The sequence below is a fragment of the Apteryx mantelli genome, chromosome 15 (genome assembly GCF_036417845.1).
Source record: "Apteryx mantelli isolate bAptMan1 chromosome 15, bAptMan1.hap1, whole genome shotgun sequence".
Classification (NCBI taxonomy): Eukaryota; Metazoa; Chordata; class Aves; order Apterygiformes; family Apterygidae; genus Apteryx; species Apteryx mantelli.
Window position 1 is genome coordinate 2,160,585 of NC_089992.1, and position 241,916 is coordinate 2,402,500.

Sequence of the window (241,916 nt, forward strand, 5' to 3'; positions counted from 1 at the left end):
TTTCAGGCACCCTGAGCTGCGGACCGGCCCCGCTCGGGACACCGCGTACCACAGCAAACAAGTAAATTGCTGGCATTTAATTGGCGCCTGTTGCTCTTTTTCAATCAATCAGCGCGCGGAGTCACCGGGCGCACGCGGGCGTGCAGATCCCGCGCCGATTAGAGCCGCCAGCAGCCGACTGTGGCGGCGGCAGCGCGAAAGCCCAGCGCCAGCCCCAGCCCCCGCCAAGGGGGGAAACACCCCAACGGAGACGATGCCCCAGGTCTCCCTGCCGAGAAGAGCCCGTAGCTCCGTGCGTGCTTCCCGAGGGAGGACGGGTCAACCGGCACCATAGCCAGGCGCTTTGCTCACAGCGCACTTCGGGAGATGGTCCCCAGCTCCATCCCTGCTGCCCCTGGACTTCCTTGGTTATTGCTCTTTGGAAAATCCACCCAGTCCCAACTGCCAGTACCAAACCCAAGGCCTATTTATTCCCTATTTATTCCAGGAGACGCATGAGTGGGGCTGCAGCCTCTGTCCCCTTCCGCACCCTTCGCTGCGCTGCCCTGGCATTGGCAGCTGCCTGCACTTTTAGCCTTTTTAACTTTTCTTTCAAACATTTCTTTGCCCACAGACACTAAAAAACAAAAACAAAAAAACACAAAGCCCAATTTAAACTAAACTAAACAAACTCCATTGTTTTCATTAAACTGAGCTACAGGAAGATTTCAGAATGTGGTTGTGATTTGCCACATCTGTTATTTTTATGCATTGTTTTATTGCCAGCAGTTTCATAAAAGGTGTTATATAACTTTGCGTCGTATCATGTAATTCAACATGCTTCCACAATTAGGAGCCCACGTGAGCGTTTAAGCAGTGATCTTGCCCAGGGTTTTATGTTTCTGGGCATCTTTTAGCCCCGCCAGCCTGAGATACAAGGATGAACTCTGACTGTGGTTTCCTCATCGCTCCTGCGAACTACCCTGTCATTTACTAATGGCCAAGTTCAACTACGATTCGTGCTGCATGGATCACTTCTGCATTTGCATTTAAAAAATAAACACACATTGCTTGAAGCCTGTGCACTGCTTAACAGAACAAGCAGACATTTATCCCGTGGATGCATTTAACTGGATCATCTCTCTTCACGACACTCATAGGCTCATTGTTTTTGAAATATTGTGAGATAAGCATTTATCGCATTAAAAGAAAAATACATTTGCACCGAAAGCTACCGCTGGGCAGATGAATCTAAGACTGGAAAAACAATGGTAAAAACCATATAAAATGGCTTCTGCTGGTCACTCGATGAGCAGATCTCTTCTGACACTTGGGGCTTTACAGCTCCATAGGACTACACGAAAACCAGCGATCGGGCCGCACCACCCTCCTGGGAGAGGGCTCCGTGTTGTGAAGTCGCCCTCCTGCAAATGCCAAGACACACACGGCTGCAGCTCCGTCGCTTCCCCCCACCACCTCCCCGGTTCAAAAAACGGCTAAAGTGGCCAAGAAACCGCTCCAGAAGCACCTGCAGGTCTGCAAAGAGACATTGCATTTCTGGCAGAGAAGCCCCAGAGGAGACGCTCGCACTCGTGAGCGGAGCCACCGGGAGCCGGGGCATGGGCGAGCTTTACAGCAGAAGGAAGAGGTTTTTTTAAGACATACTCTCCAGTTTTGCTGTAGGTGAACCACAGGGAACTTTGGAAATTTCCAGCCTGGCACTTTTTTAAATGAAAAGCTCCATCGTGATCTCCTGGGTCAGATATTCTGCATGCAGTTTCTAATTTGGACCACAGCTCTGGAAAACTTGATTAGAGCTGTGAAAATGGAATTTTTATTAGGGAGAACTGAGCTATTGCCAAGGTTTATTTTTCAAGGGAGTAAGACCTAATCCTAGAAGTAGTTCCAGGACTGTGCTATTCTGGATGCCCTTGCAATGGTTTATGGCAATTATGCAGCCAGACCTGGACTGACTGGTAATGTTTGCTTTGGACGAGTCACTGCAGATGGCAAGTGACTGCAAATTTACTTTTCAACTTGACGCATGCATCACTGAAAATGCATTTTCTGTAAGCTCCCCACCCTTTTTTTGTTCATTTTACACATTATTAATATTCCCAAATCCATACTACCTAACAGCTAGGCATTTAAAGGCATGCAGAGAATACAAACCAACATCATCTAGGTTCAGACAGAAGCCTGTTAGATGTAATCACTGGATGGACAAATCTATTTGCCAGCTTTCAAAGCTCAAATTTCTGCAAGATCAAATATGAAATCTCTCCTTAGGTGGATGCTTTTCAGGGCATCAGTTTTCTCCAGGGAACCCACCAAACTTACGGCATGGAGTGACCCTCTGGAGGGGGCTTTACGTCTGCGTCGCAAGCAGTAACCGGACTAAACTAAGCCATAAATCCAGGAATGCATGGGAAAAGAACAAATTAAAATGTGCTATACTTGGCAGCTTCCTTTGCGAGCACAGCGCTCAGGAAAGGTGACATTAAGGGTCCCGGCAGCTGAAGGCTGCTCTTTGTTCCAGAGCTGGGGGAGCACGAGCAGGAGCAGCCAAGGCTTCCCGGGAAGGTGCTCCCATCCTCGCCCGAGGGGGCAGGAGCTTCTGTGGTACCCACCAGCCGTGTCCTCCCTATGGTGGCAGTTTGGGACGGGTTCGTGGGGACGAACCCACCACCCCAGCACCGCCTGCCCAGGCAGGCCAGCTCTGCCGCCAGACGGGCTGCAGGGACGGGAAGACCCGCGTAGGCGCCTCGACCGGCGACAAGCAAAGCGGGACCAAAGCGGAAAAGTAGGAACGACGCTCCGGGAGCTCCGCACCGTCACACCAGAGCTACAGATCCTGCAAGAAGCCTCGGCGAGAGGATCCCCCTGCCTCGCCGGAGCCTTCCTCCAGACCCCCGGCCGGCCGCCTGCGGCCCCCCGCGCTGCCCGTGCCCTGCCGCAGCTCTCGCGGCCCCCGCGCTCCCCCGCAAGCTGTTGAGCAATAAAAGGGAAGTGGACCAAATCGCCGGTTTCTCCACCGCCTAAAATAGCAAACGCCTCCCCCCCAGCAGCGGCTCATCTGCATCCGCGCCGGGGGGGGGGGGGGGGGGATGGCGGTGGCACGGAGGGGCGCCGGGGCCCCCCAACATCCGCCCAGGGCACGCGGGGGCGGCCGCGCTGCAAAGCCCCACGCGCGGGCACCGGTCCCCCCGCGCCGCGCGGACCTCCCTCCCCTCCCCGCTAATCCACCCGCGCGGTGGCAACAGCGGCTTAATTCCTGCGCAGACGAAGAGCGAGAATTAATTTGTTAGTGTCAAATTATGCCTTTGGATGTGCGTGCTCAGCTCTCACGGACTTCAAGGAAAGCCTGGCCTTCGCGCGGGCGGCGAGAGGCCTTTCGCATTTGTAGCCCGCTTTGAAGCAGGGACAGTGTTGCGAGGTGTGAAGCGCTCTGTAGAGGCGCGCTCGCGCGATTCGCGAGCCCTCCGAAACGGTCGGGAAGCGAGGCAAAGCAAGAACAGCGGGCGCAACGCGGCGAGGCACATCCTACAGCTTCATTAGGAGCCAGAAAGGAGATCAAAGGAAATCATTTTCTGCTTAAAAAAGGAAAACATGTTTTAAGTTTCCAAGAAAACCACAGAGTTCACTTTGTTACATGAACATAAATAAGCGATTTTGTAAGCGAGGCAGAGCTACCTTTCCATACGCCATTCTCCGATCTGTGCAATGCAGAAAGTCTCGTTTGCACCCAAACCTGCATCAATTTAATTAAACCCATACTTACCTGCATGTGGACACTCCAGTCAGTTCACATATAGCTTACTGCAGTCACGTTCAAACTTGTTCCCAACACATTCAAACCCAAAGAAGATCGGCCATACAGTTCATTGCACAAATGAAGCTAAATCAATTTAAGCAAAACACTTAGGATAAAGGCAGGACGAGCTTCCATCGGGACAAGTACTAGATGCACAGGTTCTCCTTAGCCCCTTGCAATCAGCCAGAAGGATATCCCATCAGGCAGACCCTGAAACAGCCAGGATTCTTCCCCTAAGAAAGGGCCTTGGAATTTGACAAAGTGACACTGAGGCAGCTAACATCAAAGATCCCGGTGCACTTCTGTCAAAACTGCACTTTGCAGCTCCACTAAAGCCAAGTGGACGTGCAAATGTCCGTGGCAGCAGCTGGGCTGCACCCAAGTGTGCTAAAGGACCCGGACAATGTCATTGTGGGGCCACTCTCTACCTTCTTCAAATGGTCATGGCCACCCTGGTGACTGGAAAAAAAGCAGATATCACATCCATCTTCAAGCTGGGAGAGGAGGAGGATCCAGAGAACTACAGAGCCGTGAGCCTCCCCTGAGCCCTGGGAAGGTGATGGAGCAAAGCCTGCTGGAAGCTATTTCCAAGCAGACAAAGGTGGTGATTGGAAACAGCCAGCGCAGGGTTACCAGCACAAATCACACCCGACCAAGCCGATCACCCTCTGTCATGAGGGAGCTGGCTCAGTGGAAAAGGGGACAGCAATGGATTTTATTTACCTTGACTTTAGCAAGGCTTTTGGCATGGCTACCCATAGCATCCTAATAGCCAAACTGGCAAGATATGGGCTGGATAAATGGACTACAATGTGGGTGGAAAATTGGCCAGACTGCCAGGCTCGAAGTGTTGCGTTCAGTGGTACAGGTCCAACTGGCAGCCGGTTACTAGTACTGTCTCGTGGGATCAACACTGTCTTCATTAACGACCTGGCTGATGGAACAGAGCGTGCTCCTAGCAAGTTGGCAGATGACACCAAATTGGGAGGAGCAGTCGATGTCCTGGAGGGCAGGATTGCCAAGAGAGACCTGGGCAGGCTGGAGATATGGGCTGAGAGGAACTTCATGAAGTTCAACCAAGGCAAATGCCAAGTCCTGTCCCGGGGCAGAATAACCCCATGCACCAGTACGGGCTGGGGGTGACTGGCTAGAGAGCAGCTTTGCAGAAAAGCACCCCCAGGTCCTGATGGGCCGAGATGTTTGGGGGCTGGAGCACATGATGGACGAAGAGACGCAGAGGGAGCTGGGTGTCTCCAGCCTGGAGAAGAGAAGGCAAAGGGGAGGTCTTATTGCTGCCTGCGACTCGCAGATGGGAGGTCGCAGAGGGGACGGAGCCAGACTCTTCTCAGAGGAACAGAGAGAGGCAATGGGAACACGTGAAATTCCAGTTAGATATTAGAAACACTTTTTAACCATGAGGGGGGGTCAAGCACAGAAACTGGAGCAAGACGTTGGAGCTTCCAGAGACATTCAAGTCTTGATGGCATGAGGCCTTGAGCACCCTGATGTAGTTGGCCCTGCTTTGAGCAGGGATTGGACTAGAGCCCCCGAAAGGTCCCTTCCAACAGGAATTTCTCAAGGATGCTATGGTTTCTAGACCCACCCTTGGCCTAGAAATTCTTTGAAAAAGGAAAACATGTTTTCTCTCCGTCTCTGCACAGCACTCAGTGGGCCCATCGTCTCAGCTAATACTGACTCCAGCAGCAACACAGCTTTGAAAGAGCACACTCGAAGTCAGATGAATTTGACAAACACATCTTCCACAAAGTAGGAAATGATAGCCCAAAATTAAGCCTGCCCATTTTCAAGGAGATTGATGAGGCGATTATTCTTCCTCCCTGTCACCAACAGCAAATAGTATCTTGAAATCAGAGCGCCTTATAAAAGTTAACACTTTTTAGATGCTTGCTGGCAAGTTCTTTGTACTTAATGATTAGACTTTCCAAGCAAATGTGTCTTTTGATGATACAGTTGGTAGAACCTAAATAATCCTCATCAAGGAGGCAAATTAAGGGCTGTTTTCTTCACTTTTCACTTGAGTGTTAGCCTTCCTAGTGTTCACCTAAGTGAGTACAGCACTATTTATTTGATACCACTCCATAAATCTGGTGAGAGCCTAATGGATTTACTGAAGAAGAGTCTCTTCTCACTTAGGGAAAGAGCATCTTAAATTATCTTTAATGTTACTGCTGGCCTAGTCCCTAGAATCGGGTCCGTGATCACAGCTTCAGCCTGTGTTTCTCCTGACACCGGTATTTCACGGGGAAGCTGCTTTTCCCCTCTCCTCTGGGTTTTCACTGCCGGTGAAGCTGCTAGAGACACACGAGCCCCCCAGGACTAGCGATAGGGCTGCCTCTCGCCGCCCGCAGCACGTGCCGTCCGCGCAGCCTCCGGCACGGCACGGAGGAGGACTAGCACCCGTTCAGCCCTCATTTTCTTCCCCTGAAGTCCCCAGGGAGACTCTTGTGCAGGCGCAGTTGTAGTCACCGACGGCTCACCACTGCCCCAAGACCCACCTGGAGGCGAGCTCCTGCTCCCCTGCTTGCTCGCCTCTCCTGCCACCGCACCTGCTGCTTCAGCACGGACTCAACAGCTTTCCTGCTGCACGTTCCTCCTCTGCAGGAGCGATGGGCCACCGCTTCTGCCCGGCTTCCCCCTCCCCAAGGCTGCTCAGCCTGTGGCCCTCCACCTTGGCTTCGACGGCTTCCTCAGGGAGTGATTTTGATAGTTTCCCTGGGAGTTGCACAGAATCTCAGTTCAAAACCAAACAGATTCTAGCTAGAAATAAAGCAGCCGCCACTGCCACCAGCCGCACACGCCACGAGCAGCTCCGGGCTGGAGGAAGCAGTTCAGGGAAGTGGTGGGAACGCCATCTCCTGGCGTCCGCTAAAGCAGGGCTGGATGCTGGCCGGGGAGACTGCTCCAGCCAGGCAGCCCGTCCGGCTCGGCACAGGGTTAACGACAAAGTCGCGGGGTCTGTGACACACCGATAGACCGGACGCCCTGTTGGTCCCTTCTGTGCCAAGCACCTAGTGGGTCCTAACCCTGAGTGGTCCATGCCTGCGTTCATACCACCACGGAAATATCCTGGCTCCGTTTAAGAAGCCTAAACCTGACAGCTCATGTTTCAGGGGCTTTGGGACCGCTGGTATAGACCCACCGGAGAGCATCTACCAGCCCAGATGTCCACCCATGCTCCAGGGTGATGCCCCACCTGCGAGAAGAGCACCTGCAATTAAATCCCAACACAAGTATTCGTGATGGCTTCAAGCACTTCCCAAAATGAGAGGCCAGGCCCCGAGCGGCTGGAGTGATTTTAACCCTGGGGGTCTGCTGAGCGCTTACAGCCCCTTTAAGACACAAGCTGCTCTGCGGAGGGGACTTTGGGCTGAGAGGTAATCCGGCAGCGAAACCCTGAACAGACACTGCGCCGTCACTGGGAGCAATCACGTCTGCTTGCCTCCAAATAAACAGCGCAAGAGAAAATAGCATATGGGAAGGAGCCGTGGCAAGACTGGAGGTCTGGTGAGCAACCCTGGAACTGCTCTGCCACTGGCCTGAAAGAACAACTCCATCAGCTGCAGCAAACAGACCTTCTGCTTCCCGGAATTCAGAATTCATCACGGACTCAAATACAGACACTCCAGGCTTTTCCTGCTTTAATTATTTAAAAATCCTAACTCTGGCTGTTTATTTTCAAGGACTATTACTGCATTCAACTATTTTAGGACCAAAAAAAAAAATAAAATTGAAGCCTTTCCCTCATTCTGCTGGTGAAGTTTAATTCACTCTAATTATTTCATATTACTTAGAGTATAATAGTTTCATAATTTCTAGTATATTAAGCACTTAATACGTTGTGTCATTTGAAGTCGCATATTAAATTCAGCAAAGCACATTTTAATGAGAGCTAAGTAGTGTGAAAATATTAATACAACATAATAGTTCATTTTTGCACTCGTGTTGGCAAGCGCTGCTGCCCCGCGCACTCCACCCGCGCAGGTGAGCGCGGCGGGCTGCCCAGCTGCACGAGCGCTGGCCGCCGCGGGGTCACCCGGCGGGGCGGGCGAGCTGCCGGCGGGGTGGCAACCCCAGCAAACCTGGGTAGAATTGGAGCTGGGAGCGTGGTGGCGCTTCTCCTCCCTCGGCAAAGCCACCCACCACCCCAGCTCTGCGTCTCCTCCGGAGACACGAGCTCACGGTTCTGCCACGTGAGCACCCTGGAGCGCCGTCCAACAAGACCACGTAGCCAGGCCAAGCTCCACCGAGTCTGTCACATCATCCCACGTGCCACCCACGAGGGGCTGGTGACAACACCGGAGGGCCATGCAGGGAGAGGCACGCGGCTGCTCCCCTAGGAGCTCCAAAGGGGCAGACCAGTTTCACCCCAATAAGCCGCCCACCTCGCCCAGGCCTAAGCACCCCATCCCTGCCCCACTAGGAAAAATCTCCCCTCCCTCGGACTGACCTGCACCCGTGGGAGATGCCCCCAGGGATCCGGCTCCACCGCTCCCACTCAGGGTGACGCACTGTGAACATCCTCCGCAGCTCACACGCCGTGGAAGGAGGCCTCTCCCCCGGCGAGCCACACGAGAGCTCTTCAGAGCTCTGCCCGATGCTCTAGGAAATGAGAAAAGCCCCAGAGAGTCAGTTCTGGTTTCATCTCTAGGGTTTGGTAACCTTCAGCCCCATGAGTCAGTGAAACAAGCCACATCCACCCACCCCGGCTCTGGTTCATGTGACCTGGGCATTTCCTCGCGCAGGTGGTGGGAGATATCGTTCTCGGTGTCCTGACACAGCGCCGTTTCCAAAGCCGGGCACTCCCCACCCCGGCCTTGCCAGCAGGAAAAGCCACGCTGGGCTGCTGAGCGGCAGAATGGCCTTGTCTAAAGGTCTGATAAAAAATACAGATTTCGATCATGACTGAGCGATTCAGGTCGGCAGAGACCTGTGGAGGTCCCAAGCCTGGTCCCTGCTCGCAGCAGGGCTGTTGGGCAAAACCAGGCCCCACCAGCGCTTGCAGGAGGCAGCAGGCAGGTGGCACTGGGGACCGCGCAGGGGTTAAGTGGCGGCTGCAGTGTTTCCTTGGGGGTGGGTGAAGCTCCCGCACTGGAAGGGGGGGACGGACTCCCCTTCCCGTTTTTTCCCCTTCCCCCGGGATGGCTTTAAAGCCACCAGTTTGCCGCTCGCTTGGGGGGGCAGTGACAAACCCGGGCTGCTCTCGGGCCGCGCGCCAGCCGCGTTGCCAAACTCCCCTGCGGCTGCCGGAGCTGCACGACGGCCGGGCGCCCCCCGGGAGCACGTCGAGCCCGGGCCGGGCCGGGCCGAGCCGCGGCCGCAGCGCGCCCGCTGCGCGGCCCCGCGCGGCTGCAGCGCCGCCCGCGCCCGCGCGGTGGCGGCCCAGGCCGCGGAACCTGCGCCCGCCGCGCCGCGCCCGCTGCGCTGCGGCCCGAGGCGCCGAGCAAGGCGGAGGGGGGCTCCGCGCCGCCGGCACCGAGTTGCGCGGCTCCCTCCGCACACCCACAGCGCCGGCTTAGGGGAACCGCAGCCTCCCCGGGGCGCCCCCACTCCCCGGGCCCGCTCCCGGCCCCCCCCCCGGGCTGCAGCCCGCACCGCTGCGCTGCAGGACCCACGGTGCAAGGAGCAGCCGGGCCCCGCAGCCCCACAGCGCTGCAGGACCCGCGGTGCAAGGAGCAGCCCGGCCCCGCAGCCCCACAGCGCTGCAGGACCCACGGTGCAAGGAGCAGCCGGGCCCCGCAGCCCCACAGCGCTGCAGGACCCACGGTGCAAGGAGCAGCCCGGCCCCGCAGCCCCACAGCGCTGCAGGACCCACGGTGCAAGGAGCAGCCCGGCCCCGCAGCCCCACAGCGCTGCAGGACCCACGGTGCAAGGAGCAGCCCGGCCCCACAGCCCCACAGCGCTGCAGGACCCACGGTGCAAGGAGCAGCCCGGCCCCGCAGCCCCACAGCGCTGCAGGACCCACGGTGCAAGGAGCAGCCCGGCCCCGCAGCCCCACAGGGCTGCAGGACCCACGGTGCAAGGAGCAGCCCGGCCCCGCAGCCCCACAGCGCTGCAGGACCCACGGTGCAAGGAGCAGCCCGGTCCCGCTCCCCGGGCTGCAGCCCGACCCCGCAGCGCTGCAGGATCCATGGTGCAAGGAGCAGCCCGGTTCCGGTCCCCGGGCTGCAGCCCGCACCCGCAGCCCCACAACCCTTGCAGGACCAGCGATGCGAGGAGCCTCTCTGTCCCGGTCCCCGGGCTGCAGCCCGCAGCGCTGCAGGACTCGCGGTGCAAGGTCGCCACGCTGCAGCCCGCACCCGCAGCCCCACAACCCTTGCAGGACCCACGGTGCAAGGAACATCCCGGCCCCGTTCCCAGTCCCCAGGCTGCAACCGGCAGCCCCACAGCGCTGCAGGCCGGGCGGGGCAAGGAGCAGCCCGGCCGCGGCTGCCGGCTGCCGCCCGCACCTGCAGTCGCGCCGCGCTGCAGGAGCCGCGGTGCAGGGCGCAAGGTGCAGGGCGCAAGTTGCGCCCTCCCCTCCCTCGGCCCCGTCGGTTCGCTGCCGCCGGGGTGGCCCGCCGAGATGCCGTGCTAGGTTAATCCTGGGATGAAAACAGGTATTTAGGGCTAATAGGTGTGCAAGCCACCTTCAAACCCACTCTCAGAGCTCATTAATGTAATACTTTCATGTGTGAAACGAGCATATAAATGGGCATTAATGAGCTCCCGGCTGCGGCGCGGAGGAGGCGGAGGAACGGGGAACTTTGCAGGGGAGCGGGCGGCTCCCCCGGCCGCAGAGCCCGCTCCCCGCCCGCCCCCGGGAGCGCGCCGGGGCCCCGCGGCGGCCGCAGGTGCGCGCCCCGACGGCGCGCTCCGCCCGCGCCCACTGCGCCAAGGGCAGCCGGCCCCCCCGCGGGTGCGGGGCACGGCGAGCCCCTCCCGTGCCGTGCCGTGCCGTGCGCGGAGGGGACCCACGCACCACCGCCCCCCTCCCGCGACAGCCCCACGGACCAGGCGGCTTCTTAAAGTCGGCTTTTATTAAAGAACAAAAATCACGTACAGAGGTTTCTCTCCCCAAACCGGGCGAGCGTTTTGTTTTCTCTGTCTCCGGAGTCGCGAACCGCCCGTTAAAGTGCTGTTACATCCATAAATTTACAAGGGGGGTGGTGAGGGAGGAGGGGGCCCGAGGGGGGAAAATAAATATACATCATAAATAAATAAAAATCCAACAAATACTGTACCAAGAGAATCACAGTACATTTATATCCATTGCACATAGCCACTTTTGTTTCCAGTCTGGACAAGGGTTGAAGAAGCGGACACACAGGGAGGGAGGGGAAGACGCGGAGCGGGGCGGGCGGGGGCGGGGGCCCGGCGGCCCCTCCAGCCGGCCCGGGGCCGCTCCCCGCCGTATTGCCAGTCCGAGGAAGGCCGAGCTCCGAGTCCTCTATGTACAACGTCTCCTCGTGGAAATGGCTTGTGTGGGCTCTGCCCGCGGCTGCGGGCGCGCCGCGGGGCGCATGGCTTCGGGGGGGCCGGGGGGGCTCACTGGGGCAGCAGCGGCGGCTTGAAGGAGCAGTTCCCCGTGCAGTGCCGCGGGGTCAGCATTTTGCAGGAGAAGTGGTGCAGCGCGTCGTGGGCCTCTGCAAAGCGACGGAGCCGTCACCCCCGGCCGGGCCCCGGCGCCCCCCTCCCGGTTTCCCCCGGCCGCGCTGCAGGGAGGTGTCACCCCCCCCCCTCCTGCCCCGGTACCTTTCAACTTCTGCTGGATGGCGTAGCGCGCCTTCCTCTCCTGGTCCAGCTCGTTGCACAGCGTATCTGGGATGGGGGAAACGCATCACACCGCGCCGGGGGGACCCGCAGTGCGGGCGCCCCGTCGGGGGACACCGAAGGCGGGGGGGGCCGGGGCGGTGCGTGGCAAGACGGCAGCGCGCTCGTTTGCAGCGCCGGGGAGCAACGGCCGGAACGGCGCTGGGAGGCAGATGGATACGGGCGGGATTAACGCAAACTTGGGCATTACTTCCCAGGTAATTTTACGCCTCGATTTTTAATTTAGGCACCGTGGAAATTGCTGCGATAGGAAGGTTCATTCGCTCCTGCGTAATGATGCCTCGCAGCCGTTTGCGAGGCGGCTCGCAATTCCGAGGCTAATCAGAGTGCACAAAAGGATATTGAATAAAATGAAAAAGGAGGACAAAAACAAAACAAAACAAAACAAAAAAGCACAGTAGTAATTGCCGGATCGCCGCGGCGGTGGGCGGGCAGGCGGGGCCGGGCCGGGCCTTACCTCGGACGATCTGCAGCTGCTGCACCATCTCCTCGCGGTACGCCAGCTCCCGCTTCATCTGGTCCTGGAAGTTATCTGCGGGGCCAGAGGGGTGAGCGCGGCCCGCGCCCGGCCCGCGGGGCTGCGCGGACCTGCGCGCCGCCGAGCGCGGCCGCCGGGCTCCGGGGGCGCCGGTACCTTTCAGGCTCTGGAAGTCCCGCTCCAGCTTCTTCCTCAGCTCCATTTGCTCCAGGACCAGTTTTTGCAACTCGTCTGTTTAAAAATACATCGCGGGATTGAGGGGAGCCCGCACTTTTCCATATGGAGGCGGCTCAGCGCGGCGCTAATCGCATTACATTACATTAATCACAGGAGTTAATCACTCCTGCAGAAAACATAAATACCTCGAGCCGCGGGGAGAGGCCGGGGCCCCCCCGCCGCCCCCCCCCCCCCCCGTCGGGCCGGGCGCCCCCTCCGCTCCCGCCCCGCCGCGGGCTGCGCCGCCGCCTCACCTCGGGCCAGGTTTTCGATGTCTTTCTCCACGAGCTGCGTCCCCGAGACGTCGAGGCCGAGGCCGTCCTCTCCTGCGGGGGCAGAGCGCGCTCAGCGCCGCCGCGGGGGCTCCGCGGGCCGCGCACGGCCCCGCCGCGGCGCCGGCTCCGTCGGGGAAGCGGCGGCCGGGGGCCGGTGCAAAGCCTGGAGCGGCGCTTACCTCTGTCAGTATTTACAGGGCTCGGATGCGAGACATTCCTTTGGTCCTGATAGGATTTTCTGGTCTCTAAATCCTCTGCTGTCGAGTGATTGTCTTCTTTATCTTGCTCTTAAAGTTAATAAACCGATTTTCAACCATAAGCAATGAAAGTATGGTCCTGCTATATCCTTAATTACATAATTAAGGACAAAGTCCTCGTTAAAACCTTCTTAGCGAACATCCTAATCGCTTTGCTATTGGGAAGTAGCTTGCCGGCAGGAGCTTTGCCCCGAGGTGCCGCGCGCTCCCCGCGCACGCCGGGCCCGGGGGCACCTTCCCCGCCCGGGGCTCCCGGGCCCGCTGCCCCGGCCCCCCCCGACGGCCGCGGCGGGAGCTACCCCGCGCCCCCCCCCCCCGCCAGAAACCGTTTGCATCGCTTTTCGCCCAAAAGCCCGCAAAACGAAAGCGGCGGCCCGGGAGCCCCCCCGGGGCCGAGCAGCCGGCGGACGCGGCGCCCGTGGTCCTGCCCCCGATTTGCACCGGCCTCCCACCCCCCCCAAGCCCCCAACGCCCCGCGGGGGCCCCCGGCCGGCCCGGGCCGCGATTTACCCTTGGCCTCGGGGTGGCAGAGGAAGGCGGCCGAGGCTCCCAGGGAGGCGGCGGTCTTCAGCGGCGGCGGGTGCTCGCCCCTGTCCTGCGCGTACACCTGCAAAACAGCGAGTGAGCGGCCGGGGGGGGTGGGGGGGCGGCGGGCCCGTTGCCCCCGCGGCAGAGCCGCCCGCGCCGCCCGGCCCCGCACCTCGTAGGCGCCGCGGCTGCTGCTCCGCTCGGGGCTGCCGTCGGGCGGCCGGCCGCCCTCCTCGGCCGCCGCCTCGCCCGCTGCCTCCTCGGGCCCTTCGGCCGCGGCGGGCAGCGGCGGCGGCTCGTCGGCTCCGGGCAGCAGCTGGGGCGGCGGCGGCGGCTCCGGCTCCTCCGAGGGGGCGGCGGCAGCGGCGGCGGCGGCGGCGGCGGCGTCCTCTTCCTCGTCCTCGGGGAAGCGGTTGGACTCCACGTCGACCTCGGGCTCCTCGGCCGTGTCCCCCCCGGGGGAGAGCGAGCGGTAGCTGGAGCTGCCCTCGCTGAGGAAGTCCGGGGAGAGGTAGCCGGGGCCGCGGGCGGCCGCGCCGCCGTACGCCTCGCGGGTGCCGTAGAGCTTGGCGATGCTCTCCGTGTCCTTCACCACGGGCCGGAAGGCGGAGAGGTAGCTGCCCTTCCTGGGCAGGGGCAGCGGGGGGAGCAGGGCCTCGTCGCCGGAGCGCTCCTCCTCGCCGGCCGCCCGCGACAGCGCGCTGGAGCAGCGCTCGCCGTCCGCCCCGGAGCCCTCCTGGGGCGTCGCGCTGCTCCGCCCGCTGCCCGACGGCTCCGAGCCCTCCAGCTCGCCGTGCCGCCCCGCCAGGCCCGGCGGCTCGGCCGCCGCCGCTGCCGCCGCCGCCGCCGCCGCCACCACCACGGCCGTGGCGGCCGCCTTGGCCTGGCTCTGCGCCGGGTAGGGCGGCACGGGGAGGCTGCCGGCGGCCGGCCAGAACATGGGGAAGGAGGGGTAGACGCCGCTGTCCTTGGCGGCGCCGGGCTGGTGCGGCGGCTGCGCCGGCTGGTGCGGGTGCGGGTGCGGCGGCCCCCAGAACATGCCCGAGGGCAGCGCGCCGCCCTTGCCCGGCTCGCCGCCGCCCGCGCCGCCCAGCGCCTCCTCCTGCTTCTTGGGGCAGAGTCCGAAGGCGGCGGCCGGGAAGCCGTAGGGGTGGGGGAAGAGCGGCGGCGGCAGCTTCTGCAGCATCCCGAAGCCCTTGCTGGGCACCGGGATCACCGGGTAGCTGCGCACCGCGCCCGCGCCGCCGTGCGCCCCCGCCGCGCCGCCGTGCGCCGCGGGCAGGCTCAGCGCGCCGCGCTCGCCCGCCGGCTCCTGCCCGCTGCACCGCAGGCTCTTGTGCACCGGGGCCAGCTCGGCGCCGGCGGGCGGCGGCGGGTGCAGCGCGGCCTTGGCGGCCGGCGAGCTGCCGCCGGGGCCGCTGGCGGCCGCCCCTTGCAGGGAGAAGGTCCGCTTGCGGGTGCCGCCGTTGAACATGGCCTTGACATCCTCCCAGGCGTGCGAGAGCTCCTCCGTGGCCGTCTTGTCGCTGAGCTTGAGGTGGCGGCGCCAGGAGTTGAAGTTGGCGGCGTCGGGCTGCGTGTACTTGGAGTCCGGGGTGCGGTGCGAGTGGAAGATGAACTTGTTGGGCGAGAAGTACATGCTGCAGTAGCTGCACTTGATGCACTTGGCGCGGGAGCTGTTGTAGCGCGCCGGGATGAAGCTGCCCCGCGAGCCCCAGGCGCACTCGTGCACCACGTCGAAGGCGAAGTTCTCGGGCAGCTTGGGCGGCTTGTGCTCGCCCAGGAAGGACTTGCAGAGCCGCTCCGCCTCCCGCTTGGTGATCATGCCGCAGCGGCGGGAGGAGATGGGCATGGCCCCGGCCCGCCGCAGGATCTCCAGCTGCACCGGCGTGCACTGCACGCAGGTGATGCCCAGGGCCACCCGCCGGTTGTGGATCTCATTGTAGCTGTAATTCTTGAGCAGCGTGTTGGAGATCTGCGCCAGGCACAGCCGCTCCTGCCCGTCGATGACTAGGGACACGATGGGCACTCCGTACAGAGAGGTCTCACCCACTTGGTTGGGCTTGAGGGTATTGGAGCCCTGGTACGGCTGCAGCTCTTGCTTTGAATTTGGGGAGGAGCTTGCATCTCTCCCATTTCCCATCTGACTGGCGATCGCCTCCATTCCCCCCCAAAACGCCCCTGCAAAACAAAATCGGGAAAAGGCGCAGGTTAGGAGCGCTCCCGGGGCCGCGCCGAGGGCGCCCGCCGCCGCCGCCGCGCCCGGCCCCGCTCCGCTCCGCCGCCGCGCAGGCCGGGCCGTGCTCGGCGCTGCGCACCCGCGGGCCAAGCGCCGCCGGCCGCTGCAGCACCCCCTCCCCGCGCCCCAGCTTTGCGGCCGGCGAGATTTGGCCGTGTCCGAGCGCGCATCGCCCGCAGCCCCGCGCCGCCGGGACCGGCCCCGGCCGCCGCCGCCGCCGCCACGGCGGACACCGCGGCTCCGGGCGGAGCTCGCCGGGGCGCCGCGGGCGGAGGGGGGTCGCTCGGCGGGGCGCGCACCCTGCGCCCGGCCCCGCGGCTCCGCGAGGGCCGCGTCCCTTTGTGCCGGCTCGCCGAGCCGTGCTGTACCGGCCCGGCCCGGCCCGGCCCGGCCCGGCCGCCCGCTGCGCCGAGCCCCGGGCGGGCTCCAACGAAATGCGCCGGTGGCGGCGGCCGGCGCGTCCCGCCGCGGCCGGGGGCGCAGCGCGGGGCCGGGCCGCGGGGAGCCGCGCGGCGGCCGGGCCGGACCGGACCGCACCGTGCGGCGGGGAGCCGCGGAGCGGGGCCGGTGGCGGAGCGGGGCCGCCGGGCGCCCCTTTGTCGCGGCTCCGCAAGGCGATTAGGAGCGGGCGGATCACGGGGCCGGGGCGGTTCAGACCTGCGGCACGTAGAGAGCAGGAGGGAAACGAGCGCGGCAAACGGGCTTAGCGAGGAGGGCTCGCGGCGCTAAGCCGCTTCCGTGGTAATTACACGAAACAACGGGGAGCGGCTCCCGAAAACGCGCCCCGACCGCCCACCCGCCCCCCGGCTCCGCACTTACCCGCGGCCGCGCCACAAAGCCCGGCTGGACGTGCGAGCGGCGCCGTGTCCCGGGGTCTAGGGGCTGCCGCGCAGCGCCGCCGCTCCGCAGCCCGGCGCCGGGGCCGCCATCAGCCGGGGCTGCGCGGAGCGGAGCGGAGCGGCGCGGAGCGGGGCCGCCCCGTCCCCGCGGCGCCGAGCGCGGAGCCCTTACCGTGGGCACGTCGCTGGCCGCGCCGCGCCTGGAGAGGTGCCGCGGCGGCGGGCGGAGCGGCAGCGGCGGCGGCGGCGGCTCGGCTGGGGGCGGCGGGAGGCGCGGAGCCGCGGCGGGCAGGTGAGGAGTTTCATGAACGCTCCGGGGCTCCTGCCCGCCCCGCCGCCCGCGTCCGCCCGTGCCGAGATGCAACAAGAGCAGTGACCACCCGCGCCACCGAGGGAGGATCCGGATCCTTACTTGGAGACGCTGCACATTGATCCGGTGACAGCTAAAATAACGGGAAGACACACCCACTTAGCACCAGCATATTTACATTAACTGCCTCCGGGACCCCGCGGACGTCAATCACCGATGCGCTCCAGTCAATCACGGCGCAGCCCGGCTGCTTTAAGGCACAGCGGCGCGGGGCGGGGGGGCGCGGGGGGCCGCAAGCGAGCGGGGACCCGCCCGGGCTGCCCAAGGTAAGAGCGCGGCCCGGGCCCGGTCCGCACCTGCGCCGGGCTCCGCGCAGCCCGCGCCCCCCGGAGCTCCCGCGGCGGCGGCGGCGGGGCGGCGGCGGCGGGCGGCGGGGGCGCCGCCGGGGGGGCGCCGCTCGTTGAAAGTTTCCGGGGGTCGCGGGGAGCAACGAAAGGAAGCGCCGCGCTGGGGCGGCGAACGGCGCCCATCGAAATCGCCGCCGCGCTCCCGCCGCGCCGCCGCCCCCGCCGCCCCCGGCCCCGCCGCCCGCCGGGGTCCGCCCGCCGCACCGGGGCCGGGGCCGGGGCCGGGGCCGAGGGGGGGGGGCGCCCCGGGCGGGCAACGAAATCGCCGGGCGGCGGCGGCGGCCGTGGCCGCGGCCGCGTTTTTCGTTCCCGGCGGGGGCCCCCCCCGCGCCGCAGGGCCGCGGCCGCCGGAGCGCGGCTGCGGGCGGCTCCGCGCACCCCGCGGGGCGGCGGGGGGCGGCCGCGGCCCGGGCTGCCGGTGCCCCCCGGAGGGGGGTGGGGGGGGTCGCCAACCCGGGTGCCAGCCCGCGTGGGTTCCCGCGCCGCGCCGCGCCCGTCACGGACACGTTAATTAAACTGTAATTAATCATCGCGTCCGGCCCCGATCGGAGCAATTACACTGATCAAACAGAAGTTAATAACGGCGCGCCTCGCCCCCAGCTATCACTTTTGTCACCCCCCCCCCCCCCCCCCCCGCCAGCGCGGCCGGGATGGCCGGCAGGATGCGGCGCATCGGCCGCGGCCCGCAACGCGGGCGCGGAGGCGCCGATCACCTCCGCGCTCCTGGGGCGCCGCGGCCGCGGCTGATCGGGCCCCGGCCCCCTCGGCCCCCCCTCGGCCATCGCGGCCCCGGGAGCGGCGCCCCCCGGCCGGACCGCTCCCTCCGCGGGACCCCGCGCACCCCGCAGCGGGGTCCCGGGACGCCCCGTCGGGCCGGGCGGACGCGGGCCGCGGTCCTGGCGACCGGGCCTTGCGGCGCGGCCTTCCCGCACGGATCACAGTCCGCGTCGGTAATTATTCCTCGCCTTTTAATTATTTAAAGCCCCCCCCCCCCCCGGGCTGCTGCGGGCGCAGAGCCGGGCGGACAGAGGAGCCGCCGAGGGCTCGGGAGGGGGAGACCCCGCCGCCGTCGGGGTGCCCCGGCGCCACACCGCCCGCCTGGGGGTCCGGGCGCCGCTGCCGCCTCCCGCCGCGCGATTTCGGTGGGGTCCCGGGGCCGATAAATACCGGAGTGAATGCGGAGGCGTCCATGCTACGGGGGGGAGCTGCGGGGTCCGTCTGCGGGGGGAGCGGTCGGGGATGCGGGACGGAGCGGGCAGCCCCGGAGCGGGGCCCAGGACGGCTGCACTGCGGCTGCAGCCGCGCTCCTGCCCGCGGCGGCCCGTCGGGGGACCCGAGGGGAGCTGCTCCCCGGCCACCCCCGCCATGCCCGTCCCCGCGTGCTGCCCCAGGCCTTGCGGCAGAGCCCGGTGGTCCCTGCTCCCGGCCGCGGCTGCTCGGGCCGCCGCAGCGGCTCGCCCCGACGGCCCTGCCGGCAGCCGGAGCCCCGGGCCCGGCGTTGGGGAGCTCCGCGGCCGGCCCCGCCGCTCCGGCCGCTATCCCTGCCTGCGCCCCGCTCCTTGCAGCCGCCGTATCTTTTAACAGTTGAATTGACTGCAGTTTTTGTCAGTTAATTAGGTTTAATTTACATAATTAGTACAGTATAAAGAGTATTGGGGATAATCAGGAGGTACGTCTCGCTTACTGTGTAAACACGGATTCGGAATTAAAAATCAGATGTAATTAAGGCGTGTGCGCGCGGCTTTTAATTGTAATGAATTTCTAATTAACGCTCAACGATCGCCGCACGCGAGAGCCGGGACGTTTGCGGGCGCCGCCGCCGCCCCGCGCGTCCCCCCGGGGGCTGCGGACCGGGCGGAGGGTGCGCGGCCGCGGAAGGGCCGCGGAGGGGAGCGGAGCGGGGCGGGCGCCGGCCGCGAGGGATGCGGCGGGCAGGGCGGTGCGCCCCGACGGGCCCCGACGGGCCCCCCCCGGCCGGCGCCGCTCGCAGGCGAGGCCGGCGGATAATTTAGGTTAAAACTTAGGGAGCCGTGTCACGGGTGTATAAATAAATAATCACCCGGGGACGGCCGCGAAAGGCCCTTCTCTCCTGGAGGGCTGTGCCGAGATTGCCACATAAATCACGGCGGTCTAATTCAGTGGAAGTTTAATAAACGCCTCCTATTGGAAATGAATGTTCCCCATTTAACAGTTGTATCAGCACCATATAAAACCATGACCCCAATAAATTTAATTTTAGAGGCCGATCAATCCGGGCTTCTCGCTATCGATCCGCAGCGGCTCTGCGCATTTACAGCCTCTTCCGCGGCCCTTCCCGGGGAGGCGGGGGGAAATAGCGTTTCGATTAGACTCTTTATTAGGAAAAGATTGCTCCGAGAGGCCTGAAAATTAAACGGTGACATTTTAATTACTGGACATTGACAAAGGAAGCGGGCGGCGGCTCTCTGCGGGCCGGGCACCCTCCCCCTGACCCGACGTGCTAAGCACCCGGCGGAGGCCGAGGGGCGGGCGGCGGCCGCGCACCGGCCCCCCCCCCCCCCGGGGCTCCCGATGTGCCACCCCTCGGGGCGCCCCGGGCCCCTGCCGTGCGCCCTCGCCCTGCTCCCCGGGGCCCCCTCTGTGCACCCGGTCTCCTGCCAAGTGACCGCCCCCTCCCCCCCCCCGGGCATCCCCCTCTATGCACCCCGGGTCCCTCTGTCCGCCCCCTCGATGCACCCCAGGTCCCCCCCCCCCCCCCCGTGTATCCCCTCTATGCACCCTGGGTCCACCTCCGTGCACGGTCCCTCCTTGCCGTGCACCTCCTTGGTGCACCCGAGGTCCCCCTCCGTGCACCCCCTCACCACGCTGGACCCCCCCGCTGTCACCTCCTTATCCCGTGTGCCTGACCCCCTCCCAGGCCACGCCGTCTCCAGGCCCCCCCGATGGACGGCGGTGCTGCCGCTCACCTCCTTTTCGGCTGAACGAGCCCTCCCTGCACCCTGCCTGCCGGCTCTAAATCTGCCTAATTTCCCTCGGCCGGTGCGGCGGCTCGGTGGGAAGGGATGCTGCGGAATGCAATGCACCCGATCGATAGACACGACTTTATTGATTAGGTTAAAACAGCGCCTTCGCGGAGACGGAGCAGGATGAGCTGAGGGCCGCAATTAACTCTGTCTTCCCCCGCTACAGACACGGCGGGATGGGCCTGGAGCGGGGACACCGTGACACCGCCAGCCCCAGGCCCGCCAGGACCCGGGCGCACTCACCTGGGTGCAGGGCCCGGCCGCCTGCTCAGCCGGGAGTTTTGTCTTGGCTGTGGAGAAGTTTTCCTTTTCCTGCCTGCAAAAGCCCCAGACATCCATTTGCCATTAAACGTCTCCTGGGCTGACCAGCTACTTATAAACCTTGAACTTTTGCTGCAGGACTCCACGGCGAGAGCAGCCGCGATGGGGTGCGGGCGAAGCAGAAGCCGCTCCAGTAGCCAGTAAGGCTCAATCTATAAATCCTGTCCTTAGTGCACACTTGTAGTTTATGGCAATACCCTTTACTGAAGGTAAAACACCCCCAGGTCAGTGCAGATCCTCGGCAGTCATACAGCAAGACTCCAGCTGCAATTTCCGGGGAGGAAAGGCACAGACCTTTGAGCTTTTCCTTTCTTAAAGGCAAAAATTCTTTCAAATTCGATGTGCTCAAATTATTGGGATTTTTTTTTTTTTTTTTTTTTTTTGCATGTTAGGCTTTTGCAGACCAGGCCGAGCGGTGCTGAGCAGCCCTGTGGTGAAACAGCGGTGAGCCGGCAGAGCAGGGCGCTGCGCGCGGGCGAGAGGCACCGCTGGGCTGTGCTCGCCCCGGGGCCGGCAGCCAGAGCCGCAGGCCCAGGGGACGATCCCCTTGCTCCCCCTCGCTGCGGGTCTGTGCTCCCTGGTGCCCGAGAGCTGCCCCCCAGGGCTGAGGATGGGTTCCCCTAAAATAGCTGCTGCGTCGCGCCAGGCTGCAAAGGATGCACCGAGCTCCGGCACGGATGTGCCGGTGTCCCCGCAGGGCAGCAGCGGCACGGGGAAAACAGCGGGGTAGGGGCGAGGGGAGGGGAAAGGGGGCCGCGCGGGTCAGGAGGGGCAGAGGGGACGCGGGGCCCTATGTGCAGCTGCCTCCTGTTTAATAGCTGCGGCTCCTGCTTCGGCTCTGTGCTCACGCTGCTTTAGGCAACGGAAAACCACCCACAGATAAGCTCGCTTGGATGAGGAGGGTCTCGCGCGCACCCTCGGGAGAGGCAGAGAGCCCCGAGCTTGTTCTGTAGCTCTCGAAAACCTGGGGTCATTTCTAAAGGGTTCAGTTCAGTCTGGCGCCAGGCTGCTGCTGCAGGGAGCTGAGGCCCATGTCCCCTGGCCCCGGCATCGAGGGAGGCTGGGCTCCGGCAGGGATGCAAAGAGCAGAATTCCCGGATTTCTCTTCCAACCTGCCCCACATCCTCTTTGCACCATGAAGAGGCAGAAGGGCCGCTGCCGGCAGGCCCTTTTCCTTTGCGCCTCCAGTTAGACTTTCCCCCTAGGGCCGCAAAGCTCTGGGAGTCAGGAAAGCACATACGCTGCTCCCGGAGTCGATCCTCCGGTTCGCTTGTGCTCCCGGATGTCAGAGAGATCAAGCGAAGCTCCTAAGAGCTGCTCCTCGGGATTGCTCAGTTATTAAGGCTGGCATCGCACTGGCCACTGCTGCCTTCCTCTGGCAGCGGTTACGCCTGGGAAGAGGGACGGGTCGGTGGCGGCTCTGACTTCCCGGAGCTGCAGCCTGCTGCAGTGCCCTGTCTCTGGTTTCCTTGCCAGATGCACGTGCACACACACATATATAGACACGCACACATATATATACACACACACACACACACATATATACACACACACATGCAGCTTTTCAGGCTGTTAGCTGGAAAACAAAGACTGACACTTTGCCTTTGGAAAGCTGACAGCGGGATGTACTTGGCTAAAGGGTACGAGAAACAAAATATTTTCTAAAAGCCCGTGCCGCATTTAAGGGCGAACCAGCCCAGGCCTGTCCCGCAGGACGAGCTTTGCCCGGCAGGGAGCGCAGGCAGAGGAAAGTGGGAAACACCTGAAGTTTGGGTGCCGATGGAACATGCCCGCTTCTTCGCAGAGCCTGCAAATCCCTCCCTGCCCCAACACGCTCCTGTTTGGGGCTGGTTTTAATGGTACCGCTCCGACTGCTGCTGCAGGGAGACGAGAAGCCCGTGAGCGAGGAGCGGTGCTGGGGTTACCAGGGGGGTTTTGGGGGCGAACGGGCCGGCAGCGGCCCTGCAGCACCGCCGCGCGATTGCTCCTACGTGCTCCTCGCTGTCCGCTGTGCGGGCCGGGGGCTCGGCGGCAGGGCGCGACGCTGCTGCGTCTCCTGCAGCTTTTCAGCCCAAGAAACGGCCTGATTCGCACTCCAGAAAGTTGCAGCAGGAAGGGCGAGAGCGGCGGTGACGTCCCCAGGCAGCCGAGGCGCCGGCACAGCTCCCGCATCTGCACGGAGAGCAGCGCCCGGCCTCGAGGGCTGCTCGGCAGCGAGGGAAACCTCCCTTCCCATCGGCGTCCCGTCCCCGGCGGGGGGCTCGGGGTCAAGGTGACGGAGCACCATGGGCTGGGCTGGTGGCAGCACGTGCCACCGGCATTTGCAGCACCCGAGTCACCCTGCGCCCGCAGCCCGGCGCACCCTGCTTTGCCCCTTCATCCGGGCCTTAAAATCGCCCTCGGGTGGCTTCACCTTGCCGCTGGCGGCGGAGCGGGGTGGACGCGGTGCCGCAGGACGGATGGTCCCGGTGCCCGTCCTCCTCCTGTCCCTCAACCCACCGCGCTTCAAGGACCGGGGGGAGGAAAGACGAGAGAGGCCCCAAACTTCCGCAGCGATGGCCGGATTGATTAAGTGTACTGATGAAGACAGCAAGGATAATACACATGCCAGTGAATTATAACACTGTCAGCCCGTCCGCCGGGAGATTTTTCACGGTTGCATCAGCTGGCATCCCGGACAGATTTTCAGGGTGACGTCGTCCCCTCCTGACCTCCCTGCCAGCGAAAGTGCGAGGAAAAGCCTTGGGTTTACCGACTTTTTAACTAAATCTGAGGGAGAGACTTTTTATCCAGAGAAAGCTAATGCAAACTGTTAGAGATAAATAAATGAAAGAGCTGCCTCTGGTCTGGTTGGCTCAAAGGGAAGAAATTTGTCTCACTTTAGAAAAAGGACCTGAAGGTATTGGTCACGTCGGCTCATTCATTGCGCTGTTATCTGCCAGGGAGGTTGTGACATCAGAGCAATTAAGACAAACTTTAGTCTATAAGTTCATGCCTGCAACCCCTACACTTCACGAGAAGACAAACGATCCCTCCAAGGAAGGAAACAAAGTATTTTCCAGACTACTTCCAAAGTAATATTTAGGATTTGCAGTGGTTCAGGAGAAATTTTTCACTGCAAGGGTTTTTAACTTGCTGGTATATAATAAACTACCTCAGCTTTTTTAACAACGTTTTATTTCTAATGCAAAAACCAACCAACCAACCCCCCCACCCCATCCCCAACAAAACCACATAAATGCTTAATATGCTAACCTAAAACCCAGTTTATACATTGAGTCTGTCTTTTATGGTCGTCTTCTCTGTTTATGTTTTCGTAATACGCGTCTTAACACAAGGATTGATTAAATATGTGTCAATCTGTTGTGACAAAACACACAGAAATTGTATGAATAAAAAGTACATAGCGGAGACACTGTAATTCTCTGTCTCGCCTTTATGGTGGCGGTGAACCTGGGAGCCTTTGCTTGACCGGAGCAAAGCCGGAGCAGCCTGCAATGCTCCCGACAGCGACGTGGAAGATGAAGGGCGACCACGACTTGCAGGTCCTCCCTGGTGATGGAGGACTTTTGCGCCCAAGGCCCAGGGCAGCCCGGGGCAAGTGTCACCACCAACCTCCACTCAGTGCCCACTCACCTCTCTGCTCGCGCCTTGTCCTACAGCGACCGTGGGCTCCTGTTGCTCGATGCAAGCTGCTGGAGGCTGCCATGACCCATCATGCAAGGGAGGAGAAGGAGGGATCAAGGCAGAGCGGAGACGGGCAAGACACTTTCAAGCAAGCTGCAAACTGCTCTGCTGGTAACTAAAACCCTGGAGCTGGGGCCAGCGGCCCAGCGCGGCTTGTGCCCCCGCGGGGGCTCGCTCCCCCGTGCGTTGGTGGGACGGCATGTGAGCCTGTGCCTTGGCCCTCAGCTTCCTCGCGTGGACGTGCCAGCGGCGCCGTCGCCCTCTGCGCGCTGCAGCCCCCTGCCCGGGGCTCGCGCCGGCGCAGCCCCACGGCCCCATCTCCCCCGCTTCCCGAGCCTTTAGGAGGGGACCGTCCTCCTTCATCTCCCTCTCGGCCTCAGCAAAGCCACCACGTTGCGGGGTCAGGGTTGAGGTCCCCCTTCGACAGCGACTGCCCTGCGTTTTGGGCCTGGGCCCTTGGTCGCTCCTTACGGAGACGGGGCTCTCGTCATTCCTGCTCAGCCCTCGGAGCAAACCCGACGCAGCTGCGCAGCGGCAAGCGACCAGGAGCCCGGAGACACCAGCGGCCGATTGACCGCGTGACGGCTGCAAGAGCCGACATGCTTTTATTGGGGAAGGGCAATTCCTCGCCTCCTCCCCCAGGGGCGAGGCCCGACACTTTTTTTTTTAATTTTTTTTTAAAAACAAATAGACTTTCAAACAAGCATTTTGTGGACGCCTGCTGTCAAAGGCAGCCAACAGCTCCCTGAGAAGTCCTCTCAGCAGTCAGCACGTCATTCTTGCAATAGCAAAGACCAGCAGTTAAAAAATACTCTGGAGCCATGAAATATACAATACATTCAATAACAAAAAATATAGATATAAAATACTTGCTTTAAGGCTGTGTACAGTTAAACTGAAGATTATTTGAGGACATTAAATTGCTCAGCAACAAAGAAACGTGTGAAGAAAATTCCTTAATATGAGGCGGGGGGAAAAGGGCAGCAACACATCCTGAAAGATCTTGTTGATGCTTCTATAAAATATTTTTTAGCAAAATATGATCCAGCTACACTGACAGTCCAAGGTGCGGGGCTGGTTCTGCTCGTCCCAGGTGACCTGCTGTCCTGCGCGCTGCGGTGAGCCCGGGCAGCTCACTGGGGTCCTTGGTTCGCTCGCCGCTCTTCCAGCATCCGGCACACCCACATGGACACGACTTCTGCATTCCCATCGTTGTACTGCACGATGAAGGGGTGGCCCTGGAAAACGGCATAGGCAGAGTTAGCCGAGACAAACACAACTCTCCTGCAAAAAAAAGTATATATATTTTTTAATTTTCTGAAAAAATACATCAGAATATCTTGTGGCTACAATCATAAGAATGCAGTAAAAGACTGGCTCAATCCAGTGAACTTTCATTTAGATCCATATTATCCACGTACACTGTTCATACAGACTCTTTACTGAGGCCGTAGTCTGGCACTCCTTGAAAACACTATATTTTTTATGTTCAGTGAATTCACCATGTTTTGGTTCAGCTCCTTTCTAGGATGACCTGCCAGGCTGTTCAACTTCTAAATAATATTTTGGTAAAAAGATATTCCAGCAAAAACACTTACCCACTAATTTCTTCGTAAAGGTCTGTAATCTCTTAATTTTAGATCTTACCTCTACAACAGCCCCTTTTTATGGCCCTTTCTCATTTATTAACCTAGTACTCTCCTTTGTCTAAACGAAATCAGAAGAGTAATTGTGTTCACAACCTGAACTGCTCCATCTATGGGGCAGAGGCCAAATCGTGCCATTTGGCACGTGAAAACACACAGCAGCGTGAACGCCACATTCATTTATATCCATGTCCTTGACTCATGTCGGTGGAAGCCTCATGCCTTACCCTGCCACACATCCTTCATTCCTTAAAATGGATGGTTCTACAAATTACCTAAAACCACAATATCCCTCCAATGTTAAGTCCCTCTTACTACTTGGTCACTGATTTTCGTGCCCGTAGCTGCGGGAGCACCAGGCGCCAGCGCCCTGCAGCACTTACCTGGTGGTCCATATGGGGAGGCACTTCGTTAGGTACCTATGTGATAGCAGGTGTCACTTGGAGTGATCGGTTGACAAAGAAATGAAAATCTCACTTAACACAACAACTGAAATGGGTCTTCATAGGAAGCTACTGCAGGAAATTACAGTATGATGGAAAGAGGGATAAGTATAAAATATTCTTGCCCATGAATTCAATGGCCACCGCAGACACTGGAAGGCTGCGTCTCAGACACCTCGCAAAAATCAGAACAGCACCTCAGGAGGAAACAAAAATATGGCCTGCAATTTCAGCAGCCAGCTCATGTCTCAATCTGGCCACATTCCTAGAGATGGGAACATGCCATCTTCGGATGAATCTCAAATGAAGTATAAAAATCCACAGGAAACCCAGTACCGCAATTATATAAATGGTTGAAAGAAAGCATTCGCCAGGAGAAACCATCACGGATGATGAAAACCTCTACTCCAAATCACTCAAAAGCAGCTCAGTTTTTGCATCACTAAACTTCATAGTTCTTGCAAACAACGCCTGAAAATAACCAGAGTGGATGTGCTGGGGAGCCTTTGGGGATGGTGACGTACATGTGGGAATTACCAGCGCACACAGCACGATGCCAGCCCCAGCAGCGAGCGGTGGCAATGGGCTCGCTGAGCACGAGAGCTGGGCTGCGCGGGGCCCGCGAAGCCTGGCACGAGGCTGGGCGAAGATGGCACCGAGCGGAGCAATGAAGCAGCACTGGGCTAAATAGAGCACAATAAATCCTCGCAGCGCCTGCTCGAAGCCATAAAACACTCTGTGGGCCAGGGCCAGCAAATGCAGGAGCCACAGGAATAAAATATGCCATCATCTACAAAAAATAGGGAGGAAGCACGAGATGCTCTTGCTTCAACCCTTTGGGATGACTGGAAACTCAGCTAAAACTTTTAACAAAGAAGTATGAGATGTGGGGAGCTCTTCTTCAAACCTTACTGGGACCAACTCACTCACTTGCTTTCCCAGTAAACCTTGCAGAAGAAAGACAGCAGGAATATCCTGGTGGAGTGACCTAGCTGAGCAAGACTTTCACTAGCCAGGAGAACAGGACACACCAACTACGCCATGAAGAGCTGCAAATGTCGCAAGTGTTTTATTTCGCTGCACTGCCTTCTGGTGCCCTGAAAGCTGTCCGTGTAACAGCCCTGGGACTGACCTGCTTTGTAGCACAGGCCCCGGCCAGCCCCGACCCCAGGACCGGCCAGAAGGGCAGCTTCCCTCCCTGTGCGGGCATTTCCAGGCTGCCGCCCACATCCTGGCACCTCTCCAGGCTTTGGGCAAGGGCAGAAGATGCAAGAGGTGTTGCAACCTGAGCCCTGCACACACAGGGCAGAGCCCAGCCCTCTCCTCCACCCCAGCAACCTCTGGCATCTGACATCTCGGCTCGAAACGGGTCGGCATCCAGAGGCAGGAAAGACGCTGCCACTTTGCCGTCTCGATTACAGGAGGTGCTTGCTGAGCTCTGCCATCTTTTAAGCTCACAGAAGAAAACCAATGCAGAGCAGTCCCCATGCCTGGAGGATCCCCGACCGGGCAGCTACGGGCTCCGGCAGCCCACAAAGCCGGCACCATGAGGTCTTCATTTCTTCCCCCAGGGCAATCTCTGCTGCACTCTCCTGGTGGGGAAGCCGTGGATCTGGTCCCTTCACAGTGCAGACGGAGGAACAACATAGCAAGAGGCAAGACAAAGCTAACAAATAAACGAAGGCGAACTCCTCAATAGTCAGGGAGAGCCAGTTCTCATTTCCCTTCATCTCAGAGGGCTAATTCCCATAATTAAACTGGTGAGAGTCAAAGTGATAAGGCCCACCGACTTCAGAGAAGACATGAGGTGTACTAAAAGCAAAGGATATGATTAACCAAAAGGGGCAGGGGGGAGGATACGCAAAGGTGGGACAAGCAGAGAAGCAAGTGTGCAGGTAGGCTAGTAAAGAGTTGGGAGGTCACAGAAGAGGCAACTACATTGGTCAGGACGTTTAGTGGCATAACCTCCTGGCTATAAAATGGATCTTGCTTCAGAACTATTTAAAGGAAACTTCTCCCCACCCATCCATCCAAGAGTAAGAGACTCTGCAGATTTATGCTGTGACCCACACTACACGCACAGCCCGGCTTATCCCCTTGGCAGAGCGGGGATAATTTAATTTAAACCACTATATCCCAGTTATCTCAAACGTTAGTCTGCATAAAATTCCCTTTGTGTGAAAGCGCACGTACATGTGCATGTACGCATCTCACGGAAAACAAACACCCAGCTTCCCAAATCCACAGATACAAGATTCAGAGTCCTGGACCTCCTCACAAAGTACCTTTCCTCTTTTTGTCTCCAGGGTGTGTCACGTGGCCAGTGACAAAATCAGGAATTTCAGAGATGCTTTTTCAAGTGCTTAAATCTCAGCCGCTCTCCTGTTGCGTTAGCTCCACAGTCAGGCACCCGCGCTTTGTATGCGGGGACCTGCAGACGCGGTGACCTTCCCGGGGCCAAGCAGAGCGGATTCGGCTCCGCAGAGGCCAAGCGCAAGCTCCGAGCATCACTGACCTCCCCTCTCCCCGGGGAAGCAGGAGGGCAAACGCACCCAGGCACCATTCGCACTTCTCCCTCCCCGTATCCGCCACCGGTGTTACCGCAGCGGGGCCCCCGGGCGCCCGCCGGCAGGGTTGCTGCAGGTGCCCACAGCTGCACGGAGCTCCTCGCCATCCATGCTGGCGGCCTCGCCACGGATCTGTGCGGCTTAAAGCAGTTCATCACCCGACCCCTGCTAACTGAGGGCCTCGGCATGACTCTCGTGCGGTTACAGGTTTCAAAAGGAAAGTCAGTTCAAAGAACTCGCTTTCCCCGTCTCCGGTTTGTCAGCGCTTCCCGCAGGGCTCAAGCCGCAAGCCCTTAATTTTATCTTGAGGCTTTTGAAATTGTGGGCAGCTGCTACCTGCCATTTCAATCGACCTTTCTGAGTTTGCTCTTCATAACTGCTACAGAAATGGATGTTTTCCCCCAATATTCAATTTTTTGAAGCAAATTGCTTCCTTTCAGCCATTCTTAGTTGTAGACAGCAACTTTAAACTTGACAGGGAGCTCTGAATTTCCCATCCCGGCAGATGTGTGCGTTTTCACACACAGTCACTGCTTGGGAAATGGGCCACCAAGGAAGAAGAGCATATCCAGAGGTATCAAGAGCCCATTCGAGAGCTTCGAGGATGGCAGCGTATAGCTCAATGCTACCAAGAGAAGATGAACACTCTTAAAATGATGCATTTAAGCACACAGATGCTTACAGCACTGAGCATATGGACAATATCTTTTTCCTTCCAACACCTGGCTATTAGAAGTCTTTTATCGTGGTCTGGAATGTCTAATATCAGGAATGACATGGAGGGGAGACAGCACCCTCTTCTTTTTTCTACCACCTACTCAGACATGCTGCATAGATTAGAGCTTTAATGAGTTACTTAATAAAGTCGATCTGAAATATTCTTGTTTTCATTTGATTCCTACCTATGAAAACAATTCAGGAAAGGGCACAATTGGGAACCCAGCAGCAGGAGTCCTGGCGTTTATTCCCAAGCTGCCATATACTTTCCAGCATGACCTTCACGAAGCTGCTTAATCTCCCTCAGCCTCATGGTTAAAAAGGGAATAAATGATTTTGCCCTCTCATGAGAGTGCCATGAGAGTCAGCGCACGTGTCTTTTGTGCAGCACTTTGGCGTTTGTGGGTGCAAAAAAGTAAGGTAAAGGCTTATAATAAACAATATAGCCTAGAAATAGCTGCTTCACCTCTGAAACGAAACAACAGTCAAGGACACTAGTGAGAACTAGGAAAAAACAATCAAGAGCCCACAGACAAGGAAGAGCAGATGCATTGGGGCAATTAAAAAAAAAAAGCTATTAAAGACAGTCCGCTTCTCCCATGAATCTCCTTTACGATGGAGAGACTCCCTGCAGAGGAAGGCATCTCACACCCATATACCCTGGCAGTTAAGCTCACAACAAGCAGGGGAAATCTGTAGGATCTGCAAGGTTTAAAGCATCAGCTAGCCATGCTGTTAGTCCTATCTGCTTTGTTTTGTGAGGTTATTTCACTGAAGCCTTGAGTTTTCCACACTCATTTTGCTCCCTAGGAATAACTTTAACTTGAAATTACTGAGCGTTTAGATTACTGTTTTGTTTTCAAACTATACTGCTCTAGTGAGGATTTTTCGCAGGCTGAAGAGATGTTTTTACTAGAGTTTGATTTTTTTTTTTAATGGGGAATGTGAGAACAGAGGTGTCCATCAAAGCTAAGTCTGCAGTGTCAAGTGGGACTATTTTTGCAAAACTTGGCAGACAAGCCCAGGTGAGCCAGTGAGAACAAGGTCACAAGTGCCATGGGACGTACAAGGTCCAGGGACAGCCCATGCTGAAGTCCAGGCCAAAACCACTTTTCTGCTTCTAATACCTGAACTTTCTAGCCCACAGCTGGCTCAGCATCATCTTGCTGCTGCAGTCATGCCTGCAACTGCAAAATAAATGTATGCCAAAGAGCAACACGTAATTGTGGACAAGGCGCTAGTCCATCAAACTTGCCCTTGGTCTGCTTACAGCAATGTATGAAGAGAAAATGCAATGAAAACTTCATTAAAGGTACTTGCAGTTAGCGAAACTTTCTCCAAAGTCCCAAATTACCATGACTGCACCAGCAGCAGTCAGCTCTGCTCTTAGCAACTTCTTCACAAGATCATCCTGACACGTTCTCAACATCTTGCCATTATTCGCCATCTAGTCCCCTATTCCCCCTTTCTAGGCATCGAGTACTGCAGCCATTAACTCTCACAATCCAAAATATGCTCCTCAGAAACCAGTGCCTTTTGCTGGAGATGGTTTTGAAGGAGATAACGGAGAGAAGTGGCAAGGAGATCAGATGGGGATGAAAGGAAGGAATGAGGGAAAAAATGGGTAAAAATCAAAACTGCTAGTGGAGAAATGCAGCTGCCCAGCTCCAGGTCCAGTGCATGCCCAGGCTGCAGGATGGGGCCATGATAAACTGTCACTTCAAGAAAGAAAAAAACAAACCAAGCCGCAACAGCTTGGGCACCAGCTATTCAAGAATTCTGGCCTCTGAGCGTCTCAGCAACAAATAAAAATCACTGGCGTCAACAGACCTCACTTCAACAGTGAGCAATATGTTCTAAAACAAACATAAGCAACCTGTTGTACTTAAATATTCTGGTATTGATCTGTTTGGTTTTGCAAGGTAATGCTGAAAAAACATTAAAAGCATAGAAGCTTGAAATGTGTTTGCAGTTGCAGTGAACAGTTTCTCACTGCCCTGGTGAGACAACGTTCTCCATTTGGCATGGTGTGCATGCCTTTTTGTGGCAGCCGTTCTTTATTTTTGAGGCTAAGAAGTTAGCTTACTTTCAGGACAGAGAGAGGCCCCCAGTCCTGCCACCAAATCCCCTGGGCAGCTGCAGAGTCGGGGCGCTGAGCTGCACCAGGCTGTCCTGCTTCCAGAGCGGGCTAACACCAGCAGAGAGCACGGCTCTTTGCACTAACATCCACGTCCACTCATTGCAAATTGGCAAATCAGGGACTGATGCTAAACCTTCCTTAGTAAAATCACTGTAACGGAGACCCTGTTCATGCCCTATCAGTGGTGGTTCATCTAACAGTTGAGAGTCTTGGTAACACGAGAGCTCGCTGCAATGCTGATAGGCCTAATCACAGAGGGAAACATTTCGCCGTGCAAAGGGATGCTCAGAAGAGGAGCCCAAAGGTATTGCGGTCCGTCCCCCTACCAGAGCCGATCCTATCCCCACGGCATTTCATCTGCTTGCTTAGACCACTATACATGCTCATTACGGAGTAGCAACCATCTCCTTGCCAATTCTTAAATACTCAGCATTAAAAACCGCTGTTAATCAGTAGGTCGAACACATCCGAGCAGCAGAAAATACACTGGAAAGCTACAGCCAGGCAGCTCTGCCGCACCGGCCAGGGTCCTGGCTCTGCGGCGTCCTGGCGCGGGGGTCCGGCGCAATCTGCCGCTCGGCTGCGCAGCGCTGCGGCAGGCAAGGGAAGGCGGCTGTCGGTGAGCGCGGAGCCGCTCGTAGCGGAAAAGGTCAGGCAGGACGGGGCCGGGGATAGCCACCGAGTGAGTGTCAGCCAGCCTAATTTTGTGTGTCAACTCTGAAAATTAGATAAACAATGACAAACCAGGCTTTTTAAATGAACTTGTCTCATCTCGTTCTCTTGATAAAGGGTACATTTCTCAAGTTGCAGTGTCCCGCCAGACAGGTTAACTCTTTCAAAGGGGAGCACCTCGCAGAGGGTGATGTAAATGATTTAAATATCTGACACGAAATTAAAAGGGCACTGTCCCCCTGAGCACACAGCTCTGGTAATTCGAACTCGTTGCCCACAAACCATCAATCATTTAGCCCAGTCAATTAAGTTGCCATTATTCAAGGGTAAAAGTTCCATAATTTTATCTACCCTTAAAATTCAGCAATTTGCTTTCCTGGCATTCTCCCCAGGTCTGAGGAGTCATCATTTCTGATATTAACCTGCCCACAGCTTATTGCAACGGGCTTTAAATCGCATCCTCGGTGGGACTGCAGACACGCAGGTCTTCTCCAGCCGGTAAAAAGGGCACAACGCAGCACTGCTCCCCATCCTGACCATCTTGGTCAGGAGCAAGCGCAATGCAGGGAGAAACAACATATCTGCTCAGGGGAGACCAAATTCCCTCCGAGAAATAGCCGTAATACGTGGTCTTGCACCACTCGCAGCCCCAAACCTGGGCTTCAGAGAGTCTCCGGCTTCACCGCAGTGAACGTCCCTGCCGGCGTCCTTTCGGCTACGTTGGCCGAGGCATACGCAACCGTTCACGTTGGCTATCGCATACAAGTGCAGTGAGGAGCAAAGCTCCGCTTTGCTACACGAGACACTACTCCATACGCAGGCCGGCCTGCCGCACTCGCCTTTGCCCCCGTGCCGCTGACCGCAACGTGCTCGTGCGGGAAAGCAGCTCGTGCAGCGAGGCTCAGCCCTGCGCGGCAGCCCCCGAGCACGGCCGGGGATAGGCTGGCAATAAATAACGTCGCTCTCCGCGATGCTTCTGCGATTTCGGAGGACTTACCCAGCGCAGAAGAAGCGAGTGTTAATCGTGAGGCTGGTTCAGAGGGTCCATGGAACAGGCTACCAGAGCCAGGATAGCCAAAAAGTTAATTCCCACAGGGAAATACTGGTTGGTCCCCATTTTCCTTGCAAATCTGCACAAGTGACAGGGGCAGGGGACAAGAGGGGGACTGGCAGGACTGTGGTGCTCCTGCCGTGCCCCGGCCAGCCCGGAGGCCGCGGCCGCCATCCCAGGAGTGCGGCCATGGCGCCAGCCGTGCCCAGCCCGTCCGACGGCTGCAGAGCTCGGCACGGCTCCGGCTGCCGCCTCCAATGCTTGGGGCTGCCTGCCAGCGTCCTGCGAGCCGTCCCCTCTACAGCGGGGAGGGAGCTGCAGCGACAGATGTGACCGTAACCCTGAGAAAGAAGGAGGAGGAAGGAGGGAGGGAGAAGGGGTTGCAGGGACTGAGGCCTTGCACTCATGACTATCCGACACCCAGACGTAACCAGCACCCCTAACGAATTAGAAATGACAATAAGAGACCCCCCCCGTATGCAAGGTATGTTGCTAATAACAGCGTTGCTGTGGGTTGCACAGCGCCGTTCTGGAAGTGCCCTCTGTCATAAGAATTCTCCCAGGCTGCACAGTAAAAGGACTGTGCCCAATTTATTACAAAGAAGCAAAGACAAATTATGCATTTCATTTAAAAATCTGAATTCAGCATAACAAAAAACATAATAAAAAGATCCCAACTGTTGCAGGCACAGACTATCAAGACGATGGCAGTGCCCTTAGACAGCATTTCAAATACAGTTTATTAGCGTGTGATATGAAAAGGGTATTTTTATTGCATGATATAATGCAATGGGACCTTGGGCGCTCTGCAGAAGGACCTTGCACTCAGAAGTGTAATGAACCCATAGTCCAAAAAACATTATACTGTACATTAACCTATCATTAATGGCACATTAGGGCTAGGGGCATTGCACGCTTGCTGGTCAGGGCTCCATCAGGACAGTATGGAGGAAACCACAGTCTTCACAGGCTTAAAACAAATAGAGAAAATAAATATTACTGATGGCTACAGGCTGCTTTAAGGGAAGCTCACTCTCCGCCTAACATGCGATTTTGATGCCATTTTTGAAAGGGAGAGGGAGAAGAGTGTGCAGAAGTTTATTAGGCAATATTAGAAACGGCACGTCACTGCTTCACGGCCCGATGCCGCGTGGTGCGTCGGACGCGCCAACCAGAGCTTTTCCTCTACAGAACATGGCAGCTCTGAGCACCGGGGCATCTTTCAAGAACAAAATGAAAACTGCAGACCTGCTCTCCTTCCCCGCCGTTCCCTAATCCCTGCCGACGTTGCCAACGCCTCCCTGTCCGTAAGGGCTGAGACCCAGGAGGAACGCAGGCCCTGGGAAATCCCGGCTCCCCGCAGGACGCCGGCGCTCGTGCCAGGGGCGCCCGCTCAGATGGCCATAGTGCAAACACCGAATCAGAAAAGCCTGGCTGGCAGCTCAGCCCTGGCTGGCTAAAGGAGTGCGAGCTCTGCAATTTTGGGAAATGAGAACTTGGCTGTAAACCAGTGGACCACAGTTATCATCCCCCCCTAGTCCTCCGATTGCTGCTGATGTTTCTATGCTATTTACAGCTCTCGTAATTAAGTGGCGGCGCACGCTCAAGAGGAAATTCCTACCCCTCCCAGGCCGGATGGGAGCAGAAGCCAGGCCTCCAAAACGACAAACACAAACCCCGGCGCTGCAACTGCACTGTCCTCCCAGGATGCCCGGAGAGATGAGGCGCTCGAGTAACCCAAACTACCCTGGACCGGCCCTGCGTCCCCCTCTAGTGACCCCACCACAGAGAAGATTTCATTACTACCGCCTCCAGTAGTGGAGGATTTTACATCTAGAGCTTCTGCCTCCAAGGACAAGCCAAACTAAATGCTGCTCTAATTATCTGTGCTAGCTATCCACAAGGCCAATTTCTGCTCCCACAGCCAGGAATAGCAGCTAGGAATCCTCAGGCCAATACTCTCTAGCTGACTCCCAAATTGTTGCTAATTCATGGGCAGCGAAGGTGTTTGAGTCCCCCGCGGCCTGCTCCGCGCAGCAGGCTTCCCCCCACTGCTCGCTTCTAAGGCTGGGCTGGGGTAAAAAACTGGAAACCTTCAAACACTTGCACTGATCCATGGAGACATGGAATAGGCACACGGGTGAAAAGACCCTGCAAAGACACTGTGTTTAAGCACAATCTGGCTGTTGCATCCCTTGTTTTACTTTTGCCGTTTTAGGATGCATTTTGATCATGGCAGCTAACCCTTCACAGAACAGGACGGGTGTCTGAAGTGCTCAAAAAAGGAGTGACTGGGAGGCTTGGCATGTCTAGAAAGCATGTCCCAGTGTCCAAAACCTCCAGCAAGGTCGCCCCTTGCTTAACAGACATCCTTCTCCAGACAGGAGGCCTCCTGGTCTCCCACATGGCACCTGCCGTGATGGGACTGGGTATGTCAAATCACAGCCAATCCGGCCGGAAAGCATTATCTTTTCCTATTGACTTGGACGTCTGGGTTTGAACGGGTACCAAGTGTTTATTGGCCCAGTTCTCTCTCACACTTCCTACCTTCACAATACCGACTACTGAGGGCGAGAACTGCCTCTTGCCCGGTTTGGTACAAAATTCAGCATAGCTGAGGGCCTCCTCTCAACCGGGCGCTAGAGTGAAATCTCCCACAGCAGGCGCCAAACACACGGTGCCTCAAATACATCTGCAGGAGCCTGCAAAACACAGGCAGGCTGAGGACCAGGCGGTCCAAGAGCCAGAAACAAACCCACCCCTGTGCTAACTTCTTCTCAGTGTTTCCCACACCCATGAGGACACCACCTGTAGCTTCTGCCGGCTTAGGGAGCAGAAAGGACTGGCGCCAGGGACTAGAGAACGGTGGGTACCAAAAAGGGTCAGAAAGCTGCAATGAGCAATGGCGCCTACCGGGTGCAGATGAAGCAGGCATAAGCACACATCTATAAGCGAAATCAAGTATCCCTAGTCTCCTTGAAGTTTCTGCTCTCCTTCCTCATTCCCTTTTTCTGAGCCGTTAATAGCACAGCCCCAGCCTGCTAACCACTTCCACGCCGAGTGTCAGAAAGTGGTGAGTTTTGTTTGTTGCATGGCCTCCCTAACATACATTGTAATTAAAATGTTGATTACTAAACAGTTTAAATATATGACAGACAATGCAGTTAAAGCCTACAGTTAGGTCAATATGTGATTTAGATTTGCCATTTAAAAACTCCCATTTAAATTTTGCATACATTAATCACTACCATACTTCAATGTTCTGATATCCACCTGACTACACTATTAAAATAAAACTTGCTGCCCCAGGGAAATCCTACTTATTCTTAATTGTTTCGAGGCTTTGATGGGCTTTTAATCTAAGATTAATTTATGCAATTTTAAATAACTCTTCTTATGATTAATAAGCTTGAAAATTAAAAGGAGTCTAAAGCAATTATAATGAGCATTTGGTCATAACCTCATTAGGAGAAGGAGTGAAGGATACAGCTCTGGAATTCTTACAAGACTACAATTTAAGGTTACTTTCAGAGGAGTCAAACATAGTTCTTGAAATTGCAAAGGCAGATTAGTCTAGGTCAGTGTTAGAGTCGTGGCTATCTAGATTAGCACACTAATGATTTATCCCTCTGATGATATTTAAGATGGTGAAAAGATGGTACAAAGTATATCAGACAAAATGATAAATGAATAATGCTACTAAGCAGTTAAGTTTTGGAACTAGATTTTCAGTTTACTATTATTTTGTCTTTTAAGAAGGATTCCTTTTTTTTTTTTTTTTTTGGTATTTTTTCTGTGTTTGTAGACTAACTTTTTCCAATGCAGTTTTACTTTTTGTATGTTAAAGTTAATGGGAAGTGATTTTCAGCTGCTCTAGTATTTTGGTTGAGGCATCAAAAAGGCTGCTACAGTTTACAGAATTTATCTTTAAATAATGACATTTCCCAAGTGCAATGGATGGACTAAGAGGAAGAACAGCTTAACTTGTTATTCTACTTCGGTGCAGATATCGCCATTCCCGAGTTTCTTGCCTCCATCGTAACTCACAGGGAAAGCCCTTGGTGGCCCGTCCCTCTCCAGCACTCTAAGGCCCGCCACCTGAAGAGGAACGGTCCACACACCACACCTGAATTTGCACTTTTAAACAGTAATACAGATTCCCCCATTATGATTAAAAAACTTAAAAAAAAAAATAAAAATCCTTCTTCTGAAGCTTTGGACATTGGCCATAGCCAAATGATGTGCTGGTGGCCTTAAAAACAGTCCTCAGGAACCTCTTGTGCTCCTGGCTGATGTGTTCGGGCTGGACACTGAGGACTGTAAACTCATCCCTGGAGCCAGCATCAAGAGGGCGTTTTTCTTCTGGCCAGCTCAGCGCGAACTAGTGCAGCTACTCTGCCTTCTGCAGCACGGAGCTCGCCTCACACTACTCACTTCCCTCCTGCGGCAGGGCCCTAGGGTGTGGGGTGCGCGTGTGTGCGTGTTCATGCCGGGGGGATTTTTGCTGTTCTCTTCCTGTGGCACGCAGTAATCTCTGGGGCTCCTTCTGGACTTCTGTCCTGAAGGTCTTACATTTATTACGGGGTTTTGGTTTTGGCTGTGGCACAGAGGAGTCTATTTGCCCATCTGCAGATCATTCTTTCCGCGGCAGTTTTGCTTTTGATATTTGCTGTTAAACCAGCGACTGTGCTTGGCATGTCCCTTAGTGCTTAAGCTAACAAAACAAGTTAAGTTAACTCCTAGCAAAGGTATGTCTTGTGATGACTCTTAAAAAATTAAGGCAACCAAAATATAATTGAAGTGCGCTTTTGCAAGTGTTGCCGAGGTTAGGAAGAGCAGCAGAAGAGGAAAAGAGAGAGTGGCCCAAGGCTGATCGAGTATGTCAACATTAGCAAGCTGTCGACAGCAGAAGCAGATCCGTAGCATGAAACGGCTGGTGCAGCGTCGCGGGGACGGAGGTGGTTTGCTCTGCACCGGCTCTAGCCTGGGTTGTGGCCGGAGCACCCCGGAGCGCATCTGGAGCCCTGGAGCACTTCGCCCTTAGTTTCATTTGAAATCAGCTCAACCCCTGAGCTTCAAGACCTCCCTGTGAAGAGGATCAAAGCATGGTATCTCTGAAGGATCAGGAGATCCACACCAAAACCCCCCACCTCACCCGAGCTCTAACGTCAATGCAGACGCACCCTCAGAGGCGTACTTCAGCCCGTGCCTCACCGCGAGCGCACCAACGGTCTCATCGACACCAAACAGAACTAGACAGACACTACAAGCTGAGTTAGTATTTCCTTCAAATGGGGCCTGAGCGTTCCCCTGGACTGGGAAAAAAAGGGAGGAAAAAAACAGTCTAAATTTTGAGAAACTGGCTTCTATCAACAGAAAAATACCCAAGCAAATCACTGCAACGATTCACACAATCTCCTAAATATTTGCCACCCAGACCTTGAAGCAGAAAGTGCTGCGCGCACACACAAAACAACCCCCCACACACCAGAAAAGGAAACGGGCTGGAAACTACAAGGAAGAACGAAGCAGCCTGCATTTCACTAGCATCTCAGTAATGAAGTTTGTGCAATTAAAACACACAAGTTGTTTTTAAAAGTACTGGGAGGTTCTCAGTAAGATCGTACCGAGTTACATGCCTAAACACCTTCCACATCTAGTGCAAAACAACATACCCATGTGTTGTCAGAAAAACTAAATCGGGTATTAAACAATCAAGTACGAACACACTGTCAAATCATACTCTGTCCTAGGAGCAGAAGTAGTACTGATATAAAACTATATATGAATAAATGTGTGGAGCCCTTTTAAAAACACAGAAAAGAACAAAAAAAATATCACCACTAGTTGGCTTGAAAAAACAATTCCTTTGAATCTCACCCAAGGTCATTGAACAAACGATCAAGGCCACGAAAACCATTTCCATTCTCTGACTTGTATTTTAATGCCACCGTTTCCTAACAGGAGCCTTTATCCAGTGAAAATCCCGGCTCTCCCGAGTTAGCCGACCAGATTTTCCCATCGTGGGAGCAGACTTCAGCGGCGCCGCTCTGATTTACACGAGCCGAGCGTTTACCCCAGCATCTCCCATTAAATGCAAGCAGGCAGATGCACATTTATGGGACAATGAACTTTTCCATGGATGCCGCTCCGAGTGCTTTGCTATTACTGCCTTAATAAACCTGCGCGTTCCAGGGCTGCGGCAGCTGCCTTCGCTGGGAGTCGGAGCAGCGAGCTCCAGCGGAAAGGCCGCGGCTTAAAAAATCATGTTTAATTTAAAAATTAGAAACTGGAGCAGGCTGTGAGCACAGAGGTTGATTGAAACAAAATTTAAATTCCTGTCAAGCCCATTTAAACACAGGGGCCCTTCATAGACAATTAGCTGCTCCCTGTGAATGCGGAATAAACTCAGGCCTGGTCACTGTTAGAAGAGAGCAGACCTACTGTGAGGAGCTGGAAAAAAATTAACTAAAATCAGGCTGTATGAAATATTTAGCCTCCCAGTTTATCACAGGGGTTTGAAAGTGTAAACAAGACAAAAATCGATTCCTCGGTGCCCTCCAATCAATCCCCCAAAATGGTTAGGGCATCTGTTTCTGCTAAATTTTGTTTACTCTGGCAGATTTGCCTTAATTGCAGTTGTTTATCTCCCATTGTCCCCGGGGCCCTAATCTCCCGATTACTAATACTTAACACTCATTTCACATCTAAAGCTACTTCTAATCCTCAACAGGTTTCTGGGGCTCTTAAAATTATTGAAACCGCGGAGACAGGCGATGCAACCTCTTTGTGAAGGGAACATTTTCTTATCTACTACCAGCTGGGTCCAATCATCACCAGGGAGGGCCACAACAAAGGTGCTAAAAGGCTCTTTCACAGTCACGGCTGCTCCGCTGGGGATTCAGCAGATAAAAAAGAGCTTTGATGGAAAAAATCCGAACAAGAGGGCTATAACAGTCCAGCCAAATAAAGTTACTGTCATAATCAAATGCTGTCAATCACAATGAAAATCCAATTAAAAATCTTTCAGTTGCAGCCCTCTTAAGTAGAAAAATGTCCCCTATTTATATGCGTTTTTTTGTCAACTGCACAAATTAGAAAGTAGTATTAATTGATTTTTTACTACTTTAGGCCCTGATCCTCCAGCTGAATTTCTGTGCATGCAAGAATCAACCGGCACAAATCTGATTAAAGGATTTGAGACATAACGCACACAGGTCACTAAGAAGCCATATCTGTATCTCCTGCTTTATACTCTGCTTATTCATGGGCAATTATTGCTATTATTTAATACTGCAGGAGCATCTTGAGGTGCTAATTAGAATACAGACCCACAATAGCCGGTACTATACAAATGCCAGCAATTTTAATCTGCAGTGGCTCTGAATCAATTTAAAATTCCAGTTTTATTATAAGAATAAATATTATATATAGATTTCCGAAGCTGCCTGTTACAGCAAATTCTACGATGAATTTGAAACAAACGGGAAGAATAATGTGCTGGGAATTAAAGATATGACTCTTATTTTAGAACTATTAACAGATTTTTTTAATATATAAATATGGAGGGAAGGCAATCAGCATAAAAATATCAATAACACAAATACACAAGTTCTCAATGCATCTTCACTGAAAGATTTGTAATTCTGCTACCAAAACTGAGATGTAAATATTTGTCCAAGTGTCTGGAAAACTACAGAACAAGCAGAAGTGCCAAATGAGACATTTGCTCAAATTAAACTGCAAAGCCCGGGAGACTCAAGGAACCAAAAATATGAACTGTATCATTCTAAGCTGCTGCCAATTTGTTTTTGTCCAATTTCCTTACATTTTTAATACTTCCTTCAGCCCACTCAAGTTACTTCTTTTCACATTTCACTGGAAAGTACTAGTATGTCATGCAGCTTTAGGGCATGTTAGAAAGAGGAAGTTAGATTTTCACATTTTCTGTAAAAAGTGAGTGGCTGTACAAACAATGGGACTGCAGAAGGCAGTGAATAAATATAACACCTTAAAACTCTAATGCTCTCAAGTTAACCTTGTCACAATCTCAGTCTTCTGTAATTGCCGGATTTAGTGACACTGATGGAATGTATTTCTCCATTTCGATAGCTGATTTCTCAAGTGACAAAAAAAGAGCAAATCATACCCCTAAGGACAGAAACAGCATTTTTTTGAGAGACAGAAGGATGGAGAGAGAGAGAGAAAGATCCACAATCACCTTTCCCTGTTTCAGTGGAGTGGGGAATTGGCTGAGCAACAGAGCCACCTGAAATAAGACACATTTTTTCTCCAGCTCTGAGCTACACTTATGGAGGAAGAGGACTAACACTGAGGAACAAGCACCTCCTGAGCACTGGGGTGGAATCCTAGCCTCGGTAAAGTCAACACAAATTTTGTCACCAACTTCAACACGCTCAGGATTTTACTCCTTGTCTGCTGAATGACTGACTTCACAGCTTGAAGAGACAGCTTAAAAATTATCATATTTGTAACAGCTAGAACACACTGGGTCTGTACTTTGTTCCTTAGAAATCAGAAGACAGCCCTTGCCTCCACAGCTGCTATGTGCTTTGGTGTCCATCAGAAATTCTCCGTGTCGTGGGGCGAATGAACTAGGATCACTGGGACAGAGGAGAGTCTCAAAGTCTGCAAACAGAGCTATCCATCACAGGTTCAAGCACTGACAATTTTCCTCTGGACAAATCATCACTGATAGGAGATCCTGCACTGGCTGAGGGGAAAAAAAGAGTTTGCAAGTAGCCAGGGAGTGAAATTTCTTGGCTTACTGTGATCCAGCAATGACACATAAACATCTAGATAGATGCAGACAGAAAACATGTATCCATAAAGCCCTCTTCAAAAGATTTACTGCATGCACTTGAGAAAAGTAAAGCGCAGACCTCTATCCTTTCTCAAAAGTTAACATGTCATCAGAAAACCCAGCCTGTACAGCAAGCCCAGGTATTCACTCAATTACGTTATAGTAGAGGAACTGAAAAGCCAAATTATCCATTGGGGAAATCCTATTTATTGGCAAACCTAAGTGGCAGTATTTTATGGGCTTTATTCTGAAGTTTGATACAAAAATCCAGGCAGGATTATGCTGATCCTCCATTTGTTTGTTTAAACTATAAAAGTCCTTCCTAAGAGCTACAAACGCAACAAGCTGCAAACAAGTGCAGCTCTGCCTAGTAGGGAGCGTTACTGTCCAGACTCTTTAGAATATAGCTACTTAAATGCGTCTCATTTTTAGTTCACTATACTTGTTGGGGATGGGGGCACAGCCAGCCAGGATCCATTTTTGAAAGTCACTAATATGCCGACCTTAAGAAAACACACTTAAGTATAGAAACAAATGCTCTATCTGAAAAATGGCCATCGTAGCTAACGAGATCAGAGGGCCTGGTCTAAATGCCATTCCCAAAACCAAGATAGAGGGATCGCTGAACGCACATGAACGGGGAGCTTCTGCATGACACTTAAAAAAACGAGGAAAACCATGTCTTTTGGCAAGTCACTGTTTTTGACATGGAAGATGTATAATTTACTATACAATCTTCTAAATTAATGAAACATCAATATAAAAAGTATCAGCAATTTAAATTTAAAAAAGGAGAAAAGCTACAAGTTGTGATTCCAATTTGGAGACTTAAACAGAAATCAGAAGATCTATGCAAAAGTAATCCAGTGTAGAAGTTGACTGTATCCTTGGCCAAAAAACATTGCGTTTTCCTACCCCATACTTTCCTTGAGAAATCCAAATCCAGCATCTTAATGACTATATTTTTATGCATCCATGGGAAAGCATAAAGGAATAACCACTACATACTTGACTTTTGGTATTTCAAATACAATTCCTTTAAGTAAATCACATGCATTTAAACAGTCATATGTAGCATGATAGAGTTCAATGCTGTATTAACAAAAAACTCAACAAGAGATGTCAACAATTCTGCTGGCTTTCCGAGAAGTGCATACAAGCTGCAAAATAAAAGGCCAACCTTCCAGCTGAAGAAGAGAGATTTTAAACAATTACCAAAGCAGGCTACTGATATCATAAAGGCAATTTCTGCGCTAGCTTGTTTTCCGAAACTCTCTTTGCCACTGAACAGCTAGAACAGATAATAACTATTAGTAAATCAAACTCCTGCAATATCCAGCTGTGTCTCACACATTTACATACAGATAGAATGGGTATATGTTTTTAATATGTATGCGATACGTACTTTTACCACAGCTGAAGTGCATGCTACAAAGGAGGAGGAGAATGGGAATGGAATCAGCATGAGATAATAAAGTGGCCTAGATAAAGTATTAGCCAGCGATTGATCTCAAACAGGGGATGTTGCTTCTCTCTGACCTGATTACTTACTATGCATAGATTCCATTAAATAGAGCTTAGAATGGAAAGCTTCTGAAAAATACCGTAAATACAGTCAGATCTATGGCTTCCCGAGCCACACCAGCGTACGGACGCCCACCCACACATTCGGCACCAGGAGGAGTTTAGTTCTTACCCGCGCTGCCCCATCGCGCCTGCTAAACATACGTGCCCCACTCGTGCACATCTGCATTTCATCGGGACTCAGGCTTGCAATGCCAGACAGCTCTGTATTTTAAAAGAGAACAGGATGTTCAGGAATTTTTTCCCCCCCTTTACGGAGAAGATTTGTTGAGGTTTTCCTTTTCTCGTTGGAAGGGGAGAGAAGAGAGGCAGAGCAATATTCTAAGATGTCGTGTGGACTTCCCTGGTGCTGAAACAGGAATACATTTGATTTAATTTGATTGTACGTCTTTCACCTCATAAGAAGGAACAAAAGAGCAGACACAGTAAGAACATGGCGCAGAGTATCCACTGGTGAATTATAAAGATTATTCCTTTCCCAGGATAGATAATTTCCCCCATTGCTCAGTGAAATTTCTTTTTTCAGTCCTGTGAAAATCTGTTGATTTGAAATATTTTGAAACAATTGTATCACTGAATACATATACATTGAGAAACTGATGTTATAAATATATCTTTTTTGGAGGGTGGATAGACTGAACAAAAGGCATAGCAACTGAGTGTAAATATAAGGATTTAATTTATGCTAGCTGTTATGAAAATTTGGTGTTCGCGTGTACAAGAGTATCTATGGTACTAGAAAGCCTGATTTTATGTAGGAATTTCATATAGCCTTGGCTTTGGCCCTATTTTCCGACAAAATGTGCATAGTGACTTTTATAAAAATAAAAAAAAAGGGCTTCCTAGCATGATAGACAGGGTAAATCCATCCCTGATGTAACCCGGTGGCTTCAATGGAGTTGCCAATCTGGCACTGCCGGTATTGTTAGCCAGCTCTTAAGATGCATTTAACAATTCACTGATCATCAGGAGAGTAGAAAAAGATTGATGTTCTGCTCCCTTCATTTTGCTTTCAGTCTTTAATTATACTAAATTGGTTACAAAATAGTGACTTCCAGGAGGGTTAATGTCCAAGGGGAGAAAACCTGCACTCTGATGTTTTGTCTGAAGCTAACGACGGTTACACGTTACACAGTTCGTCCTTGGTAGCACATTTCATCTAAAGCACAGAACAATGACTGAGGTGAAATCCTGGCCGCATTTAAATCGATGGTGAGCTCAGTTTGACAGGTCCAGGATTTCACTGATAATATCTACATCATGCTACCCATTACTGATAGTTAACACAGGTGCAGCTTTCAAGAAATGAAGATACCCATCAGAATTACAAGTTCCAGAAACGAAAGATGGCAAATTAGAAAGGATATTATGTTCAGCACCTCTAGAATATATTTAATCAGCCTTAGCTTTGGTCCTATTTTCCAACAAAGTACAGAAATGTATATTCACCTATGTATGCACAGATATGTTTATATGTGAGCATGCGTGTGTGTGTGTGTATATATATGCATTTTGCATATGTTAATGTATATATGCGTATGAGTTTTATAAATAAAGTGCTCCTTGACAAGACAGGTAATTCTGTCCACAATGCAACCCTATGACAGACTGTCACGTAGACTTCAGATTTCACCTAAATAATGAATTACCTAAAAAGCTGTCACCAAAACAACAGTAAAAACTTCTGAAACAAGCAAACTCACTCTTCTGGTACTAAAATGGTGTTCAGAGTGAATCCACCAAACCCATGCTTTGTGATCTGCGTCAACAGGAACAAGCTATTCCTCAGCAGGATGCTATTTGCAGTGGGATCTTTCAAAGAATGCTCTTCCTACAGAGTCCATCTTCTCTCAAATCAAGAAATTCGAACAAGAAAACAGCATTTGCTTACTTCTGCACCAATAAAAAGCACAACTATGCTGAAAGCAGTTACAAAAATAAGGCTCAAATCTTGCTCATCTTTGAAACCTGGCTAACTTTACTTCTTTGACTTCAGCAAAATGTACACTCTGTGGTAGGTGTGGAAGGACGTGGCCCTTGAATGATTTTCTCAGATTTCCTCCATATCCCCTGCACTTCCGTGCCCCTTCTGTTCTTGTTTTCCTCCTCCACCAAGACCATCAAACATGGCAGTGCAGGAGTGTCCAGGAACATGTAGGATCTGACAGCAGCGCAGCGACTGGGCTGCCAGCAAGTCTGCTGGAGAAGAGCCCGGGGTGCTCTGAGCCCATGAGGCTGCAAGGGGGGATTCAGGCCAGCCACCGAGGGTCAGCCGCGCTGTGGGCAAGTAGTGGGTCCGCTCTCGATTGCAGCAGCAGTCTATCTCATGCTTAAATACTTGTTTCCGCAAGTTCATTTATAATTGAATAGAAAGTAGGGTGAGGGGAAAAATGCGTTAAACAAAAGATTTTGTTTAAAAAGTAGAAAGTTTTTTTTTTTTTCCTGAACTGCTATAATTTTAAAATTATTTTTACAGAATACCTCCTTAAAAGAGGACTAGCACACTCCAGGGCATGTAGTTGTAAAGATAAATCTGTGCACTTCCCTGGTACTGCAGGCACTCACCCTTTGGCCTCGTTTTTATGACTCTACACCCTGGAGTGGTGTTATTGCTTACAAACATACATATATACTTATGGGGGTATGTGCGATCTGCAGATGTTTTATTTATAAGTGGCAAGCCTATTGCATCACTGAAACATGCATTTACAAACAGACATGGGTTTTATGAAACCCTATTCCGTTGTTTTAATAGCTAAGCTATCCAGCCATAGCATAATAGTGCACAAGGTAAATGTGTCTACATCTCTAGAACCTGTTCCAAGTTTTCTCAGATGTGACTAACTGCAAGAATTTTCCAACCATCAAAAGTTAATAAAAAAGACAAAATAAGGCAGCGTAAGCCTTTCATTCTAGACTCATAACAACACAAAGCAGAGGGGCTCTGATAAACTTAAAGCCTCATTTTGCCAAGGTATTTAAGCAGGTGCCTAACTTCAAATGTAGATCTATTGAAGTTAATACCCTTAAAATTAGATTCACAGTTAAATACTTTACTAACCAGGGCCTAAATTGAGACTAGTCTGAGTTGTGAGATATCTGCCCCGGGCGTCCTCAGAGATTAGCCTTTAACTAGAGAATAGCTGCGATAGAAACACTTGCTTATTCTGCTTGTAGTTTGTAGCAAGTAAGCAAGAAAGAAAATGATGCAAACATGTTCTTACCCTGTTAAAATCTCCTAAAATTATTCGTAGACATATAACCACAAAAAATAAATTATGATGATTTTTTATTAACCTCTACGTGGCAGGAAACAGCATATGAAGAAAATTAATGAAACACTTAAAATGCAAGGTATTTGATACAAGTCAGAACGGGCTACTGCTCCTATCTACAGTGTAAGTTATTGTAAATATTTACAATAATTGTTTGATACGATATTTTTCCAGCAGCTTAAAAACAGTCAAAACAGCACTCTACACTAAATACACAGCCACAAGGGACCGGCTGGAGAGCAGGTACCCTATTACTGCTTAACTGAAAAAATGACATTTGCAAGCAAAAGAAGTGATCTCTGAGCTCCGATTCCAACATGGAGAGCCGAAAGACCAAAAGCTACATATTAACTCAATCTTCTGCAGCCAATCTAATTTCATTCTACATGAATATAAGTGAAAACAGTAGCTCCTGCATTTCATTAAAAATACAATATTTTGACTGTATCCTCTGTTTCCAATCTTCAGATTTTGAAAGGTTAAGACTGGCAAATGATGACAAAGCGTGACCTACATTAAGCAGTAATCCCTGGACATAAAAACTGAAAAAAACTGTGTATTAAGCATCAAAATGGTTTTGATTGAAATTTGCTGCTGGCTGTGGAAGTTCTGTATTAACTTCCCAAATCGCAAGTGAAGCCCTGGCCATACTGCAGGTAATGGCAAAATATCCGTTAACTTCGAGGGAATCAGAATTTCACCTTTTGTTTCTATGTGTGCTCTTCAAACATGTAATTGTTGCACAAGCCCGAATAAGTTCAGATGTGAACTTGCACATGCTGAAAAATGCAGAAAAAATGCATACATTTCTATATACATTAATAAAAAGTGTTCTTGGACAAATACATACTGAGGGGCTCTGAAGTTTCACTTACCATTAAATCTTCAGGTGCTGGCCTTTCCTTTGGTTGCTTTTTCATGCTATGTATCATAAAACAAAATGTTCACATATAAACAACTGTTTGTTTATTCCACTTGCTTAAATATTGAAGACTTCTTCCTTTAGCCCAGACAGACTGTGCCTGGAATCTCAATGCGCTTAACTTTTGCACGTACCAGTGGAAGACAGGGCTCCTAATAGTGGCTCAAATATTAATCGATTTCTTCCCTCCCATCCCTCCCTTATGGTCAGGGTTGCTCCATTCTTAATGCACTTATATTTTCAGTTGATGAGAAAAATACCTTGTTGACTGTTGTCCACTTTTCACCTGTGTGTGAATCTTTAAAGTTTCCTACAAATTTATAGGTTTCTTCTACCATTTCCAAAGGTGATTACACTTACTAATATCTCCCACAGAATGGCTGCTTCCCTTGTATAGCTACCCAGTGACAATTATTTGCCTTTTCTTCGGTGGGCTACTCCATTTCTTACCATGAATGTGTTTAAATGTAATGATCATTGAAAACCAATCAAGTCAGACAGCAAAGTAAGCTGATTCTCATTTTGCCAGGGATTATTACATAGCTTGACACAAAGTATTGCACAAACAGGTGGGAAATTTAACTCTAACACCGAACAGCTTCAGGAGAACATGCAATACCCTGGGGTTTCTACCTTAATTTTTTCACATTTGTTTCCATTACACTGCAGGGTGATAGTTCATTACACAGCATTACGCTGTTTATAAGATCATGTTTCTCATCCAAACAGTGCTAGTTTTCTGTGCAACAGGTGCAATTAGCTACTGAAGACTGTGCTTAGCTGCATGAAGGCACACAATAACGTGGCACAGAGGTGACCATCAGGAGCTGCCTACTGACTAATTGGATTACATCCAAACAGCCAGAGTTTACGGCGTAACCGGCATAAAGTCATCAAGCCTGATACGCTGCTCACTTGACATCTCTAATACTTATTAGAAATTGATTGCTTAAGCGGGGTATAGAGAGTTTTTCCTGCTTGTTGAGTTTTTCAAACAGCAACGCCTCGCACTAAAAATCATTGCATACCATATGGCCAATATAAAGTTATATCAAAAATACTAAATAATTTGTGTTGCAAATAGAAGGTATTAATGATGCAATTTACCTTCCCTACAAGTAACTAGAAGCACCTCAAACAGCGGCGGCACGAGCGAGGCCGGAGCTGTCTGACGAGCGGGCGGGTAACTGCTCTAATCTGACAGTCCAAAGCAGCCGTGTCTCCAGGGAAAACCAGGCTATTAGCCGCCATCAGTTATGCTTCAGCTTGACATCTGTGGAAATTTTAACACAGGTTATCCCTCCCTCTGCCTAAGACTTTTTTTTTTTTTAAACAGCCTGTGATTAATTTTTTGAAGGGATTAAAAAAAGCGCAGCTCCGTGCACACCGGTTAGTCACACTGCAAAATCCTCCAAACGCTGCTCTCTGTAAACTGAGCCTATTGAAAAAGGAGGCCTGCGTCATGCTAACCATTATTTGCGTTAACTGGCAATTGGATTGCTTTCCATTTCTGTGTTATTTGTTACATACAACGTCAATCTCGAGAGGTCCTTTCTCCTATGCTGTGTATTGAAAATACTGATTTTATTTACCCAGCGTTTGCGGCAGCGGCCCTGGGGCATGCTAGAGGACGTGATGGTGCTGTGAGGCCCAGCCTACAGATAAATATATATATATATATATATATATATATATATATATATATAAAATATATATATATTTGGGGCCACGGGCTCCGAGCACCCAGTTTCACTGAGGATGAGGAAGCGTGGCCGAAGGCCCCGTGTGCCGAGGGGCTCCACCTACTCTACAGCGCCGAGCAGCCTGGTCAGGATGCGCGCCAGCTCCAAAGGGACGCTTCTCCGTCAAATACATTGTATTTATATAAAATCCAATCTTGTGTTTTCTGCCGCATGTAAACGGCTGTCTATTATTCTTTTTTGTGAATGAGCCAGTTAACAACAATTTCCCCTCACTTTGTTTCTTTAGAAGAGCTTACCCTTCAGATATTTACTGCCTAGTCACTCAAGAAATGTATTTTTTATTCCATAAACTCCTCCTCTCCCCACTCCTCTGCTAATTTAAAAGGCTTTCAATGAACTATTCAGTTTTAAGTGAAGAAAATATACCCAATGGTGTGTTTTAAAATACGACACTCAGTAAAAATTACTTACTGAAAAGCCAATAAATTAATCAAGGCTGTTTGCCCTTCTAAACATTGAGGCAATTTTGTAAGTAATATTTTAAAAAGCCCTAAATAATGATATTACACACAGGAGTCTTTGTGGCCTCTTTACCCCCGGATGAATTTGTGGGAGTCTCAGCACACAAGAACGCACCCAGATTCAGGGCAGGTTTATTAAAACAGGAAAAACCCTTGTAAGTACTTTTACGACCCTTTGTGTAAATAACGTTTACATAATTTAAACAGTTTGCTTAGCTTTGCTGCCCCATCTGCCCAAGGCCCCCAAGTCCCTCTTCTCTCGGAAAGGATGCAAGGAAAGCCATAAGGTCTCGCTGAGCTGCCGAGTTAATGGCATGTATCATTTACATTGAGGGCATGGCATGTTTGCAAACTGAGCTTACCATTGAGTGATGAAGTGTACAAATGGCTCGGAGAACTCCCCGGCTGGAAGGACGGGCGATTCCTGCCAGTGGATTGAAACGAGAGACAGAGTCAGGAGGAGAGAAGACAATTTTTTAGAAGGAGAGTAATATAGCAAATAATGCAAAAAAAAAAAAAAGAAAAGAAAGAAAGAAAAAAAGAAAGGAAGCGACAAAGCCCCCTTTTCACACAGAGAATTTGAGGGGGAAAGGTACAAATTCTTCTGAGAATGTGTTATAAAACACTGAATTTCAACTAATGAGTATTACACAATGGGTAAAAACATGTGGAAAGACATTGAGGGGAGGTGAAAAAAGGACAATGATAGCCACAGGGTAAAAAGGAAGGTAGGGAAAGTGTAAATGAGAAATTAATGATTATTTAAGTAACACACAAATGGTCTTGTAATTAACAAAGAGCTGTGAAATTATTCTTGTGTTGACCTTTGTTTCTTTCACTGCATTTGCTATTTATTTACACTCATGTTTATTTACACTTATTCATTTTAGAGGCTGTCCTAATATGAAGTCTGTTCTAGATTTAAAAGGGGAAACAATTTTTAAAAGAATAAAGGTAAAATTTACCAGTGTAGGGAAAATAACCATCTAGCATTTATGAAAGCAAAAAAAAAAAAAGAAAAAAAGAAAAAAAGAGCACATGAAAAAAATATACAAACAGGGAACAAACAACATCACCATTTGCAAAGAAGGGCTTTACGAATTTAGGAGTTTTTCCAAGAATGACAGAGAGCTCCACTGTGTTTATAGTGTAACAGCTCAGGATGTAATGAAATTACACTGCAGAGTACTTTAACAGTGTCATCTCATTAGACCTACAGTTGGAACAAGAGAGCCACATAAAACAGGCAGCTGCAAATGACTCCATTCTCATCTATTCTCATTTGCTATTAAAAATACCTTTCGGCGGCTTTTTTCCTCCCTGACATCCCTACACAAAGTACCCTGCAAAGTATGATACATGCACCTATTTAAATTAACAAAGGAATGACTTATTTTAATCTCACTGTGCTTTGGAGTGCTTTGGCCATTTGGATGAGCAATATATCATTACATACAACCTTCCAGCGCTGCAGGCAAGAAACTCAGAGCGTGCAGCATTTGGTGGGAGCCAAACAATTTCTCTAGCACACAACTGTGTCAAATGCATGCATGTATTCATTATTGAGAATGCGAGGAAATAGCTTTGATGTAGTGGAAAAAAGAAGATGATAAAAGCACCTCTGCAATGTGTGTGCCATTATCAATGGTGGCAGATAGACACAACTGCAGAGCCTCCTATGTGATTAGTAAATATACATATAATTGCTGTGGCCAATTATCAGAAAAATGAGATCGGTAATTACAAGACAGAAAATTAACTAGAACTCTTATTAAGGCTTTGTTTCCAATTCAAACAATTGGAAACTGCTGGAAAATACAATTAAATCAAAAGTAACTGAAGAGTAAAAGGAGAAGCCAAAATTGCTTTACAATTTTCAAAGAGTTCTATTAAATACAAGGAGTGTTTGATATAACATGCCCAAATTCTCTTTGAACTTAGACTGGGAGAAGGAGAGGTTATTGTTTCTAAACTTATAAATGACATCAATATAGGAAGGTTTTCACCGGAGAGGAGAAGGAACACAAGGAAATAAACGGTGCAATTAAACTTCCTCCAGTTCAAAGAACTGCACATGAAAATTATTCATATTAATATGGAAAATGCAGAGCAAAACATCAGGCTTGCTTATACCGAGTGGAGCCCAGCAGGTTTAGCCTCTCTCCATCTTTCTCTCCTGTCTGAGAGAAGCCTTCCTGTGCTCGCACGTGAAGTGGCAAACGCTGCCTTCCCCAGGTGGGACAGCCTCGGAGCAAAGGCAGACTCCGAGAAAAGGTATGAAATTCTCCAGGCGCGTATTACGGATCATCTTTTAAAACGGTAAGCCGAAGCTACGAGATCACATTCCCTGGGGAGCCGGCTCTGCCTGGCAATCTACCCCTGCTGTTTATTTTAAGCACAAGGCAAGTGAGGAGCTTCTTACAAACGTCCCTCTAACGAGGGCTGCCAGCTTGGAGCCGTGCATGCGGGGGGAACAGGACAGGCATACGGCACTTCACACTAATTTGGTAGGTGATAATTTCTGCAATCACAAAGAGATGACGGACCCATAATGGAGCGAAACTTCATTATGAGAGCGGAGGAGAAGCCGACGAGCCGCGCTGAAGCCATCAGCCTTTCATTTTGGCCATCCCAAGCTCAGCTGACGTCGTGGGTCGGGCAGGAAAGGGAAGAAGCTCCGGCATGGCAGGATTAACTCCATGCCCATGCAGCTCCTGAAACACCTTCCAGCCAGAAGATGAGGTGCACCTGCTTAAGCATGCAAGAAAATTTCACCCGGGTGAAAAATGCTGGTTTTCTAGCACAGTGTTCTGCACAGTGCGGCCATTTCAACCGCACCCAGGCCAAGCAGCTCCTGCCGTAGATCCGTCAGTTGTGGCCGTGCCTCGGCTGGCTGCTTTCCTCTCAGGAGCTCAGGAAGAGATTGTAGGAGGCTGCTGAAAGCAGACTGCATCTCAGTAAAAAACTAGATGCTTTAAAACAGTCTTCCCAAGGATTTTAGACTGGGTGGCCCACAGACCTATTGGCTTGACAAATTGCAAACTTTTTGTGAGAATACATCAGTCTCAAGAAAACACTTCCTAGGAAATGTGGTTGAGGGCAAACAGATCAGTGCAAATAAATACCTTAATTTCACTCCTGAAAACAAGAGCCAATTGTAACTTCACAGCAGAGGAATGATAGGGGAGAAGGAGGGAGGTATTGCATTTTAGTTGATCCAGAAAAGTCTGGACCCTCAACTGCTTCCACAGCTGAACATTCAAAAAGCAGCCTCCTACACTGCATTCTTTAAATGACCTTAGTCAGAAGCAGAGAACATCCAATCAGTTATGGCATCTACCCAGGGAAACCGATGACAGAAATATTGCTATTTCTGCCATTGTTCTATTCAGGAACATTTGAGTAGTAGAAAGGTGAGAGTATTTTGTACTTAGAGCTATTCCCAATGAGAGAAAGTGTTGCTATTGCTACCTCTGTAACTTGAGCAATCACAATGTTGTTATATAATGTATAAAGCAAGAATCTACAAAAGCTACACAAAATAAATGCAGCTTATATCATATCCTGAAGTTTCCTAGAAGATGACTCCGGCTGACTCTCAAAGAGACAGAAATATGATGAAAAAAACAAAGCTACGCACGTCTACCAAGTCTCGATACTGAAGAACTGTTATACGCATCCTGTATGATAAGACACAGTGACCCATTTGATATAACCACCGGGAACCGTCCGTCGGCGCTCCAATGGCCTGCCTTGTTTTACACACCTGCACACTGAACTTGCACTGCTGAGGCAAAAAAAGTAGAAAACCACGTACAATTTTAAAGGAGTGAGGAATAGGTATGCTTGTTCTAAACTAAGAAATAGGTCTTTCATTTTCATTAAAGATCACATCTTTTAATCAGTATCTTGGAGATCTGTAGATTGGGGTGGCTGATAAAATGGTAGCAGAGTTGCAAACACAGGGTCGAGGTACCAATCACCTTTTACATCCACAGGCAGCTTATTCCCTAGACCAGCTATTGCCCTAAGTATCCAAGCAACATCTCTGTAACTGAGACCTGCTGCAGGAGAAGACAAGATCAGCCGCTCTGACTTCTGAAGCAGTCAGCTTGATTCTCAAAAACAGCCGAAATGTGTATATACAGCGAGAATGGGGAAGGGCAATAGGAAAAAAAGTTTGAGTGATGCCTTTGCCTTGTGAATAATGAACAGTTCAAGAAGGTCAACCCATTACAACTGAAACCGTTTAATTATTAATTATGCACAATCTATGAGCAAAAGGACAAGTTCAGAATGTTTAATGTGTGGTAACTCCGACTGGACCCTCTCTTGGCATTTTGTTATTAGCACTTGTCAGCAAGGTGCTCAGGCATAAAGAAAAAAGCACAGCAGCAGAAAATCTGAGCTAGCAGGAGGAGGGAGGGCTTTAAACTTCAAACACTGCTCCTAATATTTAATTTATGGAGTGCCAATGCTCTGGTGTAGACCTTATTGACTTCCATGGAGTTAGGGGAAGTCACATTATCTAAATGAAGACATGGGAACAAGTACACTGAGACAATCCCTTCAAAGGCCCTCTCTTTTGAAGGGAGCAATGGCATTACTATCTGTATCCAGTTTTTTTTCACAGGTTTGAACAAAGGAATGAATGAAAAACCTAACTGTGTGTCCAGAAGTCAACTGATCCTTTCCCATCTGTGCACTAAGGGTTTGAATTACAGGTTTGAGCACCAGCCTCAGCTACTCCTCAAATCTATTATCCAAAACGTCTCTTGGTCTGTTTGCTCTCACTAAGCAGAGCAGTAGCAGAAATGCTGTTGCCATTCAGGCAATAAATAATGTCCAGCCAACCCAAAAAGGAAGGAAAGAAAAAAAAAAAAAAAAGGATGAGCCACCTTCCCCTCCTTTCTGTCCGCCTTGGAGAGGGAAGGAAGGAGGTTTGTCTGGACAAACTCAAGAAGCAAATTCAACAGGTACAGCTTTGAGTTGCTTATTTTTCTTAGAAACACTCTTCTGGTAATGAAACTCAGGAGTAGCTCAACCAGAAATACACACCCAAACATCCTGTGCTTTACACACCTTCAGAGGTCTTAGCCCACCAGAGTATTTCTTGAGGGTGGCACATCTCTTCAAAACAACTAAAAGTTCGAGTTTTACTGCATCCTTTCTGAACAAAAGGGAAGTCCACAAGCTCCCTGTAACAGGAAAACCGGCAAATACAGGGTGTTCTACTTAAATCCTTCAAGAAGGTGATGACAAAGCCCCCGACTGTGTTAAGATCAAGCCTGTACTCCCCCCACCTCCTCCTCCTCCTCTGCTCCCGGGGGCCGTGCTGATGGACAACCACAGAGCAGAATGGCAGCCTGTCATCAACACGTCTCCAGCAGAAACGCTGGCTGTGCAGCTGCGCACGCTTCAAGAAGGCTCAGCTACACTTTGCGGGCAACAGAACTGGTATTCTCAGCAGATTCCCAGACTCGGTGCAAGGAGGTTTTACCCCCTCTTCTCATCTGCTAACTCCCTCTCTGGGAAGGGTTAAAATTTCCCATTCCCCACAGCTCCAGAGCTACTGCTATTTTGCAATACTCTTTACTCAGTGTGAATGTTTGTGCAGAAGGAGATGCCATGGTCCTATGGCTCTATGGCCACAAGAGGGAAGTTAGCAGAACAGAGCAAACCAAACTTCAGCTACTCTCTCCTCTGGGTTTCCCCAGCACACCCTGTCTTTGAAATTATCATCTCCTCTGGGCAGACACTCCTATTCTGCAACTTGTCTATTAATGGTGAAATGGCAGTATTTAATAAATAATTTGTGTGCTTTACAAAGCATTTCTGGCTTATCACTTCAGCCTAAAAAGTCTCTAGGGTTAAAGATTGTTTATGCACTCCAACATCTCTTTTACTAAAGCTTTAAAGAACACACCTATTTTTATATAGTAGTTGCATTTTACTTTGTGGCCAAATTCTTTGCCCCATCTGATTTTTCAGACACACTATATTTCAGATGCACCAGAAATATAGCCAGATGCAATTAACTCCAATGCATTTACTACTGGTAAAGAGCTGTTTCAGTGAGACCAGCAAATTACAATATCATGCAAGTTCAGATTTACTCCTGCAAGGACAACTTTCTTTTACAGTACTCCTAAAATTTCATTGTTGACTTTCTAACCAACCTGCTTCAAAAGTCTTGCACAAACCTCACAGCAGGTGAATTCTTCCAAGCAACAAGCTTTGCAGAACACAACAATGTCTAGAGGTGGCTCAGAGGCCCAGACTTAAAAGAATTTCTGGATTGTCCCAATTATACTCCCACCCCTTAGCAGGAAGGTGAAAGATGATTACATTTCTGCGTTAGGTCGCTTCTTGCTCTTTTCTTAGTAGCAGATGCCAAATGTGACAAATTATATGTGAGGGCATTTTGGTGTGAAGTTTTGTCCGCTGGGATTGGCGTGTCAGCAGTAAACTCATTTATTTCCAGATCTCTAGCTGGACTGGAACCAAGGTCAAAAGGTCAGTGTTTTATCCACCAAAACACTCAGCCTACCTTTAACACCTCAAATCACGTGAGAGGCAGCTATTCTCTCAGCCAGCACTATACCTGCTCCCCAAGTTCTTGCAGATATCACATATGCACAGCCTGTGTCCGTACAGACCGCATGCAAACACTCGTGGTGAAATAAGCCACTAGATACTTGGAGCTATTTGGTTGTCACTTTGGCAGCATTTGCTACTAGGAGGCGTCTTGCAGAGCCCAGAAGAGGCAAGGAAGGAAGCAGAAGAGTGTAATTAACATTAGGAATAATCCGCAGTGTACAACATGCCATTTTCTACCTTTCACCAAGCTTTGCACTTGTTAGTGTGGCTCTCTGAAGGGCCTTGCAGATAAGCGTACAGGTAGCTGGAAAACAGGTTAATCCTTTAACCGTAACTGTAATTGCTTTCTCTCTAAAACAAACATAAGAATTTTTTCTTCTCATTGCTGGTCTCTTGTCGATCATAAGCCAGCAGAGCACAGCAGTGTTTTGGGTAGATACACACACATACGCACATTTCAAATAGCTAAGGCACAGCAGCATGAAACGTAGCCTCTACCTGTTCGCACCAAAGGGACTCAATTGAAAAACTAAAACCATTTATTGTTCCCTTTTCCCTCTGTACACTCCCAATGCATTTTTATTGCTTTTTCATAAAACACTGCTGCAAATAATCAAGCATGACCATTGACATCCACAAGATTGAGTTTTAGGAACCATTAAATGAGCTTGCCCTCTTGGGAAGGTTCTTGCTCAGGTTGGTCTAAAGGTAATTATTCAGCAATTCCTACCTGTGGTTTTACCTTGTTCCTATATAAGTCTCTGAATCTCATACACTAGTAAGGTCATAGTTTCTGTCTCAATAAAAGCACACCCTAAAACAACTGATCTGCAGGACAAATTATGGTGGGTATGCGTACACACATGCACACATGTATATTCTAACACCAGCCTTTCTTGTATTTAAATCTTCAAAACTTCAGAAATTTTCAGGGTCAAATATAGCTGTCCATACACTTAAATCAATGCATGAAAATCTAAAAGGAAATTCACACACACACAAAATTCTGAGCCTTTGAAGTTTTCTATTTCATTTATATAATTAGCAAAACATGGCACTGATGCAACAATAAAATTAAGAAATTGAGCACTCAAAAGGCAAAGGTCTTCATTGTGTTGTTTGATCAAACTGAACATCCTGTGAATTTTTAAGACTATGCCAAAGCAATAAATAGAGGGATATATTTTACCAGGAAAAAGGGAATAGAAATAACTATAAAGGACACATGCATTAAGGCCAAGTTATTTTTTCATGGGAAATTCTGAGAATTTATTGACATTGAAATGCTTCATAGCTCAGCACTAACACTACCCTAGCATTTACTGATGCTGTTAAATGCTTCTAGATTATGAATTTAAAAAGAAGCTCTTCAATTTGTGGAGTTTGTGAAGTCCTTGAGTTAGATTAAAGTAGAGTCTTGCGAGACTATCTCCATGGAGGTGCTCAACAGAAATGTCCAGGACACTCATGGAAAGCTTCTCCCTACTCACTCATGAAGCTGCCAGAGTAAGGATTCATGAGTACAACTTTTTTTTTTTTAATTTTGTCTGGCTCTTCAAAATATGCAGATTTTTGGATATTGCTGTCTCCTATCAGTAAGAATAGGATCTGCTCTTGAAAGTCTTTACTCCTGAAGTTTCTAATGTAATTGATTTGGACCGCCACCAATCCCCAATATTCTCCTTGAAACTGATGGACAAAAAACAGGACCTTTTTTCTCCATAATTCAAAACAGTAAAAACAAACACACACACAGTAAGTCACTGTTACACTAAGACAAGCCATGGAAACTTTCAAACCAAAATTAATTTATTTCAGCTTATGAAAAAGAAGGGGTTAGAAACTAGAGCTGATGCTTAACTATAGCGCTTGTGACCACAACTGCTCCAGTACAGTGAAACCCAGTTTAAAGCAGCCACCCGAGGGGCTGGCAATAATTGGTTTCCTGGTAGGGATACTCTAACTAAATAAAGGTCAAACAAAATAGCCCTGGAGAGCTTAAGGAAAATTCAAAGTAGTTGCTTAAGCCAGGGGGATTGCCTATCAGATGCACTCCACAGCATAGGTTTGTCTAGCTAACCATCTCCTGACCCAGAGCGGACACCCGCAAAGCCAACAGACACAGCACGGAAAGGATGGAAGGTTGATGTGCTGAAAAACAGTGCGCCTTAGGGTTTGGCCTTTTGGGATCTTCATATACAAGCCTGCAAGCACCTAGGTGTTTTACCGAATACTGAATGCAACTCAACGGTAACTTCCTATGTAATACATTTTGATATCAGCATAACTGAAAAGTGAGTGACTGCAGGTTGGAAGAATCTCGAAAACAGTGCTACTTTTCAACTGACTGCAACGCACACAAAAATACCCTATGATCAGAGCTCTGGTTTTCCTGAAAACTTAAATCCAGATTTTGCTGCAGGGTCACAGAGCCCTGCTACCCACTGCTTACCACACTGGAAATTTAGAGCAGCCTCATTTACATTTTTAACTGGGAGTTTTCCAATGCATTAAAAGGCAAATGCATAATGGTAATCAGTGCCACGGTTCACACAGTCTCTGTTTGGAAGAGGAATTTGATTTACTAAGTGACTCCTGCAGACATCAGCAAAGACAACACATAACTGGGACACAAATATTGCCTGAGAGGTTGCTGGAGATTTGGAGGCTGGGCAGGGAACAGTTAAGCTTTTGGTCAACTAAAAAATCATGGGAGGCATTCTGAGACTGTGAGCAGCAGGAGAGGTTAAATGGCATGCTCATTTTCCTTGCAATCTTTAGGTTTCAGCGTCAACCCACCAAGCCAAATCGGGTGGTCTGCATCTCTCTGATATATCACTTCTGGAGTCTGCAACATTAATGGCATTATTCTAGGGTACTATTATGTTTCTAAATTATCATCTGAGGACCAAAGGCCAGACACAATTCTTTTTTTTTTCTTTTTTCTTTTCTTTTTAATTCACCCAGAGCTTTTGCAGCATGATCCTGTTGGTGAGTAGATTCTATTGCAAATGCTTTGGCTGCATGATCGTGAAACATAGGGCCATGTCTAGGACATCTTCCAAGCCAGGAATGGCTCCTGCTTCCAGCAGGACTCCATTCTCCTTCGTGTTAGAGTGTTTCTGGAAAGACTGCATGCACAGCAAGAGATGCATGTCCTTCCCAGGAGGGATTCATCTGCACTGCACAGTGCTTTCCATACAACATTTCGGTGAGTTGGAGACGAACTAAGTTGAGTGCTAGAATATTAAATTACTCTCAACTCTCAAATAACAGCAGACTGTCTTTATTGCTGGCTGTACTGTGGGATGAACTACATTAACAACCATTCTATGCTCCTCTTTGGACCAGAAGCAGAAGTCTTCTCATGGTGGGAGAAGCCACTATGATTAGGACTGTTGCTTAAATGAGCGTGTCTTATTTGTAGCTGGATCAGATTTCACTGTAAGTTACCACATGTTAAAAAATAAAGGTCCTGGCAGGCATATATCCTACTCTCACAATGCTTTGCACTAATTTTGGTGTTTAAAAAAAAATCCCAGAACCAACGTCATAAAAAATCCAATAACATAATTTACCAAAAATTTGTCAGACCCAGTTTACAATGCTTTCCAAATTACTTATTCTGCAGATTTTCGGCAAGTAAATTTAAGTTCTAGGGAATGAAAAAACAGACTTTTGAAACTGCCAAAGTGACCTGCTATGTATCATATATTTCATGGTGACTTGGAAAACAACTCCAAAAAATCTTATTACTGCAGAACATCTAAAAATTTCCATGGACAGTTTTTACTCTACAGTGTGTCACCTTACAGAGTCTGTGAAAAGTCCAGGATACCTATACCATACAAAAGCAACCTCTTAAGTAGTTCAGTCATCAATAAATCTTAAGAATTAAAGATAATTATGAATGAACAGAACATTAACTTTTGGATTACTGCTGTGTTTTGGTGGAATGTGTAATAGTTCTGAAAAAACAATGATTGCCAATATAATAAGTAACTACTAAAAAGAATCAAGGGCTTAATGTTACTTCAGTTTTATCATTTTTAAAACCAAACTGTGTTAATTTCAGTTTATTGCATTTCAAAGGGAAAAAAACCCCCTGCATTTTTTGGACTGTTTCTTACATCAAAAACAGAGCAGGATCAATTTCCATCTCCCCAAAACACACTTCCTAAAATGATGATGCTGTTCACACTGACCAAAGTATGAGACATTACCACTTTTTTTCTAATCTATTTGTATATTTTAATCAAATCCATAAATATGCAGTTTATCACAAAGATAATGCAACATTGAATTAATCAAAGTACATGCTTAAGTCTCATTGTTGACATACTTTTATAAATAAAGATGAGCATACATGGATGCTAAAGTGATTTGCTGCATTTAGGCCTCATATAATGGAAAATATGAAATAATATTTCTCCTGGGTACTCCAGGTCCATTTAAAGGTCATCTCGCCCCCTGAAAGTCTTCCACATTAGTATCAACTAGTCCTGCCTCCCCATCTCTCTGGAGAAGCCTGGAGTCAGCACGGGACACTGGGGATACAATTCCTGCTTGGCTTCATATGCGCAGCTCCAAGCTATGCAAAGGCAGTGGTGCAAAGACAAATTAGGTACAGGAACACCAGACACAGACTTCTGGGTTCTCCTCGTATCAGGTTCTGGAGTTTTCAGCCAGACTCCAGATGGAAAAAGTGGGACAAGCATGCTGCCAGCAAAGGCCCAATTTGAAGAAACATCCTCTTCCACAGAGTTGTTTACTCGTAGTTTTAGGAACCAAACCTCCAAACCATTCTCTGTCACATGAAAAGACACATTAGGAGACTTGAGAAAAAAAAAATCCAGAGTTTTCAACTGTAACAACTTCAGCAAATTATTACTATGGCATGGAGCTAGCAGGGGACAGGAGATCCTTGAGAAAGCTTGATCCCACCCTCACAGATCCCAAGTCAGAAGCTGGTTGTTCCTCCCATATCCAATGATACTATGGCTCAACCAGGAGCCATGCCATTATGGGATGACTGCTGTGCTCTATCTGTCTGGAGGAAAAGGGAAGCTACAGATCATCACTCCTAGCAGTTATGCCCATCATTAAGCTAGGTGGGGAATTCTGCACCAGTGTCTGCGAGTTCCTATGGGGACAGGCTGTACAGAGCAGCTGCAGGAGAGGGGCTCTGCTCCTGCCTCCTGTGAGTTTTAGGACCTGCCTACAGCCGAGGGGAAAATTTGGCCCCAAATAATCAGTCTTACAACACTAAACATCTCTAATCTTTAATACTCATGGTAGCAACAGCAGCTGTACAGTACCAGATAGTAAAGAGACTCTCCCTCTCAAAAGGTCCTTGCACAGAAGAAAGAGTGCAATTAGCTAAATAAGTGGATCCCTCTGTTACTCCTCAAGAGTCACATCTTACAAAATATAAAGTGAGGGAAAAAAAAAGTCTCAAGTTAAAGAGATGTGAGGTCTTTATAGATGGGACAGGGCTGGGGGTGGAGGAAAGGATCTATTAAAGTCAATGCTACACATGTGCTAGAACACAATAACCCTTAATATAAATGTCCTCCAAGACACAGTCATGCCAAGAATTTGCACTTCCAGGTGTGACAGCCACTATCTAAACACTATATATCTTATTAAATGATGCCCTAACGATACACACGTACCAAGCAAATAACACTACAGAGCCAATCCATTCCACTCTTCCCCCCAGGCTCTAAAGGTTATGGCATGCAACTTCCATTTAGACATCGAGTGTGTTGCAAAACAAAGTGAGTTGCACTTAAAGAAATTTCAACAGAGCTATGCTCTGTAACCTAAAAATCTCAACATGCCTACAAGCACAGCGCACTCTGAACCACCAGCTCCGGAGAGTGATGGGGCAGTGGCATAGCCTGGAACATAAAATAAGTTAAAACAAGTAAATACCAAGATACTAACGTTAAAACTAGCACAGCACTCACGGATGTTTGTGGACTACACTACACCAAGAGCCTTGGTCAAAGTATCTGTAAGAAGATGGGAGCAATACTAATCTTGAGGAGAAGATGTGAAAGCTGCAAGAAGCTCCACTGTATCGTGCAGCCCTTTAGGGCTCCTTTCAATAATATTGAGCTTAGATTTAGACACTACTACCAGGCCATTTAAGAGTAATTTATCTAGCAATAGCAAAACAGACAAAAAAATACGAGCATCTTCAACTTAACCTTTTTAGGACAGGGATGGCCTTTTTGTTACTTGTATATATAGCACTGGCACTTTGGAATTTCCATCCCTCATCCAAGGACCTACTTAATATAAATAACAACGGATGAAAAAAGATGATAGAAACAGAAAGATCTAAAAACCTCTCAAAGAACCAGACCATCATAAACAGCCAGGCAATAGAGCTGACTGCTGTGCTTCTACTGTAAGTGCTGGAGGCTTGCAAGACAGAGGGAACTCCTTCCCTTTACACAAGGGATACATGTTCATTTTAATTTAACTGCATCCATCAAGGCCCAAACGTCACTTTTTAAAGGATTTTCAGCTAAATCATTAAGTCATTCTCTAATAAAAGGACAAGCGCGTTCACTGCAGTTAAGAGCAGCAGGTTTAGCAGTTCATACAAGTAGCAGTTACGGATCAAGATACAACTGAGTTAGAGTGCTTGGCATCACACTGGTTACAAGCTCCCATCAAGTTAAACAAACATGTTATAAAGGATAGGTTGGAACTAGCTGAATAGTCTCATTAGGCATGTCAACATCCAGCGGCTACAATCTGATGAGACAGCAATGAAGTTCTGCTAGAGGTTGAGATAAGTCTTTAAAGTTACAACTTTTTTCTTCATGAAACTTATTAATTATCAGCACCATCTTATTACAAGTTAAAAACAAAGCAAAATTTACAGCAGCCTGCCTTGAAAGAGGCATCTGAACCCCACTGCCTTCCTGCCAAGAGTAGAAACCCTGCTTTACCTCTGTTTGGACAGGGAGGTGGAGCTGCAGAAGAAGCGTTTCCGTGAAGAAATACCAAGTTGAAATGGCTGAAAAGCTATTGTTCACACCTGGATTTTCTAAACCTCAGCTTTTTACTTTGTCCATCTGACTAAATAAAAAAGACTAGACAACATTCAAATACATTCCTCCTCACACTGCAGTTTTATCTCCTCTTCAGAATACCCTTTTTGTTTTTCTAAAATGCATTAAGTATGCCTGATATAAAGTATGCTCCCACTTGAATTTCTCTGTTCCAACTCATCTGGCAAATGCAGAAGATCAACTAACATGACGAGGCTCAGGCTTTAGGGCCTAAATAGCTAAAAGGACTAGCCTTAGAGACAATTAGTTTTTCAAAGACTCAATATTGAGAATAGAAAAAGTGCATAAAGTGGGACAAGGCCAGTTCATGTTCGACAGCTCCGAGCTGTACAAGGCAACTTGTGCTCTGAGGATGTCGGGCATTGTGCTTCATTAGGAAACAAAATATAAGCTTTCCACTCCATTAGGAATGACTTTAGGAGTGAAAGCACATAAGACGGCGACTCACCTCATCAACAATGCACTGCAATAACTGGAGAGGCTGCAATGGAAAGAGAGGGAAAAAGTATTAGCCTATATGCAATATCTTTACAGTGGAGTGGAAAGAAAAAATCATTAATGCAATAAAATATAGCAAGATTAATCAACAGCAGCAAACTCTTATAAAAACATTGATGCTCAGGATGTTCTATTATTTCTAATGGTACCTAATCTAATACAGGCAGTTAAAGGTTTGCATTTTCTTCAAAATGCAATTTGCTAAGTTTAAAACAAGGCATTCAAGCATGCAGAGGAAGCAGCCATCAGGAAAAAGAAAAGTGAATTTTTTTCTGAACTCATAAAGCTTACCATTAAAGATCCCTGGTTTTTCTGAATCTGAAAAAAGGCAATATGTAATTAGCATGTCATAATCAAAATGACTCACTTGGACACATTATGATCACTGAGAGAAAATTATTGCATCGCTGGTGGCAATTTGTGGGCATGTGTTAACACAATTTACATAATGAAAATACACAAATGTTAATAGCTCGCTTCTCATTTATAGGCGAAAGTCAGCAGAATGTTAATTTCACACAACACTTTTTAGTACCCTCCAGGTTGTATTAGAATAGGAAGAAAAACCATAATCCATTTCAAAAGGCTGTTTACGATTCAGATATAAATAATGTTTTATATTGCTAGATTGTGAACACTGGGCTTAATGTTGCAATCATTGCTAATGTTATGAAGCTCACTCTTTTTAAATTAAAAACCGATTTATTTAAAATTGAAATTAAATCATAGTCAGAAATTAGAATTTTGGATCACTGCCAGAGTCAGCTCACAATCCCTTTTTTGTGAAGAAAACTTTAATTATGTGCTTGAAGTATCTGCTGCTACTCAGGAAAGCCTTTAACACTCCACTTTTATCCAAATTTCTTATATATTCCAACCCAGTTTTACTTTGACTACATAGAGCATTGCCATCTGCGAGGCTAGGAAGTTTGATGAACTCCGTATTGTTTTAAATGGCAAAGGAAAGACTTGTTACCAGTTGTGCCTGAGCCTTTCTGAATTTCTTATCATCAGTTTGGTTGGTAGAGTGGTTCATAGTTTGTAGCAATGAAACACTCGGTTGCTTACAGAGAGCTGCAAGATGTTCTGGCCCATACCAGCAAAGCACCTTTTGATTACCAAAACCACAAAGGCAGAGTTACAACACAAACAATTCAATGCAACACAGTGCAAGTACCTCGTACACACCATTTGGCTGAATGCTGCTATCCCGATAATTTGTATATGCATACAATTTCTAATGGGCGTGCGAAATTAATTGCGTATTTTTCATAAGCAAAGTTGCACGAATCCTCTCCTAATCACAACGCAAGCAGAACGCAGTCTTTAGTGAGAGCGTTGTCTCCTGTGCTAACGCCGGTTATTTGGCTTGCCCCTTCCATTTAATACTCTCGCTTGTACCGTGCCCCGATGACGAATGTTGCAGGGCTGCCACGGGCTTTGCTCTCCCCAACACCCAGCCAGAGGCATGATCCTCCAGTAATGCTTTACAGGTAGTAAAATGTAACATAGGGTAGGCTGAAAACCAGCACCAGGAAAATAGCTGGTATTATGCACGGGTCTTTCCATATGGTATAAGCAGCAAACATCTACAAATAAACTTCCTGCATATAGTTCTATTTTTTCAGAGGGGGGAAAAAAGAAAATAATAATAGCTAGAAGTACCCCAATATATTTTTAATGGTCATTTTCAATCTACTACAGTTCAACAGAATAAATTTGCAGTTTTGCTAACAAGCAAAACATTTTGTGGATATAAAAAAAAGTCTTTTTTTATACTTCACTTTTAGATGTTATATGACAAAATAAGACTCAGCATATTCAATAGAGATGCTTCTGAGTTCCTTTGTATTAGTGCCTGTGAGTAGATTTAGTTTTTCATCAAAACATTTAATGTGTCAGTCACATTTCTGTACCGGGAAAATATGCCTTGTCATGAAAAGGAATAGAAGTGGGATCATATATAGTAATTTTAAAATTCAACATAGGTACAATTATACCCAATTTGAGAACAGGATTTTAAATATTATTTTTAATAAAAGCTCCCAATTCTTCTAATAAAAATAAGGCAACACAAACAGAAGTATTACCGAATTCTTGCTGTGACATTACAACTCGCTACTAGAGCAGCAGGCCTCGCTTCGGAGAGAGACGTGTGCTCGCTCACACACACACATTGTTACCAGATTTTATTACACAATTTTGATGGCAACATATTATTTTGAGATCATCTTCATAAATTTTGCATTAAGGTAGCTGTGCCAGTACCTGGAATTGATTCAAAATGCTTAAGACACTCAATTACTTTTTAACACTGTTACCCGATGTAATGACATATCTGCTATTTCCCTTGCATTTGATGATGCAACATCATTGTAATTGATTCATTTTCTCAATTAAATAAAGCTACTGTGCTTTCCTCTATGTGAATGCCACAGAGACTCCCGAGTTAGATGTATTACCTATTTTCTCTCTCTCAGATACATTGCTTGTAAGGCTGCACTGTGTTCCTCTGTTAACTCCACTAGAAAATGTAATGTTACAGTCATATTTTTCAAGTTCTGAACAGCAATGAACTTAGCTGTATTTATATTAGGCATATTTTTCACTGTTAAAACTATGTGGTTTACCTTTTCAAAGGCCACATTATTGGACAGTCTCTGCAACTATAAAACAAACCTAACTGAAGACAACTTTACAGTCAACGCTTTGCCGTTTGCACACAGTTCATGAAAAAGTGAAGCATCCCGTTTTATAGCACATTAAGAACCAGTTTTAAGAGTATTCAACATAAACTGTTTTATCTTTCTGTTCACCCCTTCTCCCTTTTTTTTTTTTTTTTCCTGCCCTAACATTCTGGTTTTCATGCACTGTCAGGAGACAAAAAGTTGAGGAGGCAGGTTAATCTTCAATGATGTAACCGCATATGCTTAAAAGGAAGACAAGAAAGGTATAGTATGCATTTTAAAAGTATCAAGGAAGGCTTTGATGCACTCATTAAGATATCATTCTCATCTCAAAAAAATCACTTAAAGCCTTTCACCATTAACTTGCTCCCTCAGACACATATGAAGAATGTGTGCGTGTGAACCCATGATCTGTGCACACAATCATCACTAGAAGATCCAGTTGGTCAGAAGCTTTTATAAGTGTTTTCCTCTACATCTGGAAGTCTGTGAATTTGCAGAATTAGACCAGTCATTTGATATTTTTGAAGCTGTATTTTATTTACTGTGGGTTTTTTTCTGTATTTACTGTGTATGACAGTTTAGAATTTGAAGGAGGACAGAAAATGATAAATAAATCTATCACATTAACAGTCTATTTCCCAGGTCATGAAAAGTCACTGGTATTTGGAAAAACTACTCTATTCTCCAAATGTCATTTTTTAGGTTGGTTAAAAACGCAAAAGTTTGCCTCTTGCTTCATCTACTATTTAATGAATGCCTCTGGTTATGAAAAGCAACTTTTGACAGACCATCAGGTTATATTTCTGTCTCCATGGAGACACTTTGGACGGGAAGTGGCTGAGAAGACCTCTACCATCCCCTTCACATTATATTCACAAGCACAATCAACGAAACTCAAATGAATCCACCCCAGGTAACTTAGAGAAGTCACTAGCTATAGCTTTAATTTTCACTTTTACTCTCTGGAATTAGGACTTGCCCTGAAGCTCTTGTTTGAGAGATTTGCGGGTGACCCAGGGTTAGATCTTCCCATATCAGTTAACAAATTTTCTCTTTACATATATACCGCTTTTCAAGCTAGTGTTTTTTTCATTTTTTATAGAAAAATACATATACAAATAATACAGCTACGATTTTTAAGGGAGGCTTCAGAGTAAAACATTTATTTTCCTAATCCAGGCAATTGTAATTTTAAAAGAACATATAAGTTACTTTTAATCTCTAAGAATGAGGGTTAAATTTTATTGAACAGCAGAAACAGCAAAGATCGTCTCCTCCTGACAAATGCCCAGCACACACTTGCTTTGTCTCTGCCCTGATAGGAAGCAAAAGCAGTTTGTAAGTGTACTGCATCTCCATTCGGCCTTCGCTATCATGACTTTTATTCCTCCTCTGGAATGAAAGCATGATACTTTTTCAGGTATATCTTACAAATTTTAAATTTACAAATTAGAAGTTGGTTGAGCTTCTGAAGGATGTCAAAGCACTGAAAACCAGTAAGACTGACTCCCTAATTTGTTCCTGAACTTCTGAAAAGTACCCACCGTCTCTGGATTTTGCAAACGGCAAACTTCATTCATCCCATCAAAGAAGAGAGGGCAAAAAGGAAAAAAATATTTTCAAAAGAAAAAAAAAAAAGACAATTCATAAAAACCTTAATATTAAATATATTCTTACAATTATATTGTGCTGGTTTTCCCAGAGGTCTGGGAACAAATTTATAGAGAGAGATTATTTCATCCACCATTGAACTGCAGCCACTTCTCACAGAAATCTGTTTACTGGAGTTTAGTAACACAATTCAACAAACTGGGCATGAAAAACTACACACTGATGAAATTATGGAGGGAGTAGAAGAAGCCAACAACAGCCACCATGCTGGAGTATGACCAGGATGCTAGTGCTAACACATCCCTCTTCTCAGAAGGAATGGGGGCCAAGCAAGGCCCATTTACTTCACCTCTTTGGAAAGACAGTAAATTTAGGAAACCACTATCTCCGACATTGTTTCGAGCATCGCAAAATGTGCTTTAAGTAGAACAAAGAGTGGCCAATTCCTAACAAAGGAATGGGTTTCAGTCCTAACCACGTCTTCTTGCTTAACATCACATTTATCAACTCTAGTGAAACGACTGCCAAGCTATGGGCGAGGAAAACTGGATGAACCTGGATGACACTACAGAACAGGACAGCTGATCACAACCGAGCAGGAATAATGTAAAAAAGGACAGATATCCTAGTGGGATGTCTAGAGAGGAGTACGGTCTGAAAACACATGGGGTTGCCCCTCTTCCATGTAGCACAGGAGGGCTGTGTCTGTGCCCACGCGCCGAACACCCAGGGAGCAGCGGGTCAGCTGGTGAAAGTTCAAAGAAAAGCCACAGGAATGATTCGAAATCTAGAAAGGACAGACTGAAAGAACTGGGGCTCTTCAGTCTAAACACAGAGCAGGGGCGGCATAACCACCTTGAGGAGTGCAAAAGGCTCCTGCGAAGAAGTGCCCCGTCTGCTCTCCGCATTCACTGCACACACAACAACCACTGTATCCTGCTGGGAGGAGAACCTTCCTCATAGCAAGGCACAGGAACAAATCATCTAGGGAAACAAGAGCCTCCGCTACCAGAAGCCTTAAGAGTAGTAGATGACTATCCTCCTTTTAAGTAGAGTTGCTGCAAGTCCCTTCTAGTTTGAAAGGAAACTGGTAAAATGTCAGTGGTTAAGGCATTAGGCAGCACATCCACTTGTCACTGAAACCCACCCAGAAAAATCCTGAGCTTTCTCTGACGATCTGCAAAATCAATAGTGATCACTGCGAATGACATACCATACCTAAAGATTAAACATAATTCTAGGGACATCTTAAAGGATCTTAAATAACCCAAAGAAGCAACAATTTGGATATACAAGTGGAGTTCTCTAACCAAACTGGAGTGCTGAGGGGGTTTGGACAATAAAAGACACCACAATGGGCAATTAGCACCTTCCCTTAGGTCTTTACTTGCCTACACGGATAGCTGGACAGCGTTGTACTCCTTGGTGAATTAAAGACACTGTTCCTTGGAGCTGGCCGCTGAAGAGGTGCTCTGGAAGGGAAACGCCTGCCCGGCCCTCAGAATCATTCCCTCATATTCCAGCCTTGGGTCCAGAGGACAGAGCTCTTCCCCACCTGAGTAACCGCCATGCAGCAGAGGAGTCCAGGATGGTCACGCATGCTGCATATCCATCCCGGGCGGGTGGAAACACCGGCCTCAGCCCCTGGCAGAGGCCCTGCGTTACCAGTCTATAAATGCAGGGAAGAGCAAACTCCAGGGTGGCTACGTTTGTCTCCACAAGTGCCTCACAGCATCACGGACGTGTGAGGAGCAGGTACTCCTACTTCTCTAACAGGCTCAGAGCCACAATTAATTTCTGAGACATTACAGCTGCAGCCTTGGTAAGAAAAAAGGCAAAATGGAGCAGAGCGCTGCTCCACGCTTGCCTCCATTTATTTCAAATCCTGCGATTCCCTTCCTGGATTACTTGGGGGGAACCATGCCTCATTCTCACCCCAGCCAGGACAGCCTGCGCAGAGTGCAGAAAAGAGATGTAAACGTTCAGTAAATCCAATATATGCTGACAGTTAGTAAATGGCCACCTAAAATAACCAACCAAACAAATCAATCCACCTACTACTAGCTTTCTTCCTAGGGCAAGTCTGATCTCCTAGGTTGTAAGTTTACATTCCGTTAAGTTATTCAGTGACATCCGCTGCAGGAGCTGCACCTGGGAGGGAAGTTTCCTTCCAAGCACAGTCGGAACATCTCCCATTCGACAGAAGTACCAGCCCGTGCAGGGGATGCCTACACACTTGCAAACATCCCTCAGAAGAGATTTCAATATTTCCTCCTGGATGTCTTTTGCCCTTCTGGCAGGTAGCTCCTATGACAAACCATTTCAATTCAGGATCTTGCTCAACTTATACAGTCAAAAAGGTCCCAGCACAGTCAGTCCTTTACAGGGCAGGAAAGATAACAACTGTATGTAAGAACAAAAGGTTTTGCTGCATTAAGCAATTTTCTTATTCAAATGATCAAAATTCTGAAGGGTGACAGTGCCATAGCTCCTAACTGGAAAACACAGACTTGTAGCCTGACCAGAAAGTTACACCTGTGGGTGATTAGCTTTGGTAGTTAATTTTCCCACTGGAGTAAAATGAACCGTTCACAGGTTTAAAGTTGATGTCAGTGCGCCTAGGTAGGAGCTTTTAGACAGCGCGTGTAGCAGACACAAAGCAGCCCTGGCGTTCCAGGCGCAGCTGCAGCACCATCCCCGGGACTTCAGCCTGCCTGGAAGTGTTAGAGGTAGAAAGCAAAAACAATATACAACAGTCTTGCAAGATCATAAGCTGAGAATCCGCTTAGAAAAATATATTATAAAAATCAAGATTGACTATTTTCCTACATTTCCAAGCTTGGGCATTGTATTCAAGCATGTTTTTTTTTTTTAATCAAAGAGATTAAAATAAAAAATGTATATATGTCTTGATACTTATTCAGCTAACAGCAAAATATGTGCTAATTAAATCTCTCCATTTCCAAGAAGAAAACATCTCTGGAAAACCTGAAACTCTGTTCAGATTGTACAACAAGTTTCTAATAGACAAATCAAATTTAAGTACAAATTTATTTCTGGTTAAGGAGAAAAGTAATAAAGCAAAACATATCCAAAGTATTTTAGCTAATTAATGCTACATGTAGTGAAACCTATACTAAGAAATGGATAGAGTTTAAAATAATAGCAAATGACTTAAAATCTTTATCAGTAATTTCTGAAATATATTATAAAAGCAAAAATATTTTCATAAAACTGATATTTAAGATACTGTACAATAATTTAATTGGGAAAAATCACTGTTTTGGCATTAGTATTTGAACAGTATTTAATGCCTTTTAAATGGTTAGATATAATGATGTATGTGGAAGATAAAGACATTTCTTTCTTGCTAGGAAACATGCTGTAACCAACCCTCAATTTATTCTCACAAAATAAATGAATGCTTAAATGACGTTTCTGTCAATTGAAAAAACAACAGTAAAATGGCTACTTTACATGCCAAGTTAAACTAAATATTTTTTCTTGACAACCTGCTTACATTTAAATGAAACCAGGCCAAATTTGGTCAATAGTATGGATTACATATAACAAAAAGAATCTTAGTCTATGTTAATACAGGGATCAGAAAGCAGCAACTTCATTTAAAACCATACAATTATTTAGCAAACTAAGATACAGCACATAAATTAATCTGTTTTTAAATGGAAGTGCTTGCGTAGTAGCTTTTTGACCTATAATTAAATCTTACTTGCAGAAATCACAGCGAGGGTAGAATTTGCTGATGAAAGGATAAAAACAAAATCTTGCAAAAACCAGCTTTGGTATCAGAAATCAAAAAGCATTTGCAAAATCTATTCCTGCTGAAAAAGAGCTATGGAACAAAGCTGATGCAAGTCTGCATCGTGCCCAGATCTCCATGGAGCAGAACTGATTTGCTCCAGCTGAGGATCTGGCCCACAATACGTAGCATATTCTGCATCGTCTCTCTGATGCTTTTCGTACGCTGGGATCTGGTAAAAGTACAAACCTTCCACTAACAGGAGCAGCAAAACAATTTCTTTCACTGATGATTTTTGGCTGTATATTTTCTTATAAAGCAAACCAATGGCAAGTCTATAGCAAATGCTTTCTTGGGCTATAAAATTTCCTATTATCCACTTCTGTTTTCTTTGCACTGGGATTTAAGAATGCCTCTTCACTGAGACGAGCAATATGTCATCATTTTGTTGAACTAACAGGCCTGACCGTCTTGTCTGTCTGAGTTAGGGACACCAGTGCTCTGGTTTGCACATTGCTGGTAAAATGAAGGTGAAAAAGCTGTGAGAATAAAAAGAAGGGAAAAATTTGACTAGAACTAAATTCTTTATTAATTCCTTTCCATTATTTATCATGCCACAAAAATAAGCTCTCTGTTGAAAATACCTTAAAATAAGGTCTCTCTTACCTTCACTACATTTTGAAATAACTTATTGGATACTTGGATTATGTATTTTAACAAATATCATCTTCTCTATTCATCATTTCTCTTGTCTTTTTGATCTTTTTTCTACTTATCATGTTCTTTATTTGAAACAGATTTTTAACAGATAATCTTGATCGTTATAACAATATCTTGCTTGCATTTTATTCAAATAATTCTTAAAAACAGCTTAAAAAGCCGTTTGGAATAACATCAAGCTCTCCATCAATCAAATGAAAAAATTCCGCTGGCGGTTGTATAAACATCAGATCAACTCTGATGTCTTCAAGGATTTCAGAGTGAACCATAAAAAACTCCATTAACTTCTGACAAAGAATGCAAATTAATCACAACATGGGGTGAAATGAAATTAAAGGCTCTTTTCTAATCAATGACAAGGCAGGATGAAATATTTGTTACTCTCGCTCTCTCTGCATTCGGGCTGCCTGGATGCTCGCACTTTCCCGGCGAAGCCCAAATGCAAGGTGTGAGCACAGATTCACCCACAGTAGCTGTTTAGCCCTCCCCACCCACAGAGCTATCTGCTTACAAGTCGCTGAGATTCACAAAACACACTAATCATCTGAATCTCAGGTGCATCCAATTTGTTATTCACACTCTCCGGTGCCAGTGAAAAGCCTGGCGTAGACAGATGCACCAGGAACCTTAAATGACAGTTTTGGCCTCCGGAAGTGCGATCACTACAGCAAAATCTAGTACAGCCTCCAGGTGAAATGTCTGGAGCTCCATATGGAGCAGGGAAAATTAACAACAAGATGAAAATCGCTGTAGCAGCGGGGAGTCTGAATTTTTTGAAAAAAAAAAAAATTTAAAGATGAGGAAAGAGAAGTAATAAATTAATGGGGTGTGAAAACATTCAAAGCTTTACAATACCAGGGGCACTATTTGCTCAGATTTGGGGGTGGGGGGAGAAGTGGGGTGGGAGGGTGCAGAAGGGGAGACAGGCTTTTTTGTTTTTTTTTCTTTAAACTTCAGGTCATTTTCATGTAATTTATTAACTGAGGCCTGGAATCATAGCCAAAGGAAGGAAAACATTTCTCTAAATGCAGAAGTATCTTAAATACAGTCGTCATAATCTGCGCTTTCCTGCAGTTGATTAAATCCTCAGCAGCTTAGTATTGCCTATTTCTTTGGAATATTTCCCTAATGGATGTATCGTGCTTTTAAGATACTGCTTTGCTATAAAGTTTGACTACAAGCCGAGAATATTCAGTGGGCAATTCTTTTCATTTCGCCTAAATTGCATTATCATTAAACAAGTCACTGCCCCCGTCATGTTTTTTATATAATATACTGAATTTGAATCTATATGATTAACTGTACATCCTTGAGTTTCTTCAGACACTGCACATCTTTGGGGTTCCAACTTAAAATTTAATTAAATAATAAAGGGAAAAGGAAAATGCTGTGAGGTTCCACAGCATTTTAGTTTTTTTAGCATTTTTAGCATTTAGTTTTTTACATTTTTAGTTTTTTCTTTCTGCAGAGACAAATAAACTGCCATCAAAAATCATATAAATTAAGGTTAAACTTTTAAAAGACATATGAAACTAATTTCTCCTATGTTCCTTCTTCAACTATCTAAAAAGCTAGACTACGTACTAGTAAGTGGGTTTGGTGAAAGGGTTTTCCTTTCATTTTTAAATGTTTACATAGGAAAGAATTTTATTCAAAAGAGTCTGTTTTTGCTCTGTGTGTCTGTGTGCACCATTCCCATTAGTGTTAATAGAGTTATGCAAACACATCAGGGGAAGAATATACCCTTAAGTGCTTATGTTTGTATCTACAGAAAATCCTATGAGCGTCATACTCTGCTTCTTCCAAAAGGAATTTTACATTACAGCAAACAAGTAACAGCACATTGCAATACCATGCCAGGGGAGGAAAAAAAGAAAACAAACCTAAAACCTAAAAACATTAACCAATTCAGAAGTATATGAGATTTTTAAGAACGAGAGTTTCCTTTTGCAAAGTTTTTCTAATGGGAAAGTTTGTTCAAATCTTTACTATGTCTTATTTTCTTGTTCAAAGCACTACCTTTGGCAGTTCGCCACAGACTATGAAATGAACTGCATATTAAGACAAAAATTTTACACTAGCTCTAAACGCTTACACGCATGGTAGCAACTTTACTTACACGAGCAGCTGCTTGCATGCTCAAGTGCTTCCAAGATCGGGCCTTATTGTGACCATCAGATTAAATAATGATAATATGACAAATAAGTTTTAGCAAAATAAATGCTCAAAAACTTGGAAAATGAAAAGTAATCCGTTCCATCAGTAAAATATTCTACTAAGGGCCAGAAAACATCCATCCTTTAATCCTGCTGGCATATTGCAGGAGTCCTGAATTTCCACACTGCAATGATTCCCCCTATAAATCTTATTCATTTAAACTGAATTTATACGCACCATTTGTCTGTGTCTTAAAAGTCGAGAAAAAAGAAAAGAAAGCCCCATTTTTTTTCAGCTACAGCTGGAAGTTTCAGGTGTTCTTGAACACATACTAATACTTTCCACTTTCAGAGAGAAGTAACTCCAAGTTATTTAGGGACAAATTCTGCAAACACACATTTGATTAGCTTATTCATTTGAATAAGCCCACTGAAGTGAGGAGGATTTACTCAAGCGAATGACTGCAGAATCAGGCCCTTACACACTGAGGTAAACATGTATTTAGACAAAAACAAACAAGCAAACAAACCAAAAAAACTAATTACCGATCTAATCAGAACGGGTTGCTAAGGGTTCTCACAACCAGCTATGAAAGTACATATCTGAAATACATATGCTTCACGTTAAAAAGCCCTATGAAAAGCAGTTGCTCGAAAAGCTTAATAGCTACATTTTGAAGTTTCACCTCCTCAACTATTTTAAATTAAAAATATATACAATTTCATGGACTGCTGACTTGCCAAATATTCTTTTACAATCCAGAGCCATTTTTTAATTAGGAGAGCAAAAAGGATCTTAAACTGGCAAACATGTGTTTTGCTCCCATTTCAGAAAACATTTTTTTGTGTAGACACATACATAATGTACACACTAACTTCTTTCCCAAAGCTCCAACACTTCCATGAACAGAGGAGCATCTTAAGTCGTATCCCAAACCATTTTCGTTAGGTGCTATAATCCACTACCTGCAAAGAACACCAAGATACTCAACTAGCACGAGTGAGTATGCCAGAGCACAGAGCCACTTCAGCGCAAGAGCCTCCTTTTCAACCCTCTCTCAAAGGAGAGGGTTTGTTTAAAAAGGTGGATAAATATCTACGGTATGTTCTGCTAACCAGTTAAAGCTCTCTCTTTCAGTCAGTAAACATTTTCCATATGAGAAGAGAAAGTGAAAAATCAGTATACTTCTACATACGCAGAATCTTTACAAGTCCATAAAAGTGTCAGGAGAATTTGCTTAAAACAGCTTATAAAAATGGGAGAGAGAATGAGTCCCAGCCTATTATTCAATAACCATGTTTGTGAGGCATCTGCATAATCTAACCATGCATAAATTAGTATGTGTATTACAACAGTTATTTGCATAATAATAGCAAGTTAATAGATGCTTAAAGAGCACAGACCAACACCACCTTTAAATCAGACATGCCTCCAGGCACTCTGATCTATATAGACCAAGATGCAGAAAACAGTGTTCATAAAACATGAAAACATAAAAACCACATTCAAATAACTCATTTTAGTCCTTGGACACTTCATTTTTTCCCCTCTCCCAGAAAAGAATAATTTTAAGAACTACAGAATAGTTGTTACTATGAATTCTAACATCTACCTTGCAATAAGAATTTAAAGTAACCATCAAACCTATTTCTGGATTGGCTGTTATTTTTAAACCTTCATGATTTTCAGGAATAAGCATACAGTAAATATTAGCAAAGTAAAATTTTATGCATTAGTACAGTGCTCAGCATTGGCCTACCCATTGCCACTGAAGTTAGAAACAGTTTTACTGCTGGCTTCAATGAAACTGAGTTAAGTCAGTGGGAAGTTAGAAAACACCACTATATAAATAAAATACTAGTATTAGATCCCCTTAAAATGGAGAATCTGGAAACCTCGTAAGTATTCCATTCACATTATACTTTTGATTTGGGGAGCATTTTAGACCATTGTACTGCTATTCAAAATTGAAATTAAAAATAAAAATATAAAAAAGGAGCAGATACACCTTCCTGGCTCTAAAAGCACTGTTGTACATACTGGAATATTTTGTAAATGCCTTAATCTCACAACAAAACAATCATTAACATTGTCATAATTTTCATTCTCTTGAGGGAAAGAAAATCTAGAATTTGAAAAAAAAAATTCAATAGAGACTTCTAAATGACTCCTTCAAGATACCACTTTTCAATTTAACAGGACAGATTTATTTGTATGTGGCTCAAATGTTCACAATTGCTCTCTGCACCTTCATACATAGGAATGAATGTCACAGTGGCAAACGGCAGTAATGAACAATCTTACCTGAGGATATGGAAACCTCCCAAGAGCAAGCTGGGAAAGGAAATAATATTTGTCTAGTTATATAGATTTGCATGGAGGGCACATTTTCTTAAAGAGAGAAAAGTACTCAACTCTTACTATTGTATGAACTGGAAAATGCCAGCAACAGTAATTCTGCAAACACAGGAAGAGCTGTATTTAGAATGGAGTCATTCACAACAGTTACCCCTTGTTTTACATTCCTGAACATTTCTGAATTTCTCATGCTCTTTTGTCTGTACCACTTAATAACACTGTTTGATGCCCAAGTTCCTGAGGACTCTAAATTAAACCAGTTCAGTCTCAATGGTGAGGCCAGCGACACTAACCTTTACGGATAATTATCTGCAATGAAGAGGTATTGTAAAACATGCACTGAACTCCCAAAGTTCTTCCTTAACTGGCTCAGAGTAAAATCTGGGTTATATAGCTGGGGTTTGCTTCCTTATTGGTGCCAAATCCAGCTAGGAACCTGAGAGTGGGATCGGGAGCAAGACTGTGGCATTTGCAATTTGATACGTCGTATGTTCTTCAAACATATTTTCAATTACACATGATATGAATTTGATTTATCGCCCAGACTGTTTTATAAGTTGACTGATGTGTTATTAGAGTATCTACCAGTATCAGTATTAGGCCCAACGATACTATTATTGTTGCCATAATGCCACATCTAATAATTATTACATGATAAACCATTTGCTTGATACAAGACTAAGTTTTCCTGATTGGTATCCGAACCTTGGAAGCAATTTGTGTAAAACACAACTGGTTTAAGTAATTTTGTCGACTTTTCAGCGAAGGACGAGGGTTTTCAGAGTTGAAACAGGCTCCTTCAGAAGTGTAGCCAGAGCAGCTCTGTTATCTCCCTGCTCTGACCTGCTCTCTGGAGAAGCCCACCTCTCTCCCCAGTCTACGGAGGAGCCATAGGCCCACCAGCTTCGCTGCGCTACAGTTAACCTTTGTGAAACCTCTCCTTACCAACCTTCAAAAGGAGGTGTATCAAAAGGTTATGGATGTACTAGTATCACTGATTTGTCTGCATGATAAACTAGTTTTTTTCAGGCTGGACTGGGTAACAGCATTAGTGCCGAGGGTCTAAGCCACCATGTTATGGGCCACTGGTATGTGCTGTACCAGGCAGCAGTGGAGACGGTGCCCTTTCTGCAGTCCTGGCTGCAGTCCAAACCTGGTGCTACCCTAGACATTCGGCTGTGAGCCTTAGTGAACCCAGTCAACTTCCTCCAGATCCTCAGAGGAAGAGATACTGCAGAAGCAGAGGAGTATTTATGTGAGAGGCATGCAACAGAAACCCAAAGAAATGAAACAATCCTTTTTTTTTTTTTTTTAATGATCAAGCTACCTTCAAAAGAAGCTTTCCCTATACTGAGATAATAGTTGTAATGACAGTCTATAAACATGGAAAGTTAGTGGGCTCTAAAAGGCATACTTAGTTTGTATAATAATTCCGAACAGTTAATTACTGAATAGACGCATCACAGTTTCAGGAACTGCACATCTTAATTCCATCCATCACTCTGAAAAATCACCCCAATCTTTGCTAAATATCTCGCCAGTGGGAGTTTGCATAATGACCGAGGAGGAGCCATTACGGCCCGCCCTAGGAGTCTGGTGCTGAATACCCATCCCTACTCGCAACGGCATGACAGAGCAGAGCACCCTTTTCCGGAGAAAACTCTGTCGTGTCACTCATCTATCTACAAGTGATTTGCCTGTAGACTTCCATTTGGGGATCTTTGGGTTTGCTCGGTTTATAAGACTAACATTTACAGTATGTAAAAGGAATCACACTTAAGAGAGACCTAAAAAGTCGCAAAAGCAAGGCCTCTAGGGAGTGCTCTGTTCACCACTGGAATAGGTAACAACATCAAGATGGCAAGACAAATCAGAACTCTTCACCTTCTTCAAAGTTAAATAATTTAAGCTAATTTTCCCTGCTGGGTTTCTTATGTGCACTGTCCTCCAGGTCTGCCTCAGACTATAAACTTTGGGGGTGCATTCTGCCTTCCAGATTTGTTTCTGGTGCGGTGCTGAGCTCAGTGCTTCTCTTCGCAACAAATTCATCCTCATAAAGAAGAAATCTGAGCTAAGCAGGCTTCACTGCCACCCTTTCTGTCACCTCCGTCTGGTTCACAGCTTCTCCCATCTCAGCCCTCCAGCCACAGGGATTCACTGGCTGGTGGCAGGCTTCAAAACACACTGCTGAAGAGATAGGGAAAGGCCCCACAGTTGCTGTCATGCTCAGTCTTAAGGACCAGAAGCTGCTAAAAGACACAGACAGTGTCCTTTTACCTTTTGGGAGGAGCACCCTTAATTTCCAAGGAGCTGCCTGAGATCCTAGGAAGCACTGTGGCTGTGATAGCCAGAAACCTGCAAATGCCAAACACTTTCCAGTGAACGGAGGTAGAAGAAATCCTGATTTTTCCTATGGCTGCTGATTTAAGGATAGTCATTACAATAGCTGCAGATCTATAGGAACGTAACGTTTATCCCACTGCATGACAAGATAATTATAGGTATCTGCACAGAGCATCGTTCTGCAGAGCTTATTTAAACAGAAAACGTACTGCTAGCTCAGTGACGACTTCTGCCTAAGTGTTTACATTCTCTCTGACAGTTCCCTTCCCTGACCACCACCGGCCACAGCAGGGCTTTGCCTGCGCGACTCCAAAGGCAGCAGAGTAACTGGGGAAGGAGTTTTCCACCAGACACAACTATGTAGCGTATAAATGAGCTCTGAAGACTCAGAAACAGATCAGGAACAAGTTCTTCAGCGGCTGTTAAAAAAGAAACGCGTTTCTCAGTGAAGCTGCTTCTTGCCTGAGACCAGCAAAGCAATGCAGTGACGAGCAGATCAGGTGGCAGTTCTGCAGCCCCCAGAACCATCACGCGATTCATCTAGTCAGAGTTGTTTCCCCCCTGCAAGATTGTCAAGGTATTATAAATTAAGAAACTTACCAAAGAGTATGTAATCTTCCCTGAAATAGCCTGCAGATATGTCACTGTACTAAATGTGTTTCAGATTTAATGAAGCTTTAATGTCCTTTTTAATTTTGCCTGTTTCTATATCACCAGGGGTCGAGCAAGGCAATCAGCACTCAAGAGGGTGGTTTGGTTTAAAACTAGGAAAAACTCATTTGCTTATGAGTTGCACTGTATTTTCTTAATTAAATTTACTAAGTAAAATGGTTTAAGTTCAGCCAACCAATGACCTCTGTATGTAGATTTAGATTTATAAATAGCATCACAGTTAAAGTAAAGAAAAAAATAACCAAAAAAACAAACAGATTAGAGCTTTACTAAAGGGTTTTTCATACTCTCTATCATCTGTATCAAAGAAGTCATTTAAACATATGCCGCATAAGCCCAATGCAGACTGCAAAAGATATAAACTACTAAGCTAAAGCACTATCAAAACCTTATCTCCTCTGCATTTACATGATGAAACCCAGGGACTTTTAATTTTGTTTTTAAAGCATTTTAACTAAAATACAGTATTTCCATTCTGATTAGTCAGGTTCAGAAACGAATCAGTGTTTTATGTAGGCTTGGAGGAGAGAAGGGAATGCTTAAACTTTAAGGAGTTGGTTCTCGTTTCCCTCTGGGCAGCTTCACACTACACAAGAACTGCAAAAAAACATCATTTAAAAAAGGTGCAGGGAATCACACTGCCAGCATGCTACAGAAGCATAAATGAGAATCAGACCATATCAACAAGAAATAAGTCAGAATAACACTTTCCTACATGATTTTACTTTAGAGCAACTATGTGCCCATGTATTTTAAAAAAAATTTTTTGCTTTCTTAAACACAGAAATAATGCATCAGAGTGCTGAAAATGGTCATCTTTGTGGTGCTCAGGGAGGCTGCATCATGAAAAATGATGTGAACGTCCAAGTGCACATATCTGATAGGAGCATTCCCCCAGCCTCGGACAGGGGGGTGCATGAGGCACTGGGTGCACCATCGGGCTCTAGAACAAGAATTGATAAGCTGGGGTACAGATAATTCCAAATAACTAAAAAACCATAGTGATACAGTGTGCATGTATGCTGCTTTTTATCAAGTTATACAAAAATACCCTAAAAACAAGTAAAGGGAAAGCAAAAAGAATAAGATGGCCAGTTTTGGTAGCATCAGGTGCCTAAACCCTATCTGCTGAGCAGCCTTAAGAAGGGCTGGAAGGCAACTTTAGCTAGGGTCAACCTGTTTGCACATAAATACAGATATTTAATGTACAGATAAATGAAGACAGAATTAAAATGACTTGTTGAAATAACATAATTAATCATTTTGGAACTGAAAATGGAAATCCAGAAGTCTTGGCTAACAAGCCTCTTTCTCTACATCAGTCTTTTAAAATGATACTTGATTGCCTCTTGCCTGCCTATATTGTTAATCCGAATTGCAATAGCAAGCGTGGGTGAGCAGTCCTTATCCTGTTCAGAAAGCGGCTGAGGGAAGGAAGTTCAAAACATATTTTTAGGACACTCAGGCAATAAAGTCTTCCACTTAGATTATTGGCTATGTTGTGCAAGTTGTTTTTTAATTTACAGTTATACTGAAAAGCATGGGATGTTTTTATTCTTAATTTAGACACATTCCATGTTTCTCAGCATAACTGCAAATTGAAAATAAGCACTTACAATATCGCTAGTGATCTAGCTGAAAGAGGACTTTATAGTCTGAAATGTTCTAAAATTTGTTCTTAATTACCTTGTGCACATTTTACACAATTAAATTTCCATCTAAGGATTTTGCATTTAGATTGTGCACTGCAGTTAAACCCTCATTTTATGGAAAAGCAGCCGCCACTTCGGAACATTCAGACACAGGAAACTTAAAAAATCAGACTTAACTACTGGATAACATAAAATTCCCCAGGTGAAATTTCATTCCAAGACCAATTTATATATTCCTAGATAGATGGCTTAAAATCACCTGAAACTCTGCAGGGTATGGACCTTAATAAATATTAAATACCTCAAAAACTACCCTAAGATTTTTCTTTCCTTCTAATATCAATTTCACTGTCCTCTTATTGCACAAGGAAAAAAAAAAAAAAAAAAAAAGAGAATCCAAAAGGATATAACAGCAATTTACCAGCGTTAAAGTGCTTCTGAGGTTAAACTGACAACAAAGAAGAACAGAAACACAAAGCATCTTGAAGTAGGGTTTCAATTAAATGTGCAGGATTTAGTAATGCAGGACAAAAAAAGAGTTACAAATTAATTTAATCTTCTGCCTATAGTTTGCAGCTGCACTCCAAAGTGTCTGGGGCTTAAGAACAAAGCCTTGAAAGGCCTCAGAGTGAGGAAAGCTTCAATTTTTAATGTATAACGCCATTAGCTGATAACTTGTGGAATCTGCGACCCCTGCGGAGGGGCATAAGTGCGGGTAACAGAGACTGATGAAGTGACATATTTGTTCATGTCTAGAACTATGAGAAAGAAGGTTATTACTAATACCGTCAGGCCCAACAGAAATATGCCCTAATAACCTTTGGGACATTCCTTGGCTTGAGCAGATGAGTTCAAGATCTCTCTGCATAAAATATATTAAAAATCAAAGCCTAATTCACCTTAATTAAAGATAATTAGTTTCACTTTGACTTCTTTTAAATATGAACTACAGTAAATGCACTGCAAACTAAAGACTGCATACAATCATGATTAAATTGCACATTTCTTCCTATCCACAAATCCACTATATTACCAGGCTTTTACCGCTACTTCTTCAAAGGTGTTGCTCAGAGCAGCAGCGTGCCGTAGCCTTCTCTAAAGCGAGAAATGTCTGTGGGTGAAACCCAGGTCTTTCAGGCCCAATCCACGTCAACTGTCATGTACAGAAGTCACACAAATGATAAAGATTAAGCAGACTACTTGTTTGAGTAAAGATGCTTCATGCTTATTTGTTTGCTGGACTCAGATATCAAGAAATAACAGTCCTTAAGAGGAAATATTTAAAAATACCTGGGATACAGTCATTTTAAAAATCACAGATCTGATCCAACTGCTGGGACATGCAGCACAACTGAAATCACATCTTTGATTTCACAGATTATAGATCGCTAGAAATGAGTGACTGCCCAGTCCATTCCCGTTCAGCACCTACAGGGAAAATGCTAAATTCAGTTAGGCTGATGGAAAAGCAGCTCAACTTCACCGCAGCAATAGGGCTCTTCTCCATCTGCGCTGGCGTTAAGGAGCTCAGGCTCCGGTAGGAGCACCTTCCATTACAAACCAATTACAATAACATAGACAAAGGCAGACTCAACTGACAAATACTTCTAATTTTTAACTTTTAAAAAGTAGAAGCAGCTATACTACTCAGTGTAGGAACAGGTAACCTTAAACTGCATTACATAAACCAACACATTACGTATCCGCACAGCTGATATCCTTTAATTGTCCATTCATCTATCTACTCAGGCAGAGGACGGTATTATTTATTTTGCTGCTACACAGACTGCCCACAGCGGCCTAGCAGCAATTGCTGAGAAACATGATACATTGAGGTCTCAACCTGCGCAAACTGTACCTAAACTTACACTTTATTGCAGCTTAGTTCACAATCTTCACCTAATATAGGGTTACATCCCAGTGCAGCAAGCGGATAAATCATCCTAGAATATTTCTCTGGCTAAGTTTAGCTGTGAGTGGAGCATATGTGCTTCCAAGTCACTGAAGCAAAGGCCCATAAAATACACTAATTACTGGAAGTTATGGTCACTGAGTGATTGATAGCGCTCTGCAAGGCAACTTCCCCATTTTCAGCTATTCTGACGGGCCTCCTCCACCACAGAGCAATTATTAATTCATGACCCAACCCTCAGGCACTGGTACCTTTACTTCTAATTCTGCTACCACAAAAAGAGTGGTGTAGCTGGACATTGCCTTTCTTCATCCTGATGGCCGGGTGAAGATGGTAGATGTGGAAACTGAGCTAACACCCACTGCTTGGATAAATCACTCAAAATAGCTCAGAAAAAAATATTTAGGCCGGCATTTTCCTAGGAACAAGTTTCTAAAATGTGTCATTCTGTACAGAACAATTAAAACTACATAAATATTCTACAAGAACAGTAATTTTTCCTTCAAGTTATTCAGCAAAATTCTGTGTGTGTTACAGCCATTCCCCATGGCTGAATGAAGCGTGTAAGGGTTTGCCCACACGAGCTGGAAAATCATACTGCATGCAGTCCTTAGCAATGCACAGTAACAGGAGGAGGCTTATTGCAAAAACAGAAAAAATGTGTTATTTATTTTCTTACTTTCCTTAATCCTAAATTAAAAATGTCTTCTATTGCACAGTCGCACCCAAGCAACCATCAGTGGTCTAAGCTGAGAGATTCAAGGGCTCAAGCATGAGTCTACTCTCAAACAGATTGCATGAAACCAGAAAAAGGCCAGAACTGAAACACCTTCTTCTCCCTAAAATTGGTTTCTCCTCAGGAAGGTTGTGGCCGAGGAAACCAGCACTGCCCAAGGCCCTGCTATATGACTGCTGCTGGCCAACGGAGGACGTCAGCCCACAGGGATTGTAATCCAGCACTTTCACAAACGCTGCTTTTAAATTTTCTCTAACTACCTTATCTCTGAAATACGAATGCTATTTAGAGTGATTTGCAGCTACAAAGTAAACACCCATCACATCCAAGCACTGCTGGTTACTTCGGTGGTTGGGTGCAGAAGCGAGGGTGCTTTTTTAGTTTAAAGGAGGTTGGGATTCAAATAGAAAAAAAAAAAGGTTGAGTCATTTAAAACATCATACTGTATCTACTGAAATGTGATCTAATGTGTTCAACTAATTTAACAACTTCTTGAATTCTCAGTGTAGGAATGGAGAAATAAAGCTCTTCTAATATGTCTGATTAATGGTGACCTCATACCTTCTAGTAGGAGCCACTCTTGATGGCCCTGGTAGCCACCAGAGGCACCCCATGAGAAGGGCTTTCCCAGTTTCTTCAGTTTAAGCAAGTGGAATAAAATTTTGTTCACAGCAAGTATGTCACACTGCAAACTGGGAGAGCAGACCTCAGCACTGAGAAAATTATTTAAAATTTTGCTTTAAGTTGCTTCTGACAAGTCTTATACCACCACAAATTCCAGCTGGTTCATTTGTGTACTTCTCTTTTAGACACTGAACCTGTAAGCCTGCCACGGACAACAGCTCAGCCTTCAGAGGAGCACAGAGCTCTGACCCCAATGGAGGTTTCAGCAGAATTAACTCTGTAAGAATCTCGACTCGTGTCTTTAATATGAAAACTACCTGCAGCAGTGTTTGAAGAATACTTTTTTTCAAACTGAATTTACTGTTGATGGTGATATGCAATATATAACACGTGATTCCCAGAAGTTGCATAGTACCAGTATGCTGTTACAAGCATATACACTGCATGCTCCTTTTTCACTGTCAACCGATGCTTTAGTGCAATTCAGAGCATTTGTTATCTGCAAAACCATAATGAATAAGACTCTTGGTCTGCAAAGTCCACTTCTCTCAGTGCACAGTCAGTTTGCCCACCAGGATGTTCCTGATGTTCATCCCCAGGGCTAAATTTATAGGAGTAGCAGCAAAGAGTTCAAGAATTTCCCATAACGCTTCTCATATCTGCTTCTTGCCTCATGCATCCCTTTCAGCCTCCCTCGGAAAAACTGCTGCAGAGTTTCAATGTCAGGGCAATGACATGGAACATTTGTACCAACTACACCTTAAGATCTCTTGAAAATCGCATGTGGATTCTGCACGGGATTAGCAAATGGATTTGATCATCAGTGAACACATCTGTAAGATTACCATACAAATCCAAAGCTTCACATTGCAAAATGCTCTTTGGAGATGGTTGAAAAGCTGAAATAACTGTTATAGGAATAAAATCTGAAACCAAACAGGATCCAAGACTGGAACTCAAGAACACTACAGGAGTTACAGAGAGGATTATGCATTATTTTCTGATTGTGACTTGAAGTATATATTCCATTAAAGATGATGTGCAAACTACATAAAATTAAATTCTCTTACAAATCTCAAAAAGCAACGACAACTCCAGTAGGAACTCTCACTTGATTGGAAACACCTCGCTTCAACCAAGTATTTTGTTACAATATGAAGATTCCTGCTCTGCATGGAGATTAAATGAAAATTCTCATTTTCCTTTTAAGCTTGACCCTTGTCATCTTCTAATGGACTATTTTAATTAATATTCCTCCTGCCTCTACTCAGCGTAGCTTTCAACACTGTAGGTCACTGCATGGTCAGTGTCCGCTTCCAGCAGTCACACAGACATTCACAGTTGCCCCACCACAACTGTACCCCTTTCTACCAAACCGTCACCGTCTCAAGTGCCAACGCAGAATGCTATGCTGTCCCAGTAAGCTTTGGGTGTCAGACATCCCCCCACATCCGTCTAACTACTACTGTTTAGGTATGGGTGTAAAGTTGACCAAAGACCAACCACAGCATCCAGGTGTAAGTGAAATCCTGCGCTTCTGCAGGATTTCCTGGAGATCAGCTCACTATCTTCACTTCAATGCTGATGATATCTGACTGATCGCATATTTTAGACTCCTTAGAAAGAAATCTCCTGAAACCTCCTCTCCTTTACACTTACATTTACACTTTACATTACATTACACTTTACATTACATACATTTTGAGCTTTTGTATCAGTTTTATGTATTTAAACATCTCAAAGATCGAAGTGCTTTAAGTAAGAGAGGCATCTTAAAGCAGGGCTTTGTCTTTTCTAGCACCCTCTTCAAGCATGTTCCTCCTGGCCTTCACTGTCCAGGAGTGCACTCTTCTTGCATTTCCATGTGTGCTCCTAGCCCCAGCGTGCTGAGGAGTCTGAGAGCCCATAATGCTGACATTACAAGTCAACCCCCCTCACAAGATATGTATACGTGCCTGAAATACACGACACAAGGCATGCTTTCTGGATATATATTGGTGTTGCTATAACTGGGAATGCAAAAAAATCCTGAAAATCTGTAATATGACTTCTTGCAATATTGCTTAAAACAGTATCTTAACATGAATAGCGCAAACAATTATCTAGCAAATATGCAGATAACTGAAAACTCTGGTGACTGCAGACATAAAAGTCCTCATTCTGTGAGATTTAAGAACTTGTTTCTAACACTAAGAAACAAAAGCTTGTTTTTCTGGAGGAGAGAACACCGATAATCTTTGTAAGAAAAATGAATTTTGAAAGAGGGCCTGAAACACAGGAAAATACTTGCTTTTCTCAGCAGAGGACAGTGGAAAGTAGGGACTAGGAGATGATACAAAAGGAGGTGCAAAAGGTATCATTAGAAGATGAAGCCAAACACACAGAGCTCATATTCTACTTCCAAAAGTTACTCAGTTTGTGGCATAAGCAAATCACTTTCATTTTCAGCATTTAAATATAATATACCACCAGTTGTATTTGTGGAAAAAATTAGCCCTGGATCTTTTGCCAAAGATAAGCAAAACCTATCCTATGCCTCAATAAACACCTAGAACCACAATTATATTCCATTCCCTTTCCAAGACTTCCTTCTCCTCACCTCCCATCTCCTCAGGATATGCAGGAGACTGATCCTTGAAAGTCTTGAAAGTAGAGAGAGCCTCAGCAGGCAGTTTTAAGATGGCAAAGTCCAGGGGAAAAACAAGAAGCAATTCCCCATGGGAGCAGGGCTACCTAAAAACACATCAGTTCTACAGGGTCAGAGCAAACGTTCTTCTCACCCAGCTCCAACAGTGGCCACTTGCCCCAGGAGAAGTGGCTCAGCTAAGGGAACGGTAGGCATGTCTACACCTTAAATCATCGCTACAAAAAGGCAACACTGCACAGCCAAGAATGTTGTCTATTAAAACCCAGCAAGATGTATTTTATCCACCTTTGGGTGTTTTAATGTTCATTTTCAGATAGCAGCCATGTATGGCAGGAGTAGGGTCATATTTATTAGAGAGTAAAAAGAAATATTAGGCAGTCTTATTTATCCTCCTGTGCAGGGCACAGTTCTTGGGAGGGAGACCGGATCAGTTACAGAATGCAAACAGCACTCAGACTCAGCCCAGGCAGCCTGGAGTATATTTTATGACTGAGTTATAAACCCCTGAAAAACAGCTCTTATAATGAAAATGCTGACACAGTCTTCAGTGTAGTGACAGCAATGTCATTGGTTTAAATTGAACTTGCTTTGTCAACCCAAGAGCGCTTAAATAAAACTACATCTGAAAACCTCATGAAAATACTACTACTACAAATTATTTGAAATGAAACTTTTTAAACAGGTTTACAGATTATGTATTAAATTTAATTCACCTCAAAGAAAGAAATGCACCTGAAGAAAGAAATGCAAACTCCAAAAAAAGGAAAACAATAAAATATAAAAAGCAAGTTAGGAGTATTTCCTCCATTTTTTGGAAAGAGCAAGACTGATGGGAAGCTAAACACCCTTAGTTATCTATTGCTTCAAAAGGAACAAGAGTGCTCATAGTCTCCCAGGCTTTTGTGGTACTTAGATCTAATACTTTTCACCCTCAGCTAGCCTACTTCTGGGGCAGTTTTCTTAACCTTCAGAAGTAACAGTTTGATTTCTCATTACACATAGCTTTGCAGCAAAGAAATTCAAGGCATTTTAGAGGCTCAGAAGAATACTGCAGAAAATGAGATTTGTTTAGCTGCTGTTTTGTATCGTCATACATCAAAACAGCCCTTGTTAACTTAGTCCCACATGAAATTTCTTTTTAGCATGCTGTATTTGTGCTAGCTTGAAGTTGTAGGGATTGGAGTATTGCAGTACTAAGCAGAGACGATTTTAAAATCGTACAATAAATGCTAACTTCACTTTTTAACAGCTCCATCAACAAGAGCCTGGGTGTCTGCACTACCAATCCCCATGTCAATAGACAGTGTTACTTTAATGACAGTGACCTTGCGTGGCTCTTTGAGCATCTTCTTCACCTTTTTTGAGACATTTTTCTAAGCCACTGTCCTTGCTTTCATCATTTAACACATCACTCAAACCACTTCAATAAAACAGCGATCTTGTTGAGGAGAGGTCTCGGAGGACCAGATGACATACCAATTAGCAAAGCACACAGAACCAAAATTGTTTTGTACCATCTGGTTCAGGAGACATTCACAGAAAGTGGGAGAGAGAAAAGGAAGTTGAGAAGGTTTGAAAGCGGAGAGTAAATGCAAATGAAAGGACTTTTCCTAATATTGGCTGATATGATGTGAAATCCATCCTTTAATTCATGACTAGCCAGGTTGCCTACTAATAATCCTACACTAAATTCCAAATATCTGGTCTACATGGAAATTCTTCACAGCTTGGAGACTGGTGTTGCACATGGAAATACATCTTTTATATCTCTCATATTCAGCAATGGAATCTGTAAATACTTGCTCTACACAACTTCTGCATATATATCACTATTTGGCTGTGAATGAAGAACACCATAGTCAAATATTCATGTAATACAATCTCATTTTAGCCCTTTGTCAGTTAGATTCATTTACAGAGTGTGCGAATGTTCTGTATCTCTCCCAAAATTCTGAGGGCTCTCCAACCATTGAAATTTGCAGTAAAACAAATTAACAGCACTGCATCCCCTGTGACACATTAGAATATGTCACTATTGTATATACAGAGTTAGCTTTAATCAGACTTGAAAAAAGATTTACAAGATCTGAATGCAATGATTCAGCATTAAATATTTTCATTTGGGTTAAAACTGATCATGCATTTGGCAAGGAATGTTTATCATTTGAAAACACAATAAAAGTTTCACTTAACGTTCAATTGGCAAAAGGTAAAATTTGCCTAGATGTAGAAGGCCAGCACCACGACTGCTTAACTTTTGTCTAAACCTCTGCTAAGAACCTCAGTGGTACTTCACCAAAAGGTATACTGAACTTCAGTTTCATGACACTGTATTTACCAGAAGAGAAGGGAAGGGCACCTATATTTTTCAGTAATCATATCATGCTTTTGTCAGTCAGGCTGTACAGGAAAGATGATGCAAGTTTAAGGCAGAGGTTCCGACTAAACCCAAAATCTTTTGCAGAAATACATGGAGGTCTTGCTGATTCTCATGGGAATGCTTGGAGTCTTCAGGTGACAGGGAAAATAATGAAGAGAAAAGCGAGAGCATTGTGCCAATCATATATGGGAGACAGAATATCTGTGGTCAAGTAAATGGCAACTACTCTGGAAAGCAGCTACTGAGTCTCCCAAGTTTGCATGTTTTTCCCCTCCTAGTCAACTGTTGGCATCTGTAGAAGAACAGGGACCTTTGTTTATACAAAATTTGCATTACTATTTGTCCCAAAGTCAGTGAATGAAAGCTCTTTCGCATGGACGTTATGTGAAATCTCAGTGGTTTGAATGAACTGTTCACGTAGGAAGGAACAATCAAAAGGATCAGACCTCATCCCTGACAGAGTCTCAGCTAGTAAAGGTGATCATCCCTAACACAGTGAATACGATACGCTTACACATCTCTTACAAATGGAATAGAGCTTGTGTAACGCTCACACTGCCCATGGGCTAGATACTATCCAGCTCTAACCGAAGAGGGGGAAAGTTCTTCCATGGCATTGCTCGTGGACTGAAAAAGTCTCCTGAGAACCTATGCTTGAGCTTACAAGGCTACAAGGTTTTCAGATGGTAGTTGGCTTGCTTGTGACCAGCTCGGGCCAGTCTAAAAAAGGCTACATAAATACATCCTTCTATCACCACCATACCAGCGTTACTTATCCCTTCTCCTGGACCAAACCAAGCCAGATATTATCTTACTTGTCAAGACTCTATCAGAAGACAGGCATTTCTGCTCGGCTTACACACTCAAGGTTCTCTTTCTTATAAGCAGTCATCCATTTTTATAAAGTCCTTGAAATTTATGTTTTTAAGACATCTGATGAGTACTAAGTAGAAACAACAAACCACCTTTTTCCTGAATAAAAACTGACCTTGTACTGACTAAACTTGCAGAAAGTAGGGATTCCCCTGCATTACTGTTTTTATGATCACATTCTTTTTAAACTGCTTCCTTTCGATATGACTTTCCCCAGTTTTAAACTACGTTTGTGAGAAATCTTTCTAAAACCCTGGTGAACACTTAAATCCAAACACCTTATTTAATCACACTGGGAAGGATTCCTATCATGTTGCAAGTATTTCTGCTAAGATTTTGCAAGGACGTTAACCAACTCAAACCTTGGATTTGCATAACTCTGTTTAACCCTAATAATAGCCCTCTCTGTCCTGGCTGTGAAGACGTGATAAAGGATCCTGCCATCGTCAGCCCCAGAGGTGTTGAAGGGATGTAGAGGCATCCATGTACCAGGCCCTACCTACTGCTCTCACAGAGACCTTTAACAGAGGATTTAAGACTGTAACAGGCTTGTGCAGAGGCTCTCTAGATCTAACTGAATTTAACTCAGTAAGAACAAATCCATTCTAGATACAGCCAGGAAATTTAGCAATAGTTAAAGCGTATATTTATAAAAGAGTATAGAAAAGACTAAATTAAAATATTCTGAGGTTAGATTTCATTTGATTCTTTCAATATGCACAAGAAAATGATACATATTTACATACCTCCATGAAGGAAATCCCTAAACTCCAAACGTCAGAATGAATTCCATACTGTTCTCCCGAAATCCGTTCAGGCTGCAAAGAGATGGAAAAAAACATCTTCTTGAGCCTAGCAAACAAACATGCATACTTCTCCCACAAAAGCTAGCCCAGGGCAAGTAAATCAACTGCAAAAATGCAAAGGACCTTAAATTAGCTCACCAGCTAATCTGACAGATAGCAACAACACTGTTCAAACATGTTCTATTTATTTTTATTTTTTTTGCCTCGATTCTGCAAGAGCAAAGGGCTCAGTTATGCTCAGACTTGCGGCCACGCATTGCTCTGCATCTTGTAAAGATGGCCTTGGCATTTGTGTTTGGGCTGTTTTATTCGACAAGAAAGCCAATGATTTGCACATGCGCAGCAAAGCACAAGGTCAAGTTGTAAGAGTCCATCAATGGTATACATCTATTTTGAAGCTCAGACGCTGCAGTAAGGTATGCTAGGAAAACAGACTCCTAATGTTGAGTCAAGGGGTTGGGGAGTAACTATGGTTTAAAAAACAATCAAAGTCACTGAAACCAAAAAACCCAGTGAGGTCACATGCCCAGCAATTTTATTTTATATATGTTTTAATTTCATTTTTGACCTATAAAAAAAAAGACTTCATTCAAAACTATTAATAGCAAGTTTAATGCCTCATGAAATAGAGCTGTAAAATATAACAGCTAGTTTTTACTTGAAAGCTACAATTTAAGCATTTCCAAGGTCAAGTACAGCATGAAATGTAACAATAAAAGGCTCCATGAGACTTCTCTCCCTACTGTGCTGTTAATGCACCTGTCTAGCCCAATCACCTATGAAGCACTGGTTGTATTTTTAGTCTTTAATAATCCAGAGACCTTTTTAGAAAACAAACTCCCAAATTAGTGCCAGTCCAATGTGTTTTTGGATGTTTACTCTGCACTGCTAATCCCAGGTCAAGAGCTTTTATTGCAGCATGAATGTTAAGTAAAAAAACACAGCGCTGCCCACGTTATCTTTAAGGATAGCCTTCCAGAACTGCCATAACTAAAACAAAAAAAACAGAATGGAAGAGGAACAAGATCTTTTTGACTGAGCCTCATTTATGATGAGCTGAACAGTTAGCAAAAAAATAAATTAAAAAAAAAATTATTTTTAAAGTTCATTAAGGCAAGCCTTCGTAATATAGCTAGCCTCGTCCAGGAAAATCTTAGAAATGTTTGTAACAGCATTGTATGGAGATACGATTTTTAAGCATCCTCTTAGACTGACAAAGATCCTCATACAGATGCAGATGTGCAAGCAAAAAAGTACACCGACAGATAGAGCTTCCTTTCTGACATACCACGGTATCAGCTATCCCGGCCAAGCGTGTTGCGTTCCCGGCAGACCCTGCACCTGCGCCAGGACGACAACGCTTCAGACCTTCCTAGTGCAGGTGAGGCCCTGGCCTTTACTGAGCAGCCAGACCAGATGCATAATTCCAGCTGAGCAATGTGAAGTTGTTTACTCCTCTGCTATAACAACTCGAGTTTCAAACAGTAACTTATATTTCGAAATCATGTATTCACAGAAGATAAAGTGACACATAAATCATTAGCACATTTGAACAAAAAGTCTAGTCAGATGAATTCCTCTTTCAAAAGTATGGAAAAGAAGAGGAAAATAAAAATCACGCATATATAAAATAAAGTGTGCAACACACAGATGATCCTAAGGATGCAAAGGCTAAAATCCTAAGGCTCAAAATCCTTTATCTTAAGAATTTCTAACACTAGCTACCTTTTTTCATTCAGAAGTTTCTTCTATATAAAGTAGGTGATGAAATGACTTTACAGAATATTTATTTTTATTGCAAATTTTAATTTCTCAATAAAAAAACCTTTTTGTTTATTTTAACAGCAAACCTCCCTTTTTTGGATGGTTTCAAATTCACTGCTGGTTCCCCAATTAGGCAAACATTAATATCAAAGCTTACGATCTTGATTTTTTTTTTTTGATGACTACACTATAAATTTGATCGTGACAAATGATTTATTCAGGAAGCAAAGCAATTTTAACACAAGAAATCAGATCAAGTATGTTTTAGCTTAAACTTCTCTTTTTCAATTAACAGATGGATGCATCACATTCATCCATAAACAATAAGAAAAAAAGTAATTTATTTAATGTACACCTGGGAAGGAGAACCGTAATCTTGATTTGTACACTAAAGGATAACACAATTTAATTATTAGACCTGCTTAAGACCACTCTCAGAGTAAGAACCAAGTTGGAGAAGTTCATTTATTTGAAGCTGTTTATTTGTCTGAATCACAATATACCAGTTCTTCTAGGGAATGGAAGCATAGCGATCAGCCAGCTTCCTAGCAAAAGTGATAATTCCTATGACTGGTTTGTTTTGTTTCATTTTTAACATTTTTCTGCACATAATATTCTGATCACACAGGACAGTTCAAGTCTTTCTAGGATGGTGACACGATTGTTTCAGACGCCACATAACGAGTGCACCTTGACTAGAAAAACACTTGGCAAATAAATGGACATTCTGGACTTATCTCCTTACAAGAAAGTACCAAATAAATAAATAAATAAATAAATAAATAAATAAAAGAAATTAAAGGTCATGGATTTCTCTCACCCCTTTTCTGAGTTTTGAAAATACAAGAATCAGCCATTTTGTATTGCTGTTTGCACTTTGTTTTTTAACAAGCTGAACACTTATTTTTGCCTCAATTTTACTACATAAGCAGTTTGCTAAAAACATTTTAGGGACCAAAAAAAGACACATGGGCACCACTCACTGCTTGTCAGGTCAGCAAAAATTGCTAAAACCAAACCTCTCATCCCAGCTAATAGCAATTTTCCCCAAATGATACATCTTTAGAAATGTGTTACTTTCATCTAATAATGATGGAAATATATAATGTTAATGTACAGATAAAGCACAAAAGTAATCAGAACAAATATTCTGCTGGCTAAAATTTATATGGAAAAATGAAATGTACTGATGACTTGGTAAATCCGATATGAAAAATACACAACATGCAATTAATGGCTTAATATTATGAGTCCAAATACTTCAAATTTACACGGCAACTTCACATGGGAAGCACCCCAGCACGTGCTCAGGTATCAAGGAAGTCCGTGAGACTTGAGCACATGCTTAAATGCTTTGCTAAACTGCAGGCTCAGAGCAGCGGCTCCCAAACTGCGGGCAGTAATGGACCGTCAGAGGTCCACAAGCAGCTGCAGGTTATCAGTGGAAAGCTGCCTTTTTATGTTGAACTGGCTCTCTGCTTTGTTCCCAGTTGTTACAATGCATTAAAGACAACTAAAAATACATTAAAGAAACACTTTTCCAATATTACTCTTCCATATCAGCAATCACTGTAGTTGTCGCAGCGCTGTTATGTGATGGCAGATAGGAAGGGAGTGGGTCTGTGAGACAGTGAAAGGGAGTCGTTTCCGTGGGGGACGCAATTAAGGCACAGCTTCTACAGCGAGGGGGAGGGAAAGAGGAAGTTTGAGACTTGATTTAGAAGATATCCTACGTGGCACAGAACAAGACTGTGAACAAATACTTCTGTTTAAATGTTATTCCTGCATAAATTCACTTACCGCCATATAAGCATTTGTTCCAACATACGTCTTGGCTATAGAATTCACCAGCTATCAGACAAAACAGTCTGTTAGAACAATATAAAGATAATGTGGAAATAAAATGGGCAATTATTCCTCATTTAACCTACAATCATCATTCCTATAAATCAACTAAAAATTATGTAAAAGGGAACAAATTTATCTACAAAGGCATTAAAAATGATTAAATCTCTCTTTTGTTTTGAATGAGAGTTCCAATTTACACAAGCACTGCATTACAGTTTATGGCAGATAACCTTAAACAATTCTGTTAAACAGGATGCTTATCGCTTTAGTACCCCAAACTAGTCTGATATAAAAAGTCAATTTGAAGTAGGATTGAACGCACTCATTTTTCAGTCAGCTGGCTCAAGATGTGAATAAAGCCACACTCATTACTTGAATGCAATGAGCACTAAATACGCTGGAGGGACAACAGACTCTGACAAGTTATAATACAAGGCTGACCTTCTCTTTGGTCCTCATGTTTGGCTGAGAGTAAAGGTGCTGAAATTCAAATCAACATCACAGCAAGCTCACGGGTCACTATCAGAGAAGTTCTCAAGGGAGGCCCAAAATGGAAATTAATTAAAATTTGTGCTGCACATTGTAAAAGCCCACCACTATTGTTACTCCCAATATTAATTTTTATTGTGGGCCAGTTGGGCTCCCCAGACACATCTCTCGTTCTGCCCTCCCTTTTGTCTGGCCAAAACGTTTTCATATCAAAGCTGCATATCAATGAAGTTTGCTATTCGTAAGTAGTAATTACAATATCAGCAGTTTTTACTGTCATTAAACAATGAACAATCATATTCAGATGAAGAAAAGTTGCCCAGAGATTAAAAATGAATAGTGGGCTCCCAGCAGAGGGGAGCTTGCTGGGGCTGGCTTGTGGCACAGCCAGGTGACGCGCCATTAGGAAGCGAGCGGGCAGAGGTCTACGGAGGGAATTACCTGAGTGCTAACCCCAAAGTCACACAGCTTCACCTGTCCTCGTGTGTTCACCAACATATTGGATGGCTTCACATCTGGTGAGAGAACAAACTGGGACTTAGTCTATGTCATCCTCTATATCTATCTTGTATACAGAGATATTTATGAATATGGGCATGATACATTGTAATGGAAAATATTTCACTGAGATACTTCAAATACAACCTCTGGTTTGTAACAGCCATTAGCACAGGTAACATTATATCTGCACCTCTCAAATACTAATAAACCATGTTATTAAATTTGCAGATGACACCAATCTGGGAGGGATAGCAAGTGCACTGAAGGATGGGGTTTAGAACTCAAAATGATCCTGACAAACTGGCAAATCAGACTGAAAAAAATATGATAAAATTCAATAGGGACAAGTGGAAGCACCACGTTTAGAGAGGGATTAGTCAACTGCATAAATACAGGATAAAACAGCTGCCTAGACAGTACGCTGGAGCAGGTTTGCAAAAAAAGGGATCTGCAGATTCTGGCATGAAGTGGAGAAGACAGAGAGAAGAGAAGCTAGAAGTTTTCAAATACAGAAAAATCTGTTGCAAAAAATGGGAGGGAACAACCTGTGTTGTAAATGATGAATAAGCCAAAACTTAATGGACCAAAAGATAATGGGGAGAAAGGTTTTGTTTTTTTTTTTTTTTTTTAAGATTTTTATAATTTAAGAAATAAACCAGTTGCATACTGTAAAATCCACATGTGAATAAACTGCTAAGCATCTAGCCTAAGTCTAGGGTGAGAACCATTGAGCATCTTTCTCTTCCAAGGATGCCAGCTGGAAGGCAGGATGTGTGCGATACAGCCTGGCTTAGACCTGGGAAGATTAGAGCATAGTGGCTTTGCCTAATCACCGCTTTCTTCTGTCATTCTGGATTAAAAGTAATAGCTTGTATCTTTGCCTTCTTTAAAAGTGAACACTAGTTGGGTGCAGATGGATGAAAAGCAACTAGAAAAGAACCTAATTTTGCTTATCATTAAGTTTGCCTTTGTTTAGCAGATGTTTTCTGGTACCATAGTAGCTTGCTTAATTTGTCTCTGTAATGTAAAAATGTATAACTTCAATTAACAAACTGATTAAATGCTTTCCTATATATGAGGTAAAAATCGAGTTTAAAAAGGGAGAGCATTCAATATTGTTTTATATAACTTAAGAGGGTTTGTACATTTTAAGTTAGGTATTAATACTACTAGTGTATTTTGCAATTTCTCCCCAAAGCCAGAAGAAAAATCTTTCACAATTATCTTCATCAACTCACAGCATCAACAAACTAAGTTTGGGTATTGTGATCTTCATTTCAACTTTAGGAATTCAATCTGTATGCAGCACTTCTGATTTTTATTTTTTTTAAACCTATCCCCTCCTTAGGTGATAGAAAAATATTGCAGAAAAGCAATCCATGCAAATACAAAATCCCTCATGCACTTCCCAGCAACATTTTAGGAATATTTCTTCTACATAAAACTTCAGGAAGACTCAAATATCTGCTTCTGGCAACCCGCGAAACAGCATACTTCTCTCTGGTGTCGGGTGACCTTCTTAGGGTTCACCTGATGCGCACCGAACCTCAGCAGGCTCCAGCCTGAGTCCTGAGAACAGCGAGTTGTACAGTAATCCTGTTTAACTGTCTTTCTAAAAATATGGCAGCCACCAGATCTACCTAGGTACTATGTTTACGCTGAATTCTAATGAACTACAGAGCAGGCACAGTTACCTACGCAGAAAATACTGACATTCTGCACTACAAATCCACCTGTTTGCAGTATTAACACTTTTAAAGGAAAAATGCAGTATGACAGTCCTTGCTTTTAGCTGTAAAGGATATAGCAAAATAATTAATAACCAAAGAAACACAATGAGCATTTTGGTACATCAAGGCTGGAAATGGGTTCTTGGGAGCAGGACTGGATCAACAGCATCAGCTTCTGATAATGCAAAAATTGTTTCACTCTACTCCGAGTATCAGGGGCCTGGGAAGAAGGAAGCTCTATGCGTGAACCTCGCGGCCCTCGACAGAAGAGATGATAAGGCAACATGCACATGGCCAGATTTCCTTTCAGTGAGGACAACCTGTGCACGTGTCATGAGTTCAGAGGAAGAGGCAGGATGCTCTCCAGGTGCAGCCTGCAAGACCTTGGTCCCGTAACACCCCCTATCCAGGGCAAAGCCCCCTATCCACAGTTGTCCTCTGCCTCATCGGTGCTGGCCAGCTTGTAGGGCTGTATCCAGCCACCACCTTGTGATGCTGGGAATCCACAGACAGCATTTCCCCTTCCCTGCTACCACGCAGGATGTGATCGTAAGATGATATAATTAAAAATATGTCATTCATTTAGTGTTGCTTAAGTCTGAAATCCTTCCACAACCAAAACTAAGAAAAAAAAAAAAAAGAAAAATAAATCAATCAGTAAAGGAACTGAAAGCTATGCAGCTTAGGGACTCCATTGAGTATGCTGCGGTCAAACAAGCACCAATAAGAACAAATACTATTTGTCCTTGCAGCACCCATTTAAACAGCACCATAAGTGGAGGACTTAAAACAGTATTTGCCATGCATCCCAGAGGTCACATTGGCTTCCTCAGGAAAAGAGGAAGTGACAATCCTAGATAAAAATGTCACTTCAAAAAACATCTCAAATTGAAACTGGGGAGAAAAATCACCCAATCAGTAAATTAGCCTTTTTGTTTTGTAAACCACTTCAGTTAATGGGTTAAACATTTTTTGTTTTTGGAAAACAAATGTGCATAAATAATGTTCTGCACCATCTGCTTGTGATTAATATTACTGTTTAGAAGTGAAAGAATTTAAACAAGAGCCAAAAGGGGTCATTATGCTCCCATTACCAGTGCTTGCTTAATACAAATGATTTGTATGAAGCATCATCATAGAGGATGAACAAGTTCTCTTTATGATATATCTGTCTAAGTCATTTCACCTCTCTGCAGATAAATGGGACCTCCAAGCTCTTACTTACCAGTAAACAGAACTGTCACAGGGTTGGCTTTTTGAACACCAAACATTTCAGTTATCTTGTTTTATTGAAGAGCAAGCAGATTAATGATTGTGAATAAAAAAGATTTATAAAAGGTGTGTCTTGACTTCTTCTGTCTTTTAAAAATATACAAATGCAATGCACCAAGTTCAAGGAAGACAAGAGATACAAAAGCACAGTTTTAGCTGTGGACAGCTCACGGAACATTACTGTTAACAACAGCGAAGCAGCTGGAAGAATGAAAATATTTTCTTGCCATAATGACCTCATCAGCATGCTTTTCGCAGAGGCCATGATGTTATTTTTTAAAAGCCTATGTGGCCCATGAATGTGTACGTATACATTTTTATATATACATACGCATGTACACACACACACCCAGCATTTTTTTGTGTGCCTCTAAATTTTATGTGTGCCTCTAATTTTATGTGGCACTAAAGCTGATTAATTGTTACAATGTTACAAAGGAAAAAAAATATTCAAGTATATTGCTCTGGACATCTTCGGTGAAATCCACAGCCAACTACAGTTCCTGCTGGGAGGACAGGAGCATTCATCATCCATATCTGCATTAGCGCCTGGCCCTGCCAACCTACATTTCTCTGCGTCAGTTAGCTTACGTCAAAGCAAAGGAGGAATTGCATACGCTCCTGCCGGAGCACCCCATGGGAGAGCCCCTCCGAGTGGTGCACAAAGCTCCCTTCGACCACCAACAGCACGAAGCCAGCACACAGTCCTGGAAGGCCTACGGATTATCAGCTCCACCCAGCCTCACACACCACAAACCAGGAAACCATCCCTGAAACTCTGAAACAAACTTAAAACCTAGTCCGACACCAAGGTGTCCAGAACAGTGCAAGCGACACTGAGGACACGCGTTTATATAAACTCATGCCTACAAATACAGATCAGTACAATTAAAGACAAGTGGGTAACATTTATTTCATATATTTCTTTTAATAAGGAAGTGTGAACAGAGAAAATAAACATACCAGATAAAATGTATATGGTCTATACTTATTCTTGAACCTAACAGATTTTAGTTTGTCTTTACACAAACTTTGACTTTGTACATGATTAGACTTGTTTAATTGCTAATTCTGTTTTAAATCTAAGTTAATTTCTCATTACCCTTCCATTTCTACTCCTTATCCTCTGGGGAAGAGAGCACACTTATCATTGGGACATTCTCACATCTTCCAAAGAAGTGGTGTAGGTGTTAATCTTTTGTTTATGTTTGATGTGGGTGTGATGACTATGACTACAGCTCTGGGTTTATTAATATGCACGGCTATCACCTCATTAGTTGCAAGGTATGTTTTGAAGTTAAGCTGTAATATTTGCTGAAATGTCTGATCTGGAATAAAAGACTTGTTCATTGTTTGTTTCCTTGCCTTTAATCCATGATCTAGTCAGAAACTGTCGTTTGCTGCAGTGTATTACACAGCTTCTTCATGATGATTGCTTCTCCACCTTAGTTATCACCACTGTAGAAATTCTTGACTTCTTAGCCTATAAGAGCTTCCTATATGGTCTGTTTTACATGTGACAGCAAGGAAGTCAGGGTTAAATTTTCGTTCATTTACCTCCTGATGCATTAAAACCAGCAGACAGCTGAAGCAGACTACTCTGAGAAATAGGCATCTTCCTTGCGTTGCATTACTCTGTACCCATCTCTAAGATATAAAAGTACACACACACAGAGTAGTGTGTACTGAAAACTGATCCCTTGGGGAAAAACAACTGGACTCTGGAATGAAAATTCTCCCTTATGTGTCATTTGGCAGCACACTTCTCACCTTGGCCAACCCAGCAACAGACTAAGGAGAGAAAAATCTAAATAGAAAAGAAAGATCAGTTTCTGTGTCTGTCTTTAGACTATAGCAAGGACCACACAATTCATCAAAAACTCACATCCACTCTTCAATCTAGGCAAAGAAACCCATACAGAGGGGGAGCCTCCATTTTACTGGGAAAGCAAAAATCAGACCCGGGTTCTAAGTTCAGAGCAGAAGAACAATAAAATGTTACACTAATAGCATTTGTGCTTGACCACAATGCTATTTGCTCTCTTCAAATCACATTCAGTAGGTTGTCACAATCTTTAAAGAAAGATTCAGAACAAAAGGAATTTCAAATCTGCTGCTTCTTTTTGGATGTCATAAAAGCTGGCAAGGACTGTGTAGTCTATTCAGAGAAACACCCAGCCAGGGATGTCCCATCCACCTTTTCTTTTTATAAATATTTATTCTGGCAATTGCTGAGGCAGCTCAAGCACCTAGATTTTCATCGTTTTGTTGAGAGTAGATGAGCTGATAACTCTCTGCATCTGGGAACATGCAAGCTAACAGGTGAAATGTTTAAGCTGTCATCAGAAATGAAGCCTCCTTGGTAACCTGTGCCTGCACTGAGTTGGTCTTGGTCTCTGTTCTTTTAATACAGTGACAGCCTTAGGTCAAATACATGAACAGCCTTAGCATTTCACTCGCCCTCTAATCAGCGGCAACAAAGCTGGGTCCCTTCTTGATCTCTACTCCCTCCTCTGGCCACAGCCCTCTTCCTCCTACCCAGGCTAGACTATACTCTCAGGTCCAAGTGCTCTCCCAGGGAGAACACGCTGCGAGATTGATTCCCTCAGCTGAGGAGGAATTGAATGTAGGCGTCCTACATCACAGCTCCTAGTTGGGCCATTGCACAAAGGACAGGAAGAATCTTCTGCTCCACAAGCTCTCCACAAAGGCATTGAGCGCATGGAGGTACCAACGTACAGCCTGAGCTGGTGATTCTTATTAGCTTGTTCTTCCCACTCAGGGCATAGATTTCTGGATCACTCTCCAAAGGTGCCCAACTCCCACCACTGATCCTACAAGGACACTGGGCACCTAAGCCACATAATTCTGATCACCTTGCCAGAGCCTAGCACCTACTTCTCAGACACTCCAAAACTAGGCACGCCAGAGGAAATGGTCTTTGGTTTACAACTTACAATTTTCTACTTGTCTCTCTACTTTACACTTCTCTTTCGATCACAAATGATGTCGGTTACTGCACTCTCCAACTGTGCGCATGGACTGGGAGAGCAGATGGGTTAAATTAAACAGTATTGTTAGCAACATTAGGAACCAGAGCTGTTACTTTCAGACACTTTAGAAACATTACAAATGTAATGAGTTCTCTTTTACTTTTTTCTTTTTTGGGGGGCGGGGGGGGAGGAGGTCCTTTGTTCTTTAAGCAGCATTTTCCGCTGCTTTCAGAACTGATACTCTGTTTTGAAAGTTCTAGCATATACAAACGAACTTAGCATGACAGACAAATTATCAACAAAATCTAACTTCACTAAAAACAAGAAATAAATGAAAAGATAAAAAAAAACACAAGTTAATTTCAGGAAGGAGAATAAACATCAAAAACCTAAGAATGGTTTGTTATGTTCAAGCAGGCTTAAAGTTGTATTTCTTTAATTATACATCACCATTTTAGAAGACATGACGCACAGTTTTAGAGATAAGACCTTAGCAGTGCTTGTGGCTGTCATGGGAGATTTCTGAAATATGTAAGCAAATTCACCTTATCTTCAATTTTCAATAACAGTCAAGCATCTGATTTGCCTTGTTGATTTTGAAAGTTCTACTGGGCACCTGTTTGCAACTCTAAGCATCTATAAATGTCTATAAAATTCATCTCTGTCACTTTAGTGTTCTGCCTGTAGGGGAGGAGAACAGGGTAATAAGAGAAGAGTAGTAAAACTATTTTATCAGAGAATCTGCAAGGCTAATGAGTAAGGTTCATTCTGCATAGCTCCACTGGAATCAAACCAGATCTTAGTATGGTCTGCTGTCCTTGTAAAAAGTGTTGTTAAAATAAAGTAATATGGTATTTCGTTGGAAAACAGAAAACATCTGTTACTCACCTCTGTGTAAAATCTTCAGGCTCCATAAGTAGGTAAGGCCTTTCACAACCTGAATTCAAGAAAAAGAGCAACAACACAGGTTAAAGGTTCCTTGTAAGAAATACTGCATCTCAGCTGGGGACTTGTTGAAGACCTGAGTCCCAGTGAAGAACGGAGCCAGCACCAAGGAGAGGGGAGACAGAGAAACATCTGTCCTGAGGCATGGAGTTTGGCTGTACAGTGATGAAGGATGTTGGCCTTGGATTAGGAAGGTCCCTCTTTGGGTCTCCGATGTGCCTGATCAGTGTCTTAACTACTGGGCTATTGTCCTCAAGATCATCTTCCCTTCCACTTCCTTCCAGCACTTACTAAGCCAAAAACATCACTGACAGAAATGTGGCCAGAATATACATTTCTGCAGAGCATTTGGCTTGGGTACCTCTCCAACGGGAAGTAAGGTCCGTGTCAAATGAACCGCTAGGTCTAGGTCTCTAGTGAGACTGCGAAAATAAAAATTATTTAAAAGATAACAAAACCAATAAAATCACATTATATTAAGAGTCATGTTATATTTACGAATATCATACATATCACCAAAAAATTATGGGCCACAGATGTAAACCTGCTGCCTGTGGCTTCTCTGAGAATAGGTTCTTTAGGGGCATATGACAAAACTTCTTCCCAGGCTCTATCAGCTGGAAGTCAGTTCAGCTTATACTGAATCCTTTTAGACATTTCAGCGTATTTTTAATTCATCTGGTTTTGTGAGGTGTTAAAAATCACAGAAGACAAAGTGCATAATGATTTGTTGTCTTGCAAAAGCAAACCAGTGAAATTAAAGGCTAGAAAACTAGAAGAGGTAAAAACAAAAATCTCTGCAAAAATCTTTTTCCACCTCATCTTCCCTTTCCCTTTTTTCATGTGGTGCATCTGTACTTTTCCCCTCATTTACTTCCCATGTTTTTTACTTATGGAATGGAAATGCTGAACATCTCTTTTCTTCTTGAACTGTGTAAGTAATCCTGTTCTTCATATTACTCATCCTGGAACAAATTCTAGCCTTACTGCATCCTATAGCCCCAGAAAATACAATTGGGCCCGTAATAGATAAGAATCGGGGCAGACTTTGGCATACTATTACAGAATTTGCTCCTTTTGCTAGCTAAACTGTTAAAACCAAATTAAAACAACTGTTATTTCAGAACTACATTGGAGTGCCTTATGTAAGAGATGCATTTTAATCAAAGTTTGTTGGACATTGCTTATGGACTCAGGTATATTTCTCAAATCAAAACCCCACAATACTTCCTTACACAGAATACTTATGTCTCCTTCAGACCCAACAAGATCATCATTGGTTCCGACTGCCACCCTATTTATTTTCTAAATCCGATACAATTATAATATAAAGATTAAATAAGATGTTCAATCAACTGCCTAAGAGAGCAGTTGGGTATTACAAGTTATCTTCTTCGCAGGTTTTGCTTCTATAAAATAATTAAATCCCAATACTTCTTGCATTTAACATTTTAATTTTTTTCCTAGATTTACTTTTCTAGAAGCCCCAGAGAAATAACAAGATTCAATAAACATATTTCTATTTCTGCTTACTTTTTACCCAAACCATCTCTGCTGTCTCAGCCAGCCTTTTCTAAGAGAGCAAATCTTTTTCACAAAGTTTCCATCTATGATACGACATTTCATTCATTTTCCTGAGACAGTTCTCTTTGTGCATCTCCAGAACAATAAAGCGTTTCCGATGTTTGTAAATTTGAGTTTTTCAGACATAACAATTACATTCTTTTCATTGTATGAGTAGACTGAAATGAAATTACTTCTGTTACAGTGATCAAGTAGAAGTGCTAAAAATATTATACAGCATGAGAGCAGAGAGCACAGTAATTTTCAGCCTTCCTATTGGGTTAGAAATTCATTTTAAAATTTATTCTGTAACCAAGAACAACATAAGTGGAATCTGAATCTCTTTTGTATACCAAATAATGATTCTGAATCTCCACTAAATTGCTCTAGTTGGCAATTCCTCAGTGTTAAACTCACATTCCCTGTCCAACTATCTCACGGCCTCAGATGGTAATTACTTGTAACAAAAGGCCTTAGTCAAATAACGTATGCCCCATGGTGTGGCCTTGTTCACTTTAGCCTTTCGGAAAGCAAAACAGGGGAATTCTACTCACACAGCATTTTGACGTAAAAAGAAAAAAATATATACCAACATAAAAATAAATAAAGGGCAAGCAACATTTCGGATTTCCTACAACAATAAAAATGATTTTGAGTACAGTAAATTTCTTTCAGTATTAAACATAATAATGAAAAACTACTTAAAATCTTCAGAAACATTGTAAAATTATTTTAAAAGCATTTATACACAGAAATAAAGTAAACATTTCCTGGGGGTGTGGGGGGGAGGGAAATCAACAGATGTGCGTTATTAAACATCTTTATTATGGAGCATGTGCTGAATAAGCAGTTATAAAAGACACAGTGTTTAACAAACTCTCACATTCAGAATTTCTCAGCAACAGTATACATAGGGTTTTTCCCCCTTAAACTGGGCTGCAAAATTAAAAATATGCACACACAAGTCCCCCAAACAGACTAACCTGATGTAAAGTGCGGTAATTCACCTACCTCAAATTTGCCTATTAGCGAAGGACACCAAGTATTAAGCATTAGTCTAAAATGGTGCTGGAACAGAGTATCTTTTGATTGAACATCCAGCAGGAATTATTGGTATTCAGTAAAGTAGGTTTTACAACAATGACTTGACAAAGCCTTGACACAAAAAGTACTTCTACCTGCTGTCAATCACTCACTCTCTTGACAGTTCAAGTGCACATCCTTTCAGGGAGAACTTCAATCAACATTAGCACTCAAAATACAGTGCACAATGTCACTGCTTCAGAAATTGAAGTGAAAATAAATGTGTGAAGTGGCAAGCAAAGGTAGAACAGATTTTATATTGACAGAACCAAACAAATACACGGTAGTATGAAAACAGCAGCAAGTACAACATCACTTTGGGGTTCTCAAGATACACTTTTCCGTTGGGAAAAAACAGTAGCCCTTCACACAAACAGAAAACACAACAAAGAGAGATTTCCCCTTCTTGTTGACACTGTCTCATACTGGCAATGAGGATGAATTTTGTGATGAAGTCAGAGATCTCTCCTGTTTCTTGGAACTCCCCATCCCTCTCGCTGCTCCATCCTGCCCCGAGAACGAGTGCTTCTCCTCCCCAAGCCCTGGCCAATGCTTGCTTCCTCGGAGGATTTCCTTTCACTGCCTTGTTTTAGTTCCAGCATTCTGTCTTTCAGCCTCAAAGTACATAAGCCTGAACCTCCTCTCCCCACTCCTATTCGGACTCACATCAGAAAAATACAGTCACACTTGCTATTATCTGATAATGTTTGACTGTCTCACCAGATGAAATTCTCCTCTGGTTCCTGCCAAATCATGAGAAAGTCGGACTGGAAGGGGACCGTACAGCAAAGAAGTACTGTTTGCACCCACTAAGGTGTGCGCTGCAGGTTATCTGTTCAGTATTTATAGCAGTATTGCAAGGCAATGAGTGAGCAAGGAGCAGCCACAGAGCCCTGTCCTTTTGGCTATGGAAAGACAGGGTTGTCGAGAAAGAGATGTCTCAGGTAGCTCAGTCCCAGCCTGCGGAGATCAAAGGCAGCAACAAAATGACCGTGAATATGACTCAGTATTTAACGGAGTGAGTGGAGCACAGGGGCAACGTGCTCCCTTGGCTTTGTGCTGCAGAGCAGACACAGATCTTGTTCTAGACCAGCTGGAATTGCCTGACTTTTGTTGCTGTGAGCAGGACAAGAGCTTTTAAGGGCTGGCAGCCCAGTGCTTTTTATGGGCTTAAATTCATACAATAAGAAAGCAAGCAAGGAAATCATCGAATCAGAGAGGGGGAAAATGCTCAGACGCTGCTAAATGTCTAAATATGCCGGCATCATTTTCCTCTGGAAATGGTTTCACTTTAAAACTTCTACAAGTATAACAAAAGGGTATTCTAATTAACAGATGTGCAGGTCACACATATTGTTAAGCAGCTTCAATAGACTAATGCATTGTACATCTCTCAGGAGAATAAAAGACAAATGACTCTGTGTACATGGCGCAAGGAAGGTAGAAAGAAAATATACAGATAAAAAAAGAGAAAATCTAGTGCTTCTTCCAGACTACCAAAGCTCCAGATTTTGCCCACAGAATCTAGGCAAATTCTAGCTTTTGTTTCACCTTCTCCTTCTCGTTAGTACGTGAACAGAAATCCTTTAAGCTTTGGGTACAGTTCACAAGCTGTTCAGCGCTGGGATTGTGGCGTCCACGTACAACGCTTGGCAGAAAGGTGTCCCAACCCACAAAATGTGCTGCTAGGCTCTCCCAAAATGTCAGACATCAAGATGCAGGGCAGCCATTTGTGGAAACTTAAAGGAGCCACTGCTGCCGCCACTGATAAATTATAGAGAAAACAAAGGCTTTCATTGCCTCCTTCCAACAAGCTTCCTCTGCCAGTTGAGCAGAAAAATCAGCACCAGAGCACAGGAACCCGCCAGTGCCGGTTCAGCTTCAGCGCACACCTTCTGTTACTGAGAAGCAAGGGAAAGGGGCGAGCTCCTTCTCTGAAGGCACCTGCTCCTTCCTTCACCTCTCTCCTGACCCCCTTTACTGCACTGGGCATGGTACAGATTGCTAAAGAAGCAAATATAATAACTATAAAAAAATTAAGTATCAGCTCACCATCCATGTCAGGGAGTCATGTTCGCTAACTAACAGATTTGGAAAGAGGTCAGCCTGTAGGTGAGCGAAAAAAAAAATATCAAGACATAAAAGATGGGGCTGAAGCACCACAGTTAGGGATAAGTGAGAAATGGGAGGAGGACATCCGCACTGTGCCAAGGCAGGTTGGCTGGGGAGGACAGGGGAAGAGGGGAGACAAAAGCAAGTAGCGTGCTAGAGAGATAAGAGTAGGTTAGTGTGGATGTATTAAGTATACAAAAAGAAGCGAGATGAGGAATAGGAGAGGGGAGAAGCATCTGAATAAACGCTTGCAGGCCCATCCCAGTATTACACAATACACATGCTATTTAACGTCAGGAATATGAGGATATCATAAGCGACTTATCATTCATTACTCCATAGGGAAGAAGAGATGAAACGTTTTTACTCTGAACTAGAGGTGAAAAGCATTCAAATTCCATAAGAAACTGCTAGGCTATATAATGAGCAGATTTGAAGCTACTTAGAGGAAACAGCATCAGAGAAGGATGTTCATCACCCTGGGCAGGCCACACAAATTAAGAGAAAGTAGAGCTGTGAATTACAATGAACAGAGACTAAATAGCTGCCTGTGTTGGATTAAAGGATTTAAATTGTCAGCTTGATGTATAATGAATGTGAAAACCCAGCACTTAATTAAATGGCACATGATAGAATAACTTTGTTATGCTTTAAACTGCTTAAGTTATCAAAGTATTCCTTATATTTAGCAATTGTTTAGCAGTCTCTCTCTCCCCGGGGAGATCCGCTGAGACATTGGTCAATTACCCTGTGTTCAGCCTCGGCAAAATATGGAGCAATTTTTTTTCTCTTTTTGTTCCCCAGTCTCAGTTTTCAATCTCAGCTAGTGAATTTCTAGCAACACAAAGTCATTGAATGCTGCTGAGACATGACCACGGGTTACCAGGTGCTCGAAGGAGCCCACTGTCAACACTCTGCTACCAAACCAAACAGACCTTTTGGACTGATGGTTCTTCCTAGACCACAAACCAATTCCATGCTCACCCCTAAAGTGACTGTTAGGGCTTCCAACCAGCACTGGTCATGTGCGAAGGGTTCCAGGAGAGGGGCGAGAAAGCGGCCGGTCCCCAGGTAGGCTTTGTCAGCCAATGTAAAAACTTCAGCCTTCTACTTATTTGCCTTAAGGAGTACATCTACCACAGGGAAAGACAGAAAACATGTTCTACCATTGCTTTTTGATAACAGGGACTGACTTAGTTTTTCAGCCTGAGAAGCAGACCTAACTGAGTTACTTGCTTGGTGCAGAATGAGGTCAGTTAGACTGGAAATAACACGGAAGAATCAGCAGAAGGGGCAGATCAGGGATCACCGTAAGGGCTAGGACAGGGCTTCTGAACTGCTTTTTAAAGAGACCAGATAGCACAGAAGGACTTAAGGCGTACGTAAAGGACATTAAGAAGACTGCTCCATCCTAGAAGGGTTACTGTGAAGAAACATGGCCACCTAGTTCTCCAGCAAATTCATGTCTTTTGCTTATCCCATTAAATTTATCAAGTCCTTTTACATTTCTCAAGCCTCTGGCAACTCACTCTGTGGTGACTCAAATAGATGAATTCCTTAAATTCCCGTTTGGCCTGGCAACAGGAAACCTTTCCAACAGTACAGCAGGCATAGATTATGAAGCCAACTAAGACCCTGAACCCTGGCACAAGCAGACCCCCCATGCTTTCCCAAACTAGTGTCCCCATGCATGCACAGGGTGCTTAGGAGAGTGCTAGCTGGGAAGGACCCTCCCTTGTACACAGACATGAGGACAAGGACTCTGGCGATGACTCGGTGTCCCAAGGGGGCACCTGCACACTTAAATCAGAGGTGTGTTACATGCACAATCAAATAGTGAAAGACAAAAACAAAAAGGTACTTACAGCTACTGCTATTCTTCCCAGGACATGTTCTGGAATTTTTCTATAAACATCCAAAGAACCCCCTGCAGGGACAAACAAAACGTACTTAGGTAATACAAAATGAAACAGTGCCCTAGATTTGAAGTCACAAGGGTTTTCTAGGCCTTGGTTATTAATAAAAACACCATCAATGATATAACAATAACTGTGTCAGAAATAAATGACCTTAAAAATCTACCAACCTCTCAATAAACACACGAAACAGTACTCAGCTCTCTTTTCACCCATGTTACTTATTTTTATTTGCAGCATTAATACTAGGATTCTTTTCTGAAAACTCCCCAGTCACAGGATGAAATATTGAAATTGGAGAACTCAGAACCACTAGGCTCGGCCTCACTTCCCAGAGGCTAACAAAGTCATCAGAAAACGACAGTGGATTTCAAAGTCAGAAGCACCCGAACCCTGTTCCCAAAACCTTGTGCTAGCATTACGTGATACGTAATGGAACGTAGGTGCTTAAAGTCAGCTTTCTCCTGAAGCTCAAACCAGAGAAATCTTGCCTGAGCCTTGCAGGCTGTGTCCACCCTGACGTCTGGAAAGGAAGGAGGAGGAGGAGCTCTTGGGCAAGTGGGCAGTTTTTGTCAGTAAGCTCCAGTATGGGACACAACTTACTATCTGGCATGACCCAGTCTGGCCAGCATCGTACATAAACAGATAAAGCAAGCAGCCTAAGTTCCCCCAGAGGTCTTACAGACACCCCCAAAGGACTGGGAAGGACTGTTTCCCATCTCTTCCACACAGAAGATATAAAATTCAATTCAGTGTTAAAAATACCCCTGTGGTAAAATACAAAAGCTTGGGCAAGAAAACAAATTTAAAATTGAAATTTAAGAAAACCTAGAGTACAACAGCAAAAAAAAAAACCAACAACAACAAAAAAACCCACACCACGGACAAACAAATTACAGGTAGAGACTATTACACTTAGCTCGTGAGGGTGAATAACCCACCTTAATCTTATTCACGGCTAGGGGTTCTCAGAAGCGCTTAGCACTGAACTAACTCTGCTCTCAGCGTAGTGTATGGGTTTTACTGATGACACCATTGGGAAGAGAGTTAGGAGGCCAATACTCAGCAATTCAGAAAACCACACCTTGTACTTTGCTTATGGTTCAGTTTTTAAAAGTAAAACCCATTCATTCTGAAATGCTGCAATTTAAAGAAGTCCAAGGTTCTTACTGCAGTCTGTGCCCTCAGTTATGCAGTACTTTCTATTCCAATTAATTTCTTTTTTCACTTTCTTCATTGTCTCCACTGTCAGAAATACAGTATGTGTTTGTCTTCACTAATGTTGCTCTGATTACAGGTCATTATAATTACTGCTCATTCATTAAGTTTCATCTTTCAATTTATATTGTCCATGTTGCCTGTGTATTACAAGGAACCTGAGTTTTAAAAGTAAATGTAAGTACTACTTAATAGAAATAAGAGGAAGTAGCATCACAGATATCAAATGGTCATTCTAAAAGCCAAACAGAAGGCCATCATACAGTCAAGTGGTTCCTGTTAATGCTTTAACTTAAATTTTGTACAAAAAAAAAGACCTCCTTTCCTACAGCAAGCTGCTAAGTCTTGTTATTACAGATGTCACAGAATCACAGAGCAGTCGGGGCTGGAAGGGGTCCCTGGAGGTCGTCTGGTCCAACCCCCTGCTCAAGCAGGGGGCAGCTGGAGCAGGTTGCCCAGACTAGGTTTATCTCCAAGCATGGAGCCTCCACAACCTCTCTGGGCAACCTGTTCCAAGGTTCAACCACCGTCATGGTGAAGAAGTGTTTATTACGTTCAAATGGAATTTCCCATGTTTCAGTTTGTGTCCACTGCCTCTTGTCCAGAATGTCACTACATACAGTCATACAATATGTCATTACAGATACTGCAGTTTGAAAAAAAAGTATCAGTTCGCAAATAATTGGGAAATGACCTGCCATTTTTCTAAGGAAAAAAAAATTTAGTGGATAAACATTGTGGACAAAATCTCCAAACGCAAATATAAAAGGTTAGCTCCCAAATCTGTATGTAGGGACCTAGATACAGTCTGATAACCTGCACCTCTCACTGCTTTTAAGGGGAATTTAGTGGGTGCTCAGCACTTCCAAGGAAAAGAGGCAACAACATAAGTAAAAGGCAACAGTGCATTTCACCATGTTTATTTACAACAACATCTTTATTATAGATATAAAAGGGCAAAGAATAGAAAGCCTCATTTCACATCTCTACTGATCTTTAAGACCAACAGGCAGGTGGAAGGGTAATCCAGGTCAGCTCAACCTCTGTGCTTTGGTATTTGCAAACTTGGAGTTATTTGGCTTTTTTCTGCTTGCAGGTGCCAGAGAAGAACCACTATGGTACTACATGTGCACGTTTTCCCTCTGCATACCCCTAAGTCACAAGTACCTCAAAAGAGGCAGACTGAAAGTGCCAAGTTTAAGCCACAGATATCCATCTGTGCCTAGGTATTTTATAATAGAAACACCTGGATTTTATAACATCAGTAGAATTCACTGGTACAGGACACATCTGGACAAACAGGATCAAGAGGTATTTCTGAAAGACTGGATTCAGAAACTACTACAAACTGCTCCATAAAGTCAAAAGGCTAAAAATCTGTCAACATTAACATTTCCTAATCCTGAAAATGAACAGGTTTTTTTTTTTTTTTAAATCTTCACCTGCCTCCTTGCCCATTAAAATTAAAGGTCTGAAAAAAAAAAAAAAATTGGCAAGGTCCCTTTATTTGCATTTTGTTCTTCCTTTAAATGATTGTTGTAGCTTTCTGCCAGAAGGAGTGCACAACATGAGGCAGACCAGAGGTCATCTCCAGTATAATTTCAAGTAATTTCTGCATGGTCAGTAAACACCACTGTTATGCAGCATCATGAGAGATGCATGCCTTAAAGGCTTAAATTTTTTTCTAACAAGAACTCAGAACCGCAAGCATTTATGTCCATCATTTTTAAAAGTCTCTGAATCAGTAGGAGTGTGCACACTTTAGGCAGATGCATGTTTTGGCATGAGCAGCTGCTTTCTTACTACATGCGAGTACTGCTTAACATACATTTGCAAGTCTGAGTGCATTGCAAGAAGAGAACACAGAAATGGTTAACATTCACACAGCACGAGAGCACCAAAGAATTTAACTTGTAGGCTTTGTTGAATAAATAAAACACTTTTTCATCAAGCTTGGGAAATATGGGAAACCCGAGTGAATACTCAATGCTTGGAAATTGGGCACAATAATCACTGGAACAGAGACAGTAAGTACAAAAAGAGAGAAACATAGTAACAATAATAATAATAGACCATTTGAACAAGGAGAAAACAAAACGTGCCCAAAAAACCTAAAAGGTTTTATTTATGGCCCCAGTAGAAACAAAGAAGCTACTCAACAATGCTTAATGGCACACATTCGGTTTAGGTTTTTTTTCCTGCCAGTGCGCCTTCCCTGTAAGGAAAATTACTTGCAAGATCCTTACATCTTTACTTCCAGCTTAACTGAACCTTTGTGAAAAGAAATGGATAAGCGAGAAAATGCTGGCTCGTAGGAAAATTCAGAAGAGAGCAATGGAGTATTGCTTGTTAATGACAACACAAAGTTAGAACTTGAATGCTGCAAAGTGTGTTCTTGTGCACTAGACACACAGGGACTGCATCTGCTGTGAGAGCAACACTCTCAGACTTGGTACACAGAGGGCAGCAACGATTATAAATCGCTTTAATAAGTATACTTTTCCTGTTTGAAGTGCCTTTTGTCCAAGAATCTCACACAGCACAAAATTTCAAAGCAAAGTACTAATAAATCTCCATAACGACAGTAGCATCAGATTGTGAGGAAGGGAACACTATTGGTCTGAAGGATTCACACTGGGAGAAACAAGAGTACACTCAAAAAGAAACCGAGTGCAGCACAGCTAAACAGCTGTGTTGGAAAATAATTCCTTATCTTGCAATTAAGAACCGATTTTCACTGAAAACACACAGGACTTTGGGTTAATAGATTTCTTTAAAAGAAAATCTGTTTTGGCTATCGAAACATTAAAAGTGAGGAACAGCTGTTTTGTCAGTGAGGACAGATTGTATGGAAGACTCAAATATCAAACCACAAATTAAGCTAGCATTTATTTCTGTTCTATTTACATTTTCAATAAAAGTAAGTGAAATTACATTCAGGAAAATACACTGTACCACAAAGGATATACACAACCCCAACACTAGCCTGTTTTTAAAAGACTACTTGCAAAATTACTAATATTTTACCTTATACTTCAAAGCCATATTATTGCATTCTGCTCCACACAGGAAATGCACATCTTTACATGATTTTCCCATATACATTTGCAGCAATTAAAAGCACACTAGATACACAACTCACCATCCATGAACTCTGTACACAATGAAATTCTGTTTTCTACAAAAAAAGCACCATAAAATCCTATGATATATGATGAGTCACACTGAAAAAAGAAAGGAAAAGAAGAAAGCCATTTTAAAGTTTTCTGCATAAGCAGAAAAATTATAAGCAAGCATAATTAAAATAAGAAAAAAAACAAATACCTTATAAAGAATTTCTAACTCCGACATAATCTGTTTCTGGAGTTCCAGTGTTATATCTAAGGGTATGACCTAAAATATAAACATCGGGCATATGGTCAGCTCTGATAAAAAAGGTAAGTGAACAACTCAAAATAAAAACACAAAACCCATATATTAATTATCCTTATGTGAGAAAAAGAATGGGAGGAGTAGGTGGAAGGGATATTTTAAACAGAGCCATGGGCAAAGGAAGGAAACGGAAACAAAAGGAGACAGTTACTTTAAAAAGTCAGTAACAATTAAACTCAGTTATACAACCAATTTTGTCCATAAAAAGTTATCTTATATAGTAGAGCTATAAAATATGCTAAAACACAGCCTTAATTAGCACTGCCTAAAACAACAATTTATACAATGTTTTCCTTTCCTTCCACTCAAAATTCATCTCAGCTTTGCGTGGGATGGCATGGACTAGCCCTGCGTCAGGGGAAGCTGTCGTATAAGGTTTGTGTTTCATCATTTGACCAAGACACGAGCTAGAACTTGAACACAAGCCTAACACAAGGTGTAAAAAGCAGGCACGGCAGGTGTGCAGGCCTATGAACTCACAGGCGCTGCCTACACATGCAAAGCGCGGATCACCCGCAGCACCTGCATGGGACAGTCTCCTCTGCGCTCATCTGCCTCGCACCAAACCCTTTTGCAACAAGGAAGTCTGGCAAAAAAAAAGGTGAAAACATGCGACCTTGGTGGTCCTTGCTGAGTGTAGTCATATTAACTTTACAGTGCTGAACAAGTACTGTAGTACTGAAAGTATATCCGAATTTCTTGATGCTGTCCTAAAGTGTCAGGAGCCATCTGCTTCCATCACTCTTCAGGTTTCAATTTCTTTAATATTTACCCCTATTTTTACATACTTTCCTAACTTATTGTATATTTATATGAAACACAGAAAACTTTTAGATATACAGATAAAATACAGATGGTAACAAGTGGTACAGATGGTTAGGTAAGCATCACCTAAGCATTCCTCAAAATTACTACAAACAACCTGGCTTGGAGCACTCTGCAGATCTAAGTGGCCATTCACTGTCATGATTATCCGCTGCTTCCTTCATCCATTCCCGTCATTCTTAATCATTAATTCTTGAGCGAGCCTGCTAACCACAACAGAAGTACCAAGTACTGCCGTGAAGGTGGGGTGCAGTGCCACAGTTCCAAGTTTGCAGGATACTCAGGACAGACTCTCTTAGTAAGGACTCCAGTTCTGATAGGAACGAACCTCACAAAGATGCAAGCTTATTGCAGAGCACTAAAGTGGCAAAATATGAATCCCCCCACATACCGTAACTTGTTATGTCTGATGACTTTTTAAAAGTCCTTTCATTAATATTTAAATTCAAGTGAAAACTAATTTTTTTTAGAAACAACCACAAAACTTTTGTTTATCTTCTCTGCAACACCACTGGTGCACTCACAAGCAGCCAGAGAACAGTCTGTTCTTGGGAGCTATGAGCAGGCTCAAGGCTGAAAGGGGATTTTTAAGATGTCCTTTGCCATGATTATTTGAAGACTTCTACACTTTTCTTAAGCACTACTGTAGTATCTTAGTAATTGACTGTAAACAAAAATGACTCTCAGTGCATTTTCCCAGGCTAAGTCTTCTACCATTCAATACTTTACAGTTAAATACTTTAAGCTAAAGGAAAACAAAACATAGCAGATATGCAGAATTAACAGAACACATATTATAGGCTGCATATATTGCTGACGAAACAAAATATAGAAAGACCATTTCCAAACATACATTTTACAGTATCAAAATCCGTCTAAAAGGAAAAACAATAACCTATTTCTATCAAGAGTTTGCTTTAGGGTTATTTATAAAAGCTGTCACTAAACTAAATTGTAACTGTAATACAGGCCTGCCAAGAAACGTTTAACACACTTGTCTAGATCAATAATCATTTGCCAACAATATTCACTTACATTTTTCCAGCATGAAAAACTTAAAAATAATTTGCTGGAATACTATCAGTTTTACCCATTAAAATATTAGCAGGACTTAATCTTGTCAAATTAAATTTCATTTCACCAGATTCTGTTCACAGTGAGAAATTTCCCTGCCTCATTCGCTGTCAAGGCTTCACCGACCTAAACAATGACTAGTTAGCATGATCAGCGTCAAATCCATCACTGACACCCAATCAACCAAGACCTGGCATGAAGAAAGGTCTCTAGCTGATTTGCATTAACTATAATTACATACAGACCCCGCATTCTAACAGTGAGGATAACCTGGAAAAGTAGGACCACCCTCCTTCTGCCTGTGCCCTACCTTACAATATCCGGAACCTTCATAAATGTAACCTTTCTCTTAGGTTTCCGAAAGAGAAGTGCCAGTTTTGCTGTAACAGTATGGTAAGCATACATCACCATAAATTAAATTAGGAGAAACCACTGGCTCAGTTGCTCTGCCTAACTACTCTAAAGAAGTGTTTTATTCCACCTGAACTGGTGGGGCTTGTGTGACTTGCCAAATAAGTGAGACACTCCTTTAATGTAAAGGTTAGAGAACCTTATGTCACTTACAGCACTGAAATGGAGGCAGGAGGGAGGCGGGGAGGAGAAACCTATACAGCTCTGCCTCAATCTACCTGTAATCTCCATGCTCAGTCCTTTTGCATAAAGTTTCCAAGAATATTAAGAAAAAGAGCTTTGCATGCAGGAAGTACCTTCTAAGCATATGTGAGCTAACACTGTAAACACTGGATGGAACAGTGTTTAAAAAAAAAAAAAAAAAAAAAAGGAGATTCCTCAAACCTATTGCTACCAGGAAAGAAGCAATGAATAAGAATTTGGCTGCAGCCTCCACAACTGTAACACAGGTAAGCAAATCAGATTTAATGTCAGATGATAAACTTTCTGAAAACGACATCTTTAGAAAGAACTGTATAGCAAGGAAAGGAACAATGGAGATTTTCTCATAGAATTACTGAGTGCAGACAAGTGAAGCTGAATTCATCAAGCATAAAATAACTTGCTGTGAATTCACACAGCACTGATCGACACATGCAGGAGCAAAATTTGTTAACAAGTTTGTATTGGAAGCTATGAACAAAAGTCTGATGAACAGAACAGCTCTGCGAGCTGCCAGCGTTAAGCAGCCCGCAGCTCGCTATGCTTGCTGACGGTTACCCGTGCTTTAGGGTTGGATGTGGTTGAACAGTGATGCACCAGAGCCCAGGTAAATGGTAACCCAGGACTGGCCGGGGCAGAGAGGACTGGCAGCAAAGCTCAGAGCCTCAAGTGCCTATACTTATTTCAAAATTAGTTGAAATGGTGCCCCCCCACCCCCCGATAGAGCTAGAGATGGGTATTAGAAAATGAGGTCACCACCAGAGCTGACCCAGCCAACATCAGTTTGTAGCTTGTGGTAGAGTCAGAACCAACCCATACCTTCTAATGGCCAGTCTTTGATCCCAAGCTACAACAAGTCTTTCCTTCACAAGAGAAGGATGAAGTATCGCAGTAAAGTCAGCTGAACCTACATCTCAAGTTCCTGCCTGAAATAAAGCAATCTTGAAAATGCTTAGCATGTTTACAACATAAGGGAAATCAAAATACCTAACATTTCAAGGCAAAAGGGTTAATTTTTAAAAGAGGAATACCTGAACATATTTCTTCTGCTCTCCACTACACCTCCAGGACAAATAAGGATGAGTTGTCAAGTTAAATACAAGCAGTCAAGTGACTGAATTATAATTTACTCTGTGCTCAATTTAAATTAGTGTGAGGCTATTAAAATATACAGTATAAATACGGCAATTCATCACAAGCTGTCATGGATGACTTCATCTATTTGCTGGAGTGGCACATGTTCCACTAAAGGGAACGAGAGCAAAATCACAGGTCAAATTAAGCTGCTATTCTGTTTTAATTCACTTATTTAATCTGTGGCGACATAATTGTCTTTTACAGTATGTACAACTCAAAAGGAAATTTGGGAGTATTATAGTCAGTATACAAATGATTAATCAAATGGTCCATTTAAATGCTAGTTTAAGAGCAGGAGAAACTAAAAGCAGTTGAAGAATGGCAATCAGCCAGTGTACACTCAAAAAGCTACAATTCTGCATTTGGATTTTTCCCTCCAATTAGAAAAAGGTTACATTAGAAAATCAATTAAATCCTCTGCATGTTATCTTGCTGTAAAGTTTGTATAAAATATGTAATGACATAGCCAGCTTTGGTCTATAATATAGGTATCAGCATTGGCTTACTTTCCTGTACAATATATGCAAGATTAATTACCAGCTGTAAGCACTTTAATCAACAGGTTTTCAGAATGTTATCTTGTCCTATCAAATCAGTATGTCATTAAAAAAAAATCAACCCCCCCCAAAACCCAGAAGGCCACTCTTTCACAGATCCTTTATTCCAACGATGTCCCTATTAGCGTGCTAATCCTCTGTTAAAGTAATTGATCCTTGTGATGATCTTGTCAAGTCGCAGGTACTAGTATCCTCTTTTGATAGCTGGGTCTGCCGAGTCAGAGATGTGGGCAGTAATTTTCTTAATAGAGCAAGCCAGCACCATCGCTCTCATAGCAGGTTTCCTGACCTCCAGCTTGTGAGCATCTTATTTTAAACATATGACAATAACACACATTTTGGCACAATATTACATCTGAAAGCACACTGAAAACATATAATTGACAGTGACAGGACCACCACGAATAGCATCTCGGCAGAGACTCCAGTCTCCCAGATCTTCAGGATGCTGAGTACCCATGAGCACGAGCCAAACCCACGCACTCCAGGGGAGGCAAGGTGAAACTGCTGGGGAAAGGGCTTTTTGCCACAGGGAGGTGAGTTCAATTAACCTTGCGAGGGGTGAATTCATCTCCTCTCCTGCCCGTATGATTTTTCTCTTACTTGCTCCACCTCCTCTGCAGATAGCTTGCGAGGGCACCCAGAGCCGAACAGCAGCAACGTGTCGGGAAGGTGCAGGCTGAGGAGCAAGGAGGCAACGGCAACTCCAAACTGGGACACAAGGAGATGCTCTCTGTCGAGCTTGGAAAAGACCATTTGACAAAGCAACCTAGCAGGTACCAGGAAAAGCAGCACCCCTGCTCAACCCCAGCGTTTAGGGGAAGAACATTTTCAGTTCAACATTAAAAGTTATAATAAAAAATATTTTTGTATATCAGACTTTCTGTACCTTGTTATGCTTACTACAACTTAGAGAATTCCTGTCTAATTCTAAGTGCTTGTCCCAGGTTTTGGGAATGATGGATACCACTTGAAAAGACTTTCTCAAGTAATATTTGTATTCCATATAATTAGAAGTTATTTGGAGGCTTTTTAAATTTCAATTTCTATATTTTTCACATTTAGAGGATCAGTCTTACCATATAATCTTATGACTAGAAATTTCATTTTATACCAGTGAATTCCACACTGACAATTTGTTGCAATTTTGCTTGCAACAACTCAGCCCCCTATTTCTCCTTCTCTTGCCGTTCTCTCCCATCCCCCAAATTTTTTGGGTAGAACTCCCTTAAGCCAGAATAAAATGGTTAGATAAAGATGGGGAAAAAAGAGAAGTGTAGTAAAAGCTTATTTTATACATTTCTAAGGAATTATTTTATAAATTATATTTCAAAAGTACTTTAAGATCCCAAACTACTAAGTGCTACGAGTATTACAATTCATTTATTTTCCTGAAGCCTCTACTGTTTTAAGTTTTTTAAAAAAATTGTTTGATTTCCACAGAGAAGTAAAGGACACATTTTGGTATTTTTTCCTATAGCTTAATCGCGTTCATAATTTAATTCTACATACAGGTATGGCATAGTGTATTCAGAGTTTTGTCGCTAGTTTACCACACAGATTTAACTGAGCGTCAGAGAAGACTGTTACTTTTCTGACCACGCAGTCACACCTCAGCATACACCTTCATCCACAATTGCAAAGAACGCTAACAAGGAAAAAAATCTCAGTCGGATAAAAACAATCAGGAAAGGAAATAACACTAAAATACATGAATAAACCTGTTAAAACAGCAAAACCTCCTAGGGGAACAGAATACTACCCCGAAGAAATTCGGGAAATTCTCCTTATTTAAAAATGAGGCCACAGGCTACGTGAGAACGCGCCCTTGGGGACGCTTTGGCGTTGGCCGAGGCCGCCATCCCGCCACCTTTCCACCCACCGGGGCGGCGCTGGCTGCAGGGGTGAAGCGGCATCGCGGCCGGCCCCGGGAGCCGAGGGGAAGACGTGCCGGGACCCGCACGCGGTGCTAGAATAACTCTGCGGCCCCCCGCGGGCGGAGGCTGCATTCTGGGAACTCGGGGGTCATTTGGACTTTCTGGATTTATGTATTATTGTTTTTCTGCATAAACAACGTGGACTTTAACGCAATAAAACAGATTGTTAGATCTAAGAATCATAAAAAGGAGGGGAAGGAAACCAAGGTCGAGACAGAATGGAGAGAAAAAAAAAGAGAGAAAATTACTGTAATATCTTACCTTTACTGCTAGAATTTTTCCACTAGGGACATGATATGCTCTGCATGAGGGAAAAAATTAAATAACTTGAGATCACATAAAATTACCTCTATACATATGTGTAGCACGTATATACTAATTTCACAGAAAAATGACTTAGAGCTAATACATTATACTGTAAACCAATTTTTACATAGCACTTCTAAAGAAATACTTTGTGACTAAAACAATTGACCAAAAGAATATACTCATAATGGAACTTTCTAGCAGATTTTTTACATCTGCATGTTTTATAGAAAAATTCACTCATTAAAGAATTTTATACAGCATAATAGCAATCTTACACATATGAATTTACCCACTTTCAAAATTTCTTTCAGTGCAATGAAGTTATGATAGAAACCTTATTCATAGTCTTATAAAATAAGCTCTCTTGCACAAGCTTGCTAATCCTAAGGGTATTTTCAGTGGTAAGACAATGAGATGCACAACTGTACCAATTAAAGTGAAGTAAAGCAGGTGATGACTGATTCTTTATCATCATCTAAGGACCTGCAGAAAGTGCGAGAGAAATGAGCAATCTGCACTGGTATTTAAGAGTACCACGTGTGTATATAAGGTTAGAATGCACGACTGTTAATGCGCACGTGTACTCAAAATGAACTTCCACAGTAATTCAAGAGTAGTTTGTCTTAATTTCTGTTGAAGAATGTTCATAATTGGCTTTTTAACAATGAATTGTATATTCTTAAACATAAGCTTCTAGGAAAATAAAAAGGCGTGAGAAAAAAATCCTACTAAAAATTCAATGTAATTTTGCATAAAAACAAAACCATTAAAGGTTTTCCTCTTCACTAGTTTTATTGTCTCATACTGATTTATGACGCTACACACATAAATGTCATATACGTGGCACTAACTTTAAAGATTTATAATATTTTAGCAGTATATACCTCTAGCAATTATTACTGAAGAGAAAAACCTTTAATAGCTTTGTTCTTATCCAAAATCGTATGTAGTACAGAGCAGGACTGTTGTTTACTCTTATATATAACCCTGAGTGCTTATATAATTTTCATTAAAATCTTGGGAGTTCCAAATCTTTACCTTAATTTAATAATTTATGGATAAGCATTTATGGAAGTGAGTGGCACTAGCTTTTAGAAACAAACACGGTTTAAGAAAAAAAAAAAAGTATACCCTCCCCCCCCAAAAAAAATCACTGTTATTTTGATGTCAATCTAATGTGCAAAAAGCAGAATCATCAGATGAAGCTATAAGTGACAGACTGGTAGCTGAATGCAGAATCAATGAATCAAAAGGAGCAATAGTTACTCTGCTGTAACTATGGATGAATCAACAGTGGCAAAACATTATGGACTTAAGATCAGCAGAAATGATAAGAAAATGAACAGGTTGAGATAGCATGCTTAACGTCTGTTAGCTTAATATGTACTGTGCTGGACAGTTTGGCAACTTAATTAGCTTGTCAAGAAAGCTGATCTTTTTTCCATAAGAGAGATCTCCTGTTTCCAAGTGAATTAAAAGGGAAGACTTGATTATTTAATTATGATGCACGCTAATTCATCCGTGGAAGTTTGGGTTAAATTTCCAGCAGAGGGCAGATACCTGGTTTGGTTTACAGAGCATTGACAGTACCAATTTAACATTTAATTATCACTGAGAATTGGATCACAAAGGAGATACCATGCCCATGGGTACAGTGTGTCCACTGGCTTTGCAAACGGCATGCTACCCGGGAGAAGAGGAATTTGTTTACTCCAGGCTGATAGGGCATCTCAGTTGTCCTGACTTTCCTCAACACAATAACTGTAAAGTGATTAATGAAGTTTGAATAGGAGCTTTGGTTACACCAAAAGACAACCGTACACCTCTGTACTGTTTTAATTAACAGCTAACACTTCAAATTAGTCTGTAGTTGCTACAGTAATTACCTGTTCCAATGAGTGTGTAGGGAAAACGTTTTTGTTAGATATTATGTAGAACTGTAAGTTGGAATTGATCATTCTGGTTACAGTCAGCACAGCTAAAGCCTGAAGATTTAGTACCTTCATGTAGCTTCAGAAGGATAAACTAAAAAATCCCACAAAATAATGTGCACAGTATGAAGAAATACGTATTTTTAGTGCATCCATCAGTAAGCCTACGGATGACTATGAGGAGATCAAACTAATATTCATACTCTACAAATAACACAGAGGCTCATCTCAAGGGTCAGCTCTTAAGAGATTTCAGTGTCACCCCCAAAAGTAAGTAAACAAACTCCTCAATCTAGAACCAGATCATTAGACCATGCAAAGCAGCAAAAGCAACGGTTCCTCCACAATGCTGTGCATCGCGGTAAGCGCACACTTTAAAATCGTCCAGGATGGCAGGCAAATGATATTGCCTAACAAACACAGTTCCAACAGGAACCTTCCTTGCTAGGAACACATTTGAGCAGTGCCTAACAGTCAAGATAAGTGGATGTCAAAGACAAGGGAACACAGTTGCTGAATAGCTGCTGAACAACTTAAAAGACAAAAATAAAGAACAGAAATTAAATGCATTGAATAATTTGCACTCTACACCTAAGATGTGCACATTTAGACCGGTTTTTCAGTTGGCTTCCAGACTTGGGATAAAATTCTGCCACGCACATCCCCTTGACTCCCGATGCATTAGCAGAGGTAGGCAAATTTGTCCCATAATCTGTACAGCTGCATACTCAAGTTCAGCAGGCTGTCCACCACGGCATCCAGCATAGCGTGCTACTAAAGATTAGCTGACTTGGGAATGAGGTTTTCTGCATCACAAGACCCCAGAGAAGCTTCACAGGCTCCCTGGAAACCTCCACCATGGGCCAGTCAAAATGCAACTGTTCCAGCTTGATTCTGCTTTCACTCACTTCCAACTCCAGCTCACGTTTTTCTAGGTCAGGAACTCCGCATGGAGGCACTAACATCATAACAAAATGACTCCCGTGTTCCTATTTCCACTAACCCCCTTTTCAGTAAAGGATAGCACAATGCAGAATATTCACCAAAAACTCTGTTTTGATTTTTGCAAGAATTCATACCTTGCAGAAACCAGCTTTGGAAGAACAAGTTCATTTTTCTGCTCTTTTTAGGTTTTTTTGTTTGTTTGTTTGCTTTTGGTCAGGCTGTTTTTTTTCTCTCTGTAAAAGATCTGCTGCAAAAGCTGTAACTTGGAGGATTAGGAATAGGAAGCTATGAATCATTTATTGTTAAAGAAAAATTGAACAGACAGTATTTCATCACAGATAGCCAACTTCTGCAACAAGAAGTCTGAAAAGCCGTTTTGAACACTTGATGCCAGTGCCAACTATTTAAAAAAAAGTTATTATCTAAATGTTGTTGCAATTTGCCACTTAAAGGAAGCCCACTGTGATGGGCATTTTCCCCTTCCCTCTCTATCTCTTAGTTAAATTATGAATATATGTGACAAATGCCATGGCACAGAATGTACTTTTTAACTCTCTGGAGAGGAAGCTCCTAACAGGTACTGAGACAAATTAAGAATACATCCTTAAAAGGAGCCTGAAGCAAATCCCACCCAGGTTAGCTGGAGAATTTGATCTACTACAAACTTGAGGGTTTATTATTTTAAGCTAATGAAAATATTAACTAATGAAAATATTATGAGAACAGCAACAACATAATAACAACAACATTCTCCAGTAATAAAAAACCATGTAATATACATTTAAAAATAAGTAGTATTTATTAAAATCGTAAAAAAACCAAACACAGACAATTTATTCAGTGTCTAATATCTGCCTTTAAAGATAATTCTCATAATTCTCAAGATCCTGCACCCAACTAATTATCACCAGATAAGCATATATTTCACAGACTTTTTTTTTCTTTTTTTAAAAGGTGATGTTTGTTGTTGTAGCCCTAACATATTTTAGGCTGAAGATAATGATTAAGATTATGAAGAAAATGCAAAGTTGAGGCATCCATTTTGGGGTACTAGTCTTACAAGCTGATGCATTCTTTTCCATCTCAGTTTCTGCCTGAATGAAAACAGTTGCTGCCTGTCCGTAAGAAAACTGGGCAGTACAAAAAGGTGCAGATACCTTAAGTTCATCTGCGGTGACATCTTCATAGGGGGACAGTAAAGGAAAATAGAGTTGAAAACTGCATCTAAGTCTTAATAGACTTAGAATAATTCATATTAATTTTCTCCAGAAACTGAAAGCTTTTCACGGAAACAAACTGTTCCTTCTTGATGCCGAGAAGTACATTTTGTGTCCAGTGCAGATATGGGGGGAAAAAAAACAAATCTGCCCTATGTCAAATAAGCAATTTAATATTGCCAGATGAGAAGAAAGGCGAACAACATGGCAGGAAGGCATAAATGCAGGTGCACTCCTAATAAATATTAGTAGTACCTGATGCAGGGATTGAGTTAAGAGATCGGTGTTTAATTAAACCAAATGAACAACCTAAACAAATAACTCAAAAATCTTTTTCTAGGTTTCAAAAAAGAAGGAAAAAAAAATTTTGGGGGGGAGGGAGGGGGGGGCAGAGAAAGTAGCAACTTTCAGACCACCCCAGAGAAAAAGCTTTCCAGCGATAAAGGCAGGGTGCCAGAAAGCTGTGGGGAGAGGGTAAAAACGGAGCAGGGGAGCCGGAGGCCAGCGAGGGCGCAGCCGAGGCTGGGGGGGAGCCGTCCCCCTCGCCCCGGCTCCCGGCTCGGGAGGCTGCCGAGGCTTCAACGCGAGCCCCACGCCCGACAGCCGGACGGCAGAAACTGCTGACGTTTCCTTTTCTGGACGTTCTTCTAGCAAAAAGGTAAGGTATGCGATTCAGAGAGGTTTGCTTACAGCCGCAGCACTTTGTGTAAGTAAAGCAAAGGCCGACTTCGACAACCACGTATTTTGAAACATCCCCATTGGGAAAGAAATTTAAATCTCTCTGCTCACATTCCCATTAGAGTTCATTATTCTGAGCCCTCTACATCCATTACAATGAGCAGCTTCTAAGCAAGACTGGCACAGTTGTGTCAAATATTTTATTAACCTTGACTGTTAACCATATCCCTAGACACGTAAAGCCCGGAGGGACCCATGCAAGCCAAGTCCTTTAGCATAACTTTGTCTCCTCTACTCTGAAAATCAAGAGTTTCCCTCAGGGAACACTGCAAAGGCAGCTTGCCCAGCTCGGTGGCAAACACCGGGTTATTTTGGGGAACAGGAAAGGCGGCATGAGCACGCGTGCACTGTACCTGAACAGAGCCCTCCAGCCAAGCCGGAGAGAGTTTCTGATGGACTGCGGAGTATGGCATGCATCCCTCGTGCTCCAGAAAATACCTGTCAATGTAATGGGAAGCTAGAACGGGGCTTGGGGGAACTGCCAACTCCTCAGCATCTCTCCTTCCCCCTTCCCCACTCGCCCAGTATGCGCAAAGTGTTTTTACAGGAAAGCACATTAAAAAAAAAAAGAAAAAGAAAAAAGAATGCATCTAAATCAGGTGGTATCTGTTGCAAAAAAAGAAAAAGGAAAAAGATAGCAGCTGAATTTCCTATTGTTTTGTTCTTCCTAAGGTCTACAGCGAAGAAAGCCAGAGGAGAAATGCTGGATGGCTTGGCTCAATCCTGTTTATAAAATAAATCATAGCTCATCCTAATTTTTATGCTAAAAATTTCATACAGTGAATATAGACACTAAGTTTCTATAGTAGTCATATACTGTACTTCAAAAGTTAAAAAAAAAAAAAAAAAGACCAAAGAGAGCATTCACAAGCTTCTTAATGATAATAATGTAGATGTCAAACAAATTTTCCCCCTCTTTTAACTTGCTAAGCCTAACTATTTTATATTCTTCCTGTGAGAAATTTTACCAGAAAGCACAGCGGGGAGCTGCGTTACTTGCCGCGATTGTGGCATGACTTCTTTTAGGACAAGCAAAGAACTTTAAGTTCAGGTTTCAACATGCAGGCACTAGAGAGAAGCTGCAACTTTCAGTTCATTCTCATTTATAACTCTAAAGCATTTGCCCACATATTAGTGGTTTAAGGACGATCACATCAGAAGCGCAGATTGAGTAGGCAAAGATCCTTGAGCTTTTTCAAACAGCTTTTCCTAAAATATATAACACCTTCGACTACAAATAGACAGAGTTTAATACTCTCCGAAAAATTCAAAACAAACATTTTCTCTTCCTAGAAGCAATGATTCATCAGGATTAGTTTATCACGTTACAAACACGTTCACTAATGCTGTTACAAAAAAAAGCATTGAAGAAGCCTGCGACAGCCTACCACGTAGAAGATCCTGCTTCCCGTCTGTTCACTCTGGCCACCAGAATATATTTTTCTATTTTTCCCAATAGCCATGGAAACAATTTCTAATCAATAAGATATTCCTTGGCAAGACCAAATGATTCAAGGGAAAGCCATGACCTGTCTGCTATGCCAATGAGTCAGTCCCTTCCCTTCCTAGAAATATGACTAACATCAGCAAATATGACAAAATGATATACTGACAGTGCTGTTACATTAGCGATGTGACTGCTGAGGAGCAGGGAAGCGATGCTCCCCTCCAGTCAAGGTACCACACGAACATATGGCCAACGCCACAAATGTGCTTCTACTGCAGCTCTGTTGGCTCACACAAAGTCTTGTGTCATTCTGCTTTTAGGAGACGTGTTGCTTCCTTAGAACCACTGGAAAGTTGGTTGCAAGGGCCGTCTGCCCGTCAAATAACCCAGCTTCCCACGTGAAGCAGGACTGTAACACTGGGTGAGCCCAGCACGGTTCGGGCTAGCTGCGCTGAAGGATGGAGAAGCCCCTGCCTGTCTTGTGAGCTGTTTCAGTGCTGCACCATCTTCCTCGCGAAAAAGTTTTTCCTAACTTCCAATCTGAACTTCCCAGGTCCTGAGGCCACTGCCTATCATCTGCCTCTACTGAGAAGAGTTTGGCTTTGTCAGGATTTTTCACAGATGATAGGCAACAGTCTCATAATCAAACCAGCTGGCTCCTTCAGCACCTGCAGGTGAATACCATCCACAGATGTGAATATATGCAGTTTCACTAAGTAGTCTCTAACCCACCGTTTCTCCAGTGTTGGCTGTCCTCTCCTTCCCAAACTGGGCTGGCACTGCTGGGGTCTGGGAGCAGACTTTGCATGGGAAGACCAAGTCAAAAAAGTTATGAGGTCATTAGCCTAGTGATGGGATTATACAGAAAAGGCTATCTCGCCCATTTATGAAGAAGCCCATATTTTCTCTGAACTTTTTTGCTACTAGCATATTTGCAGAATCACAACATACTTCTCAGGTGCCTCATTCTTTAAAAATACTTTTCAAATTCTATTAATTTCTAGATTTTGCACGTGAACATCCCCAAAACGAGGAGAACATACAAGTCAAGAGGTAATAAAAATCCAATAAGTATTACGGTACCTCAATTAACCTACTTCCTTAATACAAGATGACAGAAGATCATAACGATTCTACCACAGTTTTGAGTAAATTTTTCCTGAAATCTTCCTACTGACTGATGCAAAACCTCAGGATTCTGAAGAGTTCAAATGACAAAACTTCTCCTCAATAAAACTGCCACAGGTTTTCTAACTTTTGGTTAGACTGTGGTTCCACTGTGCCAAAAACAATTTTTCTGGAGGAAAAAAGTGTTCCCCCACAAATTTAAGTTGAACTTAAGCGAGTCTTGGAATTGCTAAGTTTCCTCTTCCGAATTAATGAGATGAATTCTGCCCTCAGATACATGTGACTGCCAATGTCATCACAGTCATTCACTCCTGAGATTAGACCATAAACCCACTCTCTTTTCATTATCCTTCAGCTCATATATCCTCAAAGTAAATATTACAGCTTTTTTCTCCTAGATACATCCTCTCTCTCTTCCTACTTTCACACCTTGGTATTTGTTCATTAAACACATCTGTTAAAAATGTCAAAGTATAATTCTGTTCAACAAGAACTGCAGATATTGTTCAGTTTACCCATATCTATATCAGCTCACCCACAGTACGGCACTGATGAGTTGCAGAGGAAGCCCTCTGGACATTCCCTCAGCAGGAGGTTGCTCTGATGACACACACAAGAACAGGCATGCAAAAGGTCTTTGGGAATGAGGCAAAGTATAACACAACTCAATATACACATAGAAGCCCTAGGTTTCTTATCTGAGTTTAAAAACTAATACAAAAAGTGACTGTGATAGCAAGCAGCACCTTCAGATGTAGGGGCACTGAATAAAGTCAGACAAACGGAGCATTTTCCTGCCCTATGAGAAATAACCTAGAGCAAAATGACTATGTCATCACATTGCACAAGATGAATAAAATTCGCTAAGTGTTATGCATTGCAGAATGACATGCCAGTCACCAGCTGCAAACTATATACAGCAAATCACCCACAGATTTGGTTTACTTCCCCCCCCCCCCCCTTTCTTCATAGTACTACCAGTGTCTGTCATGCTCCTGGTCAGACTCTGGCATTCTGATCAGAGTTGTCATGTACTCAAATGGCCATCTAAAGAAACAGATTCAAATTGTTTCTAGGAAATAAACACTTTGACAGTTGTTGCCTTCTGCAATAGAGAAACACATTAGCCTGACTCTCTGGCTGTTAAACCAGGAAATCCAAAGTGCACAGCAGTTGTGAAAAGGAGTTTTTATGGGGACTGTGCTAGTTCAAACAGCAATCTACGCCAACCTCCCTTCTATCTAAAATCCCATTACAGATGCTTGAATACTGATTGTAAAATGATTTGTTGTTAAGCTAGAAAACAAACAAAAATACTTGTATCTAAATTTTAAATTTTTCAGAAGAGTAAAACTGGCACTAGAAGCCACATAAAGAAAATGTACAATAGTAAAATGTCTCACTTAACCCATCTCTGTTGGAAAGGGGAGGCCTTGGCATCCAAGACTAAACATAACAGAATAGATCCCTCATCTCTTCTGTTCTGTAATCTACCACTATTTCCATCTGTTACCACTTATATTAATCTTCCTTCTCCACTGCAGCCCATTGCAATTTGGTCCCCGTTCCTTAGGGTGACCTGTACAGAAGGAAGGACTAATCACAGAGAGCACTTAGCCTTCAGTTGGACACGGTGCTTGATGAGGTTGCGCTTCCACCATCAGCAACGCTCGGCCACTCACTAGCACTGAACCAAACCAGATCAGATGCAGACACAGTAACGTATTGCTGCTGCTAGCTTTAAACTAGACGAAAGAGGACAGAAGATAGCAGAGCAGTCATAAGCTTAGACTGACATGGACAGACATTATCTGACGCAGCATAAAGCCTGCCAGTACAAAGTTAACCCATCAATATTTTTGGAAGAAATTCAAATCAGACTGAGCTGAAAAGCATGCGACAGCTATATAGAGCTATTTAGATCTTCACATCTCTCCATAAGGAGACCTAAAGCTGCACTTTCTGCATTATCAAACCACTTGTTCAAGAGAGATGTGTTCAAGACACTCTCGCAGCATGACAACTATCAAAAGAAACATGGAGCTGTTCAGTAATTCCTAGACCAGTACCGGAAAAGAGAACTGTGCTGAGAAGCAGAAGTTTTCTAGGTATTCGAATACTTAAAACTGGTGTTTTTTCTAATCATGGCTCAGTTTCAAGTAGAAAGTTTGCATTAAAGTTTTAGTTCAGATTGGACACAGCAAACATTTGCAAGAAATCACTGTACTCCTGTTCTGCCCATGAACAGGCCCTCTAGGAACCTGAGCAAGCGAACATGGAATGAAGTATCCAAAGAGCCACCACAACTCACAGCACTGAATAAACAAATGCTCAAAAGAAAAAAACTCCCCCAAGCACTGTATAAAGCCCTACCCAAAGAAGGCTCACAGCTACAGGTGCCTCTCTCTCCCAGGAGTAGGCGAGAGCAGAAACATCATGACGTTAGTTATTCTGCTCAATCACTACTGGATCGCACGTAGATACCATGGTGATGAGCAACACATCAGAAATGATACAGACTAGAACCGGGTCTTTGCATTATTCCTTGCCATCATCATTAAAACAGTTGTAGTGATGTACATAAAAATAGCTACACATCAGAATGGGATATGGTTGGCTAATCATTATATTCCACGGTAACTAGTGAATATTTGAGCAGTTACTTTCTAGCATTTTGACTGAACATTTCCCAAAGAATCTGGGATGAATGGAAATGGGAAAGAAAAAACAACAAAAAACAAAAAACTATCAACCTTGCCTTCGTCGTTCCAGTCACTGTTCTTTACAGAGACATCAAGCTGATATTAAGGAGAGAATTTAAAACACAACATTGATAAGTTCTCCCAGTATAATGGCAAAAAGGGATTTCTACATTAATACATGTTCTTCTGTCCCTTATCAATTCACATTCACTTCTATAAGCAAAACCATTATTTAAAGTAGTATTCTATACTACGGAACAATGTCTATAAGCTTGGCATAACTTGGCTATTGCAAATCCCATCAATTCTCTGTTACACAGACTTATTTGTAACAAAAAAATTGATATCTCCCAAGTCAGGGCAAGCTGCAAAGAAAGTGGCAGTGTGCTTACACAACATCTCACTCATTAGTAAGAAAAGCAGCTTAAATTTTCAGGACTACTATTCACTTAATCCTCTGGACCATGGGCATACAATGCAAACAAAACAACTTTAATTTAAGAATCATCCAGTTTCTAATTAAACAGCCATAGGCAGCTGGCTGGATACATTTTAATCAGTTTCAATAACCTATTGATTGGTATACTGAAGCCTAAAAAATTAAAAGTAAAAAGATGATCGGGGAATTGTCCCATCTCAGAACAACAGTAGAACCCTCTGTAAATAACTCCTCTTTTAACCATCAGCTAAATGAACACTTCAATACTGCAGTACAAAGTCTTCTGCAAAATTACTTTAACTAACAAGCAGAAATTTATCAGCTTCAGCCAAAATCAATGCTGAAATCAATTTGAACACTGGTTGTGTCTAAAGGGGCTCATTGGCAATTTAGGGAAATTACACCATGTAAATGCCTGTGCTTTAATTGAACAGTTTCATCAACTAGGCTGTGATTGCTGTCCATTCATTTATTTACTTTCACTGCAGCTACCATTCTGCAAAGGAATGGTTTTTGTCAGACTTGAAGGAGGTACTTTATCTTCATTTTATGCACTTTTGTGCATAACAGATTTTATGAGGCAGGCAAGTGATGGCTGGGGTCAAAAGAAACAAGTGAACAGCAATCACTGGTCAGTCTTGTTTAAACTGTAATGATAATACGCAGAAATTTTGTGAGGTATTTCCAACTTACTTTAGCTATTATTGTTACAATGCTTTTCAGTGCGACTAAAAATAAAACAAAGTAACCAAGAGAAACAGAAAATGAATGCAATCTGGGAAAGGAAAGCTAGGAAAGTGCTCTGCAGCTGTAACACAAGAAGGAAGGGAGATGTGATTTTCAGACCTCATGTAGCCACAGATTTGTTGGAATGCTGCTCAAAATATTTAACCTTCCTGTACTTCATTTTTCAGACCTACATCATAGCACTATGCTGGGATGATTAAGGTTTATAAAGCACAATGAGAACCTCCTATGGAAAGTATAATACATGGAAAGCAGTGTGATTGAGCTGACAGCGTGCTGGACTGGGAACTGGTAGGAACAAACTCAGTTCCTGGCTCTGTCACTACTTTGCTAGCTTGGGGGTGGGGTGGGGAGGACAAAAAAATCACTTCCGTTTCTGTTATATGCAGACAATGACATTAGTCTCCTTTGCAAAAAGTGCAGAAAAATCTATGCATGCAAGTATTTTAAAGAGGGGCAAATTATTCTTTCTGTATTGTTGATTCATACAGAAAAATGGCAATGAATGGAAGGGCAGAGAACTCCACAAGAGGCTACAAGAAGATGAGAGCACTGCTTAGATTTAGAGACTGGCTTTCAGCAACATTGAGAGGTACACGATATTTTTTGAAGAATACACCTGCACTGCAGAAACACTTCTGAGACAGCTCCTTCATGACAGCAGATGTGCTGGAAAAGCACCAGTGCATTGCATTAGAGGCAGAGAGACAAGCCAGAGACAGCAAACCTTGCAGAGCCAAAGTTACACGACACAATGATAAATTCCAGCTATTCCATCACCATCCCAGCAAACACAGCTAAATCACCTCCACCTTCCTCACTCTCAAACCAAGCAAAATCACCAGCTTCCTCACTCCAGAACTGATACCACTTTTCCCTGCTAATGGTACAGAGGATGTGCAATATACTTGGATAGCACAGTTTGCAGGCTGTCTTGCAAGAGATATCAGCTTCCCAGCTGTCTTGCCACGCACTATGTGTAATGCGCTAATGGGGCACCCCAAGGTTGGTTGAGATAGAGAATAAAGAAATGGGCATATGCTGGAATGTACAACTCAAGCGAACAGCAAAATTGCTCAAGTAAATTGCTCAAACAAATTAAGCTTCGGCATTTATCCGTATTTTCCCTAGCTATACGATTCTTCTGGCCGGTACATCATCAACAGCCACTTCTCTTCCAATTACTCAACTTATAGTGAAACCGTCTGGTTTAACAGCATTTTGTTAAGATGATAACCAATTCTCCCTTTCCCCTGCCTCTCCTTTCCAGATATTAGGTGACTTTACAAATTAATTATGGCATCACTGGGACTTCACGGTTATTGCAGTATGCAGAGTGATATCGCTTGCTGCTACTGAAGACTCCTCTAACAAAATCCAAGATTTACACGCCATACACAACACACCTTAAAAAAAACCCCAAGTACCTAAAACGCTACAGTGAACCATCACCTAAAAAGGATTCTTTGAACATTTCACTTATTTACAATTATAAAGCAAAAACTAGAACATACGAGATGAGATAAAAATATTCCTTTTGCTCATGTGTAAAGGAAGGAAACTGCGACACTTCAGATATGCCACGTGAGTGACAGACTTCACAGAGTAATTATTTGCCAGAGATATATACTTCTACCGTGTTGTATTAGATTCAAAATACACATAGCTAAGTATTTTCCTTCTAAATAATTTAATGTAACTACTCCTGAGACTGGCTGGTAGAATGCATACATCACATTACAAATCAAAATGTTAACACTATTTCACTGAAGTAAAGGAGCAATCTTACCAAAACATGGTCTCTCAGAGTTCTGCAGCCAATGATGGAACTAAAAGATGGAGCAGAGAAGCACCTAATTTAAATGTCTTTTGGACCTACCAGTGAATTATTTTTCAAAAAAGCAATTTAAGTGAATACCCTGGATGCACTGGTATACCAGTATTTTTTTCTGCTGTGAAGCAGTCAACACCGTACATTCCCCATCCTATCAACTTCTATAAAATAGTTGATAAAAAATTAGAAAGTCTGTTGCAAAGCTGGAAAGCTAAAACATCTACCAACGTAACAGTCTTGGGGTCAGTCTTATATGGTGCAAAACTCCATGAAATCAGTGGTAGCTAAGGGGTTCCAAGAATTCACAGAATCGGGCCTATAATACTCAAGGTAAAGTGGAAATCCCAGTTAATGATGTAAACCAACTAGAATGACTGGGAAACAGAAGAGAAAGATGCTTCCAGTCTATGCTATTGCAGATCTCATCGCTTTCCCTGACAATCTTTACTCAGGGAAGGGTACATACTTCCATTCTGTGTCAGAACTGTATATTCAAACAATCAAAAAGCATATATTTGCAGGATCTAACTCTATAATTTCTATCATTCCTTAATTAAGAAAACAGCATATCAAAAAGTAGGGGAAAAATAGGGCGTCAAACAACCACAAAATCCCTTCTCTTTTTACAAAAGGAAAAACATTTAGATTCAGCAAGTTCTCACTAGAAGTATTGCAATAAAGTATTGATTTTTACCAGACTCAATTGACTGAAAAGTTGTTTGTATAGCAATATTGGCCAAGCCAATATACTGGAACAATTTTGCTACACACAGTAATCAAGTGTATTTCTAAAGTATAATTATACTGTCATAAAAATAAAGCTAAGATACCTCTTTTCCAAGCAATAAAACAGTTGCAGTTGTAAAGAACCCAAATAAATGAAATATATTTTCTAACTAAACATAGCGTCTTCCAAAGAGAACAGAAACACCTCCCCTTTCCCCCCCTTAAGCCAAGGTTAGCATGAAAAGTGATCAATACTTCAATCTCAATAAACTATTTCAATAGTAGTTAATTCACATGGAAAGAGAGGCTGAAAATTTTTGCTCAGCGACCTGCGACACGCTATCTTGTTTGCTGAATGCTGATAATATATCATTGCCATAATGGATATGACTTAGTATAATGTGCTGAAAAGAAAGAGGAAAAAAAAAGATACCACACACATGCACTCGTTCTTTAGATTCAAATCAATACTACACACAGCCTTTTCTGAGACAAACCCACAGCATGGAATGCTTGAAGAGGAAAACAGCCAAACGTTTGCAATTAATTTTATTTGACAAATGTTCATTGATTTACTAGAATAAAATATATGTGTGCTGCTATCTGTGACTAGTGCAATCCAGCTACCTGTAAGTATTCCATTTTACAACTTCTTAGTGGATTGTGTTACACAGATGGTCCTTTAGCAAGGCTCCCCTTTAAAAAGGGGTAATTGTCCCAAAATAGGAAGTTGGGCCTGCTGGGTCTACAGCACCTCACTGCAGCATGGTAATTGCCAACTCCCTGCAACTGCAGCAAGCAGCAGCTCTTCAGGGATGAGAGAGTAACCTGGTGCAACTCTTCAGTCCTACGGAATAAGAAGCAAGTGCGGGAACATCTGACACATAAGCCTACCTTAGCAGTAGTCCAGTTTCGGGACAAAACTTATTTCAGATCGATAATCTGCTATTATTTGCATTGCCAAAAGTGTCAGACCTCAGGAACGGGTTAAGTAGCCACACATGAGAATGGTGCGCTCTCTGCAACAATGCGGGATGGCGCTCATGCTGCAGAAAATACTGTTAAGGCGCAGCAATTGATAATTTAAAATGTGAACATAAAAAGGAAAAAGAAAGGCAGGTAGAAATATTTTCCCTAATACAGAAGAGGAGTCATGTTTTTACAGTTAAAAATTTTTACTTTCCCAATTCCAAGGCAATTGTGATACTCAAAAAACACTAAACAAAGCAGATCACAGAATCAGCCCACACAAAGCAGCAAGTCAATGGAGAAGAGCTGCCAGAAGTGTTATGCATTCCCTCCTGTGCTATAATCTGCTGTTCCTTGAACATTCACGCCTCTGTCCCTTCATCACTCTTGCAGACTCTTACTAAAGTATTATTCCTTGGAAGAGAAAAACAGTTTTGTAAAAAATATTAAACAAAGAGCAGACACACAACTATACTGCCCTTCAGAAATGCAAGTCAAAAGGTGCAAGTTTGGCTTTACATAGCATTTCATTCCAAACTTCCCGTATGAATTTTGCAAAACATGGAGCACGTACTACGTATGTGACAATATTACTAAAGAATGAGACATTTTTATACCATCTTCTTCACCTAAAAGCACTGTATCATTTCACAGACTACATACACACAGCAAACATGGAATGGGGCTGTTTCTTGTGAGCGGGGAACTCGCAGACAAGCTGACAACTGGACACAAAGTTCAGCAGGTTCTTAATGAAAGAAGATTAGCAAAGCACACAGGAGTTTTCTCCTTCTCTCCCTGTCTCATCCTTACAAACTCTTCTCTTCAACTGTCTCATAATTATTCCTCCTTCACACTGTCTGCAGATTTCTCCCTCCTTTCACCTCTTTCCTTCCACCTTCACGGGTCATCCACCACTATCATCTTCTCCTCTTCCCTAACAAAGGCTGCAGTGTAACTTCAGAACCTTTAGGGAGGTTCAAAATGACCAGCAGTATCCGAACAAGGTCCATATAGGGTGGAACTGAAGGCACTGAACTTTAGCATGCTGAAGATATCTGCTAAACAAGCTCAAAAACTATTTGTGGGCACAGGAAGTGAAGCCCCTGCACTATGACTGCAAAAGCTAGAGAGAAACAAAAACACCGAGAGCAGGACAGATAGTAAATACAGTTATATTGGAAGACAGAGGTAAGGGGCTGACAATCCTATGCGGATTCCCCTGTTCTGTGGGACATTCCTTTCCCTAAATGGGCTTCAAAGCCTTCCACAGGCATCAGAGCACCTGGCTCTCCTTTGCAATGCTTCTCCCACTTGCACCCGGATCAGTACAGAAGGAAACTTCTCTAAATCAGAAAACAGCAGTAAGACACTGACTGGGCTGTAAAGTGCAACACCCTTTCTCAAAGCCTTCTTCTTGTAAAGTAAGAGAACATCATTTCTGCAAGTTTCTTGGTTTAGGAATATCTTTCTACAAGAGAATGTGAATGAATTTTCTGGGCTACATTCCATCTACAAGGCTAACCTAATTTCTGAAGAGTCCATTCAAAAACTAGGTTTTTCCCTTAAAGGTTTTGGAAGCCCATTTTCATTAAACCTTCTGCAAGGAGACCAAAGCCAGCTGTTTCGCAACGCTGGCAGCCAATTAGAAACTAAATGAAATGCACGGTAGCTTTTAAAACATTTTTTAAAAATGTTAATATCAAAGTTAAAGTATCTAAGGTATAAACAAAATCATAATGGGATGCTGGGTTACTGTATATGGTAAATAGCTCTCTGGAGGAAACCTTTATTACTCCCTCAGGGCTTTCTTACAAAGTATGGATTTCTTAATTCCTAGTGGAATATTTTTCATACACCACTGCAGACTATTAAGTACCAGATATTACATTATGTAGTTTAAACTTTGCACTATGCATGAGAAAGACTTTCCTGTTGAGAAAACTATATCTCTGCTATTATAATCTTTACAATATTAAAATTAATACTGGCTGCAGGGTATAAGCTTCACTACCAAAATTTGGGGGAGTTGATAATTTAATATATTCATCAGCCTGTGCGTAAAGCTGCTCATAAGGGAGGGAAGTCACCGCAACAGAGAAAGGGTATTTACTAATTTTGAATTGCTAGAGAAAGGCAGAGCAATAGTGTCATCACATCCCGCTGGTGTCACTCGCAGGATTGGGCTAGCAAAGGGCGTGGTAAGCTGGCAAGAATAATGGTATTGCAAATACCGAAGGCAATTCATTATGCTTCAGGACATTTCAAGTTCCACTTGTGAACCATTAACTTGTTACCCAGGAGGGATTCAAAGCTAAGTATTAAAAAGATAATAAAAATGCATCAGTCCTCATGGCACCCAGAAGCAGCTACCTTGCAAATATGTAAAGAGAATTTCTAAAAAGTTTATATTTAGAATTTATTTTATATTTTTTTCTGCATAGCAGCAATGGCCCACCTACACCTTATTGTACACATGAAAGAAAAAAAAACTTAAATTTTATTTTTAAAAAAATTTAAGTGAAATTCAACACTCACTTGTAGACTGTGCCTCCATTGCCATGACCGAGGATGTCTCGATACCGTATGTCTTGTTCATTCATCTCCACAAGAAAGAAAGAAAAACAAAAGAGATGTCATGCTGTGGATGGAAATGTCAAGGAAAAGCAACTCTAGGCCATAAACAACAAGCAGTCTGGGTCATTTCAAGTTCAGCTGCAAGAACGAGAAGATCAATACAACATTTGCTGTCCAATTTATAAAAGACGATACCAAGGGACAAAGTGATGGAAAGTTTAATGACAATTTGTTTGCCTGGGTCATTTCATTAAAGTTTGATAAAAGGTGTCAAAATGGAATGATATAATATAGCTCAAGAGGGTCAGGTCACAGATACTGATAGGAAAAGGGTCTCCAGAACAGCACATAACCAAAGCCAAAGTTGGAGGTGAATGGAAACAATCCAACAAAAAACTGTCATCTTACGTACGGCTGGAAAAGTTTATGACTTATTCTAGAATCAGCATAATTGATACTAATCGAATGATGAGGTTCTATCGGTAGGATTGCTCTGCAGAGGTTAATTTAACTACTTGTTAACTAAAGTGAATATTCTGCAGTAAAAATAGTCTTCAATTGCTATCCAATGACAATAATTTTCCTTCAGTTACATAACAAACTGCTGGCCTCAGAAGCTTCCTTCGCACTGGGACAGCTTTGCTGAGAGCGTGATGATACCCTCAGAGAGTCAAGTAGAAGCCCGATACAAGCACTGTACGGGGCAAGTGCTGGCACTCCGGGTCTTTCTGACGAGGATTTTAGAAGAGCCGATTACACACTGGCCCGCTAGATGAGCGATTCAAATGTAAAGCTACAGTTCAACCTTCTCCTGTACAAATATGGTTATAGTGATTTTCAAGCTAAGCCAGCTTTTCAAAAATCACCACAGACATTTTCGGAAAGTGCATGTGTACTTGGAGAAAAAAAAAGGAGGGGGGAAAAAAAATAAAAAAATCTTTCAACCACAATAAATTCCAGGCTGCACACATTTTCTATGCTTTAAACAAAAAAAAACAAAAACAAACACTCCATTTCCTGATCATTATGAGCAGTAAATGACTGGATAATTTCAGTTTTTAAATAATATTTTCCTAGAAATTTGTTACCAAATCATTATCTTATTTCTATAATCTATTTATATTTTATGGGATATCAAGTTAAACATTTTACATGAGTTGGCTTGGCAGCTTAAAGACTTCTTGTCATTTTTATGTGCTAAAAGGCATTTCAAAAAATACCTAATGATATGTCTGGTCTGTTATCACCGATGTCATTAGAGATCACGTAAACACATCTGAGATAGCTTTAAATTAGCAGTTTCAAGTATCAGTAGCACCATGGTGAGAACCACGCTGAGCTTGCCATAAGCTAACTATCTGTGTATTTATCCAACTTCTGAAAGGGCTTTTAAAATTCAGTGGGGACACGCGCCCTTCAGTTACTCGGCCACGTTTAAGCATCCACTTTCATACGATGTCAGTGAAGATAACAGGAACTTTGCCCCTGGCTTCAGCTGGAACAAGCGGGTGTCAGTAACAAGCTGAAATGCCTTAAACAGTCACGCTCAGCATGTTTTACCGACAAAGCGGAGTATTTAATCGATTTGAAATAGTATGTTTTAAGGACAGAAATGCTGAACTTTAAAATTTGCATTCTGTTCTTTCACTGTCTGAATAAAAAGCGTGCGTGTTTCTCACAGGAAACACTTCTTATTCTATGCATTTCTCTCAGCTGAAGGGCTGAATTTTGGTTGAAATTTTGTAAGTTCTAAGACAACTAGAAATACCTCAAAGCAGAATACCTCTGCATTATAACATATTTGTAGTTAAACCTGGGCCAGGTACCTTAAGGCAGTATGGAATGGGCCATTTAAGGGTCAAAATAAGTTTTCAGTATAAATGTTATCATTAAAACTGTCTTGCTTCTAGTATCAAGTCAGAAAATGCAAATAAAGAGGGGGCAAAACCACCTCATATGAGGAAAAAGAATTCATGAATGGGGTTTGAAAGATATAAAGAATCTCTACTGGATCCTTTGCAATAAAAATTTCCCTCACCATCTAATTTAAAGCACATACAGTGTTTAAGGACTTCTGCTCTCCTAAGCCTAGAACTTTAATTCTCTGGTCTTCAAGGTAACAGCAAACATCTCTTTTATACACTCCCAGGAATACACTTATAAACAAAACTGTATGAGAAATCTAATGAATCCACACTGCTGCAAGCACATTTATGTCTTCACTTCTGGAGGTGGGGGACATACATTTTTTGTGGTTATGCAACCTATAAGCAACTAATTGAGCAGAACCAGGGACATAAAGCATCCTCTCTTTTCTCCTGCTTTTTACTAAGTGGTAAAAAGTGTTTTCTTCACGCCATTCCCTAAAAGCCAATGAGCACAGCAGCTCTTTGCCCTGATGTGGCACTGCTCTCCCTCGCTGCCAGCCCGGTACCACTTCTTGTCAGCTACGCACAAAGGAGCGACCAGGAAGCGAGGCAGGAACAGGAGGACTGGGGTGGAGCAAGTATCTGCCAGCAAACGATAGAGAGATAAAGTGTGATTTACTGGCTCAAATAAAGATGCCAAAAAACATGTTGTGATTTATTTATTTTACTGGGAAAACTGGATTCTCAATCATAAAATGATAACATAATACAAAGGAACTTGACAGTATGGACTGGAATATTAAACCTGCAAAACCGAATTTGATTGGATGCCAATATTAACAGAATTAATGAAAAAGAGAAACAGACTTCAATTACGGATCAGCAAACAAAACGTCCTTTGTTTATACCTGCTGTTTTTGAAAGAAATCAGTGTCTATCTCTTGTAAATCATTAAAACCAAAATGCTCAATTAATCCTTATTTTATATGTAGAGGCCTGACAGAGGCAAAGTCCTATAGCCATACCTTTGCTTTACGAATCGAAGCAATAATGGTTTCAGAAAGCAGTCACACTCTATGAGCAGACAATTGAAGAGATTTAGTAAATCCCACTTTATAGAGCAGAGACTAATCGGAAAACACAAGCCAGTCAAATGTTTCTTATGAACTGTTGACACTATATCAATGCTGAATCAATTGGTGGCATTTACTCTGAGTGACAGAAAAGAAATAAATATTTATATCACATCACCTATATCAATGAACCTAGGCAGAAAGCTATTTCTAACCTGTCAATATTTGATTATCTTGAAGAATCATGTCCCCTTCTTTTAATGATTAATATGAATTCCTTATTAAACCTAAATGGAAACTACTAGAGGAATATCATTATAAATGCCTGAAAGCATAAACTGCCAAAAATAATAAAAAATAATAACCCAACCCACATTTAAGTAATGATAAGTGTGACTTAATCCCGCAAAAGGAAGAAAAGTTAAAGTTACAACCAGAAACTCATTTCCAGTTATGAATCTGTGACCAAATTTTGCAGAATACAATGCAGCATAACAAAAAAACATTTTCTCTTGAAAGGAAGTATTATATAACTCCTATTAGACCAGGGTGAAAAGGTAATATTAAAGCTTATTTTGCATTTTGTCTTTAATGGGCATAAGTAAAATTATTAATATCGTTAAAAGATTTTTGGTTCCTTTATACCTTTCTATAACTCTACTACCAAGGAAAAATCTGTAATGATCTATTGCAAGGTATACAAAACAATCATTTCTACTGCTTAGAACAAATAAAATGCCAAATTCAGCTTATGAACTCAATCATGAGAAAAAGGCTTTTATTCATGTTCAGTAATTCTATTTTTTTTGAAAATGATTCCAGAAGGGAGCCAGCAATAGTATGAATTATTAAGTTTCATTTTAAAAGTTCAAAAGCATGCTGTTAGTACTTATGTAATTTTAAGTTACCCAGAGAAATATGTTGGTTACACACAATTTTTAAAAAACATTTAACAAATCTACCTAGTAAGACTCCATGAATATTAAACTATGTCTGCATGTAAGGAATGCTGACAAGCTTAAAAATACATTTCCAAGCTGTATTCACAGGATTCGGTGCCAAATAAGCAAGGCTGCAATCCTGGGCTGCTAGACTCGCATTTTAAAGGGGCACTCTCATCTATTAGACCACAATGTTACAGGTGATACTGAAGGACAAGCATGAAGACCAGCCTTTATCTTCTTGACACGCTCAACTACAACTACTTGATTCATGAAATGCCAATGAGGCTTGGAGAGGTCATTGTGTGAAGGCACTGAATACGCATCTGAGATAATTAAGATTTCAGCCTTCGAAACATGGAGGGGAAGTGAACAGCAGTTAAGAAAATCAATAAGAGTCTTTTATTTGCAGTGACACAGATGTCTCAGTCAATAGAGCCTAATAGGCAAGCTTGATCGCAACGGACAGGTGCCTGCCTCCAAGGCTATCAAAGGGCTTTCACCATGACAAACATTAAAACATATTTATGTTGCTCCTGAAGAATCTGGGATTCTTTTAGGGTAGTTTAATTTAACGGTGTATATTTAAGGTCATTATACAACTGTGGGTCTGCACATATGTTCAATTCAAAATGGGGAATGACTGCTCCGTTTGTCCACTTGTCCTTCAATCGTTACATTAAACCTTTCACTTCTGGGTGCCAGAATCTGAATATCTGGATCAGAAAGAGAAACTAACAGGGCAGCTTTCTAGGACTTAAAAAAAGAAAAAAAAAAAAAAACAACCCACACAGCATAAGGGGGTTCCAAATAATGCAGAGCAGTTCCTTGCAAGAACGGGCTAAATAAGTACTGCCCTAAAAATACGAAGGTCATTCTACCTCAGCAGTTGACTTAGTTATTCAAAATTGATTAACTTTCTTCCCTGAAATTGTGGCAGCAGTGCAACATGTGTGAGGTACTTCAATCTATTTGGAGCTAAATCTGATTAGCACATTTTGAGAAATGGGAAGCAAATTGCTATGCCAATCAAAGTAAATCAGGACACATAACTCATTCATATCATGAAGGTTTTCATGGTCTCTCCTGTTCTGTATTAAAAGAACACATTACAACTAAGTGAGCAGTAAGCATCTCTCCACCTATCCGTGCTATGCCAGTCACTGCAGTATTAGGCAGTAACAAGACACGCATGTACCCAAGACTCAATTCAGTGCACATACCTGGCCATTTGCTAGTATTTTCTTCAGCTCTGCAGAAGACTTTTTTAAGCTGGGGAGGGGGAAAAAAAATCAGTTATTTTTAATGAATACATCATTTAGCTCTGTAAAATGAAGCGAAACCATACCAAAGAACAAACCATCAGATTAAGCTTATGGTTACATATTCTGGATAGATTTAACCTTAGCAATACAGACTCCCTCAAACTGCACACAGCAGAAATTGAGGAGCAATGAAAATTTAAAAGTATCACGATTATTTTCACCTTCACAGACTAGTGTTTTAGATATCTGACTATACTTTTCTACAATCTATCATTTGACAGTTCAAAAAGAGAGAACCAAAAGAGAGATCCTCACACACCATGTGTTTCAAAAACAACAGGAAAAATAAGGTTCTCATCTACTTTCAGGTACCTTATCTCATTTGAAGACCCAGTAAGGCATTACCCCTCACCAATTTTTATATAAATCTTCAGCAGAACGCACCCTCTGATGATGCCTCACTACCTCAACTGACCGTAAAGGTGGGCATGGGGAGTAGGTGAGTTCACTCCTGATTTACGTGTCTCAGTGATACACCTAAATTTAGGGAGATGAGTCCAGATCAATACACATATCCATTCCAGCTCAAATTGTTGTTGTGGTCCCTGTTCTTTTTCAGCAGAAACTATTTCTGTGTCAGCCTTCTTAGATAAGACAAAGTGACCCATATTATTTTTTCTAGTATGAAAACTTTAACAGAGTGCATCTATCAGCCTGGTATGTTTGGTAGGTAAAATTATTAGTGGTGCAAATTACTCCCCCTCCCCTATTCCCAAAATACTCATTAGCACTCCACCCCCTTTCCTGACAAACTCCATTCCTCGCACACTCAACACAGCAAACTGCCTAGACAGCAGTATTTCTGGAAAACTTATCCCAAAGAAACATTCTGCTCTTATTACTGAAGTTAAAAAAGAAAAAAAAAAAAAAAGGAAAGAAAAAAAAGAAAGTACAGAATAATATATTCTTGAAAGGCATGCGCACGTGTCTTGATCACAGATCATTATTAACAAGAACAGCAAAAACACAGATTTCATATTTGGTGGCTTTGTTCTTTAATAGGCCTCTTGTTCCCACGACTACTTTAAAGAAAAATTAAGTTTTCCACGGAAACATAAGTTGATCTTGTCATCTTTCATGACTAACAATTTGTGAACATGAAACAAAGAGAGACTTTCAATTACTTCAAAAACAAAACTCATAGTGCAGAAGGTTTTGGAAAAGGAATGGCAATTAACCACCAAATAAGGTGACAAGAATCTTCTAGAAACCTCATTTTCAACGCACTTTAAGAACAAGCTCAAAGTACAGGAAGTACTGAAAGCCAAAGCACAACGGGGACAGAAGGAAGCTTTATTTAGTTTAGTGGTATGACGGATGGGGAGAAGGCCTGCAGTTCAGAGACATTCGTATTTGCTTTAAGAAGTCTCGGACAGGACCTTCACTCTTGTAACAGACAGCAACTCCTCCTCAAGGGATGGGGGGCAAACTTGGCCTCCGTGGATTTACACAGCGCACTGGCTTCTTTTATCCCTCCTGTTAGCAAAGCCACTAAGTGGATCACCAAAACGGCTTTTAGTGATCCGTGAAGCCGGCTCCTCACTGCCGCAGGACTTGGGCACTGCCGTCAGGCGCGTGGAGGAGCGGCCCCTCTTCAAGGGGCAACGGTGTCACGTCACTCGTACCCAGCCCAGGCAGGATGTGCTGGACAGTCACCCACCGTATCCACCTGCGGTGTTTGCCAAAAAGGGCACCCCATCTTCACCAACTAGACAGGCTTGCTTCAGTATGATTCTGTCTTTGATCACATTCATCCCTGTCAATTTTTTTTTTAAATGTTCTTGGAGAGAAAAGGGAGCAGCATACTAATACATGGTTAAGTAGAATAACTAATATTACATTGCGTACACCTATTAGAATCAGAGTAATTTAGGTTGGAAGGGACCTCTGGAGGTTTCTATTCTCACGTTTCAGCTTTTGACTGTTGCCTTTTGTCTTTTCAACTATATACCTATAAGAAAAGTCTGGCTTCATCTTCTTCATATTTCCTTTTAAAAATAAACAAGACGTAAAACAAAAAAGTCATCATTCAGTATAGCACCTTCCTGTAACTTAGTTTATATAATGCAAGGAGTTCATAGATCTTTATACAGGTTTTGGAACCATGGCTGGAACTTGAAAAGAAAAATAAGGGAGACAGACTTCAAAATTCTGCTGAAACTATATGAAACAGGGCACTTAAGATGTTCGGATTTTTCAAAAATCTAATTCCATATTAATGAACTTCTTGAATTGGGTATCAAATTTTAAAATCAAAAAATCCTGGTATGAGATAAGCAAAGACAACCTGAACCTGCTAAGTAACTCAAAGACCTTTTGATAGAGAGTGATTATTAAATCAATTAAAATAAATGCAGTTCTGGCTCAGTATTGGATATATACAGTATATATACAGTATTTCAGTGCTTTATTAAGAGCAAAGCCATCTGAAACATCCTGCAAAGACATTTCTTCTGGCAGAAAATATGTCTACTGAACAACCAGCAATATGAGTCTAACAAGATCCATGAATCAAGATAATTTTGCCTTCCCCACTTCAGTGTGTCCAGTAGTCGTATTGATAAAGTTATTCAACACCGAGCTTATCACTGATAACTACTGCACGCAAGGTTCCATTCCGTTATAATGCAACAAAACAAAACAAAACATATACTCCCGTTCTTGACTCTTACCTATTGCTTGGAAGGGAATCCGAGACTGCTGAACTGCTATTATTAGCAGACCCTGCTCGCGTATTTACCTGCAGGCAGGGAAAGAATCTTTATCAGTCGTTTGTGTTCAGAGGACACTATTCTAATTAACCTGTAATTTGCCATGAATTTCTCATTTCACTATGAAGGTTAATTAGCTTGTTGCTAGGCATGCCGATGGTTGAGGTCTTGCCTGTATGTAGGTTAGCAGGCTATATAATTCATGGACTGCAATATACTATCCTTATATTTTAAATGCTTAGTTAAATAATAAAGAAAAAACAGAAATGGTATGTCTACCATTTATTCTCATTTTAAAAACTAAACAGTCATTTAATATATTAGTAGTCTTCTGCATTTCAAAATGGGTATGTTTACAGAAGCAATTCAGTAAGTATACGTGAATGAATCAAATAACTTAAAATAATTTCATTGTAGTGGGTTCCATACTTACATAGATTACTTATATCAAATGAATATAGGTTGCTGGTTTTTTTAAACCATTCTTGTGCTAGTAGCAGATATTAGTTGATCAGCTGAATATTAAAATTTAGGAAGCTTATTAACAGAGGTTGAAAAAGAAAAAAAAAGGCAATACCGTTTTTAATAAAATGGTATATACAGATATTGCAGCCAACACCCAGCAGATGAATCTTTCTCCCACCCTCATAAAAAAAATCTGCTTGTCAGAGCTCAAGAAAGTGCAGTTTTATTTGACATTTCAATAAGTGGAACACAGCATTACAAATCCATCTAACTTTACTGAAACAATTATTGAAATTCGTACCTTCAGGCCATGTATGTTCCGTTTCCCAGGAGGCTTGCAGGCTGAAACAGTAATTGACTAAATTGTAGAACACATCAGGGCCATTTACAAATTTGCTCAAAATGAATCTTTTAAAAAGAAATGAGGGTGACACCAAAATTAGCAGAGAGAAATGATTGAAAAGTGCCTCACAAGACCCAGAGTGGGAATTATGAACCAGGATTTTTAACTTGCAGGAGTGAGCATTTATAAATGCTAAGAGCTTTCTGACACCATGTAATATAAATTCTAATTTCTGCTTAAAACACATCAAAATCAAGAGAACTGTTAGCTAAAATTATCAGATTCTTTTTGTAATTCAAATTAAAATCAATATCTTATGTCATTATATTTTTACATGCTGTATTTTTCTGACATTTAGCAGAATTATTTGCAAGATGTATTTTAGAAGAAGCAGCTGCCACACATTTTAAATTAGTCATGTTGCCAAACAGAGACAGTTTGTTTTAAACGTGGAAAAAATGTCAGGGAGCAATAGCAGTGAGTCTCAAGAAAGCAAATACTGGATAAATGCAATACAAAATGCCACATCTTGGCCACAGATGTGCAAATGTGGCACCTTATTATGATGTCTAGGTTTACAGAGGGACATGCTGCTTGAGGAGAAAGTATTTTCTTAGAGTCTCTTGAACTATATATTGTCTTGTTTTTCCATTCGGTGGATGTGCTTTTGTCAAATGTTAAAGCCACAAAGGCTTCTAGCTACATGTTACAGACAGTTCCCATTTTAAAACTACAGTGCCCTACAAATTGTATGTTAAAGGGCCTGTCACTTTTGATTGATTGTCTGAGGAGGGATGAATTTGATTTTTCTCTTTCTCTGATGCACATGCATTTCACTTCAATTTTTGACAGCAGGAAACAGAACTATTTATTAGTCAGAAGGACACAGATGATAGTTATTAAACACATCAGTTAGGGCTGGGCCAGGCCATGTGCCTTTAAATGACATTAGAAATTACCATGTGCGTCTTAAAGACGACAAATACTATGATACTGTGGGCATGAAAAAAAAAAAAAGAGAGAGAGAGAGAGAGAGAGAGAAAATATTAAACTATTCTAAAATACATATAAGCATACTAGAATTTTTCCTCAAGATATAGAAATCAACATTTTGAACAAGATACAAAAATATATGTCAGGTATCATTTACCCCACTGGCCATAATGGCTTTGGTAACAAAATCATATGGTTTCAATATGAATTGTACTGTTCTTATGTGCTCTATGTAGTAAGTGATATATTTGCCTAGCATTCCACACGAGGGTATATATAATATAGATGGGATATAGGTATACGTGGGTGCATTTATATACACAGGTTTAACTTCAGTGTGAAAAAGAACTCTGACTGACTATCTAGATAACAAGAACACAATTTTTTTAAATATACAAAAGATACTAAATGCCGCTTTTTCCCCCTCAAAAACCTTAAAATTATGAAATGAGTACAGCAAAGCCAAGGTAACAAAGAGTGGCACGTGGACATTTACTACTGGCAGGCTTGGTGGAACACACGAGGTTTCAGAAGCTGTTTGACTGGAGAGAGCAACTGGAAGGAAGAAGCAGCCCTCTGGAATTAAGAGAGGCAGAAAGGGAAAAGGAGTCAAAGGAAGAGCAGGATTGTGAAGACACTTCTTGAAAAGGGAGACCCTTAAATAACAGGCAAAAAACCCTGCATGTTACTGATGAAGCTTTAAACTGCAGTGTGCAGAGAGGCACAGCCAAAAAGATATGAAAGAAAAGTGCTTGTGCTGACAAAATTGGGAATGTTCAGTAGAGAGGCAAGATAGCACTTTTTTTGCCAGAAGACAGAAAAATTGCAGGAAAGCACATTTTATTCAATATTGCAGAAAAGCAGCAGCAGAACCTAGAGGTAGTCTGGGTATGAAAGGAGTGCAAGATTGCTTTAAAGCTGTAACCTAGAAACAGGAAGAATAGATGTTTTAAGAAGGTGATTTGGAAAGATGAAACAGCAACTCAGCTCTGAAGCAATTTAGAATAAGTAAGCGGCAAGCCATCTACGAGGAAATACCCAGCAGACACGTGCGTAGTTGGGCTGACTGTGAAAAAGCTGAGATAATAAACAGGGATTGTATCCTCATCAGAATGGAGACAAATTCCAAATCTATACAGTCAAAGAAGATTATTCTTGGATATAAAACTAACAAGGAAAGAGGCAGGAGCATTCTGTCTTAGAGTAGGAGCAGAAATCCACATGGCTGGTTCTTCAGGAACAGCTCAGTTACCCCAAAAGGAGAATCTAAAAGCAGGTTAAGCCTGATCTGTAACCTCAAAATGTCCTTTAAACTCTTGGTCATGACAGCTACTGAGCAATCTCCCACCACAACTTCCTTGAACTGTCTGCTTAAAGGGAAAGAGATCCAATTGCTTTGCATTTCCAAGAAGGGCTCCCCACCTACTAGGATCATCTAGTAAATCATCATTTCTCCAAGCTACATGAAAGTCTAGCATTTTCTTTCTTGCAAGAGGTGGTCAGTGTTTTTTCAGATAGAGCATATGTCAGTAACTAAATGCCTTCTACAGGAAGAGACAGGTTCAGGGGAAAGGCTGAGACTCATCTCAGCTTAGGAAGGGGCAAGGGGGCAGAACACAGTCTTCCCCTTGTATAGCTGTCCTTGCACTCAGCACTTACCTGAACTGCAAGGAATCGAGTCTGCTGATTACCTAGCATTCTACAGCTAGGACCTCCATGAGGTCCCTCTCGATCAGATCCTGCTAGGCCGAGTTATAAAAAAACCTTTGCATTCCCCTTGACTTCAAGTCTCTTTTCCATAGGAGCTTACTAAACTACCAGGAAACCCAGCTTCCTTTTGAGACCTTATTAGCATGTGTTTGAAAAGACTGTTGGTTAATTGCCCAAATCAAACTTCAGAGAGTTGTAAGTAATAGAAGTCTAGAATGTTTAATTGGGAAACTCATAGTATGATTATTTGTATAATATCAGTTAAGTGAGAAGAGTTTAATTTTTAATTATTTCAATTAATTTATTGCTGGGAGATTTACTTGGAGAATTTAAACCTTATCTGTTTCATCAATTAAGAACCACAGATTCAAAGATTGGCTACTGAGAACATCTGAATGAATCAGAGGAATTATGTAATGTATTAGTCTTTTATTAACCATTATTTAAGTTCAGAGAGAGAGGCGCATTCCCAAAAATCTATGTAGCTGCCTATGGATTTTTGTTCAGGATGTAAATGACCTATTTTTTAATTGCTTCTCAACCCACATACTTGATTACATCTTTCCCTATTCAGGAGAGCTATTAAAGTAACTTGTGATCATTTCAGTACCACTGCTAAGTCCCTAAATCTCAAATAAAATGTGTCATCCATAGAGCTTCTGTGACAGACATGTTCCCGTTTTCAAAATGAACAATGACAGTCACAGTCCCCAAGTCTGTAAGACTGATTAACAATATTACAAGATTAAAGATCTTTAGAAAAAACAATGTTTGTAAGTACCTAAAACTTAAGTTATCCATCTGCTTTGGTTTGAATACATGTAAAAACATCACCAATGAGTTTTTTTAATGTACAGAAATATGTACTATGCAAACTGAATCTTGTTAGTCTAATTTACTTCAGTAAATTAGCTATTTTATATGCAATAACTGTAGTTTTCACTACACTCCCTACAATAATGAATTCTTCTACCCAAATTAAGAGGTAAACATCACGTTATGTGCATTTAAACCTTCTGAAAACATAACTGTTGATGAAACAGTTTACTGATATAATCATTGTTGATTAGAATTTGTTAAGCATTACCTCTTGGATATATCTGTAGAGGCTCTATTAACTGTCCATTTACTTGCTGTTCCATTACAGTGGTGTAATACTGCAAAGAGATTAAAGAAAGAGATTACTCAGTAATGTATGAATAGTAGTAAGAGCACTTAGAGTGTTAAATTTGCATTTTTTTTAAATTGCCATTATACATATCAGAATTTGAGAGTGCTTTCCTACCATTTGCAATGTTCACGCAATAAAGCGGCACGCAAGGATCATAACTGAAGGGCTATGATAGCCACTACTGTACTGAATCAAGCACAGGGATCTGTTATTGGCCCAACCATGCAGGTTTCGGGCTCACCTGAAACCTGGGAATGTTTCAGAAGACTGAGTAAATGGCACATTTACAGCAAACACAGCAGTTACCACACCTGGAGAAGTCGGGGAAAAAAAGTCAGTCAAATGCGGAAACAAAGAAACATTGTAAATATAGTAAAAAAATTATGCAATCAAGAAAACTCCAAGGGAGAAAAGAATCTGGAAACTATCCAAGAATTTGCAATGCTGAAGCACAACGAGGGCACTTAGGGCCACATGCCACAGAAGCAGAGAAGTCGTGCAGTCCCTTAGCGTATCAGTTTAAGGCACAGAAGGGTATACAAAGCAGCGTTACTAGAAAGCCACTGCAGACACCAAGACCTTGGACAACAGCGCGTGGACTCTACAGGGACTGCTAGCAGGGATCTGCAGGGAAAGTTTATTGATAAAGAAAGGCTAAGAATGTACAAAAAGGCTTGGGTTTTTTTTTTGGGGGGGGGGGGTTCCTCCCCTTCTTAAACAGGGAAACAGACTGAGTATCTGAGACGACAGAAAATACTGAATGTGGCATGAGGAAGACTGAGATGTGGCATGATAAGGAAGAACAGTGGGATTAAATGGAGAATTAAATTTGGATTAAACAACTCAGAGTCTTTCTTAGCCTTTCAGAACTGGCTCTTACTCCTTGAGAAGCAATGAGCATCCACCAGATAAGACATTTAACAGTAAGACCAGTAGATGTACTAGATGTACTAGAACAAACCCAGAGTGGAAGATAGACCTTACTAAAAGTTTACGGTCTAACCCATACATCTCTGATTATGATGTGTATTAAATATTGAAAGCACATCACAAAGCATGCAATCACCAAACATCTTTGAAGCAAAAACGCTGGCTGTGGGCCAGATCTTCACGGCATAAATCAGTGTAGCTCCACTGACTTTCATGCTAATTTTCACCAGCTGAGTGTGGTCTAAGACTTCAGAATGTCACTGTTATGAGTTTTTTGTGATGCTATTACTCAAATTGGCAAGATTAAATGTCAACAGAAAAAAAGTCTCTGTGGAATCAAACACGTGTATTTCACTCACACCAATGATTTCCCATAAAGCATTCATTTTTACTCATGCAAATAAAAAAAATAAGAAAACAGTTTATTAACTACTTAATGTTATAAAACACTTTTCTTTCCTCTTATAATAGGATCAAACATGCGAACTATAGTAAGCAGCTATTAGCTGGTGTTACTAAGATTGCACTAAATCAAATCCCACCCTCTCTTCATAAAACCACACGGGACGCGGGAGCTCCAGATCTTGCACTTCAGGCCCAGGTACCTTTACGACAGATTGAAACTTGACTACATTTGTAACGCGGCTCTGTGTGGGCACCAGCGTCAGTTTATGTGCAGAACCTCATTCACAATTTCCTTTACAAGACAAAGATCCTAAACTGCTACAACAGTCCATTAGCTTGGCACAAAGAGAAGCTTTTCAATGTTTTTGTTTTTCTTATTCATATCAAGAAGCAGGAAGAAATTTCCTTTTGTGAAAAAACAGTTAGGAAGAAACCTGCTGAGGGTATGCAGATCTGCCTAGCTCAGCCTCCTATGTGTACACTTAGTACCATGCCTGCTGCTAGAAGCATTTCCCTCATTAAAATCTCACCACAAGATTTTTGAGCAGAGGATCTGGTTCACATTAGTGTGCAAACGTATAAATACACAACTTAAATAAACCCATGACACACGCTTTCACTGTGCTTATACAAAGTCAATCGTTACAGAAGTCCACTGTTTTGGAAAGGACCAAGAGGTTTTTCAGGAATGGGATGGACTACCCCATAGACTTATTTTGTATTGTGGGGTCATGAATAACAAGCCAAATCCTCCCCATGTCCCCAGACCCCTTCAGAAAAGTGTGTTGCTGGCACCTATTAGTTACGGAGCAGTGAAAGAATCTCCTGCTCCATAGGGGGGCCAAAACTGTTTAAAAAATAAAAAACTATTTTTTTAAAGGGGCGTTCTATGACCTCAAGACATATACATCCAGTATAAACATATTACATACTCTTCAGAATACTAAACTAAAATAAACATACAAGAGACTGTTTCTTACAAAAAAAAAAAAAAAAAAAGAGAGAAGGAGAGAGAGAGAAAAGAGAGAAAGAAATGTGGCCCTCTCCATTACTCAAACAGTGATGACAAGTAAATGAAATATCAATCATGTAAGCTGTCAACCTTTTGGGACAGCAATAACTGTTAACAAGTAGTCTGGAAAAATTGTCTGAAAATGACTTGTCCTCCACATATGAGCATTTGAGGTTTCCATGGAAAATTAAGATGCCAGTGGCTATTTGGAACATTGTTCAGGTATTCTTTTTAATGGAAAATTTGCCAGTTATTGATCCAGAGCATGTACCCCTTGCTTTCAGAAAGCTGCAAGCAACTTTCCAATCAGTGGCTGTCAAAAAAATTACTGCCTTTTTATACTGATACAAGACAACTGCTAAAGTGCAGCTCTGCTGCTACTCAATGTCTCTCTTTAATTAACTGTAATGCACAATAGAAAAAATAGTTTTATTGATCACCCCACAACATTTGCATAGGTATTACATGAAGTATTTCTGCATATTCCAAAATAATTCCAGACCTGCCTGAATCACTCTTACTGTCAACTTCTGAAACGAAAGAACCTAAGAATAAAAGGTCACATAAGATGCAAAGCATCTTGTCCCATCATAATACCTTACTTTCATGGAACAGACCTGTACTCTCAAAGAATTATTTTTTCATTTTTATACCGAAATCCTTCACTTCCATTTTGGAGCGCACTAACAGAACTGCATCACATCAACATTCCTAGAAACATTCAGCAGCTGTTTCATCCTCCAAACATTCGTTGCAGGCCTACAGCATCATCACCTTGAGTGGCAGAGCCCAGAGTCTCACCCACAGTATCTGCTTTCAGAGCACACGCTTTGCTAGAGCCAAATGCTACAGCCCATTTTCCCAGCATGGGGCTTATAGGTTAGGCTACAAGTTTCCGTTTATAGTCTTAGATACGGCCTCATGTAAAATGCCATATTGCAAAAAGTTAACTACGCCAAGCAGAACAAACAGGTATCACCAGCCCCAAGTAGCTCAGGTATTTGATGCTGAACCATCCGGCTATGTCCTCCCGGTGTATAAATACCTGCCAGAGCACAGGGCATATGAAGAGAATCGTTCAGGAGCTGGGACAGCCAGCAACGTGAGTCTGACCACATACATGTGCCCCTACACCAGGAACACGCACAGCAATGAGGTATAATAATCTCGCACTCATGTCTAACGAGTTGTAACAATGGACTTCTAAGAGCAAAAAATCAGTAACTTTTTCCCCTAGTGTATTCTTCCAGATAACAGTAGATTCATTCTTTTCCTTGTAGAAGATTCACTTTCTCATAAACATACCCTAAAATGACAACTATAGGAAGTCAGAAAGTTAAAACATCAACGCAATACTGAAGTAGCCACCTAGTTTAAAACTTAAGGGAAGATGTTCAGAAAAGAAAAACTGCTGAACTGGAAAGAAGTCATTTACAGACATCTCATAATTTGTAGGGAAAGTAGAGGGTTGCTCAGGCACAACTCTAATGTACTAAAACTTTAACAGTAAGCTTGGAAGCATAGCAAAAAGATGACCTTACAAAGGCATGATTAATTGTAAAATTTTACCAGGAAAATTCAAGTGTTCTAGCATAATGGCAATAATGACAGACATTTTTTAAGGAACAGCAAGGAATACATATGTCAGAGGAGTTCCAGTGGGGAAGCATCACTGGTGATCTATTGCACAAAACAAAACAAAAGAAAACCCCCCAAACGCATAAAAAATTCCCTCGACTGGAACAAGTTTTTTCTCCCCTTCTTTCACACAACTGTCTTATGCTCTTTGATATCAAACTTGGAATACAATGGTTTCAGCTCCTCTGGAAAAAAAATTCCACATTATAGAGGCTTATTTAATAAATCCCTTGAAAGAGTTCTGTTTTACAGAGATCAGTCACCATCATCTGGAATCTGCACTTCTTTCACCCTAGGATTAAGTCATTGACAATGACTAAAAACCCTCTGAACCAGTGTCTACTAACAGACTTCCACGTGACTAATGGTCTACCCAAGCCTTCACAAGGCAAGTTCTGGTGTGCGGAAATATCTATGCAGAAAAGCCATAATATCTGCAGAAAAATCTCTGCAGATATCAAAGGATCAGAACTTCACAGAGGAAGCCTTCTCTGGGGCCAGCAAGAAAACATAAGCCCACTTCATTAAAAACTTTGACTGTTTGATGCATTTACGTTCTAAGTTCACAACACAACAACGTTGTTTTTTGCCAAACACTAGAGAACACGTACCCAAGAACAAGCCATACAGCAGAGACTTAGGCAAGACTGAGATGATCCAAGCATGTTCTTTCTCTACAACAGGGAACTGAACCTCGATCCCTTACTTAGCAGCTAGTTGCTTTATGAAAAAGTTTATAGACAGGGCTGCAGGAACAAAAGGATGAGTACAAAACATGGTTGCTTTTGACTGTCATTAAAATAAGCCCTAAGAGTGAAAGGGCAACTTTAACATTTTTATGATGATGAGGACCAAACTAAACCAAGTTGTTAACTCCTACCAAAAACACGTGACTGGCACTATACAGCATTTGTTTCCAATATGTTCAAAGTTAAGACCATTAACATAATATAAAAGCAATCTCTTGTCAAGAGGCGCACTTTATAAGGAACTAGCATTCCATCTGACTTAGAGGAAGAATACTCATGAAACTATTTGCTATTTTCTTGCTTATCAATTTCATTTGAAAGGAAATATTAAATGGAAGTTTTCACTTACATCTGCAGCATGAAAGATACATTTTTAAGCTATACTCAACGTGTTTTGTTTCAGTAAGTATCCCCATACTTTATATCTGTAGAAAGATTTTATATTTATAGGTATCTATATAGAGAGATTTTATGTACATAAAGATATACACATACACACATATATCTCATATTAAAAAACAGAATATACGACTTTAAATCTTCTATGAATATTGAGCCTGAAGCTAAAATGTAACTCTTCCGTTAGGCGGGGTGAAACGGTCTCCAGATGAAAGTAGATTTTGAAAAATTTTTAGAGCCCAGGGGTTCATTTTTAATGAGCCGTTACTTTAAGTACTGCATAAAAAATACAAGAAATTGATAGTCCATTTAGCTTGCACTATACCTAATGCAAAAGTCATTAAGATGCATTATTCTTAATGTTTATGATATGATCAGTAAGTGTACAAGTCTTTTTAAAAAAAGTCAAGCATGTCCATACGTCTCATGTGATGCAGTTTTTAAACACCTACACACAATATAGGAATATTATACTGTAAACACTGTAGTTTATATTAACACTTTGATACAAGCAAAAAACCCCAAGAACAGAAACTGGTAAACACAGAAGATATCAGCATTTGTTATACTACACTTACATAGGATAGCATGGCCTTCATTTCTTCATCACTTCTAACAGTAATCCGATCACCATCTTCATCTTCATCTAACAAAAAAATATATTATATTCATCAAAGGAAAAAAAAAAGATTTACTATTTTAGTGCATCAGGTTGGCCCATTTTACCTGAACATTTACAAGCAAATGAAAACAAAAAGGATGTATAAGCCAACCACACAAGTAATCAGGTACTCTGAAATAGTAATTTATAATGATTCCAAATATTAATTAACAGAGACTATAATTACATCTAGAAAAGGGGGGCATGAACAAAGCACTCAAAACTTTGCTCTCAACAATTGTTTTAGTAGCAGAATCTCTCCAGAAGCCTGGAGTCTCGCACGCACTGTAACACTCCCTGCAAACATCCGACAAGTTGTTCTTTTGCCATAGTAAACTGAAAGTAAAGTTTGGGCAGTTTCTCCATGTGCCTCAGCCCTCCCAGAGGGAGTTAAGTTTTGGCAGTTTCTTTCATCAAAAGTTAGATTACTATAACAAAGAGGATTAAAATTGTTTTCTTTCCACTAAAACCTTCCGTCCTTTCCATCGTTCCTTCCTACCTCAGCTCACCAGCCCCATGTCAAGTTCCTCCTCCCGGTCCCCGTTACAATGGCACGGGTATCGCTGCTTGTTCGTGACACAGTAATGCTGACTTAAAAATAGTAACAGAAGTGAACGTAAATCTGCATGTTTATACATACAGACATACATTCAGATGAAGACAGAAGTCAGCACCCAAGCAAAGCAGCCTGTGGTTTTGTTCATAGTGCAACTGTGGGTGAAGAAGATGCTCGGTGCGTGAACGGCATGACGGGGTAATCACCGTTTTGCGATGAGAGCTCAAGCACAGCCACAAACACCCAGACACTGCACCTTCTGGCACGAGGCAAGATGCTGCTGCAGTAACACAATCAGACGAGAGAACAAGATTCGGAAAGGCTCCAGCAGAGCAAGGCATTCAGAAAGAATTATTAATATGAAGATCTAAAGGAGAAATAGACTTTCCAAACACATATGGCAGGATTCAGCAGGTGCAGATTTACCAGGGGGCTAAATCCCCCCCATTAGCACCAGCTGGTGCAACAACAGGCTCCAACGTTACATGCTGCCGTTGCGGAGACGCCCTCTGCAGATCCTTCACTTTGCTCAGAGCAGGTCCAGCCCCTTCCTCCTCTCCCAAGCCTTGTGCAAAGCTCACGCACTTTTACTGAAGGAAGAGCCACGCAAGTCACCAGATGACTGGAATGGACCCCTCCTCTCCAAATCAGTAACAAAATGTTGATTTCTTCTTATTGCTCTAGCTTTGGGGATGAGGGAGGGGTTAATGATCTGTCTCCAATTTTTGTCTGCTGCAATTTAGATATCTTCCTTAGATACTTATAAAAAAAAGACCACAGCACATTGGCATATACCCCAGTTCTATATGTGGGTTTTCCCTTCGGACAGGGAGCTCTTTGAAAATAAAAGAGCCTCACAACATCTAACTGAAGTACCAAAGAGCAGCAGACAAATTCACATGCCTTTTTAGCATGAAAACCTCTACTGTGGGGAATCTCAAATACACAGGTCCATTTGAGTCGGGTATTGAAAAGGACAGAGATGTTCACCTCTTCATGAAAGCTGACAGGGGCTTAGTGTGTAAGGACACGTCCACACCAATGAGTTCAGACAGACCAAAACACTCTGCCTGTGCTCCAAGTCAACCAGATGCAAGCAAGCTGGTCAGAAAGCCACAGGGCTACAGAAGAAAAGCACTCTGCTAGAGCTAACATGCTTCAGGAAACCAAGAAGCAACATGCATTCCATTTTTCAAACACCTACTAAATACCAAAGGATGAAGATTCAGAGAGGAGCGAATGTGTTTATTTGGCTTCAGGACTGAAGCAGATTTGCTTCCGACCACCTCAGCGTGTGAGCAGAGGAGAGTGAAAAGTCTGCCTGCCCTCCTCTCAGGAGACACGCTCTAACCGATACACGTGCTTTCTGCGGCCATGGCCCTTGCATCAGAACACTAAACGCGCCATTATTTCCCAGGATGAAAACTTAACTCTTGCTTGTAGTTATGAGCAGATCTAAATTAACCAATCAAAATTACCTGAGGAGTTTGTACATTCTGCCTCTGAAAACCTAGCAGATAATTCTGAGGCTATAATGAAAAGAGCAAAACAATGCAGAAGGGAAGAAAGAACAAGCAACAAATAAGCGGACAAAAATGTAATGTAAAAAACATAAAATTACACTTTAAAAATGTACCAGAATAGAGCTAAGGGACACTGGAAACAGGAAAACTGGAAGAACCACCAGCTGGCACAGCCATGTCCTACAATAGTCTTGTCTCCTGGAAATTTAACTGGTGAATTGCCAGGTCGACGAAAGTACTCGCTAGGGCTACCAGCCTGCAGCAAGTCATGAATGATGAAAAGATTAAGAAGAGTTAGCGAATTGAAACTGAATGTTTCCTTGCCTGGAAACATTTTAGACAGAAAGGAGGAGGAGTTGCAGAACTGCTATCTGGCCAAAACCCAAGTCACTGTAGCACTGTAGGAGCAGAAAAAGAAAGGCTGAAGAAGCTACTGCTAGAATAGCGAGCACAATGAAAGCCATGCAGCAACAAAAAGAGGATCAGAGCAAAATGCAGAAGAGGAAAAATATATGCCAGAGAGAGAGAGATCAAAGCTGTTAAACAAGCCTCATTCAAGAAGAAAAACAGAGGTAGGACCACCAAAAGAAGTGGCTGGCAAACTCTCAGAGCTCACTTGGAAAACATTTCAGGGTGGGGGAGGGGGGGAAAGAAAGAAAGAAAGAAAGAAAAAAAGAAATCATGCACTATTCATTTCAAATGATAAGAAAATAACTCTAGAGTTCTCAGAACTTCATAATTCCTGAAGGTGGAACAAAGAGAATAAGTGAAATTAAAATATATTGATGAAAAGGCAGAAAATGTTACCTGGTAATAAAAAAAGTCAAGTCTAAAATAGTGAGGCAATTTTTTTTTTTTTTTTAAGAAAAACAGAAAAAAAAAAAAGTGTATTTCTCATTTCTGTACAGAGATTCTTTGCCATCCTACCATGACATATAAGTGGGCACAGCCCAAAAACTCGCTAAATATGATGCATGGGTTCAGAAAGATTTCCAGGCTTCTCTACTTGCCTAGAGCACAGCAATATGATTTTCCAGCACATTAGGGAAGCAAAAGTAGAACCAAAAAATCCTACGTACTGGCTGGATTTTGCTAATGTCACTTAAAATGGAGGAAGAAATCTTAGCAAGATACCAAATAGAGTGCAGCAGATGGTAAACAAATATTATGAAGCAATCTTCACAAAATCTGCAGTGTGTCACAAATATACAAAATGGCAGAGTTTGGATAAAAGGATCATAACAGGCCATATGTTGTTAGTGATTTTATTTGTAGCAATGTGCAATACAATGGCGATATCCACATAAAGGTCCAATAGTAGATGCAGCGCAGCCCCAGGTAGAAGCTACAATGGATGATACACTGTAGATAACAATAACTAAACCGTAGAGGAGACTACACTAGATGGCAATTATCCACATCTGAAGAAGTAATGAAGCAGGTGAGAACGAAGCTTAAACTGGTAAAATCTAGGCATTTGATATGGATAAAGTAACCAGAAAAATCAAGCATCAATATACATAACATATTTTAGATGCCAGTTAAATGGCAGGGGAAATGGTTTTGTGCAGATGTAAATGACAGACTAGAGACATGAACTGAAAGCACAGAAGCAGATGTTAGAAGACACAATGAAATAAGTATTTCCAGGAAAGTTCTACACATGGTACCATTAATATGGGCTACTGCTCTGATTGCAGTGACTGTTACTGGCGCATGAAGTTCAAACGAATCTAATGTGTGATGGGGGAGGTATGTAAAATAAATAAATAAGTAACAAATTATAAAAGAAATGGCAAGGTCTGGAGCCTGGCTTTGCTCAGGTCTCTGCAGAAAGTCTTGTTTTCACAACAGGACAGGAGAACTGTCCAGGCTGCAGGAAAAACACATTTACAATCTCCATTCTTATGCTTCTAGTATTTTAGGAGGAAAAGCACAAACATACGAAAAGAGAAATGTAAAGCACTAAATAGCACTTGAAGCTTCACAAAACAATATTTCTTTTGATTATTTACACTCAGGATTACCTGTAAAGCTCTAAACAGAGGAAAAATTCTAATAAGAATGAAAGGCCCTATCCTAAAGGCCCTATCTGCTCTCTCACCTTCAGCATCACTACCTTATTCATATAGCGCTTCTAATCCCCTGCAGCTCCTTTTTGTTATTTCATCTCTAACAAAGGAAAACAGAGATATGCAGAAAATAATAAATAAATACTAAAAGGGAACAGCAGGAGTTTTCTTCCAAGTGGAGAAGACTCTAGCACAGTATCTAAGACACAGAAATTTGACTTCACTTTGCAGCTTATTGCTCTTTAGATAGAACAATCCCTCCAGGAATCCCTCCAAAAATAAAAATACAGGGTTCAAAGAGTAGAGCTGAAATAGAATAAGCAGATATGTCAGCATAAACCTGCACTAATGTCATCACTGAGAGCTTTCCTAACTCAGCAAAAGGATGATATAATCACCTTCACAAGGTGTAAGTGTGATTATGGACAGTCTCAACCTATAGCTTGTACAGACCCTGTACATACATTATTTTTGCCAGCTTCTCAGCCAGACACACGGGGCCTTTCAGAACGTATTGCTACTGTGCAAGTCTAACCAGGTGGCATTTTCCTGCAACTCTCGTATCTTCTCAAGCAGTTGAAGCCAACTATCTACCTACCTTTCCTACTCTCAGATAGGAGACCAGTAGAATGAAGATAGCAGCAAGCTGGTGTCTTTAGCTTGTCCCCAGAAGAAGGAAAAAGGAAAACTAACAACATAGCAGCCTTTCTAGTGAAAAAGAGAAGTTTGTTCCAGTGGAAGGAAGTGTAAACTTCTTTTACTGAAGATTCTGAATCCCTAGTGGCAACGCTGGGTCAGCCTTCCCTCTTCTACAAATACGCATCTTCCAGGCACCCACTTATTCAAATAAAGCCCCCTCCGGCAACCAGGAAGGCTTAGAGACACCCTCACAGACTTTTGGTTTTGCACTTGCAAGCTCCCAGCCACAGGAGTCCCAAGGCAGCAGAGCCAAGTCACTCCTCCCAGTATGTGTACTCCACATGGCTGCTAAGGGATGGCATTTCTCTTCACGCAGGAGAAAAGATATGATCAACTCAAACCTGAGAGTAAGTGGGATAAAAAGGATAACCATCATTTGTTCTCCTGCTCTTTCAGTGATCAGCAGCAGATGTTGAAAAATGAAAAAAAAAAAGTGAAAGAAAGTCCCTCTTTCTAGCAGAAATTGAAAGGCACAACCTCTATATTGTGGCCAACCTCTTTTGGGTAAAAGGATCCAAAAAGAGCTGTGCTGCTACACTTGGTATAAAACCTCTGTGCTGCACCACATTTTTCTAAAAGCTGCTGCTCTGTTGTTTTTTTTTGGTTTTTTTTTTGTTTGTTTGTTTTTTCAACAGACGATTAGAATTTTAAACTTAAACCTACAGGTACTTTATACGTTTCATTTAATTCAAGCAATATAACTGCAGCGAGGAGTAAGAGCATGGTAAGGTCATGCTGGTAATTAAAGCTATATTGTAGAAATATGCTCGCTCAAGATGTGATTAAATAATAAAATATTACTTAGTTCAGTATCATCATTAAACTTGCATTAATGCATAAATATTTAACCATAATATATAATGAAAATAAACATTATTTATTTTAAAAAATGACAGCTCCATAATGTGACAGAGGAGACAGTTTACACAAGCTATACTTACACTCAAATGCTGTTGTCGTCGCATCAGGCAAAACTTGACCAATGACATCCTAAAATATAAAGAAGAATTAGCTATATATCAAACCGGAAATGCTTGAGATGATTTAGAGTAAATCATCTTCATTACTCCCCAGCTGCAGACAGAAGACTAAGACCTGCTACTCACCACTGCCCAAAAATTACAAACTTTTTAGTGCACAACACAAATCAATACAAATCACCGTGCCCTTCTCCTTCCTCTCCAAGCTACCTTGAGGAATACTTTTTCTTTTTTTTTTTTAATAACTCAATCACAATTGTAAACAAAGTCAGTGCTGTCTGTTCTTGCAGTTGGAAGAATTGATTTTGTCCTTAGGTTATAGAAAAATGCACATCTAACTCATGGAGGTAAGTCATAAAAATGGAGGTTTATGAATGGCTTTTTACTTGAGAAAGCACGTGCCCCGGTCTCAGTCTTTCTGCTCAGATAATCTTAGTTCCTGGGCAGAGAGTTGGCCACCTCTAAACAACCGATCCAGTCTTCCCCTCCACTGCAAGGTAACCTTATTACCTGAATTACATCTCCTGTCCTGGCTGCAGCTCAGAAACAACAGAGCAACATTGCTGGAGGGGGGGCTTAGCGCTGCCAGTGTGAATTAAACCAGGAGCTGGAGCGAGTTTTTGGTACTTTCACTCCGCAATGGCCCAGGAAAGCGTGGGGACCCAGCGGCTGCTCCGGGCTGCCAGCCGGGAGCTCGCGATGCAGCACGGCGTGCCGGGATGCTCCCCGCCGCAGCAGCTAACTGTTGGGAGGACCCTCATCGTTTTTAATCGGAATTTGACTTCTTCAAAACTTGGCAGACTGATTCAAATTCGCTGGCTGCCCTGTAGGCAGTAAGGTTGAAACACCCAAAGAGATGAACATACTAACCTACTGGGCAGCCTTCTGCCTCGGCGTTACCACCTGCAACGCAAGGACTCTCCGAGGGAGCACGCAACTGCACGGACACAAGGCCAGGCACAAAACTCACTCGCCATTGCCAAAGGTTACACATCTCTGCCTCAAAGCAGCGCTTTTACACCAACACTTTACAAACCTTTTCTGTGCAACTTGTTTTTAGCCTTCGCATACAACATTTACTCAAAATTCAATGAAAAAGACCCGCTCAGATTTAACTCATCCTGGCCTCCCAGTGTATGCACTGCTGTCAGCCACTGCGAGGCTGCAATATGTCATGTCAGGGCATGGCATAAATGCACAGCATGGTTTTTTCCTTCCTGCTGCCTGATTTCTCATGTCAGACAATCTTTCCACTGACAGTGTCACAAAGTGATTAGAAATTAATGAACAAAAATATTTATTGAAGTATATACACTGTGAACATCTTGGGGTGCTAAGCACTCCCCCGTATCAAAGCTTTAGTGATCACTGCCCTGTCATTTTTATTCTCTGTTTTTTTTTGTTCAGTCTCAAAACAGGAAATTAAACATTCTGTGCAATGTTAAAGAGAAAAAATTAATATAATGAGAAGGCAGCAAAAGCAACAAAAGGATTTCCACAAACCTAACTGGAGCAAATAATTTTTCTAAAACTTTCTCTTGTTGTCTTTACATTTTATATTTTAACATAAATTAACAGTACATAATTTAAACTATTAATTGTATACAAAAAGACAAAAGATGCGCAATGCAGCTTACCTAACGATTCTAATTATATAGATTGTCAATTTGTACAGCCCAAAAACCCACAAAACATTGCCAATGCAAAACGTAATGTTGACCAAAATTCTTCAATTTATATAGTTCTATAGCTCTGTAGATACTCTGTAAAAAACTAGAAGAGCTGTACCATCTGACTCTAACAAGAAATTAAAGCCTTGCCGAGAAAGATGACTGTGCTGTTAAGCAATTATTTCTAAATCCATGTAGTTAAACATTAAAAATTCCTCAGCAAACATACTTTGTGTTAGATTTAACCAATAATTTAAACCACTTGTAAGACATTCACATGTGAGCATGTGGATGCTTGCATTAAATCAATCTGAAATACCAGTAAGGCCCAGTTCCAGTAAGCAGTTCTGGGATGCCTACAAACTGCAGTGGAGGTGGGCGGGTACGCCGCTGAGACACACTTCTGGAGGCCCCTAAAGCCTGCAAGACTCCCAAAGCCACGACGGCACTCAAACAGCAATGGTCAATTCCTTTCTAATAGGTTTTCATTTAGGATATCTTTTTTTTCTTTTTAATTAATAATATCCAAGTATATGAATTTAAGAACTACAGACCATAAATCTGCCTTACACTAAATAAATGGTTTAAAACAAACAAACAAACAAGCATCATCCCATTTTGCTCTGGTCAGCTTTCAATGTTGCTATTAAATCAATGTACCTGAAGAAACACCAGCCAGGGGGAGAGAAATCGCACCATTACTCTGTTGTTACCATAATATTTTCATCAGCTAAATAAGTCTTCTATGCTCAAACATCCCGCAGCCCTCTCAGTGACCCTAGCTCAAAGGATTATTCTAAATTTCAACAGATTATGCGTGATGATTTTCTACTACCACAACAGCAATCACAAGCAATAAAATACCATGACTCCTAGACAATTGTTCAAGTGAGCTCAGATACATGATAGCTTGTATTTTATCTCACAAAAATGTAAAGTCTCTAACAATGAAGAGAAAAATCAGGGGAAAGCAACTGAGACAGGAACTCTACCAAATCTGCTCTGCAGTAGAACTGTAGAGCACTTATCTCTAAGGCAAGAAAGCAGAAAATGTAAAAGCACTGCTTTTAACAGTGACATAAATATTGAAACCATGGGCCTCATTCTCGTATCACTTAAAACTTGTTTTATATCAGTATGATATGATAAAGTTAAAGTAGGCTGAATTAACACCAAGTGCTTAAATACTCTAGTAGTGACCGTGGCAAATGAATCCAGACAGCCCTATGAAAAATAATAAGCTCACTGTAATTCATTTAATGGTGCAATATGTTTCAAATAAATCTGTTTACTGGTAACGTAAGGTTTGAATACCTGCTACACAGTTTAGCTAACTGTAAGGGCTCCTTCAAGAGACAAAATTAGTGTACCTGGAAATTCAGAAAAGCATCCTGCAGTGTGCAAGGTGCTGCATGGAGCCTTCGAACCCTAGTCTCCAACCCTACTGCTACCAACAAGCTAGTCTACAGCTGTGGACAGGACACACTGTGACTCCATACCACAGTTTCTTCTGAAGAAGGAAGACAGAAATAATCTTACTTGCCAGTCTGAAATGCTGCAAGGCTCAGCTCATTTGTATTCACGAGGCCCTTCCCACTTCTAGGATGCTAAATTGACAAGAATCGTGTTAAAACCTTGCTATTCTCAAAGATAATTCTACAGGGCTTTCTTAATACGAAGCAGAACATGGGACTTAAGTGAAAGAAGAGCTTTGCTACACAGCTAACTCAAGTCCCCAGTTCTCACCAAGGCTAAAGATCTGAGGGTATATGCTTGGTTTTAGGAACTGGCTACCGAATGTGCTTCTGCACAACTCAAGGCAAGATGGTAGTTCCTATAAAACCATGTGGACAGCTGGTGTAGGAAGCTGCCGGGGCTGTTGGAGCATGCCGTGCTCTGCACCTGACCGCAAGGAGGGAGCAAGCACCCTCAGCGTGGAAATCACCAGGATCATTCAGGGCCTCACTATGCCCCTCACGGCAGGTGGCTGCAGGAGTTGAGAAATATGGGATAGCTTGCGTTCCTGTGTCTTCAGTTTAGAGAGACAGTGAAAATAAGGAAAACAATGGCGTTAGACTGGATTATTACTTTTCAGTGATTTACCTTACCAGGGAATGTCCCAGTTCTCCATACCACTTTTAATTGATACTTTAGCACATAAGCACGCTGTAAATGCCTCCTAGGTGAGTGAAGATTACAGTGAAGGTGGGAGGACAACAAAAGCCTTTGTGTCACCCCCACTCCTGCCCTCCCCACCCATTCCCACGTCCCCTCCCCAGCCATGGGTAGCATGGGATCTACTACGCTTTAGTGTACTGAGCCTTATTTCATTTAATTTTTGTAGTAACCACATAAATTAAGCACATGAGCATACTGTGAGGGCAGCTCTCAAAACACAATCAGTTAAACAAATGAGGGCCTTGAGACAGTTCAGAGCTTATTAAACTTATTCCTTCTTATCTTAACCTTTCACAGTTCACAAGAGCGGATTTTTGACATGATAATGACAATCATCTACTGCATCTACAATCACACTACTGTATGGTTGCATTCCCAGCTGAATGCGACTCTCCATAGGTAATTCAACACTCCTGGCTAGTATGGACATACTAGTGTCACCCCAACCCTCAATGCAATAGCTGAACAGTGGGTAGTAGCTCTCAAAACTGAAAATCACAATCACTAAGACAGGTAAGACTTGGGGCAGAAATCTATTCACTTTCACTCAAAAAAGATCTGGGACATTTTAACCCAGTGACAACTCATATTCTTCTACTAGTGAACCACAGGTGGAAATATTTCAGTGCACAGATGGCCAGAGACAGACCTGTATCTGTAGAGGAGCTGGGTGAAGAGAATGACCAGCGATCTCCAGCAGCTGCATCTTCTCAGAACACTGCTAACGCAGCCATCTCAGAGTGTACCACATAAAATGGCAAACAGCACATGCGGCCACCAACCTGATGCAGTTCTCAATATCTCTCTGCAGTGCTGTGCTAAATGAAACAACCGATTCCAGTAAGGGTACTGCTCCCCACCTCATCTGCTACACCTGGCTGGGGTAGAAGTGTCTATAGGACAGGCAATGGACATCACCAGATGTTTCATGGCTGCCCCAATGCACAGAGCTTGCCATGGTAGTTTGGGAAGAACATCAGTGAACACAGAATGTTACGTATAACTACAGTAACTGTGACTGTGTAAGAAAACCAGTAACATATGCTCTTGTCATGTTTGGTCATCATCTGCTGACTGCCAGGAAATTATCACCTACCCTGTGAAACAGGAAACATCAGCAGGGAGAAAGAGAGTCTTCAGCAACCCGAGAGGTACCAAGCTGAAGACTCGCCTGGCCTGTCTTCCCTTCCCCATTCACTTCTCTCACATTTAGAGTGGCTACAGCTCCCAGGAAGCATCACTTCCATGTGACTGGAGGTCACTGCAGCTGTTGATGACTTTGGGTCCTCCTCAAGGTCCCGCGTTGTTCATCGATCACAAATATCCTTAGAAGCACACTTCAAATGTCAAGGGCTCTGTCAGGCTCTTCTCAGCGTGCTGGAGGCAAGTAGTCAAATTCCTCATGGAAGGATGACGTTGTTGGTGTCTCACTAGACCCGAGTTGAGTTCAGTACTTTGCCCTGATCCAACTAATAAATCAATTCAGGTAAAGCCTATGGGGGCTACTTGGACAGTTGTACCATCCTACTTCTGCTTCTTTGAGATCTGGCTCCAAAAAGCATACTCCCTCCTAGTATTGTGTCACAACTGAACACGCACCTTCATTTTAACTTCAGGCCAAAAAGCCACCCGCCAGCCCCAACTGCTATCTGACAGAACAGCCATAAGAGGTGCAACAGAAACTCGAGGTGCAGAGTCTCACATGCACGATACGGTCTGACCACTGAGTTACAGCTGTGCTCTGTGAGCATCTCTAGCTTAGACACGGATCTGCAGACCTCGATCTCACCTTGGACCAAGAATCCCTGCATAGAGTCACAGGCCCAGAGTGAGCCATTAGCTGCAGCTCCCACTGCATATGCATTTAAGCTTAAACAGCTCTTATTTTCAATCCACTTGGTAAACAGACTGTGCAGCTCAGGTTTAAGGCCCACATATCTCCAGCTGCTTTTCTGCTGTAGCAACAAGGATGATGACTAAGAAGATGATGATTTTGCAAAACTGTGCCCTCAAAACATTTCTCCGTTTGCTCATAAATACTACAACCAAACTTAGTTTTCAATAATTCTAAAATATCAAGGGATAATCTAAGCATCAATGAATATCCTCCATTTCATTTGGGGAAGGGCAGGAAACCATGAAGCAGAATGTGGAGTAAAGTTGGCTCACATTCGTGTTACCTGTCTTTAAAGAGCAAAGCAATTTGTCCCTGGCTTGCTTTGTAGCCAGTGGGAACTGTCAGCAATCTCCAGAGGGCAAATGAGCCCTCCAAAAAAATAATCTCACGTATCCTTTGAAAGCTCTGCTCCCTCTCCTCCACCTGTAGAAAGTTTGGGGTAGTGTTAAAAACTAGGAGGGAAGAAACTGGAACATCTGCCGTCTGCTTCAACTACCTCTGCAATCTTCTGTAGGGCCAACACTGAAAGTTTTTCAACATGCCAACACCCCTATTCCTTGCATGCCCTCTCAGTAAAACACAATATGCTGACAGAGATATCCTGCATGATCTGTCTCCAAGACTAATAATGACAGAGGAAATTAAACATGCACATAATCTGTGGCAGATCTTTCTTTAGGGAAACACAGGCACACAGAGTCTCTAGCAGAGATGGGTTATGTAGGAGAGATGGAGGCATCCAGAGAGCTTGTCATGAAGAAAATTATGACCTGCCTAGAGGGTTGGGACTCTTCTTTGGAGTACAGATGCAATTAAGGAGAAAGAGTAAGTGGGATAAACACAGAACCCCTGGCATTTCTGAGGGAATAGGGGATCCCTGTATACATGATGTGCGGAAGGGGAGAAAACAAGGGTCTTCACTGAGGGCGCAGGAGGAAGGCGCCGAGATGCAAACAGACCACGTGCGTGGGGATGAAGGAGCTTTAGCAGTATCGCAGGGCACAAAGCAGCCTTCAGAAAACTTTGGGGCAGTTCAGGGCGAGGGAGACGCAACAAACCCTCGGTGCGGCGACGAGCGGTGCGACGATTAGGAGCACGTACGGCTACAGCCCACGTGCGGAGCTCACCCAGTCGCAGGTCTGAGCTGAGGAGGCCCTCGTTTCCACACCTCAACTTTTTTAATTGCTCCAAAGCAAGGACTGGCGATCCACTCACCAGACCCAAGGTGCGCAAGCACAGAGATGCTGCACATCTCCGTTTCCATTTCATTTCCACCACTTCTGCGCGCTCAGACCCTTTGAGAAACCAACCCTTCGGGGGCTTGGGGCTTTCCTAACGGATCGCTCTGCGGCGTGGGTCTCCCTGACCGCTTAACTGCGGCTGAGAGCTTCTCTGTGCGCGACGGCAAAACGCCCTGGCATTGCCACACCGCTGCCACCTCCCCTGTGGTGCGGATAAACACACCAGCGTAAAAACGCTCTTAAAAACGCGTCCTCTTCCAGGGTGGCACCCTAGCACCACGACTGCTGCGGCCCCTGGTCGCGCTCCTACCGCGTTTATTTTCCTCGCTAAAACTTTCCAACAAGACAGCGCCAACCCCATCCCTGGCAACCACCGCTTGGCTCAGATCAGAGTTAGGTCGCTGTTTTTAAGAGTCGGACTCCCCTGCACTGAGTGAGACCTACCCCAGCCCTCCGGGGCTCCCCCGCAGCCCACGACTGGGGGAAACGCCGTGTTTTTCGGAGCCCCCCAGCCCCCTGCTCCGGGGCTCGGGGCCGGGCAGCGCCCTGAGGGGAAGCGAGGCGAGGCGAGGCGAGGCGGGCGGCGACACTCACCAGCACGTCCCTGAAGAGCAGCTGCGGCGCGGAGTGGACGGTCCAGTCCACGGCCCCGCCGTCGGGGATCTTGATGCGGATCACCAGCACCTGGTTCTCCATGGCGCGGGAGGGGCCGCAGAGCAGCCAGAGCATCCCCGCCCCGCCGGGCTCACATGCTGCGGCGGGCCCGCGGCGGCAGGCGGGCGGGCAGGCGGGCGGGCGGCGGGGCTCCCGAGCAGGGCCGAGGCTGCGCCGCGCCGTGCCGAGCCGCCTCCCGCCCCTCCCCGCCCGCGGCAGCAGGAAGGACTCGCGGCGGCCCCGGAATCAAAACGAAGGAGCCGGGAGGGGAGGGGTGGGGGGGGAGAGGCGGAGGGAGCGGGGGCGGCGCCATGTTGTGGGCGGCTGCTGGGGGCGGCGCCATGTTGTGGGCGGCTGCTGGGGGCGGCGCCATGTTGTGGGCGGCGGGAAACCGCCCCGGGGTGGCGGCGGAGCCGGCGGGCGGCTGCCTGCGCCGTGTCCGGCCGTGACTGAAGCGCCACGGTCCTGGGAAAGCAGGAGCCGGGCTGCGTTTGCGTCCCCCCCCGCGACGGACGCCGGATAGTTTTTAGAGGAAAACCAGCTGTCCAGAGAGCAGGTCAAAAAGAAGCACATCGGGACCTGTTCCCTTTCTTGTCGTTAATTAAGAGCGTGGAAAATTTTTCATTTCTCCAGTGCTGATGATTCTCAAAGGTATCGGAGTCCCCTCAAATTACTTTTTTTTTTTTCCGTAAGGACTCATGGTGCTTTCGTCTTTCTTCAGTTTTTTTAGAATAAGTTTCCTCCCCAAATATACGTACACCTGTATGTATATGCGTGGTTACGCATATGGCAGTTGTAAAGTTGCCAACACATAAAAGTCATTTATGCCATTTTTTAACAGGTCTTGTCTTTACTTCACTAGTATGTCCCTATCTTAAAAAGTTACAGTCATACTACAAAGCAAACTGGTAAATCTGGGAACTGGAAACGGGACTATTTTGTACTTTTCTCACAATACAGTATTTGACCATCCCTATTAGCATACTTCAAGCAGTCATACTACAAGCTGTCACATATTTATTTTGCTCTTTCTCTAAACCACAGAATATTCTGCTAACTTGCCCACTGCCCAGGTAAAATCCTCTCAACAAAGATGTTTTCCCATATCTGTTTAGTGGTGTGGCAGCAAACAGTCCATTTCACATAAGTTCCGTTTTAAAAGAGTTCTGATGAAAGATAATCCCCATTAAAAGCCTAAGCCCAGCTTCCTCAGCAGCAGGAAGGAAGGGTTATGTTTTCGAGGATGACAACTCTGTGACACTGCACAGTCGGCTCTCTACAGCAATCACGAGTCACAGGTACGCTTAAAAAAAAAACCCTTTTTGTCTGACAGAAGTTTGGGAGAAGGCTGGCCGCTCTGCGGAGCTCTGCAGGACGAAACTTTCCTCTTCAGTGGGAGAAGAGCATCAATACCGATTGTAGGCTATTGATCTATACACTTTCATCGCAATCTCCCACATCATATATGACAAACTGGACTATTTGATTTATCAATTTAGAGGAAAAAAAGCTCGACATATATCTGATTTAATTCCTGACATATTTTCAAGCTTCCCCATATTAGAATAGTACATTGTTTGAGCTTCAGGAAAAAAAAAATCCTTCAATGGCCATTAGCAGAGAGAAATTCTCTCTCTGTTCAATAACTTTATAATTTAGTTCCTACACTAGAAATTAATAGAGCCCCAACTCCTAAGTATCTAAGGAATTGGCGCTGCCCATACGGACTTCTCTCTGTTCAAATGAACCTTTTACCTATGGTCCCCGTATACCTTTCAATGATGATTCATTTTCTATTACATTTTAAAGAATAGGATACAAAATCATAGAATTTCTATAGAACCACGATTTTTCTAAAATACCTTTTTCATTTCCAAGACTATGGGGAAAACCAACTCAATTTGCCAGATTTGCATAAATATTGTGCAGCTCTTCCAGGGCTAATAATAACCTTAATCCCCCATTCTGATTTGTGTTGATGCAGCTGTAATCAAACTTCAGGGGTTTTTTATATCTTAAGAAGTAAAGCACATCAAGCATATCTTTTTTGATACAGGTTTGTTTTTGCCACATATTTCTTTAAAACCCACTTTTCATGAGAAATTTTCATTCTAACTACACCAATGTTTGCCCCAAATAATTAAAATTTATCAACTCTGCAGAATTCCTGCTATGAGAATGGAACTTTATACTGAAATCTAAACTTATATTTTTCCCCAACTGTGGGGGAAAGTTTCTGTAGCAAGAATACAGGTATTTGTTAATATGTATTATAAAACATTCTTAAAGTTCAGTATTTGACTGCCACAAGAATCTCCTCTTAAAAAGTTTCTAACACAGAGGGTTAGAGAATTCAGAAAGTCACAGGAAAAATAATTAAGCAGTCAGATTTTCTCCACTAAATCTAGATGACATGTTGTCATCAAAAAATATGCATGATTTCCTGTTTATAATTACATATCCAAAGTCCATTCACAATGAAATAACACTTCAAAATTTGCAAAGGAACAATATATCAGTTCTTTAATTACAGAAGAATCCTGAAGCCCATGACTTCTGTAAAATCTGTTTTTATTTGTGTGTGGGGAAACATCCTCCAGCAGTGCCATAGACTTCCAGGCTGGCTTTACGCTATAAGCATAAGAACAGTCATCTCAGTGCAGTCTGCTGCTGCTCTCTGCTGCTTTCCATTGCTGTTAGAAAGGACAGAGGAGATCTTGAGATGGCCACATAAAGAAAATAAATGTTTGTTCTCAAGCAAAAGCAAAATGCTGACGCAGCTGAATACTAAAATTATTAGATTTGCCATACTGTGGAATCTCACAGGAATATCAGTGAGTGGTATGGACAAATGTTGTACCCCACTGGTTCCCTGGAACATGGTTATCATGATAATTTGCAAGGTCCTCAAAAAGTAAGGAAATAAGTTATTACTTGTTTCCCTCTCTAATTCCCACTGCAAAGGAAGGTATCTAACACGGTCATTTCCCATCTTCTCACTACCATAGCCATAATATAAAAAAGTTCCAAGTCCTGCTACTGAAAACTCCGTAAAAAGAAGGGGGAGGAAAGAAAGAGCTGACTCTCCTGGCCCTATCCTTGATTCTTCCCGTTTCAGAACCTGTATCTAGCAGGTTTCTCCGCCTGGTTTCCATGCCAGTGGTGGAGGGATGTGTGAGGCTAATCTCAGGAGTGAATCAGGCCAGTGCAAATGAAAAATGCAGTGCTTAGGACTCACACAGTCCTCTTTAAAAAGCATTTCTTTACATACATGCCACATGCCTTTTTTTTTTTTTTTAAACTAACCCTTACAATACTCCCATTGTAAATATTCAGTGGAAATGAAAGCAGGTAAATTGTGCCAATTGTACTAGGCCACATAAGGAGTTGAAGTGCACTAGAACCAGGACTAGGACCCAAAACTAATTTCATCTAGTCCTATGCTCAGACCATTGGGTAGAAGGAAATGAGGCGCAGGAAGGAAACTAAGGATAAAGCAGAGTCAGAAAGTCCAACATTTTTCGTTATAGATCCTACTGAGCATCTCTGGAAAACTGACCTCACTACTACTCTAATTTCTCCAGCTATGACATAGTATGCGTTTACTAGTTAGCAGACTAAATAGTTAACAACTGTGAACTACATATGCTAAAAGCTATTTAACACTTCTAAAATCTACTAAACTACTAAAAATAGTTTTGAATACTCTATTACATATTCTGTACTATATAATATGTAATTTTTATATATTATATAAAACAGACTCAGAGGAAGCAAAATCTAGATGCCAGTCCTTGGTTCACTAAACTCAATTTATCATCTCTGCTTCCTTCCAGAACCAGCTTCTAGATAGATATTATTATTATTATATATGAGAAAGAATAAACTCATCATTTCTTAAAAAAAAATGGCACCTGGTTCATTGCTTTAGTAGCAGATATTTTCATGTCTCTCTCTTTTTTTTTTTTGTTAAGAGAGATTAATACATAAATTTCTATGTGAATAAAATAACATACTATGATGAAATTCAGCTTTGTTTCCTTCCCACATCTTCAGATTACCATTGAGTGTAGCAAGCTGAATTCCTTCAGGCTTATGATAAAAAGTAGGTCAACAGTGTCCGGTGTTTCTAAATATATTCTTCTCCAAAAATGCATCTCCCAGAAGAGAATCACCCAAAAGTACTAGGTTGGTCAATACAAGGGTAGAACAAGATCCCTTAAAAATTGCATTTAAAACTTGCAGAAAACCAGTTACTTTCCTTCCACGCCTTCCCACTACCTCTTGACCTGAATCAGTGCCATTAAGAGGCAATGGACTGTTCATCAAGCAAAAATCAGGAAATAAATTGGTATTATTTTCTCTTCAAAGGGAGCAGAATATGGCCGCATAGATCTTTTAAAACTCTCTTTCTCATAGTACCATTTATCTTGAACTGAAAAAAACCCAACAAGCTTGATTTAGGCTGAATTATAAATGTTTATCTCTTGCTTTAAGCTATGAATACTTTAAAATAAAGAAAAATACAAGCATGTTTTATGCGTAACATAATGAATATTGTTTAAAGGCTAGATATGATACACAATTACTGAAAAATTACAATGCAAACTATAGCAGTTGGATTGAGCAAAAATGGCTGTTTATCGTTCATGATCTTGCTGTGCCCCATCAGACCAGCTTCAGGGGCTGCATAATTGTTTCTGCCAACCTATACATTCTTGAGTAACAACAAAATTATTGTGATTTTTCTTACTAAATAATTCATACATCACAAAGCATGTACATAACCAGGTCCATGAATCACTAAGTGTGTAGCAATCATATCTAATGGCATTTCTTCTTTTGAGAACTCAAATAGATATTGACTTTATAATATTTCGAATTTTGTCCAAAAATTTCAAGTGTCCTTTAGCCATGTTATATTTTGAAATTTGCATTTTAAATTTGAAAATTTCCTTGATCAGACTTTTTGTCTGAAGGACTGTTTTGACTCATGTTTTACAGTTTTATTCTATTAGGATTATTAATATCACTGAAAGTAATAAATTGGTTTTATAATGAACTAGTACAGGGCTCATAAACTGTGCTTAAAGTGATGCAATTGCTATTAAGATCACTCTAAGCCGTACGTATTCTACTCTACCAAGCAAATAGCAACTGTTAATGCATCCAAACTGACTAAAGTATTTATAATGCAAAGTATTCCATCATTTCAAATCTTAGCAGCTTCCTCAGTTTTTTAAAATGCTGAATAGAACATAATTGTTTTTTTTTTTTTGCAAGACAGCCTCCTCATTGAAAATATTAATAATTGGGATGTTTTATAACTTGAACTCACACAAAATCACAATCTCTTATAACCTGCTGCAGAAAGGTCTCGTATTACTAAGACTTCCTTACTTTCTAAAAACATATCACAGTGTATTTACTAGGACATCATTAGCATAAATAATTAAGGTTAAACTACACTTGTCTTTGAGTAATATATATTTTGTGATCCATTAGCCTTCTTTATTTCAGCTGCATTTATTCACTTACTAATTCACAAAGCTCAATAATATGCATTGACTGTCCTGATGCAAATTTTGATGTTCTACTGCACACGTGCTTTATTTGAAGGACTTCTTATTTGCCAACATAGTAATAACATCCTACTCTTTTCTAGAAATGAAAAAAATCTTTTAAATAAACTTGGAATATACGGGTATCTTTCAAAAATTCCCTTCCTGTAACTCCAAAGCTGTCACTCTTTCTTGGCACATTTAAACTGAATGACACAACCCAGGAATGCACAACTTGACATACACTTCCATAGATATGTATATTTTGGGGATAAAATCAAGGCATTTCCCAGAACTATTACTTACTTTTCTGTAGTGAATATGGAGGAAGATAAAGGAAAGTTACAGCAATAGCCAATTTAATTTAAACGGCCAGACTAAATAATATATGAAGGCAGGTCTCCTTTGTTTCAGAGAAAGTTGGTCCTAATCAGAGGCCTAAGGGCATTTAACTATTATGAAATACCTAAATTTCCTTCAATAAAACATACATCAGGGAAATCTACCATTAGGATTCATAAAGGGATTTAGACATTGAGGATTTTTTTACTGCAATTAGGTTCTTAAAGGTAACTATTCAGTCAGTCCATGCTTTTTCTAGTTTGTTCTGCTTGCCTACAGAATGACTTCAGTCAACTCTATTTCATCAAAAATTTTAAATCATATTAATTGTCCATGACAAGGTGCAGTAACACTTACTTACTTTTTTGAATGCAGGAAGAATGAACTCTAGATTCCTGTTCTCCTTTTCCAGACTATGTTAACAATGGAAGGAATATCAATAGGTCTTAGAATACTTCTAACTCAAAGAGTACCAAGCTCAGGCAAGCCACGTCCTCCAACTCTTTTTGTTCATTTTTAGTCAAAGCGTAGTCAACCTCCCAACCAAATCCATCCTTTCCCATCCTTTCCCCTTTTATTCTGCTGAAACTGTTCTTGCTAAAGGCTCTCATTTGCTCAGTGCATCCTTCAGAAAATGAACATTTCCTCCACCTCATCTTCATGTAGGAGTGTCACATCTTCAGTCTCCTTCCCTTCTCCATCTTCTTTAATCTCAGCAGTAAAAAAAATTAGAAGGGGAAAAAAAAAAAAAGAGTAGCCTTTCTCTCTGTTGATGGCTAATTAATCTGCCTTCCTTCTTCACAGCTGCAGAGTTGGAACTGCTTTAAATAAGTAAATTAGCTGATTACAGTGTACTTCCCTAGAAGTGGTCAGGACTGACAGTTTCTCTCAAATGATACTCAAAACTATAGTTATATTTTAATGGATTTTTAGTATTCACACTGTTCATTGTGCACATCAAGCCTGGCAAGGCTACACAAGCATGCCTGGGAGCTCAGGCTCAGATACAAACTCAGGTACACTACTTTGTCAGATAATTTTCTGCTGTTAAAAAGGGGATACTGCTGCTCTACTTTGCAGGAGTATTGAGAAACTAAGATTCATTAGTGACTGGCAACATTTGCATGGGGAATAAAAACAAATAAATACAAAGAGCAAAGAAAAAAACAAAGATTTTACCTAATGCTGCTACATACTCACAGTTATAATATTTCAAGAACACAAAGTAAGTTAAGGACAGATCTAACTTATGCTGAAGTCAATGAAAGGTCTTATGGCTCCAGGTTCCTCTGGAAATTGGAGAGAAGCATTGTATATGGCTCCAGGGAAAGAAAAGGGATTAAGAGGAAGGGGACGTAGCAACATTTTTGTGAGAAAATGTGAGAGTATTAATCATAAACAACTGAGAATATTAATCTTTACTTCACTGCAGAGGTAGTATCTCAATCTAATATTAACTTACATTGAAAAGTTACGTACTTTGACTTGCGCTTGTGTCTACCTGAAGGTCAGCAAGCAGCACCTCTTCTAGTCATAAGAGGAGTGCTCATACATAAAAATTGATCTTTATGTAAAATAAGCTGCCTAGATCGGACGTTTGCATTGGTAGTCACAAAACTTCATTAAAACAAGCACAAAAACATCCATGTCTAATTATAATTTGGATAAGTATACAGTAACAGAAAATGGTAGTTCTTCGGGCAATATCATTAGTTCTACAAAGTCTCTAGTGAAAAATTTGTCAAACACACAAAAAGGTATAAAAGTGAAATATAGTAATTAAGACCTGGGCTTTATTGATTGTGTGGCTTAAGTAATTTTTCACTACAAACATAAGATTTAATAAGTATAAGTAGTTAAAGATCCTGACTTGGCTGTAGTCATTAGCATGTAATTGAACTGGTAAAAAAGATCAGTTAAACCTATGTTGATTACCACCTTATCTTTGAAAGGCAATTAAGGACCTCAATCATTGCAACAAGATTTGATTGTGCAGCCTTTATTGGACATTGATCTTTCAGCAAAGCGCAGTTACATTTTCCATTAATTTACAGTAACACAGTTTAACTCAGATACCTGAGACCATTGACCTAGGTAAGATGTAATGCTAAGAACTCGTTTAGGTTAAGATGCCCCCAGTAGTCATTACTGTTTAAAAAGGGACTGCTACAAGAAGTAGCTATCTGATCCTCTGGGTTTAGAGTAAGGTTTCATTTATCTGAAGTAGTTGTTAAGTGAGGTGAAACAAAGCTCTTTGCCCTTTTATGTCATCTCTCACTCATTTAAACATCATCCTTGAGTACAGCAGAGAGATAATTAAGGCAAGAGTTACAAGATAAACTACATTTTGTTTCAAATGGAAATGGAGCAAATCAAATCAGCAAAAAGTTAGAAAGGTCATTTTGTAGTTCAATCATCTATAACAAAATATCAACATAATTGTGTGCGTATGTATAACATAATATGCACAAAAAGGAACCTGCTAATTAAAACAATTACAAGTAAATTATTGTGGAATAAAGCCTCATTCCCTACAAGTTTGCCTTTTGAAGCAGCGAGGTTACAAGACAACCCAAAAAGATCCCTACAGGCAAGACACAACAGTTTGGTGCTATGTATATGCTATGTATGCAAATACATAATGCATCTTTGAACAATAAAAAAGTTAGAAATTGTTACTAAAAGTCATCTTTTATTCTCCTTGATTCAAACACTTGGATTTCTCTGTAACAGAAGATCCTGTTCTCCTCATATTGGATTGTCTGTTTAGAATCTGGCAAGAGAGTTTATAGTGATGGGGAATAGAAAGCTACCACAGCAAAGTTGCCACTGAGTGCTGAGGTATCACAGAACTGCATATTGCATGCTCATCCTTGCTTGCCATTCCCGGTACCCCAGAGCCTTACAGAGATTTTTCTTTAGACAAGATGGGATGAATCTTTCTGGCCCTTTTTGTCCCTCAACATTTCCATCTTGCATTCAGGCCGAAGCTCAAGAATAAGCAATAGAAAAAAAAAAGATACTAAGAAGTAACCCTTTATAGCAAAAAGAAAATGAAAGCCAGATGAAGTATTTTACCTTTGGCTGAAGACAACCAAGTAGGTTTATATTCATACTTGAAAGTGATTTTGTAATGATTTATTAACTCAAGCATTAGCCCTTATAAATAGCTTATTTTCCTTTTAAGTACTCTAACAGGCTTTTTACAAGTGTTAATGAAACCAGTGAATGATACTATATTTGCACTCTGCCCTCAGACATCTTCTAGTTCATCCTTTAGCGTGATCAACTTCATAAGAGCAAGAGGTCTATTGATTTTCATGTAATACAAGAAAATATTACATTTGCTTAATTGTTACACAGTGAGATCATTGAACAAGAAATCAAGTCTCTATTTAATGCTGCAAGCAGCACAGAATTGCAGTAATCAATAGGGTAGTTTGTCAAAGATGTTCTCTAAGGAGACTTGCCCATCACTGTATGGACAAGGAGTCATGCTGCCTGCATTTATTGAAAAACAGGTAAGCAAAGTCAGCAGTACACATTATCAGAAATCAAACAAGCTGCAGTGAGCGGAGGTGCAACTCCAATGAAGAGCTGTATTTATAGTCTGGTAATTAAAAACCATTTTATCAACCTTGTTTTGAGACTAAACCTTTACAGCAAGATATTGACAAGATCTGTGCCAATGAATGAGCAGTATTTGACTTTAAACTTATGAGCTGCAGTTATTTAACTTTACCCAATACAGCGAAAATCAGTTCTAGAAAAATGCCAACAGTCAGTTTTATTATTAATGATGCTTCTTGTAATACTGTCTCTTCATCTCTGAGACCCATTTAACTTGTGTCAAGAATATTATCCAAAATTAAATACAGTAGTGTAAATGCTTCTTTGATTAAAGTGTAATTTAGTGTTGCTTTTAGAAAAATCACATGTATTGCTTCATTAAGTGGGAAACAGTTCCATTATCTAGAATTAAGTAAAAAGTATTTAAATTACATTATACTATAGTCATGGGTTGAGAGTCATTTATTTGGGAACAGTGATTTTTTCCTTCCCTCTAAAAACAATCCCTACCCATTTTACATTTATATTCCAGCTTATGGAAATTGGAATAAATAACTTATGTCACCAGATTTGGAATTCGGAATGGACAGGATTATCTGCTGCATTAAACTCAGCACCAATAATATATCCTGTACAGGTGTTTCTGGTGTTTGAACTAATTATCCAGCTATTCCTTACTTTCTACTATCCAAATAATTCCCTAAAAGCTTTTTCTTTTTTTAGGTTTCTGACTGAATTTAAGTCTTTTCTCCATCATGTTTGCTTGTTCTCAGTTACAACTAGAGAAACTAGCTGTTTTGTATCACAAACTGAGGACAGTATTCTTCTCATTCTCCTGCATTATTTAAAAATAACAACTTGTAAATTCATGCATGAAACTCAATCTTCTAGATTAGTTGGGTTTTGTTACCTCTAAAGCAACGAACCAAAAAAACCCAAAAAACAAAAACAGATACCTGGAGTTCAAGAATTGCAAAAAACACAAGCGTAAAACATATTTTAGACATTTTATTTAAATATCATTTGAAGACATGTAATACATACATAATCTTCTGGGGTGGTGTTTTTCCAAAAGTGTTCCAGGCAGTTGTGAAGAGTCAGTGTCATGGACTCATTCAAACAAGCTAGCAGCTATGACAATTAATGTATTATCAAACATCTAGTCACAGTCTATATCTAAGCAGCTTATAATTACATCCCATGTTTTGAGAAAGTTTCCTTACCCACATGCTACAGTTCAGTTCTGTAAGTTGGTAGATGTATCTTTTTTAAATATTCAAAAGTTGTTCAACAGTTCTTATCACTGACTTTAGCAAATTCTAACACTCTTAGAAATATTAATTCTTTTCCCAAGGCTTCTACCTTTTCAACTTTACTAACCTCTGCAAAAATAAATCTCTTATCATCAAAAAAACCCACCACACAATGAAGCCTCCTGAAGACAATGTATTAAGTAAAAATAGACACTGAAAAAATAGAGAATTGCCTTCAGTTTTTTGTATTCTGAGGCAGTAGATATTTGTAGTAGCTGTAACATGGAAATCCACCAAATGACAGGTACTTGAGGGCATGATTTCAGTACATTGCGCCTTCATCTTCTTTATTTAGGAAATAAATAGTAACTGGGCCATGACTCGTATGAACAGTCTCTGTGACACTGGCAAAGAACCAGGAGCCAATTCCATATAGTAAAGTTGGGATGCCTAAGAAAAAATAAAAACATGTTACATACAAAGATAGCAAGCCAGGAAAATTAAACCTGTGTATTAACTATAAAGAATAATGGCTTTGAAATGAGAGGAAAAGCATTCCTGTGAAAACAGCCTTATTAACATATTGCCTGTGCTGAAATGCTTACAAGCAGAGCTGTCAGTACATACCACCTTTCTTGTACATCAAAAGCATAAGAATCAGGAGGTAGTTTAAGAAAAGCAGTAGTAGACTGGAATTAACAGAAAAAGAAAATGGGAGGATAACAGTGTGGAGGAAGTAAAACACAGTCAGGTAAACAGCCTAATTCTTACTGATAAAAAAAAAAAATCCACACACTAAACCATGAACTCTCTAGACATCCACTTAGTTATCTGTTCACAGTTTCGCTATATATCAGAGTAGAAATAGGATGGAAAACAGGTAGCGACTTCATAAATCACCATGAAGTTGCTTGTGGGAAAATTAGACCAGTAGTCAAGAATATCAACTCCAACAAAACTAAACTGGGTGTAAAGGTACGTGTACAAAGTGCTAACATTTTTAGTATTGCTGAGTTATCCATCTGTTACAAAACCAACATGAATATTTTACTTAACACAGGGGGAAAAATTGAGATTTAGGCCCTGAATTCAGCGAGGTACTGAAACACTGAATTTAATGTGCTTAAAGTTACTTAAGTGCTTAAGCCAGATGTCAAAAGAGGGAGATGAGTTGACATTTTAGTCATGCTTGCAGATCATTTAAATATAAAACATGCAGGGTGGCTGCAAGAAAGGTGGGTTAGGTCTGACTGGGTGGAATGAAAAATAACATCACATTTAAAATTATTACAGAGAAATCAATCTTGGTGATTATATTTTCTCACTATGTCAGTCCGGAAAGATCACAAAATGAGGAATGGCAGGCACACTATGGAAAAAAAAAAAATCACGAAAGACTTGCAAGTAAACAACTTTAAGAAAAGCTTTCTTTTAAAAACGACATATGAAAACAAACTGATGAAATCAGAAACACCACTATAACTGCCAGTACTTAAATATAAAATGTCATATCTGTACACTGAAAATGAGTTTGATTAATATATTTCAAAACATACTTACAACCATTTTTAAATTCGTAAAACACTGCATTTTTACTTTTAACTATTTATATTGTAGTAACACTTTAAGATCAAAACGGGTCCAAGTCCTCCACTTCCTTAGCCACTGTCTGTATGTAAGACGCAAAAATTACCCCAGACACTAAGAAGAAAACTACTTTTTTTTTTCTCCCTGCTAGCGCCCGTGTATTTGCTTAGAGCACAGAATTTCATCTACGGTAGCAGAACATAGATTTTTAGATGGCAAAACGATCCACACCAGCTGACGATATCCATTAAGTAACAAGCGCTCGCCCATTTGCTTTAAGGCAGTTTAATTTTTCCTCCTCACAACCGGGCAGAGAAGCAGGAATCCAGCAAGCTCCCGAACGCCACCCGTTTACAGCCCCGCGTCTGCAAAGCTTCCAAGAGCACAAGTGGGTTTTTTTTTTGCTTGCTTTTTGTTTCCGAGGTGCGTTTTGTGGCGCTGCCTGGCCCTGCCCGGGGGGGGAAGGAGGACAAGCCGCCCGGCGGCAGCGCCCCCCGCCCGCCCACGCCGGCGGCCGGGCAGCCCGCAGACCCCGGCGAACCCCGCCGCCGAGGCGCTCGCCTCAAGCCCCTCCGCGCCCCCGCTGCTGCCGCCACCACACCTCCTCGGAGGGGGGCAACGGCCGCCAGCCCGGCCCCGGCCCCCCATTCCGCTTGGCGGGGGGCAACGGGCCGGACCCGGGGCGCCACTCACCGGCGTTGAGGACCTTGAGCGCGGTGAAGGCGGCGTTCTGGAGCGCCAGGTCCCGCGGGGCGGCGCGGGAGCAGTGGTACTTGACGAAGGGGAAGCAGCCGGTGCGCAGGACGTGGTAGTTGGCGCCGTCCACCCGCCAGTTGAAGTGCGACAGCCCGAACTGGTCGTTGCGCACGGCGCTGTACTTGACGCAGTACGAGGTCCAGTGGGGCAGGCCGCGCTGGCGCAGGTGCTGGCTCAGCACCTCGGAGGCGGCCGGCCGGGCCCCCGCCGCGCCCCGCCGCCCCAGCAGCAGGCCCACCGCCGCCTCGTGCAGCCGCCGCAGCGCCAGCATCCCGCGGGGGGGGAGGCACCCGGCCCCGCCACCACGCGCCCGGCCCTGCGCGCGCGCCCTCCCCCGGCCCGCGCGTGCGCGCGCCACCCTCCCCCCCAACGCTCACACTCGGCCGTTCAACGCGCGTGCGCGCGCCGCAACGGTCACCCGAAGGGCGGGAAAGGGCGGGAGCGTGAGGGGGGCAGCGCTGCCCGAGGGCCGTTAACGGGAGACCGGCGGCAGCCTTGACCGCGGAACCGCGGGCTGGCCCGAAGTTCTGACGAGGAGGGAGCGGGCTCCGGTGGCGGCGGGTCCCCGGGGAGGAGAGGAGAGGAGAGGAGGGCCCGGGCAGCGGACGCCGAGGGGGCAACGTGCGACGCTCGGCGCTGCGGGGGTGCCGGCAGCGCGTGAGTGACAGCGTGGGAAGCGGCGCAGCAGCCCTGCGAAGCGAGGGGGAAGCAGGCATAAGTCATTCTGTCTCACACAAAATGATAAACCAGTAATCCATACAGAGGAACACATGTTAATGCTCATTATCGTGAGCAAGAATATCACAAGGAATGAGGCAATTACATTTTTAAAAACTGTTTTGTTTACAGCGCTCATGCTGAAGGGACCACCCTGTGTTTTGCTGGCACATCTCACAGCTACAGTATGAATCAGATTAACACGAGTGAGAGAAAAATTGTGTTTAGGCCACATTATAGACACACAACATCGATTTTACTTAGTGAAATTTGACAGTGATGTTAGAGGTTAAAATAGTTCTTTGAATGTGTTAGACTGCTTTGAAGAGAAATATTTTAAAATTGTAACTAAGGTTCTATGATTTATCTGAATAAAAACTAAGGTTTTCAACCATTAAACATTCTATTTGAGAAAAAAACTGTACAGAAGAGTAAACTGAGAAATGAGAACTGATTTCTTTTAATAATTACAAGCAATTTCTCAAACTCAGCAATCTTAAACCATTGAGCTATGTAGTATGAATGTGCTAATTAATCAATTACTACCCAACCCAATAAAGTACCCTGTTTACTTACTGTAATGTACTACATGTGTGTACAACCAGTAATTATTAATCATTGCCTGTAACAAATTTGACTCAAGTTCACCTTCCTATAATTAATAGAGCATATAGTTAGCTTTAATATCTTTCTTTATTAGTGGCAACAATGACTGAGGATAAGAAAGAAACTGGAATCTGATACTGTGGTTTGCTGAGGTGAAGGGCTGACCTAATGTATTATACTCTAAGGGTGATATTCTGCTATTATGTTTCGTGGTCAAAATTACTTCCAATAAATATATGTTGCCTGTAAAGCTATGGAACATATGTAATTGCAATTACTTTGGTTTTAAAAAGTATTAATTTCAAGATATTTACAGTTAAATTTATGATGCTGTTACTATTTAAAGTGCACAAAAAAGGAAAAATAATTCTGCAGCCTCTGGCAGCATAACCTTTCACCAGTTAAGAGTATGTAGATGCATGTCTACTTACACAACATAGACTATAAATGGAATGTAGTAGCATCTGTATTTACAAATGAGTAGCAAAACATTGCGTACTTCAAGAGTATGCAAGAATCATGGTCAAACATCCTATTTTTTAAAGATGAGGCTGAAAGCATTTTGGAGGATCACTCCACGTGTATTCCATTTAATAATATTTGGCTGCACAGTTAAGGTCTCTCTGTGTTTGTTGCATTCTGGTATAGTCTTATATTGTTTTTTATATCAAAACAGTCTCCTGAAGTGCACATCTTTGTGATGAAGCTGAAAAACAGTCTAACCATTCTTTAGTCAACATGATACGTTAAATTAAGTTCATGAAGGTTGTTAACCATTGTAGTACGTAATCTCTAGTGCCTGATTACTATAACCACATCTGTGGTGAAAAAAGAAATACAGAATATCCCTATACCATATAAGGAGTACCTCAGATCTATAATACGTAACCTGTTTAATGGAAAGCCATATTAGGCAATGAGTGTGAAATGTTGAGGATCACAATAGTCTTATATTTCTAGGGCTTTGTTACCTTAACCTACATTCAAGGTAGTGAATTCTCCTGAGCTTTCCCTTTGAATGAGGTATCAAAGATCTTTCAAGAAATGGATAGGGTCAATATTTCAAAAGACAGCCAGAAGAGCTTGTGCTGATGGTCTACTTTCTGGCTTTGTGCTCAGAGTTCTCACTTTGAATGTGGAAACTTGGGCTGAATACCCTTTTTCTCTTCTCTTCTCTTCTCTTCTCTTCTCTTCTCTTCTCTTCTCTTCTCTTCTCTTCTCTTTTTTTTGCAGGGCTTTAAGCACAGATCTCTGAACAGGGAGACTCAGGTTCCAGTATCTAGTCCAGGTAATGTTTAATGCAAAATACTTCAGAGAGATCTGACCAGGACCTGGGAGGTCAGGAAAGGTTTCCAATCTATTGTATCCCTATGTTGTGGGGGTGGTCACTCTAGCTCCCAAAATGTTTGCGTGGTCAGCGCAAATAGGAAAAGCTTTTACAAGAAGGAGCAAGAGTACTCCCAAGCACACTGCAAAATACCCTAGAGTTAATGGTTAGAGCATTCCCAAATGTGCAGTGGGTTTCCATTCTTTCAGGAAAAAGAGGAAATTCAATGTAGATCACCTACTTGTATAAAAGAGCTGTGCTTTGTGAAAGGCTGTTCTGTTCTTTGATTTTAAAGCAGGCCTCCAAGTTTATGGATCTTGATAGAACAAAGCTGTGAGGCAGCAACTGAGCTATCAGTATTAAGACCATCAGCAGAAGCCACAATAATACATGGCTGCCATGACGTGCACTGCTACAATAGCTAAGTGACAGCCTGTAGGACTGGAACCACAATGCTCAAAACAGCTCCTTTACACTTGCATGGAGAAGTAATTTGGTTATGTAAGGCATCTTTTAAGATGACTTAGGATGTCTAAGGATGCTGAAAAAGCTACACTGGCCCTTGGTGCATTTTGCCTTATTTCTAGGCACATCTTGAACAAGCTTAGGTGCCTGGGAAAATGTATTGGTAAACATCTAAGGCACCTACAGATGTTTGAGCACTTCCAGTATTAGTTGGCAACCGAGTGGGGGAAATAACCTGAAATGGGTAGCATGTATGCTACAGATAGTATGTAAATTCTTGCAAAAACGTGTTTTACTCAGCTGTATTTTGAAATAACCTTTCATGATCCTTGAAGTGTTAGCAAGTGAATGCACATCTTCATTTGCAGCCCTGGCCCATCAAAAGCATGAAACCTTTATTTTAATTGCCTTTTGCAATCACTGCCAAAACCCATTTGCCTTCATCTCATTCCACAAACATTCCTCCACACCTTGCAGCTGTGGAACCAGCCTGGGTATTTGCTCTGTCATTAGCTGCAGAATTTCTTTGGCAATTTCTGATGAGCAACCATGCCTGAGCCACCTTTTATCTTCTGATTCCTACATTTCCTACTTGCTCCATTTTCTTTACAGCCTAGATCATGTTCTGAATAGTGTTAAAATTCAAGCTACAATTCAAGAACTCTATCATTCCTTTAGTGAGTAGGAATAACTAATCCAGTAGTCTGAGTGCAAGAACCATGACTATGTTTCTGACATATATCTTTTTCTTGGAAGATTAGAATTTCAGTTTATAGCTGCTGTATTGCTGAAAAAAAAATACATTTTTGGCACCAGCAGCATGGGAGTTGAATGTGAGAGACTGTAAAGCAGTTTCAATCCTTCCATCAGCTCAAGGCTCAGAAGTGTTAATAGTAATTAAAAACTTTTTTTCCTCAAAATACATTTCACACTTTGCACATACTGAGAAATCTCTCTCACCATGGGAACTTTCAGATCACTTGTTCTATGCAAAAACAGGTACAGTTTTCTTTTGTCAGAACAGAACAAAGACATAAGGAAGTGCAGGTTTCATTTACTCCTAGGACACTGCAGTCTTTTAAGTGCCAGTGAACTAATGAGCCTCTCAGACCTTATGTTGTTCTGGCTTGGATCGAGGCTTAATTTTTCTTAACCCTTAAGAAACTAGCTAACTCCTAGGTTGCTATTGCCATGCTCTCCCATGCCTACTTCTCCCCCAGGATATTGTTTTTATTGACCAAATTGGGGCATTATATAGTTTGGATATGAAGCTAGGTGAGAAATCTAGAAAGAGTTTCTTGGCAGTAAAATATGAGAGTATATTACAAACGTGTTGAGGAAAAAGTCAGAAAAACATCCTGGTCTGCAGGCCCTCAAAGTAGAACAGAGAAAAAATCTCTTGTCCTGTCTGAACAGAACTGTGTCTGAAGAACTAATAAGCAATTATACTATGCTTTTTGGCATATTATTTCTTGGCAAGTGAGATCTATGTTGTACCTACCACAGCCCCCCAAAAACTTTGTTACTTTCATTTCTAATCATAGAGGAAAAAGATTTCTAGGAAACAAGTTCATTGGCCAAATCTCACATTAGAAAAATCTACCTGGGCTCCAGTATATACAAAACCAAGACAATATTGAGATTACATGACAAAGGAACAAAAATTGTAAACGAATATATTCTTTTAGATTGGTATTTGAAGAACAGATTGGCATTAATGTAAACATTCTCATCTGTAATGAATTACCTCTGCAACCAAAGTGGGAAAAAAAAGGCTAATACAAAAGATTACTTATGAAGCTAATAGATCAAAGACACAGAGAGGCATCAGAAAAGCAGGACACATCTGCTGTAACTGCTTGGTCACATTCATTACTTGTCTTAAAAACTGATTTTGCTTGAGCTTTTGGGGAAGTAAGCTTAAAGATACTTACCATGCTCTGGACTATTATATACAGCCAATGGAGAAAGATAAGCTCTTCTACAGTACAATTTAGAATGTGTTATATTTTTGGATGAGATAACAGATTTGATGGATAAAGAAAATTGTACAAATATAACAGATGTCAGTAAGACTTTACTGTAACAGCACACAGCAATTCCTGTAAAAAAAAGTCAGCTATACCTGAAATATAAAATATATTTGATGGATACATAGATCTCCCAAAGTCATGGTACACTGGAATACAACATACAAGTATGATTCTAATGCTCTTCTCAGAATCTATTGTTGAAGCAATGCTATTAGTGTTATTTTCAATAATTTGGAAGTGAACATAAAATAACTGCTGCCAAAGTCTGTAGATAACAAGAAATAGCAGACTGATAACAAAAAGGACAAACAGTTCTAAAGAGGAGTCTGGATTGCTGGGCTTGCTGATAGAATAGCATGTAAGTGTGTTATTTATAGAAGCAAGAACACTGGACATACTCTTAGGTTGGAAAGAAGAGGATAGGCTTGAAAGGGAGTTTGGGATCACAGGATTTTTTTCAATTGAGTATGATCTGCTAGTATGATTTAGTGACAAGACAGTACGATCCGTCTGTGTATATGCAAGGCCATATAAAACAGAAGAAAGTGGCATTTTCATTGTATAGTAGTACATCAGTGAGAAAATCTTTGGAATACTTTATCAAGTTTGGGGACAACACTTCTGGAGGGATGTTAACAAACCAAAACTGACTCAGGAGTTTTGGCTCAAGGAACAGAAAGATTCATCCCCAAAAGAGAGGTTTTTTTGTAGTAAACAATTCTTCAGTTTCTCAGACAAAGGCATAACAAGGTCCAATTGCTGGAAGTTGAAGGTGAACAAATATGGATTATGTTTAAGGCACTGCTTTAGCAGTAAGGATAATTAACCAATGGGAGAATTAACTAGGGATGTAGTGGCTTGTTTGTCACTTATCTTTGTGTAGGTATGACAAGCTCAGTTTTATGTTACAGGCTTGATGGAGGAATCACGTGGTAAAATTATAAGGTCTACGCTTTGCAGGTCAGAGTAGATTGTCTCCTCTGCCTTAGACACTATGATTCTATTAATAAGACTTTTAAAATCGATATTGTACTTCAGGTTTCACAATATGAATATCAGGGACATTTATTATGATCCTCTGCTTTTCACCAGTTCCTTTTTGTGAAATAAGGGATATTCTAGTAAACGTTTAACTCAAATATCATTGAAATATACTGTCTCAGTTAATATTAATTCACAGTGCAAAGGAAAACCAAACCTGTTCTTACAGATGAGAGTTCATTTCCAGAAGCATAAAGAATATGGCACTTAAACGTTTTCTGTTAACTATTCTTTCAGAGCATCTGCTTCAGAAGGTTGCTGTTCTTCCAATTTCAGTTTGTTTTCTGCTGTAATTCCTAGAATTGCTTCAATATCTTGAATTGCCATCTGTAACAGATTCAAGAAATACAAGTTATTTAATGGGCATTATAATGAAATTGAGCAGCCAAAATGCACAGCTGGTAGTTCTTTTCTTCAAAAGGTAAACCAGTGATATACCAGCCAGCATGCACCAGTTAAATCTACTATTACTGTGGGACAGTCGGGGGAATTAGTAAGTATGTACAAATCTCAGGTACATAAAAAATATAACCTGATGCAGTTTGTATTTATAATTAACTAGCAGGTGTTTTATTTCACATATATAAATAATTGTTAACTCACTATGAAGAAGATTTCCCTTACAGTTTTCTTCAATGGTTGCTTTTCACTCCCTCAGATCAAAAAAAGAGGGTTTTTTTGTTTGCTTATTTATCCTGTAACATCTTGAAATTTAGTTATATCTTTTCTAAAGCTGTCATTTCACACTCTGCTTATCAGAGGAAAATATAGTCATAGCTAACACTGAAAAGAACCAGATTTAAATTATGTTATGTCACTTAAGATACAAATCTGTAACACAGTGTTTCCCTTCACTTTTAACAAAATGCTTACGGTCAAGACCTTAGAAACTTTTTCTAAAGCTAAAGGGCATATAGTTTAGCAAAAGAACTCCCTCTGGAAAGTTAAGCTATTCTCTGGAATCAGAAAGAAGCATTGTAATGCGTGCTTGTTTCAGGGCACAGGGTTGGATTCATTATTGCTTTATTGTCTCTTTTTTGCCAGCAAGGTTGTCACAAAAGAGCTAGAGTAAACGTATGCTTTCCTGGGGGAACACTGCCACTCTAAGAAGCCCCAGTGCTTTGTCTACCTCCACAGGCACCATCCTGGAGCGTCCTGTGGCACTCAGGGATGGGGGAGAGCGGGCGGATTCGAAGAGCAGAGCAAATAGGAACAAAATTGACTTGTGAAATTGATGGTGAGTTGCAAGAGGTGAAACCAATGCATTAAGTACTCAGTGGCTGCCTGTTTAAAAGAAATTAGTGTTACTAATCTAAGGAGCTATTATAAAATGAGATGTTTGTTTCTAATTTAATATTTCTATCTTGATGATGTCCCTTTAAAAATAAAACAGACAATTATGACAGAATTTTCTGAGGCAGCACCAATAGCTCCTTTGCTGCTTCCAAGGGAAAATCAGAAGCTTTGGAGTCTTAGTTTACAAATAATTTCAAGCTGAAGTATGTCTATTTTCAAAGAAAAAGTTTCAAACTATTAAATTTAACTAACAGGTTCATTGGGAGACTTACTATATTGACCTAGACACTGTAAAATACATACTGCTAACAATAAAAAGGGATGGTTTAGCACTTGTTTATGATACAGCATGAGGTATTTTCAGCCCTTGTACAGAAATTAACCAGGATCGTTAGTTAATTAACACCTCACCTTAAAATTGGTCTCGCCTTGCATATTAGGTGCTGATATTTCTTGATGGATGATGAAGAGATTGCGAGCAAAGGTCATGAGGACCCCCTGGAGATCCTCTCCGATTGTTCTGTTAATGATATCCAAACAAATGAGTTTACCAATGATTCCCTTCACATGCTTAAAAACAATCGCCCTCTCATTTGTGCCTGTCTGGTGATGGAATTTAATGAGTATTTTCAATCTCACAAGGTGGCAATCTTCAGGGAGATATGAAAGATGAGGCTCCATTTTAAGTTGTCAACAGAAAGGATTTGTGCAATAAATAATTATTATTAATCAACTTAGCAGAAGTAAGCAGTAGGTTTCAGCTATTCCAAGTAGAAGGCTACCACTGAATTAGGACAGAGACATTAGAACACTTTAAACATCTAAATTAGTTTAAAAGAACTGTTGCTTCTGCCTGCATACTCTGAAAAACACATCTGATACAGAGAAATTTCAGCAGCATCAGCATTTCTTAGACTGTTGTAGCTTACTTAGAAGTATAAACTTTATCTTTTGAGGCTTTAATTTCTCAGTGGTACATATAGACTCAATACATATTATCTTATGGAATAGACTTGTACTGAGGAAGAATGTACCTCATTTACTAACTAGCACTGACAATGAATAGATCTATAATGTAGTAAAATGCATAATAATCCATATAGATGTTTAAGCTATTTCAGTGATTTTATAACCTCAATCAAATTCTTATATCCCTGAAAATGTTTTCAAATTAAAATAATGAAATTGTGTAGGATGTGATGGAAGACAAATCTGGGATCAGAATGTGTGAATGACAGATATCACTTCTTTCTGGCAAATATATTTGACAGTATTGTAGTAATATATTATTATGTAATCAGCTACTCCACAATCAAAGTTCATGAGACCAGTCTCAGCTGGTGATCCAAGAGGTGTTGTTATGTTACATACTAGGGAGCAACTACTCATGTATTATTCTAAAGGAGTTAGAAAAAAATTTAAGTGGGATGGAATATCTCTAACTTAAAGACTCCATTTTCCAGGATACTTGGCCAACAGTTAAAGTGAAATCACACAAGCAGGGATAAGCCAATCCAAGAGTTCACTGGCTCGGAGGACAGGTCCCTTCTCTCTCCAGAGTCTCCCCATCTATCCAACTATTTATGTTGTACAATTCTCATGCTCACTATATACCCCTCTATGAGCTGATTCTTTATTAACTTCACAGAAAATTAACCTAATAAAAGTTTTCTGCTGAGTTACTGAGGTGAATGGAGGGTGTAAGTGTACCAGAGACTCTGCAAAAGGAGGGACAGGAATGAGGAGGACTTCATAGCTGGGGCTGGGGAGGGAAGGAGCTCACCTTTCAGCATCAGTGAGCTGTTAGGAGAGTTCAGCTGCTTAGGGAACACTTTCAGAAGCCTAAATCACTTTTTAAATGGCTACCCTAGATATTTCCAAATTCTTATTTAGCAATTTTATTTCAAATTTATCTTCCAGCTCTGTCATGTAAGCTGCCTACATTGTGACTGCAGGTGAGCGTAGTGTAGTATAGGAATACCTGAGCTTTAAACAAACTTGGCTCACTTAGATACTGCCAACAGCTCCACAAGAAGCCCAGTACAGGCTGATAGAACCAAAGAGCTAGAAACAATCTTTAGGGTTCATTTAGTTCATTCCCTGCGCTAGGGCAGGATCAATGCTACTTATATCAACCTTGACAGATGTTTGTCTAATCTGTTACTAAAGACTGTCAATGACAACCTCGCCAAACAATCTATTTAACGCTTCAGTTTTCTTACTGTCAGAAAATTTTCCTATGTTAAGCCTGAATTTTTCTTGCTGCAAGTGAAGTCCATTTCTTCTTCTCCTACCACCAAAGCCATGGAGAACAGATTTTTCCTTTCCTTCCTGCAGAAGCTTTTTATGTGTTTAAAGACTTAGCAGATCTCACCTCTGTCTCCTCTTTTTTTCCCATTCAGTCTTTCCTTGTAAAGTCACGTTTACTAGACCTCTCAACATTTTTATTTCCTCCCTTTGAACTCTCCAATTGGTTTGCAGCTTTTCTGGGCCCCAAATAGAGCACAGTACTTCAACTAAGGCCTTAGTAACACTGAGTAGAACTTAAGGATTACTTCCAATGTCTTGCAGGCTGTATGTTTTTACCTATGAATACAGTGCTTACTTTTTCCATAAGATCATGACATTGTTGACTTGTGGTCAGTTTGTGAGCCACTATAACTCACAGATCTTTTTCTGCAAAACTAACTGGTTGTTTTTCATCTTCATTACTACTATCCAAGTGTAATTTCTTGCACCTTGTTCCAGTTGAGCATAATTCTATTTTTCAGATCATTTCTCCAATTTGTCAAGATAATTTTGAATTCTATTCCTGTCCTCCAAAATACCTGTAATCATATCCAGCAAACCAGTAAGCTGTTTCCTTATCCAGGTCATTAATGAAATAGCATCAGCACCAAAGGAATAGCTCCAGACTGCGAGCAGACAGTTTCAGACCCTCACTCAATACACCCTATTTTGACAGCAAACTCTACGTAAATTTTCTCTGAGGAGATGTTTTCAATCAGTGTACAGTAGGTTTGTGCAGATTATGCTTTCTTAGTCTTCTTAGGGGAGATTCATATGTCTAAACTACTACTAACGTATCAAATCTGCTGCTGCTTCTCTCTGACTGCCATTGCTCACTTTGTGAAGAACAATATAAAAAGGCATTAAACACTGCCCTTTTTAGCATCATCTATGGTTATGATTTTCATACTGTTGAGTAGCAGGCAAACGGTTTCCTTTCCTTAGTTTTCCTCTTACTAACAGGACAGTTGGAAATATTTGCAGCTCTTACTGTGTATCGATCATTTTCTGTCTTGGCTTTTCTGATTTTGTGCTATACTTATCCCTTAATTTATACTACCAAGAAGCAGGGAAAAGCAGCCCGTGCTAATCTTTTTGCTCTCACAGCTAGATTGCTATTGACACTGAATCTAGCTCTTGTAAAGCTAATTGCAGTATGTCTTTAGTCTGCAGTGCAGTTAGACTTTAATCTAAGTAGATTCCTGTACTTTTTTTTTTTTTTAAACTGAAGTGCTTAAAGCCTCCCTAAAATTTTCCAAAAGACCAATCTTATGAGAGGTCATTACAGTCTTTTGAACAGTGGGTGACTGTGACTAAACTTCTTTGTTCAGTACTTGGTGTTCAGATTGTTCATTTCCTGCAAGACTTTTATTAGAACCCAAGAAAGCAAACTCGGCAGTGTCATTCTTTTCAGATCAAGTGCAAGTGTGTTCCCAGCCGCTTATCTAGCCGTGTACCTGACAGTGTATACTTACAACATTCCCAATCTGTATCGCTTCTGATCTTCATACAATATAAAAACTGTTCCCTGTTTTTCCTGTTAAATTGAAAAATAAAGTTACTTTAATTATTCCCAAACCTGATAATTGTAATAACGGATACTAAATATATTGTACAGGGACAATAAGTACATAATCATATCTAAGAAAGGCTAGTTTTGAATTGTATGTAATGGATTATTGCTCATTGTAAGTGGATTATTGCTCTAATAAATTTGTTGTAGAGAATACAATACGTTAACTTTATGTAAATACAATACACACATGTCAGAGTCTATTCAGTACCAAATACTGTGTTCCAGCACAGTAAGAGATGGTCATAAATATCTTAAAAATTATCCCTTTACTCAGTTATTTTATTGAGAGACAGGTTAACCCATAAAAGCCTTACACTCTCTTAAATTGAAAGACAGTGAAAATATGTTTAGATTTTCATCTTCTTAAACTTTATATTTTATCTTAGATATTCACTGGACATGAACTTCTGTTAACCTTCTGTTCTGATTCATCATAGGCCAGATACTGGCGACAGTTTGGTCAGCAGCAGAACTCATGGTTTGATTTTTAGATGTGCTGAGCAACAATTATCACGCAGGACTGTGAGAGGTCTCACGAACAGTGGCTGTCAGGCCACAAGGAGGATTCGCACTGGGACAACATGTAAAGCTTTGCCTTTCCCAGTGAAACTCTGTACCCTGGGATCTGCAGTCTCCTTCTGTCTGCTGTTCCGTCTTGCATAACACCATCTATACTTTTTTTACATTTCTTTCTTCTTTTTTGTAATTCTGTTCATAAGCCTCAAACACTCTCTTTCCTAGCAAAAACCGCTTTTTCATATCTTCATCCCTCTTTCTGTTCCCTATTATCACCCGACTTACTGATCTCTAAAGGTATATCTATATTATACATACAGAGATATGTGAAATGGCCATATTATGGTCATGAAAACTCCGTGCTGTCATGGTCCTGAACTCAAGCACAGCTCCTGGCTGACAGCCATAATCCTTTTTACCCGCAGAGCCTCGTGAATGAACCAGCTCGGGATAACATTCTCTCAGTGACCTCTGAGAGAGATGCTCTCACACACTCTACTGTGCAACATAAACATGTTGCAATACTTTTCATCCTTCACTGCTTCCAGTCTTAAGCCAAATCAGACAGATCTCTCAGTACTGCAGTTCAAGAGTTAGCAAAATATATCCCAGCTAAAGTAAACTGTCAGATAAATGTTACAACATTAGAATAATTTTTGTGGGGACTACTGAAGACCTCTATGCAATTTAGAGTTTGCTAATTAGCAGAATAAAATAAAGCTAATTCTGATTTATACCACTTATTTTTCTTCCAAGTCCTCTTCAACAAAACTCTAGAGCAAACACCTTGCAGTGTTCTTAGGCTAATATAACAGAACACTTAAACATTATATTATGCTAAACAGAACACTTAAACTTTACATTGTGCTAAATGGTTTCACCACATTAGAATTTACATACAAAAATTACGCAGAGTGAATATTACAGTTTCTAATCTTTCCTTTTCATACCTGGAGGTCAAATCCAACACCATGAGCTTTACACATCTGGAGGAGAACATTATAGTAGATTACTGAAAGGTTGGAGTGCCTCAGCTGACTGCTTGCTACTGCACAGCGGTTGCTTACTGGAGAAAGCTAGAGAAAACAACACAGGATTCTTCATTTTCATACCATTTTATATCAGACACTGATAATTTGCTATTTAAACAAACAGCTTTTTTGCTCAGTTGTATTCATGTAAACGTGGAGTAAGTCCATTGACTCATTTAGAGAAATTCCCATTCATAGCAATGTCTCTTGAACATAGACATTTCTATGCAGCAGGATTCTATTCTCATCTTATACTGTACATAAAACCTTAGATTATAGACAAGTACTACTGAATCACTCTTTATGAACCACATTTTGATATTTTCATAACTTCATTGGTAACTAAGTCCTGTGTGATCATTCTAAAGGGCTATGGTCAGGATACTCTAAATCCATCCTGCTACGTAGAAACATATGTTGTTCTAGAGTCAAAGCTTAGCCCTTCTCGATAGCAGAAATTCCAAGGTGGATAACTAATAGTTTTTGCCCTAGGAATAAAAGGTTTTAAACAGATTTTCTAAAGCCAAATTTTAAGTTGGTTTCTCCAAGACTGAGGATGCAACTCCTGCATTAGTGTGCATAATTTTTCCAGCAAGATTGTAAGGAGACTAGGCCCAGTGATTCCAAGGAGTTTCTAAACCACAATGTTTGTAGTTTTGCTCTGCCTAAAGGCTTGATACTGGACTGAGTACACAAATGATCCCGTGCTGCTCACCGTGGAAGAGAAGAGCACCAGGAATACAACCGTTCCAAGCCAGTCCTATGTGACAATCATTGCTGAATTAATGCCAAGGAAACATTAATTCTAACTCAGTCTTTAATAAAATGTCAGAATTGTCACAAAGTAACACTAACCATGGAAAATCTTAAATATTGTTCTTAATTAACTTAGAGTGACTAAGGTTTATATTTCTAGAAAAGCACGCAGCTGAGATTTGAGTGGGAATCTATGCAGTAATCTGACATTTGACACAGGAGCATACATACCGCATTCAGCAGTGCTGTGGAGGCTACATTCCCCTTAGTTCCCTGATAAATCTGTACTTGACTTGGAAGGGCCTAGTAATAGATCTGATGTTAGCTATGCAACTGATATCAGTGGAATTCATACTGTAGATAAAAGTCAGTACAACATTTGAGTTTGAACTCTACCAGTGCTTAGGACAAGAAAATAAAGATGTTGAGTTGAGTAGAACTGAAAAAAGATGTTGTCCTAAACTGAGGCTTTCCCATGATATTCTGTGTAATATTGGACTGTTTGTTCAAGAATGGGGATACTGCACGTTGAAGCATGTAATTTACAGTATTTTTTCTAAAATGATATTTGTTTTGACATTGACTCATTTAAGTTGACATAGCCGAAATCCTTATATAATACATCTCTGCCTGAAAATTAATCATGTTTATAATATTCTGAGAATTAATAACACCCATTGCTCAAGTCATTAACTTAAAAAAGGAGCTTCCAAAATCTGTTCTTTGCAGTAGGGGACCACAAATAAATGAATGCTTGATAAAATAATCCAAGTAGCAGTTTAACAAGCGTAAACTTGAATGTGGCTGCAATAACACAGAACTATTGTTTAAGGGTTGGCATCAGGTTGATGAGGTGCTTATTTCAGCTACAAAGCATGCATACACATGCATAATGAACTGCAGTATGAATTATTAATGTGTTGCTTATTTAGCCTCATCTGTCTAGAAGATAATGTATCCTAACTATAATGAGTGATTGGTTTTGTACATAATTACAGTAGCAGCAGTATCTAGGAAATTTGTTCTTTCAAAGAAGGATTTCTAAAAATAAAATCATCATACAAACTCAGTTGCTGCTCTATTTTATCAAAATCAAACCTACTAGGACTGAGAATATATAATAAATTAAAAGGGACAGAATCATTATTAACATCATAATTTTACACAAAGTGTTTTACTTAATCATTCACTACAGACCATGGGCTGTAAAAGCATTTGTCTCTCATTTTGTTTGTTTGTTTTTTTCTAGAGATATTTTCAGAGAGAGTACTTTTTTTGTAGTTAACTCTTAAGGAGATAAGAACCTCAGAAATACAGAAAGAAGAAAAATAGAGTGACAATTTATGTTAATTCTGACAGAATTTTAATTAAAAAAAGTTGCTACTTGATTACTTTTCATTTCTAAAACTTGTACTACTGGGACTAATCATATCTAATTTACTTCTCTCCAACCAAAAGTGGTTGCTTGACAAGAACAATAGATCAAGAGCTCATTAACCTCTAAATTATAGCTCTATGACATTTTTGGAATGGTGCAACATTCCTCCTCTACGTATGAAAACAGAGGGTTGCGAATCTTCTGTCAAAATGTGTAAAACAGCATCTGTGTTTTATATATATATTTATATATACACATGTGTGTATATATATATATATCTTTTTCATATTCTCTGACTTTTCTAGAGGACTGTAGATTTTCCTTTCTTCCTTTTTTAGAGGGACAATCTCAAGGTTGATAGGCCATATTAAGTCATGCAATAAGATTGATCTAATATAACAAATCAGCATAATAAGCAATAATCACTATACGTTAACCATGCTTCTGTGATAGTGTTTTTACAGAGATTTCAAAGCAATATACAAATATCATCTTATTTAAAATCACAACATCCTTGTGAGGCACTATTATGAACACTGTCTTAGAGTTTTCAGATTAAGGGTGAGATCCAGAAGAAGAAATAGGTGTCACAGTACTCGGTACTTCAGTACCTAACTTTGAACTGCCTGGCCACCACAACAAAACCTACAGTCTCGAGCACCTTGTCTTGGCATACAACACCCACAGAGAGCTGAGCGCTCTTGAATTCACAACATGTGACACACCAAGTGTGAAAGTATCTAAACTGGCAATAGAAAACAGTGAGATTGAGAAGGGGGCATGGATTCTTCAAGCTCTTCTCTTCTTCAGGGCTTAGTTATCTCACTCTGTGTTGCAGACAGGTGCCTTCTTCCAGTTGGGATTCATAACTCTGGACCAGAGACAGCAAGCAAGAGGGAGCCTAACGGTATACTCCTGATCAGGGAACTCACATTGGCTAGGGTGCCATAAGTTCTTCTCCCTGTTCAAATGCCTGAGTCCAAAATTAGTAGTGAAGAATTAGATGCCTCTGGTGCTACACAGAACTGAATGAACGTTCTGAGGATGAAGATTTGGGTTTAACTCAATGAGACCTGTTAGAGACATAGGTGTCCAGATCCTTCTGTGGACCTATCCCTGATTGTCTCCTCATCGGTTTTGTGCATGAAATTATAAAGCTAGGGTAGAACTTCAGTGTCCTAACTTCTAATTCCAAATCAGAGCTCATGAGCTAGAGGCTCAGATTTTTGCTTGACTGCTTTTAAGGTACTCCTACTGTCAGGGGAGTGCTTTGACCTCCTGCCTTGTTCCTGCAACATATAAATTACCACGCTTCTTACAACATGAAAACTACACAGAATGCTTATAAGTTAGTTGCTGCCATAAATCAATATTATTGAATACAAAGGCTAAATAATCAGGTACCCACAAACACCCAGAACATTTGTTTTAATTTCTAATGTGATGGTGTCTCATTTAGTTTAATAACCTCCTAAAATCTAATAGTAGCAGTTCTGTTATTCAGATCAAGACCAGTGATCAGATTTTAACTTTTGGGTAATCTGCATTAATAATTTTATTTGTAAACAAATCATTGCTTACAGTTTGCATCTCCTCATGCCGAATATGTTGGCTTTTCATTTTCTTTGAAGCAAGCGATACTTCAAAGAGGCTAGAGCGACAATCCAGATTTCCATCTGTCACATACAACATGAGCTGAGTCAAGGCCAGCTGGTCACTATAGCAAAGGTCAAGGTCTGTTGCCCACACCTAATCAAAACACAAGCAGGCACGTTAAAAAGAAGAGAAGGGTGAAATTAAAAGAACATTAAAGGAACATCTATGCCTTTATTTTCATACACGTTGGTATGCATGATTATGATTTTCTTGTGCTGGAACACCACTGGCAGCGATAAACAAATTCTAGATTGGAACAATCAAAACTTATGTAACTTTCCAAGACAATTTACCAAAGAAAACTGAAAGGCTAACAAAAAACCAGCCACCTGTACTACCAAGATTTTAGTAAGAATTAAAGAAAGTAGATAGAAGAGCTCAAAAAGCGTAAAGCCTATATCACGCTAACTATCTAAATACTAAATATCACACTTGGATTTTTCAGCTGAAGAATAATTAAAGATAAATAAAGTCAACCTTGAGTTACAAATACATATTTTGAGGTAGAAAAAAGGAAGGTCCAGAAGGCAAATCTAAACTACGAGTAAAAGGAGTACTGAATTGTGGAATCTGCATATAAAAATGGGTTGGTCATCACAGGGGCTTAGCAAAGACAATTCCCATTGAAATATATGGCCTTATCAAACAGCGGACACCTGGTCATGAAGGAAATTATGAGATTTGTGGCATAGTTCTGCTTCCACTCACACTGCGGTTTTGTGCAGTTACTTCAGTTTTACGTTCGTGTAATTACACAGAGGGGATCAGACCGTAGGGTTGCAGGGCTGCCAGCAGAACGTGTCCCACAAGCCTGGCATTTTCGCAAACTGAGCTATCACACATTGAGCTGCCCACTAGCACAGAAGCGATACGAGTGCTCACGTGGCGTTTGTAGGAGATGGTGTGCATGGGGAAGCATCCTCTGACGTAGGGGAATATTGCTATTTTACAGCTGGGGACCTCAGGCATGGGTGGTAGGTGTACTGCAGTGTGCAAGAGCAGTCTTGAGGCTGGACTTGCAGCTAAAAAATCATTGCCAGTCTTTCCTCTGGGAGCATCCTGCAGGCCAGTAAGGGGTGACACAGCAAATACCGGCTGGGGGAAAAGCTTGTGCATAGGCTAAGCCTTACAGTGCGGTCCCAGCACTCTGCCTGGGCTGTTCACTTCCACTATCCCTTCTGCCCTTGTGAGGCCCGCGTCAGGTGGAGGTGACGGACCAGGATAATTCCTAGAAGGAGACCAATTTTCCCAAGACTAAATTTGCAAGCAAACTGAACCTAAGCTGTATTCAGACTGCCAGCATGAGAAATGTGAACATGAGGAACTACATTCCTCATAATGTCTTGGGCTTCTGGGCACACTCAGCATTTGCCAGCACAGATAAATATATGCAGGCCCAGATAAAAATATATCTAGTGCCCAGATTCCCAGATATTTAAGCATGCAACCCCACTTCAGTCAGGGAGAGAGAAATCACCTCCGGGGTTTGGATCCAGAGATACCAAACTGCCAAAGCAGGAACTTCAACATAGGACTGCTGAAACTACAGCTACTACCCTAAGCACTGGCACATCCATCCTGCCTGCAGACCTTAACCACATTAATAAGTGTATTGCAATGAGCCTATGGAGTCCTGCAAGTCCAGTACTAACAAGAGCAACAGATTATCAGTTCAAGAACCTGCAGGGTAACTGGCACTTCATGGGTTTGGCTTTTAGCAGGCCCATCACGTGGGCCGTTGCAGCAGTTCCTAGAAGCGCAGTGCCTGGGTCAATGCAAAGCCTCCTGCGGCTTTGCTGAGCGTGGAGCGAGGCAGCCAAGGAGCCACTTGCAGGACACTTGCATCTGCACCCCTTTGGGCTTAGCCAGAGTTCATGGGAGGCCAGGCGGAAGGGAAGCTCTCCCCACCCATGTGCAGGACATCATAAAAGCCTCACATAAACCTCCAGAGGGTTTCAAAGCATTAAAGCCCCTAAGAGTCATGCAAGACTTAGGGGACCCATGTCCAGGGTGTAGCAGAAGGAAGTTCCATGGATTGCGTCTATGAGGCTCCTCTGGCCCCAAAAGCCTCAGTGTGGTTTTACCCATGAGTTTTTCCAATTTAAAAAATGCCTGTGCCTACTACACCAATGAGAAATGTTAACGCACACAAATATCTGCCCTACAGTGGACCCTTTAAAACAAATCTAGCAGTGAATGACTTGAATAAGCCTTTGAATAGTAAATGGCGTCATTATAAGGATATTAAGAGGTCAGGCAGTCAAGGCCTCTTGGTAAACTGGAGTTAATTTCTGAATCATATTCACACAGTAATACCCTTTTTATAATGGTGAATAAATCACATCAGTAACAGTTGTTAATAACTAACTGCCAAGTATCTGTTGCTGTATTAAATATCCTATTTGTCAACTTAAATATTTCCTGCCGCATGGTATAAAATGCAAATCTGATGCTAATGGCTGGCTTTACTTAGTAATAGGGGAACTTTCTCCAATTACAATGCTTAATTTTCTTCAATAATTTATTCTTTATCATCATTTCTGCAAGACAGAAAGGAACTTCCATATGCACTCGTACTTTTTCAGTACGCACTAACCTTTTCAATGAGCTAAATAGTAATTATAACAATATATGCTGTAAAAGTGTTACATTCCTTTCCATAAATATTACCAAATCAATAACACCCAATGTGCCTTGAATCTGGTTTGAATGGGGTTTTAGAATCTCAGTTAAAGCTTTGCCCCCACCCCCCAAAACAGACGGCCAGGTTACGTGACTGCTGAAAACCTGAAGTTCATTTGTTCAGATACGACTCAATGGATATCCAGGGACTGTTCGTTAGCTCAGACAAAATGAACTGGTAGCTTTTAATCGAGACCCTGATGCTACATCTGCATTGCGCTAAACAAAGTCCGTACGGGCGCTTTCTGGAGGTTTTGCTGATGGGTGAACAGAGGGGTGGGAGGCAAGTTAGGGTGGAGGTGGAGATGGACCACAAAATGGCTGAGTGGAAAAAGGCAGAGAAGCTCAGCAAAGATACCGTTGTGACCCCAGAGCATCCAAACTATGGATAAATACAAGGCCTGTGTTCTGGCAATGCATAAAGAACGAGTTGGACATTTAACAGCAGACAAAGCATGAAAAATGCAGCCTGGCAAACATAAAGAGTCATTAGTACAAGCCAAATTTATTACACTGTGGTAGAGACTCAGAGAAGCCATGCGGAACGTGGGACAGTGCATGTGTTTTGCAGGAAGCTATTCAACAAATCCCACTTGGTCCGTAACTAAAATTAAAGTACATGCAAGTGATGTTGTTTTAATTTCAGATCTAGAGAAGAGACCCATCAGTTACTTGTGTGATGCGTCTCACATGATCCGAACAAAAACCCAGCACGCTAACCTGGCTCTAGCAGCCCCCTGGCACCTTCCCAGCCACCGCTCCGTGAGAAGGCGAGAAGCACTGCAGGGTCCCCAGTGCCCCAGAGGCCAGCTCCGGCCTCCTCCTCCGCTCAAGGGAGGGGCTGTAACACAGGCGAGAGAAGAAAAAGCTTCTAGCAGGGCAAGTTTCATGCTGGAAACCATAAAAATGGCCAAATACTAGCTTGAAGAGTTTCTGTTTACTTTCAGGGTGCATCACCTAGTTGGATTGGTCGTGGCTTCATCATTTCCGACCGACTTTACCCTCACACTGTTACCTGCAAAATTAATGGCTTGGATCAACAGGGCGGACTCAGCCTTACTGGGTAATAAGGGAAGGTGCCTGTCACCTCCCCTGCCTGCTCCTCTCTTTAACCATTGTACAAAAGACACTTCTAAATACCTACTTAAGCTTCTGGTACAGTTCCACTCTATATAGGTAAAGTCATCATATTTTTAGCTTTTTTAAATATAGGGTGTAGCTCTCAGCAGCACCGAGCACAAGGGGGAGGAAGGCAAACATGGCTGCAAGCCACCTGTCCACCTCCTTTAATTCGAGGCCGGAGCCTGAGGCTGAACCACCCTGATTGCAAGTTAAAGCATCCAAATGGTCATTAATGTATGCCAGCTGGGATCACCCCTAAGGACTGTTTTGCTGGCTCAGGATTGTCAGAGAACGCTCTATTGTAGCCATGTCCCTTTCTGCCCTGGTTATGTCCCAGAACATCCCTAATGTGGGGAGAAAGGAAGAAGGATCAGATGGCATAAGAGTCCAGCTTTACCCTAGCAGGGGATTCCCTTTTGCCATTGAAATCCAGCAGCGCCCTTTAATTCCCCTTTGTACTGCTATAGAAACAGGAGAGACACAAGGCATAGGCCATGGGTCTAACTTTATTTTCATGGGATTGATAGCAGTATTCCCCCCCCCCCCCCATTTTATTAGTTCAAATCCAAGCCAGATCATTAGTAACTAGCAGATTGGATTCTTCAATGGATTTGGAAGTGCCATACCAGTTCCTAAAGGCTGTAAGTGCACTTTGGAAAACTACAGCAATTATTAAGAGGCAACGTTTTTGTTAGTCTCAAAAGCAAGGATGAAAGTTCGGTATGCCTGAGTCTCACTGGTGAAGCAGTGTGAAGACAACAGCCATGCAGCTGCTTATACGGTTCTTGTTCTGGAACTAGGCAGTGGACATCTGTTTGCTAGCTCTATCAGTCTGGCACCTTTCACCAATAATATATCAATATATATTCCCAAATGGAAAGCGGTAGCTCATTAAATTATACTAAGCACATGTTGACCATATTGAAGTTAGCAGGTGTCCCTTGAGTGTAATGACCTAAAATTAATTGTAATAAACAATGAAAAAGCACCAGAATCCTTCGTATCTGTGTCTAAAGAATTCTAATGAGGTGAACTCCATAGTTGATGACTTCTCATTTTCTGCAAAGAAGTTATCAGGCTCATGCCAAGAACATACTTCCACTGTTTTGAAAGTGCTCTTTTGCATGCAGAGCAGTGAGTTAAATCAGTATGGCTAGAGCTGCCGTCAGCAGTTGGTATGGAGAAGAACAGGAACTAAGAAAAACATCTAACATTAGAGCAAGAGCATGGAACGGAGGGCATCTGCACCCTGTTTTTCAAGGTAGATCTATGCATCTCATGTCTATAACCAATCTGGGGAATATAATTTAGATATACCTATTGCGCTCTCTTCCACTCTCTGCCGTATGTGAAATGCCAGAGCACAGGAGGCGCTGAGCTTTGCTCTCTTTCCAGTCCTGCAGTCCCGATGTGGCTGGCCAGGCTTTATGAAGCATAATGCTGGGTGCAAGCAAAAAGGCAGGGCCGGAGAAAAGGGGTATGGGGGAGAGGAGAACAACAGTCTGCTGTTAACGGAGGCGGCACACTCACCCCAAGTGGAGATATGACTTTTCGACTGAAGAGTCAGTGAGACAGTTTCAGTGAAACCACTAGTGGCAGGATAAAAGCTCTGCAAGCCCGATGGGCTTGTGAAGGGCGAAGGAGACCTTCACAGAGCCGATTCCCCAGGCAGCTCCTGGCAGCTCCAAGGCCCGCAGCGCTGCGCGAGGAGGAAGGAGCGCCACTTACAGAGCCTCCAGCACTGCTCCCCACCACCGCTGGGATCTGACTGAAGGCTTCACCCACGTGTTCATTGGTTCCCTCCACATTTTGTAGCACTAGATTGAATATGGCAAATAAAAGGGCACTCATCATTCTTGCCACCATCACATATAACTAGGAGAAAGAGGCAGGGCAGGCTCCCTCTGTTAATGCCTTTGAAAACAGTGAAATGTAGAAACAGTTCAAACAGATACAAAAATGTCAGCGAGGGGGGAAGTAAGACTGAAATTACATGAGCTCTAAAGAAAAGATACACAGCATCAGATAAAAGAAGTGAAGAACAGGTCTTGAGATAGTTTTCAGCATTGCCTAGCGCTAGAGCTGAGCAAGGAAGGCCACTTTCCAGCATGGCTTCAGTTTCTGAGGGAGGGGATCTCCCCAGCTCGGCACTGGCAGAACTGTAAACCAAGCAGCACGTGACACTTCTATCCGGCAGACTTCAACCACAAAACCTAGACGTAGGACCCGAGCCTACTGAAGTCAATTATAGGCTTTTCACTTTGTCTCGGGACATAGAATTGTAGCTGTTCCTGCACTCTGTGGGGAGAACTAAAATGCATGAAAACATTTCTCAGGTCTAATATAATAATGCTAATTTAACTGAGACAGGCAGTAAAGCCTTCGGGAACTGAGATGTCCTCTTCCACTGTGAAGAGCACTGTGAGAAACATCAACCCAACGCCGCCTCTGTGGCCTGTGCTCTCTACAACAGCCTAGCAGGTCCACAGGGCTCCATGCACAGGCAGACAAAAGGGGGAGCAGATCTACTTGTTATTTTAGTTAATGCCTTAGCAATAAAAAAGTGGATCCTCAGTGACAAATGCACATCGGTCGCCTGCTCGTACAAGGCATACCTGTGGCACACTGATGTGACACTCTACATGTTACACTGCTGCATACGTTTGCTACTGCAAGTTAAAAAGGGAGTTATTTAAAAGCTACAGCTTTGGCTCCGCTCTAAAGAGAGTCAGAGTGTCCTACTAGTTTGGTTACTGCACTAGTTTTAAAGTTATAAAAACACTAATATTAAAAACAGGTGATGGGCTGTTGTTCTCAGCAGCCTAGAAAGTTCGTTTAAGTTCAGCTGTCTAATACCATCTATTGGATTGCAACATGTTTTCCTTTAAAGTAATAGCAAATGAGTGTCAAAGCTTCTAAATGCCTTGAAAACCTAAGCAGTGGGGGGGTTTTGTTTATTATATGAATATATTTCCATAGTTTATAAGCAATGTCTGTGGAGATCAGGCAGTTAATAACCAGCTGAGGTATTGTCTCCTCCAGGAAACCAGGAGCTGATAGAAGAAGGCCTGTGCAAAGGTCACGTTTAAATAAAGATAAAAGACTGACACAATCATACAAATTAACAAATATCTAATGCTTGAGTCCATCCTCGTTTTCTTAGGATATACAATAAGGGCATCTATGCATTTAATGTCATGTCCTGATTGGATTGCATGGCAGATTAACATAACACAAGCACATTTAACTTGAGATTTCAGGACTTTCTCAGGACTCTCACAAGCTAAATATTGCCGGAAATATTCTCTCCCATAAATGCAATTTCCACAGATAGCAGCGGAGCATTTGTGTTCAGAAATTAAAGTGGAGCAAAGCTCACTGTGAAGTCTAGAACCAACACTAGATTTTCAGACAAATGAAAGTTCAAAGATAATCATATCTGGATTTTTATACTGACTTATGGTTAAAAACAAAGAGGCAGTTTTCAGTGTTGGGCTGTAGTTAAGACTTTAGACATTCACGACACTGGTTTTAGATTAAGCTAAGAAAAGCACAGATTTGGATTTTCAGAATCCCACCACTGGAAAACAGTAGTCAGAAATACATCCCACAAGACTTACTGGCTGTTTGTCCGAGGAAATACAGTGAAGTCGGGAATTACTTGCCTTTTATACAGACTGCCGAGAGCTGCCAGGAGAGGCTTTCCTTTGGCATGCACAGCCTAAGAGCCTGCACTTCATGATAAAGACATCTCAAGTGAATAAAGTCACAATTATAGTGTAATTCTTTACAGCTACCATAAAAATGCTTCAGCTTTAAAACATAAACTTGAGACGGGAAGGAAACATAAATTCTTAAACAGTTACTAAATTATAGCTTTTCTTTCTCCCGTTTAATTGTTTTATCTGCATCTAGTATTGATGTCTGCATTATTGTAAAGAGCACACCTGCTATTTTTAAAGAAGTAGTTGAATGGCACTGTAAAAACGTCAATTAGTAAAATATTAATGCAACTTGGGTTTTGAGAAGGGAGCTTCTTTTATTACTTTTAAAATTCGCAGTGGAATTGATGATTTTAGCGGCGGTCGCACGCAGGCTCTTATCAGGCTGCCATCTAGCGGCTCTTCGCGAGAAAGCCCAGCGCTGCCCTTGAAACTCCACGAATCCTGCCCTGCTCGGTGTGAGATCGGAACAGGGTTAAAGGAAGAGCTGTGGCTCCTCTTTGGAAATAACACCCAGAAAATGCTACGTTCTGCTAGAAAGCGGCTGGAGGAAATTTAGCCTGCACGTGTGAACGCAGAAGAACGCATCCCACCGAAGGCACCCTCCAAGCATTAGCTACGGCACGGCCCCAGCGCTGCCCGAGGGGCTTCGGCGGTGCCCCCGGCCTCCGCTCCGGTCCGGCATGGCCGCGGCTGCCTGGTACCCTGCAGCACCCTTCCACGCCAGGACTAGCTGGGCAAGAACAGGAGCCAGATACCTGCCTAAATCCTCCCACCTCTCTAATTCTCCTTTCCGTGTATTTCGCCTTATCTTTTCCTCTCCATCCAAGCGGAACAGTTTGGACCGGTTGCACACGCGCATGCAATCAGGTACACGCAATTTAGAGCCTAATTTAGCACATTGCAATGAGGCTCAAAGACTATGGCGCAACTTAGAAATCAGCTAAGCCAAAGCTAGGCGACTCCTTTGAAAGGGAACCCTCTTCCAGCAGCGCTCCAGTGCGGCAGGAGGGAAGAAACGCTACTCGCGTGATCGCCTTGCCCTGAGCACCCCACCACTACTCTGGGCACTTTCATCTTTAAGAGAATCCCACGAATTCTTTTCACACGATTGCGTTGGGGTCAGCTCTGCTTTGTAATGCTCTCTCTGTAATTCTCTTTTACGGTCATTCAGCAAGGTATTATTCCCTTCTTCCCTGATAAACAACTTAACCCGGCCTTTTCTCACTATTGCTGTGAAAGGTGCGGGGACATGTAATCTATCAGGCCGATGAAAAAGGTGACTTATGGCCCTGCTTCTCCAAATTATCTGCCTACAAATCTATGCATGTAAATAACTTTACACATTCAAACAGTCCTACTCAATTAAATGGCCTTATTTAGGTGCAACTACTTGACAGTTTGGGGTCTGAGAAGCATCCAGTCAATACCGTGCAAGACTCTAGTTAGAAGGGTCAAGGCCTTGCTCTTAAAGATCAGGCTTGGAAAATAGACTGGAAATCAGCAGTGATCCAGTCTAAGTTGTGCACTTAATTTTTCTACTCCACATTTTTTCACCAAAATATTGAAAATGGCAGGGCTCCATCTCCCTTTCCCTAGGGAGGAAATCGTAGATACTTGTAACCGGGATAGAAACAGATTCCTGAGGCAAATGGAGAACAGTGCCCACAGCTTTTGGTGCCCACCCACGACATCCAGGCCTGGCACGCACAGCCGGAACGCGCAGTTACACCGGCCCGCTCGCTCGCAGGCCACGCTCCGGGAGCACACGGAGGAGCCGTGCAGCTGGCAGGAGGCTCTGCCTGGCCACCTTCCTCCGTAACCCAAGGCTGCGAGTCCCCCTCGCACTTAATCATACAAAAACGTGAACAAGAAAATGCAAGATCAAGCACAAAAAGTACAACGTGCAGCTGGCCGCTACGCTGCAGGACTGAGGAAGGCAAGCAGAGACAAGCAGACTCCCTGGCAGGAGTTAGATCCTCCTATGGACCTACCCTCAATGCTGTTGGTCGGCAAGCCGCAACCTCCTCCAGTTATATCACAATTTAAGGAAGAGCTATAGTTACATGAAGAACGATAGAAACTGTAGATATCTCTGTATGTTGCAGATCACATCACCGGTGCTGAAGAATAGGATCATTTCAGAGCAACCTCTAAGGCAGGGCAGGATCCCTGAAAGCAGGGGAGAGGTGGCTCCACAGAGGTCCTGGAGATCTCTCTGCTGGGACTGAGGAGATAAGTACAACCAGTTGGCGAAGCAAGTATTTCTACGAGACTTGAAACTGCCAGTGGTAACAGCAGCCAGTGAACCTCTTATCTGAAAGGTTACAGCATCATCCAGCTCCTCAGGGCCCGAGGACAACATCCCTTTTCCTGTTCTCTTTCGGTCAGCGTAGAGTCCAAGGACTGCAAGGGAGTGAGGATGCCGCTGTGCCCGTGACGGCGCTTCCAGTGCAAGCTGGGGAGGAACGGGGAAATGCTCCCACCTCCCTTTGCTCACCACTCGCCACTGGCGCGGCGGGCTCGTGTGCTCCCGTAAAGGACCTCAGGGAAGCTCTGTAGTGACCCAGAGCTTCCTTTCTCATTTCTCCGTTCATTCTGGCTTTCCCACTGAATCATCTGTTTGATAGATGCACTGTTATTTATCCATCATGCAGTTTCCTTGCTATTACGCTCCAGAGGAACACAACAATACAGCAGACCACGAGTGCTGAAGGAAAATACTTGCTAATGGTAACAATCTTAAATATATAAGAAATACATCATTGTTACTATCAAATTTAATTTGATGTTTACAAGCACGACATAGATTTTTAAAGGCTTTTTAAAGTATTTAAATACTCTTAGACTGCACTGGTTACAGATGTTCAATGATATATTTAATTTTTAGCTTTACTGAAAATATCATATTTTCAGTTGATATTTTCAATAAAATATAGCTTTGAAAGGATGCCTAAGTATACTGTACTTCCAGGAAATTTACTTGAACCTTTCAGCTACTGCATTAAAATGGGCACTTCTGAAATTAGTGAGCGAATGTTTGGAGAGTCTAATAAGATTTCTTGTTTGCCAAAAAATAGGCTTTCAGAAGCACAATCTTTTGTATAACCTCTCTCACAAGACAGATGGCATCATTAATTGGCTCTATATCTAGTTAAATTTCAAAAACAGTGTTTAAATACTGTTAAAGTTGTGGTACATGCTGACAAATGTAGGAAATATTAAGGTAGAATCAAATGGAAACAAGGGAAGAAAACCAAGAGAGAGCAGACAGGAGCAGTGAGAGACCACGGGAAACACTGATTGATTTAATACGTCCTTGTTCATGCCAGGAAATGTCACAACCTTAATAACCTAGGAAGCGTTTCTGTGTTTGGGTGACCTCCCGGCTCCACTGAAGCAACCAGCAAAACTCCCGCTGACCTCGGGGGCGGGAATGTCACCCCTTCATCTTTTTAAAGCAACTTCTCATGGAAGTTATCCAACAGGGCTAATTACGTCCCCTGTGTAAATACGTTTGGGGAGTCAAACGTAACTGCGATCCACATTTCAGTGTTAGCGAATTCTGATTCTCTGGTTTACCACGGTCACCCTACAGTGGTATCAGTTACCAAAAGCTTGGTTTTAAGCCTTCTCTGTGCTTAAAACGGAATATAATTATCATAGCACTGCCAAAGAGCCTGCCTTTGCCAATAGCTACCATATGCTAACTCCTGGGTTTGAAATACAAGCCCTGTATTTAAAGCCTTTTCTCGCACCATCCAAGCTGTGATTTTCAAAGATGCCTATGAGAAACAGCACCCCAAATGGATTTGCGTGCGTACAGCCATTCCGTCCTGGAAAGCTCCAGCCATACCGCACGGCTTATCCGAGTAAACAGAGACGTGCTCCCATTTACAGCTGCACTTTTTAAACCCTGAGGGTCCTAACTGAAGACTGGAGAAGACAGCAGACCTGCTCAGATAACCAGGCGATATTGCATGATCAGTGTCCAAAGAGCTAAAGGACAAAGAGGCACAGGGGAAAGTCAAGAAATAATTGAAGCTTGGTGCTGAGATTTTGAATTAGCATCTGCCTGAAAATGCTAATTCCGAATATGCATGGTTGTACTCAGTAAGCTGAAAAACATTATCCATCACTAACAATAAGGATTTTACTTTCTTCAAAAATTGTTTCATATTCTTTAGTCTTCAAATACAAGGCTGCTGCCAGAACACTGAAAGCTCAATGTCTTTTCATCCAGGTGAGATTTTTTTTTTTTTTCTCTATCCTGGCATTATGCTTCAGGTTTGTGCAACTGTCATAATATTCAACCCTATTGGCCAATATCAACAGAATTCGGCAAGGTAAAAATGTCAAATATATTAAACTCGCACAAGATTTCTAAAATAGCCAGTTGGATAGAGGAAGGGGACTCACCAGCGACACCACCACAGCAGAGGCTGCAGGGTGAGTTCAGCTGGAGAATACGTGCAGGAACTTAACTACAAGACAAATCTATAGGAAACCTGGCTTAACTGATTTTACAGCTCATGAAAATGTTTTTAAACAGAATATAGTATTCAGTGATACTCTGCATTTGCTTTCCACAGTGTCTGACTGGTAGAAGAACTTAGCAGATCACATTGTGACAAAGATACCTGATGTTGTGAATAGAACAAATGCCAGATTACTCAAGAATAGAAAAACGTAAGATTAATATTTTGTTATAAGCTGTGATCAAGACTGATCATCAACATTCATGCCAGGAAGTAAAGGACAAAAACATGGAGTAAGATTTAGTTGGAAGGCATGTTGCAGACTGCTAATGGAACGAGACGCATCTCTTGTGAACCCTACGATACACTAATGAATGGAGTGAAATGAATGCTAGGATTTATTTCTGGCGCACACACAGCAACTTTCCTTTACTGCCTGTTAATGCAACTTCACCTCAAAAGTAGACTTTAATGAGGGAATGAGGGTAACTCATCTGCAACTACAGCTTGGATTACATTGCTTCTTTCGATCCATTCTCTTACCCATTAGTTCCTTGGCACTGAAAGAAGCGCGTGACAAGATCTGAAAATTCAGCTCTGCGTTATAAGGGGCAGCGGCCGCAGCTCCTCCGCTTCCCTGCCGTCTCTCGTAGGCAGCAGCAGATTCTGGAGTTGATACCCTCCTGCTGTCTTGATTTATCACATCACTTTTTACGTTGTCAAAAGTCCTGATACAGCTGACTATGAGGTTTTGCTGATAGACTTGTAAACGCTGGCAGGGAGGACCAGGGTCACTTGAGTGGTTCTGATTTTACCTTTTAAAAAGGCCCCATTACTCATCTACACAAAAGGCTCTCCTGGGCAGGATCCCTGGGAAAGCGTGTGTTTAGTTCCTTCTGTTCTGCTTAGTTATGCCTGTTGGAGGTCACACGGTGCTCCAGCACCCCAGAAACTACATGGGCTTCCTAGTGGCACGTGCCCTTCTAGGTAATTCAAGGCGTTAACCTTGGAGTATCATAAATCCAAATGCTGCATCGTTCAGTTTAGACTCCCCCAAAGGCCATGCATCTCTCTTCCCACATTTGCACAGCGTGTGCATGCAGTTAGCATGCCCACAGTATAAAGATTTCAGGACCGGAGAAAGTATGATAAACTGCAAGACACTATCACAAAACTGAATTTCATAACAGGTCACACAGTATCTGAATCTGCTGATCTTCTGCTAAAAGCAAACAAGCTATTAATTGTGTACACATTTACACTGCAGCAGAAAGCGGTGTGTGGCCTCGGGCTCTGGGAGGGGAGCTGGAATGGAAACGGCAGCAGGCTTGCGCTGCTCTGCAGCAGCGTTCTGCTCCTGAGACCGTGCGCGCAGAAAGCTGCAGAGCTTTAACAGATCAAATGGGTGCTGCTAACACACTCGGGAGCCTGCGCAACCCAGGGGGAAGACTCATTAGAACAAGGATCTACAGAGGGAATCCCACGGGAACATTTATACAAGAGACAGTTTAAGCTATTGCATGAGCACGTTTTAAGAAGTTACTGCCCCTCAGCTGAGCGGCTGTAAACGCACTGCGTTCATTGCTTCCAGTCCACCACCTCTGGGAAGCAAACCAAGTTTGTGTCCATCACTGCGATGATACCTTCAATCACATGAACTGTCACACGACAAACACCGACCTCAGCTTGTGTTTTGCTGATGTGGGATAATTCTGTTCCTGGTTTAAGATCACACCTATCATTCTTACCGTACAGTCTTCTCTCAGCCACTCTAAAACCCAAATGGAGAACAAAAGTGGCTTGAATGAACATAGTTTCCTTTTCATTTACAGCGAGCTGGTATCCCACAGTCTGCTACTCTCCGTCCGCTGAGACACAAAACCTTGTGGCTCAGGGCCTCTAACTTTCTGAGACATAACAACAGATTGCTTCAATTACCCAACCATACCTAAATTAGCCACTGTGATGTAAACTCAATTGCTCAGCACTGCCTTTCCACTTGCTGTAAAAAACTATCAATATCCCCTCTTCCTTGGATTCATCCTCTGACTATACCTGCATTCTTCACAAGACGCTGGTTTACTAAAAAGAGTGCAATAATCCATACAATGATTTCTTGCAGAGCAAAATACAAGAGATTCAAAACTGTCAACATTTTGAAACTCAAATCCTCTGTGTGGTCTTAGCCATGAGACTATCCTCTGTAATTACTGTTTTATTGCAGAATGCACTTATTTTAGACAAAAAAAGTCATTAAAAAAAACTCAAATATTATTTTCTTACCACTCAGCTTTGAAAGAAACCCTACAGGCACTGCTGAGTTGTTACTCTTCAGGCCGGTGAAAAAGATTCCTCAGGTCTAACTGGCTAGATCAGGTCTAAGTTTTATGAAGTTGTTAAAATAATCATATGCATATCATATGCATATGTCCACATGCTTCATTGCTCAGAAATAAAGTTTGTTCAGAAGGGCAAAGTTTTTTCCCCTTATCTGTTGGCATCAAAGAGGAACGTAGACATTTCTTGATCTTAGGGGGACAATATGAAATAACATATCTGCCCACTCACCTGCTGCTCCATCGTTTGTGGATGGATGAAAGTCACAAAGTCAACTGAAAAGTAACCAAGCACTCCCTTAGATTTACAGGTCTCTCCTATTTTTAAGCACAGTGAATTAAGAACTGCTGGATCAACAGAACATTGCGGAATGGTAGTGCCAGATGACCGCAAAGGACCGTCGGCATGGAGCTGGTCTCCAGATGACACTATTCTTATCTTGCCTGTTGGCTCTATCAGCATATCCACTGTAAGGTTTGTGACGTTTTCGGAGAGTGGGAAGGCTTCTATCACACCACCTAGTAAGAAATGAATTAGCTGTTAAGCTAGCAATAAAATGCACATGCGAAGCTCTTCAGAGTGCACAGAATGAACCCCCCCAGCTCCTGTTGTGCTCAGACATTGCAGGAGGACTGCTATGGAGATGCAGCAAGTAAATAAATGTAATGTGAGCAGCATAGCTAGAACCCATGAATCTCTTAGAAGAGAAAGATGCTATCTCCACTACTATAGCGCTGGACAGTTCAACCTGTGGCTTTTGAGCTGCAGGTGCTTTGAAAGCAGTTCCAAACTGGAGCTATATCACGTATCTGACAGAACAAATATGCTCTTAGGTGATATGAATGAATCCTGGGCTGTCCTACAGCCCAGCTAACTGCCAGGCCCAGAATGGTATTGCAGTGGCAATGTGGGGACCTCTGGTGGGTGTCACCTCCAGCTGTGAACTGCTCTTGGAGATTGCTGTCCGTACAATGGTCTGAGATAAGTAGGTCTGTCTGGTGGTATTCATCCATGTGAGGAATTTGGTATGTAGATGGGAAGGTCAGAAAAGCTGACAGCTCTTAGCATAGTTGCCCATAGGAAATCACAAAAAAAGACTTTTTGGCATTCTGGGATTGCCTTTTCACTGCATATTATGTCATAGTGCATTTAGTTAGGATAAACTAGTATATAATGAAAACTGGTACCATATATGTTAACTGGCATTATTTTTCCAACTTTCAGTTTTTTGAATTGCTGTTGTCAGTTTGACAGACAGAAATCTATGAAATGCATATATCTATTTTATATAATATGAAAGAATATAACCGCAGGGCAGATTACCACAGGAATTTACTACCCAAGCACAAATACTGCATCTTTTCAGTCTAAAATTTGGCATCCGAATATAGGATTTTAACATATCTATGCAAAGCCCGCTCACAGATACATGTAGCAATCAGACAACACTTATCGGCACTGCCTTTTATGGCCAAACATGGACTCACTTCTGAGTTGCAGCCAGTTGGATATGGGCCAGCTCTGATCCAAAGGTGCCCTGACTGAGTTAATGCCGGAAGCCCCGCTGAGGACTCAGCACCGTGCTAGCAAAACAACCAAACTTGCAGATTGCAACTTGCTCATATTCCTTTAGCTTGGAGGGCAAGAAATAGCCCAGCAATGGTCTAACAGCAAGTCTGCGCCCATATTCTGTACAGTGCAATAAGGCACGGCATTACTGATCCACGCTGGCTGCACCACCTGCTTGGAAGGCAAAAATCTGGGGAGAAAGCTCAGCTCTTACCCAGGCTAGTTTGCTTAAAGGTTACACGCATAGCTGACTTTATGCAACGCATGTGTGTAGCGTGCGGAGCGTGCACATAGCTCACTTCCACGGGAGGCAAAATCAGGTCTCACAGATGTTTCCTCACCAATACCTAACAAAGATGGAAACTTCTTACGTTTAAATACGTGCAAGCTCGTATGCTAACCTTCCCTTATGAAGTCCTTCCTCAAACGTGACATAATCTCCAGCATAGTAACCCAGCACTAAGGAGTTAATGCTTATTGATTCAGAATCATGTGGGAAAGGTAATCCAGGATTAATATGGGTTAAATGCTTGGGTAGGACATATGAATGATGGAATAGTTGCCTATAATTCATTCTTAAATGAACATTTGAAGCATAAGGGGAGAAATAAAAGGAGATAAATATTTAAATGGGCCCAAGATTAACAAGAATATGGTATACAATATGGTATAATTACTCCTTTTAACACTTAACAGCGACTTTGCAGTCTTATTTACCTTGACTAAGAAATGTTTGGAGGAATTTCTCCCATGTAGGGAATCGTTTCTCATTGACTGGCTGTACGTGCTGTGCTAAAAGGCCCGGCAGCTCCTGGGAGATCTTCACCAAAGCTGGCTCCTGCAGAAACAAATTAAATAGAACCACAAGCAATTTTACTACAGAAATGAAAACTGCTTGTGGGGTGATTAAAAACCAGGCCTCCAACAGGCAAAAAAAAAAAAAAGTGGGAAAAAAAAAGTGGAAAAAAAAAGAATGTGGTTACTGTTTACCCACAGTCAGGAAGCCTTTTTTTAATTTTTCTACTTGCTACTCTTCCTTTCTATTGAAAACTGTCCTTCTCTGAAAGATGATTTCCCACCTTTCAGTCTAGCATCTATTTTATCATAATTTATATCAATAATTTGATATGGCAACTGAAAATGCTAAGCTCTTGGTAACTGCTTAGTGATCAATATCAGCAGTCAATAACTTGTTTTTATTTTGAAACTGAGCTTATTGAAGTAGGCATATATGCTAGAAATAGTTTTACTGACTCTCTTTATGTATAAGCTGTTATATAGACCCAATCAAAATTCACCCTGTAGTTATAACGAATTTCGGGGCAGAATCTACCAAAGGGGTTTATAAAGCAGGGGATACCCTTATTACACTCTCCCATCTTTAAAATAAATTCCTAAGTGAATTTGTGTCTCTAATCTCTGGTAGAATTTGATTTGTTGTATTATAGGATATGAACTAGCTTGTCTCCAGTTTTAAATTCTTTACTATATTATCACACACGCAAAACCACCCCATTAAATACAGGAACTAACTGCATTGCTTTTACTGTTCAAAGCAGTCCCAGAAGTACATGAGCATATAAAGTGCAAGGACCCTGACTCTATTGCTTCAGGCTCCTTTTCTTGCTGCTTCAAAAGCTTTCCCTTGCTTCCCCTGGGTCTCTTTGCTTCTGGTTTACATCCTCGCTCTCCAGCATCCTGTGCTTCAGAAGATGACCAGCCATCCTGTGATCTTGGCAATGTCCTAAGCCACAATCACATTATCTTGAGCTCTGGAGGAACATGATAAAACCTTATGGCTAACATCTATGAATAGAAAAAAAAAATTTCTATTTTCCCAGACCAGTGAATTTGGAGAGATAGGTTTTGTCATGAAGCACATGATGTGACATACCCAAAAACATGAATTCAAAATCGACTTACTGTGATTTATCTATCAAAATGAGGAAAAGGAGGTTGACCAATGATTAGGGTATCAACTTGGCATATAGATGTATCTTATTCCCAGATGCTGTCTTCCTGTGAGATTTTGGGAAAATGGCTTGGTTCGTGCCTCAAGTCATTTAGCCATGAAAGGGGGACAACTGCAGTGTGCTACCTCACTTGGAATTGAGACAGAAAGGCATTAAAAATACTGAGGTGTTTAGATACGATGGTGATCTGGGTCACGTGGGCCCCTAACATACATTAAGAAGAGTGTGTTATTGACTTTAAACATTTATTTAAAAAAATTAAAAGATATTTGTAGTCTGTGTATCAATATACTAAGCAGCACAACCGTATCCTTCTAGCAAAAAGCAAGGACCACGTAAAGAGTGAGATGCCAGTCCAGAATTTATCCAGATTCAAGTCCTATATTGCTAGTCTCCTTTCAACAGAGACTGCAGCATGGAATTTGGGATAGCTCAGCTGATTAAAAAAACAGAGGAGTGAACAAATATCAGTTGGCCTTGTCTGGGTTTGTATTTGCTTTGAAATATTGTTAAGCCAAGAAGTCACAAGACGAGGTGGTTAGCTGTACAATGAAAATAAACGCAGCTTCGGAGAGAGGATCTGAGCCTGATGAATGGCATGGAGATGCTGACCTACAAAATCAGTCTGCACCTCTCGGTGCATTCGGCAATACCTCTGTCACACGGAGCCTCATTCCGGAGATCTAAGGACTCTGGTATTGTGCAATTTAAACAGAAACAGAAAAACTGACGAACAAAAGCTGAGGTGTGCAATGGCTGCCTGAAAGCTTTTGATAAATTACTGGGGGAAAAACCAATAATCCCAGCTGGATGTGTGCAGGCATTTGAGAGCGCTGTGACCAAGCATGCATAATTAAAAATTAAGTTACAGGCGTATGAACTGGGCCACTATTTTCCACTGCAATAATTCTGAGGGACATGAGGGCAGCCATGACAATTCCACAGTTTTTTTCCCTTTGGAATAAATGTTATTTCCCTGCAAATAAAGAAAGTGATTGGACCCAATTCTCCAGGAGGGTCTGGTCAGACATGGAGTGCCTGGGCCTGTTCAGCTCCTCAGCTCTCGCCGTGCCATCATATGCCACTGCTGCTGTCCAGAGGATGGTCCTGAGACAGGCAAGACTGGCGTGGTAGTTCCTCAATGGCCCAGTGTTTTTTTCCTCAAATAAGGTCAAATAGCAGCTGAAGAGGACTTGAATTCAGGACAAACTCGGGACACCTCTAAAGGCGACGTGGATGCACAGTGCCCAGGCGCAGGGGTTTCTTGTGCTTTAAAGCACCTTCAGTGCTAGCTGGCTATGAAGGATTCATGCACAAAAACTATTGTCTTGCAGAAAGATGACAGTGGCTTTAGAAAAACCAACAAGTTCAAGAAAATTGGGAAAATTTCCTTGCAAGATCGAACATGCTTTTAACAGGTAACACCTAGATAATCAAGGTGTTCACAGAAGGGAGTCAGGCAACCACTTTTTAAGGATCAGCACCTGGAATTCTAGTTGAAGTTTTTTTGCAGCTCTAAGCTCTAAAAAGGCAATAATCCTGATTATAGGGAGTTTTAGTAGGTGAATTCAAGTCCAGATCCAACATTCACTCATGAAATCAAACCTTTTAAAAGGATGACTGCTCTGTAGGCTAATTTCATTTAAATTAGACAATATCTCCAGCAGAGCTTACCCATGTTTTATCTCTTGATGTGGCCCAAAACAATTCAAAATCATAGGCTTGACATGAACGGGCCTTTCAGCTGATCTTTCTTAGCACCAATAAAGAGGGAGCAGGCCAAATATTGTTTCCACGATGCAGAAATCTGTAAATCCATCCAAATCTGTTTTCCACTTTTTTATAACAATGATGAATAAACATGAAGAATATATACCTTTCCCTCCTTCAATATAAAATAATTTCTCACCCTGCTGCAAGCTGAATTTTCAAAGATTGTCTTACAATGGCAGTTGCAACAAAAAAAATAGGACTGACTGTGGAGTATGTTGAAGGAACTGGGAGATGCACTTGAGAAAGATCAGTGCCCAGAAAAGCCTGTTGAGAAGACAGGTATATAAACAGAGAGAAGAAATAGACTTAGAAATCCAAAGAAAGACCTGGGGACAGAAAGAGGCTGCAGAGCAGAATGCATGAGAAAGACCTGGGGCTTTTTAGCTAAAAAAAATCAGATCAAAAGGAAATTATTTACACCTTGCAAGCAAATAGAGTGAAGAAAGTAACTCCAAATGAGTAAAACTGACTGGGCCAGAGAAGAACAAAATCAGCAGACGGATCCTCGGCAATACAAACTGCCGTATCGCTGCTGCAGTCAATGAAGCTATGGCAATTTATACCAGTTATGCAGTATATCCCTTACACTGTGATCAGTGGAGCAGTGGAGATGATAACTTATTCCGGCTGCCTGGATGTGAATTGGTCCAGCCCTCGTCGCTCTTCTGTCCTAGCAGCACTGGCTAACACAGCACTGTCGGGAAAGCCCCCAAACGGCATAATTTTCATTATCTCCTACTCTGCAAATTAAACTGTTGACATTTTTTTCTAATTCAGACAGGTATGTGCTAGCCAGAACCACAGTCCATCCCACTGAATAAAACAATCCGAAAGGTTTAAAAAAATGGAAATGTTTTTGAAAGCGATACATCGACTGCCCTACCTACTTAAAGTTTGAAAACTGATTTAAAGACCGAGCATTTAATTGGCAACTGCAAATTTTAAAATTAAAAAGTGCCAATTTTGCCTTCCATGAGCTGGAAAAGTATGTCCTGATAGAAGGTAACATCATGTAAAACAGCCATCATTACCAAGTAACACAAATGTTTTTTGTATGTAAAATTGCTTTGTAAAATATTTGCTCCATCTGCTGAAAGTAGCAAAGAAAATTTTCCCTGGCAGCTAATGGCCCATTTCGGCTGTATGGCAAGCGATCCGCCGCGGCTGCGGCTCGTGTTAAGTAGGACGCGAAGGCGGCGCGCAGAACTCGCCGCTTACGGAGCATCATCCGCTCGCCGCTCGCGAGCCCGGCCCTCGCTTCGGATCAGCACGCAGGGCGAGCCTCGCTCCCGCTCGAGAGGCTTTTCGCGGGGCCGGGGCGCATATGCTGTGCCTCCGCGCAGCGGCCCAAAACAGCGCAAAACAGCACAAAACAGCCGCTTGCCTTGACTGCCAGAACAAGGAGGTTAGTCCTCTTTCAACTTTGCAGCACTTAAACTGCTGTTCCTTTTTTCACACCACATGGGGCCGCGGCTTTCTCTCCTGGCTCACGCTGTCGCTGCACGCGCTGAGGATTTCAATATATAAAGATCAAGCGCTCCTCCTAATTCTGCATTCAGCTACATGCACACGCACAAAAAAGCAGAAAGCGCTGGCCTCCTCCTCCGCCCCCCCCCAGTTGCCTCCGTTCCATTGTATCCTTCGCCGCTTCCCAGGGCTCCATTGACAAGCACATGTTCGCATTGTGCCCCGAACTACTTCAACATCTGCTAACAGACCAATAAAAAATAAATAAAGCAGGATGGTTTAGAGAGAGAGAAAGAGATCCTTTCGGTTTCCTCTGAGCGCTCCTGAACGGGCAACCGCAATATGGTGCCGAGATCCCTTCCTGTGGTTTTCATCTGGGAAAACGACGTATGCAGGGAAATCAGATATAAAATCACTACGCCCTGTGCTACCAAAAATCAGAGAAAATAAGATCTTAAAAGCTCTATGAGCTTGTCAGATATTTCTGCATATTTACGCACAGCGTGTTAATTTGAGATCTTGATGATTTTATTCGATACTTTCCTTTCCAGCTCCCCAAATGCTCCATGTGGATTGCTATTTTGTGCATAAAAGCATGTATTTTGTGAGATAGCACCCTTCGTTTTTCAGGGTTCCTCTTGTCTACCCTCAGAGTGAGGAAAACATTACACAGTTGTCATATACTTCTCAAAGCTCTTTTAAAAAAAAATTCATACGCTTGTTTCAATGCAATATTTGCAAGATCAGGACTTTGGGATGATAATACTCATCTCATAGAAAATGCAATCGCTAATATTTGAGTGCATCTTTTATATGTTTTAACTAGATCTCTGCAAATGCACAATCAATTCAGATGCCCTCAGACTGGTAAGATTTTCCTGATTAGTTTATTTTTCTATACTTCAAACTATAAATTTTGTTCACTTTCTTTTGCCCTCCTTTCTGGCTCGCTTCCCTAGGGAAAGGATTTTAATGAATTCCAAAAGTATGATTTAAAATGGAAAAAAGACAGTGCATCGATAATCCGCACATAGTCCCTTCCCAGGAACTCTGCGTGAAGCGCAGGGCTGCAGCAGTGCCGGGGAGCAGTCAGACAAAACCCACAGCGCGCTTCGCAAACAACACACGGTTAAACTTCTTTTATTCTTAGACTTGCCTATGTAATACTTTTTAGATTTTAGCAAAATAAACATTTTTAAAATAATCCAAGCAGGCATTTTATTGCATGCAATAACATTAACGGATTTCAGATTTCTTTAGTGCTCTTGCTTTATCCTCTCCTTCCACACTGTTATTGCTAAAAACTGGCAGTTAAATTCAATTGATTCAAAATATTCTGGATCCATATGGCCTAAAACCCTGGAGCTGAAGTTCTGATATTGCCTCACTGCTGTTTTCTAGCATTTGCCTCTACTCCAGTCCCCAGATGGTGGAAGTAACATTTAAACCTCCTTTCCTCTGCCTTGTACAATAGACCTTGGCACCATTTCAACTGTTTACTCCGGTAATTAACAGCACTGATACCACAACAATTACAACTCCTACAATCTTAACACAATAATGCTATGAATTAGTGAGAGCTAATGGCTGGAAGGTATAGTGGTTCCAGACTGCGAGATCTGTGCATTTTTAGAATAAAATAAAAGGTACAAACAGCACGCTTGCGGTAGACAATGATTACCTAGTAATTAGTTTACACAAAGCTTCCTATTTAATGGCAAAACGCTGTAATTAACGCGTGACAGAAAATCAAAGGGTACTTTGTAAGCATATGAAAAATTAACACTGCAGGCCTATAGTTTTATGTACTGATTAGAAGCATATTAAATCAATAGGACATACAAACCAACAGCTTGCATATCTGATTATTGTAAGTCTTAGGAATGGATATCATGGTTTTAATTTAACCGAGGGATACAATTATCATGCTTTATTTTACTTAGGATTTGGAAATTACCTGAAACATCACTGTGGCAGCTACATAAATGTAATAATAGACTGAATGAGAGCCCCACAGACTGTTCACAGATACAGGGAATATGCGAACTGTTTAGGACATTTTGTTGACAGAGCACTGCCCGTTCTTGGAAATAACTTTCCGCTTTTTTTGTTTTGTGGGCAATCAGGTTCTCCCGTAAGCCTTTGGGTTCTTTCTCTTTTCCTGTTAAACACCACATCAAATTAGAAGAAATTTTAAAAGCCTGTCAAAATGCTGTAAAATGGATCTTTTGTAGAACTGTCAGAGTTTCTGGCCCTCTTCAGGCAGAAAAAATTATCACACCTGCAATCGCATGTGCACAATAGCAGCAACAGCACACAGGCCACTTGCCCAAGAACCCTCTCGCAGACCCTTCGGTGTTACACCAAGACCAACTCAATTGCCTGCACCTTATCCTGCAACTTCAGCAGTATTTGTAGCATTGGTTTAGAGCAAAGTTGATGATGTTACACAAGGTGATCAACAAAGAGGTGAAAACGGCTATCAGAAAGGGAAAAAAACAACGTTAGGAGTCTATACTGCGTTCAAAGACAGCCTGAAATGATAGTGTTCTGGCAATGCCATGTTTCTAAAATTAAGTCTTTGACAGTATGAGGACTGGCTGTTATTTTGACTTGTTTATAAACATACGCTTTTTTCTCTGAATTCCTTACTTCAGCAAAGCAACAAGACATGCTACGTAAGCTTCAGGCTTCTTAGAGGGAACAAAACTCATTCAACTAGTTAAAGATCTCCTCACCACTATTCCTGATTTTCAGATAATCACTAAGTTTATCTAATTACTTATTATAGGACTTCTGAAAGTTTACCAATAACATTTCAATTTTAAGACACAGCCAGCATTTTATCTTGGCCTTTCAAATTGTAGTTTTCCAATAGTAATCAATTGAAAATCCCACAACAAAGTTTGAATATTGCTTTGTTCAACACTGACTGAAATTTGGAGTTTCTGCTTGTTACCACCTTTCGAAAAGATTTTGAGCTCCTGTTACTCATTTTACTGAGCTAACCAGGATATGGTCAATATGAAAGAAAACTGACACAATATTGAGACACAACTGGAGATGGCAAGATTCAAACACTAACATTTAAAACAGGAGGTTATCCATGCACATTAAATAGCTTTTTCTATGACAGATATCTAATGAAGAGGGTTTTTTTGTTTTGTTTTGTTTTTTAGCAACACAGCTGTGTTGCTATGGCCAATTGTAATGGCTTAACCAAAAAAACACTTTTGCTTGTTTTTCCGTGTCTTGTTCCATTCTAGCTTTTCCAGGTCTCTTCTTCTTTATCCCCACACCTATCCGTCTCTCCGTCTCCTGTCTGAGCTTCCTTATCTTTAGGATTGCTGCTCTGTAAACTTGCATCATATTGGTTGTCCTTGTGGTTAATGAACAGCTGCAGTGTAATAAAAGGTAATTCTTAAATTAAACTGACTATTGATATAACAGAGTGATTTAGATACTATTTAGATATGTAGAGTTACACAAGATGGTGGGATGTCTATATGCTCCTATATTATTTTATGTAAAAGGGGACTGTTAAAAGAACAAAAAAGGCAACACTAACAGGTTGGTGACATTATCCTTCCGCTGAGAGGGAAGAGGACTGTGGGGCTGGATAGAAGTGGAGCCTGCTGAAGGATCCTACCGGACTTCACCAACAGGTCCTGGCTGAGTCAGATTCAGAGACCAGGGGCATCACAGACTTTGACAGCCCGGTGTCTACTCCAAAATAAATAAAACAGATCAAATAACATACTTTGCAGACTACTTCACCAGTCTTCAGCTTGAATTCTGAGCAGGCATCTGGGCATCTTTCTTCTTGCTTAACATAAGCACGGCTGCAGTAGGTCTGATTAGTCCAGTGTCCCATCTCTGACGGTGGCCACAGGCGGATGCCCAGGAAAAGGGTATGAAAACAGAGCAAGTATATCCATTCCCCAAATACTCTCCCAGCCACCAACAGTTTGCAGCTCAGAAACTCCCTAAGCCAGAGACAGTGTCAGTGAATTTAATAATCACGGATGGTTTTCTCTCTCACGAATTCATCCAGTCTCACGGCTTAGATCCATATAAATACAGGTGAGATTTTTCAAAACTTGAAAAAATGAAGTGCTGACTTTCAACAAGAGTGAGACGCCCAGCTTCTTAGTGTATTTTGGAATACCACATGTTAATAAGTATTATCTTTCTCTAGATATTCTGAACAGACCCTCATGCAGTTGTCCTAAATACATTCTATATTGTTCGTTCACTTACTCTAGTAAGCAGAATCATTTTTTCTGCTATGCATGGACTAATTGAAGTTTGAATAGATACAGTAAATAGATCGGAAAATCATGATATAACGGCACAAGAGCACTTCACACAGCACACATGCTTCACATGCATATGTTAAACAGGTAAAGTCTGTAAAGTAACATGCTTCCTCCAACAGTCAATCACATTGCAAAGTACAGTTAAACTGCTCAGGTGTTTCAGGACTTACTGATCTTTTCTGCATATAACGGGCCAGATTCTTATGTACTCTCACACTGGAGAATGGTGCTCTCCACAAACAGCCTCAGTGTAGCATGAGCACTTGTGGAGAACGTGGTTCTCCTTGATATTGAATACAACTACAGTCAGGCCTCAGGATGAAGGTTTTCGCATGCTGGCAGACCTAGCAGTGCACAGTAGGATGAAGGCCTTACAGAGCCCTTCTGCATAGTTTGTGAATTCGGCCCTTTATCAGTTGCAAGATAATTGTTCAGATACCTCAGAGGCTACATTAAGTTAACAAGGCAAAACACACTGATAATCTTGTCCTGCATTTTTGTTTGCCCAATGTTATGTTTGAAATGAGGAATCTAAAATCTCATTTTTAGATAGAATAGATTCTTACACAATCCAAACTCACACACTACATTATTTTTAATCTGTTGCCTACTACATACCAATGAGAAAAATCTGGGTATCGTGTCTTAAACTGCTATGCAAATGATGCTATTTGTAAGTATTAACATAATTTAGTGCTTACAGTCATAGTCTCATTTCTAATAATTCTACCAGAATGGAGAGTCTTTTCACTGTACTCTTAGCCTGCAGGATAGTCTTTCATCAAGAAGCTGAATTTTTTAATAACCTGCCAGCATACGTTTTGTATGTGGCAGCCTATGCCAATGACACAATGTCTTCATTATCGAAAGAAACAGGTCTACATACTGTAATAGGACATTAAAGCATGCCTGTGCTCATAAACTAATGCTTTGATGTTTAAATGTGTATCATTTCAATGGTATTCTGTAACAAAGGATGATTTTAATCCTCTGCTCTCTATGGTAATACTCAGTGGAAACTTCAATTCATTATATATAAAAAAGGTCTCCCTGTCTACAAAAGAGGGCTCAACTCAGAAGGCAGAAAAATGTGAACACTCATATTCAAACAAGATGCTCAAAATGGCAGCAAGTTTTGCTCTTCTGGCTAAGCTAACTGGAATACTGGTCTGGATTTATGGAAGCTTTCCTGCTGACTGTAAGAAGTTAGATCAAATATATCATTCCATATATATTTTCCAACTTCCAACAAATGTTTATGTTTAAGGGCTTCTAAAAGGTTGACTCCTGGCTGCATCAAAGCTCCACTTAAATGCAGTATAAAAGCAAAAACAGAGAAAGCCAGTTATCACTATACCCTTTATTCAAAGCCACTTAGCCATGGGCGAATTAAAAAGGCAGAGAAATAGGAACACTAAACTAACATGAGGTAGTACCACTTATATAGGGAATTTATACCAGCAAAGACCTGGACTTGGTGGAAACTGTGTTTTATCATGTCTTCTGCTCCCACTCCATGCCTTCTGCCACGGTGGCTGCAGGATCTGGGTATATCCTGCTAGGTTTATGTGTACCCACACTGCTCAGTGGCCAGGCAATGCTTATATCACTCGGACTTGCCCAGAGTGAAGGATCCTTAGTAGGTGTGAGAAATTGTTATGTTAAGTTCTGTGTTATAACGTGGCATTATTTTGTAGCTGTCAAAAGCAATATAATCAGCACAACTTGAAATTTTAATATACAATATAATTCAATCAAACAAAAACTTTTAAACATTTTTGATTGAATTAAAAAAAATTCAAAAGTGCTATAATGACTTGTTTATGTAAATTTAACAGTTCTTTCTGGATACATTCCTTCTGGCTTTAAAACAGTTACACTACAAATGAATTTGGCACAATACACAGAAATATCAAATGCTTATTGAAATTAACACATTTAAATACCAACGAATATTTGAACTACAAATAGTTCACTCAATACCAGAACTAATGAAGTTAGCTGGATTTGTGATCTGTTTATTCAAGGCTCCAGCTGAAGCTTTTTCTGTAGTTGAGATGTACCATGGTACAATCTCTTCCTGTCCTGGGGATTTCTAGGAATAACCCAGTGCATGAGTTCATACTTTTTTCCTCAGTTAGGTATTTATAGGATCTCTCTCTTTACCTAAACATCCACTGTAATGAAACTTGTAGGATTAATGTTCTCTGAGACCTCAAACGTTCTGTCCTATACAGCTGAAAATAGCCAACAGCTTTAAAAATTATTAGTAAGGACAAATGTACAGAAACAATAATCCTTAGGAAGACAGGTTAAAAAGTGACCAGTTTGCATCTGGCCTCAAACCAATCAGCATTGTTCAACTATATTAGTCCAACATTTATTCCAATAATGCTAAGTTTCTGCAAGGCTCTACCACCTGTATACTTTTATTTATACATGCCCTCACTTTGGATAAAAAGCACTAAGAAAGATTTTCGTGTTATTGCATATGAATTAAATGGTATGACATCCAACTATTCCACAGTTGGATGTCAGACATTCACTTATATTTTGGAATATTTAACTGTCCTTTTTTATTTGTATTACTGTAATCTATTACTTTGCACAAGCCAGCCTGGATTCTGTAATATCAACTCTTACCAACATCTTAAAATGAAAGCTCAGAGAAAAGATTTACGGTTAGGAGCCACTCCAGGAGAATATTAAGGAGTCGTGAGAACAGACAAGACACGCGGCTCCTTGGTTACTTACATGGGCCCATTTACTACTCCAGATCTCCGGGCTGTATCTCTGCCGCTCCTTCTGAAGCCAGGGGTAGCATTTCAAATGCAAGATAACGTCACAGTAGGCAGTGCCGTTTCCTCCAGATTCATCGTTCACTTTGAACAACCAGCGCTGCACTTCCATGTTGTCAACGATCAGCTGACTGAGAATATCAATCATCTGTGGACCAAGCAATGACACAAAGACACTTTGCGCTATGACAATATTAAACTGTTCCCACATTTAGACTTACAGTTCTCTAATATTTGGACTTAAAATTTATTTTATAACTATAATTTCTGTTTCTTAGAGATGCTTGTGTTGTTACAGTTATCTTGGATCCCGAACGAAAACAATCCTGAACGTTTTTGGTCGAAAAACCTATTGCCTACCTCCTGCGCTTGAATCCACCCGGGCAGGGTACCAGACAGCAACAGAGTCTTAAACGGGCAACGGAGCTGTACTCTGCAAAGAGGAACTTGCTTCTTCAGGTGTCTTTGCTAGATCAGGATCTTAGGTTTTGGGTAATCAGTACAGCTCAATAAATGGTTTTGACAGGGAATAACATGGGATGGACAAGACTATTTGCAAAATCTGAGAAACAGTTGTGCCAGATTCTAGCATCCGCAAAACATCTGTGAAATTCTCCTACTGGAGAGTACATTATATGGTTATAAATATATGAAGGAGTTATGAGACAGGCTTCATAAAAATGCTGCTAATTATTTATCTGTATATGTACACAGACTTACAAGACTTTAAACTGCCTTTTGCCCAGCTAGTGTAGTATGCAATTGGCCTCTTAGAAACTGCGAATGCCATTGAACCTGGTGAAAGTATTATCAGATCTTGTTGCACTGCATGTATTTTGAAATAGTAATCTTTGGGACTCCTTGTTTATTTTTTGGACTTTGACCTCAAATAGAATTTGTGTGTGTTCCTGGTGCTATTATTTGTGGCTTTCGAGAACCCCATAAATATGTTTGTCCTGATGACTCCCCTACAGTAATGAAAAGGATCAATAATATTGTAAGGACTGTACCAATCGAAAGAGTTATGTGCTATCTTTAAGTGAAAATTGAATTGCGCTTTAATATAGTGTCACCTTTCTTTGATTATTTAACCAACAAAGTCCATATTTCATACAAGCAAACAACAGAAGTAGAACTTTTGTAACATTGCAGTATGAATCAAAAGTATTAGATTCATATAAATTATTTAACAACAAATCAAACAGTTTTTTTTCAGATCATCAATCATGTATTTGTTTATTCCTACTATGGAAGCTGCAATACATTTGTGTATCTGAGATTATTTTCAGTGCTAAAGGTGATTAACAAAAATCAAAGCAATGTGAAAAAACTCTCTAAGCAGTAGGAATGCTTACAGATAATTGCTCTGATTATTTTCCTGTATTAGTTGTAGCACTGCTATAAAAAAAATACTTAAAAAAATCCACCAACAGACCATACTTAGACATATCATTGCAAATTGCAGAATTAGCTTATAGAATGAAATATTGAGCCCCTGAATGCAAAATAAATATATATGTGAAACGAACACACTATAGAAAACTCCTGTGGCTTGTTATTACTTTTAAAAATTTGAGTTTAGTAATATTTTTGTTTTTTTCCTACTGGCCATGCTAACAATATAGGTGAATTTAGCAATGAAAAGCCAGATAGAAGGTAAAATTTCGGTTGCAGATATGCTCAGTGAATCTGAATTTGAACAAGCTGATTTTATAAATTTGTGAAATTTTCCTTTCATCAAACACTTCGTTTCCCAGAAATTCCTGTTGTATTTTCAGTCACTGGTGAAACTTCTATTAATTTCATTGAGGCCATGACTTTATCCATGGCTCAGCAACCCAAGCTGTTTGAAGTAACTAGACCAAAAGGCCCTATGTATCCTCAAGAAGGAATCTGAGGAACACCAGAACAATTGGATTACTTCTTGACTGGGATATGCATTACTTTTAATTGGTGAGATACAACAGAAGAAAAAAAAAAAAAGAAGAGAGAAACCTCATACATGACTTAAACTGAGTTAGAGTCTAATCAATTTAGTTATTACAATTATGCAGGTAGCAGAGCAAAGTCTGCATCCTACCTGGTGAAAACAAACCTCTGCTTGTTGCCACGCCGCAGACCACCTCCTGCTTACCTGCTCGTTGCTGTAGATGTCGGATTCTCCAGGAGGGGTCGGCACACAAGCGCTGGCAAAGATGCGTTTGCTTCCAGACTTGGTACTATAGAGATGAGCCACTTCTGGCACTGAGCCTAATATAGGCACGTTTAACATGTCAGCCACTGCTAAGTCATCTTTGTGGGGTACCCCTCCGATAATGTAGGCATCCCTGCTCTGGATAAGAATTTTTATTTTTTTGATTGTCTTGGGACTGTACTTCAGCTGCGTGGCTAGGCACATGTGATGGCTCTGTATAAAGATAACATTATTCTTGTTAAAAGGTGTTCTTTTCTATTCCATAAACCTAATTTATAATGTTGCACACAATAAATACATTATTAATAGCAGGCTGGGTTATGACCTATCCTGTAGCTTAGCAGTTTAAATTGATAAAAGCTGTTGGGGTGAGGCTCCATAATCGTGCACATCTTTAGTGTGTTGGAAATGGGCTCACTGGGAATAGAACTAATTACTACACATCTGTATTTATTTGATCCATGCGGAATTATCCTTCTGTCAGTCGGCAAAGAAGCTGGTGGCCTTTGGATAATAGTGATTCATCTCAGCAACACTTCTGGCATGGTTTAACTCTAAAGCGCCTAAAAATCAATACAAAAAATGAAGAAAAACCCCTATAGCAGAGAACGTATTTCACCATACAGTTCAGCAGTATTTTAAGTGATTCCCTGAGAATAAAACACTTTGATTTACCAAACCTTTCACTGATCACATTAAATTACTGGGGATATACATTTCCATTATACAGTAGTTCTGACTGCTACTGTAAACTCAACTTCAGAATACTCAGGGAGGGGATAGTAGCTTTTTGTTGTTTAAAGTACAAGTGTTTCAACTTTTTGGAAGTAATTTTTCATTTCTTCTAAAAAAGAAAATATCTATTGCTGGCCAAGCTGCTCAGAGATGCCATAATCTGTAAATTTAAACTAAGAACACCAGTCATGGTAGGTCAAATCTCAGAATTATTTGCTATAACACATCCTGTGCATCATTTGCAGATAACCCAGCTATCTTTTTCTAAAGGCATACAGGTTCACTGGGACAGATAGAGATGGATATTATGGATGAATATTACAAGAGACATCCATTGCAAAAGATTGCCATAAATAAATCATAATGAAAAGGGAGTCTTCTTTACATTGAGATTTCATCTAATTTAGACCCAGTTCAGGAAAGCATTACTTTTCAGGGTAGCTTAAATACTGAATTTGTTAGGGATTTCCAGGATTGGGAAACCCAGAATATTTTCCTTCAAAGTCCTGGGTGCTCCTCCCCAGAGACTGAAGCACAAATCCTGATTCCACTTCATGGACGGGGACGACTGTGAAACTGAGATGGAGGAGCCCCTAGAAGCGGGCCAAAGGAATCTCTCTTGTCCCTTCCTCAGTGACTTCTCATGCCAAGCAAATAGCTCCCAAAAGTGCCCAAGTCTCTCCGTGAAGGAGCAGGACGTACTGCAGGGAGATCTGAGCTACATGTCAGAGAAATGAGATAACTCTTCAAACTTCTAGCAGGAAAAGGGAGTCACAGAAGCTACAGGAGAAAAGAGAGAACGAAAGCGTCCTGGAGTCTTTTTTCTTTTGTCAGTTTTAAAACAGACACTCTTAATGTTCTGATTCGGTTGTTTCATCTCTCTCGAGCGCTGGTCTAAAAGCAGGGAGATGGGCCACGCTGCTGGTCTCGTGGCAGAGTTCGGCCATGTAGAGAACAGGATCAATTCCCAGCCCCGGTCACTCGCTCCCTGGGGCCACGAGCGGTGATGTAGGGAAGAGATTTGCTTTGTGTCTCTCAATAATGGATTTTACAGTTAATTAAGGAGTGCAGGGAACAGGCTGTAAAATCTAGTTCATTCCTGCTTTGAGAGTGGTATGGCTGCCATGACATATGGTAGCGCGAGTGAAAGAAGGTAAAAGCAGAAGAACTGAGGAAACCTCAGAATTCCAGCATGACGCTCAACAGAATAATGATTAGTAGCCAAAAGGCTAGTTCTTGGTTCTCCAGCCTGTTGATTTAAAAAAAAAAAAAAAAAAAAAAAAAATCTTGAGATCAGGAAAACTGAAGTTGGCATCAGCTTCACCATGATGGGCAAAGCTACGGCTACACAGTTTGACTTGCTGCTGGTTGCGAATCAGCATAGCTTAACCCTGTCTCAGCACTGCTTCACCTCGCACCTGGCTGCATGGAGGCACAAGAGATATTGTAATAGCTAGCAAACACCTAAGGACAAAGGCATATGGACACCCCCTTTCTCCCAGTCCCTCTCTGCCACCCCTCTGCAGACACAAGCGCTGGCACAGTAACTTTAGATACATTTAGGTACAATGGAAAGGTTTTATGCAATAACCCAGATGAAAGATACTTAAGAAGAACCTAGAAAGCTCTAATCATTACACAGATGAAATGACAAGCTAAATTCATGGTCACTGAAGCCAACGGGTGACTTGCATCAGTTAGGAGTACAGATTCTTCCTCACACAAAAGATATATCCTATATATAGGACACATTAGCTACTATATGGTAAAGGACATATGCCTGGTGAAGACAAGGCAGTTTGAGGATTTCATATATTAACAGGTATACCACACTGAACAGCCAAGGTTATACCTCAGCCTGTATCATGTAAAACCTATGATTGCCCATTCTCATCAACGACACTCGGCAATAAAACACCTCTCAGCACGCTGTAACTGGGTGAGGAGCATGACCATATCCACGAGAGCCACGTAGCCCTTGTAAATAGGTGAGCCCCCTACACCTGAGTATGCAGACATGTCCCAGTAAATCACAGCTGCGTAACTGTCACAACTGGGCTTCACAGGATTGTTTCCTCTTCACCTGTAAAACAAGCTTTGCTCGAAATGTTTCAACAGAAATTGGAATGTCTGAAAATGGTCTGCTTTTACATTAAAACTATTTCAGGCAAACCACTGTGACCAAAAATCAGTTGGTAAATGCATATTCTATTCCTGGTCAGCATGTCTGTGTTGATCAGCACGTCTTTCAGTCCATAAAATGAAGATTTTTAGAAGATATTTTTGGCGTATTTTACTCAGAAGGCTCCTTAAAGCTTCTGACATGTGGTAGGCTAGGACTGGAGAAATGAGCTAGTATCCAGAGGAAAAAAGCTACAGCTGTCAAAGTTCAACTGAAAAAGAATAAAACATATCCCTGGTGTTTATCAAGGATTTATCATCCAAGTAATTTACTTTACAAGATGAAGGGCCAAATTATGGCTCAGCACAGGCATATGCAATGTCAGTAAGTTTCCAGTGTTCAGATAAAAGGCCTAAACTAAAGAGAAGCCAGCTCTTAAAAACACACATATCATTTTGATGATTTTCTCTAACTTGAGAGAAAAACACATTCATATGTACAGAACACAGTCTTAACTATGGCAAAACTAGCAGACAGCTCTGACTCAGTAGTCCCTTCCAGTACTGTTTAACAGCTAAGCACTTTTCACACATTTTCAAGAACAGAAATGAATTCATACATATACTTAAGTGCTTTGCTGAACAGCATGCTACTACAGAGCTACATTTGAAAAGCAACATATTTAGTAAATATAAAAAGCTTTTTTTACCTTTTGAAGCCACTAATTTCAATCAAAATATGGTACAAATTATGAAACAAATACTTGTTTATCAAAATACTTGGAGAGGGATCTTAATATATTTTGAAGACAGGAGTAGGGCTTTGAGTATAGACACTAAAGAGATAAAATGTATCGCAAAATTTCATAAAAGTTGAATCTCAGCTAAGATACTGTGGACTTAATATTTACAATATATAATTCTTCACTGTATGGTAGCCTCACTGCATTGCAGTATTTTCAGAAACACTGTACATAGTATACAGTAGTTAAGGTCTTTTTTTAGACTGTGTTCCAGCATGTGGATTTAAAAATGGCTTGACAGGTTGAGATCTAATATTTCCGTATTACCTAATCTAAGTAGTTTCAAGTTCTGTTCTTTAAGAAGCTCTAAATTGGATTTCATTGCAACAAATACTACAAACACATGAATGATTGGATGCTGGGCTACCCAGAGATAAAGTCTAAGTAATAAGAATGGTTTATTGCTATGATTTGCTTAGAGATATAAATCTATCAAGTTCACAGTCCCAAACATATACTATGAATGGACAGTGGTCTATAGGTAGCCAATATAGGACTATCTCAACTAAGTCTATAAAGCTAAACTGGGATATTTATTTCCAATGCTCTTAACTAGTAGTCTAATCAGTAAAGCTCTTAAACTTGCAATAATATTTCACTGATGTGTACCAGAGCGTTACAAGTTATAAAATTTCCAATTTAATTTTACTGCATCCCTCAAGCTGTAGTAATTAGAAGACAAACTCACAGGGAAGCTGTTTATAGCTTCAGGGGTGAGAATTTTGAACCTGTCCTGCAGGTCACCCATGTCCTCAGGGTTCCCAGATCTAACAGCTGCCTGCAGACCCAGGAGTTTATTGTAATACTGCAGTAACTCCTCACTCAGATGAAGGGGGCAGATGTAGATGACGTCCACGTTGGCATCTAAAACAAAGGGGCACAATGTTCATTACCGGGAGAAAGGTAGGGTCCGTTCAGAACAGCTATCTGATCATCCCTCATTGTTTGCTAACAAACAGCTTCCCTAGAAGAACATGGAAAGTAAAAATGAGATCTGTAATTCCCAAATCTTCATGGTTTAACTGATTTTTCTGTGCTTCAGCGTTTCTCTGAAGACAGGTCAGCAGCCCAAAGAAATAGCTAGTTTTCAGAATTCAATCTGCAGAACATACTGGGGGCAGAATTTTGAAAGTGTTGCAGGGGGATTTATCTGCACGACTCACATTAACATCAATGGGAATTGTGCACTGCTTTAAAAATATATCCCATTAACTTCAGTAAATTATAAAACTGAGCTATTAAGTTTAGAAAGCTGATGAAATTGCAGTTTCATACTCTGCCTTGATTTTGCATGGCCTGTTCCTATTCTTGTCCTGTCCACATAAAAGCTCACGGTAGGATACCATTAATAACTATTGCTGAGCATGTGAGTGGGCAGATTAGCTAGTTAAATACCACAGTGTGAAAATCTGTTTTTTTGCATGTGAAACAACTTGGGCTGAAAGACAGTGTATACGCAAACACTTAGAGGTGGGAAAGTGAAAGGCATTAATATATGTCATTTTGGAAAATTTAAACCACTATGTTCTTCTAAAATAAGAATGTTAATAGATGAGCTAATGAATTAATTGGCCTTGCAACATCAACAGAATATGCTGCCAAAAAGCACTCCTAGATTTTGATCCAACTCCTACCGAAATCAGTAGGAAGTCTTTCATTGTCTTTACTGGGCACAGGAATAAGAGCCCTGAAAGTGCCAGGGACAAGTGCTATTAAATGGGAATGAATCAGAAGCAAAGCAAGTATTGGAGTAAGGAAACCCTGAACCTAACGCTATAAAGGATTGAGATACCCTGCTCGTTCACTTTGTTTTGCCATACTGCTGCAGGCAAACAACCCACACTAAAAATGTCAGGCCAGAATCTCAACTAAAGCATTACAGCACCTGACAGCCAGCCCCATGCCTCAGCCCTGGTGGAGCCTTTATATAACACAGACCATTGCGGTACAACTTGTTAAAATAGTTAAAAGAACAGTTCACTAGATCTTCAGTCAATATTCAGTATCACATTTAGGCATTTACTCAGACTTGCAAAATCAGCCTGAAAATTTATCAATCAGGGTGCAAAAAGACTACTCGCCCATGTTGGCTGTAATGCTGAAAGCACTGTCAAAAACTGGCAAGCCCAAGTGAGTTTGGTGAATAAAATGCTGCAAAACAGTTTATTACTCTAACACTACCCTATAAACAGATATAAAAGCCTGCTTTGGACACAGTGTGGCTCCAGAGACAGATTAGGTAGTAGCAGGTCGCGTCAAGCATGGAAATCCTTCTAAAGAAAAAGAAAACCAGTATGGTAAATGCCAACGTTCTTCTGCCGAGCACACGTAAAGCATCTGATGTAGTTAATAATTTAGTTAATAATTGACTAGTTTGTATCTTACTTGTGATCTATCTTATATTCTACAGTGGAACCAGTTTTCATGTTCACAGATTTTAAGGTGAGAAAGAATGCCCGTATAATGTGTTGACTTTGTCCCTTTAAGTTTCTAAATATCATTTTAGAGGAAAAAAAAAATCTATGTTAAAAACTGAAAAAAAAAACCTGTACTATGGAAAAACAACATTAGTGCCTAGATAATATATAAAGGCAATTACATTATTATTTTAGGCAACTGTAAATTTCTACATCTAATATATTTTTGTTACAAACTTACTAAATGGCATTTATAAAATAATAATGATACTGAAATATATATGAATCATGTAAAGTATGTCATTCCAGGGAGCCAATGAAGTTGGTCATTGACAAACAATATTCTTCATTGCTTTGCTTAAAAGAGGACTGTCATTCCAGCAAAAACTTTTTAATGTATGCCTCTTGCCTCATTTGCTAATTAAAAAAAAAATGGTTTAAATAAGGGCTTGCTCTTTTCTAGCACATCTTTCTCCCCATATGAGCCTGAATGCACACTAGCAGAATTAGCTACCTAATTTTGTAGAACACTAAGCACTTTTGATCATTTGTGGTGCTCAGCATGCCACAGGATCAGGCTGCTTTCCTTATCACAGAGTCAGAGAGAATCAATAGGCTCTTCTTATGAAGAACTTGGACAGGAGCAAATGGCATAGCAGATAAATTACTTCTGAGCTTATATGTTCTCTATATTTAACATTAATACAGCAAGAAAGTCTCCATCAGTCATTCTCTTTTACTCACAAATATGGGTAAACAACAATCAAAACACAGGCAGGCAACAGCTCATAACATACCCAGTATGTCGCACAGCCTTCCCATCTGCAAATTCTGCTGAAGAGCAAGGTCAGGAATATGCTCACGGATGCACTGGGAATACCCTGGAAAACAAGTGAAGTCCACCCGAAGTCTATTCAGAACCCCCCTGGCATATATTTGAAATACAGTCTTTTTTTTTTTTTTTGATAAAAAGACTGTAATACAAGTATTTCAAATGGCAAAGATGGTATTGCATAAATTACATCATCTTTATGAATTTATGTTATTAATGAACTGTTGTAACATCATTTTTGTGCGACATAAGATTCAGAATAAAGACCTAAATGTTACAGACTTGGAAAGCTTTATAATTCAAAACTACAAACATGTGAACATTTTAAGTCTTTTATGCTGCTGTATTTTTTTTTTTTTTTAAACAAAAAAAAACGTTATCATCATTAAGTGAGAATCCTGGTAGAGTGGTACATTTTGTCCTTCACACAGATAAAAGACAACAAAAAGACTTCATTAAAGAGATGTCTCAGTGATACCTGAGCACTCTGTTACAGAGGACAAATGAGTGGCAGTCTGTCTGAGCTAGGATTTTCTGCTTGGAGATTAGACTTCCACCTGATTGTATACTCGCATTTTAAAAGACTGCTGCAAATGACACGACCATTGTAATTATAATCTCTAATTCTGTAGATTTTAAATTGAGTTAATTCTAAATTAATCAGTGTGTATATACAATCACACACACATCACACACATCGTGTACTGCTAGTTGCAAGCCGTGATTGAATCAATAGCAAATTCAGGCTGACACTCAGTGTTTGACAAATTCTTGACTGATCTGTTAACAAACTTTCCATATATCTGCACATGACTAATCACCTGAAACTTAGAAAAACTTAGTCTGACTAAAAGTTGTGCAGTGTTGCAGTGCTTTCATTTTGAAAGATAACAACAGTAGATCTTCCAGGCAAAGTTACCTCTTTTTTCCTGTGAGGACAACCGTTGTAGAAAATCAGTTAGCACACCAAGATGATGTGGCAATGCCACTTTGCACGCGGGGGAGCAAACATAATAGAAATGGAGAAATGGAAATGACCAGTTTTATTCATAGTAATTTTTCTTAAAACTTGCGCATTGTATCTAGCACAGCGTACCACGTACCTGCAGAATTGCATCAAGATAGAAGATACTGAGCTTTGGGCCACATCTAATGGTGAACTACAATAATTTGAAAAAGCTTGTTCCGATTACTTTAACTTGAGACTCAGGGCTTCATTTTTTTCTCTAAGGTAGAAACCAATTTAAAGCCACTAACAATGTTGCTCAACAGTTTCAAAGGATTCACATTTCAAACACGGGAAGTAGCTCATTTCCCCACACTGAACTGCTCACGAAAACACATTTGTTGTGAAGGAATTAATCTAAGCAGGAAGATTACATGCAAATAGCACTTGGAAAATTAATAATTACTTAAAAGAGATAATAGTTAATATTTGCTATGGAATAAAAGTTAAAACTTGCATGTGCCTATAGTTCTGCAGATACACTACAACATTATACCAACTACCACATGTACTTTTCTAAAATAAGTTAATAAAACATTAATTCACAGTATATTAGCTCAAATAGGCAAGAGCCCATTTGATTTAATGAGAGGAATATTCACTCCTTGTGAATCCTTCACCTTCCAGCTGACATTACCAACCACATTAATCCTCACACCTGACACATTTCTTACACTCAGTTCTTACCTGGCAGGTCGTCCGACACTGCTTGTTAAAGGCAGACGCTTAATATTCCATTTTGTGCAGCTTAAACAAAATCCACCCAGAATAAATGACCTGCACGGTGATCACATTCTAAAAGCTCCACCACAGCTATAACCTGGGCCTTCGTTCCTGGTCTGCTGTGTGCAGCTGGTTTATGCATTACGAACATTTTGCGCTTCCGCGTTTGGTCTGAAACGTGTGAAATGTTTCACATAAATTTGCGTTTGCCAGAAGCCGAAGCTCCTATTTCGATTCAAAGAACCACTGCTTTAGGTGCCATACGCTGGCAATCTGATCAAATTAAACTCCGATTGTGTCCGAAAGCAGCGACGTTGGCAGACGCTGGCAACGGCGGAGCACTGGAGGACGCGCCCGTTCGTTTGCGCGGGCACCCGGGCGCTCCGCCGGCCGCGCTGGTCCACGGCAGGGGCCCCTGCACAGGGACCACCAAGGATTCTGATTTCTCACTTCAGCGGCACTGAGAGGACGCTGAGGGCCTTCCTCCCTCGCGCTAGTTTTACGATAGCGTGTGTTCAATGACTTCAGTGGAACGATCCCAGTTTGCACAGGGGTAAGGGGAGGCAGAGTTATAGAAGTACTAAAAAGGGGCGAGTGAATTAATGGCAAAGGGCCTCCTTTCACCTCCTCTTTCAACCTCAGCCATGACCTAATGGCCCTTAATTGCTATTTTCTTCATAAATTTTGCCTGTCCCAAAGCATCCTCCCTCAGCAAAGAATCCAGAACAATTTTCAAACTTGCCTTTGAAGACAGAAGCAGCAGCATAAAGCGGGGGAGCAGGAGGGGTGAGACAGTTCAGCCGCAGTCCGAGGTCGGAAGGAGGAGGAGGACAATATGCTGTCCAGGACACAGCCACCTTGGGCCCCTCAGTGCTCGGGATGGGTCTAATAAATAATACCTAACTTTTCCCACTATACTTGGCACGCCTACAGTTTAACTGAAACAGCTTTTATGAAAAAAATCTAGTGTTTGTTTTGGTGAAACAAATGGAAACTATAATTTGATCCCTTCACTTTCCCTTCTACTAGATTATTTTCAGAAACTTGACACGAGCCTGAACTTGTTCTCAGAATGAAAAATGCTGAAAAACCCAGTTACGACCGTATCTCGGTTTATTGGAATTCCACTTACATGAGAAGAAAACCAGACTCTGACTTGCCCTTACTGCTGCAGCCAAGGAAACGTGAGTGGAGAGTTTCAGGCTCTGTTTTCGGCCAACAAGACTGAAGAAAGAAATCATCTACTCTGTCCCAGTTTTGTAATTTAGACACATTTTTATGATGACCCATGACTCAGGCCTTAAAAAAAAATCCCATTGGAATCAGCTGACATTTTGCATATTTAGTCCTCTTTGACTATGAAACACATGTTACTGGTTCGAGCTGTCTCGCCTGCTACAAGCCTATTCAAATAAACTTCTTTAATCTAATGTTCCATAAGGCTAAATAAAAGAAGGCAAAATGTTTCAGTATCATAGCTAAGGATATTTAGCAGTTCTTTTCCAAAACAAATATTACAAGATATGGCAGCTCAAAAGCATAATTGGAAAATACCTGAGAACAAACTACTCAATGCTGGTAACTGGAAGCATCCTAGTAATTGGCCTAAAATTTTACAAATGTTTTTAAAAATTATAAATGTGCAGGAGCAGAATAAAAAAAGAAATGTCTATTCTTATATTTAAAAGGTTTTTAGTTCACAGACTTGTTTTCATGTTTTCAAATTTTAAATATAAGTCATTTTTAAAATTATAAAAAACAAATCTGCTCAACTTCTAGTCATTTTATTTTATGCTGACATTTCTCAAAAAATTTCAACCTTAATATTGCAAAAGAAAAATGCAATATCCACATTATTTTTTAATAAACTAAATGCTTACCATGGTATAAATCATACACACACAAGACCCTATGAAACTCTGCCAGAACTCTCAATATAGTTGATGTATTTATTATAAACGAACACAACATCTTTTTCAAACAGCACCTTCAAATCCCTCTCTTGGATGATAATATATTTCCTCCATGCCTTACTTAAATTAGGAAACCTATTTTCTAAGAAAACATCTGCCCTCAAACTATCTTTACTTCTGCCTTTTTTCTTCATTAAGGGACAAAGTTCCACTTGAGC

At 42.5% G+C, this 241,916-nt stretch overlaps 4 protein-coding genes across 5 annotated transcripts in view; all 4 read right to left on the minus strand.

Annotated features, from left to right (window-relative positions):
* Window positions 1-11,338: 11,338 nt before the first annotated feature.
* SKOR1 (SKI family transcriptional corepressor 1) lies at window positions 11,339-15,541 on the minus strand. The gene is made up of 8 exons (XM_067305605.1): window positions 13,550-15,541; window positions 13,360-13,456; window positions 12,772-12,879; window positions 12,572-12,643; window positions 12,258-12,332; window positions 12,081-12,155; window positions 11,546-11,611; window positions 11,339-11,436 (listed from the first exon to the last, which is right to left on the minus strand). The coding sequence occupies exons 1-8, from the start codon at window positions 15,539-15,541 to the stop codon at window positions 11,339-11,341; spliced, it is 2,583 nt and encodes an 860-aa protein (XP_067161706.1).
* Window positions 15,542-25,227: 9,686 nt separating this feature from the next.
* Window positions 25,228-171,125, minus strand: MAP2K5 (mitogen-activated protein kinase kinase 5). Of its 2 annotated transcripts, XM_067305488.1 has the most exons (22): window positions 170,899-171,124; window positions 163,280-163,328; window positions 157,406-157,473; window positions 151,611-151,680; window positions 147,779-147,819; window positions 146,974-147,041; window positions 144,200-144,248; window positions 139,056-139,120; window positions 121,647-121,686; window positions 115,136-115,204; window positions 114,954-115,035; window positions 110,543-110,604; window positions 103,863-103,911; window positions 96,920-96,993; window positions 95,942-95,992; window positions 92,318-92,389; window positions 77,679-77,708; window positions 64,728-64,754; window positions 64,387-64,419; window positions 50,610-50,671; window positions 47,977-48,022; window positions 25,228-25,420 (listed from the first exon to the last, which is right to left on the minus strand). In XM_067305488.1, the coding sequence occupies exons 1-22, from the start codon at window positions 171,031-171,033 to the stop codon at window positions 25,316-25,318; spliced, it is 1,347 nt and encodes a 448-aa protein (XP_067161589.1). In that variant the 5' UTR covers window positions 171,034-171,124; the 3' UTR covers window positions 25,228-25,315. The 2 variants fall into 2 exon arrangements, with proteins under 2 accessions (XP_067161589.1, XP_067161590.1); XM_067305489.1 differs by lacking the exon at window positions 77,679-77,708 and having other exon boundaries at window positions 170,899-171,125.
* A 10,294-nt stretch (window positions 171,126-181,419) lies between these two features.
* On the minus strand, window positions 181,420-184,348 carry C15H15orf61 (chromosome 15 C15orf61 homolog). The gene is made up of 2 exons (XM_067305523.1): window positions 183,965-184,348; window positions 181,420-182,134 (listed from the first exon to the last, which is right to left on the minus strand). Exons 1-2 carry the CDS (start codon window positions 184,296-184,298, stop codon window positions 182,007-182,009), a joined length of 462 nt encoding a protein of 153 aa, XP_067161624.1. The 5' UTR covers window positions 184,299-184,348; the 3' UTR covers window positions 181,420-182,006.
* A 4,549-nt stretch (window positions 184,349-188,897) lies between these two features.
* Window positions 188,898-241,916, minus strand: part of IQCH (IQ motif containing H) — a 77,645-nt gene continuing 24,626 nt past the window's right edge. Inside the window, exons 11-21 of the mRNA XM_067305783.1 lie at window positions 238,022-238,105; window positions 235,496-235,671; window positions 231,089-231,361; window positions 228,911-229,102; window positions 217,342-217,462; window positions 215,287-215,573; window positions 200,640-200,807; window positions 196,844-196,969; window positions 195,277-195,338; window positions 191,924-192,032; window positions 188,898-190,543 (exon numbers count right to left, since the gene is read on the minus strand). Coding sequence (XP_067161884.1) covers window positions 190,442-190,543; window positions 191,924-192,032; window positions 195,277-195,338; window positions 196,844-196,969; window positions 200,640-200,807; window positions 215,287-215,573; window positions 217,342-217,462; window positions 228,911-229,102; window positions 231,089-231,361; window positions 235,496-235,671; window positions 238,022-238,105 — 1,700 coding nt within the window. The 3' untranslated portion in view covers window positions 188,898-190,441. The remainder of the gene's footprint in view (window positions 190,544-191,923; window positions 192,033-195,276; window positions 195,339-196,843; window positions 196,970-200,639; window positions 200,808-215,286; window positions 215,574-217,341; window positions 217,463-228,910; window positions 229,103-231,088; window positions 231,362-235,495; window positions 235,672-238,021; window positions 238,106-241,916) is intronic.

What these genes read in the sequence shown, in the direction of transcription:
- MAP2K5 (XM_067305488.1), bottom strand. Translation starts at nt 171,033, where the DNA reads ATGCTCTGGCTGCTCTGCGGCCCCTCCCGCGCCATGGAGAACCAGGTG. An exon ending in GATTCCCTTCCAAGCAATAG is followed by an intron (nt 144,249 to 146,973) that starts GTAAGAGTCAAG and finishes CCCCCTCCCCAG; the next exon opens with CTTAAAAAAGTCTTCTGCAG. An exon ending in TGCAGTGCATTGTTGATGAG is followed by an intron (nt 50,672 to 64,386) that starts GTGAGTCGCCGT and finishes ATCCACTGGCAG; the next exon opens with GAATCGCCCGTCCTTCCAGC.
- SKOR1 (XM_067305605.1), bottom strand. Translation starts at nt 15,541, where the DNA reads ATGGAGGCGATCGCCAGTCAGATGGGAAATGGGAGAGATGCAAGCTCC. An exon ending in GGACTTCCAGAGCCTGAAAG is followed by an intron (nt 12,156 to 12,257) that starts GTACCGGCGCCC and finishes CTGGCCCCGCAG; the next exon opens with ATAACTTCCAGGACCAGATG. An exon ending in CATCCAGCAGAAGTTGAAAG is followed by an intron (nt 11,437 to 11,545) that starts GTACCGGGGCAG and finishes GTCGCTTTGCAG; the next exon opens with AGGCCCACGACGCGCTGCAC.
- C15H15orf61 (XM_067305523.1), bottom strand. Translation starts at nt 184,298, where the DNA reads ATGCTGGCGCTGCGGCGGCTGCACGAGGCGGCGGTGGGCCTGCTGCTG. An exon ending in GCTCAAGGTCCTCAACGCCG is followed by an intron (nt 182,135 to 183,964) that starts GTGAGTGGCGCC and finishes ATTTTTTCTTAG; the next exon opens with GCATCCCAACTTTACTATAT.